The sequence below is a fragment of the Crotalus tigris genome, unplaced genomic scaffold, assembly GCF_016545835.1.
Source record: "Crotalus tigris isolate CLP2741 ecotype Arizona unplaced genomic scaffold, ASM1654583v1 scf7180000024369.3102671, whole genome shotgun sequence".
Taxonomy (NCBI): domain Eukaryota; kingdom Metazoa; phylum Chordata; class Lepidosauria; order Squamata; family Viperidae; genus Crotalus; species Crotalus tigris.
Window position 1 is genome coordinate 201,990 of NW_024100539.1, and position 288,358 is coordinate 490,347.

Sequence of the window (288,358 nt, forward strand, 5' to 3'; positions counted from 1 at the left end):
AGAACAATTAATTGGTGAAACAACCTGCCTCTAGAAGTTGTGAATGCTCCAACACTGGAAGTTTTTAAGAAGAGACAGGACAGCCTTTTGTCTGAAATAGTAAAAGGTTTCCTGCCTGAGCAGGGAGTTGGACTAGAAGACCTCCAAGGTCCTTTCCAACTGTATTACTATTATTATTATTATTATTATTATTATTATTATTATTATTGTTATTATTATTATTATTATCAGGTTGAAGAAAACTATCTCAAATATGACTATCTGGAATGGACATTGTTTTTTTTTTAATTCCAGGTGAAATACCATGAAGACTTTGAAAAGACCAAAGGTAGCTTCACACCTGTAGTCACGGATCCCATAACAGAACGTGTAAAGAAGAATATGCAGGACTTCAGTGACATTAACTATAGGGGGATTCAGAGACGAGTCGTAGAAATGGAGCAAAAACGAATAGATCAGGATCAAGAAATGAATAACTTAACAGGTATATTTTATATCGTGTGGGTCTTCTGTAAACCAAACAGACAAAACTATAAGACATTGAGTCAAGATATGTGGCAGAAAATTAGTTTTAACGAATACTTTTTTTAAAAAAAATGTGATTTATCTTGTGCCTACTTGTACTAAAATTTACATTATGTCAAATCTGTTTGTAAAATTCATTGTTCATAGCGTGCAGATATTATTCTGCACATTGGCGACTTTATATTGAACTTGCTTATTGAGTTATTGGTATATTCCAGATTCAATTGTTTGGAAAGTATCTTAGACCATCTAACCATAATTGTTTGTCTGTTATGTTTACAAAGAATAGCAAAGCCTCATTGCTTTGTTGTTTCTCAATCAAGCTGCATTTCAAGCAACTAGTAAAGTGTTTTCTAAATGTGGCTTATAAAAACTACAAGCATTAATTTACTTGCATTTTGACTGTTTGGTTGCAAAATAAAACTGCAATAACATAAAACAACATCCAACTCTAATCATATGTTTCTGCAGGCCTTCGTGTATGGAGAACCAATCCTGGATCGGTCTTTGACTATGACCCAGCGGAAGATAACATTCAGTCGAGAAGCTTACATTTGCTGGCAGGTAGGTTGTGCTTTCTGTGAAATTGTGAGTATTGTACTGATAGCACTTCATGGTTTTCTCTCAAAATGCAGCTTTATATGGTTAGGAATTTAAAATAACCTTACTTTCCTGCTAAGTATGCTGATTTGAAACCACAATGTTCCCCCTGACTATTATTTCTTCACCTCTGGCTCCCAGTTCAAGCCCAGCGACGTAGCCGAGAGCATTCACGTTCTGCCAGTGCTCTTAGTCTCAGTGGCGGGGATGAAAAATCTGAGCATTCAGAGGCTGCTGATCAGCATTTGTCATATTACAGCAATGGAGGCTTTCTCCCCACAACTACAACAGGTAAAAAAAAAAAAACCCTCCCATCAACTGTATATGAAGGAGCCACTAACCACTGGAGGTGGCCGATGGGGTAAAAAATTAAGACATCTCTTAATTCTGATTTCAGTATAGTTACCTTATAGGGGAAATTGGAGGCACAAATTGTATAAGTATTTATGAAAAAATTATAAATAAAAACTAATATAAACTAAACTAGAACAAAAAAAGAAAAGATAAGAAAAAGCTAAAAGTGAGGAAAGAAAAGAAGATATAAAGAAAGAAGAAAAGAGTTATAAAGAAAGATATAAAGAAGTGGCTTCCATCTTTTAGACAGTCAATGATCTAATAAATTTTTCTTAATTTTAATTTCCCATTAATATTTTAAATTTAATGTTTAATCTTTATCATTTCCAAATTTTAAATGACCCCAATTTTTATCACGGTTCCCCCACAGTCTAAAGTTCCAGATATACCTCTTATCTATACATGATTCTCACTATCTGCATCAATCAATTAATAATACAAAGTAATATTCTTATTTTTCTAGTAATTCTCAAGTATCTTAGAATCTCAAATTTAACAGCCAAGATTTCTTTTACTTCCACACTTAATATTTTCTCTTTTTTTCCTCTTTATGTCTCCTATCTCATATTTGAGACTAATATTTTTTTAACCTATTAGCATTTATACCACAAACCAATATACAAATTTAATTATTAGTATTTTACTTCTAAGTTTTACTTAACCAAAATTTTTCTTTGTCTCGACTCATAACAACATCTTGAATTCAAATCTTAATTGTTTTTAAATATTCAATCTTTTAGCCAATCAGTGACCTAATGAGCTTTCTCCCATTTTAATTTTCCCTTAATATTTAAATTTAACGTTTAATAGTTATTTTTCCAGATTTTTAATTAACCACAATTCCTTTATCACAATTCCTCACACAATCTAATGTTTAAGATACACACCTTATATATAGATTCTTACCATCTACCTTAACAAATTAATAAAACAATATAATGTTCTTATTTTAATTTTATACTTAACTTTACATAATCAAAATTTTCTTTATCTCAAGTTGTTACAATGTCTTATATTCAGAATACATATTTTATCTATTTTGGTATATTCTATTTTAAATCTCATGTGTAAATCAAAACCCCAGTCTTTTTCAGTCTTATTCTAGCTTTCTTTCTTTGCCAAATCATCTTTCATGTCTTTGCTTTTAAATCATCAAGCAGATCTCCTTGTGTTGTTGTGGCTTTTGTTTGGTGTTGAAAAGACAATCCAATTGCCTTTTTTAAAAGAGGGCTAGCTGATCTATGAGGTCGTCTCCTTGTTTTTCCATCTTTGGGACATGGTTGTCCCAAAGTGTTTATCTTCTCTTTCATCTGTTTTTCTTTTTCATCTTCAGGTTCTTTCTGATTTATAAGAAAAGTCCTTTCCTTTTTCTCTATTATCAATTTCTTTTCTGTATCTTCCATTATCTGTATTTGTTGAGTAGTTGAATCTTCTATCATAGTGTTTGATATGTTCCACTTTCTCTGTAGCATTCTGTAGATGATTCTTTAGTTGAAGTCATAATTTGAGTTTGCATATCCAGGCTGCTTTCTTGTTTTTTCCTGCTGCTTTTTTTTCATCACCAGTTGTAAGAAGAGTTTGGACAATCGCTTTTAACATACAAAGAGTTTGTTCCTGTTCTTCCTCTGTAGGAAAAGTCCATTCCTGTTCTTCTTCCATTATAGTATATTAAAGTAAAAGCTTACAGTCAGAAAGTCCACTAAGTGAAGAGCAGACCTGAGTTTCTTGCAGCTGGATTTTCAAGGTTGCTTATATCTTATCTATTTTCTAAGCTGTCAATAAGTCTCTCTTAGACAGTAACAGGTTACAATCTCAAGTTTAGCCACCCCAGAGTTGTTTTGATCTTTTCATTTTTTCCCCTTCTATTTTAAAAGAAAAAACCCAGATCTTCAGTAAAAATAAAGAATAAAAATCAGAGAAAAATAAAGAATAGAAAACAACAAATCTTGTAATCCACAAATTTTAGGAAGTAGACAGTATTTTTTCAATATTTTAAGCTCCCCTGGATAGTCAATTGCCGCTGTTTCTGGAGGGGGGGCTAAAATCTCCCTTCCCTCACCACAGGGGGAAAGTATTTTAGCAGCTTATGCAGGTAAATAAGTAATTAGGATGTAAGAGAGGTAGATCTCACCCAGATTCTTCCATGCTGCTTTAGGTGCCAGATGGCAGGTGTGACTTCGGCTGTCTGCAGCCTTGTGATGGACCATATCTCTATGGTCAGTCTTTCATCTGCTGGTTTGGAGGGATTTGCTGGCTCTAGTGGGAGAGTTGCCACTCTCCTGCGATCCAGCAAGGGCCCCTCCTTGCTGGTTGCCTCTACGGGGTGACTTTCGACCCTTTTCAGGGTCCCCCAGCGATGCAAAATTGGACGGGGAAGATGAGACTCGTCTTCTGAGCGTCCATGGCGGTCACGCAGCAAACCAGAAGTGCCCCAATCTTTTTTACAATAGTTATGTTTTAACTTCTCTGTTAAAGTTATCTCATGACTCTCTTCTTTTTATAACCTAGCCTGTCTCAGCATCAATAAAATAAATCATAAATTCTTTTTTTTTCTTTTGACTTTGATTTGCTTACTTGCCTCATGAGCCTTCATTTAGAACATAATCAACTTCCTTGCAGTTTGATAAAAAGGCCAGAAAAGTATTGTTAATAGCAAATCTCAGATTTATTTTATTTGTTAAATAAATGATGGAAAAGATGGAACTGGAAGGAAAACTATGATTTTGCCACCGTTGACAAATTACCATCAAGAGGAATTTCATACATAACTTGTAAGTCATTGCTCAAAGCAATTCACCGCCAATAAAGCAGAGTGGGAAGACTAGGAATAATGCAACATGTTGGCTGCCATCGTATCAACATTAGCTACTATAAGAGACGCACATTATTTTTGATACCTACGTAAGGGTTGGTTATAGCATGATGACATCTTCTTGACAATGGAACATATAACTGCCAAAATTTATTTAATGTACAATATCAGAGTGATTCTTTTCTTTTTTTGTAAAAGTTTTAGTGGTTTTTTACAATAACAACCTTAGTGCCTGCTGTACAGCGTGTTGTCTTGGTTCATAAATTTTTTAGAAAAAATATACAGTTAATAATAATTAATAAACAATCAATAGTAATTAATTTCCATAATTAGTATATTAATTGAAAATATATTTCCTTGATCTTCTCTTCACCCAATAGTATTCTCCTTTTATAACATTAAACAAATATAATTTCTAATATTTGACATTTTCCGTATTTAAATGATTAAATAAAAACATTTTCTTCTATATTTATACCAACAATAATAGCATTCATATATAGCATTTTATCAGCTTATGTTATTTTCATAAAAGTCACCTTATTGATTCACCATGTACTGTATATGCCGGCGTATTAGGCGATCCGGCGTATAAGACGACCCCCGAGTTCGACGCCGGGTTGCAAGACGATCGACGCCGAGTCGCATATAAGACGACTTTCTAGGCATTCGACTCGGCGTCGATCATCTTATATGCCGGAAATAACGTCATTTCCGGCGTATAAGATGACTTTCTAGGCATGCGACTCGGTGTCGATCATCTTATATGCCGGAAATAACGTCATTTCCGGCGTATAAGATGATCGACACCAAGTCGCATGCCTAGAAAGTCATCTTATACGCCGGAAATAAACGTAGTTTATAACGTCATTTCCGGCGTATAAGATGACTTTCTAGGCATGCGACTCGGTGTCGATCATCTTATACGCCGGAAATGACGTCATTTCCGGCGTATAAGATGATCGACACCGAGTCGCATGCCTAGAACGTCATCTTATACGCCGGAAATAATAAATAAATAAATAAACGTTATGACTCGGCGTATAAGACGACCCCCGAGTTCGGAGGCTGTTTCATCGCTCTCAAAAGTCGTCTTATACGCCGGAATATACGGTATCTTATTTTCATAAATCTTGTTTAAGCTCAATTTCTCCATAATATTCAAACAACTCTTGTCAATCATATTCTCCCAGTATTTAACATCTAAATATCCAAATTTTCCATTTAAATATATCATCCCAGTATTTTCATATTTCATATATTCTAGAGATACTATACTAATCTCATAACATCTATCCATAACATCTTTCTAGTCAGATTATATTAAACTTCTATTTGTAGAAATTAGTTAAATCACTATATATCCTTTTTTTTCAGAATTCTTATTAAGTCTAATTTCTCCTCAATATTTCAATCTTTCCTTAATCCTAAATCTTTTCAAACTTAATTTGTCTTTAAAACTTAAACCTTCCCTTCAGTTACAACATCCTAATATTTTTACATTTTGTATCTTATCAAAAAATACTAAAAATCCCACTTATTATAAAGTGCTTTTTTGGCCAAAGTTATTTATTTATTTAGCCATATTCAAACAGGTGTTTACTCATATAATATTCCATGTGGTAGGGCGAATCCAATCTCTTCAGCCCTATTCAGAGTGATTCTTTTCAATCAATAAATGTAGCAAAACCCTTGTATCTCTGTGGGCAGATATTGTTTTACCATTTCTTTTACAAAGAGATGTTCTAATGATGCATACATCAGTGCTACAGTAATGTCTAGTCCCAATCACTAACAAAATTTGAAAACATACCCAGTGTTCAAGCACCATTTAACTGTATTTTGAAAACATACCAGGGTTTTTTTGTTTTGGTGTTTGCTTCTTCTGATATATTTCAACTTCCTTTCCTTCCTTAGTGGGTTATAAACATGCCAAAACTGTAGAGCTCCCACAACAAAGATCATCTTCTGTTGGAACGCAACAGACTACAGTATCTTCCATCCCCTCTCATCCGTCTACTGCAGGGGTAAGCAAAATGATCCAACAAAAGTATCTATAAAAATGAAGTTTTCTGCAGGCAGAGGGTATTTGTAAATCAAGCCTATGTACAGGTGAGTCCACAACAAGCCATGACCTCATCAAAATGGTGGAACCTGGTTCATGACATCAAGCTTTGCTCCTTACATGCTTACATAAAAGGTCATGATGGCAAATTGTAAATGGGGAGGAAACTTGGTTTATGTCACATTTTATCATTACCTCATCATTGCCTGCCTGCCTCCCATTTCTTGGGAGAAAAAAGAACCCTTGTGTGTCTGAACGAATAATCATCTTTGGGATGAATATATATCCACTTGTGGGACTGAACGGTATCATTGATGTGTTTGGGAGGGAGGTCTTTCTATTGAAAGTTGCACAGTTGCAGAAGTGTTGAACTGATTGTTCGCTGCACTCTACATTTCTGCTAGTAACATTTGGTTATTCTTTTTCTCTCTAATATGACACAATAGAAGACTTACCGTGCTGTGTATGACTACACAGCAGCAGATGCTGATGAAGTCTCTTTCAAAGATGGTGATGCAATTGTCAACGTCCAAGCCGTAGATGAAGGATGGATGTATGGAACTGTGCAAAGAACAGGCAAAACAGGCATGCTTCCAGCCAACTACGTAGAAGCAGTTTAAATGGAGGAGACCATATTGACATGGACAATAGGAAGGCCCTTTATGCCACATCAGTTCAGTACAGTTCATAACAGTTGCCAAAGAGCCTTATTATTTTCTTTCTCTTGATACATGTGAAGAATTATCTGGCATCTAAAACTTTCAGGAAACATTATCCATCCTCGTTTGACTAGGTATTTAAATGAGAGTTTTGGATACCTGAAATTCTGTATGCCATCACTCTGGCTGAATTTGCACGATTCAGTCTATTTTCATGAAACATTGAATTGTATTGGTTTACGTGGTTTTTCTTCTCAAGAGATGCAGTGATCTCACATGATAGTCTAAACACAGCTGAATGTATCCATGTCTGTTTCTAGTATACAACACCTTAAACTAGTCAAAGTGGAAAGCCTCTCTTCTGCTCTACTTAGAGAATGTTGGTGCATGCATTTTAATCTGCGTGTTCTTGGGTCACAGTGCTGTAATTCCCTCTCAAATGAATGACTAATAAATGTCATGTTTCTGCAAATGTATTATGTGCTTTATTTCTTCGTGTTATGTACTTATTTGCTTCTCAGAGTCCTTGCTGGTGTCACTTCAAGAGCACAATAAAATTTTATCACAGTAGTGATAAAACATCCATGGCAATAATATTAATACTAAAAAAAGTTCAGAATGAAAATTTATTCTAAAACTAATCATCATCATCATCATCATCATCGCTGTAGTAGAAGATGCCAGAATCAAAGAAAAAGAACTGGAAAAATTACAAAATATTGCAACCTGCGATCAAAACTGCGCAATTATGGATGAAACGTGTAACAGTGGTACCCATTGTCATCGTCTGGCACTGGGAACTATGTCCAAAAACTTTGCAAAATACATCAAGAAACTGCAGCTTCCTGCAATAACTCCAGCAATGTTACAAAAAACTACTCGGAATATCTTATATTTTAAGGAGATACCTGGTTGACACCTAGGATGCTGGTAGCAACCTGTGTCAACCATCAGTACCAGCCAGTTTGAATGTTCAGTTGAAAGGTTCATGTTTAATGAATAAAAGATAATAATAATAATTCTGGGGGCAGGTTGTTCCACTGGTTAATTGTTCTAACTGTCAGGAAGTTTCTTCTTAGTTCTAGGTTGCTTCTTTCCTTGATTAGTTTCCATCGACTGCTTCTTGTCCTGCCTTCAGGCGCTTTGGAGAATAGCTTGACTCCCTCTTCTTTGTGGCAGCCCCTGACATATTGGAACACTGCTATCATGTCCTCCCCTCATCCTTCTCTTTGTTAAACTACATATACCCAATTCCAGCAACCGTTCCTTATATGTTTTAGCCTCCAGACCTCTAATCATCTTTGTTCCTCTTCTCTGTACTCTTTCTAGAGTCTCAACATCTTTTTTACATCGTGGTGACCAAAAATGGAGGCAGTATTCCAAGTGTGGTCTTACCAAGGCCTTGTAAAGTAGTATTAATACTTCACATGATCTTGATTCTATCCCTCTGTTAATGCAGTCTAACACTGTGTTTGGCTTTTTTCGCAGCTGCAGCACACTGCTGGCTCATGCTGGCTGATGCTAACATGCTGTCCATGAACCTGAGAGTGTCCACCCATCAATCTCCAGAAGCTCACCAAAGCAGCTTTAAATTGTAGCCAAAAGTTGTGAGTAAGAGGTGCAGGGCCTGCCATACCAGTATAGTCTACTTCTGACCGCTAATGTCTGGAGGCCACTCCAGTTTGCACCTATTGTGGCTTTCAAGAGGATGTTAAAGGCAGATCCATGTATCATGTGATACTTTGCTCTTGTGAGATCTTCCACTGCAGGTACAGCCACGGCTAGTGCATCACCTGAAGCTGAGTAAAGGCCTTACTGGCCATGCTTTCTACCTGCCCATCTAGCAGTAGCTGTGAGACTAGGAAGACCCACGTGTGATGGATTAGCACATTAGCAGTGCTTCCCCCTGAGAAGATAATGTTGGAGAGAGATACTCAGCAGGTAAAGTGCATCTCTGTCTTGCTTGGGTTAAAACTGTTTCACTCCACTCAGACCCCAACAGCCTCCAGATACCAGGACAAGACTTTGTTTAGCTCAGGAGGACAAATTGCAGTTGGGTATCGCCAGGACAATAATCACACTGCACTTTGAACCAGTGGGTACAACTCTTCTAACAGATTCATATCAGGAGACTGGTAGTATGTTTCCCCATTTACACAATTTTATTAAAAGCTGTAAGTTTTAGAATCTGCATCTCACTTCCTCAGATGCAAAACTAATCCTGGGAGGTTGAACTCTGATGTAGGCTTCCAAGATTGTTTTGGAAAAACATTATTTAATTGCATAATTGAACAAGAGATTGCTGAACCCACATATATCAAAGGTCTCAACCAACATAGAAACTGAGTATATGTTGGAATCTGGCAGAATTTTCATACTTTTCACACTGACATTTTAAACAATGGGGGCTTTCTCCCTTAATCTACTTTGGTGGAAATTCTTGTGTTGATTCTTTGGAATCAAAGTCCAACTCACTATAGTAAGATTTTCCTGCTTTCCTCCAGCATCCTGAGAACAACAATAATTTTAGCTTTCTCCCTTGGCCTCATTCCTCCAAAGTGACCCAGCAGTCTCCCAAAATCTCTCTGGTGGACCACCTCTTCTTCTTCTTTTTTTAAATGCATATTTTATTAGTTTTCTAATTTTACAATCATAAGTACTTAATAAACAACGTGCTGTCTGGGTCCACTAATAATTCAGTGGTACATATTAACTTTCCCAGTCTACTTCCAATACTACACCATCCAGTGCTTCCTTGGTCCTCTATTCCTCCAGTGGGGTTCACATTTTCCCATACTGGACAAATACAGTTCTTATTGTTGTTAATACATACACAATTAAATATAGACATCTTCATCATATTTTTCTGGTATTATACATAATATTGATCGTGTCCGTTTATAGTATCTTTTCTAGCCAAAACATATCTCTATTGTATTTGCACTTAAAATCCATTTGTTCAGTCAATATCCTTTTTCCCCTTTTTAACATTTTAATTTTCCATCAATGTTCAAGATATTTCTATCGCTTATAATTTTCTCATAATAGATTATATTTGGGTAACCAAGAGATTCGCTTTTTCAAACCCTTTTAAAATTTTCATATTTCCCATCTCATAACAAAATATAATACCGTATTCTAATTGAAAATCCTATCTTTCTAATTATAATAATACTTCTATTTCTAACAGTTATCTCTTAAGCATATTCAAACCTCTGTTTAATAGTATAATATCCAATCTAGTAAGTCAAAACTTCTATTTTCTTGAGTCTTACTCTAGCTTTCTTCCTTTGCCAAGTAACTATCCAAGTCAGTACATTAGAATCATCAAGTAATGTTTTCTCTGTTTTTATATGTATTGTTTGGAATGGGGAAGAGAATTTGATTAAAGTATTTTTGGAAGGGCTTTTGGTTTTGGCTTCGGGCAAGGCAAATGCAGGAAGATGGGGCTCCAACATTTGTGTTTGATTTCGCCCTGCTGAGAGAAGGGTCAAAAGTCGCCACACAGAGGCGGCAAGCAAGGAGGGGACCTTCATTGATGGGGGGGTGGAAGCCCTCCAAACCAGTGGGGGAAAGACTGGCTGCATTCGTGTAGCCAGTCAGAAGCTGCTGCCAACGGAAGACACCATGCACTATCAAGCAATCTTACAGGAATGTGGATGAAATTGGGTGAGATCTAAGCCTCTCTTCATGACTTTAAGATTTCTTCCTGAAATTTTGCCCAAAGTTTTGGATTTAAAAACTGAAAAACGGCATTGATGACATCTAGTGGTGAATTGATTTGGACAAAACTCAGCAGCACTTTTTCGTGTGGCTGCTAATAAAAACAGGATCGGCAACATGACCACCAATGCCCGATAATGGATATTGCACAAGAAGAAGAAGTGGTGAATTATGGTACTACAATTTATTTATGCCTAAAGGAAACCTGGCTCGAAGCCCAGAGCTAGATAAGACTTTGGCTTGCCTTGATGTTTTTATTTTTGAGAACTGCAGCTGAGAAAAAGGAACAGACTTGGGGGCTGCTTATCTATGTGGCGAGATGATAATATTATTCTAAAATTGGCCTGTCTGAACTATGAACCCAAATACTGACTTTCAGAGCTGTATTGTGGAACTATGTTCCTGTAGAAGAAACATACACTACTGGCTGATATGATGAAACACTTTGGATTATAAATCTGGACTTTTACAATCTTTAATGGTTCTTTTTATCCCTGGACAGAAAGGATATCTTTCTCATTGGACAGAAAAATTTGAAATCTGCTTAGGGGAGGTTTAAGAATGAGTAGTTGGTTGGATAAATTTATAAAGACTACTTAAAAAATACAATGGATGCTTCATACTTAGCTCTAAATAGTAAAACCCATCCTTAATATCTGTCCCTAGAAGTTTCAGTTTGCCATTTTTACCAAGAAAATACTTATGAACCACAGAATGAAATTCTCTCCAAGTTGAAATTAATAGAAAAAACAATGGCTTTAGCTTGTAATGAGATTCAAAATAATACAAAGGAGATAAAAGAACAATCTTCTAATTTAAATCTACAAATTCAGAAAATAACTACAGAGAAGACACCAGCAACCCAGAAATAGAAGGAAAACCAAAGAATGCTGACACAAATTTTGAGGATCTAAAGGAAGAAAACAGTGATCAGACTCAAATAAATGAAGACTTAGAAGACACAACGATAACATTAGAAAAGGAAAAGACATTTTACAAACCAAGGTTTCAGAATATACTGGAGGATAAGGAAGGAGAGCTGACGGAATGGAAGATAAAGCCGTTAGCAGAATTGTGGGGAATTGGAGAAGGAGGGAGGCTGTTTAATGAATATCAACAGGCTAGTTCTCCCAAAAATGCTTTAACTAAATTGTTTCTGAAATAATAGACACAAAAATAGAGGAAGAACCATTTGATGATCCAAATGCACTAACTTGGAAAGTTAGTTGGCGAAGAAAGAAAGCTAGAGTAAGACTGAAGGAAATAGAAGCTTTGACCTATTAGAGGGGATGTTATATTATCAATTAGAATGATGTTTGAATATGGTTAAGAATAGATTGCTAAAAATAGAAGTGTTATTATAACTAGATAGATAGGATTTGTAATCAGAGTATCGTATCTTGGTATGAAAAGAGAAAATAGAATATGTTAAGAACTTTGAATAAGGGAAGCTAATGGTTACCCAAATATAACTTGTTCTGAAATTATAAATGATTGGAATATTTTGAACATGGATGGGGAATTATAATTGAAAAACGCGAAAATGGGATATAGACTGAATAAATGGATATTGAGTGCAAATACAATTATGATATGCTTTGGTTAGTAAAGATATTCTAAACTGATATTATTAACACTATTAGAAAAATGTAACAAATGTTGATAGGCAATTGTATATTTACTTATAACAATACAAATTGTATTTGCCTAGTATGGAAAAATGTCTATCACCAGAAGAGAGGTTTGTCAATATTCAGCATTTCTTCCTAAATGCTTTATCATCTGTTCGATCAGCTTTTCTTCCTTATCCTCAAATGTGTTCTGAGATCTTGGCAAGTAAAATATCTTTTCCATTTCCAATGTTATCGCTGCATTCTCTGATTTTTCATTTGTCTGTCTATTAATTTCTTCTTTTAAGTCCTTCATCTTTAGAACCATTTCTTCTGATTTTCCTTCTATTTTCTGGGTTATTGGTTATTTCTCTGTAGTTATTATCTGGATTTGTAAGTTTAAGTTAGAAAATTGTTTTTTTTATCTCATTTGCATTATTTTTAGTCTCATCATGAAATAAAACAATTGTCTCTTGGATTGTTTTCAACATAGACAGAATTTCTTTCTGAGATTCATTAACATTTTCTTTTTGATATATCACGCTGGGAGCTTTGGAGACAGATGTAAAGATAATTTTTTGCTATTTAAAGCTCGGTATGGAAGACTCATTTTGTTTTTATATGTAGTCTTTGTAGTCCAATACCTTCTCCAACACAGACAAGCAGCCAAAGAGTTTGTTTGTTTTTTTCCCTTTTCCCAGCTGCAGTCTGCAAAAAGGAAAGTTTCCAGGAACAACAAAGAATCTTATATAAGTCCGGGCTTCAAGTCAAGTAGTGCCATGATTCGCCACTTTCAGCCTTCCAAGTGCAGGCCTGTTTTACAAAGTTTCAAATATTTTTTTCTAAGAAAAAGTCTCAAAGGTACTTTTAGTTCCCAAATTTCAAAGCTGTTTATCTGTATATTAATTCCAAATTGGTCTTGTAGTTTTCTCTTTTTTTCCCCAAAGCAATTAATTCTCTGCTTTTCTTTTCCTGAGGAATCGGATCAAAAACTTCCCTTCCCTCTCTCATCAAGGGGGATTCTTTCCTTTGGGCATTCTTTTTTCCAGGAAAATAGTGTTGAGGTCATAAAAAGAGGATAAAGTCTCACCCAGTTCCATCTACGTTGCTCAAAAATGTTGGTTAGTGCTTGTCTTCGGTTGTCTGCAGTTTCTTACAGGCTACACGAATGTAACCAGTCTTTCCCGTGCTGGTTTGGAAGGCTTCCTCAGATCAAATGGGGTGTGCCACCTCTCTGTGATATATGATGTCCCCTCCTTCTTCATTGCCTCCCCAGGGTGACTTTTGACCCTTTTTATGGTCCCCAAAGGAACAAAATCGAACATGGAAGACAGAGCCCCATCTTCCTGGCCTGTTTTACCGCGACGTCAAACTGGAAGGGTAAGATTACAAGAGAACAGGAAAATTTAAAACTTAAATAAACAGGAGTGCTGAATTGACACAATCTTTGACATTCTATCCAACCTATCTTGCAATGTCAAACAAGTGGGGAGCAGTAACAAGTAAAGGCTAAAAACTCCAGGATCCGCATCAAAATCCAAGAAGACTAGATGATTGTTCTGAGTCATTTCCAACAGCTTTGGGAATAGATGAAAGACAACACTGTTTATTTGTTGGAACCTGGCAGAATTTTCATACTTTTCACATGGACATTTTAAACAATCAGGGCTTTCTCCCTTAATCTACTTCAGTGGAAATTCTTGTGTTGGTTCTTTGGAATAGATGAAGGACAACACTGTTTAACAATGTTTGCAGAACTGGCTTATAAATTCTTATATGGCTTGTGCCTGCCTAAATACTGAAAGCATAATCCTACCTTAATGATAGTCTTTTATTCTCTTAAGTTCTGTCCTACCCTATTATTCATTACCAATTTATGCTGAAAAACTAAAATTGTAATTAATTCATCATATAATCACAGAAGGCACAATGGCTAGATTAATGTGGTTGTGAAGTTGCTTTCTATTAACCTTTACAAAGGCCCAAACCTATTGATTCACCCTTTTCTCTTTTCCCTGCAGTTATTAATACACAGTTTAAATACCGTTTTAAAAATCCTTTCTCTTTCAGAAAACTAATTTTAATCTTAACAGAACACAGTTCTTCCCCAAAATAACAACAACCATTTTATTCAATCAATTATATATTTTATTTATATATATTTATTTCCTAAAACATAAATTTATCCCACTGTGGTGTCAACATTAAAAAGCACAAATATGCTCTATACAAAGTTCCTCCCATTCAAGCATGTTAGATGCTGCCTTTCATACAGATATAATTTAGAGCGTTTGCATTTAGTACAGCTATACATAATATACAAAATTATTCTTATGTCCAGTTTATATAGGACTCATGAATGGGGCAAATAGATCCTTTGTGGTATATAAAAATTCAAAGAGGATGTGATCAGATCCTGAGAATTTCTTATTGGAATTATGCACTGACACGCTTTTTTCTTCTGCATACTATATTTATGAAAAAAATAGACTATGTCCTATTAAAAACTTAGGGATATTTTAGTATGCTAATGAAGCACCATACTTCTTAATATGGTAATGAAGCTATAAAACTAGTACCTTCCAAACTACTATCAGTTGGAAGATTGATTTTGAAGATTTTGGTAAATGAATTAACACTTTAAACATTAGTCAGAACAACAAAACCAAGGCTTCAAATACTGATGATGCCCCAAAGCCTTTTCATTTAAAACACTTAACATTTAAAATATACAGTATACTGCTCCTTATTTGAGCATGTTTGACAGTCATTACTGCACATCTTAACACATTTTGGAAGTTGTGCATAGCAGCAATTAAAAAAGAAAACCTTAAAATGCAAATCCACAGAATTTGGATCTTTAATATTTATACTCCAATGCTGTATTTGCTTCAAGTTACGGAAATCCCTTTTACTTAAAATATGTAATGAAACTAACTATTAATCTCAAATTTAAAACTTGTGAAACTAAATATTAATCTCAAATTTAAAATGTGGATTTTAAAAACAAAACTGCCCTGCAATCAAAACTATTCTTCAAACAACTTTGGTGGTTTCATAAAACTACAACAACTCGTAACGGGATTTCAGACTATTGATCATGTAGTTTGATACTCTTTGAAGCTTCTGTTGCATTTCAACGAGTTGATTCCCTGAATAGTTCCGAAGACTTTCAGGAGAGGTTTGGTTAAAAAGTAGATTAACAAGGGTCCAAAGGTCTATTGCTGATGACTCTTCCGTACTGGAGACCTCCGTTTCACATACGTCTAAGATGAAAAGAAAACCAGTTTAGGTGAGACCAAATTAAAGCCCATTCAGACAGAGATAGTCTGTAACTCTTGCTCGTGTAGGTAACTGTATAATTATAGACAGTCCACCCACTAACTGGAGAGATTTAGCCAGCAGGATAAAGAGATGAAAACTTAGTCTGAAATACTAGTATTTGGGAGAGATTAGCCTCCTTTTATGATTTACCTCTTAAAAGCTGGTTAGTGCTCTTGGAATGTATACACATACACACACACACACACACACACGTATGCATGCATACACACACGATTAGCAATCAGGCCCTGTGGGCCAATCACAATGTTTTATTAACATTATTTTCAGATAAAATGTTATTATAGTTGGGAATAGTCAAAGATCATGGGTCAAGTGAGTAAGTGTTTAGAAGAAAATATTTGCTACTTTTCTGATGTTTTGGGCCTGATTGCAGCATAGAAATACCATCAATAAATATATACTTTAGCATATACAAGAATCATATGACCATATACATTAATTATCCAGAAGAAACAGGGTAATCGAATAATAACAAGGATACTGCCCTAAGGTACGTGGGCATTCAGTTTTATCTGGAATTCAAATCGCATAGAAGCATGCTTTCTTATACTTTATATTAAACTTAAGAAAATGGATAGCATAGGTTTGAATGATATTTACCTGCTATAACTGCATTTTCATTTGCAGAGAACAATGTCTCATCCATGACATTGATTGATCTCTCTGCAGAATTTTGCTCCATTCCACGAGATTTTACCTGCACATATTAAAGGGGGGGGGGAGAATAATATTGTTCAATCTGTACATGAAAAAGATAAAACTGTAAAATCATGCAAGTATTTGCTGCACAAATGCAGAAAACCGAAAGCTGAAAGTTCTGCTCAGAATATCCAATGCTTAAAAGCTGTATTTTGAAAATGCCTTCTAGCATACCATATGTTTTCCTAAACATGGCCTCCACAAATATCCTTAGTTCCTGAAATCAAAATGATAGTGTACTGGTGTGTAGTGGTTAAAGTGCAATATTACAGGCCAACTCTGCCCACAGCTTGGGGTTCAATCCTGATGGGGCTGAAGGTTGACTCAGCCTTTCATCCTTCCAAGATTGGTAAAATGAGGACCTAGATCAGTGATGGCGAACATTTTAGAGACAAAGTGCCAAAACTGCAACTGAAAACCCACTTATGTATTGTTGGCTGCTGATTGGGCGTGGCCCATTATGTGGGTGTGGCCCATTGTGTGGGTGTGACCCATATGGTGGGCATGGCTGCAGTGGTAACAGCAGACTGGGTGGGATTAAAAAGTTCAATCAATCAATTCCAACTTTGCGAGATCTTTTTTTTCCCGCGAGAAGTTAAAATTGATTGATTGATTGAATCTTTGTTTTTGCACATGGCGGGAGAGGCCTAAAGCGAAAAGGTTGCATAAAACCCAGCTAAAGGCCTAGAACTGCGCGTGCCCACAGAGAGGGGTCTGCGTGCCACATATGGCACACGTTTCATAGGTTCGCCACCATAGACCTAGATTGTTGGAGGCAATATGCAAATTATGCTTCTATGTTGTAAACCGCCCAGAGAGTGCTGTAAAGCAGCGATTTTCAATCATTTCACAGATTGTACCACTTTTAGGACATGACAATATTTGAGTACCACCAGTATTTAGCATGGTGTCAAAAAAAGGGGGGGAGATTTTGGATTTTATTGGTTAGATTCATTTGTTGTTATAGAAATGGCTGGTTTATAATATTATGGAAAAGTAAAAAGTTGAGGTTCAATATTAATGCTCCTTCTACTGCAACAGGGGAAGTCAGAAGTCAATGCCATTTCTTTTCTTTTTCTCTTCTCCCCCCTCACTTTTCTTTCCCTTTTTCCTCCCCACTGTGTCCTACTATCATGTTTTCCTGAAAATAAGACTGGGTCTTTTTTTTTCCCTCCCAAAAAGGCACCAGATCTTATTTTCAGGGTAGGCCTTACCTCACCTCCGGCTTGGACTGCCTCACCCAGCTGGTCCATTACATCTGGGGCTGAAGTTCTGCAGCTGCATTTGGGCCTGCATTCTGCAGTTAGGCCTTTAAAGAAGGCCTAAGCAGCCATGTATAGAGCTATGGATTCAGTCCGTTGCTTGGTGCACGGCTGCACAGGCCTTCCAGAAAGCCCTGTGACTGAGAAATGCAGGCCTGGCTGCAGAAAAGGCCTCAGAAAAAGAAGTGGGCCATCAAGGAGAGGCCTACCTGCAAGGTTGGTGGGTATGGGATAGATGGGGCAGCTCCACACTCCCACCTGCGTCCTAGCTTGATTTTTAGATGTGTGCCTTGCAGCAAAACTAGGGCTTATTTTTGGGGTAGGGCTTAAATTATACCCACCCCCAAAAATCAAGCTAGTGTTTAGTTTCAGCGTAGGCCTTACTCTCAGGGGGAAATGGTATTTGCTTTTGTATTTTATTATATAATTTAATAAAATTGTAAAAAAAGGGGAAAATATCATTTTTAATTTCTTTGTGGCAGTTCCTTTGCTGAATCACTTTCCCTTTACACTGACAAATGTATGATCAATTTCTCAATATTTATTAATATGCATCACTGCCTTGATGGTCAGGTTTCTGGTCAGCCCTACTTCCTCTCTCCCTCACCTCTCTCTTTCTCCTCACTCTTCACTCGCAAAAGCCCCCCCACACACACACATCCCACAAATGCATTTCCTCACACACACTTCCCCAAAGAGCCTTTCCTCTTTGTCACTCTTACCACTTCTCTGACAAAAGCCTTTTCTTTTCTGATTCTTTCTCCAACCTCCTTTTTCTCTCTCCCTTTCCCGCCAAAACTGCCTCCTTTTATAGCCTCTCCTGTCTCCGCCCCCCTCCTCCTTTCTCTTCCAGTTGTGCTGGAAATGCCGTTCCTGGGGCCTTTCTCTTGCCCCAGCAGCCCTGAAGCTCCTGAGGACTCTCTCAGGGCAAGTCCTGTGCTGGGCCACTTTAGCTCCTTCCCTTCCCCCACTATGCTTGTCTAGGCTAGGCAGGGTCAGGTACCACTTGCCAGGTGCCAATGTATATGTCCCACCAGTTGAAAAGCCCTGCTGTAAAGGACTTTGGGCTTATAAGCCTAAATGCTACCACTATTAACAGAATCAAGTCAAAAGGTGTGCACTGAGTGGATTCAAGTATCAACTGAAGAATTGAACTTAGAAAAAATACTAGTTTGTCTTCATCCTGGTTCCCTTGTATGTATGGATACTACTTGGATTTTCATCTGAATGCCTGTAAGAGCTCTCTATATAGACTTGAAGGTGACTGTGAAAAGGGAGAAAGGGAAATTAAACAGTATTAGGGGATAAAGAACATGGGCTTTAAATTACTTGATCTTGGGCCACAATCAGGTGGGTGAAAGTCCTTTTTAGTTGCATAATAATGAACTGCTGAGGGGTATGGACATTTATGTACATATTAAGGTAGCATGTTTTCTCCCAATCACCTTATATATGAAACATTTGCAAAAAATAGGCGACACTTTAAATTACTATCCCAAAACAACTAATTGAAAAGTACAAGGTCATAATATTTCTGCTGAAACTATGTGTCAAAAAGGGCATCTTATCTCCTATTGAAATTTCAAACAAAATCCTCTGGGTTAAAATAATTTTGTATCAATCAGAATGAATTTAAAATGAGAAAATATTCATATTGTACAGAGGAATCTGCTTATGGCATTCATATGGTACAATTTGAACTTTTTGCTTATATATACAAAAATGGGATGCATTTTTGTATACATTTTCTATTTATCCAAAATATATATTCTTCAGCTGTATTTTCAATGTGACAATACATCTTTATAGAAAAATGAGTGAGTTCAATACAATGAGATTCAATATAATGAAAAAAAAATGTAACTTTATATTCCCATGAACATTTTCACACATATAATTCAACAATTGCCGCAGAATCTATCTGGAATGCAGTGTATCCTTAAAATGTTGATTCCTGTCATCTGCTGCTTGCTAGTGATTAACTTCAAATGGACACATTATTCTACCTGTTAGGAGCACTGCCTAAACATAGAAACACTCAAGCTGATATCTGGCACATAAACTTTTTTCCAGACAATCTGATTCAATGTCCTCCTCCTGTTTACCAAGTGTTTGGAGTAATCTGAGGCAGAATTATGTCAATAGATGCTTTACAGCCCACCAGGGCAGGATATACACTTTCTGTAGATGCTGTTGTTGGCTCTGTGACCATTTCTGTCATCTTAAGCAATAGAGAAAATCATGAATGTGGGTAAGTTTAAGAACTGAGCATGGGAGAAATTGAGATGAGATACAGAAAAGGAATGCAAATCTTACTAAACACTTCTTTGAGTTCTTATATTTATGGCTATGGGTTCCAGGGGACAGAGATTCTTTGGTTGGAGTGGTTTTGAGCTGGATAGGAAAAGAGGAAAAAGTTTTGCTCAAAATCATAGGAATCATCTATAACCCTGTGCTTTTTTTTGAAAGCAAAACAATTAAACTGGAGTCCTTTATTTAAGAAAAAGGCCAATTCAATGGGAGCATACTTCCAGAGGCAGTTAATACTTCCTTCAACAAACTAGTTCAGTTAGGAAAAAAGAACACTCACAATGAAAATTCCTTACTGTTGAAATGACTTAAGGCATCCACAGAATGGGTTAATTCTCCTATCAACTAGGACAGACAAGGAATATGTCACTAGGTTTTGATTGCAATAGCTTCACAGGTTTCTTTTATCAGGCATCTGGTTCCTTCCATGATCAAATTGTAGAAAGAGCAGCTACACATGAAAATTAATCAAGGATAACACTATAACGAAGCAACCATAACATTTAGTTCAAAAAGCAAGGGATGGATGCCTAAGTCACATCAACAGGAAAGAATCTTCATTCCAATGTTCCTTTTCCTCTTGGTCTAGGGAGACATCCATGTAATAGCGATTGGAGAATCAACTCATGCTATGTCTTTTCACACCAGATTGGATTGGCAAAGGAGACTCTTTGGTTCTGTTCACACATATTTGATAAATTACTATTTAAATAAATTTGAAATATCATACAAATGCAAAAGCTACAATGACAAGGCTTGGAAGTTCCTATTGCCTACATGTTGGTTTTAAAATACTGATGCTTCAAAACTTCCAAAGGAAATCTATAGACATTTAGTTATACGTCAATGCTTCCATAAAAACAAACAATTAGATTAGTATTATCTCCAAAGAAAGATAGAAATATATCACAGGAACCTTAAACATGCTAATGTGCATTTTTGGTAAAAGCAAATTTATCTAAGTTCCCACAAAGTGGACATGCTCTCCAAGAAAAGTCATTTACCTACATTGGCAAATGAATTAATGTAACCCTGAACATTACAGTGATAGTTTTAAATTGCAATACTAAATATATTTCATTGACCAGACAGAACCTATTGGCAATGAAATAGGGAATTGTATTGCTAATAGTACTGGGCAACCTAAGTGATAGGAAGCACGTAATTAAGAAAGGAATAATAAACTTCTTCCTTTTTTATATTTCAATGAAATTCAGGTTAAACATTTGAGACCATGGATTTGCATTATACTTTGGACAGAAAGATACTGCATGCTATATTTTTATTAAATCACTGAGATTCTTTCACTTATTACAACACTGTGTAAAATGTATATAAATATATAAATGTATATAAATATAAAGGATATAAATGTTCAAGTGACTATATGCAATTACATTAATATAATGTAATCTGTAAACCAACCAAGATATGAAGAGAACATTTCAGTGCTGATCAAAAGATCTCCCTTCATCCAACAGTCTTAAAGTTTTATCGTTTCAGGCATGCCACATAGACTTTAATAGCTTAAGAGACTGGCAAATCATGGATTTAATATGGCAAAGAAGCTAAAAATATATTTAGGGTTTCAAGGAGCTTATGTAATATGCAAATAATCACATGTAGAATGGCACAAATCATGTAAAATACCTTGTTTGCAGGTGATGATGAATCTTCTTCGTGTTCCCTTTTTATGACTCTTTTTAAAATACTTGTAGGAGGAGAAGCTGATGGGGACCATACACAGCATGCCTGTGTCCCAGTAGGACTTCCACTGACCTTAGCAAAAGAAAGAAAATCAAGCTCTTTACATTTTGGTGGAGAATCCAAGGTATTGCTTTTTTCCTGCAACAAGACTAAGGTTGGAAGCTCACTTGGTGCATTTGCTGCATTATCTTCTGTGCCTTCTTCCTCACTCGTCTCATTTTCCTGCAGCTCTGCTACCTCAATTGCAGATGTTACCCTAGTTCAGGGGTTGGCAACCTTGGCTCTTTTATGACTTGTGGACTTCAACTCCCAGAATTCCTGAGTCAGCCTGGCTGGTTCAGGAATTCTGGGTATTGAAGTCCACAAGTCTGTCCTATAGTATTCTGAATAACTCTTTCACAAGGTTGCGTTCCCATAATTTGGATAATTTTGAACTCTGTATCTGTTTTACTTTCCAACTGACCATTCTGGTTACTACTGCCTTCCATTACTGCCTCTGCTTCTACATTTGGTTCTAAACCCTGATCCTGAGCACTGACTTCTTCTGAATGAGAGTCCACTAGACTTCCGCTTCCAGATCAGGCAGCTTCAGCCATACGAAGAGCTGTCGCTCTTTGTTGGCTGTTTTTCTCTCTACCAGTAGACCCTTATGCAGGACTTAAATCGCCCTGGAGGGGCAACCACCATTGAGGAGGGTTTTGCTCGGCTGTGGTGGAGCGGCGGCTCCCCCTACAATCCGAGCTAACTCCGTAGGGCTGATGGAGAAGAAGATCGGTCAGTAAAATGGCCAATTACTTCGCTGTGCCAGCTGAAGTCAGAAAATCATCTAAGCATAAAGAACCACCGTAGTGAATCTGGGTGAGACCTTTCCTCCCTCTCTCCATCCTGAATTATCTTTTCTTCTACTTTGTTTTCTTTCTTTTTCTTTCTTTTTTTGCCTGTAAGAGCCCTCTTGGAATTATTTCCATGGCTTGGAAAAGCAGCTTCTACTTGTTTGGGAAGAAAGGCGTTGAACAAAAGAATAAAACAAAATTTTATACACATATTTATACATGTTTTGGAGTAACGAAGTTTTTTTCTTAAGAGCTGTATTATCAGTTTATGCTGTTGTTTTTTTTTTCTTGCTGAGCGCTATTACTATCTTATATTGAAAGAGTATTTCTTCCTCCACTTTTTCCTTAAAAAATAGAAAGGGAAAAAAATGACTCTTGAAAAAGATTTTTTAGCTTACTGAGGACATCTACTGGCCAAAAGCTAATGTTGTAATTTTTGACCATTTGGAGATGAGATGTTTGGCTTTCAAACTGTTTTTTTTTTTTGAGAGAGAGAGAGAGAGGGGGGGGGGGGTAACCTGATCCAGCTGAATAACTTTTAAAATGGAGCTGCATTCACACTTAAATTGTAAACTTATTCTGGAAAAGATTTATGAGGCTAAAGAAGAAATATGTGCTACAATGAAAGAGTTTACTACAGAATTAAGAGCCAGAATCTCTCCTTTAAACTTCAAAATTGACTCTCAAACTACTTCTGATTATTCTATAAAACAGACTACACAAGAAGAGGACTTAACTGAGAATAAAGAGAAATTGACTTTGCCTGATAAGCAATTCACCTATGGTTTTGAGGATCAGGAAAAGCAAAGAGATTTGAAATGTCAAAGCAACGAAATTTTATGGTTAAGCGAAAAAGAGGGCCAATGCAAAGGCCAAGATGGTTTACATGGATTCAAATGATACTGCAAGCAATAAAGAGAGACTTATCAGTTGGAAGGGAAGCTCTGTTATGGAAACCTATCTGGCAGAAGAAGAAGCCCAGAATAAGACTGAAAAGAAGTGAAATTTAAAATTTTATGTTAGGAATTAAAGGCAATTTAGAATTATGGACTGATTTAAGGACTAAGAGTATGAGCGAGATGTAAGAGAAATGGGCGATTAATGGAAGATATATATTAAATTGACTAAGAATGTACTTTTTGAATTGATTATCGATATGAAAATTATTATTTTTAATAAGATGATTTGTTTGTTTGAAGTCCAATGGATTGAAATGATTTAAGGTTTGATATTATCTTTTCAGCTTAAAAAGTAAGATAAAATGGGGTGATTAATGGAATATATATATTAAATTGATTAAGAATGTGGTTTTTAATTCTTTTTTTAGAATGATAGGTTTATTTGTAAGAAAATTATTATGTAATGTTGAATAAATCTAATAAGATGATCTGTTTGTTTGATAACATGGATGTGATTAGTTAGGAAAATTAACTGGATGAAATTTGAATTCTGTCAAATGGATTGAAATGATTTAAGGTTGGACTTTATTCTGTCAGTTTAAAGAGATTGATTGATGGATGGATTAAATACGTATAGGGTAGATTAATATTTTATTTTAAATAAGGGATATTAGTGGAAGAAGAAATAAATAAGATCTATGATAAAATTAAGGAATTAGAATATATTTGGAAAGGATACCAGAACTGATAATGTTTGTACTTAAAGTTATTTTGATTATTGTAGTGTAAATTTATAAAGCTTTAAAAACAGGTTTAGGTTGAGTAAATTTAAACTAGAGTTGGATTATTTTAAATAAAATACTTTACTTAAGGGAAAAAGAGAGGGAATATTTGATGTATTAATTGAATTATGTATATATGTTTTGTCTGCGGATGTTTGACCACCCAAACACCACGGTGTGTCTTGAGTACTTTGTTTTAAAAATCAAAAAACCAATAAAACTTGTCTTTAAAAAAAGAGTCCACTGAACCTGGTTCTGAAGACTGATCCTGAGCACTAAACTCTTCTGAATGAGAATCCACTGAACTGGATTCTGAAATTTTCCACTTGGGGAGTCAGTTTTTCATCACAGCATTCGCAGCTCCTGGATTTCCTTGCCCGCTTGCTTCTTTTGTGCTGGCATTTAGACATATCTAGAAATGTCTTGGGTGAAGTAAAGGCACTGACAGCAGTAGCAGAAGCATCGTCTTCTGAAACGCCACTTGGGTTGTTAGGTACCACAGAACGTGTGTCAAGAGTACTAGGTTCCTGCCTGTTTTCCAAAATAGGCTCCAAAGTGGATTCTATCCTGTTAGCAGGCTTTCTTCTCCCTGTATCTGAAGAGGCTCTAGGACAATGATGGCAAAGCTTTTAGAGACCGAGTGCCCAAACTGCAACCCAAAACCCACTTATGCATCGCAAAGTGCCAGGGCTGCATCAGCATTCAGGTGGGATGGGGGGGGCATGGGCCACTGGGTGGGCGTGGCTGCCATGGTCACAGCAGACTGGGCAAGTGTGGCCGGGGCCAGACCCTCACCATCTCTGGGGCATCCCTGGGGGGGCAACACCGCTTGCTCGCTCACTTCCTGCCATGTCACTTCCAAACACCACGTGTGTGCAATTTTGGCAAACTCTGCTGGGGCAACGGCGTGTGTGCCCACAGAGAGGGTTCTGAGTGCTGCCTCTGGCACCCGTGCCATAGGTTCGCCACCACTGCTCTAGGATGTGAAGTGCCTGTATTTTCCTTAAGATCCACACAGGGGCTTAATGGGAGAGTACTTTTTTCTTCATTTGTACCGATTTCCTTTGTATTAGTAGACATTGAAGGCATTTCTGTCTCTCTGCCAGGCGGTATTTTCTGTTTTCCTACTGACCGGGTTTGGATTTCTACTGCAGCTTGGGAACAAAACTCTTGGCTCTCTGGCTCTTCCTTAGCTTCGTTCCCAGAGGAATCATATTTTCTCAATTTCCCAAACCATTTCCTCTTCGCTCCTTCCTCTCTTATTTCACTGCTATCAGTTTCAGACTTTTCCAAATTGGTAAGTAATCCTTGTGAAGCTGCTCTTCTTGTATGATAATGTGGAAATACTTCAAGTTTCTCCACGGGTGCATCATGGCCTGATTCTTCAAAGTCAGAGGAAAGACTGCGTTCAGATTTCTCAAGATTCATGTTCAACTTTTCCTGGCTGTTCTCTCTAGCGTCTATGTTTCCTGTAGCGCTGTTTACATCCACACTTCCTGATGCATCAGAGGCTTTTTCAAGTGTTTTAGCCTTTTCTTTTTGCCCAGGAGTCTCCCTATTTTGTGTGATCTTCCTTGGCAGAATTTTTTCATTATCTTTTTGCTTCTCCTTCTTTTGTTGATTGTCCTTTTTGTCTTGACTATCTACAGCTCCATCAGTTTCTCCTTTTTGTCTTAAAGAACGTCTTAATGTTTTCGGGTTAAGTGAAATATCAGGATTTTGGTTAACTTTGGACACAGCCTCTTCGTGAACATCAATCTCTGGAGAAATATTCTCTCTGTGCTCTCCATTCCTTATCTCAATCATGTCGTTAGACTTCAATTTTGGCTCAGTACTGTTTTCTACTTTACTTCTTTTTGCTTTGACACACATCTCTAGAGCATTTAAGATTTCTGAGTGTGACCTCTTTGTGCCAGAGACGGTTTTTCTTGCTCTGAGTTTTAAGCCACTTTTATTCTCCAGGTCTGGCTTTCCTTTTGGAGAGACTTGTGAGATGTAAAACCCCCAAATTTTGATACTCACAATACAAAGACAAGTCTGGTTACAAAGGTTACAAAGGTTTATTGGAGAATAACATAAACAGAATAAAAGAGAAAAGAGAAAGAATAGAAGAGAGGAGCGTTTGCAAACGCGGCCCCTGGATCCTTCCCTATGGATTGGATTCCAGGAGCACACTGGCCTGGTTTCAAGTTTTGCATTTTATAGCCCTACAATGCATGTCACATCTAAACAGCTCTTTCATCTTTATGGATGTACTCTGAAGTTGTACTTTGTTAATCTGACCTCTTCCGTCCATCTGCTGTTATCTTGTTTATTTGGAATTCTCACTTTGGGTTAAAATCCCCTTCTCTGATAGTAGGATTTCTACTCAAAGTGTAAGTTCCTGTGTCCGGAGGAATATTAGGCAGTAAACATTGAACAAACCTTCTCACACATTTGGCAGTGTATTGCTACATTTGTGTTACAGTGTTACATCTGTACTAAAGAGACAGTTTCATATATTGGCATTACATTTCTACAGTTATTTTTCTACAATTTTATAAAAGAATAACTTTTATTTCCTTTAGACATCTGAAACAACCGTGCTTTCCTTCTGGATAAAGGGGCTCGTTAATGTTACAGAAATATTACTGAAAACTGAAGGACCAAAAGATCCATTGTCGAAGTCATCAATTTTTTCAGCCTGCCTTCTGTTCACCACTACCTATAGTGTGGCTGAAATTATATCACTAGAAGGTGAGGAGTTGCTGCTGCCATTAGGGGTTTTTTCATTCAAAGTAGAATCTAATATTGGAGATTGTATTGGAATACTGAAATCCAACTCCTCATTTTTCTGATCCAGCCTCTCTTTCTTAAGGGTATTAGTTTGCTTGGTAACATACAACATACAAGTCATACATAACTTGTAAGTCATTGCTCAAAGCAATTCAGCGCCGATAAAGCAGAGTGGGAAGACTAAGAATAATGCAATATGTTGGCTGTCATCGTATCAACATTAGCTACTATAAGGATACACATTATTTTTATACATACATAAGGGTTGGTTATAGCATGATCACACCTTCTTGGGAATGCAACATATAACTGCCATAATTTATTTAATGTACAATTTCAGAGTGATTCTTTTCAATCAATAAATATAGCAAAAGCCTTGTATCTTTGTGGGCAGATATTGTTTTACCATTTTTTTTTACAAAGAGATGTTCTAACAATGCATGCATCAGTGCTACAGTAATGTTTAATCCCAACCACTAACAAAATTTGAAAACATACCCAGTGTTCAAGCACCATTTAACTGTATTTTGAAAACATACCATGTTTTTTTGTTTTTGTGTTTGCTTCTTCTGATATATTTCAACTTTGTTTCCTTCCTTAGTGGATTACAAACATGCCAAAACTGTAGAGCTCCCACAACACAGATCATCTTCTGCTGCGATGCAACAGACTACAATATCTTCCATCCCCTCTCATCCGTCTACTGCAGGGGTAAGCAAAACGATCCAACCAAAGTATCTATAAAAATGAAGATTTGCAGACAGAGGGTATTTGTGAATTGAGCCTATGTACAGGTGAGTCCACAACAAGCCATGACCTCATCAAAATGGTGGAACCTGGTTCATGACATCAAGCTTTGCTCCTTAGATGCTTACATATAAGGTCATGATGACAAATTGTAAATGGGGAAGAAACTTGGATTATGTCACATTTTATCATTACCTCATCATTGCCTGCCTGCCTGGGTGGAAGAGTTGCCATTTCTTGGGAGAAAAAAGAATCCTCGTGTGTCTGCATGAATAATCATCTTTGGGATGAATATATATTCACTTGTGGAACTGAACAATATCATTGATGTATTTGGGAGGGAGGTCTTTCTACTGAAAGTTGCACAGTTGCAGAAGTGTTGAATTGATTATTCGCTGAATTCTACGTTTATGCTAGTAACATTTGGTTATTCTTTTTCTCTCTAATATGATACAATAGAAGACTTACCGTGCTGTGTATGACTACACAGCAGCAGATGCTGATGAAGTCTCTTTCAAAGATGGTGATGCAATTGTCAATGTCCAAGCTGTAGATGAAGGATGGATGGATGGAACTGTGCAAAGAAGATGCAAAACAGGCATGCAACTTGCAATTGGTATTCCCAGTACAATAATGACACTGCACTTTGAACCAGTGGTACAACCCTTCTAACAGTTTCATATCATGAAACATGAAATGTTTCCCCATTTACATAATTTCATTAAAAGCTATAAGCTTTAGAAGCTGCATTTCACTTCCTGAGATGCAAAACTAAAGTGATGCTGGATTAAAACTGGGTTCGGGGCAGGGTGATGAAGAGAGGTTGATTGCACAGGGGCAGGTAACACAGGAGACTGTTAGACCTTCAATGTGTTAAAATCCCATATCTTTAACCTTTTAACATATGTTGAGTTCGGCAATTTCTTGGTTAATCAATGGTCATTTTGAAACCTACAATGGGGAATCCTGGGAGGTTGGACTCTGATGTAGACTTCCAAGATTGTTTTGGGAAAACATTATTTAATTGCATAATTGAACAAGAGATTGCTGAACCCACATATATCAAAGGTCTCAACCAACATAGAAACTGAGTATATGTTGGAATCTGGCAGAATTTTCATCCTTTTCACACTGACATTTTAAACAATGGGGGCTTTCTCCCTTAATCTACTTCGGTGGAAATTTTTGTGTTGATTCTTTGGAATCAAAGTTCAACTCACTATAGTAAGATTTTCCTGCTTTCCTCCAGCATCCTGAGAACAACAATAATTTTAGCTTTCTCCCTTGGCCTCATTCCTCCAAAGTGACCCAGCAATCTCCCAAAATCTCTCTGGTGGACCACCTCTTCTTCTTCTTTTTTTAAATGCATATTTTATTAGTTTTCTAATTTTACAATCATAAGTACTTAATAAACAACGTGCTGTCTGGGTCCACTAATAATTCAGTGGTACATATTAACTTTCTCAGTCTACTTCCAATACTACACCATCCAGTGCTTCCTTGGTCCTCTATTCCTCCAGTGGGGCTTACATTTTCCCATACTGGGCAAATACAGTTCTTATTGTTGTTAATACATATACAATTAAATATAGACATCTTCATCACATTTTTCTGGTATTATACATAAGATTGATAGTGTCCATTTATAATATCTTTTTTAGCCAAAACATATCTCTACTGTATTTGCACTTAAAATCCATTTGTTCAGTCAATATCCTGTTTTTCCCTTTTTTTAACATTTTAATTTTCCATGAATGTTCAAAATATTTCTATCGGTTATAATTTTCTCATAATAGGTTATATTTGGGTAACCAAGAGGTTCGCTTTTTCAGACCCTTTTAGAATTTTCATACTTCCCATCTCATAACAAAATATAATATTCTAGTTACAAATCCTATCTTTCTAATTATAATAATACTTCTATTTCTAACATTTATCTCTTTTCTTAAACATATTCAAACCTCTGTTTAATAATATAATATCCAATCTAGTAAGTCAACATTTCTATTTTCTTGAGTCTTACTCTAGCTTTCTTCCTTTGCCAAATAATTATCCAAGTCAGTACATTAGAATCATCAAGTAATGTTTTCTCTGTTTTTATATGTATTGCTTGGAATGGGGAAGAGAATTTGATTAAAGTATTTTTGGAAGGGCTTTTGGTTTTGGCTTCGGGCAAGGCAGATGCAGTAAGATGGGGCTCCGACCTTTGTGTTTGATTTTGCCCTACTGGGGGACTCTGAGAAGGGTCAAAAGTCAGCACACAGAGGCAGCAAGCAAGGAGGGGACACTCATTGATGGGGGGTGCGGAAGCCCTCCAAACCGGTGGGGGAAAGACTGGCTGTATTCGTGTAGCCAGTCAGAAGCTGCTGTCAGTGGAAGACACCATGCACTATCATGCAATCTTACAGCAATGTGGATGAAATTGGGTGAGATCTAAGCCTCTCTTTATGACTTTAAGACTTCTTCCTGAAATTTTGCCCAAAGTTTTGGATTTAAAAACTGAAAAATGGCATTGATGACATCTAGTGGTGAATTGGTTTGGACAAAACCCAGCAGCATTTTTTCGTGCAGCTGCTGATAAAAACAGGATCGCCAACATGACCACCAATGTCCGATAATGGATATGTCACAAGAAGAAAAAGTGGTGAATTATGGGACTACAATTTATTTATGGCTAAAGGAAACCTGGCTCGAAGCCCAGAGCTAGATAACACTTTCGCTTGCCTTGAAGTTTTTATTTTTGAGAACTGCAGCTGAGAAAAAGGACAGTCTTGGGGGCTACTTATCTATGTGGCAGAGATGATAATATTATTCTAAAATTGGCCTGTCTGAACTATGAACCCAAATACTGACTTTCAGAGCTGTATTGTGGAACTATTTTCCTGTAGAAGAAACATACACTACTGCCTGATATGATGAAATACTTTGGATTATAAATCTTGATTATAAATCTTGTTACAATCTTTAATGGATATCTTTCTCATTGGACAGAAAAATTTGAAATCTGCTTAGGGAGGTTTAAGAATGGGTAATTGGTTGGATAAATTTATAAAGACTACTTACAAAAATACAATGGATGCTTCATACTTAGCTCTAAATAGTAAAAAAACCATCCTTAACATCTGTCTCTAGAAGTTTCAGTTTGCCATATTACCAAGAAAATACTGATAAACCACAGAATGAAATTCTCTCCATGTTGAAATTAATAGAAGAAACAATCGCTTTAGCTCGTAATGAGATTCAAAATAATACAAAGGAGATAAAAGGACAATCTTCTAATTTAAATCTACAAACTCAGAAAATAACTACAGAGAAGACACCAGCAACCCAGAAATAGAAGGAAAACCAAAGAATGCTGACACAAATTTTGAGGATCTAAAGGAAGAAAACAGTGATCAGACTCAAATAAATGAAGACTTAGAAGACACACTGATAACATTAGAAATGGAAAAGACATTTTACAAACCAAGGTTTCAGAATATACTGGAGGTTAAGGAAGGAGAGCTGATGGAATGGAAGATAAAGCCATTAACAGAATTGTGGGGAATTGAAGAAGGAGGGAGGCTGTTTAATGAATATCAACGGGCTAGTTCTCCCAAAAATGCTTTAACTAAATTGTTTCTCAAATAATAGACACAAAAATAGAAGAAGAACCATTTGATGATCCAAATGCACTAACTTGGAAAGTTAGTTGGTAAAGGAAGAAAGCTAGAGTAAGACTGAAGGAAATAGAAGCTTTGACCTATTAGAGGGGATGTTATATTATCAATTAGAATGGTGTTTGAATATGGTTAAGAATAGATTGCTAGAAATAGAAGTATTATTATAACTAGATAGATAGGATTTGTAATCAGAGTATCGTATCTTGGTATGATATGCTTTGGTTAGTAAAGATATTCGAAACTGATATTATTAACACTATTAGAAAAATGTAACAAATGTTGCTAGGTAATTGTATATTTACTTATAACAATAAGAATTTTATTTGCCCAGTATGGAAAAATGTCTATCACTAGAAGAAGAGAGGTTTGTCAATATTCAGCGGTTCTCCTAACAGCTTTATCATCCATTCGATCAGCTTTTCTTCCTTATCCTCAAATGTGTTCTGAGATCTTGGCAAGTAAAATATCTTTTCCATTTCCAATGTTATCGCTGCATTCTCTGATTTTTCATTTGTCCATGTCTGTCTATTAATTACTTTAAGTCCTTCATCTTTAGAACCATTTCTTCTGATTTCCCTTCTATTTTCTGGATTATTGTTTCCTTCTCTGTAGTTATTGTCTGGATTTGTAAGCTTAGGTTAGAAAATTGTTCTTTTATCTCATTTGCATTATTTTTAGTCTCATCATGAAATAAAACAATTGTCTCTTGGATTGATTTCAACATAGACAGAATTTCTTTCTGAGATTCATTAACATTTTCTTATTGATATATCATGCTGGGAGCTTTGGGGATAGGTGTAAAGATGATTTTTTTTGCCATTTAAAGCTCAGTATGGAAGACTCATTTTGTTTTTATATGTAGTCTTTGTAGTCCAATAGCTTTTCCAACACAGATAAGCAGCTGAAGAGTTCGTTTGTTTTTTTCCCTTTTCCCAGCTGCAGTCTGCAAAAGTGAAAATTTCCAGGAACAACAAAGAGTCTTATCTAAGTCCGGGCTTCAAGCCAAGTTTCTTTTAAGCATAATAAATTGTAGTGCCATGATTCACCACTAGATGTCATTGGCACCTTCTTTCAGATTTCCAAGACCAGACCTGTTTTACAAACTTTCAAATATTTTTTTTTAAGAAAAAGTCTCAGAGGTACTTTTAGTCCCCAAATTTCAAAGCTATATATCTGTATTAATTCTAAATTGGTCTTGCAGTTTTCTCTGTTTTTCCCCAAAGCAATTAATTTGCCGCTTTTCTTTTCCTGAGGGATCGGGTTAAAAACGTCCCTTCCCTCTCTCATCGATTCTTTCCTTTGGGCATTTTTTTTTCCAGGAAAATAGTGTTAAGGTCATAAAAAGAGTATAAAGTCTCACCCAGTTTCATCTATGTTGCTCAAAAATGCTGGTTATTGCTTATCTTCAGTTGTCTGCAGCTTCTTACTGGTCACACAAATGTAGCCAGTCTTTCCCACGCTGGTTTGGAGGGCTTCCTCGGATCAAATGGGGTGTGCCACCCCTCCTTGATCAATGAGTGTCCCCCCCTCCTTCATCGCTTCCCGGGGCAACTTTTGACCCTTTTTAGGGTCCCCAGATGAGTGAAATCGAACGTGAAAGATAGAGCCCCTTCCTCCTGGTCCATTTCACCGTGACGTCAAACAGGAAGGGTAAGATTACAAGATAACAGGGAAAATTAAAACTTAAATAAACAGGAGTGCTGAATTAATCTTTGACATTCTACTCAACCTATCCTGCAAAAGAACTAGATGATTGTTCTGAATCATTTTCAACAGCTTTGGGAATAGATGAAGGACAACACTGTTTAATAATGTTTGCAGAACTGGCTTATAAATTCGTATATCGCCTGTGCCTGCCTAAATAATGAAAGCATAATCCTACCTCAATGATAGTCTTTTGTTCTCTTTAGGTTCTCTCCTACCCTATTATTTATTACCAATTTACGCTGAAAAACTAAAATTGGAATTAAATTAAATTAAATTAAATTGACACACAGAAGGTGCAATGGCTAGATTAATTTGGTTGTGAAGTCGCTTTCTATTAACCTTTACAAAGGCCCAAACCTATTGATTCATCCTTGTTACTTTTCTCTGCCATGGACAAATCAGCACTTTTGACACGTCAGTTATTAATACACTTAAATGCTTTTTTAAAAATCCTTTCTCTTTCAGAAAACTAATTTTAATCTTAACATACAGATATAATTTAGAGCAGGGGTCGGCAACCTTAAACACTCAAAGAGCCTTTTGGAACTGTTTCCCACAGGAAAAAAAACTATAAAAAAACAATAGTGGGTTGCATTTATGAAATCAACGAACTGCTACGAAGAAAACAAATGTTTATTTCTGCATGCAACAAAAACATTTTGAACTCAAAAAAAGATGCTGGGTCGAAGGTTACTTTCAAATAAAATACTCATAATAAAATTATCTCCATACCTCATCTCTTAATTAAAAAAAACCCATCAAAATATTTCATTAAACATTCTTTACTAAAAGTCTAGTAAAGACAACCACATATATTCATATTCTCTCTCTCTCCCTCCCTCCCCCCTCCCTCTGCCTCCCTCTCTCTCCCCTTTCCCTTCCTCTCTCTCTCTCTCTCTCTCTCTCTCTCTCTCTCTCTCTCTCTCCCTCTCCCTCCCTCCCTCCCTCTCTCTCTCCTCTCTGCCTTGAGAAGAAACTGATTCAAAGGCTGAGAAATTTCATTCAGCCAATTTTGGGGGTCTGGGAAAAAGGCCCCCTTGAAACCCCCTTTTTGGCAATAGACTCAGTTTCACCTGCAGCCAAATCGCTTCCATCTTCATAGCTGGGAAGGTTCCTGATTTGGGGGAGGGAATCCAAAAACACCCACAAACATTAAAACTAAAATTTGAGTCATAAGAAACACATCCTGCGGCAAGTTGTCCAGCATTGAGTTGGTTGTGGCAAGTTGGGTCCCTCTGCCCACCCCCATTCCTGGCAGAAGTTGCCATCAGGTAGTGGGACCCCTCCCCACCTCCTTCCTCAGGAATGGCTGGTTCCTGAGACTGGGAAGAAGGCTGGCTAGCTGCAGGCAGAGGATGGTTGGGGTGGATTCTCTCACCGAACCCCCCCAAAGCCCCCCTTGATATCCCCCAAAATCTCTTCTGTCCCCCCTGCTCTGAAAGGGGGATTTGGGCTTTGTCAGTCTTCAGTTGGGGGGAGAAAATCTTCCTTCAGGGGATTCTTGCAGTGATGGGGAGCAAATGGCTGCCCCTCATTGGGGTCCTTTGCCCTTTCTTTAAAAATGTCTCTTTGTGTTGATGCTGCCTAAAATTGTTGGGTCTTGCAGCCAACTCACACTTTGCCCTTTTCCCCCTTGAATCTTCTGCTGGATTTTGCTTATTTGTGTATAGTGTGGGTCACAAAGGCAAAAAAGGGAAAGTGAAAAGGAGAAATTTTCTTTCTCCAAATAAAACTTTTTGAAAAGTGATTGAAACACAGGAGAAAATTAGGAGAAAGAAGCTTTTCCTTTCCTTTTCTTTTTTCTTTAATTTTCTTTCTCTCTCTCATATATTTATAACAGTGTTTTTATTATTATTATTATTTGAATAATAATAATAATAATAATAATAATAATAATAATAATAATAATAAATTAAATAATAATTATTTGAATCAACACAATATTATGGAAGGCATAGTATTCTTTCTTCCAGAATTCTGCAAAGTTTGTCCTCGCAGCCTTCAGCTTGTACCTTCATCAATTGTGGCGTTTTTATTGATGTGACCCCCAGGGAAGGGAGGTGGATGGGCAGTGGTCATTCCAGAACCCCCCTTTCCACTCAGGGTCTTTGTTCCCCCCCGAGTTTCCGTGTCTGGGGCTCCTGGGGTCAGCCGGGAGTGAGGCTGCTGTGCCAGCCTCTGCCCACCGTCCGGTTGGTATCAAGAGTGAAAGAAACTCCTGGGACTTTGTTTCTCCCAGAGCGGAACTGGACTGAGATTAAACCAACAGAGGCACAGAAACAGAAGAGCCAGTTCTGGAGTTTTCGCACGAAAACAGCCTGGGTAAAATCCCCTTTTTTCCCTCGAACCTCCATCTGCACATCATCTACCAATCAATTGCCTTTGTTTTGTTTTGTGAAGGATCGGAGGGCTTCAGAGTTTCCCTGCATTTGGCCTGGGGGTGTCTGTTGTGTCCCTGGCTGGGTAGGCTCACACACCTCCCTCCCTCCCCTCCCAAAACTCTCTTCCTCTCTTCCTCTTCCTTTGATCCCTCCACCCCCCAAAATCCACCCACATATGAGTTTGGGGGTTGGGATGAGAATCCAACCAGGTCTCTCTCTCTTCTGCTCACCTCACACTCTTCTTTGACAGGATGACATACCGCAGACATTCTGATTGGGCTGGCTTTAAATTGGCACTCCTCTCCTGCCCTTGCTGTGTCTCCCTCTTCCTTTCCAGCAGCCAGGACTCTGGCGCACCTTCCCGACCAGCGGGGCCAACAGTAGTGCTGGATGGGGACCACAGGGGCTGTGCTCCCTCGGGGTCGCAGCTTGCGGGAGGGCTGGCCTGCTCAGCAGAGGCTCCAGCAGGCCGGGGCTGCCCTGTGCGGCTCCCTGGCCAGTGCGCCTTGGACGAGGCCAGCCCGAGAAAGGGACTTCCTGGCCATGCTTATTTCAGGGGCGGGGCGCCCAGGCACCAGCTGGCCAGGTGAACAGAAGATCGGAGAAAGAGAGAGAGAGAGAGAGAGAGAGAGAGAGAGAGAAGGGAAGGGAAGGGAAGGGAAGGGAAGCGCAAGTGCCTCTCTCTATCTCTGTCTCTCTCTCTCTGCAAATGGTGGAGGAGGAATGCCCTGCAATCAAAACTATTATTCAAACAACTTAAATCAGAATAACTGTTTGAACAGTGGTTTCATAAAACTATAACAATTCATAACGGGATTTCATACTATTGATCATGTAGTTTGATACACTTTGAAGCTTCTGTTGCATTTCAATGACTTGATTCCCTGAATAGTTCCGAAGAATATTGCAGAAGTCTTTCGGGAGAGGTGTGTTCAAGCAGACGGTTAATAAGGCTCCAAATCTCTCCCGTACAGGAGACCTCCGTTTCACATACATCTAAGATGAAAAGAAAACCGGTTTGCAAAGACATTCTAGGTGAGATCAAACTAAAACCCATTCAGACAGAGATAGTCTGTAACTCTTGCTCGTGTAGGTTACTGTATAACTATAGACAGTCCACCCACTAACTGGAGAGATTTAGCCAGCAGGATAAAGAGATGAAAACTTAGTCTGAAATACTAGTATTTGGGAGAGATTAGCCTCCTTTTATGATTTACCTCCTAAAAGCTGGTTAGTGCTGTTGGAATGTACACACACATACACACAAACACACTTATGCATGCACACGCACACGATTAGCAATCAAGCCCCAAGGGCCCATGACAATGTTTTATTAATATTTTCAGATAAAATGTTATTGTACTTGGGAATAGTCAAAGATCATAAGTCAAGTGAATAAGTGTTTAGAAGAAAACGGCAACCAATTTGGTATAGCTTGTCTATGTGTTTGCTACTTTTCTGATGACTTGGGCCTTTATTTTTGTTGCATGCCACTCAAAAGTGTTTCAGAATGCAGCAGCATAGAAATGCCAACAATAAATGTATTATGTATTTAGCTGATTCATAAGGTCTGTTATAAAAAATGGTTAACTGTTGCTTTTATTTGAATTATAGACTCTCTGTATAACTTTAAGCCTTTTAGGCGGGAATGAATCCTTTAAACTGATTGGCTGCCGCCTAGTGGCAGTCCGTATAAATATGAGTCAAGCAGCTGCTAGAGTTTGCTTCTGTGAGAACTAATAAAGAGCTGTTGTTGCAATTCCTTGTCTTCAATGTCTTGCTGTTCCCACAACACAACAAAATAGCATATACAAGAATCATATGATCATATACATTAATTATCCAGAAGAAACAGAGTAATTGAATAATAACGAGGATACTGCAATAAGGTACGTGGGCATTCAGTTTCATCTGGGATTCAAATTGCATAGAAACATGCTTTCTTACACTTTATATTAAACTCAAGAAAACGGGTAGCATAGGTTTAAATGATATTTGCCTGCTACAACTGCATTTTCTTTTGCAGAGAACAATGTATCATCCATGACATTGATTTGTCTGTATCATCCAAGCCAGTATTTTGCTCCATTCCACGAGATTTTACATGCACATATTAAAGGGTGAGGTGTGGGGGGGGGGGAGAATATTACTGTTCAAGCTGTAGATGAAAAAGATAAAACTGTAAGTGTGGTTCTTTGCCACTGTAAAATCATACAAGTATTTTCTGCACAAATGCAGAAAACAGAAAGCCGAAGGTTCTGCTCAGAATAGTCCAATGCTTAAAAGCTGTGTTTGGGACCTGCCTTCTGGCACACCATACATTTTCCTAAGCACGGCCTCCACAAATGTCCTTAGTTCCTGAAATCAGGAATCCTGGTGTGTCGTGGTTAGAGTGCAATATTACAGGCCAACTCTGTCCACAGCCTGGAGTTCAGTCCTGATGGGCTGAAGATTGACTCAGCCTTTCATCCTTCCAAGGTTGGTAAAATGAGGACCTAGATTGTTGGGGGCCATATGCAAATTATGCTTCAACATTGTAAACCGCCCAGAAAGTGCTTTAAAGCAAGGCTTTTCAACCTTTTCACAGAATGTACCACTTTTAGGACATGACGATATTTGAGTACCACCAGTGCTTAGCAAGGTGTCAAAAAAAAGGGGAGAGGATTTTGGATTTTACTGGTTAGATTCATTTGTTGTTTGTAATATTATGGAAAAGTACAAAGTTGAGGTTCAGTGTTAATGCTTCCTTCTACTGCAACAGAGGAAGCCAAAAGTCAATGCCATTTCTTTTCTTTTTCCCTTCTCCCCCTCACTTTTCTTTCCCTTTTTCCTCCCCACTGTGTCCTACTACCCTGTTTCCCTGAAAATAAGACTGGGTCTTTTTTTTGGGCTCCAAAAGATGCACCAGGACTTATTTTTAGGGTAGGCCTTACCCCACCTCCAGCTCGGACTGCCTCACCTAGCTGGTCCATTACATCTGGGGCTGAAGTTCTGCAGCTGCATTTGGGCCTGCATTCTGCAGTTAGGCCTTTAAAGAAGGCCTAAGCAGCCATGTATCGAGCTATGGATTCAGTCCGTTGCTTAGTGCATGGCTGCACAGGCCTTCAAGAAAGCCCTGTGACTGAGAAATGCAGGCCTGGCTGCAGAAAAGGCCTCAGAAAAAGAAGTGGGCCATCAAGGAGAGGCCTACCTGCAAGGTACGTGGGTGTGAGGGGGATAGGGCAGCTCCACACCCCCACCTCCGTCCTAGCTTGATTTTTAGGTGTGTGCCTTGCCCCAAAACTAGGGTTTATTTTGGGGATAGGGCTTAAATTAGACCCACCCCCCAAAATCAAGCCAGTGTTTAGTTTCAGGGTAGGCCTTACTTTCAGGGAAAAATGGTATTTCCTTTTTTATTTTTATTTTATTTTATTCTATTTTATTTAATTTCTTTGGTGGCAATTCCTTTGCAGAATCACTTTTCCTTTACACTGACAAATATATGATGAATTTCTCAATATTTATTAATATACACGACTGCCTTGATGGTCAGATGGCTGGTTGGCCCTACTTCCTCTCTCCCTCACCTCTCTCTTTCTCCTCACCCTTCACTCACAACCCCCCCTCTCTCACACACACACCCCAAACACATTTCCTCACACACACCTCCGCAAAAGCCTTTCCTCTCTTCCTCACACACACACACACACACACACACACACACACACACACACACACACACACACTTCCCCCAAAGCCTTTCCTCTTTGTCTCTCTCACCGCTTCTCTGACAAAAGCCTTTTCTTTTCTGACTCTTTCTCCAACATCTCCCTCTCCCGCCAAAACTGCCTCCTTTTATAGCCTCTCCTGCCTCGGCCCACCTCCTCCTTTCTCTTCCGGATCTTGTGCCAGAGACGGTTTTTCTTGCTCTGAGTTTTAAGCCACTTTCATTCTTCAGGTCTGGCTTTCCTTTTGGAGAGATATCTGAAAGAACAGTGCTTTCCTTCTGGATAAATTGGCTCGTTAATGTTACAGAAATATTACTGAAAACTGAAGGACCAAAAGATCCATTGTCGAAGTCATCAATTTTTTCAGCCTGCCTTCTGTTCACCACTACCTGTAGTGTGGCTGAAATTATATCACTAGAACGTGAGGAGTTGCTGCTGCCATTAGGGGTTTTTTCATTCAAAGTAGAATCTAATATTGGAGATTGTATTGGAATACCGAAATCCAACTCCTCATTTTTCTGATCCAGCCTCTCTTTCTTAAGGGTATTAGTTTGCTTGGTAACATACAACATACAAGTCATACATAACTTGTAAGTCATTGCTCAAAGCAATTCAGCGCCGATAAAGCAGAGTGGGAAGACTAGGAATAATGCAACATGTTGGCTGCCATCATATCAACATTACTACTATAAGAGACACACATTATTTTTGATACCTACATAAAGGTTGGTTATAGCATGATCACACCTTCTTGGGAATGCAACATACAACTAGCATAATTTATTTAATGTACAATATCAATTTTTGAATATTCTTTTCTTGTCTAAATAAGTTTTCATTCACCCTCCAGGATCTTCTCTCCTCTTTTTCCTGAATCAGCTCCATCCAAACTGGGCTATGATCTGTCAACGACCTAGGAAAGATCTTTATGTTCTTTACTCTATTATATAAGTCCGTTGTGATCAAAAAAAAGTCAATTCTTGAGAAAGATTGGTGTCTATCTGAAAAGAAAGTAAAATCTCTCTCCTCTTGATTACATTCTCGCCAATAATCCCTTAGTTCCCAGTCCTCCTTCATGTCAAAAAAAGCTTTAGGCAGTTTTGCCTGTTTAATAAGAGGAGAGAGGCCTTTCTTGTCCCTTTGTATATCCATAACGCCATTCCAATCGCCCATTAATACCACGGATCTATAGTCCAGCAAAGTTATTTTTTGATGTAACAGTCTATAAAATTGTTCCTGTTGCTGATTTGGTGCATAAAGTCCCACTATAAGTATTTTCTTACCATACAGACCAAGTTCAATCATCACATATCTTCCTTGGGGATCTGATTCTACCAAAGAAGCTGCTAGATTTTGCTTCACTTAGATAACCACTCCCCCCTTTTTCCCAGGAGCAGAGGATACAAAATGAGATCCCAGACGGGCATTGAGTAAGTATTTCTGATCTTTAAGTAAGATATGAGTTTCCTGTAAGCAAATAACATCATTATTATGTTGCTTCAAATAGTAAAAAATTTTCTTTCTTTTCTGTGGGGAATTCAATCCGTTAACATTCCAGGTCAGGAACTTTGCCATCTTTCTTGGCCTTGAGCCTGGAGAAGACTCCCTGAAGGTCTGCCATTCCTGCCTGGATTGCAGAACTCTTAGGTCTTGCTCCTCCCATCGGCAATGAATCACTTTCGGAAGAAGATTCTTTAACTTCTCTTTTATGTTGCTCCTTCTCCTTACGTCTATAAGCTGCACGGGTCATTCTCTGATCTTTAACCTCCATTTGACGTTGCCGTTCAACTTGAGGCATCCCTGCAGAAACCAAACCTGATGCTTCAGATTGCTCCAACTCTTTGCCACTCAGAGGTTTCTGAGCAGGTGGAACTGAGCCTGCACCCAGGACCGTGTTGTAAAACTCCTTGGCTTTTTCAACTGTATTCAACCTATAACGCATCTCCGCATGACTCAGAACAATACCTGTTGGGATCTCCCATCTAAATGGCATCAATCTAAGACGACGTTCTAGGAATGCGGCCCGGCTATAAAGACAGGGGTCGTCTTATACGCCGGGTCGCCTTGTACGCCGGCATTTACGGTACATAACACGAAGAAATAAAGCACATAATACATTTGTGGAAAAATGACTTTTATTACTCACTCACTTGAAAGGGAATTACAGCACTGCGACCCAAGAACACTCAGATTAAAATGCATGCATCAGCGTTCTCTAAGTAGAGCAGAAGAGAGGCTTTGCACTTTGACTAGTTTAAGGTGTTGTATACAGGCAGAGGGTATTTGTCAATTGAGCCTGTGAGTCCACAACAAGCCATGACCTCATCAAAATGGTAGAACCTGGTTCATGACATCAAGCTTTGCTCCTTACATGCTTACATATAAGGTCATGATGACAAATTGTAAATGGGGAAGAAACTTGGATTATGTCACATTTTATCATTACCTCATCATTGCCTGTCTGCCTGGGTGGAAGAGTTGCCATTTCTTGGGATAAAAAAAGAACCCTCATGGGTCTGAACGTATAGGCATCTTTGGGATGAATATATATTCACTTGTGGGACTGAACAGTATCATTGTTAGACGCAAAAATAGTCACAAATTGAAATCCACTCTGAGTTACAAATAGAAAAGAAGTTTATTAGACTTCACAACAAAGTCTAAAAAAATAACGGTTTGCAAAGCGTGGAGGATTCAGAAGGCAATGCAATATAGTCAAGCACTGAACCACACCCCAAATTCCAAAATCACATATTATTATACAAATACCCTCTGCCTGCAGAAAACTTCATTTTTATAGATACTTTGGTTGGATTGTTTTCCTTATCCCTGCAGTAGACGGATGAGAGGGGATGGAAGATCCTGTAGTCTGTTGTGTAGCAACAGAAGATGATCTTTGTTGCGGGAGCTCTACAGTTTTGCATGTTTGTAATCCACTAAAGAAGGAAACAAAGTTGAAATATATCAGAAGAAGCAAACAGAAAAACAAAAAAACCCCGGTATGTTTTCAAAGTACAGTTAAATGGTGCTTGAACACTGGCTATGTTTTCAAATTTTGTTAGTGGTTGGGACTAGACATTACTGTAGCACTGATGTATGTATTGTTAGAACATTTCTTTGTTAATAAAAATAGTAAAACAATATCTGCCCACAGAGATGGTACTAACATTTTTCTTCCTTTTGGCATACAAGGGTTTTGCTACATTTATTGATTGAAAAGTATCACTCTGATATTGTACATTAAATAAATTATGGCAGTTATATGTTGCATTCCCAAGAAGGTGTGATCATGCTATAACCAACCTTTATGTAGGTATCAAAAATAATGTGTGTCTCTTATAGTAGTAATGTTGATATGATGGCAGCCAACATGTTGCATTATTCCTAGTCTTCCCACTCTGCTTTATCGGCGCTGAATTGCTTTGAGCAATGACTTACAAGTTATGTATGACTTGTATGTTGTATGTTACCAAGCAAACTAATACCCTTAAGAAAGAGAGGCTGGATCAGAAAAATGAGGAGTTGGATTTCGGTATTCCAATACAATCTCCAATATTAGATTCTACTTTGAATGAAAAAACCCCTAATGGCAGCAGCAACTCCTCACGTTCTAGTGATATAATTTCAGCCACACTACAGGTAGTGGTGAACAGAAGGCAGGCTGAAAAAATTGATGACTTCGACAATGGATCTTTTGGTCCTTCAGTTTTCAGTAATATTTCTGTAACATTAACGAGCCAATTTATCCAGAAGGAAAGCACTGTTCTTTCAGATATCTCTCCAAAAGGAAAGCCAGACCTGAAGAATGAAAGTGGCTTAAAACTCAGAGCAAGAAAAACCGTCTCTGGCACAAGATCCGGAAGAGAAAGGAGGAGGTGGGCCGAGGCAGGAGAGGCTATAAAAGGAGGCAGTTTTGGCGGGAGAGGGAGATGTTGGAGAAAGAGTCAGAAAAGAAAAGGCTTTTGTCAGAGAAGCGGTAAGAGAGACAAAGAGGAAAGGCTTTGGGGGAAGTGTGTGTGTGTGTGTGTGTGTGTGTGTGTGTGTGTGTGTGTGTGTGAGGAAGAGAGGAAAGGCTTTTGCGGAGGTGTGTGTGAGGAAATGTGTTTGGGGTGTGTGTGTGAGAGAGGGGGGGTTGTGAGTGAAGGGTGAGGAGAAAGAGAGAGGTGAGGGAGAGAGGAAGTAGGGCCAACCAGCCATCTGACCATCAAGGCAGTCGTGTATATTAATAAATATTGAGAAATTCATCATATATTTGTCAGTGTAAAGGAAAAGTGATTCTGCAAAGGAATTGCCACCAAAGAAATTAAATAAAATAGAATAAAATAAAATAAAAATAAAAAAGGAAATACCATTTTTCCCTGAAAGTAAGGCCTACCCTGAAACTAAACACTGGCTTGATTTTGGGGGGTGGGTCTAATTTAAGCCCTATCCCCAAAATAAACCCTAGTTTTGGGGCAAGGCACACACCTAAAAATCAAGCTAGGACGGAGGTGGGGGTGTGGAGCTGCCCTATCCCCCTCACACCCACGTACCTTTTCTGCAGCCATGCCTGCATTTCTCAGTCACAGGGCTTTCTTGAAGGCCTGTGCAGCCATGCACTAAGCAACGGACTGAATCCATAGCTCGATACATGGCTGCTTATGCCTTCTTTAAAGGCCTAACTGCAGAATGCAGGCCCAAATGCAGCTGCAGAACTTCAGCTCCAGATGTAATGGACCAGCTAGGTGAGGCAGCCCGAGCTGGAGGTGGGGTAAGGCCTACCCTAAAAATAAGTCCTGGTGCATCTTTTGGAGCCCAAAAAAAAGACCCAGTCTTATTTTCAGGGAAACAGGGTAGTAGGACACAGTGGGGAGGAAAAAAGGAAAGAAAAGTGAGGGGGAGAAGGGAAAAAGAAAAGAAATGGCATTGACTTCTGGCTTCCTCTGTTGCAGTAGAAGGAAGCATTAACACTGAACCTCAACTTTGTACTTTTCCATAATATTACAAACAACAAATGAATCTAACCAGTAAAATCCAAAATCCTCTCCCCTTTTTTTTGACACCTTGCTAAGCACTAAGATGAACTTAGGTGAAAAGATATTACAAGCTCTCACGGTAATTTATCAAAAACAAACGGCACAACTTATTGTTAATGGAGGTTTGTCAGAGGTATTTACAATAGAAAAAGGTACTAGGCAGGGATGTCCACTATCACCGTTGTTGTTTGTTTTAACATTGGAAATATTGTTGATCAAAATTCGAGATTCGCAGGAAATTAAAGGAGTAGAAGTTAATAAAAAAGAATACAAGTTAAGAGCCTTTGCAGATGACTTGGTGGTTACTTTGTCGCAACCTATTAGTTCTGTAGTAAAGTTATTGCAGTTAATTCATCAGTATGGTTTGGTTTCGGGTTTTAGGATTAATGTTAACAAGACTAAAATCTTACCTAAAAATATGACTATTCAGGAGAAGCAGACTTTGGTTAACTTGACGGGTTTTGAAATTGTTAATAAGGTAAAATATTTGGGGGTGATGCTATCTGTCTCTAATGCAAAATTATTTAAAAACAATTATGACAGGTTGTGGGTTAGTGTACAGAAAGACTTGAAGAATTGGGAGAAGTTGCAACTATCTCTCATGGGAAGAATTGCAGTGATAAAAATGAATATTCTACCCAAGTTTCTTTTCCTGTTCCAAATGTTACCGATTTTGAAGAATGAGATTAATTTAAGTGAATGGCAGAAGGGTGTTAATAAATTTATTTGGGCAGGGAAAAAGCCAAGGGTCAAGTTTAAAATTATGCAAGATTTCCGTGAGAGAGGTGGACTCAAGGTACCGAATTTGAAATTATATTATGATGCTGTGGTTTTAACAATAATTAGTGACTGGGTAAACTTGACAAATCTTGAGATACTTCATTTAGAGGGATGGGACTTACTTTATGGGTGGCATGCCTATTTAATATTTAACAAAAAAGTGGACTGGGTTTTTAAATCTCACATTATAAGAATTTCTTTATTTAGGGTTTGGAAAAAGTATTACGAAAATGATTTTAAAGTACCATTATGGGCTATACCTTGGCATGCGATAGAGGGAATAAAAAGAGGTGTCAAAATGGACATGGTGTCTTATAGGCAATTACTCAGATGGGATGAACAAAATTGGCAATTAAAACTACGGGAGGATTTAGCACAAGAAAATATTATTTATTCTTGGTTCCAATATAGGCAACTAGCAGATAGATGGAAGGTGGATTGTAAGGTGGGCTTTCTTAGAGAAGATGAAAATCTTATTAAGCAAGTGAAGGATCAAAGACAAGCCCACATTAAGAGAATTTATGGGGTGCTAGTCGAACTGGATTCGGAAATGGAATTAATTAAAGATTGTATGATTAAATGGGCCCAAAACTTTGGCGAACCAGTCCCATTGGACATATGGGAAATCATATGGGTAAGAAATGTCAAATTTACGCAGGCACAGAATTTAAGGGAAAATTTTTACAAAATGTTTTATAGATGGCACCTTGGCCCACAAAAAATGTCTTTCATGTACCCTGACCTACAACCTAAATGTTGGAGATGTGACTGTTTGGATGCCACTTATTATCATATTTGGTGGTCGTGTAAAGAGATAAAAGCATTTTGGATTAAGATATGGTGGAATATCCAGAGAATTTTTAAAAGGAGGGTAAAATTTACTCCGCAGTTATTTTTGTTGGGTATAACTATTGATTGTGATACAAAGGAGGCTATATTGATGTTAAATTTGATCACAGCCGCAAGGCTGTTAGTAGGACAATATTGGAAGAAGGAATCCTTGCCTACACTGCAGGAATGGTTTTCCAAAGTGTCTTATCTGGCGGAAATGGCAAAGATTTCGGCTTTTTTAAAGGATCAAACGCAAGAGAACTTTCTTGCTGTTTGGGATAAATGGATAGAATTTATACAATTTAAATTGGATATTAAAAAATATCATGTTGCCTTTTTATAATTTTTATATATATATATATATATATATATATATATATATATATATATATATATATATATATATATATATATATATATCCTAGTTTTAAACTTTCATTTTCTTTTTACATATATATTTTCTAATTCCTTTTTAATTAAGCCTATATTCTGCTCTGGGAAGCTCGGGGGGGGGAAGGGGGGGTGTTCTGGGGGGGGTGCGGAAGGGGATGTTATGTTTAGTTTTTTGTGTATTTTGTATTTTTTGTTTTTGAATTGTTGTATTTTTTTTCTGTTTTTCTGTTTTTTTGTCTTTTTTGTAAAAATTTATAAAAATGTTCAATAAAAAAAAAGAGTACAATAAAATTATCTACAGTAGTGATAAAACATCCATGGCAATAATATTAATACTAAAAAAAGTCAGAAAGAAAATTTATTCTAAAACTATTTGATGCTAACATGCAGTCCGTGAACTTGAGAGTGTCTACCCATCAATCTCCAGAAGCTCGCCAAAGCGGCCTCATCTTTAACATCTTCTGAAAATCCATTATCATAGGGAGCAAATCTAATACCCGAGAGGGTATCCCATAGCACATGAGCCATTACGGAAACATCAGGACTGCCTCCTAGCCTCAGCTTCCCTTATTTCACAAAAGAAGGGAAACCCACATGTACACATCAAGCAGGAAATTTCTGACTGGATATTGTCCAATAAATACCTTCGTCCAAATCATATATGGCTTCCTAGGGCTTTAAATTGCAGTCAGAAGCTGTGAGTAAGAGGTCCAGGGCCTGCCATGCCAGTATAGTCTACTTCTGACAGCTAATGTCTGGAGGCCACTCCAGTTTGCACCTATTGTGGCTTTCAAGAGGATGTTAAAGGCAGATCCATGTACCATGTGATACTTTGCTCTTGTGAGATCTTCCACTGCAGGTACAGCCACGGCTAGTGCATCACCTGAAGCTGGGTAAAGGCTTTACTGGCCATGCCTTCCACCTGCCCATCTAGCAGTAGCTGTGAGACTAGGAAGACCCACATGTGATGGATTAGCACATTAGCAGTGCTTCCCCCTGAGAAGATAATGTTGGAGAGAGATACTCAGCAGGTAACGTGCATCTCTGTCTTGCTTGGGTTAAAACTGTTTCACTCCACTCAGACCCCAACAGCCTCCAGATACCAGGACAAGACTTTGTTTAGCTCAGGAGGACAAATTGCAGTTGGGTATCGCCAGGACAATAATCACACTGCACTTTGAACCAGTGGGTACAACTCTTCTAACAGTTTCATATCAGGAGACTGGTAGTATGTTTCCCCATTTACAGAATTTTATTAAAAGCTGTAAGTTTTAGAATCTGCATCTCACTTCATCAGATGAAAAACTAAACTGATCCTGGATTAAAACTGGGTTGGGAGGAGGTTGATGAAGAGAGGTTGATTGCACAGGTGCAGGTAACACAGGAGACTATTAGACCTTCAATGTGTTAAAACTCCATATTTGTAACCTTTTAACACATGTTGAGTTCGGCAATCTCTTGGTTAATCAATGGTCATTTTGAAACTTACAATGGGGAATCCTGGGAGGTTGAACTCTGATATTTAATTGCACAATTGAACAAGAGATTGCTGAGCCCACATATGTTAAGATTTCAGGCTGTCCCAAAGGTCTCAACAAACATAGAAACTGTCAGTGTGTATTTATGAACTGGAATAGCCATAGAAACAACCCAGCCAATGAGAACTGTTTTTGATTAAGACTAAGGTGATCAACTTTTTTACAATGAAAAGGAGAACACAAATAAATTGAAGAAAAAATACCGTAAAAACTGGCTTGGCCCATGGAAGGTCAACCGCCTGCCGTACCCCCACCTGTAGCTGCCCCGCCAGCACTGCTGCCCTGACATGTAGAGCGGGCCCCGTGGCTCCCAAAGGACCAGCCGCGCCAGCTCCGGCCCTGGGAGGCAGCCTGCCGTCGACACACCCCACCTGCAGCCGCCCCACCAGCACCACCGCCCACCCTGCACAGCCCCGTGTAGAGAGGGCCCTGCGGCTCCCACAGCACGGTATCTTCGGAACTAACTAGGAGATGGTGTAGTTGGGTAGCAGGCAGGGGTGCTAACTTCCTGCCAATTCACCTTCGCTGCAGACAACTTGCATGTGCAAAATTTGCCGGTTGGGTGTTTTGGCACGCTCAGCAGCAATTCCTATTGGCTTTCAAAAGCCTATAGGTGGAGTAGCACAGCTCATGCAAAAGTTGAAAAAAAACCCATCAAAAAAAGGTGCCGGAACGCCGTTCTGAGCGTTCTATGAGGAAAAAAAAGAGCCCTGCAGATTAGTCTTCAAATATCGAAAAGGAGGACATGAAGGAGGACACTTTTTGAGGGAGGACAGAACTTACAAAAGGAGGACTGTCCTCCCTAAAGGAGGACAGTTGGTCACCATATTAAGACACAATATTGGCTATGTGACGTATGTGATCCAGCCTAGGTCTGGGTGTGTCTTAGTCTTCTCTGTGTTGTTTCTTCTGATCTCCAAGTTGAGTTGTTGATGTTCCCCAGAGCTGAATGAAACTGTATGTATCATGTTTATATATGTTTTATAGATAAAGTTTTTCTAAACCATGCCTCCTGCTCATTTTGAATGTGCGCTTATTTGGGGGGCTTATTTTTGCACTGGAAAACTGTAAAACTCTAATAGAAACGGAGTATATGTTGGAATCTGGCAGAATTTTCATACTTTTCACATTGACCTTTTAAACAATGGGGGCTTTCTCCCTTAATCTACTTCGGTGGAAATTCTTGTGTTGGTTCTTTGGAGTAGATGAAGGACAACGCCGTTTAATAATGTTTGCAGAACTGGCTTATAAATTCTGTGCCTGCCTAAATACTGAAAGTATAATCCTATCTTAATGATAGTCTTTTATTTTCTTTAGGTTCTCTCCTCCCCTATTATTCATTACCAATTTATGCTGAAAAACTAAAACTGGAATTAAATCACCATATAATCACAGAAGGTACAATGGCTAGATTAATTTGGTTGTGAAGTCCCTTTCTATTAACCTTTACAAAGGTCCAAACCTATTGATTCACCCTTGTCCCTTTTCCCAGCAATGGACAAATCAGCACTTTTGACACGTCAGTTATTAATACGCAGTTTAAATGCCTTTTTAAAAATCCTTTCTCTTTCAGAAAACTAATTTTAATCTCAACAGAACACAGTTCTTCCCCAAAATAACGACAACCATTTTATTCAATCAATTGTATATTTTATTTATATATATTTATTTCCTGGGCCGTCCCCGGGCCGCTCCCTGAGCAGCCAAGCCGGCCACTTTCTGCACCGCCGGCCGGTCAGGTCTGTCCACTGGCGACGCAGGAGCCTCCCGTGCTAACGGAGGCTTCAGTGGGCCGCTGCCTGGGGGATCCCAGGGCTTCCCTGCACAGCTCCCCAGCCATGTGAGCCTCGGACTGAGCCAGCCTGGGAAAGGGATGTCCTGGCTGCCCTTCTCCCAGGGGGTGGGGCAGAGAGAGGGGGGGGAAGTGCAAGTGCCTCTCTGTCTCTGTCTCTGTCTCTGTCTCTGTCTCTGTCTGTCTATCTGTCTGTCTGTCTGTCTGTCTGTCTGTCTGTCTCTCTCTCTCTCTCTCTCTCTCTCTCTCCCTCTCTCTCTCTCTGCAAATGGAGGAGCGGGCTCCAGATCCGCAGGGGATGGCTCAAAGAGCCGCATGCAGCTCCGAAGCTGCGGGTTGCTGACCTGTGCTCTATACAAAGTTCCTCCCATTCAAGCATGTTAGATGCTGCCTTTCATACAGATATAATTTAGAGCGTTTGCATTTAGTACAGCTATACACAATATACAAAATTATTCTCATGTCCAGTTTATATAGGACTCATGAATGGGGCAAATAAATCCTTTGTGGTATATAAAAATTCAAAGAGCATGTGATCAGATCCTGAGAATTTCTTATTGGAATTATGCACTGACACACTTTTTTCTTCTGCATACTATATTTATGAAAAAATAGACTATGTCCTATGAAAAACTTTGAGATATTTTAGTATGCTAATGAAGCACCATACTTCTTAATATGGTAATGAAGCTATAAAACTAGTACCTTCCAAATTACTATCAGTTGGAAGATTGATTTTGAAGATTTTGGTAAATGAATTAACACTTCAAACATTAGTCAGAACAACAAAATCAGGGCTTCAAACACTGATGATGTCCCAAAACCCTTTCATTTAAAACACTTAACATTTAAAAAATACACTACTCCATATTTGTGCATGTTTCACAATCATTACTGCACATCTTAACACATTTTGGAAGTTGTGCATAGCAGCAATTAAAAAAGAAAAACTTAAAATGCAAGTCCATAGAATTTAGAACTTTAATATTTAATATTTAAACACCAATACTGTATTGCTTCAAGTTATAGGAAACTATTAATCTTAAATTTAAAAGTATTTTTCAAAAATTTAAATAACTGTTTAAAAATTGCTGTTACATGACTATAATAATTCATAACGAGATTTAATGCTATTCATCATGCAGTCTGATATGCTGGAAATCTTCTGCTGCATTTCCAGCACTTCATTTCCTGAATAGTGTAAAAGTCTTTGGGGAGAGGTGTGTTCAAGCAGACGGTTAAGAAGGCTCCAAATCTCTCCCGTACAGGAGACCTCCGTTTCACATCCATCTAAGATGAAAAGAAAACCGGTTTGCAAAGACATTCTAGGTGAGATCAAATTAAAGCCCATTCAGACAGAGATAGTCTGCAACTCTTGCTCGTGTAGGTAACCGTATAACTATAGACAGTCCACCCACTAACTGGAGAGATTTAGCCAGCAGGATAAAGAGATGAAAACTAGGTCTGAAATATTAGTATTTCGGAGAGATTAGCCTCTTTTTATGATTTACCTCCTAAAAGCTGGTTAGTGCTCTTGGAATGTACACACACACACAATTATGCATGCGCGTGCACACACACACACACACACACACACGATTAGCAATTAATTTTATTTTCAGATAAAATGTTATTGTACTTGGGAATAGTCAAAGGTCATGGATCAAGTGAACAGGTTTAGAAGAAAATGGCAACCAATTTGGTATAACTTTGTGCATTTGCTACTTTTCTGATATTTTGGGCCTTTATTTTTGTTGTTTCAGAATGCAGCAGCATAGAAATACCATCAATAAATGCATACTTCAGCATATACAAGAATCATATGACCATATACATTAATTATCCAGAAGAAACAGAGCAATCAAGGATACTGCCAAAAGATACGTGGGCATTCAGTTTCACCTGGGATTCAAATCGCATAGAAGCATGCTTTCTTACACTTTATATTAAACTCAAGAAAACAGGTAGCATAGGTTTAAATGATATTTACCTGCCATAACTGCATTTTCATTTGCAGATATTAATGTCTCATCCATTTGCTCCATTCCACGAGCTTTTACCTGCACATATTAAAGGGAGGGGGAGAGAGAATGCAGAAAACCGAAAGCCGAAGGTTCTGCTCAGAATAGTCCAATGCTTAAAAGCTGTGTTTGGAACCTGCCTTCTGGCATACCCAGTGCTTTTTTTCTAAAAAAAAGAAGAAAAAAAAAAGGGTGCCGGAACTCACACATGTCATACAACCCGCTTTGCCTACCCTACAAGGTTCCAACCAAAAAAGGTGCCGGAACTCCGTTCTGGGCGTTCTATGAGAAAAAAAGCCCTGGGTATACCATACGTTTTCCTAAACACGGCCTCCAACAGTATCCTTAGTTTCTGAAATCAAAGTGATAGTGTACTGGTGTGTCGTGGTTAAAGTGCAATATTACAAACCAACTCTGTCCACAGCCTGGAGTTCAGTCCTGATGGGACTGAAGGTTGACTCAGCCTTTCATCCTTCCAAGGTTGGTAAAATGAGGACCTAGATTGTTGGGGGCCATATGCAAATTATGCTTCCACATTGTAAACCGCCCAGAGAGTGCTTTAAAGCAGGGCTTTTCAACCTTTTCACAGAATGTACCACTTTTAGGACATGACAATATTTGAGTACCACCAGTGCTTAGCATGGTGTCAAAAAAAGGGGAGGATTTTGGATTTTACTGGTTAGATTCATTTGTTGTTATAGAAATGGGTCCCTTTACACTGACAAATATATGATGAATTTCTCAATATTCATTAATATGCACCACTGCCTTGATGGTCAAGTGGCTGGTCAGCCCTATTCCCTCTCTCCCTCTCCTCTCTTTCTCTTCACCCTTTGCTTGCAAAAGCCCTCATCTCTCTCACACACACTTCCCCCCAAAATCATTTCCTCACACACACCTCCCCAGAAGCCTTTCCTCTCTGCCTGTCACACACACACTTCCCCAAAAGCCTTTCCTCTCTCTCTCTCTCTTCTCTGACAAAAGCCTTTTCTCTTCTGACTCTTTCTCCAGAGTCTTTTTCTCTCCCTCTCCCACCAAAATTGCCTCCTTTTATAGCCTCTCCTCTCTCGGCCCCCCTCCTCCTTTCTCTTCCAGTTGTGCTGGAAATGCCGTTCCTGGGGCCTTTCTCTCGCCCCAGCAGCCCTGAAGCTCCTGAGGACTCTCTCAGGGCAAGTCCTGTGCTGGGCCACTTTAGCTCCTTCCCTTCCCCCACTATGCTTGTCTAGGCTAGGCAGGGTCAGGTACCACCTGCCAGGTGCCAATGTACACGTCCCACCGGTTGAAAAGCCCTGCTGTAAAGGACTTTGGGCTTATAGGCCTAAATGCTACCACTATTAACAGAATCAAGTCAAAAGGTGTGCACTGAGTGGATTCAGGTATCACTTGAAGAGCTGAACTTAGAAAAAATACCAGTTTGTCTTCATCCCGATTTCCTTGTATGTATGGATACTACTTGGATTTTCATCTGAATGCCTGTAAGAGCCCTCTAGAACTCTTACAAGTGAATAAGCCCGAGAGACAATCCAAAATACCCCAGGCAAAAGAATATGATTAAAATAAAATGGCTCAAAAATAAAAAAAATCTTGAGGGTGACTGTGGAAAGGGAGAAAGGGAAATTAAACAGTATTAGGGGATAAAGAACATGGGCGTTAAATTACTTCAAACACTTCTTTGAGCTCTTATATTTATGGCTACGGGTTCCAGGCGACAGAGATCCTTTGGTTGGAGTGGTTATGAGCTGGATAAAAAAAGAGGAAAAAATTTGCTCAAAATCATAGGAATCATCTATAACTCTGTGATTTATTTTTTTGTAAGCAAAATGATAAACCTGGGGTCCTTTATTTAAGAAAAAGGCCAATTCAACGGGACCGAACTTCCAGAGGCAGTTAATACTTCTTCAACAAACTAGCTGAGTTAGGAAAAAAGAACACTGTTGAAATGACTTAAGGCTCTACAGAATGGGTAATCCATGTAATAGCGATAGAAGAATCAATTCATGCTATGTCTTTTCACACCAACGGTGTGCAATTATAATTTAATTTTAGAATCAACATACCCTACATGAAAAAAGTCCTTTCTGTACATACATAGGTATGTTTGCTTCGCAACTACATGTTTTCTTGTGTTATATTGTACAGTGTTTGGGAGATCCCAAAGGCTTGCATAAAGTAGCTGGCCAAACTGGATCTGCAGTAGAAAAACCCTGGTGTATAAGTGGTGGTGGTGGAAACTTTTGTTAACGCAGAAGATACTCAGAATCCAAGATAAGGCTTTTCTACAGATGAATTCATTACGAAGTCCCTGCATCGCTGGTGTTATTTTCTAAGAAAAAACTAAGAATAAACTGGGTACTACCTTGGCTTGGTGACTAGGTGAAGATTTAACATTTCGCAAAGATTGAGAGTCATTATTGTAAGGATGAATTCTAAGTACAGGACTTCGTCGGTCAATGTCATCTGCCAATTCTTCTTTGTAGATTGGATTGGCAAAGGAGACTCTTTGGTTCTGTTCACACATATTTAACAAATAACTATTTAAATAAATTTGAAATATCATACAAATGCAAAAGCTACAATGTCGAGGCTTGGAAGTTCTATTACCTACATGTTGGTTTTAAAATACTGATGCTTCAAAACTTCCAAAGGAAATCTGTAGACATTTTGTTTATACGTCAATGCTTCCATAAAAACAAACAATTAGATTAGTATTATCTCTAAAGAAAGATAGAAATCTATCACAGGAACCTTAAACGTGCTAGTGTGCATCTTGGTAAAAGCAAATTTATCTAAGTTCCCACAAAGTGGACATGGTCTCCCAGGAAAGTCATCTCCCTACAATGGCAAATGAATTAATGTAACCCTGAACATTATTACAGTGATAGTTTTAAACTGCAATACTAAACCTATTTCATTGACCAGGCAGAACCTATTGGCAACCTATAGGGAAATGTATTGCTAACAGTACTGGGCAACCTAAGTGATAGGAAGCACATAATTAAGAGAGGAATAATGAACTTCTTCCTTTTTTTATATTTCACTGAAATTCAGGTTAAACATTTGAGACCATGGATTTGCATTATATTTTGGACAGAAAGATACTCAGTGCTACCTTTTGTTAACTCACTGAGATTCTTTCACTTATTACAACACTTTGTAAGTAGTTTTAACAAGGACATACGCATTTAAGCTTCACTGAGTGGTAATCAGATAGAACTGACTGCCCTGTTTAGTACCATTCAGTTATGATGGTGCTGAAATAGTAGATTTACAACCAGACCTGGCATTTATTAACAGTTGCAGCATCTTGTGATCACCCTTTCTAGACTTCCGACAAGCAAAAGTCAATAGAGAAACTGGCAGTAAAACTGCAAACCGCAGTCATGTGATCTCTCACTTTATGACCAAAGGTGATTCACTTAACAACTGTGGAAGTGAGGCAGTAAACCCATCATGACTTATGGTGTCTCACTTAATGACTGCATTGCTTAGCAACAGAGTTGCTGATCCCAATTGTGGTCATTACGTGGTGACTACCTATAGCAAGCAAGGGCTGTATCCATTAAAGGACTAAATTATTTGGGGCTGTGTCCAATGCATTGCATCGTTTGAGTGCCATTAGCACTTCATTTAGGCTCTGTATGAATTACTTCAAATGCCCAACCATCAGGCAGAAGAAATAATTTGAAAAATAAAAAAATGTGTTAAGTAGGATATAAATGTTCAAGTGGCTATATACAATTACATTAATATAATGTAACCTATAAACCAACCAAGATATGAAGAGAATATTTCAGTGCTGATCAAAAGATCTCCCTTCATCCCACAGTCTTAAAGCTTTATTGCTTCAGGCATGCCACATAGATTTTAGTAGCTTAAGAGGGTAGCAAATCGTGGATTTAATATGGCAAAGAAGCTAAAAATATATTTAGGGTTTCAAGGAGCTTGTGTAATATGCAAATAATCACATGTAGAATGGCAGAAATTGCTTAAAAGTACCTTGTTTGGAGGTGGTGATGAATCGTGTTCCGTTTTTATTACTCTTTTTAGAATGCTAGTCGAAGGAGAAGCTGTTGGGGACCACAGAAAGCGAGTCTGTGTCCCAGGACTTCCACTGACCTTGGCTAAAGAGAGAATATCAATCTCTTTCAATTTTGGTGGAGAATCCAAGACTAAGGTTGGAAGTTCACTTGGTGCATATGCTGCATTATCTTCTGCGCCCTCTTCTTCATTCGTCTCATTTTCCTGCAGCTCTGCTACCTCGATTGCAGATGTTACCCTAGTTTCTCCTACAGTATTCTGAACGGCTCTTTCACGAGGCTGCGTTCCCACAATTTGGGTAATTTTGAACTCTATATCTGTTTTGCTTTCCAACTGACCATTCTGGTCATTATTGCTTTCCATTATAACGTCTCCTTCTACATCTGGTTCTAAACCCTGATCCTGAGCATTGACGTCTTCTAAATGAAAATCCATTGAAACTGGTTCTAAAGCCTGATTCTGAGGACTGATGGCTTCTGAATGAGAATCCACTGAACCTGGTTCTGAAGAGCGATCCTGAGCATTGAGCTCTTCTGAAAAAGAATCCACTGAACCTGGTTCTGAAGACCAATCCTGAGCACTGAGGTCTTCTGAATAAGACTCCACTGAACCTGGTTCTGAAGACCAATCCTGAGCACTGAGGTCTTCTGAATAAGACTCCACTGAACCTGGTTCTGAAGACAGATCCTGAGCTCTGAGCTCTTCTGAGTAAGACTCCACTGAACCTGGTTCTGAAGAATGATCCTGAGCACTGAGCTCTTCTGAATGAGGATCCACTGAACTGGATTCTGAAATTGTTTCAGAGGAAGGAAGATCTATAATTTCTGCAATTGGCTGGTCACATTCACTTTGGACCCGTGCTAATTTCTCCAGTTCAGCATTGGGCGCATTGTCTCTTGGTCCGCCACTGACAGATTCAGCAACAGTGCTGGCCTCTTTCACATCAGCACCGTCCTCAACGAAAGGCAGCGGAGTGCTTGTGGCACAAGGCTCTGCGCTCAGCCTCTCTGCCAAAGGAATCTCTTCAGCCTTAGGAATCAAGGTCAGCGCCATGGTTACTTTGCTAAGGACCTTCCTTTGTTCTTTTAACTTTGGTTCTGGAGCGCTTGCCTTTTTCGGCTGAGGGGACAACTTTTCCACTTGGGGAGACAGTTTTTCATCACAGCATTTGCAGCTCCTGGATTTCCTTGCCCGCTTGCTTCTTTTGTGCTGGCATTCAGACATATCTAAAAACGTCTTGGGTGAAGTAAAGGCACTGACAGCGGTAGCAGAAGCATCGTCTTCTGAAACGCCACTTGGGTTGTTAGGTACCACAGAACGTGTGTCAAGAGGACTAGGTTCCTGCCTGTTTTCCAAAATAGGCTCCGAAGTGGATTCTCTCCTGTTAGCAGGCTTTCTTCTCCCTGTATCTGAAGAGGCTCTAGGATGTGAAGCGCCTGCATTTTCCTTAAGGTCCACACAGGGACTTAATGGGAGAGTACCTTTTTCTTCCTTTGCATTAGTCGACATTGAAGGCATTTCTGTCTCTCTGCCAGGAGGTATTTTCTGTTTTCCTACTGACTGGGTTTGGATTTCTATTGCAGCTTGGGAACAAAACTCTTGGCTCTCTGGCTCTTCCTTAGCTTCGTTCCCAGAGGAATCATATTTTCTCAATTTCCCAAACCATTTCCTCTTCGCTCCTTCCTCTCTTGTTTCACTGCTATCAGATTCAGACTTTTCCAAATTGGTAAGTAATCCTTCTGAAGCTGCTCTTCTTGTATGATAATGTGGACATAATTTTAGTTTCTCCACAGGCGCATCTTGGCCTGATTCTTCAAAGTCAGAGGCAGGACTACGTTCAGATTTCCCAAGACTCGTGTTCAATTCCTCCTGGCTGTTCTCTCTAGCGTCTATGTTTCCTGTAGCACTGTTTACATCCACACGTCCTGACGCATCAGAGGCTTTTTCAAGTGTTGCAGCCTTTTCTTTTTGCCCAGGAGTCTCCCTATTTTGTGCCATCTTCCTTGGCAGAATTTTTTCATCGTCTTTGAAAAGCTGATGACTTCTTGCCTGTTTTTTCTGCAATTAAACAGTTTGCAACATTAAATATTATGAGTTTCCTGCTTGCATTGTTAATATACCACCCTCCTTACAAAATGATTGCATCAAGCATTCTGCAAGATTTCTAGTCACCCATCCATGTATCTGTTTAACAAGATTACGATACTTTAATTACTTGGGAAGACATTGGTTTCAGTAATTTTTTTTCTATCCCTCTCTAAATGTGCTCAGTATTGCTTTAATGAAAATGATAAGAACACAATGGTATTAAATTGTTCTATTTAAAGATAAGCAGCTCTATTAAGAATGAAATTAATTTTTTCTCCAATTGAACATCCAAAACCACAGGATTACCACAATGTATGCACGCCTAAATAATTCTACATGTATCTTATTATGTTATAAGCTCACTCAAATATAATGCTATAATGTTTCTTCCACAATATTTCAGAAAGCCTGCTTTATTGCTTAAGTTTTGTAAAAAGAAAAGAAGAAAAAAATAACAGATTTATTTCTGGTAATATCCTTTCATACAAATCCTTTACCAAGAAAGCTCTAAAAATGCCATTACCCCAAACACAAATAACATTAAATGTAGAAATATACCTGGGCTGTTAATTTGTCCTCTTTCTCTTCATGTTCTTCCTTTATGTCAACTACGATTGGTTTTTCCCTACAACAAAGATCAGTGGTTAAGATGCACTAAAAATGCAAAACCCTTTTTAGAATTCTCTTCTGGTACTTATTACTTACAAAGAATCCTCCTGGTTCTGGGTGTCCCGGGAAAACAGAACAGCATCTTGAGATGTATCCAAATTATTATACATGACAGGAATATCATCCCTGAAAAAAAATGTACAGAAAGGAACACACACTAAACCAAACTTCTATTTCTGAAGAATACATTGGAGGAAATTGAATTCTTTCTTCATCAAAGCACCAGAGAGCAGGACAAGAAACAAGGGTTGGACACTGATCAAAGACAGAAGCAACCTGGAATTAAGGAGAAACTTCCTGGCAGTGAGGACAATTAACCAGTGGAACAGCTTGCCTCCAGAAATCTAGACAGTCACTTGTCTGAGATGGTATGGGTTCTCCTGCTTGAGCAGGGGACTGGACTAGAAGACCTCCAAGGTCCCTTCCAGTTCTATTCTATTCTGTTCTATTCTATTCTCCATCCTATTTAAAAATAATTCTAGCTGAGAATTCTAGAAAATTTCTAGATTGAAAACATCTAGAGGGCACCAAGTGGAGAAGGGTGTTTTATGGTGAACTCTTTTTTACACAAAAGTCTGGTTTAGAAAGCCCCTTGCTAGTTATGGAGTGGATATGCAGAGAAAAAGTATGGGAAACTATATTCTTTAGTTTCTTCGAGGCCATGAAAGCCTGTTCATTGCAAAACCTCCTTCTAATCTTTCCTGGCCACAAAAAGAGTAAATTTTAAAGTCAGAAGCTGGCTGGCAAAATAGAACAGGTGTTATGACTCCTAAACATTAAAAAAAAAAGAGAGAGAGAGAGAGAGAGAGAGAGAGAGAGAGAGAGAGAGAGAGAGAGAGAGAGAAAGAGAGAGAGAGAGAGAGAGAGAAACTGTTAATATGATGAATATAATGTTACAAACCTTTTAGTTCTCAGAACTTCTTTTTGGTGCTCTGTTAAGACTCTTTCTTTTGCTTCTAGAGGAATGAATACGAAGTCCATAGTATTTTCTTCTTCCAAAGGAATGTTTTTGGGATTTGATTTTGACCCTGAGAATTCTAGCTTTATCTTGTACAAGGAAAAAATATCAAAAAGAGAAAAATAGCTTATAAATAGCATGGAGTCTGTATCTCGGGCATAACACAAGAAAGAAATGATGCCCATCCTATTTATAGATGAATAGGAGACCTTTCTGTTCATGGCTGGGAAGGAGAACACGTTTGTAAATTGTAAATTTAACCACCATTTTAAACAAAAGGCCCCATAGCTAGACTATCATGATGTGCCTGTGTCTCCGCATTGATACTTCCTGTAACTACTAGAGATACAACTGCCAAAACTGTAATTTGATCAGTAAACTTCTATGACTTACTTTTTTAGGTGCAATGTGAACATTAATAATTTCTTCCTCTGGTTCATTGATTTGGGCGAGGAATGAGTCCCTTTTTCCATTAGGATTTACAGTCATCCCACTGATGTTTGCATCCCACTGGGAATTCTCTGTCTGTTTTAAGATATTTAACCATAACTTAATACAAATAAATTAAAATACCAATAATACAGCTGAAGTAAAGTTATATAAGTTGGTATTTACTCAAAGAAAACTGCTAATAAAATTCCAAAGTGGAATTAAAAAAAAATCAGAACTTACATAATCAGAATATGCAGTACTACTTCCCTCCATTATCTCACAGCTCTCAAAAACAGGCAGTAAGAGTATGAATTTTTGTTTTGCTTTATTTAAAACAGACCTGCAAGGAAACATAAGACAGCAGTGAAAATTTGGAAATTGTGGTGATATTTAAAAATGTGTTTTCGTCAAAATACTGACAGTTGAAGTTTAAAAAGCACTTTTTTCTTTAGTATTTATTCCACATCTTCAATTTCTGCTACCTAATATTCATATTAAAATAAAAAAACAGATACTAATACAAATAGAAAACCTGTTTTGCCTGAATGATAAAGTAATATAATAATGTATATATTGCTCATTATACATTTGTAATTTGGGAGATTTATCCAAGTAAACATGTTATTAAGAATAGGTTTACTACATTGAGTAAATCTATGTTGAGATACAGTATTACTGTAATTCCAGGCCAGATGATATTTCAATAAAATATGCTCAGAATTCACACAGAGGTTATTTTCACATATACTTTTCTCAAATAATTACTTCCTCATTCATGTCTATCTTAATTTAAAAAATTGAAGAGAAAAAGATTAAGCATTTATAGTTGTAATTTCATACAGAATTCCATTATCAAGTTTACGGTTACAGGAAGTTCTGAACACAAAACTACCAGGACAGAATGGCCTGAGCTCCAGATCTTTTTAAAAATTCCTAACCCTCCTAAGGCTGATTCTAGTTCTTAAGCAAAAATAAAAGTGAAACATTAATTCACAGCAAAAACCAACTCTCATAAAGTATAATGTCACAATACTGCATTGTTTAGCGATATCGACCCCAGCAGTCCTTGTTGCCAACATGAAGCGAGGATTGCAGGTTATTAAGCGAAGGGCTTATGTAACTGCAGCTTGTGACTTCCTGCAGACTCCCCAAAAAACAGTTGTCATAGAAGCCAGCAGGAAGTCACACGTTCCAAGCAAGCCAGCGGGCAGATGAGCACTGTGGAGTCCACCTAGCTAAAGGAGTGGCTGCCGAAGCAGCTTTGTGGTTAAGCAGAGGCACAGGGGTGGCTGCTGTGGCATGGTGCATGTATGGTCAGGAGCACGTGCGGCAAACGGCATGCAGGTAGTTGCTGTGGTGAGACTATGGCCAGCACTGGCTGCTGCAGCCTGGTGTTTGCGTGACAAGGCGCTATTGAATATGAATGGGGGAATGCTGCAGATGTGCACAGCATGGAGAACTACATCCCCGGGACCTCGTACCCCATAGCGGGAAAATATTGGGACCAGGAGTGACTGACAGGAGTGATTTGTGACCCTTGCTGCTGACTTTGTTTGTACAAAGCTGGCAGGGAAGATTGCAAATGGCAAGGATGGGATGGTGGGATGCAGCAACTGTCTGAAATGCAAGGTGGCTGCCAAGTGATTACGTAACTGTCGGGGGTCCTGAGATAAGTTATGGAAATTGTTTGTACTTGGCTTGTTGAAGAGGAAAATCATTTTTTATATATCCTTTTTCTTATTCTTTCTTTTCTTTCTCTCCCCCTTTTCTCTGCACATTTTTTCACTTTGTATATCTTATATTTTTCTTGGATCCATATTATTTTTTTAATTTTTGCATATTTAAATTTTAATAAAATTATTGACAAAAAACCAAGATGTGATCCATCCTTCCTATCAGTTTTGGCTCCGGGGTGCTCAATTGAATGAAGCAACTGGTAGAAATAATAATGAATTTCTTCTTTCTTGTACTGCATCTTTGCAGGTGACTACAGGGGGATGCATCAAAGCACAGGAGAAACTTACTGTGTCATAAATAGAAGGAATGTCTAGATCCAAATTATGCCATGTTATGTGATGGCATGTCTGTTTCCAGGTTGCAAAATGTTATAATAAGCACAAGAATAAAAGATGTCTTACTTTAATTCTTCAGGGTATGTCAGGGTTACCGCTTTTCCAAATGTTGCGTTCCAAAACTGAGCAGCATGGCTGCTTATCTGTTTATTGTTATTTAAAAACATTATGGTCAATAATGGACAAAGCTCTTCCAGGAGCTCACTGTTAAAGGATCCAGTATAGTTTGACTGCACACAAGTAAGGCTGTCTGCCAGTAACTTTTCACACTGAAAGCAAAAATGGTACAAGAAACATTAATTTAAAAATATATACGATGTATTAATCTCATTTGTATTTACATAACAAATATACTGCCCTTTCTAATTTATATCCCACTCTGATTAAATTTATAACAATTAAAACCCAAAACAAGTTATTTTCCAAAAGCAATTAGGCCATCGGCAACTTGGTTGAACGGTGATGGCTAGATGGACACACCTGTGCAGTGTGATTATTTTACTTATTTATTTACAAACCATAAATGCAAAAAGCCTAGGTGGTTCATTGCATCGCCAGTAGAAATAACAATAAAAACACATCACCCGTACATGAAGCAGCACATTTCCCATCATGTCACTATAGTGGACCCCCAACGATTGGCTCCTCCCCATCTTAGCCTGATGCCTTCGTAAAAATAAGGAGATAGCTTGTCATTGCATAAACCTCTATAGGATTCTTAATTCTTGAGTTCTCAGTCTTACTCAACTAGCAGGAGAATAACCATCAACTGAACCTCCCCAAGGCAAAGATTTGCATGCATGAAGGAGGATATTACCCTTATCCCTACCTGTACAGAATATCTCCTCCAGATTTGGAGAGCCACGCAAGGAGGGGCAGATCTGGCCTTATCAACCACATTTGGCATTGATATAGAAAGCCACTGGTAACCAGGGTAGCCCTTGAAGGACTTGTAACCATTTTGCCTGTAAAAATCTACTTAAAGCATTTTCTGCTGCATTCTGAACCAATTGCAATTTCTGAAGGCCATTCAAATGACAAAACTCGACCACACTATCGATTAATTAAGATAAAAAGATGACAATCTGATATTGTTGTCAGAATTGATCCCCTATTCTGTGCAAGTGTATGCTAGCTAGAAATGCCACTGCAGTTTGCAGTATTCTCCCAGCCAAATCTGCATTTCTGTTCCAGAATGTGTCTGAATTGGGAATAACCCTCATAAAGAAATAAGTGAGCATTATTTATTTATTTAAAGGATTTATAAACTGACTCACTTCAGGGGCTTTAGGTGATGTACCAAGTCAAATATAGCACAAAGCACAATGAAGTGAAACAAGCATATGTTTCTGTTATATGTATTAATACTATATTTGTTCTAAAATTAGCTCCAGAACAGCAGGATATTGAATATTGTTAGTATTTAAAAGACAGACAAATAGCTTTTTTCCAGATATAAAGTACCTTGCTATCGAGTCCATAACTCATTCTAGATGGATTAGCAGACCTTGTAGAAAAAAATTATTTTCATGTTAAGTATTTATTCATCGATAAAGTAACAACTGCAGTTTGATTACAATCTTAAGCTGAAATACAATTAATAGCTAAGATATACAGGAGATACTGGTTTAGTTAATAGGATACCCTAAATATATTGAGTACATTAAGAAATGATCTAAGTGCTGAGCACCAGTAACTATTCAGCTATGATATATACTTTATATCCTGCCTTTTTATCCCAAATGTTCGTCCAGGTAACACCAAAAATGAAAATAAAAACAGAATTACAACACTAAGCTACTCAAGTCCATTAAAAAAAACAACAGCAGCAAAGAGCATCCCAGGAAAGTAAAGCTTTTTCCATTTATTTTTTTTTTAGAAAGCAAAAAGAAAATTCTTTGTTTGCTGCCAGAAGATAACAGAGACAAACCCATCTACCAATGGGGGAATAGTCACTGAGAATGCCTTCCTGTACCAAATGTATAGGGACTCACCTGAAGAAGTTAAAAATTAAGGTTTGTGTATAAAACTTCATAATACTTTGACAGTCACATAAAAACAGTTGTTAGACAGTTTATCTTTGTTATGAAGGTTACATATTGTCTGTAACTTCCCAATCAAGAATCTGGACTGACATCTTCAACTGGCTGAGCTTTCTAAACAATTTTTAAAGGCAGCCCAGCACTTTCAAATGAGATGCAGCTGAGGCAAATATAATGATGTCCATCTTAACACATATCAAGGAATGGGCCAATATAATTAAAAAAAACCCTCAGAGAAGTGTTAAGATTAAATTGTAGTCTTGTACATACTTCCAGTCTGTAGCTCAATTAAGAAAACCTTAACTGCAAAATCCTGCAATTTTTTAAACAGATTTGTTAATGAGCATATGAATAATAAAAAAGGGCTGCAATCAAAACCCCCAAATCCCATTTTTGTTTTAAGACAAAGCATTTCTGTAATAATTGTCTTTACTTTCTTAGCAGAAAAATGAGTTTTCCTTGGTGAAGCTTGCATATTGTGCTTGTAATAAATGTTTTGATTACAAAGCTAGTTGGTTCAAGTAATTTAAAAACTGATATAAAAACTGGATTTAAAATGTGATGTTTTAACTACAGAGCTTTAAATTAGGATGCCACCAATAAAGTATATCTAGAAAGTCAAGAGCAGTAGTAGTCAAGGGGTTTCCCATGATTACGATTACATGCTCTCAAATCATTGTCACCTGTTAGGAACCACAGAGATGCTTTTTCTCTGGAATCATCTTTCACTAACCTGGTCCTTCAGAGGTCTTCCAAGGGTGCATGTACCACCCCTGTACCTTCTCCATACATCTTTAATCTGCTTTTGACCTCTTTTAATTTGCAGTTTTTATGAAAGGCCATTCAAAGCCACATGGATAACCTTCCACAATTACTCCAAATTACTTCTATGAGGCAATTTCATCACAATAACATCGGTGTGCAACTGCTGCGTCGGCAAAACCCAGCCCCATAATGTACAAATGCTTACGTTATTTTTTCATATAATGCCGCTAAGGGTTTTGCAATAAATCCAAAGACAGCTCTGACGACAGAAGGCAAAGAGATGTGGCCAATGATATTTTGAAGAACGCCGACAATCTCAAAACCCACAGGAGCTAATTCTTCAAAACCAGACTGCTCAGATGCAAGCCTCTGAAGAGAGTTTGTCAATATTATCAGAAGTTTAATTAAAGAAGACAGCTTGCCAAGGGGATCTTTCTTCTTTTTGGCCCAGTCCATTGGTGTCTGTGGAGCTGAAGAACAATTTAACATTAATTTTGTTTGAAACATACAAACTTAGTAGCATTTTAAAATGAAAAGCTATTCAGATTCCATCATACCTCATACCTATTAGTTGTAATATCATTTGTGGAAGGCAAAAGATCATGCTTCTCTGTTACCATGTTCTAAAGCCAAGCTTGTTTTTATTAAAAGCACAAGTTCATGAGCAATGGGGCACTGGAGGGAGTAAAACAAAGGATACCGTATTTATGACAGCTGCATCTGATTCTGGGGCCATGTGATTGCCACTTGTGACCTTTCCAGCCAGCGTCTGACAAGCAAAGTTAACAGAAGAATTTGGCTTTTGGCAAAAAGGGCCCAAAATTGGTTTGTGGCCATGTGATGGCTCAATAACTGCATGGCTGAGCGACAGATGTCCTGGTTGTAACTGTAGTTGTAAGGTTGTGGAAGAGGTGAAAAAAAATATAAAAGGAAGAAAAAAAGAGCTAGTCTATTCAATATTGCAACATTTCATACTAGCAAATCTTACATCTATTTGCTGGCTGATATTTCTTATCATAAGGTGCAAAATTGATGCATTCAACCATGACTGCTGTAATGCAAGAGAGCGCATCCAACATAGATTGATTCTGAAATAGAAATAAAAGACATTTGTCAAGACAGCATTAAAAAGAGACAAAGAAATACATGTATACTAAGATAAGGGATCTCCACTTACAAGATGTGCTTCATCATCTAATCCAGATATTATTTTGGCACACAGGTCATCACAACATACATTATCTTCTGCTGTTGGTACTAGTAATGTACAGCGGGCAAATGCTTTATACAGTTCTGACCAAGAACGCAATAGTATTTTCGCTGAAGACTGTAGCAAAACAAATTACATTTTAACAAATCTTAGATTCTAAACGGCAAGTACTACTATAGATATTCAAAGTTTCCTACCTGTGGAAATTCAGATGAAAATATACAGTTTACTGGTAGCAACAGTGCACTGTAAATTGCACTGAAATTATGCTCCAAAGCATCACCTTGATTTACATCATTAGTCTAAGGGGGGAAAAAAGTAGTTCAAATTGAAAAATCTTCACAATTTTTAACATTCAAAGCATTTAAATTATTGTACCTAGGCTGACACAATCTGAACTTTATACATTTAAGACAAACTGAAACCTTAACGTTCTTGTTTATTTTTTAAATCTAGTTCTGAAAATTATTTTTATTTCTGTAGTAACATTTTGGTATCTGTAACTGATACTTAAATAGATAAACTAGTTCACTATACCTGTTTAATCCATTCAATTAATGGGTTAACTATAATAGTCCACATTTGCCACAGATAATTCTTATTTTCCAAGTAAATGGCACTCTGACTCATAATTGTGAGTACAGACTCAGTAAAAGACAGAGGAGACGTAGGGCCAGACACAGCACATTCCACAAGAGATTCGTAGTTCAAAAAGAATCTAGTTAAGAAAAAGTAATTAGAATCAAAATTAAAGAGATGCAACTAAATATCCAGTTGGACATAGTCAAATTAATGGTGGTAGTTTTAACTTTTAGAGATGGGAAGGGTAGTGAAGTTATACTTTTAAGTAGGATAACACTACCATTTGTTAATGCATTATTGTTACTCCACGAGGGTTATTTTAAATAAAGTAGCATTTTCAAATAAATTCCGGTACTAGGATACAGAATTTTAAAAACTATTCTTTATTATCAAATAGAATTTTTTTTAAAAAAAACTGTTCTGGAGTACCTACCTTTGACTCTGCACTCCATATTCCAGAAGATCTTCGAAGAATAAGAGCTGAAGTAAGAATAGTGCTGGAGTTCCCTATCAAGAAAGGAAAACCTGGGCAGTAAGTCTACTATTCACTGGAGTATTTCAGAAATGGAAGGTCTATTCTGCCTTACCAATCCTACCCATCGTCATCAGCTTCAGGACTCAATTTCTGTTTTACAAATGTCAACCAACATACTTTTATTAAATAATTCAAACTCTAGATATTACCTTGACATTATAAAGGTTTACTACGTGCCCAAGTATTCTTCCTAGCATCTTGACTGGCAAAATTATGTAAATTCAACTGCCGAAACTTTAGATCTTCCTGCTTTTAATTAATATGTGAATTCTGTCTAAATATATACTGCCTTTAAAAAAAATATTCACCTTCTTTCAGGATTTATGAAAGTTTGCACATACTCTCCACTGAACATTATTTGAGCTTCATGTGGATCCTACTAATATTTAAAGAGAATCTAGGTGACAAAATAACACCGAAGCCTGGTGACTGTTTTGTAAGTAATCCAATGTGAAATATGTCAGTATGAGAATATAATTACTTCCTTCGAATCATGAACTGTTTGAACTAATTTTAGTTACGATAACTGCACCTAAGTTTATCCTGTAATCAATGATCAGTCTCTCATGTTACTCTGCAGGAAATTTAACCCACTTTTCTATGGTAGATTCCTTTAACTCAATAACATCTGAAAATTCCCTAATATGAATTACTCTTTCCAGGTCTTGCCCTACTATTACAATAGGATTTGGGTAGGACTTTTTCTGCATTTAATAGCAAGCAAACTATTCCTAAAAATAAGTATGTTTGGATAATTAATATAGAAGAGAGAATCTGTGTGAATGTTGCAATTAATAGCCAAATATTTGGATCAAATTACCGGAATTCTTTTCTTTCAAAAACAAAAATATTCAACCACAGCAATGCAACTTAGGGAGCAATAGTAGACTGCCTTTATGTGCATTCCTAACCTAGTTAGTTCTTTCTTTCTCTGTGCAAAAAATGAATTCCGAGCGCTGTGCAACATATTTCACCTTCCTGACCCTTTGAGAGAGAATACCATTTTTATGGCACTTTGGAGTATGTTTCTCATTTGTGCAACTTCAAATTTTTAACTGAGAATTAGTACATAGTATATTTGATATGCTGCTGCTCTGGTGGAATAAGGTTATAATATACAGAAGGATGGGGTCAACTCTTGGGATTAGATACTCCTTTCCTAATGGATATACAATTGAAGACATTTTTGTTTACACGGATTATTTGTTGAATCTAAATGATGAGTGCATTTCTATAAAGGAAAAAAAACAATTAAAACAGTTCCTGGTTTTTGAACAGTACGAAAGCTCAACTGGCTTGCTCTCATACTGACGTGTTAATCTTTATCTGTTGTTGTTGTTAATTGCGAAGTCGTGTCCGACCCGTCGCGACCCCATGGACAATGTTCCTCCAGGTCTTCCTGTCCTCTACCATCTTCTGGAGTCCATTTAAATTCACACCTACTGCTTCAGTGACTCCATCCAGCCATCTCATTCTCTGTCGTCCCCTTCTTCTATTGCCCTCAATCTTTCCCAGCATTAGGCTCTTCTCCAGTGAATCCTTCCTTCTCATTAGGTGGCCAAAGTACTTGAGTTTCAACTTCAGGATCTGGCCTTCTAAAGAGCAGTCGGGGTTGATCTCTTCTAGGACTGACCGGTTTGAACGCCTTGCAGTCCAAGGGACTCGCAGGAGTCTTCTCCAGCACCATAGTTCAAAGGCCTCAATTCTTTTGCGCTCAGCCTTTCTTATGGTCCAACTTTCACAGCCATACATTGCAACTGGGAAAACCATGGCCTGGACTATACGCACTTTTGTTGGCAGGGTGATGTCTCTGCTTTTTAGAATGCTGTCTAGATTTGCCATAGCTTTCCTCCCCAGGAGCAAGCGTCTTTTAATTTCTTGGCTGCAGTCCCCATCTGAGGTGATCTTGGAGCCCAGAAAAATAAAATCTGTCACTACCTCCATTTCTTCCCCATCTATTTGCCAGGAATTGAGAGGGCCGGATGCCATGATTTTGGTTTTCTTAATGTTGAGTTTCAAGCCAACTTTTGCACTCTCCTTCTTCACCCGCATCAAGAGGCTCTTTAGTTCCTCTTCACTTTCTGCCATTAGAGTGGTATCATCTGCATATCTTAGGTTGTTGATATTTCTCCCGGCAATCTTAATTCCAACTTTTGATTCATCTAGCCCTGCCTTTCTCATGATGTGCTCTGCATATAAGTTAAATAGGCAGGGCGACAGTATACAGCCTTGCCGGACTCCTTTTCCAATTTTGAACCAATCAGTGGTTCCGTGTTCGGTTCTCACTGTTGCTTCTTGACCCGCATATAGGTTTCTCAAGAGACAAATGAGATGGTCTGGTACTCCCATCTCTTTAAGAACTTGCCACAATTTGTTGTGATCCACACAATCAAAGGCTTTTGCATAGTCAATGAAGCAGAAGTAGATGTTTTTCTGGAACTCCCTAGCTTTCTCCATGATCCAGCGTATGTTGGCAATTTGATCTCTAGTTCCTCTGCCTCTTCGAAATCCTGCCTGTACTTCTGGTAGTTCTCGATCCACATACTGCTGGAGTCTAGCTTGTAGGATTTTAAGCATAACTTTACTAGCATGTGAAATGAGTGCAATGGTGCGATAGTTTGAACATTCTTTGGCATTGCCTTTCTTTGGAATTGGAATGTAAACTGACCTTTTCCAATCCTGTGGCCACTGTTGAGTTTTCCAAATTTGCTGGCAAATTGAGTGTAGCACTTTTACTGCATCGTCTTTTAAGATTTTGAATAGCTCAGCTGGAATACTGTCACCTCCACTAGCTTTGTTGTTGCTCAGATTTTCTAAGGCCCATTTCACTTCACATTCTAGGATGTCTGGTTCGAGGTCAGTGACCATCTCATTGTGGTTATCTGGGATGTTAAGCTCATTCTTGTATAGTTCTTCTGTGTAGTTTTGCCATCTCTTCTTAATCTCTTCTGCCTCTGTTAGGTCTCTGCCATTTTGGTCCTTTATCATGCCCATCTTTGCATGAAACGTTCCCTTCATATCTCCAATTTTCTTGAAGAGATCTCTGGTCCTCCCTATTCTGTTGTTTTCTTCTATTTCTTTGCACTGTTCATTTAAGAAGGTATTCTTATCTCTTCTAGCTATTCTCTGGAATTCTATATTCAATTGGGTGTATCTTTCTCTTTCTCCTTTGCCTTTCGCTTCCCTTCTTTCCTCAGCTATTTGCAAAGCTTCCTCAGACAGCCATTTTGCTTTCTTGCATTTCTTTTTCTTTGGGATGGTTTTAGTTGCTACCTCTTGTACAATGTTGCGAGCTTCCATCCATAGTTCTTCAGGCACTCTGTCTATCAGATCCAGTTCCAGATCCAGATCTTTATCTGACTGACATGTTAATCCTTATCTGGGAATGTCTCAATTTCCACTCAATGTTTTAAACTTAAGCAGATGGATGTGACATTCTGACTCATCAGCTTTTGATTTCTGCTTTAGGAGAAGGTCACCTTAACCAATGTGTAGAAATTCCATATCCATTCTTGTAATAGTTTAGGAATTTAGGATCTAGTGGGATTAAGAGAACCACTTATAAATATCTATGACTGAAATCTTACCAGTTATATCTCTTTTAGGAAATAAGGCTCATGTGGCATACCATCTTTGTGTAACTAATCGGAGCAGTATCACACACCATATGCATTATACTTACATTCAGAAGATCCAGGTCAGCAATCAGATAGGCTGGTGATCCCAATACTTTTGGAGGCAGTTCTTTAATAGCCACTTCTAACAAAGACTAAAACAGAACGCAAAGTATTTTATTTAACAAGTAACAAGGAAAAATAATTAATTGGTATTTATATCAAATCAACGCTAAAATTAGAAAATACTATTCTCCTTTGATAATACATTAATGTTAATTCAAAAACTATTTTATAATGAAAAAAGTCAAGATTACCCAAAGCAGCATTCTCCTGCACAGCAAATAAACACTATTTATAGCTTATATCATCATACAAATATGACTTATCCAAAGTATTCTGTTGTGTATTTGTACATATAATAGCAAAATCTGCCCTTGAGCTTTAATAAATAAATAAAATGCTAGAATCACTCTTGTAAGTAGGAGAATATTTGTAGCTCAGGGTTGAAATGGGGGGGGGTCCTCGGTGTTCTCATAAGCATCAATGATTTTACCTAGTTTGGCTAATGAAACATCTTGACGAAAGCAACCAAACTCACAGCATCAAGGACCCCTCAAGTACATAAACTTCTGAACAGCAAAATATTGCGTGAGCTCTAATAAATAAATAAAATACCAGAACCACTCTTATAAATATATAAACCCCTAAAAAGGATATCCAATTTAGGGTTCATTTTATATAAGAATGCTGAATACCATCAATTTAAAATTCACACATGTAAAAACTCTATCAATACTTACCAATGAGTTTAATACTGGCAATTGTTTTGACATAATAATGTTTTTTAAAGTCTGCAGCAACATGGTTAATACTTCTGAATTCGACTGCTCTCTTTTGTTGCCTAGAAATAAGTTATGCATGCGGTGGTCAATCAGATCTTATAACACTAGACCCAGTAACAGCTTCATACATTAATTGCATTTTTACCCAGATCCCATTTCGGGCAAATCACTTCTAAATAATAAAGTTTAACTTCAAGCTGTGTTCAAACATGGTATGTAGATGGTACACCAATTTATTTAGATAGCCATAAGCGTAAATGAATAAATTCAATATCTTCTCACTTTCATACGGTCTCTGTACAATTAAAGCACATAAACAATTATTACCTGGTTCAATTGCAGCTTTCACAAAACCAACTAATTCTTTCCATATAGCAGTGAGCATACAATCTGCAAGGCATGATGTTTAACAAAAGGAAAATCAAGGTGAAAAATCAGTAGGTAGATTTATATTAAGAAACATTGGAACAGGTGCCTGAACGATGCTGACTACTGTACTATAAGAAGCTTTTTTAAAAGAAAAAAAATGCCCACTGAAGAATTTTCTGTGAGTAGAAGAAAAAAGCCACACACAACTGGGTAAGCTGTTTACATCCAAATCACCAGGGCAGCCATTTCCTCCCTTTTAAAAGTCAGCAAAAAGGTTTCTGGGGCTTATCTTGTCTGGAGGGAGACAAGGAACTAATTCAGTTTACTTTTCAGGAATGGTAAGGAGCAAAGAAGGAAAAATGGAATAAGTCTGCAAGGAACGGTCCAACCAAAGACTCAAAATACAATCCCAATAGAGTACAGTCAGTAAAATGCTCAGCTCCATCTATCTGAGCAACTAAAATGAGCTGTGATTATCAATTTTTTCCTCATCTTTTTTTCTTATGACTTGCCTCTTTCCCACTTTAAGCCTGACGGCGAGAGCTGTCTAACTGATTTATTTTTGATTCATTTAGTTATATTTATATAGTATTCCTTTACTTAATGCCTTTTGACTTTGGAGTTGTAGTTATCTGCTTTCAATAAATACTTTAACCTGCACAAAAAAAAACTTACCAGAAATTTCTTTTCCGACTGCAATGAAGCCATCCTGAGCTGCATTTATGAAAACACTGGCATGTTTGCAGAAGAAGGGAAGACTGGTAATTACTGGATACTGAAGAGGTTCTATATAAGAAGGCAGTAAAGAACTATTATCACTGACAAAAGGTATGAGAATCAGCAGTTTTTAAAAATAAAACTAAGGTTGCAGTATTTTACTTGTTAAAAAAATTGTTTTATCAACCAAAGAGTTACCTAAACTAAGTACAATATTATTTTCCTCGGCAAAAGTCAATATTTCCTGTCCCTTAAAGAAGTGAAGTAGCATTTCAATTCCTAGAATCTGAATAGATGGAATGACAACAGCTCCTCCGATGCTAGCATTCTGAGTCATCCTTGGACTGGCAACATTTCCAAAAGGGAAAACCCCTGAAATAAAAAAGTTGCATTTTTCGTCTCTCACTTCTAGCAGAGAAAATTGTTCATATGGGGGGGGGGAGACACCCCACCCCATTAGGAGAATCTTGAAAAGATGGTTGATGGAAATGAGGTTGAAGATCTGATTATGTCTCATGCTTCTAACAATAGGATTGTACTTCAAAGCTTTATGCTTCTAGCCAGCGTATTTTATTTAGAAAGTTTCCCCAAATGTGTAAGACGCTATCTTCCATTACGGACCTATTGTATGCTTAAACTGCAGCTACACAATTTTAAACTGCAGTGCTTGTTATTAATATTATCTTAACAAACATCAAACTTTCAAAATATCCTACTTTGCAAGGCAAATGCCTTAGGACAGATTAGGAGTGTGGAACAAATGGAGAATTATTATTTTTTTTTAAACCCAGAACAAACCAACACATTTTGTGGGTTGTGCTGAACCATTTCAGGTCAGTGGTAGAACTGAGATTGCTCTCCTCCTCCTCCTCCTCAATGGCATATCCCACCAGTGTGCTCATCACCTCCCAACCTTCCCCTCAGCTGCCAATGTGCTTGCACTGCTTGCTTCATACCTGATATTTGTGAAGAACCTGGTATAGCTAAACTCTGATTAGAAATGAACCGTGATGAATTTCCTTGTAGCTGAGAGGCATCCAGGCATAAGGTGTTCTGAATTAATGGTACACCAACCTAAAAAAGAAATACTGAAGCGTAAGCCCAAAAATAAAATAAATGGGCAGACCAGATCTCAATAATTTATTCTAGCAATAAACAAGAGATGGTGTCTACTGCATAAAGACATTATTTACTGAATGAGACAATGCATACATGAGGACAACTAATATGTAGAAATGTCAATAGATCTGTGGTCGATGAAATATACCTTCAGGCACATAGCTATTCTGTTGTGCTGTTTCTGGATCACATTTTTTAAAACTACAGCACTGATTTAAACACAATTTCCAAAATTATAACCAATTCAGTTCTACTTAATTCAACACAGCAAAAATCTCTAGAGCTTTTAATACTTCATTATTACTTAGTAATTACTAATTTAATTCATTTCATTATAATAAATCAATAAATAATATAAATCAATACATTATAAATTCAAATATCCTAAACTGAACAAGGTTCACTGACTACCGTGATGATCATGAAATATTAGGATATGTAAATAGTTTAAACTGTTAAATCTTTTGTGAGAAAATAGAAATCAAATAGAAATCTAGGTCAAAGAGCCTTTCCGATTTTAACTAATGCTCAATATTAGTTTAACAACAAATATTAAGTTACCTGTTCAAAGTGGACTGGAAGCTGAGATCCAAGCCTAATTAATAAATACCACCAAACTTCAAGCTTGGTCACTGCCAGAGTTTCAGTTCTTACATGAATAGAGCTCAGTGGTTGCATTAGCAATCTCAGCCTTTTTGCACTGCATAATATGTCTTGAAGAATAGAAACAGAAATTATTATTATATCCAATAGAATGAGAAGCAGAGTTTAATTCTTTTTGCCTCACTGGGTTGCCATTAATTGAAAATGGATTTGTCTAACAAACATAGCATTCCCTTTTTAAAAAATATTTTTATTGAAGATTTCAACAATTCTAAAAAGTAGCCCAAACTTAATATCAGAAAAAAATATATAAAATAAAAATATAAATACAAAATGCAAGAAAAATAAAGAAAAAAGAAAATCAGCAGAAAAACAAGAAGTACAAATAAGCCACTCCTTTCATATGAGTGTTTCAGGAATATAATAATTATTGCACTTGTATAATGATTATGTATTTGAATTCTATACTCCCTACCCATCTCCCTAAAAGCTGCCATGAGCTTTCTCATGGGGAAGGCAAATAATCCAAAAAAGTATTGTAGACACCTGTCTCTGAGGAACAGAGAAAAGAAAGATTACTTCTGATTTCTCACAACAAAAGAATGGCCACTGCAGACAAGGGACTTGCTTAACAACAGCTGCACAAAGCCCCATAGTCATTTGCTTAATGATCAGCACAACTTACAATCACAATTCCAGGCTAATTAGTTTTAACTTGAGGACTTCCTATATACCTTTTCCTAGATTGGGTTGGGGAATGTCTTTCAGTCTCTCTTGGCCTCGTCATCTCACTGCTTGACTACTGCAAAACAGTCTATATGGGATGCCTCTGAAGACTACCTGGAAGTTGCAGCTGGCCCAGGATGCAACAGTGCTGGCAATGATGGGCACGGTTCAATATGCCCATTTAATATCTCTGCTTTGTGAACTGCACTGTTTGCCAGCTTGCCTCCAGGTGCGACTCAGGGTGCTGATTACTATCATAAACCCCAACATGGCATAGGGCCTGGTTACCTGAGGAACTGATTGTCTCCCACAGTATTTGTCCAGCCGATCAGGGTTGGTTGGTTGTTTTGATTAAACAATGCCATTTACTGTGATCCAGGATGCATGCCTTTTCTGTGGCAGCTCTTGCCTCCTGGAATAAGGGTCTTCCTGAGAGTCAAATGACCTTCACGCTACTGGTATTCCGATGGGCCTTTGGCAAGTATGACTGAGGACAATTTCCCTCTTTTTCTTCCTTCCCATCCAGGTGTCTCTGGGGATTCTCAACCGTTCAGGTCAGGGTTGTCTCAAAGGTGCTTTTCAAAAGGCAACTGGACTTTCTTGTTTTTTTCATTGAAAACGTTTCTCTTCTCATCCAAGAAGCTTCTTCAGTTCCGGACCTGTTCTCAGCACTGAAGAAGCTTTTTGGATCAAAAGCAAAAAAAATTCAAAGGAAAAAAACCCAAGAAAGTCCAACTGCCTTTTGAAAAGCATCCTTGGGGTTTCCTATCCAGGTTTCCTATCTCTGACACCTTTATTCCTTTTGATTTGTGTTCTTTGTTTTTAAATGTTTTTAACAATTTGAAAATTGCCCAGAGTTGCTGGGAATCAGGCAGAATTTAAATTTGAGTAAATGCTTTAGAGTGGATGAACAGCACATTCTCATAAGAGATAGCTGGCATCTGGTAACAATTAATAACTATGTAAATCTTATATTAACCATAGTCAGTATGTGACAAGATGGCAACTAATTTAATTTAAAGTATCGACATCACTAATAACTTCCTATTTTTGTGTGTCAGTTTAATCACTGATTTTCCTCCTGCAGGTGAGAAACAAGAGTATATTCCTTGCTGATACATTACTGCTCAACGTGTTAATGTACCTGGATTTAAAGCAAAGTTATCAATCAGACTTTTCCATGCAATGAAAGCTATTTTCTTCACCACCGGGGAGCCACTACGAAATCCAAGTTCTTCTAAATAGAGCAAGGAATTGATAAAGCTTCCATTATGGTGCAGTGTCTAAAGGGGAAAATGCAGCATCATTGTATACTGTAATGCACTTCCAGTATCATAGGTTAAAATGATTTTTTTTCTCCAACTTACTTTTCCAAGCAACTTTATAAACAGGGGCCACAGTTTCAGAATATATGTTTCATGTTTTGAAAAAAACAGCTTTTGGAGTTCTGGAATTACTTTCTGCAGGATTATAATAGAGAACATTTATTAAAATGTTGTATTAAGTTAGATAAAAATGCACCTTAATGAGATTCTTGGGGTTTGTTCAGAGATGGCCAGCTAACGTCCTACAACAGCATTCTGAACTATTTCACATGAATAGGAATTGTTTGTCAAATATCTAGAAGGAATTTGCAGTTATGCCTCACTCCGAAAAATGCCAAAGCCATTTTAAAATTCCATGGGATGCAAGAAGGAATGATTAAATTACTTGTGGCAAATCCACTGCATAATTACCACACGAGGCACAATTCAGCAATTTATTCTCTGGGATTAGAAACTGGGTTGCTAAGAATAAAAATCAATGTGTTTTGAATAGGTTTAAATTGACTCCAGCAACAAGGCTACCATTAATAGTATTGCGTGTTTATAGATCAAAATGATGGAAGAGTATTACAAACAAATCGCTCTCCAACAGATTGTCACCCAAGGATTCACTATCCTTAAGGCTTAACAATGAAAAATATGTAATCAAACAGTGGATCTGGGACAGAGCCATTAATAATCTAAGAGGATTTTAAACTTTTATCAACTTTTCATAAAATCCCAGAGACCCTCTTCTGACGCCTGTTTTTTCTCTTATTCCATGTTATCAATGGACATTTTTTAGAGCTTGCCTTAATGCCACACCCTCAGTATCTTTTTTTAAAGATGCTGTAATATCCCAGGTCCCAAGAGGATTTCTCCTATGAGAATGAGGTAAGACAGAGAAAACTGAACATGTTTTTTTATACTGTGAATTTAATCCAGACTTTTATAAAATGCTGATATGGTCTTTATTTTAAAGAAAATCCAGATGGGTTTTACATTAAATATCATTCAGCTGACAGAGACTCCATAATTACATACTGTACACAATTGTAAAATTTTATTGTGAAACTATAAAAATTATTTGCATTCTTGTAACCCTTACAGAATTGATCTGTATCAATCGTACGAAATTTGACTTAAGTTTTTAAACCCTGGGTTTAAAAACTATCTTTTATCTATTGTTTTATATCAATTGTCCTTTAGTTTGCATGTTTTAAGACTACAAAAGATATACAGTCTTTTATTTGATTCAGAATAAATGTATTAGTAACATCTAATCTAAAGGATTATACTGAAAACCACCTGAACATACAATTTCATATGGAAAAATGTAAACATTAAGATATTATATTAGAAGTTACAAATAGCAGTCAATTATCATTTTAATACTCTTTCAAAATAATACATTTCAGCTCAGGCTTCATTTGTATTTATCTTCCTATATTTAAAGTACGATTCTGGTATTTATTATATAATATTTGTACACATTTCAATGATTTCTATTTTAGATTTTTAATTTATGCCAAAAATATACATGACTGAAAATCTAGTAAAATAGCTGTATGGGGACTGAATGAAGGTCATGCAAGAAATATGTCTGGCTCTATGGTGCTCTGCAAACACATTTAAGATATATTTGACTTACAGTGGTCATGATTTGTTCAGTGATTGTTATCACCTCTTGGTGCTGCTGAAGAAGTGGTAGACCCATTTCCAAAGCACTAGCAGCTCTTAATTGTATTTTACGAGCTGAGTGAACCACCAAAGGAATTATTATCTTAGCCCACTTCACAGCCTGTTGCTCCATGTTGGATGGAGCCTGTTCTATCAGCCTAGATTTTAGAAACACAAATATGAATAAGTTTTGCAAACACAAATATGAATACGTTTTTCAAAGTTTTTGCAAGTTTGTCAAAAGAACTGAGTATGCAGGTTATGTAAATCTCGTACTCTCACATGGCAGTGGTTTGCAGTCTATTCTGAATAACATTACAGTGCTTCCAAGGCTAATTGAAGATGTCTACAGACCAGAGACAAGATAACTTAATCTACTGTCAATTATCCAACTGGCGTCAATGCAATAATGAGGCTATTTCAGCTGATTTGGACCACAAATAAACTAAAATCACTTTAGATTAAGTAAAAGCTAGAATATGATCCAGAATTCTTTGCTCATTTCAATAGACTGTTGACAGTTGAAGTAATATGGAAAACTTTTCCCAAACTAACTCTTACAAGCAGCCATTGCCTATCTACTACATTATGGAACTACCATTTATGTTACATTGCTACCATTGGTGTGCTCCAATTATAATATGAAATACAATATCAATAAAGATCCAATATAAAGTTAGTAGCTTAATTGGAAAGTAGAACAAATTTCCCCAAAACTATATACAATTTCTCTGACAGATAATGTGATAAATTCAAAACATAAATATTACTGAGCATGCAGTACAATCATAACAGTGCTATAGCTTACAATGTAAACAAGTCAACATTTAAACAGAAGTCTTTCTCCTCTTCTAATTTTTAACCAATTTATAACTGACACATACCGGATGATAACATTTAGCGCTTCATATTCAACCACCATGGAATGTAAATCTCCTTCTAGTACTGTTTCTAGCATAGCAATAATACTGGGTACCTGAAAAGATATAATGAGTTAAGTACAGCAAGACTTTTTATCAACTTTTATTTATAGGTGATGAAAACAAATCTTACTCACCAACTTTGCAACAGTATCAGGAGGAAAGGACTGCTTTGAGATCACCCAAAGTGCTCTTGTGCAAGTGTGTTTGTCTCCTGAATTTAAAGCAACATTGTTTAATGTAGAAAGTAATTTGTGTATTTCTATTTCTGTTAAAAAAAAATAGAAAAACCAGAAATTATTGTTAGAAGTATTATCACTATGTAATAATTGATAGTAACAATTTTCCTGGTCTGTATGAAATTCAGACTAATTTCCCTGCTAAGACAATTCTCCAATGGCTGCAGACATGCGGTGTCTAATTTTCCCTAAAGACCATAACACTAACTGCCCTGGGATTAGAGATATAGGAATTATTTTTGACAAAAGTCAAGACACAAAGCATACTACAGCTTTTCATTCATGTTTCACAGAAATGGTTATGTAGAAACATTCGCTCTATGTTCTAGCAACTCATATGTACTTACATCAAATAATCCTAAATACCCCTAAATAAAAGTATGTGGATACAAAGCAATTCACTTCCACATATGCATCCATGTGCATAAAGGGATGGCTCAACAGAAACTGCTGTTCTGGATAAGGGTTTCTTTAATAATGATGTATACCCAGTATGCCAACAGGTAGCAAAAAATATGCCAAAGAACTGCTCATGTGAGTATTCGATGTCAGGGAAGTCCACAGGTTATTTTTATTCGTCTTTTGTATTTTAAAACTCTGATTAAAAATTATTATTTAAAAAAAATCGTTCTTGGATCTCTGCAGGTTTTATTTTGGCTGAAACATGGACCAATCAAAAGATTCTGCCGTTTATTTATGCTGAAATTTAGCCAATGGGAAACAGATTAGTAACATATTCCAATTCATGGACATTTCTATCTGTGATTATGTAATTCTGTTAGTATATCATTAGTGTCTGTATGTCCATTATTTACAGATATACACATAGACTATGGATACCAGTCATTGGAAGAAACTGGCTAGTCAAACTGATTAGATATATTTTATCAATGTTTATAATACAAAAGGGTATTTACCACATAACAAGCAAGACATGTTTGGATTAAATACACAATATCCCAAAGCTTGTAAAGCTGCACTGCTCAACTCCGCATTTTCAGAAGGAATATATGTCTAAACAAGAAAGAAAACAAATCTAAACTCACACAACAGAAGACTGATCACTTATATTACTTCAATTTGTCAAGATCTGAAACTGCTATCATTCTCTAATCCAGAGCTGAAGAAGCGTTTTAAATGAGAAGAGAAACGTCTTCAAAGAAAAACAAGAAAGTCCAGTTGCCTCATGAAAAAGCATCTTTGGGACAACCATGACCTGGATGACAGAATCTCCACAGAAATCTCTAATCCAACCTTACCAATCTGGTAAATCTCTAGATCAGGGGTGTCAAACTGCTGGCCCAAAGGCCGGTGGCATCATACGGAGGTCATGCCCCCTCCTCAGCTCTGGCAATGCAAAAAAGTGGCGATACGTCACATGACACGGTGAGTTTGACACCCATGCGCTAGATGCTCTTCAAGCACCATTTATAGTCCCTTTACTGAAACAAATGAAAGTGGACTTCCAGCTAATTTGGAGGGTGACCAAATTGGAGACGGTCGCTATATTTACTTAAGATTAGATTATTTAATATAATATTTCACCCTCAAATACAACAGCTAGTTAATTTGCAGGTTATTTCTCTAATCCACACACCAAAGCTGATATATATCAGTAATTTAGTGATCTTGATATGAAAAATGAATAAATTTATTTCTCTTGTTTAACAGGCCAATTTGATAGTAGATTAAATTTCTTTATCTTCAACAAAAAAAATCAATAGCGATTTTTGACATGATTCAAATTGTTAAAAACTTACAAAAGTATGCACCTCTTCAAATTAAAAATTTCAACTGCTAATCTTGCCCAATTCTGGTGACAGGAAGCAACTTAAACTTGTTTAGCCTAAAGTATTTAGATAACTAAGCAGGGCAATAAAGACTAAGCACAGAAGTGAAATACATACCATAAATATTTTGTAAAGTTGTGGGAAACAGTTTTCAATCTCAATTGCTAATTTCCTTCCTTCATCTTCATCCTCTTCATCTTCAGTCAGACGACTTAATATTGAAAAACAAACAGGCTTTCAGTTAAAAAGTGCTCAAATGTAGACAAATACATAGCTATTTAAAGGCTAACCAATACAACCCATGACTCGGTATGAATTTGATGACAGACATTTATCAGTTATCAGGCTTTGCTTATAAGAACCTCAAGCACTTCAAGCTTTCTCTTAATACCCAAATAAAATATTTGGGAATAAATGTAAAAGGAATGCTGATAATAATGTTAAAAGTTTGTCTGGCACGACAAATGCTCTAAGCTGAGAATCTTATTTCTAACAAATGTTGGATTATGATATTGTAAAGATTATGGATCTGAAAAATAATGTATTAAAGACCAAGTTATCTGATAAAATGGCAAATGATTTCAAGTTATATAGTATATTAATGGGGAAAACTAAAGCAAATAAATGGATTTTTGTACCTTCATATGTTTTTGTACCTTCATATAATGTTTATGGGAAAATAAGTAGAAAAATATCAAGATCAGAAAATACAAAAGAGTGAGTAGTAAGTGGCCTACTGATAAAATAAAAATGTATTGACATAAGTAAAAACAACTCTGTAGAAAAGTGTGCTTCTGTGACTTTGTTACATGGAACAAATAGCCATGTCAGGAGAAGTTGAACCCAGTGGGAATGCAGTATTTAAGTGCATGTGTTCAATAAGGAAAGGGCACCCCAAAGATGCTTTTCAAAAGGCAACCGGACTTTCTTGATTTTTTTTCTCTTGAAAACATTTCGCTTCTCATCCAAGAAGCTTCTTCAGTTCTCTTGGGTGAAAAGTAAAACGCTTTCAAAGGGGGGGGGGAGAAATCCCAAGAAAGTCCAATTGCCTTCTGAAAAGTAACTTTGAGACAATCATGACTTGGATGATTGAGAATCTCCATAGACAAGGAGTGGGTGCTACATTAATATAGATTGAATACAGAAGTGAATGAATACTGTGAAAGAAGTAAAATGCAATGGCTTCATCATGCAAAAGGAGCGAATAAAGATTGAAAATTGCCATTAAACAGTGTTGGTAAGATCTCAAAAAAGAGACAAGAATTTTAAAGAACAAAAGGCAATGTATGAAATATATAGGAAAGGGGTGGGAGCAAAAATGGTTTGTCTGAATATAAAGTTATGACATGGTGCAACAATATGTTGGTGTAAACCATATTTCCCTTTTTATGTTATGCTTTCAATGTATTTGGCTTAATATTTTTAACTCCTTTTCTGTACTCTGCATAACATTACTTATGCCAAAAGAAACAGAGGGAATGAAAAAAACTGATTTTACGTTGCAGATCATGAATTGCTCAAGCTAAACAGAATAAAAAAGCTAACCACTTTCCACAATATGATCTTGAGCATATATCTATCACTTTCAAGGAGAACATCAGGAATCACACTGAAGTCCTGAATGTCACTAATAGAGAACCGAGGAATTGTAACTAAATGAAATGTAGTTTAAAAAACTGAGGATGAGAGTAGAAAGAGACTGCCAAAAACAAAGAAAGCAAACTGGAAGTCAGAACAAACAGTGAAAATTACTAAAAGAGAAGCCAAAGCCAAGAAAGACAAAAGTCTCAGAAAGGAGTTTAACAAGTAACTTTCAGAGAGCTGTTAGAAGAGATAAGCAGCAATATTGCAAGATCTGCAAATGGCAGTAGATTTATTCATTTTAGTTTTTAATACGGTAAATATTGATAAATAAAACCCATACAGGGAAACCTTGGTACTCAACTGATTTGAAACTCATTGAATTTGGTACTCAATGCATTTTGATGCGAAAAGAGTATGCAAACTATCATTCTTACTGGACTACTGTAATGTGGTCTCTTTAAGAATTATGAGGCAGCTTCAATTGATTTAGAATGCAGCAGTGCAGGCAGTTATGCGTGCTCCCAAGAGAATATATATTACATCGCCATACCAAGAGCTGCATTAACTGCCAGTTTTCTTCTGGGTCCAATTCAAAGTGCTGGTTTTAACTTTTAAAGTCCTTTATGGCATGGGACCAGGTGATCTGGATCCTATGGATCATCTCTCCCGATCACATCAGCCCATCTCATTAGATCTGGCAGAGAAGGCATACTGTGGGCATCGTCTACCAGGGACCTGTTTTTGGTAGATCCCGGAGGGCAAGCCTTATCTGCTATGGCGCCCGCCCTATGAAATATCCTCCCCCTAATTCAGATTAGGTCAATCATTCTGGAAATCCCTCAAGACCTGGTTGTGCCAGCAAATCTGGGGATTCCAGGGAACTGGAAACATTCTTAGGTTGATTTTTTTAATCTCTCCACGTGGTTTGTATGTTTTACATTTCTTAGGTTTTTTCAAACAATTTTAATAATGACTATTTTTATTATTATTTTATATTCATTCTTTCTACTGATTGTTGTATGCTGTTCAGAGTCACTTCTTGCAAGATGGACAGTCATATAAATCTGATTAATAAAATCATACAATATCCTTACTTTCACATGTTAACAAAATGAAGATTATGAAGATTACAGCCCTACCGGGAAAAGAAGATGACAAGCCAGCTTTAGAAAAAGTTAAGGAACATAAGGCATTACTGATGATATACCCTGGATAACTGAGAAAGCCAAAGAAAACCGAAAGGAAGTCTCTGTGTGCTTCATTAATTACAGAAAGGCCTTTGATTAGGTTGTTCACGTGAGACTGGCTCCAGATTGCCAAAGGAGTGTGGCAAGCCTGTATATTCTTATTTTATTCAACTTATATGTTGAATATATATTAAAAGAAAGTGGTTGAAAAACGATGAGCATGGTTTTAAAACTGGAGAAATAAATATCAATTATACAGTATATGCACTGCTGATGATACTACTGATAGCCCAAAATGCAAAGAATCTCTAAGCTCTAGTAATAATAGTCAGAGCAAAAAAAAAAAAATGAAACTAAAATTAGACACAAAACTAATGACAATAGGTACAACCAGTCTTAGAATTGGCAATGAAGACAAAAACAGACTTGTATAATGACAGCCTGTTTCACATTTAGTTACGATGGTGATGAAAAAGTAACTTTGTGACTAATGCTGAAGGAAAAGCACAATTGTGGTTTTACTTAGTGACCAAAATAAATGTATCACAGAATAAACCTAGATTTTTCACTACATTGTGATCAAATTATCATATTCTGGACATATTGTGTGAGGAACTAGTTTCCTGGAGAAGTCTGCAGTGCTGGGAAAATGGAAGGAAAAAGAAGAGGATGACCAGCATCAAAATGGATGGACTCAATTACACTGATGAGGGGTACACCATTGGAAGATCCTGAAGTACTAGATCGGGAACAGATCATCCTGGTGAAAATCTGTGGAATTTACTCGACGGCACATAATCAATGGTACCATTTAAAAAAAAATTATATTGGGATACGGCACTAATGCCTTTTTCCCATGCCATTATCAGAACGTGTTTGCCTTCAATTGTGCAGCAAACCAATATCCCTTAAGAAAGCGCCCCCTTCACCAAAAGCTTCCCCAGTCGAATTGCTGCGATTCAAAAGAGGAAAAACTAGTTCGAGTTAGAACCATCGTTAGCATGTCAGAAGATGTCCTGCAACCATGTCAAAAAAAAAAAAAAAAAAAAAAAAGCTACCCTTAAAAACTCTTCTCTTTTCTACAGCATTTTACAAAAAGCACGGAATCCTTGTTGGCACGTTTAAAAATCGAAGAAGTTAAAAAAAAAAAAAAAAAGGGAAGAGAAAGCGCGTGAATTGTGGAACTTTTTCGGCCCCAGGGGGATAAAGTTGTCAGCTATGCCCCCCTATTCATTAAAGGACGAAAGACAACAAAACAGAACAAAACCCCAATTTCCGAGGAGCACGTTGGGCAAAGAAAAGAAATCCGAGGTGGCGATTTGCTCAGGAAGCCGCGTAGAGTCAGGATGCTGCGCTGCGTTGGATTCGGCAAAGAGGTGCCTGGCTTACGCGCACCGCTTGGTCTCTGTTTCGCCTTCCCGGACTGGCCGGAGGGGCGCCAAGAAGAGCGCCACCCCCTAAACAAAGTTGCCGTTGTTTCTTTCAACAAAAACATCCCGTCCACGGCTGGCCAGAGGGACGCCGCCGGCACGCCTCGCATCCAGTCGCGGACAGCACAAGGAGTCGTGGTCGGGACTCACTTCGTCAGGGTCAGCAAGGCGTCAGTCAGCGCCCCCAGCGAAGCGGCCGGGTCCTCCAGGGTCTCCAGCAGGGCCCGCAGGCTCGTCCCATCGCAGGGTCCCATCGCTGACTAACCGCTCGAGGGGAGAAAACGGCTGTTAACTAGCCGCCCCCCGTTCTCGAACGCGCTTCCCTCGCTCGCGGTACTTTTCTCGCGGGCGAAGAGGGCGAAGGGCGGGATGGCAGTTTGCCGATGGCAGAAGGAAGCTGGGCCGCTTATGCACCATGCAAAATGGTTGCTGTCTCCTCTCCGTTAAGAATTAAGGGAAGGAGGTGGTCGCGCCGGAAGGCATTTTGCGCGATGCAAAGATACCTGATTTGAACCAGCGGTTGGACTGAGGTGCTCTGCTCATTTATTTTGTTGTAGACGAACTGATATTGCAGCCAACTCTCCTTTAGGACTAACCCCCACTCAATAAAGCCAGTAGAGCTTTCTCCATAATAAGCCCCCAGACTGAGGTTTGAAGGCTTGGAATACGTGAATAGGTAGAACCAGACCATCACGTTGGTCTAAGCCAAAACTTGAGATAATGCCTCCCAGTAACAGCAGGGTTAAGCAAATCATGCTTTAGTGTAGTTTGCATAAAACAGAACTTTTAGATGAGGCTAGCTAAATTAATAGAATATGAAATCTACACATCAGTTTTACATCCAAGTGAGCTAAGCACACAAACTTGCCACCAGTCACTTCACTCATCGGGTGACCAAAATGTAGAAGTTTCAATTTTAACAAAACGGGATTGTGGGAAGCATTTAGTAGATTCGATTGAAAAAAGTTCAAATATATTTTGCAGCTAGAACTGTACTGTACTTCACTCCAGGTCCAATTTGAGTTGTGGGAGAGGAATTAAAATCATGGAATTGATTCTGTTGAAAAGTTCAAATTGGTAAAAAGTATGCACAAGCACAAAAAATGATTTGGCAATTTTGATTTGAAGGTTCAATTAAGAGTGATTGGATACAGCCTTGTAAACTTGAATGCAGCTCTTTACACGCCTCTTAATTCAATGCATACGTTTGTGTTGTTCACAGTGATCACAGTTTGAAATAAACTGTATTGTTTATATTGCAAAGAAGTGTGAATATAATGCAAAGGAATGGAGTAAGCATCTTACGTGCAGCCCCCAATCTACTGAGATTGGTGTCCTAAGAGAGTCATTGGGAATTGGGTGGCATACAAGTTTAATTATTATCCTGGCTAGTTGCACAGTCAGCCAGATGTTTAGAGGGGATTTGGCACTTGTGTCTACTTGTTGAGTCCTATTCTGATTAATTCTTGAGCCTGGATTTACACAGCATCACCAAACCCAAATTGCTTAATTTTAGGCTTGTTATGCTGCTAGAATCCATCTAGTCTGGTTGATTTGTGATCTTGTCTTTCAGGATTTGTGAACCCAAAATATTGGACTAACCAGCAGGCTTGTGTGAAGGATTCTTCTTTGTCTTCTTCACGATACAGTGGCTATATAGTTTTTGTGGTGGGGAGAAGGCACTAGGACCTGCCTCATTAAGGCATTTCCTGTTGCCTCTTGCATGCCCTCCAGCAGTTTCAGCAGTTAAAGACGCTTTTAATGCATTTACATATTTATCTCTCTAGAAAAGCTCATAGCTCACTAGAAAAGATTTCTCTTAAGGCTATCAGCATTGGGGTTCACAAAATCAAAAACCCAAAACCCATGAATGGCAGGAAAGGAATGCGAGTGTTTGGTTTTTGGCTATCAAATCACCTTATGGATATTTGTAGTGTGTATGGATATTTGTAGTGTGGATAGTCCTAGCTTCTGTGTATGCACAGGAATCTTGTCAAGGCTACTAAACTGCCAACAAGTAAAGTGAAGCATAGTACTGTAATCCACCAGTTTTCTTTTATAAAAGAAGAGAGTACTTGTTGCTTCAATCAGCAGCTGCATGAAACTTCATCAGAGTAAAGGGCTATTCTGAAGCTTTGGGCAACCCTAATAATTGGTCAGATTAGGGTAATGCTGATGTGAGAACGTAATTACCTTTCCATTTATTTCCCTCTGTGTCCCATCTATATAAATGCTTGTGGTACTTTAGATGCTTCTCTTTGAAACCGCTAGATGGCAGAATTTAATTAGCATCATCAGAAAATCTGTGGATTAAATTCTTATGTGCACTAGTCCGAGTGTAAAATCTGCTGTTATGCAAGAACATATGAAACCTCAATTTAATACACACACACACACACACACACACACACACACACACGATATAGTAGTTTATGACTTTAGTTCAGACTCCCATTTAGCGGGTTTTCTATCGGATCATCCCCTTGATATGTCCGGTAAAATGAAGTTGTAGACTTGGAAACAAACCTTAGAAAATATTTAAATATAAAGTGAAAAACAAATCATTCTTGTAAATTTGAAGGCAGGGCCAGTAGGCTGTCCAACGCTCAGTTGCTGAGTAAAATGTGATTTATCTAATATTTGAATATTGCATTATGCAAACTCAACTAATCAATAAAGAGATTTATCTAGCGTTGTATTGCTTTTTTCATATTTGTTGACATAAGACCATAGGCTGAATTAAGGAAAACTTCTTGGGCCAGTCTAGGGGTAGGCAACCTTGGCTCTTTTATGACTCATGGACTTCAACTCCCAGAATTTCTGAGCCAGCATGGCTCAGTTTGGAAACCTCTCCCTTTCCCCTCAGCGTGGCTTGTTCAGGAATTCTGGGAGTTGAAGTCCACGAGTCATAAAAGAGCCAAGGTTGCCTACCCCTGGGCTAGTCATAGCCCTGGGAAGGAGGGTGTGGCAAAGCACTTCTGACATCTTGCCAAGAAAACTGCAGGGACCTGTCCAGGCAGTCATCAGGAGTCAATGCTGACTTGAAGTCACCCTTCACCCCCAATAATAATAAGCAAGCAAACAGATGTTGTGAGGTCTGCTTCCTCCTCCTCCTCCTCCAATAAATTAAAGGACCCCCAAAGGTATTCCGTTCGAGATGTCTTAAATGGGGGGGGCTACCAAATTGGTGCTGAAAACATCCAGATAACCATTAGAGGGCAACAGGAAGATATAGGAATGTTTGCTGCCATCTAGTGATCATTGTGGGTTTTGAAGAAGAGTATTGACACTATTGAATTTTAAAGTTGGAGAAGGCTTCTGAGAATTATACCATTATTATTACCATTATACCAAGTTAACAAAGAAGAAAAAGGAAAAAAATACAACTTAAAGAAGAAGAAAAATCAAAACCACTGTTCACTAGAACTTGAATAGAAAGTCGAGAATTATCCTGGCATGGTATTAAAAATGCTTATGAAAGCTTTCCAAAGCCAGTGTTCATTTACTGAAATGTTCCATTGCTAGATATGCATAATTAAATAGGCCTTTTTTTCTACCCAGACACCACAGTGCCCTGCAGATCTTTGGCAATAATTTGGCATCCTACTCTGATTCACTCAGACTCTTCCTTTGCTGTTTTTACTTTTTGCAGAAAGGGAGAGAAAAAAATGACCTTCTAGACAAGCTATTGGTGATGTGATTGTTAAAGCAAATGGCAAATCTGCCCCACTGGAATGCCTGGGAGTGGAGGGGGAACTGTGGTCAGATACCTTAGCATCTCAGCTACAGGAAGAGAAAATTTCAGGATCCCTTTGGCAGGTTAATTTTCAGGCTCTGACAAAATGTAAAAATGCCTCTCTAGAGCTCCAGTAAAATTGCTGTAAAGCTGTTGTTGCTCTTTTGGATGCTAAGAATAGTTACATATCTTAATTAACCAATTCCACAGCATCATAAGGGATGAGGGACATGGCACCAAGTACAGATTGTGTGGCTTGTTTGTGAAAAGAGCCCTGGTGTAGGTTTGTAATCTGGCATTGACCAACATATAAATTAGCAGTTTAGATTTTAAGATCACTTATGTTTTTTTTTAAAGATTCAGGATGGCTTTCAGAACAAAGAATAAATAACTTTTAACCTGCAGAATCATTGCATTACATTAATTCTATTCCATCAAATTTACTTTTTCTTCTGGATCTGCCTAATTTTTCCAGAATGCTAAGAAATATTTACACTTGTAATCATACCTTATCAAGCATTAATGTTCTGTCTCTGTACTGTAGTGTATTCCTTAAATACTTTCCTTTCTTTTTCCACATAGAAAATATACAAACATTCTCTGGAAGGAGCTAAGAAGAAAGGCTATGATCTCAGAAATGATGCAATCCCTATTAAAGCTGCTAAAGCTTCTCGGGAAATCGCCAGTGATGTAAGTTTACAGTCGATATTGTTGGTTTTTTCCCGCTGAAGAAAATTTACAGAAGGCCCCTGTGGATAAAAAGGCACCTTTGGAACCAATTTTACCATTTCTAACAATCTGTTCAATCTGTACCTATATCCATTTTCATTTTATTACTGTATGATAAAGTTACAATTCAGTATTGACCCTCCTGAGCTTACATTTCACTTTCTGTTTTCTCTGCAGTACAAATATAAGTTAGGTTGTGAACAGGACAAGGGTAAGCTCGTTGGCTTCCACAGCCTCCAAGATGACCCAAGCTTGTCCATTTCATGCAAGTGGCCAAGATGCAGTCAGATCGCGAGTACAAGAAAGCCTATGAAGGCAGCAAAACGAGATACAACACGCCTGCCGATACTGTCAGCATTATGGCTGCCAAAGAAGCACAAGCCAACATCACCAATACCAATTACAAAAGGCTCATCCATAAATATATCTTTCTGCCGGATGCCCTGAATGTAGAATTGGCCAGAAATATGAATCGGGTTCAAAGTGATGTAAGATCTTGGAATCTTTTTTTTTTTTTACTATTTAGTTGAAAGATGCTTTTTATATGTTTGTTTATCTTTGAGGGGGATGGGCAGTTCAAAAATGTGAAAAATTAATAAAAATGAAATGCTTTAATAAACTATTTTATAATAAATGGGTTTAATATACATATAAATAGATTATTTGCAATGTTCGGCTGAAATTGTCCTTGGATATAAATTTGTTGGGTGAATAAAGATCAGAATTATAATTTTCCTCTTTATCCATAAAATCAACAGGATTTTTAACAATTTATGTTGATTTTTTAACTGAGAAAAAAAAATCCTTTGCAAGAAGTATTGCCACATAGTTAAAAGGGAAATCCCAATTTTTACAGATGTCAGTAAAAACATTTTGACTAAATGAATAACTTACAGTATATAATACACTATCAATATATTTTAGTATAAAAATTTGTAATTATAGAGAAACTATCATCAATACTTTATAGCATTTTGGTTTCAACTGCACCCTCTTGTGTTTCATTTGTAGAATACTGTTCCAATATCAAATGAAAAACAAGAGGAGATAAAGGACATTCTTGTTAAGTTCTGCAAGACATTTTGCTAGATGAAGATTTCCATTTGAAATATCCTTAGCAAACTAGAACAGTGTACCACACATTGATCCATAGTTTGTGACCACATAATCCACATTATGTGACCACATAAAAAAGAGGAAAAACTTTTTCCAAATTTTCCCATTTGATTGATTGATTATATGCCATCACATAGATTAGCAACCACATAGATTTTCTCCACGACTATCTACTCCTAACTGGTTCTTCCAGGTTTTCCAATGTTGCAGTCATCTATCCATCTATCTTATTGCTAGTCATCCTCTTCCTTCCTTTCCTTACACCTTTTCCAGCATTACAGCTTTCTCCAGACAGTCTTTGAATAATGTGTTCAAATTAGTTGATAGTTAATTAATAATTGATAGTTATCCAAAACCATTTTTAGTCTTTCCCATTACACCATGTCAAAACAATCCAGTGAGACAACTGCTGCAGATATTAGGGTTTGGGGTTTTTTTTTTAAATCAGTTAGTAATCTAATAACAGACTTTATCAACTGTGTATAAAATGATATTGTGCAAAATGGATTATTTGAATTCCATCCGTATTCTATGTGCCAGGGTCCATGGCAGTAGTTTTACATTAAAATAGAACAAGTAAATTAGTCAGCAGAATTGCAAAGTCAGCAGGATAGTCACCAGCCTTCAAAATCATAGTTATATAAATCACAGAGAAGGGGGGGGAAGTATTTTAAAAAGCATTATTGTATAGATCTGCAATGTTTATCTGTGTCAGAGGATCACAATTAAAATAAGGCATACTATATGACATAAAATTTAAAATATAAAATGCAAGAATAAAATATGCACAAGTTAAACAGATCTTGCCCAGAAACTAGCAACATTAATTGTGATTCTGTTGCTCTGCCATGAGGTCATCAAGTGTGCACTGATCAGGATAATCTGGAATGATATTGGGACAAAGAAATCAATACATATTTTATGCCACTCAGTGGAATAATTATCTGGACTAAATGTGTTTCTTGGTTTCACAGATATAATAACTATAATTTCTTAGAAAGATGAAGTTGCAGTAATTAGATGTACTTTTAGGAAGATCTATACTAGGTACAAATAGATTATATTCTTCCTACATTGCATTATACAACTGAGAATAAAAAATAAAATCTGCTAATTTGTAGAGTCAGAATTATTACTTGATTATTCTTAAGAAATCATGTGAGACACACTGCTGTTCAATACTTTAGAAAGGAAATACTTATTTTTAATTAAATAATAAATCAAGCAATTTTTACAATTTTGCAGTGCTTACTAATTAAATAATAAAGCAAACAAAAAAACAAACAAAAGGATTATCTCTTACTCAAAGTGACCTGAAGCTGTAATTCATCATGTCATCATTTACTCACAGGATGCTTCTTTTTGATATATCCATGGGTGTGTGTGTTATATTATTATAGTTAAAAGCTGTTGAACTATAGATTTGTTTCATTCTCTGTCTACAGCATGAATATAAGCAAGATTATAATGAATAGTATAAAGGTCTTGGTTGGAGCCCTGCTGGGTCTTTGGATATTGAGAAGTCCAAGAAAGTCCAAGAAATTGCAAGTGACACCAAGTATCGCCAGCACCCAAGTGCTTTTCCTTTTAAGAAGCTGACTGATTCAATGGATATGGAACTTGCAAAGCACAATGCTGATGTTATGAATAAGGTAACTATTGCCATTCTGCGTGCAAATAATGACATATGCTGCACCCCACTTGAACCCTCTGGCTTGCATTACTTAAGCAAAAGAGTTTCAGCAGATTGCAGATATATGTTATGAGTGGTACAGATTTTGTAAAAACCACTGAACAATTCCTAGCAGATTTTTATTTTATAGAGCATAATTATTTGTTAGCAGATTTCTCTGCAAACTGACATCTTTAGTACTACTGTTAGCTATATACAATATTCTTTAATTAATGTTACCATAGTCACTTGTTCCTTAAGGAGGCTCTCTGTTCCCTAAAAGTAAGGTGACCAACTTTTTTACAATGAAAAGGAGGACAAAATAAATTCAAGAAAAAAATATCGTAAATAAAAGACACATTATATTCATTGCAACAATAATACAGAATGCACTATAATACGATAAACGCATAATAAAAATCATTTGTAACAATAACATTTTATATTGTAATTATGCTTACATGCCTATTAATTATTATTTAAATGAGTACTTTTCCATTGAATGAATATTTTTTGTCAATGTATCATCTTCTAACAATATATATGAAATATCGGAACAAGAAATATTCTTCACATTGAATTTTACGGCAAGTGCTGCAGTTAGAGTATCAACATTCAATCTCAATTTCTCACTTTTCCAAAAATCATTAGCAATTGAAAAAACCCTTTCAACTGCTGCATTAGTTCCAGGGCAGCACAATGTAAATTGAACAAGAATAAATAAACTTTCACATGGAATATGTTCGTTTTTGAAATGGCTGAATATTTCCACCCATCTTTTATCAATTTCAACGTGTTTATTTTCCCATTGTATTAATTTTTCAGAATTTAAAAATACATTCAGTCTTCTAATTTCTTCAAAGGGACAATTGTCGTCTATTTTAATGTCTGACATTTCTTTAGATAAAAACTTAACACAAGATTCAATATCTGTCCAATATACTTGCGATGAAGTAAAAAAAACACCATTGAAAACTGTTATTTCCTGTGAGTTTTCTTTCAGACCACTCTTCAATATACTGAAAACATGTCTGGTAAAAATTCTGCACTTCTTTGATAAGCCTTTCCGTTATGCCCAGATTTGATTCCTCTAAGTCTGACAATTTTCTTTTTATAACTAAAGGAAGAAATTTTTCTTCAAATCGAGTTTTATATTGAAGGATAAAGTCATTCAAAATAAGACTAACTTCTGTAGCTGAAATGTGTTCACCTTCAATCTTTGGAATTGTTTTGTGAAAAATAGATGCTTGATTATGTACAAAATACATTAATATCTCAGATATTTCATTATTGAAAAACGATTCCAGGATTTTAGAACATTTGTCTAAACTTTAAAAATATGAAGGCTCAAATAATTGTAGATTGTTTTAAAGTAGCCACATGAACGGTAAAACGACTAAAATACAAATAAATTGTAGTTATTATTACTTCTACATCAATCGGTGTGGCACATGATGCCTTGTTGATTGCATTTGACAAAATATGTGCATTACAACCTATTCCTAGTATTTTCTTTTGGAGTAAATCTTGTAATTTTACATATACATTATTCACCCCTTTGCGTCTTTGACCACCAAAATTTGTGTTTGTATTATCAGCTGTTAGTGCAACAACTTTGGATTTCAAATTGTTTTCATCTATTATTCTGTATAGATGGTTTGACAAAATTTCAGCAGTTTTGCCCTCAATAGATTTTAAATTTAAAATTTTTACTTGAATGCTCTTGTAACATTGAAATATCTTACTAGTATTGCATACAATTTAGTTTCATTATGATTGGATGCATCAGATAAAACTGTTACAAATGCTGCGGTTTCCAAGTCTTCTATAAGTATTTTGTCACAGTAATTTTTAAATACTGATTTAATAATAGCCTTATTATTAAATTATTATCATCCCAAGATTTCCCAAGATTCATGTTCAATTTTTTTTGGCTGTTCTCTCTAGCGTCTATGTTTTCTTTAGCGCTGTTTACATCCAAACGTCCTGATGCATCAGAGGGTTTTTCAAGTGTTTCAGCGTTTTCTTTTTGCCCAGGAGTCTCCCTATTTTTGCCATCTTCCTTGGCAGAATTTTTTCATCGTCTTTTTGCTTCTCCTTCTTTTGTGGATTGTCCTTTTTGCCTTGACTATCTACAGTTCCATCAGTTTCTCCTTTTTGTCTTAAAGAACGTCTTAATGTTTTCGGGTTAAGTGAAATATCAGGACTTTGGGTAACTTTGGACATAGCCTCTTCGTGAATATCAATCTCTGGAGAAATATTCTCTCTGTGCTCTCCATTCTTTATCTCAATCATGTCGTTAGACTTCAATTTTGGCTCAGTACTGTTTTCTACTTTACTTCTTTTTGCTTTGACACACATCTCTAGAGCATTTAAGATTTCTGAGTGTGACCTCTTTGTGCCAGAGACGGTTTTTCTTGCTCTGAGTTTTAAGAAACTTTTATTCTCCAGGTCTGCTTTCCTTTTGGAGAGACATCTGAAACAACCGTGCTTTCCTTCTAGATAAAGGGGTTCATTAATGTTAAAGAAATATTACTTAAAACCGAAGGACCAAAAGATCCATTGTCGAAGTCATCAATTTTTTCCAAAGTTACAAAAGCCTGCCTTCTGTTCACCACTACCTGTGGTGTGGCTGAAATTATATCACTAGAAGGTGAGGAGTTGCTGCTGTCCTTAGGGGGTTTTCATTCAAAGTAGAATCTAATATTGGAGATTGTATTGGAATACCGAAATCCAACTCCTCATTTTTCTGATCCAGCCTCTCTTTCTTAAGGGTATTAGTTTGCTTGGTAACATACAACATACAAGTCATACATAACTTGTAAGTCATTGCTCAAAGCAATTCAGCGCCGATAAAGCAGAGTGGGAAGACTAGGAATAATGCAATATGTTGGCTGTCATCGTATCAACATTAGCTACTAAAGAGACACACATTATTTTTTATTCCTACATAAGGCTTAGTTATAGCATGATTACACCTTCTTGGGAATGCAACATATAACTGCCATAATTTATTTAATGTACAATTTCAGAGTGATTCTTTTCAATCAGAAAATGAAACAAAACCCTGTGGGCAGATATTGTTTTACCATTTTTTTTACAAAGAGATGTTCTAACAATGCATGCATCAGTGCTACAGTAATGTTTAATCCCAACCACTAACACAATTTGAAAACATACCCAGTGTTCAAGCACCATTTAACTGTATTTTGAAAACATACCATCTTTTTTTTGTTTTTCTGTTTCCTTCTTCTGATACATTTCAACTTTGTTTCCTTCCTTAGTGGATTACAAACATGCCAAAACTGTAGAGCTCCCACAACAAAGATCATCTTCTGTTGCGACTCAACAGACTACAGTATCTTCCATCCCCTCTCATCCATCTACTGCAGGAGTAAGCAAAACAATCCAACCAAAGTATCTATAAAAATGAAGATTTCTGCAGGCAGAGGGTATTTGTCAATCGAGCCTGTGAGTCCATAACAAGCCATGACCTCATCAAAATGGTGGAACCTGGTTCATGACATCAAGCTTTGCTCCTTACATGCTTACATATAAGGTCATGATGGCAAATTGTAAATGGGGAAGAAACTTGGATTATGTCAAATTTTATCATTACCTCATCATTGCCTGCCTGCCTGGGTGGAAGAGTTGCCATTTCTTGGGAGAAAAAAGAACCCTCGTGTGTCTGAACGAATAATCATCTTTGGGATGAATATATATTCACTTGTGGAACTGAACAGTATCTTTAATGTATTTGGGAGGGAGGTCTTTCTATTGAAAGTTGCACAGCTGCAGCAGTGTTGAATTGATTGTTCGCTGCATTCTATGTTTATGCTAGTAACATTTGGTTATTCCTTCTCTCTCTAATATGATACAATAGAAGACTTACCGTGCTGTGTATGACTACACAGCAGCAGATGCTGATGAAGACTCTTTCAAAGATGGTGATGCAATTGTCAATGTCCAAGCTGTAGATGAAGGATGAATGTATGGAACTGTGCAAAGAAGAGGCAAAACAGGCATGCAACTTGCAATTGGGTATCGCCAGTACAATAATGACACTGCACTTTGAACCAGTGGTACAACTCTTCTAACAGTTTCATATCAGGAGACTGGTAGTATGTTTCCCCATTTACACAATTTTATTAAAAGCTATAAGCTTTAGGAGCTGCATCTCACTTCCTGAGATGCAAAACTAAACTGATCCTGGATTAAAACTGGGTTGGGGGCAGGATGATGAAGAGAGGTTGATTGCACAGGGTCAGGTAACACAGGAGACTGTTAGACCTTCAATGTTTTAAAACTTCATATTTTTAACCTTTTAACATATGTTGAGTTGGGCAATCTCTTGGTTAATCAATGGTCATTTTGAAACCTACAGTGGGGAATCCTGGGAGGTTGAACTCTGATTGTAGGCTTCCAAGATTGTTTTGGAAAAACATTATTTAATTGCATAATTGAACAAGAGATTGCTGAACCCACATATATCAAAGGTCTCAACCAACATAGAAACTGAGTATATGTTGGAATCTGGCAGAATTTTCATACTTTTCACACTGACATTTTAAACAATGGGGGCTTTCTCCTTTAATCTACTTCGGTGGAAATTCTTGTGTTGATTCTTTGGAATCAAAGTCCAACTCACTACAGTGAGATTTTCCTGCTTTCCTCCAGCATCCTGAGAACAACAAAAATTTTAGCTTTCTCCCTTGGCCTCATTCCTCCAAAGTGACCCAGCAGTCTCCCAAAGTCTCTCTGGTGGACCACCTCTTCTTCTTCTTTTTTTAAATGCATATTTTATTAGTTTTCTAATTTTACAATCATAAGTACTTAATAAACAACGTGCTGTCTGGGTCCACTAATAATTCAGTGGTACATATTAACTTTCTCAGTCTACTTCCAATACTACACCATCCAGTGCTTCCTTGGTCCTCTATTCCTCCAGTGGGGTTTACATTTTCCCATACTGGACAAATACAGTTCTTATTGTTGTTAATACATATACAATTAAATATAGACATCTTCATCACATTTTTCTGGTATTATACATAATATTGATAGTGTCCGTTTATAGTATCTTTTCTAGCCAAAACATATCTCTATTGTATTTGCACTTAAAATCCACTTGTTCAGTCAATATCCTGTTTTTCCCTTTTTTTAACATTTTAATTTTCCATGAATGTTCAAAATATTTCTATCGGTTATAATTTTCTCATAATAGGTTATATTTGGGTAACCAAGAGGTTCGCTTTTTCAGACCCTTTTAGAATTTTCATACTTCCCATCTCATAACAAAATATAATATTCTAGTTACAAATCCTATCTTTCTAATTATAATAATACTTCTATTTCTAACATTTATCTCTTTTCTTAAACATATTCAAACCTCTGTTTAATAATATAATATCCAATCTAGTAAGTCAAAATTTCTATTTTCTTGAGTCTTACTCTAGCTTTCTTCCTTTGCCAAATAACTATCCAAGTCAGTACATTTGAATCATCAAGTAATGTTTTCTCTGTTTTTATATGTATTGCTTGGAATGGGGAAGAGAATTTGATTAAAGTATTTTTGGAAGGGCTTTTGGTTTTGGCTTCAGGCAAGGCAGATGCAGTAAGATGGGCTCCGACTTTTGTGTTTGATTTCGCCCTGCTGGGGGACTCTGAGAAGGGTCAAAAGTCAGCACACAGAGGCAGCAAGCAAGGAGGGGACACTCATTGATGGGGGGTGCGGAAGCCCTCCAAACCGGTGGGGGAAAGATGGCTGCATTCCTGTAGCCAGTCAGAAGCTGCTGTCAATGGAAGACACCATGCACTATCAAGCAATCTTACAGCAATGTGGATGAAATTGGGTGAGATCTAAGCCTCTCTTCATGACTTTAAGACTTCTTCCTGAAATTTTGCCCAAAGTTTTGGATTTAAAAACTGAAAAATGGCATTGATGACATCTAGTGGTGAATTGGTTTGGACAAAACTCAGCAGCATTTTTTCGTGCAGCTGCTGATAAAAACAGGATTGCCAACATGACCGCCAATGTCCGATAATGGATATGTCACAAGAAGAAAAAGTGGTGAATTATGGTACTACAATTTATTTATGCCTAAAGGAAACCTGGCTCGAAGCCCAGAGCTAGATAAGACTTTGGCTGGCCTTGAAGTTTTTATTTTCGAGAACTGCAGCTGAGAAAAAGGAACAGACTTGGGGGCTACTTATCTATGTGGCAGAGATGATAATGTTATTCTAAAATTGGCCTGTCTGAACTATGAACCCAAATACTGTGTCACATGTTCCGACTAATGAAGCATTTCAAAGAAGTGCTGCAAATACTGTATATTCTTGCTTTGACATACTGACTTTCAGAGCTGTATGGTGGAACTATTTTCCCGTAGAAGAAACATACACTACTGCCTGATATGATGAAACACTTTGGATTATAAATCTTGATTATAAATCTTGTTACAATCTTTAATGGATATCTTTCTCATTGGACAGAAAAATTTGAAATCTGCTTAGGGAGGTTTAAGAATGGGTAGTTGGTTGGATAAATTTATAAAGACTACTTACAAAAATACAATGGATGTTTCATTCTTAGCTCTAAATAGTAAAAAAAAACATCCTTAACATCCGTCTCTAGAAGTTTCAGTTTGCCACATTACCAAGAAAATACTGATAAACCACAGAATGAAATTCTCTCCATATTGAAATTAATAGAAGAAACAATCGCTTAACTCGTAATGAGATTCAAAATAATACAAAGGAGATAAAAGAACAATCTTCTAATTTAAATCTACAAACTCAGAAAATAACTACAGAGAAGACACCAGCAACCCAGAAATAGAAGGAAAACCAAAGAATGCTGACACAAATTTTGAGGATCTAAAGGAAGAAAACAGTGATCAGACTCAAATAAATGAAGACTTAGAAGACACAACGATAACATTAGAAAAGGAAAAGACATTTTACAAACCAAGGTTTCAGAATATACTGGAGGATAAGGAAGGAGAGCTGACGGAATGGAAGATAAAGCCGTTAGCAGAATTGTGGGGAATTGGAGGAGGCTGTTTAATGAAATCAACGGGCTAGTTCTCCCAAAAATGCTTTAACTAAATTGTTTCTCAAATAATAGACACAAAAATAGAGGAAGAACCATTTGATGATTCAAATGCACTAACTTGGAAAGTTAGTTGGCAAAGAAAGAAAACTAGAGTAAGACTGAAGGAAATAGAATTTTTGACCTATTAGAGGGGATGTTATATTATCAATTAGAATGATGTTTGAATATGGTTAAGAATAGATTGCTAAAAATAAAAGTATTATTATAACTAGATAGGATTTGTAATCAGAGTATCGTATCTTGGTATGAAAAGAGAAATTAGAATGTTAAGAACTTTGAATAAGGGAAGCTATTGGTTACCCAAATATAACTTGTTCTGAAATTATAAATGATTGGAATATTTTGAACATGGATGGGGAATTATAATTGAAAAACGCGAAAATGGGATATAGACTGAATAAATGGATATTGAGTGCAAATGCAATTATGATATGCTTTGGTTAGTAAAGATATTCTAAACTGATATTATTAACACTATTAGAAAAATGTAACAAATGTTGATAGGCAATTGTATATTTACTTATAACAATACAAATTGTATTTGCCTAGTATGGAAAAATGTCTATCACCAGAAGAGAGGTTTGTCAATATTCAGCATTTCTTCCTAAATGCTTTATCATCTGTTCGATCAGCTTTTCTTCCTTATCCTCAAATGTGGTCTGAGATCTTGGCAAGTAAAATATCTTTTCCATTTCCAATGTTATCGCTGCATTCTCTGATTTTTCATTTGTCTGTCTATTAATTTCTTCTTTTAAGTCCTTCATCTTTAGAACCATTTCTTCTGATTTTCCTTCTATTTTCTGGGTTATTGGTTACTTCTCTGTAGTTATTATCTCGATTTGTAAGTTTAAGTTAGAAAATTGTTTTTTTTATCTCATTTGCATTATTTTTAGTCTCATCATGAAATAAAACAATTGTCTCTTGGATTGTTTTCAACATAGACAGAATTTCTTTCTGAGATTCATTAACATTTTCTTTTTGATATATCACGCTGGGAGCTTTGGAGACAGATGTAAAGATAATTTTTTGCTATTTAAAGCTCAGTATGGAAGACTCATTTTGTTTTTATATGTAGTCTTTGTAGTCCAATACCTTCTCCAACACAGACAAGCAGCCGAAGAGTTTGTTTGTTTTTTTCCCTTTTCCCAGCTGCAGTCTGCAAAAAGGAAAGTTTCCAGGAACAACAAAGAATCTTATATAAGTCCGGGCTTCAAGTCAAGTAGTGCCATGATTCGCCACTTTCAGCCTTCCAAGTGCAGGCCAGTTTTACAAAGTTTCAAATATTTTTTTCTAAGAAAAAGTCTCAAAGGTACTTTTAGTCCCCAAATTTCAAAGCTGTATATCTGTATATTAATTCCAAATTGGTCTTGTAGTTTTCTCTTTTTTTCCCCAAAGCAATTAATTCTCTGCTTTTCTTTTCCTGAGGAATCGGATCAAAAACTTCCCTTCCCTCTCTCATCAAGGGGGATTCTTTCTTTTGGGCATTCTTTTTTCCAGGAAAATAGTGTTAAGGTCATAAAAAGAGGATAAAGTCTCACCCAATTCCATCTACGTTGCTCAAAAATGTTGGTTAGTGCTTGTCTTCGGTTGTCTGCAGTTTCTTACTGGCTACATGAATGTAAACAGTCCTTCCTGTGCTGGTTTGGAGGGCTTCCTCGGATCAAATGGGGTGTGCCACCTCTCTGTGATATATGATGTCCCCTCCTTCTTCATTGCCTCCCCAGGGTGACTTTTGACCCTTTTTATGGTCCCCAAAGGAACAAAATCGAACATGGAAGACAGAGCCCCGTCTTCCTGGCCTGTTTTACCGCGACGTCAAACTGGAAGGGTAAGATTACAAGAGAACAGGAAAATTTAAAACTTAAATAAACAGGAGTGCTGAATTGACACAATCTTTGACATTCTATCCAACCTATCTTGCAATGTCAAACAAGTGGGGAGCAGTAACAAGTAAAGGGTAAAAACTCCAGGATCCGCATCAAAATCCAAGAAGACTAGATGATTGTTCTGAGTCATTTCCAACAGCTTTGGGAATAGATGAAGGACAACACTGTTTATTTGTTGGAACCTGGCAGAATTTTCATACTTTTCACATTGACATTTTAAACAATCAGGGCTTTCTCCCTTAATCTACTTCAGTGGAAATTCTTGTGTTGGTTCTTTGGAATAGATGAAGGACAACACTGTTTAATAATGTTTGCAGAACTGGCTTATAAATTCTTATATGGCTTGTGCCTGCCTAAATACTGAAAGCATAATCCTACCTTAATGATAGTCTTTTATTCTCTTAAGTTCTGTCCTACCCTATTATTCATTACCAATTTATGCTGAAAAACTAAAATTGTAATTAATTCATCATATAATCACAGAAGGCGCAATGGCTAGATTAATGTGGTTGTGAAGTTGCTTTCTATTAACCTTTACAAAGGCCCAAACCTATTGATTCACCCTTGTCTCTTTTCCCTGCAGTTATTATTACACAGTTTAAATACCGTTTTAAAAATCCTTTCTCTTCAGAAAACTAATTTTAATCTTAACAGAACACAGTTCTTCCCCAAAATAACGACAACCATTTTATTCAATCAATTATATATTTTATTTATATATATTTATTTCCTAAAACATAAATTTATCCCACTGTGGTGTCAACATTAAAAAGCACAAATATCCTCTATACAAAGTTCCTCCCATTCAAACATGTTAGATGCTGCCTTTCATACAGATATAATTTAGTACAGCTATACATAATATACAAAATTATTCTTATGTCCAGTTTATATAGGACTCATGAATGGGGCAAATAGATCCTTTGTGGTATATAAAAATTCAAAGAGGATGTGATCAGATCCTGAGAATTTCTTATTGGAATTATGCACTGACACACTTTTTTCTTCTGCATACTATATTTATGAAAAAATAGACTATGTCCTATTAAAAACTTTGGGATATTTTAGTATGCTAATGAAACACCATGCTTCTTAATATGGTAATGAAGCTATAAAACTAGTACCTTCCAAACTACTATCAGTTGAAAGATTGATTTTGAAGATTTTGGTAAATGAATTAACACTTCAAACATTAGTCAGAACAACAAAACCAAGGCTTCAATACTGATGATGCCCCAAAGCCTTTTCATTTAAAACACTTAACATTTAAAATATACAGTATACTGCTCCTTATTTGAGCATGTTTGACAGTCATTACTGCACATCTTAACACATTTTGGAAGTTGTGCATAGCAGCAATTAAAAAAGAAAACCTTAAAATGCAAATCCACAGAATTTGGATCTTTAATATTTATACTCCAATGCTGTATTTGTTTCAAGTTACGGAAATCCCTTTTACTTAAAATATGTAATGAAACTAACTATTAATCTCAAATTTAAAACTTGTGAAACTAAATATTAATCTCAAATTTAAAATGTGGATTTTAAAAACAAAACTGCCCTGCAATCAAAACTATTCTTCAAACAACTTTGGTGGTTTCATAAAACTACAACAACTCGTAACGGGATTTCAGACTATTGATCATGTAGTTTGATACTCTTTGAAGCTTCTGTTGCATTTCAACGAGTTGATTCCCTGAATAGTTCCGAAGACTTTCAGGAGAGGTTTGGTTAAAAAGTAGATTAACAAGGGTCCAAAGGTCTATTGCTGATGACTCTTCCGTACTGGAGACCTCCGTTTTACATACGTCTAAGATAAAAAGAAAACCAGTTTAGGTGAGACCAAACTAAAGCCCATTCAGACAGAGATAGTCTGTAACTCTTGCTCGTGTAGGTAACTGTATAACTATAGACAGTCCACCCACTAACTGGAGAGATTTAGCCAGCAGGATAAAGAGATGAAAACTTAGTCTGAAATACTAGTATTTGGGAGAGATTAGCCTCCTTTTATGATTTACCTCTTAGAAGCTGGTTAGTGCTCTTGGAATGTATACACACACACACACACACACACACACGTATGCATGCATACACACACGATTAGCAATCAGGCCCTGTGGGCCAATCACAATGTTTTATTAACATTATTTTCAGATAAAATGTTATTATAGTTGGGAATAGTCAAAGATCATGGGTCAAGTGAGTAAGTGTTTAGAAGAAAATATTTGCTACTTTTCTGATGTTTTGGGCCTGATTGCAGCATAGAAATACCATCAATACATATATACTTTAGCATATACAAGAATCATATGACCATATACATTAATTAGTCAGAAGAAACAGGGTAATTGAATAATAACAAGGATACTGCCATAAGGTACGTGGGCATTCAGTTTTATCTGGAATTCAAATCGCATAGAAGCATGCTTTCTTATACTTTATATTAAACTTAAGAAAATGGATAGCATAGGTTTAAATGATATTTACCTGCTATAACTGCATTTTCATTTGCAGAGAACAATGTCTCATCCATGACATTGATTGATCTTTCTGCAGTATTTTGCTCCATTCCACGAGATTTTACCTGCACATATTAAAGGGGGGGGGAGAATAATATTGTTCAATCTGTACATGAAAAAGATAAAACGGTAAAATCATGCAAGTATTTGCTGCACAAATGCAGAAAACCGAAAGCTGAAAGTTCTGCTCAGAATATCCAATGCTTAAAAGCTGTATTTTGAAAATGCCTTCTAGCATACCATATGTTTTCCTAAACATGGCCTCCACAAATATCCTTAGTTCCTGAAATCAAAATGATAGTGTACTGGTGTGTAGTGGTTAAAGTGCAATATTACAGGCCAACTCTGCCCACAGCTTGGAGTTCAATCCTGATGGGGCTGAAGGTTGACTCAGCCTTTCATCCTTCCAAGATTGGTAAAATGAGGACCTAGATCAGTGATGGCGAACATTTTAGAGACCAAGTGCCAAAACTGCAACTGAAAACCCACTTATGTATTATTGGGTGCTGATTGGGCGTGGCCCATTGTGTGGGTGTGGCCCATTGTGTGGGTGTGACCCATATGGTGGGCATGGCTGCAGTGGTAACAGCAGACTGGGTGGGATTAAAAAGTTCAATCAATCAATTCCAACTTTGCGAGATCTTTTTTTTTCCCGCGAGAAGTTAAAATTGATTGATTGATTGAATCTTTGTTTTTGCACATGGCGGGAGAGGCCTAAAGTGAAAAGGTTGCATAAAACCCAGCTAAAGGCCTAGAACTGCGCGTGCCCACAGAGAGGGGTCTGCGTGCCACATATGGCACACGTTTCATAGGTTCGCCACCATAGACCTAGATTGTTAGATTGCTAGAAATAGAAGTATTATTATAACTAGATAGATAGGATTTGTAATCAGAGTATCGTATCTTGGTATGAAAAGAGAAAATAGAATATGTTAAGAACTTTGAATAAGGGAAGCTATTGGTTACCCAAATATAACTTGTTCTGAAATTATAAATGATTGGAATATTTTGAACATGGATGGGGAATTAAAATTGAAAAATGCGAAAATGGGATATAGACTGAATAAATGGATATTGAGTGCAAATGCAATTATGATATGCTTTGGTTAGTAAAGATATTCTAAACTGATATTATTAACACTATTAGAAAAATGTAACAAATGTTGATAGGTAATTGTATATTTACTTATAACAATAAGAATTTTATTTGCCCAGTATGGAAAAATGTCTATCACTAGAAGAAGAGAGGTTTGTCAATATTCAGCGGTTCTCCTAACAGCTTTATCATCCATTCGATCAGCTTTTCTTCCTTACCCTCAAATGTGTTCTGAGATCTTGGCAAGTAAAATATCTTTTCCATTTCCAATGTTATCGCTGCATTCTCTGATTTTTCATTTGTCCATGTCTGTCTATTAATTACTTTAAGTCCTTCATCTTTAGAACCATTTCTTCTGATTTTCCTTCTATTTTCTGGGTTATTGGTTCCTTCTCTGTAGTTATTGTCTGGATTTGTAAGTTTAGGTTAGAAAATTGTTCTTTTATCTCATTTGCATTATTTTTAGTCTCATCATGAAATAAAACAATTGTCTCTTGGATTGATTTCAACATAGAATTTCTTTCTGAGATTCATTAACATTTTCTTGTTGATATATCACGCTGGCAGCTTTGGGGATAGGTGTAAAGATGATTTTTTGCCATTTAAAGCTCAGTATGGAAGACTCATTTTGTTTTTATATGTAGTCTTTGTAGTCCAATAGCTTTTCCAACACAGATAAGCAGCTGAAGAGTTTGTTTGTTTTTTCCCTTTTCCCAGCTGCAGTCTGCAAAAGTGAAAATTTCCAGGAACAACAAAGAGTCTTATCTAAGTCCGGGCTTCAAGCCAAGTTTCTTTTAAGCATAATAAGTTGTAGTGCTATGATTCGCCACTAGATGTCATTGGCACCTTCTTTCAGATTTCCAAGACCAGACCTGTTTTACAAACTTTCAAATTTTTTTTTTAAGAAAAAGTCTCAGAGGTACTTTTAGTCCCCAAATTTCAAAGCTATATATCTGTATTAATTCTAAATTGGTCTTGCAGTTTTCTCTGTTTTCCCCCAAAGCAATTAATTTGCCGCTTTTCTTTTCCTGAGGGATCGGGTGAAAAACTTCCCTTCCCTCTCTCATCGATTCTTTCCTTTGGGCATTCTTTTTTCCAGGAAAATAGTGTTAAGGTCATAAAAAGAGTACAAAGTCTCACCCAGTTCCATCTATGTTGCTCAAAAATGCTGGTTATTGCTTATCTTCAGTTGTCTGCAGCTTCTTACTGGTCACACGAATGTAGCCAGTCTTTCCCACGCTGGTTTGGAGGGCTTCCTCGGATCAAATGGGGTGTGCCACCCCTCCTTGATTGATGAGTGTCCCCTCCTTCTTCATTGCCTCCCGGGGTGACTTTTGACCCTTTTTAGGGTCCCCAGATGAGCGAAATCGAACGTGAAAGATAGAGCCCCTTCCTCCTGGTCCGTTTCACCGTGACGTCAAACAGGAAGGGTAAGATTACAAGATAACAGGGAAAATTAAAACTTAAATAAACAGGAGTGCTGAATTAATCTTTGACAATCTATCCAACCTATCCTGCAAAAGGACTAGATGATTGTTCTGAATCATTTTTAACAGCTTTGGGAATAGATGAAGGACAACACTGTTTAATAATGTTTGCAGAACTGGCTTATAAATTCGTATATGGCCTGTGCCTGCCTAAATACTGAAAGCATAATCCTACCTTAATGATAGTCTTTTGTTCTCTTTAGGTTCTCTCCTACCCTATTATTCATTACCAATTTACACTGAAAAACTAAAATTGGAATTAAATTAAATTAAATTGATACACAGAAGGTGCAATGGCTAGATTAATTTGGTTGTGAAGTCACTTTCTATTAACCTTTACAAAGGCCCAAACCTATTGATTCATCCTTATCTCTTTTCCCTGCCATGGACAAATCAGCACTTTTGACACGTCAGTTATTAATACACATAAATGCCTTTTTAAAAATCCTTTCTCTTTCAGAAAACTAATTTTAATCTTAACATACAGATATAATTTAGAGCAGGGGTCGGCAACCTTAAACACTCAAAGAGCCTTTTGGAACCATTTCCCACAGGGAAAAAAACTATAAAAAAACAATAATGTGTTGCATTTATGAAATCAATGAACTGCTACGAAGAAAACAAATTTTTATTTCTGCATGCAATAAAAACATTTTGAACTCAAAAAAGATGCTGGGTCAAAGGTTACTTTCAAATAAAACACTCATAATAAAATTATCTCCATACCTCATCTCTTAATTAAAAAAAACCATCAAAATATTTCATTAAACATTCTTTACTAAAAGTCTAGTAAAGACAACCACATATATTCATATTCTCTCTCTCTCCCTCCCTCCCTCTCCCTCCCTCTCTCTCCCCTTTCCCTTCCTCCCCCCTTCTCTCTCCCTGTCCCTCCCTCCCTCTCTCTCTCTCTCTCCTCTCTGCCTTGAGAAGAAACTGATTCAAAGGCTGAGAAATTTCATTCAGCCAATTTTGGGGGTCTGGGAAAAAGGCCCCCTTGAAACCCCTTTTTGGCAATAGACTCAGTTTCACCTGCACTCAAATTGCTTCCTTCTTCATAGCTGGGAAGGTTCCTGATTTGGGGGAGAGAATCTAAAAACACCCACAAACATTAAAACTAAAATTCGAGTCATAAGAAACACATCCTGTGGCAAGTTGTCCAGCATTGAGTTGGTTGTGGCAAGTTGGGTCCCTCTGCCCCCCCATTCCTGGCAGAAACTGCCATCAGGTAGTGGGACCCCCTCCCCACCTCCTTCTTCAGGAATGGCTGGTTCCTGAGGCTGGGAAGAAGGCTGGCTAGCTGCAGGCAGAGGATGGTCGGGGGGGATTCTCCCACCGAACCCCCCCCCCCAAAGGCCCCCTTGATATCCCCCAAAATCTCTTCTGTCCACCCTGCTCTGAAAGAGGGATTTGGGCTTTGTCAGTCTTCAGTCGGGGGGAGAAAATCTTCCTTCAGGGGATTCTTGCAGTGAAACCAACAGAGGCACAGAAACAGAAGAGCCGGTTCTGGAGTTTTCACACGAAAACAGCCTGGGTGAAATCCCCTTTTTTCCCTCAAACCTCCATCTGCACATCGTCTACAAATCAATTGCCTTTGTTTTGCTTTGGGAAAGATCGGAGGGCTTCAGAGTTTCCCTGCATTTGGCTTGGGGGTGTCTGTTGTGTCCCTGGCTGGGTGGGCTCACACGCCTCCCTCCCTCCCCTCCCAAAACTCTCTTCCTCTTCCTTTGATCCCTCCACCCCCAAAAAATCCACCCACATATGAGTTTGGGGGTTGGGATGAGAATCCAGCCCGGTCTCTCTCCCTTCTGCTCACCTCACACTCTTCTTCGACAGGATGACATACCGCAGACATTCTGATTGGGCTGGCTTTAAATTGGCGCTCCTCTCCTGCCCTTGCTGCGTGTCCCTCTTCCTTTCCAGCAGCCGGGACTCTGGCGCACCTTCCCGACCAGCGGGGCCAACAGTAGTGCTGGATGGGGACCAGGGGCTGTGCTCCCTCGGGGTAACAGCTTGCGGGAGAGCTATCCTGCTCAGCAGAGGCTCCAGCAGGCCGGGGCTGCCCCGTGCGGCTCCCTGGCCAGTGCGCCTCAGACGAGGCCAGCCCGAGAAAGGGAATTCCTGGCCATGCTTATTTCAGGGGCGGGGCGCCCAGGCATTGGCTGGCCAGGTGAACAGAATATCGGAGAGAGGGAGAGGGAGAGAGAGAGAGAGAGAGAGAAGGGAAGGGAAGTGAAGCGCAAGTGCCTCACTCTGTCTCTTTCTCTCTCTCTCTCTGCAAATGGTGGAGGAGGACTGCTCTGCAATCAAAACTATTATTCAAACAACTTAAATCAGAATAACTGTTTGAACAGTGGTTTCATAAAACTATAACAATTCATAATGGGAGTTCACACTATTGATCATGTAGTTTGATACGCTTTGAAGCTTCTGTTGCATTTCAATGACTTGATTCCCTGAATAGTTCCGAAGACCTTTCGGGAGAGGTTTGGTCAAAAAGTAGATTAATGAGGGTCCAAATGTCTGTGGTGGTTGACTCTTCCGTGCAGGAGATCTCCGTTTCACATACATCTAAGATGAAAAGAAAACTGGTTTGCAAAGACATTCTAGGTGAGATCAAACTAAAGCCCATTCAGACAGAGATAGTCTGTAACTCTTGCTCGTGTAGATTACTGTATAACTATAGACAGTCCACCCACTAACTGGAGAGATTTAGCCAGCAGGATAAAGAGATGAAAACTTAGTCTGAAATACTAGTATTTGGGAGAGATTAGCCTCCTTTTATGATTTACCTCCTAAAAACTGGTTAGTGCTGTTGGAATGTATACACACACACACACACACATACATACACACAGAAACACACTTTTTCATGCACACGCACACGATTAGCAATCAAGCCTCAAGGGCCCATGACAATGTTTTATTAATATTTTCAGATAAAATGTTATTGTACTTGGGAATAGTCAAAGATCATGAGTCAAGTGAATAAGTGTTTAGAAGAAAATGGCAACCAATTTGGTATAGCTTGTCTATGTGTTTGCTACTTTTCTGATGACTTGGGCCTTTATTTTTGTTGCATGCCACTCAAAAGTGTTTCAGAATGCAGTAGCATAGAAATGCCAACAATAAATGTATTATGTATTTAGCTGATTCATAAGGTCTGTTATAAAAAATGGTTAACTGTTGCTTTTAATTGAATTATAGACTCTCTGTATAACTTTAAGCCTTTTAGGCGGGAATGAATCCTTTAAACTGATTGGCCGCCACTTAGTGGCAGTCCGTACAATATGAGTCAAGCAGCTGCTAGAGTTTGCTTCTGTGAGAACTAATAAAGAGCTGTTGTTGCAATTCCTTGTCTTCAATGTCTTGCTGTTCCCACAACACAACAAAATAGCATATACAAGAATCATATGATCATATACATTAATTATCCAGAAGAAACAGAGTAATTGAATAATAACGAGGATACTGCAATAAGGTACGTGGGCATTCAGTTTCATCTGGGATTCAAATTGCATAGAAACATGCTTTCTTACACTTTATATTAAACTCAAGAAAACGGGTAGCATAGGTTTAAATGATATTTGCCTGCTACAACTGCATTTTCTTTTGCAGAGAACAATGTATCATCCATGACATTGATTGATCTGTCTGTATCATCCAAGCCAGTATTTTGCTCCATTCCAAGAGATTTTACATGCACATATTAAAGGGTGAGGGGGGGGAGAATATTACTGTTCAAGCTGTAGATGAAAAAGATAAAACTGTAAGTGTGGTTCTTTGCCACTGTAAAATCATACAAGTATTTTCTGCACAAATGCAGAAAACAGAAAGCCGAAGGTTCTGCTCAGAATAGTCCAATGCTTAAAAGCTGTGTTTCGGACCTGCCTTCTGGCACACCATACATTTTCCTAAGCACGGCCTCCACAAATGTCCTTAGTTCCTGAAATCAGGAATCCTGGTGTGTCGTGGTTAGAGTGCAATATTACAGGCCAACTCTGTCCACAGCCTGGAGTTTAGTCCTGATGGGGCTGAAGGTTGACTCAGCCTTTCATCCTTCCAAGATTAGTAAAATGAGGACCTAGATTGTTGGGGGCCATATGCAAATTATGCTTCAACATTGTAAACCGCCCAGAGAGTGCTTTAAAGCAAGGCTTTTCAAACTTTTCACAGAATGTACCACTTTTAGGACATGACAATATTTGAGTACCACCAGTGCTTAGCAAGATGTCAAAAAAAAGGGGAGAGGATTTTGGATTTTACTGGTTAGATTCATTTGTTGTTGTAGAAATGGCTAGTTTGTAATATTATGGAAAAGTACGAAGTTGAGGTTCAGTGTTAATGCTTCCTTCTACTGCAACAGTGGAAGCCAGAAGTCAATGCCATTTCTTTTCTTTTTCCATTCTCCCCCTTACTTTTCTTTCCCTTTTTCCTCCCCACTATGTCCTACTACCATGTTTCCCTGAAAATAAGACTCGGTCTTTTTTTTTGGCTCCAAAAGATGCACCAGGACTTATTTTCAGGGTAGGCCTTACCCCACCTCCAGCTCGGACTGCCTCACCTAGCTGGTCCATTACATCTGGGGCTGAAGTGCTGCAGCTGCATTTGGGCCTGCATTCTGCAGTTAGGCCTTTAAAGAAGGCCTAAGCAGCCATGTATCGAGCTATGGATTCAGTCCGTTGCTTAGTGCATGGCTGCACAGGCCTTCCAGAAAGCCCTGTGACTGAGAAATGCAGGCCTGGCTGCAGAAAAGGCTTCAGAAAAAGAAGTGGGCCATCAAGGAGAGGCCTACCTGCAAGGTACGTGGGTGTGAGGGGGATGGGGCAGCTCCACACCCCAACCCCCGTCCTAGCTTGATTTTTAGGTGTGTGCCTTGCCCCAAAACTAGGGCTTATTTTGGGGATAGGGCTTAAATTAGACCCACCCCCCAAAATCAAGCCAGTGTTTAGTTTCAGGGTAGGCCTTACTTTCAGGGAAAAATGGTATTTGCTTTTTTATTTTTATTTTATTTTATTCTATTTTATTTAATTTCTTTGGTGGCAATTCCTTTGCAGAATCACTTTTCCTTTACACTGACAAATATATGATGACTTTCTCAATATTTATTAATATACACGACTGCCTTGATGGTCAGATGGCTGGTTGGCCCTACTTCCTCTCTCCCTCACCTCTCTCTTTCTCCTCACCCTTCACTCACAAACCCCCCTCTCTCTCACACATATCCCCCAAACACATTTCCTCACACACACCTCCGCAAAAGCCTTTCCTCCCTTCCTCACACACACACACACACACACACACACACACACACACTTCCCCCAAAGCCTTTCCTCTTTGTCTCTCTCACCGCTTCTCTGACAAAAGCCTTTTCTTTTCTGATTCTTTCTCCAACATCTCCCTCTCCCGCCAAAACTGCCTCCTTTTATAGCCTCTCCTGCCTCGGCCTACCTCCTTTCTCTTCCGGATCTTGTGCCAGAGACGGTTTTTCTTGCTCTGAGTTTTAAGCCACTTTCATTCTTCAGGTCTGGCTTTCCTTTCGGAGAGACATCTGAAAGAACAGTGCTTTCCTTCTGGATAAAGGGACTCGTTAATGTTACAGAAATATTACTGAAAACTGAAGGACCAAAAGATCCATTGTCGAAGTCATCAGTTTTTTCCAAAGTTACAAAAGCCTGCCTTCTGTTCACCACTACCTGTAGTGTGGCTGAAATTATATCACTAGAAGGTGAGGAGTTGCTGCTGCCATTAGGGGTTTTTTCATTCAAAGTAGAATCTAATATTGGAGATTGTATTGGAATACCGAAATCCAACTCCTCATTTTTCTGATCCAGCCTCTCTTTCTTAAGGGTATTAGTTTGCTTGGTAACATACAACATACAAGTCATACATAACTTGTAAGTCATTGCTCAAAGCAATTCAGTGCCGATAAAGCAGAGTGGGAAGACTAGGAATAATGCAACATGTTGGCTGCCATCATATCAACATTAGCTACTATAAAAGACACACATTATTTTTGATACCTACATAAAGGTTGGTTATAGCATGATCACACCTTCTTGGGAATGCAACATATAACTGCCATAATTTATTTAATGTACAATTTCAGAGTGATTCTTTTCAATCAATAAATGTAGCAAAACCCTTGTATGCCAAAAGGAAAAAAAATGTTAGTACTATCTCTGTGGGCAGATATTGTTTTACTATTTTTTTTAACAAAGAAATGTTCTAACAATACATACATCAGTGCTACAGTAATGTCTAGTCCCAACCACTAACAAAGATCATCTTCTGTTGCGACGCAACAGACTACAGGATCTTCCATCCCCTCTCATCCGTCTACTGCAGGGATAAGGAAAATGATACAACCAAAGTATCTATAAAAATGAAGATTTCTGCAGGCAGAGGGTATTTGTCAATCGAGCCTGTGAGTCCACAACAAGCCATGACCTCATCAAAATGGTAGAACCTGGTTCATGACATCAAGCTTTGCTCCTTACATGCTTACATATAAGGTCATGATGACAAATTGTAAATGGGGAAGAAACTTAGATTATGTCACATTTTATCATTACCTCATCATTGCCTGCCTGCCTGGGTGGAAGAGTTGCCATTTCTTGGGAGAAAAAAGAACCCTCGTGGGTCTGAACGAATAGGCATCTTTGGGATGAATATATATTCACTTGTGGGACTGAACAGTATCATTGTTAGACGCAAAAATAGTCACAAATTGAAATCCACTCTGAGTTACAAATAGAAAAGAAGTTTATTAGACTTCACAACAAAGTCTAAAAAAATAACGGTTTGCAAAGCGTGGTGGATTCAGAAGGCAATGCAATGTAGTCAAGCACTGAACCACACCCCAAATTCCAAAATCACATATTATTATACATCCTATCGCGACGCCCCATTCCCTCCCCCATGGCCCGATTGGCTTAGGCTTTGGAGGTTACAATCTATCAGGAACGCCTAAACAGAATACATTATCTCCGCCCCTGTTTGCTTACATTATACTAATAAGATCCCTCCCCTACTATTCTGTTTACTCAGACCATATATGTACATGCTTATCAATTCTAGAGGAGAGATGTCTCCCATCTTCTACACTGTTAGATCAAGTAGGGGTACCAGGCACCAGAAGGTACTTAAAAACAATTCCTAGATGGAGACTCACACTGGGCCACATGGTAACTCCTGTTCTCCCCCCTGCCTCCACCTGAGGCTTGTATTTTTCCCATATACTTGAAGCATCTACTCAGGCAATTGATTATAAAATGATAATTATAAACTATAAAATATGATTATATGATAATAGTAAAAGCATATATATATTTATTTTTAAACTTTCTCCACATCATTGATGTATTTAGGAGGGAGGTCTTTCTATTGAAAGTTGCACAGTTGCAGAAGTGTTGAATTGATTGTTTGCTGCACTCCAGCTTTATGCTAGTAACATTTGGTTATTCTTTTACTCTCTAATATGACACAATAGAAGACTTACCATGCTGTGTATTACTACACAGCAGCAGATGCTGATGAAGTCTCTTTCAAAGATGGTGATGCAATTGTCAACATCCAAGCCGTAGATGAAGGATGGATGGATGGAACTGTGCAAAGAACAGGCAAAACAAGCATGCTTCCAGCCAACTACGTAGAAGCGGTTTAAATGGAGGAGACCACATGGACAATAGGAAGGCCCTTTATGCCACATCAGTTCAGTACAGCTCATAACAGTTGCCAAAGATCCTTATTATTTTATTTCTCTTGATACATGTGAAGAATTGTCTGGCATCTAGAACTTTCAGGAAACATTATCCATCCTAGTTTGACTAGGTATCTAAACGAGAGTTTTGGATACCTGAAATTCAGTATGCCATCCCTCCGGCTGAATTTGTATGATTCAGTCTATTTTCATGAAACAATGAATTGTATTGGTTTATGTGGTTTTTCTTCTCAAGAGATGCAGTGATCTCACATGATAGTCTAAACCCAGCTGAATGTATCCATGTCTGTTTCTATATATAACATCTTAAACAAGTCAAAGTGCAAAGCCTTTCTTCTGCTCTACTTAGAGAACGCTGATGCATGCATTTTAATCTGAGTGTTCTTGGGTTGCAGTGCTGTAATTCCCTCTCAAGTGAGTGACTAATAAATGTCATCTTTCCACAAATGTATTATGTGCTTTATTTCTTCGTGTTATGTACTTATTTGCTTCTCGGAGTCCTTGCTGGTGTCACTTCAAGAGTACAATAAAATTATCTCCAGTAGTGATAAAACATCCATGGCAATAATATTAATACTAAAAAAAGTTCAGAAAGAAAATTTATTCTAAAACTATTTGATGCTAACATGCAGTCTGTGAACTTGAGAGTGTCTACCCATCAATCTCCAGAAGCTCGCCAAAGCGGCCTCATCTTTAACATCTTCTGAAAATCCATTATCATAGGGAGCAAATCTAATACCCGAGAGGGTATCCCATAGCACATGAGCCATTACGGAAACATCAGGACTGCCTCCTAGCCTCAGCTTCCCTTATTTCACAAAAGAAGGGAAACCCACATGTACATATCAAGCAGGAAATTTCTGACTGGAGATTGTCCAATAAATCATATATGGCTTCGTCCAAATCATATATGGCTTCCTAGGGCTTGAAATTGCAACCAAAAGCTGTGAGTAACAGGTGCAGGGCCTGCCATGCCAGTATAGTCTACTTCTGACAGCCAACGTCTGGAGGCCACTACAGTTTGCACCTATTGTGGCTTTCAAGAGGATGTTAAAGGCAGGTCCATGTACCATGTGATACTTCGCTCTTGTGAGATCTTCCACTGCAGGTACAGCCACGGCTAATGCATCACCTGAAGCTGAGTAAAGGCCTTACTGGCCATGCCTTCCACCTGCCCCTCTAGCAGTAGCTGTGAGACTAGGAAGACCCACATGTGATGGATTAGCACATTAGCAGTGCTTCCCCCTGAGAAGATAATGCTGGAGAGAGATACTCAGCAGGTAAAGTGCATCTCTATCTTGCTTGGGTTAAAGCTGTTTCACTCCAACAGCCACTCAGACCCCAACAGCCTCCAGATACCAGGACAAGACTTTGTTTAGCTCAGGAGGACAAATTGCAGTTGGGTATCGCCAGGACAATAATCACACTGCACTTTGAACCAGTGGGTACAACTCTTCTAACAGTTTCATATCAGGAGACTGGTAATATGTTTCCCCATTTACACAATTTTATTAAAAGCTGTAAGTTTTAGAATCTGCATCTCACTTCATCAGATACAAAACTAAGCTGATCCTGGATTAAAACTGGGTTGGGGACAGGATGATGTAGAGAGGTTGATTACACAGATGTAACACAGGAGACTATTAGACCTTCAATGTGTTAAAACTCCATATTTTTAACCTTTTAACATATGTTGAGTTTGGCAATCTCTTGGTTAATCAATGGTCATTTTGAAACCTACAATGGGGAATCCTGGGAGGTTGAACTCTTGATATTTAATTGCACAATTGAACAAGAGATTGCTGAGCCCACATATGTTAAGATTTCAGGCTATCCCAAAGGTCTCAACAAACATAGAAACTGTCAGTGTGTATTTATGAATTGGAATAGCCATAGCAACAATCCAGCCAATGAGAACTGTTTTTGATTAGGACACAATATTGGCTATGTGACGTATGTGATCCAGCCTAGGTCTGGGTGTGTTTTAGTCTTCTCTGTGTTGTTTCTTCTTCTTTTTTTAATTTTTAATTTTTTATTTTTCCAACTCTCCCCATATATATACCGTGATATTTATCAGATGTTAACATACATTTTTTTACATTCATATATAAGATACTTTTAATAAAATGAAATAAATACATACACATGGCTTTTGATGTTACTCACCCATTTCCCCTTTCACTGTATCCACACTCCTTCTTTTCTACCTTCTTTCTCCCTTTCTTCTCTTCCCTACTTCCCTCTTTTTCCTCTCCTCTTCTCTTTCCTTCACCACTCTACTCCCCTTTCTCCTCACTTCTCCTCTTCTCCTCCAACCTTCCTACTTCCTTCTCCCCTCCTTTACTCTTTTCTCTCTCCTCTCCTTTCTTCCCTCTCATCCCTCTTCAGATACAATTCAGGGGTAATGTCCGAGCAACTCCTCTCTCCAAATTTCCCTATCTGTATTATATACAATAAGATTAATTTCCTCTTACATTAATAGTTCTATTTATCTAACCTTCTCAGTATATACTTCTATAAATACTTATACAACCTCCAGTTATTCAATACTGTGTCGCCTGGGTCTCCCTCCTTATCTGCTCCTTCTTCTTCCATCTAAATTGATGTTAACTGTCTTTTAACCGTATTCTCTTTTCAGCCAATCATAAAAAGTTCCCCAGATTTCATAGTAGTCTGACTCTGTCTTATTTTTAATTGTCATTGTTAGTCTGTTCACTTCTGTACATTCCAGTATTTTCCCAATCACCTCTTCCTCTGGGGGGGGCTTTCAGTGCTTTCCAATTTTGTGCAAACACAATCCTGGCTGCCGCAATTATATGAATAATTAAGTATGTTTTCTCTTTATTGTATTTCCCTGGTAGGATACCCAACAGGAATATTTCTGGTCTTAGTTCTATATGTTGTTGTATCATCTTTTCTATCCATGTTCTAATTATATTCCAATAAGTTTTAGCTTCTACACACATCCACCACATATGGTAGAAGGAACCTGGTATCTGATGACATTTCCAACATTTCATAGACCTGTCCTTAAACATTTTAGCTAATTTTTCTGGAGACATGTGCCATCTGTAAAACATTTTGTACATATTTTCTTTATACATAGTCGCCATTGTCAATTTACAGTTTCTTTCCCATAGTTGCTGCCATCTATCTAATTCAATTGTGTATCCAAAATTCCTTGCCCATTTTATCATTGTCTCTTTCACTTGTTCCTTCTCTAACTCCATATGTAGTAGATAACTGTACATTTTTAATCCATTTTTCTTCTGTTCCTGTGAGTATTTCATCTAACTCTGTTGTCCCCAAATTAACACCATCTATTTTAACATCTTTTTCATATCTAGATTGTATTTGCGTTCTCATGTACCAATCCATCTTTATTCCTTGTTCTTCTAATTGTTGTTTGGTTTTCAACTCCCCCATATCTGTTAGTAAGTCTTTATATCTTATAATGTTTCCTATGTTAAACATATTGGGGTGTACTAGCGCCTCCATAGTTGAGAGCCAATTTGGAATCTTCAAATAATGCTTTCTCTTTACTTTCTCCCTGACCACAAATAAAGAATTCCTTATATGATGTCTCTGAAAATAGCTATGTATTCTGTTTTTTCCATACCATATGAAAGCATGCCATCCCAACTGTAAATCATGTCCCTCTAATGTCAATAATCTTGTATTCCTCAGTAAGATCCATTCTCTCATCCATGATAATGCTGCAGCCTGATAGTATAATTCCCAATTAGGTAGACCAAACCCACCTCTCAATCTTGTATCTTGTAACATTTTTAGATTAATCCTTGCCTTTTTTCCCTGCCAAATATATTTCAAGATTATTTTATTAAGCCCCTCAAAATATTTCTTATCTAATTTTATAGGTATTGTTGAAAACAAAAACAATAATCGTGGTAATATATTCATTTTGATTATCGAAATCCTTCCCATTAATGATAGTTGTACATTTTTCCATTTATCCAAATCTACTTCAATTTGTCTTTTCAATTTATGATAATTATCCTCTTTAATTGTTGTGCATCTTGCTGTCAGGTGGATCCCTAAATATTTTACCTTCTTTACAATCTGTATATCTAATTTCCCCACCAGTTTTTTTTTGTTTTTCAGTAATATTTTTCACTAACATTTTGGTTTTATCTTTATTAATTTTCAACCCAGCTACCTCACCATATTTTTCTATTTGTTCTATTAATACAGATCCTGTCTCTAATGGTTCCTCCAAAATAAATACTAAATCACCTGCAAATGCTTGTAGCTTATATTCTTCCCTCTTAATTTTCATCCCTTTTTTGTCATTATTCTGTCTTATACGTCTATTTAATACTTCTAATGTCAGAACAAACAACAGTGGAGATAGGGGACAGCCCTGTCTTGTTCCCTTCATAACGTTGATCTTCTCAGTCATATCTCCATTTATCATTACTTTGGCTGATTGCTTATTATAAATTGTTCTGATTACATTTATAAATTTCTCCCCACAATCCGTAGTCTGTAATTGGCTTATCATGAATTGCCAGTTCACATTGTCGAATGCCTTCTGTGCGTCCAGGAACACCAATGCCATATGTTTCTCGGGGTGTGTTTCATAATATTCTAGTGTGTTCAATATAATTCGCATATTGTCTCTAATCTGTCTTTTGGGTAAGAAGCCATTTTGATCCGATTGTATAAATTCATTTAAAAACTTTTTAAGTCTTTCCGCCATTATTGATGCAAATATTTTGTAGTCCACATTCAGTAGGGAAATCGGCCTGTAGTTCTTTATTTTCTGTGTTTCCGTTTCTTTCTTTGGTATGAGAGTAATAAGAGCTTCGGACCATGAAACTGGTATCTTAGCTTCAGAAAGAAGTTCATTATAAAGTTCCATTACATTACCTAGTACTTCCTGGAATGTCTTATATAGCTCTGCTGGTAATCCATCCGGTCCTGGTGTTTTACCATTTTTTTGTCTGTTGATTGCTTCTATTAATTCCATCATTGTTATTTCCCCTTCTAATAGCTTTTTAAATTTCTCCGGCATTTTAGGTATCTCTGTTTCTATCAAAAAATGTTTTATCATGTCATCTGAAAATCTTTGTTGCTTGAATAAGTTCTCATAATATTCCCAGATTATTTTTTTCTTTTCTTCATTTCGATGTTGTAAAAGCCCCTCAGCATCTTCCAATTGTTTAATCCATCTCTTCTCTTTCTCCTTTTTAATTTTATATGTCAATCATCTCCCTGGTTTGTTTGCATACTCAAAAAAGGTTTGCTTAGCTCTTTTATTTTCATTGCCACTTCATTTTCTAGTAAGTTCATTTTTTGTTTGTTCAGTTCCATTAAATTTTTAATCTTTTTGTTTCGTGTATCTTTCTGTAATTCTTTCTCAAGTGTCTTATATTCTTCCTCCAATTTCCCCTTATTTTGTCTTTTCTGTTTGTTCTTTTTCCCCAAATAAGTCATAGCAAGTCCTCTCATGTATGCTTTTGCCGTATCCCAAACATTTTGAAGTGAAGTATCTTCTTCTTTGTTTTCCTTAAAGAAAAATACTTTTTTCATATATTGCTGAAAATCCTTTTCATTCAATATAGTTTGGTTTAATGTCCATCTTGTTCTCTTTTTTTGTCCTTTCCATGTAATTGTAACTGGGTTGTGATCTGCCCATGTGCTTGTTTCAATGGCTATATTTTGTATATTTGTAAATAAATCTATTGACATCCATGTCATATCAATTCTCGACCAGGACAGGTGTGTTAGAATAGAACATATATTGCTTCTTTTCCTGATATTTCTCTCTCCAAGCATCAAGTATATTTAATTCATCCACCATATTATAGAAGGATTTAGGAAGTGTTCTTCTTAGAGTCTTATTTTTTTATTGTATTATAATCCAACTGTGTTTCTTCTGATCTCCAAGTTGAGTTGTTGTTCCCCAGAGCTGAATGAAACTGTATATATCATGTTTATATATGTTTTATAGATAAAGTTTTTCTAAACCATGCCTCCTGCTCATTTTGAATGTGTGCTTATTTTGGGGGCTTATTTTTGTGCTGGAAAACTGTAAAACTCTAATAGAAACTGAGTATATGTTGGAATCTGGCAGAATTTTCATACTTTTCACATTGACATTTTAAACAATGGGGGCTTTCTCCCTTAATCTACTTCGGTGGCAATTCTTGTGTTGATTCTTTGGAATAGATGAAGGACAACACCGTTGAATAATGTTTGCAGAACTGGCTTATAAATTCTTATATGGCCTATGCCTGCCTAAATACTGAAAGCATAATCCTACCTTAATAATAGTCTTTTATTCTCTTTAGGTTCTCTCCTATCCTATTACCAATGTATGCTGAAAAACTAAAACTGGAATTAAATCAACCATATAATCACAGAAGGTACAATGACTAGATTAATTTGGTTGTGAAGTCCCTTTCTATTAACCTTTACAAAGGCCCAAATCTATTGATTCACCCTTGTCCCTTTTCCCGGCAATGGACAAATCAGCACTTTTGACACGTCAGTTATTAATACGCAGTTTAAATGCCTTTTTAAAAATCCTTTCTTTCAGAAAACTAATTTTAACCTGAACAGAACACAGTTCTTCTCCAAAATAACAACCATTTTATTCAATCAATTATATATTTTATTTATATATATTTATTTCCTAAAACATAAATTTATCCCACTGTGGTGTCAACATTAAAAAGCACAAATATGCTCTATACAAAGTTTCTCCCATTCAAGCACGTTAGAGCTTGCCTTTCATACAGATATAATTTAGAGCGTTTGCATTTAGTACAGCTATACATAATATACAAAATTATTCTTATGTCCAGTTTATATAGGATTCATGAATGGGGCAAATAAATCCTTTGTGGTATATAAAAATTCAAAAAGCATGTGGTCAGATCCTGAGAATTATTTATTGGAATTATGCACTGACACTTTTTTCTTCTGCATACTACATTTATGAAAAAATAGACTATGTCCTATGAAAAACTTTGAGATATTTTAGTATGCTAATGAAGCACCATACTTCTTAATATGGTAATGAGCTATAAAACTAGTACCTTCCAAACTACTATCAGTTGGAAGATTGATTTTGAAGATTTTGGTAAATGAATTAACACTTCAAACATTAGTCAGAACAACAAAACCAGGGCTTCAAACACTGATAATGTCCCCAAACCCTTTCATTTAAAACACTTAACATTTAAAAAATATACCGCTCCATATTTGTGCATGTTTCCCAGTCATTACTGCACATCTTTACACATTTTGGAAGTTGTGCATAGCAGCAATTAAAAATTAAAAACTTAAAATGCAAGTCCATAGAATTTAGAATGTAATATTTAATATTTAAACGCCAATGCTGTATTTGCTTCAAGTTATAGGAAACTATTAATCTTAAATTTAAAACTTGTGAAACTAAATATTAATCTCAAATTTAAAATATGGATTTTAAAAATAAAACTGCCCAATCAAAAGTATTTTTCAAAAACTTAAATAACTGTTTAAAAATTGGTGTTATATGACTATAATAATTCATAACGAGATTTAACGCTATTAATCATGCAGTCTGATATGCTGGAAATCTTCTGTTGCATTTCAATCACTTCATTTCCTGAATAGTGCAGAAGTCTTTCGGGAGAGGTTTGGTCAAGCAGAAGATTAATGAGGGTCCAAATGTCTACTGTGGTTGACTCTTCCGTGCTGGAGACCTCCGTTTCACATCCATCTAAGATGAAAAGAAAACCGGTTTGCAAAGACATTCTAGGTGAGACCAAACTAAAGCCCATTCAGACAGAGATAGTCTGTAACTCTTGCTCGTGTAGGTAACTGTATAACTATAGACAGTCCACCCACTAACTGGAGAGATTTAGCCAGCAGGATAAAGAGATGAAAACTTAGTCTGAAATACTAGTATTTGGGAGAGATTAGCCTCTTTTTATGATTTACCTCCTAAAAGCTGGCTAGTGCTCTTGGAATGTACATACATACACACACACACAAATTATGCATGCGCGTCCACACACACACACACACACACACACACACACAATTAGCAAAGGCCCCGCGGGCCAATCACAATGTTTTATTAATATTATTTACAGATAAAATGTTATTGTACTTGGGAATAGTCAAAGGTCATGGATCAAGTGAACAGGTTTAGAAGAAAACAGCAACCAATTTGGTATAACTTTGTGCATTTGCTACTTTTCTGATATTTTGGGCCTTTATTTTTGTTGTTTCAGAATGCAGCAGCATAGAAATACCATCAATAAATGCATACTTCAGCATATACAACAATCATATGACCATATACATTAATTATCCAGAAGAAACAGAGCAATCAAGGATACTGCCAAAAGATACGTGGGCATTCAGTTTCACCTGGGATTCAAATCGCATAGACGCATGCTTTCTTAGACTTTATATTAAACTCAAGAAAACAGGTAGCATAGGTTTAAATGATATTTACCTGCCATAACTGCATTTTCATTTGCAGATATTAATGTCTCATCCATTTGCTCCATTCCACGAGCTTTTACCTGCACATATTAAAGGGGGGGGGGGAGAGAGAGAATAATACAGTTCAATCTGTAGATGAAAAAGATAAAACTGTAAGTGTGGTTCTTTGCCACTGTAAAATCATACAAGTATTTTCTGCACAAATGCAGAAAACAGAAAGCCGAAGGTTCTGCTCAGAATAGTCCAATGCTTAAAAGCTGTGTTTGGAACCTGCCTTCTGGCATACCCAGTGCTTTTTTTCTAAAAAAAAAGAAAAAATAAAGGGTGCCGTAACTCACACATGTCATACAACCCGCTTTGCCTACCCTACAAGGTTCCAACCAAAAAAGGTGCCGGAACTCCATTCTGGGCGTTCTATGAGAAAAAAAGCCCTGGGCATACCATACGTTTTCCTAAGCACGGCCTCCAACAGTATCCTTAGTTTCTGAAATCAAAGTGATAGTGTACTGGTGTGTCGTGGTTAAAGTGCAATATTACAAGCCAACTCTGTCCACAGCCTGGAGTTCAGTCCTGATGCGACTGAAGATTGACTCAGCCTTTCATCCTTCCCAGGTTGGTAAAATGAGGACCTAGATTGTTGGGGGCCATATGCAAATTATGCTTCAACATTGTAAACCGCCCAGAGAGTGCTTTAAAGCAGGGCTTTTCAACCTTTTCACAGAATGTACCACTTTTAGGACATGACAATATTTGAGTACCACCAGTGCTTAGCAAGGTGTCAAAAAAGAGGGGGGAATTTTGGATTTTACTGGTTAGATTCATTTGTTGTTGTAGAAATGGCTAGTTTGTAATATTATGGAAAAGTACAAAGTTGAGGTTCAATGTTAATGCTTCCTTCTACTGCAGCGGTTCTCAACCTATGGGTCGCCAAACAACGCGATCCGCCATTTTCCCCCCTCGGGGCGCCGCCGCGCATGTGCGCCGCGTCCGTGTGACGGGGATCGCCGTCACACAAATGTTGAGAAACGCTGTTCTACTGCAACAGAGGAAGTCAGAAGTCAATGTCTTTTCTTTTTCCCTTCTCCCCCACACATTTTTCCCTTTTTCCTTCCCACTTTGCCCTTCTATTTGCTTTTGTGTTTTATTCTATAATCTAATAAAATGTTACCAAGTGTAAAAAAAAAAGGAAAAAAGTATCGTTTTTAATTTCTTTGGTGGCGGTTTCTTTGCAGAATCACTTTCCCTTAACACTGACAAATGTATGATCAATTTCTCAATATTTATTAATATGCCTTGATGGTCAAGTGGCTGGTCAGCCCTATTTCCTCTGGTCAGCCCTATTTCACCCTTTGCTTGCAAAAGCCTTCATCTCTCTCACACATACTTCCCCCCAAAATCATTTCCTCACACGCACCTCCCCAGAAGCCTTTCCTCTCTGCCTGTCACACACACACTTCCCCAAAAGCCTTTCCTGTCTCTCTCTTCTCTGACAAAAGCCTTTTCTCTTCTGATTCTTTCTCCAGAGTCTTTTTCTCTCCCTCTCCCACCAAAACTTCCTCCTTTTATAGCCTCTCCTGTCTCGGCCCCCCTCCTCCTTTCTCTTCCATTTGTGCTGGAAATGCCGTTCCTGGGGCCTTTCTCTAGCCCCAGCAGCCCTGCAGCTCCTGAGGACTCTCTCAGGGCAAGTCCTGTGCTGGGCCACTTTAGCTCCTTCCCCCTCTATGCTTGTCTAGGCTAGGCAGGGTCAGGTACCACCTGCCAGGTGCCAATGTACATGTCCCACCGATTGAAAAGCCCTGCTGTAAAGGACTTTAGGCTTATAAGCCTAAATACTACCACTAGTAACAGAATCAAGTCAAAAGGTGTGCCCTGAGGGACTTCCGGTGGATCAGCGTCGGTGATGGCGGCTACTTTGTAGCCGTCCTCCTAGGAAAGCGTTAGAACCGCAGAGAACAGCAGGCACCAGCTGTTCTGCGGCTCAAAACCTCCCTCCCGGGCAAAGGGGGGGAGGGGAGTATCACCCGAATAGAGGTAGAGCCTCTGAGACCCTCCAGGAAGCTTTCTTTGGGTGTTGAAAAGAGTGCTCCCTCGGAGTTCGGGTTGCCTCCGCCTCCCAGCTGTCTTTGTCCCTCGGGACAAAGCAAGACGCCGCTCCCACCTCCGCGCTTAAAGAGACCGGGTGAGTTATTTTTAAAAGCGGACAGAGCTGGATAAAGGATTTTTTATTGGAGTTTATTTGGACTTTACTTTGAAAGGTTGATTTTTATTTCCCTTCCTTTTCCCCCCCCCCTTTTTTTTCCTTTTGTGAGAGTGAAAGTAAAATGGTGATCGGAAAGGTTTTTTTTTTTTTTAAAAAAAAAAGTGAATGAAACGGAATGTAATGGATTAGACTGTTCTTTTTTTTTTTTAAATTTTTCCTTAAAGTGGATTTGTGGTTTGGGAAGATTCTTTTTTGTTAAACTTTCTTTTGTTATCTTTTTCTTTTTTTTTAAGGGATTTTTTCTTTTGTATTTTTTCTTTTTTTTTTAAGAAGGAGGAAAGAAGAAACGAAACTTTTTTTTTTTGAAAATGGCTTCAAAGCGGCAAGCAACATCTACAGTACCTAAGGTGGCTTCTTCTCCGGCGATGTTACCAGTACAACAACCTAAAGCTACACCACCACCCTCTCCCCCTTTGCCAGCAGTAACGGTAAAAGATATGCAAGACATAATGGGAAATGCTGTATCTCAAATTAGAGGGGAAGTGAAAGAGCTTTTAGTGGAGAATAATATTATTTTGAGGCAAGATATAGTTATGGCTTTAACAGGACTTGCTTCTGTGGTTGAGAAGCTGGATTCTAGAGGGGAAGAAGTGGCAGACAAGGTGGAGATCTTGGAAGATAAATTTGAAGGCATGGAAAAAAAGATGGAAATTTCACAAGATGATATTGTAATGTCTCAATATAGAGAGATGGAGTATGCTTTAAGAATCAGGGGGTTGAGGGAAGACATGCAACAAGACTTGAGAAAGATTGTAGTAAATGACTTTGCTGCCATTCTGGATAGAGAGAAGGAGGAAATATTTAGATAAATTGAAAAAATATTTAGAGTTAATTCTTGGGTTGCAAAGCAAAGAAATCTGCCAAGAGATGTGGTAATCTATTTTGGGAAGAGATCTCTGCGTAATGAAATCATACAAGCTTTTTATAATAAGAGGTTTCAGATTGCTGCTCAAGATGTCATCATTTTAAAGGAGATTCCATCTAAAATTTTAAGAAGAAGAAAAGAGTTTGCTTTCTTAGCCAATGAACTTAAAAAAAGATTGATGCCATTTAGATGGGAGATTCCGACGGGCATCGTGGTGAATCATGCGGGGATGCGCTATAGACTTAACACTGTTTCTAAAGCATTTTGGAGAAAACATATTACAAGCTCTTCGTGTTATTTATCAAAAGCAAACAGCACAACTTATAGTTAATGGGGGTTTGTCAGAGGTGTTTTCAATTCAGAAGGGGACTAGACAGGGTTGCCCATTGTCACCATTGCTGTTTGTTTTAACTTTGGAAATTTTGTTGATTAAAATTCGAGACTCACAGCAGATAAAAGGAATAGAAGTTAATAAAAAAGAATATAAATTAAGGGCTTTTGCAGATGACTTGGTTGTTACTTTATCTCAACCAACTGATTCTGTAATAGAGTTATTACAATTGATATATCAGTATGGACAGGTTTCGGGTTTCAAAATTAATAATAATAAAACTAAGATATTGCCTAAAAACATGACCAATTTGGATAAGGAGACTTTGGTTAGGTTGACAGATTTTGAGGTTGTTAATAAGGTAAAATATCTGGGGGTTATTTTATCTGCCTCTAATGTAAAATTGTATAAAAATAATTATGAAAGGCTGTGGGTCAAAATACAAAGAGATTTGGAAAATTGGGAGAAGCTGCAATTATCCCTATTGGGGAGAATTGCAGCGATTAAAATGAATGTTCTGCCAAAGTTTCTTTTTTTATTTCAAATGATACTCATTTTAAAGAATGAGGTTAATTTAAATGAATGGCAGAAAGGTATCAACAAATTTATTTGGGCAGGGAAAAAACCAAGAGTAAAACTTAAAATTATACAAGATATTCGTGAGAGAGGTGGACTCAAGGTACCGAATTTGAAATTGTATTATGATGCTGCTGTTTTAACATTAATTAGTGATTGGATTAATTTAACAAATGTAGAAATACTCCTCTTGGAGGGCTGGGATTTACTTTTTGGATGGCATGCCTATTTAATTTTTAATAAAAAGGTTGATAGGATTTTTAAATCTCATATTATAAGGACTTCTTTACTTCGGGTTTGGAAGAAATATTATAGAAGTGATTTTAAAATTCCATTATGGGCTATACCATGGCACACGATAGAAGGGATAAGGAGAGGAGTAAAGATGGATAGTGTTTCTTATGCACAACTACTTAGATGGGATGGTAAAAACTGGCAATTAAAATCTTTGGAAGATTTAACACAAGAAAATATTACTTACTCAAGGTTTCAGTATAGACAAATAGTGGAGAGGTGGAAGATAGATCGTAACGTAGGATTGCTTAGAGAAGAGGAGAATTTGTTAAAACAAATAAAAGATCAAAGACAAACTCATATTAAGAGAATTTATGGGGTGTTAGTAGAATTGGATTCAGAAGCAGAATTAGTTAAAGAATGTATGGTTAAATGGGCACAAAATTTTGATGAACCGGTTCTATTAGATACTTGGGAGATTATTTGGGTGACGAATGTTAAATTTACACAAGCCCAAAATTTAAGGGAAAATTTTTATAAAATGTTTTATAGATGGCACCTTGATCCACAAAAATTTGTCTCGTATGTATCCTGATTTGCAGCCTAAATGTTGGAGATGTGGATGTCTGGATGCTACTTATTATCATATCTGGTGGTCATGTAAAAATATAAAAGCTTTTTGGATTAAGATATGGTGGAATATCTAAAGAATTTTTAGAAGAAGGATAAAATTTACCCCACAATTGTTCTTGTTAGGTATTGTTTCTGATTGTGATAGTAAAGAGACTATATTGATGTTAAACTTAATCGCAGCCGCCAGGTTGTTAGTAGGGCAATGTTGGAAGAAGGAATCTTTGCCTACTTTGCAAGAGTGGTTTCTTAAAGTTTCTTATTTGGCGGAAATGGCAAAGATTTCGGCTTTCTTGAAAGATCAATCGCAGGAGAAGTACCTCCTGGTATGGAAAAAATGGATAGATTTTATACAATATAAGCTGGATATAAAAAATATTATTTAGTTTTTGAATAATTTATATTTAAAATTTAAGATATTTCATAGACATTTTTTTTTAATTTTTTAATTTTTCTTTTCTTATTGGATTTTTTTTCTGTTTCTTCCTTTCTTTCTTCTTGTATTTTTTTTATATATATTATTGTTAACTATTTTACAATTTGTTTAATGAATGTATTTAGATTTGTTTATGGTTTATATGTATCTTAAGATTTTTCTTAAAATTTTTTAATTAAGCCTGTATTCAGCTCTGGGAAGGTTGTGGGAGGGTAGGGGAGGGTTGGGAGGGTTTGGGGAAGGGAATTTTTTTCTTTTTGTAAAATTTAAAAATTTTCAATAAAAAAAAAGGTGTGCACTGAGTGGATTCAGGTATCACTTGAAGAGCTGAACTTAGAAAAAATACTAGTTTGTCTTCATCCCGATTTCCTTGTATGTATGGATGCTACTTGGATTTTCATCTGAATGCCTGTAAGAGCCCTCTAGAACTCTTACAAGTGAATAAGCCCGAGAGACAATCCAAAATACCTCAGGTAAAAGAATATGATTAAAATAAAATGGCTCAAAAATAAAAAAAAATCTTGAGGGTGACTGTGGAAAGGGAGAAAGGGAAATTAAACAGTATTAGGGGATAAAGAACATGGGCGTTAAATTACTTGATCTTATGCCACAACCAGGTGAATGAAAGTCCCTTTTAGCTGCATAATAATGAACTGCTGAGGGGTATGGCAATCATTCCAAACTTAAGTCTTTCAGTTGCGATTCAATACAATTTGGGGATGGGGAAATGTCAGAAAAAGCAGAAACAAAGATGTCCTCCTTACTTCTTTCCCACCATCCACATACTGCAAGTTCCAGATTATTTAAATAATTTGTTTATTTCTCCCACTGCTCTTTTTGTGGAGAACCAACTTTTATTTAAGGCGACACTTCCACTTTTGCTTATTTTAATTGAAAAGGGCAAATAAGCTTACCTGTTGGTCATGATAGCCTTTAAGAACCTTTCTAACATTTAAAACTCTCGGAGAGCGAATAGGAAGAGTTTTGATCTGAGCTCTGGTGAGAGAACTCAAGTCGCCCACTGTCCTGATATTCTTTGCTCGAATCAGATGTCCTAATCCTCTTGTCCTAAAGAGAAGGGAAAGAAGGAGTTTTAATGTGCCGTGGAAAATATAACCTTACCATCTAAAAGGTGTGTATTAACTTCAATACAGGCTCTAACCCAGTGCAGATTATAAGTTTATGTACCTATTAAGGTAGCATGTTTTCCCCCAATCACCTTATATATGAAACATTTGCAAAAATAGGCGACACTTTAAATTACTATCCCAAAAGAAGTAATTGAAGCGTACAAGGTCGTAATATTTCTGTTCAAACTATGTGTCAAAAAAGGGCATTTTATCTCCTATTCAAATTTCAAAGAAAATCCTCTGGGTTAAAATAATTTTGTATCGATCAGAATAAATTTAAGATGAGGAAATATTCACATTGTACGGAGGAATCTGCTTATGGCACTCATGTGGCACAATTTGACCTTTTTGCTGATACATACAAAACTGGAATGCACTTTTTGTATATATTTTCTGTCGGTCCAAAATATATATTCTTCAGCTGTATTTTCAACGTAACAATACATCTTTATAGAAAAATGAGTGAGTTCAATACAATGAGATTCAATATACTGAAAAAAAAAGTGTAACTATATTCCCATGAACATTTTCACACATATAACAATTGCCCCAGAATGTATCAGGAATGCAGTGTATCCTTAAAATGTTGATTCCTGTCATCTGCTGCTTGCTAGTGATTAACTTCAAATGAACACATTATTCTACCTGTTAGGAGCACGGCCTAAACATAGAAACACTCAAGCCGATATCTGGCACATAAACTTTTTTCCGGACAACCTCATTCAATGTCCTGCTTACCAAGAGTTTGGAGTAATTTGAGGCAGAAGTATGTCGACCGATGCTTTACAGCCCACCAGGGCAGGATATACACTTTCTTTAGGTGCCGTTGTTGGCTCCGTGACCATTTCTGTCATCTTAAGCAATAGAGAAAATCATGAATGTGGGTAAGTTTAAGAACTGAGCATGGGAGAAATTGAGATGATATAGAAAAAGGATGCAAATCTTACTAAACACTTCTTTGAGCTCTTATATTTATGGCTACGGGTTCCAGGCGACAGAGATCCTTTGGTTGGAGTGGTTATGAGCTGGATAGAAAAAGAGGAAAAAATTTGCTCAAAATCATAGGAATCATCTATAACTCTGTGGTTTATTTTTTTGCAAACAAAACGATAAACCTGGGGTCCTTTATTTAAGAAAAAGGCCAATTCAACGGGACTGTACTTCCAGAGGCAGTTAATACTTCTTCAACAAACTAGCTCAGTTAGGAAAAAAGAACACTCACAATGAAAATTCCTTACTGTTGAAATGACTTAAGGCTCTACAGAATGGGTAATCCATGTAATAGCGATAGAAGAATCAATTCATGCTATGTCTTTTCACACCAACGGTGTGCAATTATAATTTAATTTTAGAATCAACATACCCTACATGAAAAAAGTCCTTTCTGTACATACATAGGTATGTTTGCTTCGCAACTACACATTTTCTTGTGTTATATTGTACAGTGTTTGGGAGATCCCAAAGGCTTGCATAAAGTAGCTGGCCAAACTGGATCTGCAGTAGAAAAACCCTGGTGTATAAGTGGTGGTGGTGGAAACTTTTGTTAACGCAGAAGATACTCAGAATCCAAGATAAGGCTTTTTTACAGATGAATTCATTACGAAGTCCCTGCATCACTGGTGTTATTTTCTAAGAAAAAACTAAGAATAAACTGGGTACTACCTTGGCTTGGTGACTAGGTGAAGATTTAACATTTCGCAAAGATTGAGAGTCATTATTGTAAGGATGAATTCTAAGTACAGGACTTCGTCGGTCAATGTCATCTGCCAATTCTTCTTTGTAGATTGGATTGGCAAAGGAGACTCTTCGGTTCTGTTCACACATATTTGACAAATTACTATTTAAATAAGTTTGAAATATCATACAAATGCAAAAGCTACAATGTCAAGGCTTGGAAGTTCCTATTGCCTACATGTTGGTTTTAAAATACTGATGCTTCAAAACTTCCAAAGGAAATCTGTAGACATTTTGTTTATACGTCAATGCTTCCATAAAAACAAACAATTAGATTAGTATTATCTCTAAAGAAAGATAGAAATCTATCAGAGGAACCTTAAACGTCCTAGTGTGCATCTTTGGTAAAAGCAAATTTATCTAAGTTCCCACAAAGTGGACATGGTCTCCCAGGAAAGTCATCTCCCTACAATGGCAAATGAATTAATGTAACCCTGAACATTATTACAATGATAGTTTTAAACTGCAATACTAAATCTATTTCATTGACCAGGCAGAACCTATTGGCAACCTATAGGGAAATGTATTGCTAACAGTACTGGGCAACCTAAGTGATAGGAAGCACATAATTAAGAGAGGAATAATGAACTTCTTCCTTTTTTTATATTTCACTGAAATTCAGGTTAAACATTTGAGACCATGGATTTGCATTATATTTTGGACAGAAAGATACTCAGTGCTACCTTTTGTTAACTCACTGAGATTCTTTCACTTATTACAACACTTTGTAAGTAGTTTTAACAAGGACATACGCATTTAAGCTTCACTGAGTGGTAATCAGATAGAACTGACTGCCCTGTTTAGTACCATTCAGTTATGATGGTGCTGAAATAGTAGATTTACAACCAGACCTGGCATTTATTAACAGTTGCATCTTGTGATCACCCTTTCTAGACTTCCGACAAGCAAAAGTCAATAGAGAAACTGGCAGTAAAACTGCAAGCCGCTGTCATGTGATCTCTCACTTTATGACCAAAGGTGATTCACTTAACTGTGGAAGTGAGGCAGTAAACCCATCATGACTTATGGTGTCTCACTTAACGACTGCATTGCTTAGCAACAGAGTTGCTGATTCCAATTGTGGTCATTACGTGGTGACTACCTATAGCAAACAAGGGCTGTATCCATTAAAGGACTAAATTATTTGGGGCTGTGTCCAATGCATTGCATCGTTTGAGTGCCATTAGCACTTCATTTAGGCTCTGTATGAATTACTTCAAATGCTCAACCATCAGGCAGAAGAAATAATTTGAAAAATAAAAAATGTGTTAAGTAGGATATAAATGTTCAAGTGGCTATATACAATTACATTAATATAATGTAACCTATAAACCAACCAAGATATGAAGAGAATATTTCAGTGCTGATCAAAAGATCTCCCTTCATCCCACAGTCTTAAAGCTTTATTGCTTCAGGCATGCCACATAGACTTTAGTAGCTTAAGAGGGTAGCAAATCGTGGATTTAATATGGCAAAGAAGCTAAAAATATATTTAGGGTTTCAAGGAGCTTGTGTAATATGCAAATAATCACATGTAGAATGGCAGAAATTGCTTAAAAGTACCTTGTTTGGAGGTGGTGATGAATCGTGTTCCGTTTTTATTACTCTTTTTAGAATGCTAGTCGAAGGAGAAGCTGTTGGGGACCACAAAAAGCGAGTCTGTGTCCCAGGACTTCCACTGACCTTGGCTAAAGAGAGAATATCAATCTCTTTCAATTTTGGTGGAGAATCCAAGACTAAGGTTGGAAGTTCACTTGGTGCGTATGCTGCATTATCTTCTGCGCCTTCTTCTTCATTCGTCTCATTTTCCTGCAGCTCTGCTACCTCGATTGCAGATGTTACCCTAGTTTCTCCTACAGTATTCTGAGCGGCTCTTTCACGAGGCTGCGTTCCCACAATTTGGATAATTTTGAACTCTATATCTGTTTTGCTTTCCAACTGACCATTCTGGTCATTATTGCTTTCCATTATAACGTCTCCTTCTACATCTGGTTCTAAACCCTGATCCTGAGCATTGACGTCTTCTAAATGAAAATCCATTGAAACTGGTTCTAAAGCCTGATTCTGAGGACTGATGGCTTCTGAATGAGAATCCACTGAACCTGGTTCTGAGGACCGATCCTGAGCACTGAGGTCTTCTGAATAAGAATCCACTGAACCTGGTTCTGAAGACCGATCCTGAGCACTGAGGTCTTCTGAATGAGAATCCACTGAACCTGGTTCTGGAGACTGATCCTGAGCATTGAGCTCTTCTGGAAAAGAATCCACTGAACCTGGTTCTGAAGACTGATCCTGAGCATTGAGCTCTTCTGAATAAGAATCCACTGAACCTGGTTCTGAAGACCGATCCTGAGCACTGACGTCTTCTGAATAAGAATCCACTGAACCTGGTTCTGAAGAATGATCCTGAGCACTGAGCTCTTCTGAATGAGAATCCACTGAACTGGATTCTGAAATTGTTTCAGAGGAAGGAAGATGTATAATTTCTGCAATTGGCTGGTCACATTCACTTTGGACCCGTGCTAATTTCTCCAGTTCAGCATTGGGCGCATTGTCTCTTGGTCGGCCACTGACAGATTCAGCAACAGTGCTGGCCTCTTTCACATCAGCACCGTCCTCAACGAAAGGCAGCGGAGTGCTTGTGGCACAAGGCTCTGCGCTCAGCCTCTCTGCCAAAGGAATCTCTTCAGCATTAGGAATCAAGGTCAGCGCCATGGTTACTTTGCTAAGGACCTTCCTTGGTTCTTTTAACTTTGGTTCTGGAGTGCTTGCCTTTTTCGGCTTTTCCACTTGGGGAGACAGTTTTTCATCACAGCATTCGCAGCTCCTGGATTTCCTTGCCCGCTTGCTTCTTTTGTGCTGGCATTCAGAAATATCTAAAAATGTCTTGGGTGAAGTAAAGGCACTGACAGCGGTAGCAGAAGCATCGCCTTCTGAAACGCCACTTGGGTTGTTAGGTACCACAGAACGTGTGTCAAGAGTACTAGGTTCCTGCCTGTTTTCCAAAATAGGCTCCGAAGTGGATTCTCTCCTGTTAGCAGGCTTTCTTCTCCCTGTATCTGAAGAGGCTCTAGGATGTGAAGCGCCTGCATTTTCCTTAAGGTCCACACAGGGACTTAATGGGAGAGTACCTTTTTCTTCCTTTGTACCGATTTCCTTTGCATTAGTAGACATTGAAGGCATTTCTGTCTCTCTGCCAGGAGGTATTTTCTGTTTTCCTACTGACTGGGTTTGGATTTCTACTGCAGCTTGGGAACAAAACTCTTGGCTCTCTGGCTCTTCCTTTACTTGATTCCCAGAGGAATCATATTTTCTCAATTTCCCAAACCATTTCCTCTTCGCTCCTTCCTCTCTTGTTTCACTGCTATCAGATTCACACTTTTCCAAATTGGTAAGTAATCCTTGTGAAGCTGCTCTTCTTGTATGATAACGTGGACATAATTTTAGTTTCTCCACAGGCGCATCTTGGCCTGATTCTTCAAAGTCAGAGGCAGGACTACGTTCAGATTTCCCAAGACTCGTGTGCAACTCCTCCTGGCTGTTCTCTCTAGCGTCTATGTTTCCTGTAGCGCTGTTTACACCCACACTTCCTGACGCATCAGAGGCTTTTTCAAGTGTTTTAGCCTTTTCTTTTTGCCCAGGAGTCTCCCTATTTTGTGCCATCTTCCTTGGCAGAATTTTTTCATTGTCTTTTTGCTTCTCCACACTTACTGGTGCATCAGAGGCTTTTTCAAGTTTTTCAGCTTTTTCGTTTTGTGCCATCTTCTTTGGCAGAGTTTTTTCATCATCTTTTTGCTTCTCCTTTTGTTGATTGTCCTTTTTGTCTTGAGTATCTACAGCTCCATCTGTTTCTGCTTTTCGTCTTAAAGAACGTCTTAATGTTTTCTGGTTAAGTGAAATATTGAGACTTTGGTTAACTTCGGACACTGCCTCTTCATGAACATCGATCTCTGGAGAAATATTCTCTCTGTGCTCTAAATTTGGCCCTGCACTTTCTTTTTGAATCATGTCCTGGAGGGGTTTACTCTTCATTATTGTGCCGTCAGCCACCCTGACGCCAGGGACCTGAGCCTGATTATCTAGCAAATATTCTACTGCTTGCCTGTCCACAGATAATTCATGCTTTTCCTCGCAATGCGTGTCACAAATCTGAATTTTTTCCTCTTGACCCGACTGCATTTGCTCTGAAGATTTGTCTTCGGAAGTTTTATTTTGTCCAAGGCTTGGCTTCTTTATCTCAATTGTGTTGATAGACTCCAATTCTGGCTCAGTGGTGTTTTCCTCTTTACTTCTTTTTGCTTTGACACACATCTCTAGAGCATTTAAGATTTCTGAGCGTGATCTCTTTGTGCCAGAGACGGTTTTTCTCGCTCTGAGTTTTAAGCCACTTTTATTCTCCAGGTCTGGCTTTCCTTTCGGAGAGACATCTGAAAGAACAGTGCTTTCCTTCTGGATAAATGGACTTGTTAATGTTATAGAAATGTTATTAAAAACTGAAGGACCAAAAGGCCCGTTGTCAAAGTCATCAAACTTTTCCAGAGTTACAAAAGCCTGCCTTCTATTCACCGCTACCTGTGGTGTGGCTGAAATTATATCACTAGAAGTTGAGGAGTTGCTGCTGCCATTAGGGGGGTTTTCATTCAAAATAGAATCTGATGTTGGAGATTGTAGTGGAATACCGACATCCAACTCCTCATTTTTCTGATCCAGCTTCTCTTTCTTAAGGGTATTAGCTTGCTTGGTAACAGTAGAAGTACTATTGTCCTGAGATACATTTGATTTGTAATGTCCAGTTACCGCATGTGGAATAAAAAGCTGATGACTTCTTGCCTGTTTTTTCTGCAATTAAACAGTTTGCAACATTAAATATTATGAGTTTCCTGCTTGCATTGTTAATATACCACCCTCCTTACAAAATGATTGCATCAAGCATTCTAGTCACCCATCCATGTATCTGTTTAACAAGATTATGATACTTTAATTACTTGGGAAGACATTGGTTTCAGTAATTTTTTTTCTATCCCGTCTCTAAATGTGCTCAGTATTGCTTTAATGAAAATGATAAGAACACAATGGTATTAAATTGTTCTATTTAAAGATAAGCAGCTCTATTAAGAATGAAATTAATTTTTCTCCAATTGAACATCCAAAACCACAGGATTACCACAATGTATGCACGCCTAAATAATTCTACACGTATCTTACTATGTTATAAGCTCACTCAAATATAATGCTATAATGTTTCTTCCACAATATTTCAGAAAGCCTGCTTTATTGCTTAAGTTTTGTAAAAAGAAAAGAAGAAAAAATAACAGATTTATTTCTGGTAATATCCTTTCATACAAATCCTTTATCAAGAAAGCTCTAAAAATGCCATTACCCCAAACACAAATAACATTAAATGTAGAAATATACCTGGGCTGTTAATTTGTCCTCTTTCTCTTCATGTTCTTCCTTTGTGTCAACTACGATTGGTTTTTCCCTACAACAAAGATCAGTGGTTAAGATGCACTAAAAATACAAAACCCTTTTAGAATTATCTTCTGGTACTTATTACTTACAAAGAATCCTCCTGGTTCTGGATGTCCTGGGAAAACAGAACAGCATCTTGAGATGTATCCAAATTATTATACATGACAGGAATATCATCCCTGAAAAAAATGTACAGAAAGGAACACACACTAAACCAAACTTTTATTTCTGAAGAGTATGTTGGAGGAAATTGAATTCTTTCTTCATCAAAGCACCAGAGAGCAGGACAAGAAACAAGGGTTGGACACTGATCAAAGAGAGAAGCAACCTGGAATTAAGGAGAAACTTCCTGGCAGTGAGGACAATTAACCGTGGAACAGCTTGCCTCCAGAAATCTAGACAGTCACTTGTCTGAGATGGTATGGGTTCTCCTGCTTGAGCAGGGGACTGGACTAGAAGACCTCCAAGGTCCCTTCCAGTTCTATTCTATTCTATTCTGTTGTTCTGTTCTGTTCTATTCTATTCTATTCTCCATCCTTTTTAAAAATAATTCCAGCTGAGAATTCTAGAAAATTTCTAGATTCAAAACATCTAGAGGACACCATGTGGAAAAGGGTGTTTTATGGTGAACTCTTTTTTACACAAAAGTCTGGTTTAGAAAGCCCCTTGCTAGTTATGGAGTGGATATGCCGAGAAAACGTATGGGAAATTATACTCTTTAGTTCCTTCGAGGCCGTGAAAGCCTGTTCATTGCAAAACCTCCTAGTATTTCCTGGCCACAAAAAGAGTAAATTTTAAAGCCAGAAGCTGGCTGGCAAAATAGAACGGGTGTTACAACTCCTAAACATTAAAAGAGAGAGGGAGGGAGGGGGAGGGAGAGGGAGGGAGAGGGAAAGGGAGGGAGAGGGAGAGAGAGAGAGAAAGAGAGAAAATACAAGCAGAAACTGTTAATATGATGAATATAATGTTACAAACCTTTTAGTTCTCAGAACTTCTTTTTGGTGCTCTGTTAAGACTCTTTCTTTTGCTTCTAGAGGAATGAACACGAAGTCCATAGTATTTTCTTCTTCCAAAGGAATGTTTTTTGGTTTTGATTTTGACCCTGAGAATTCTAGCTTTATCTTGTACGAGGAAAAAATATCAAAAAGAGAAAAATAGTTTATAAATAGCATGGAGTCTGTATCTCGGGCATAACACAAGAAAAAAATGATGCCCATCCTATTTATAGATGAATAGGAGAACTTTCTGTTCATGGCTGGGAAGGAGAACACGTTTGTAAATTGCAAATTTAACCACCATTTTAAATGAAAGGCCCCATAGCTAGACTATCATGATGTGCCTGTGTCTCCGCATTGATACTTCCTGTAACTACTAGAGATACAACTGCCAAAACTGTAATTTGATCAGTAAACTTCTATGACTTACTTTTTTAGGTGCAATGTGAACATTAATATTTTCTTTCTCTGGCTCATTGATTTGGGAGAGGAATGAGTCCCTTTTTCCATTAGGATTTACAGTCATCCCACTGATGTTTGCATCCCACTGGGAATTCTCTGTCTGTTTTAAGATATTTAAGTGTAACTTAATAAAAATAAATTAAAATACCAATAACGCAGCTGAAGTAAAGTTATATAAGTTGCTATTTACTCAAAGAAAACTGTAATAAAATTCCAAAGTGGAATTAAAAAAAAAATCAGAACTTACATAATCAGAATATGCAGTACTACTTCCCTCCATTATCTCACAGCTCTCAAAAACAGGCAGTAAGAGTATGAATTTTTGTTTTGCTTTATATAAAACAGACCTGCAAGGAAACATAAGACAGCAGTGAAAATTTGGAAATTGTGGCGATATTTAAAAAATGTGTTTTTGTCAAAATGCTGATAGTTGAAGTTTAAAAAGCAGAATTATACTTTTTTCTTTAGTATTTATTCCACATCTTCAATTTCTGCTACCTAATATTCATATTAAAATAAAAAAACAGATACTAATACAAATAGAAAACCTGCCTGTTTTGCCTGAATGATAAAGTAATATAATAATGTATATATTGCTCATTATACATTTGTAATTTGGGAGATTTATCCAAGTAAACATGTTATTAAGAATAGGTTTACTACATTGAGTAAATCTATGTTGAGATACAGTATTACTGTAATTCCAGGCCAGATGATATTTCAATAAAATATGCTCAGAATTCACACAGAGGTTATTTTCACATATACTTTTCTCAAATAATTACTTCCTCATTCATGTCTATCTTAATTTAAAAAATTGAAGAGAAAAAGATTAAGCATTTATAGTTGTGATTTCATACAGAATTCCATTATCAAGTTTACGGTTACAGGAAGTTCTGAACACAAAACTACCAGGACAGAATGGCCTGAGCTCCAGATCTTTTTAAAAATTCCTAACCCTCCTAAGGCTGATTCTAGTTCTTAAGAAAAAATAAAAGTGAAACATTAATTCACAGCAAAAACCAACTCTCATAAAGTATAATGTCACAATACTGCATTGTTTAGCGATATCGACCCCAGCAGTCCTTGTTGCCAACATGAAGCGAGGATTGCAGGTTATTAAGCGAAGGGCTTATGTAACTGCAGCTTGTGACTTCCTGCAGACTCCCCAAAAAACAGTTGTCATAGAAGCCAGCAGGAAGTCACACGTTCCAAGCAAGCCAGCGGGCAGATGAGCACTGTGGAGTCCACCTAGCTAAAGGAGTGGCTGCCGAAGCAGCTTTGTGGTTAAGCAGAGGCACAGGGGTGGCTGCTGTGGCATGGTGCATGTATGGTCAGGAGCACGTGCGGCAAACGGCATGCAGGTAGTTGCTGTGGTGAGACTATGGCCAGCACTGGCTGCTGCAGCCTGGTGTTTGCGTGACAAGGCGCTATTGAATATGAATGGGGGAATGCTGCAGATGTGCACAGCATGGAGAACTACATCCCCGGGACCTCGTACCCCATAGCGGGAAAATATTGGGACCAGGAGTGACTGACAGGAGTGATTTGTGACCCTTGCTGCTGACTTTGCTTGTACAAAGCTGGCAGGGAAGATTGCAAATGGCAAGGATGGGATGGTGGGATGCAGCAACTGTCTGAAATGCAAGGTGGCTGCCAAGTGATTACGTAACTGTCGGGGGTCCTGAGATAAGTTATGGAAATTGTTTGTACTTGGCTTGTTGAAGAGGAAAATCATTTTTTATATATCCTTTTTCTTATTCTTTCTTTTCTTTCTCTCCCCCTTTTCTCTGCACATTTTTTCACTTTGTATATCTTATTTTTTCTTGGATCCATATTACTTTTTTAATTTTTGCATATTTAAACTTTAATAAAATTATTGACAAAAAACCAAGATGTGATCCATCCTTCCTATCAGTTTTGGCTCCGGGGTGCTCAATTGAATGAAGCAACTGGTAGAAATAATAATGAATTTCTTCTTTCTTGTACTGCATCTTTGCAGGTGACTACAGGGGGATGCATCAAAGCACAGGAGAAACTTACTGTGTCATAAATAGAAGGAATGTCTAGATCCAAATTATGCCATGTTATGTGATGGCATGTCTGTTTCCAGGTTGCAAAATGTTATAATAAGCACAAGAATAAAAGATGTCTTACTTTAATTCTTCAGGGTATGTCAGGGTTACCGCTTTTCCAAATGTTGCGTTCCAAAACTGAGCAGCATGGCTGCTTATCTGTTTATTCTTATTTAAAAACATTATGGTCAATAATGGACAAAGCTCTTCCAGGAGCTCACTGTTAAAGGATCCAGTATAGTTTGACTGCACACAAGTAAGGCTGTCTGCCAGTAACTTTTCACACTGAAAGCAAAAATGGTACAAGAAACATTAATTTAAAAATATATACGATGTATTAATCTCATTTGTATTTACATAACAAATATACTGCCTTTTCTAATTTATATCCCACTCTGATTAAATTTATAACAATTAAAACCCAAAACAAGTTACTTTCCAAAAGCAATTAGGCCATCGGCAACTTGGTTGAACGGTGATGGCTAGATGGACACACCTGTGCAGTGTGATTATTTTACTTATTCATTTACAAACCATAAATGCAAAAAGCCTAGGTGGTTCATTGCATCGCCAGTAGAAATAACAATAAAAACACATCACCCGTACATGAAGCAGCACATTTCCCATCATGTCACTATAGTGGACCCCCAACGATTGGCTCCTCCCCATCCTAGCCTGATGCCTTCGTAAAAATAAGGAGATAGCTTGTCATTGCATAAACCTCTATAGGATTCTTAATTCTTGAGTTCTCAGTCTTACTCAACTAGCAGGAGAATAACCATCAACTGAACCTCCCCAAGGCAGAGATTTGCATGCATGAAGGAGGATATTACCCTTATCCCTACCTGTACAGAATATCTCCTCCAGATTTGGAGAGCCACGCAAGGAGGGGCAGATCTGGCCTTATCAACCACATTTGGCATTGATATAGAAAGCCACTGGTAACCAGGGCAGCCCTTGAAGGACTTGTAACCATCTTGCCTGTAAAAATCTACTTAAAGCATTTTCTGCTGCATTCTGAACCAATTGCAATTTCTGAAGGCCATTCAAATGACAAAACTCGACCACACTATTGATTAATTAAGATAAAAAGATGACAATCTGATATACCGTATATGCTGGCGTATTAGGCGACCCGGCGTATAAGACGACCCCCGAGTTCGACGCCGGGTCGCAAGACGATCGACGCCAAGTCGCATATAAGACGACTTTCTAGGCATGCGACTCGGCGTTGATCATCTTATACGCCGGAAATGACGTTATTTCCGGCGTATAAGATGACTTTCTAGGCATGCGACTCGGTGTCGATCATCTTATACGCCGGAAATGACGTCATTTCCGGCGTATAAGATGATCGACACCGAGTCGCATGCCTAGAACGTCATCTTATACGCCGGAAATAATAAATAAATAAATAAACTTTATGACTCGGCGTATAAGACGACCCCTGAGTTCGGAGGCTGTTTCATCGCTCTCAAAAGTCGTCTTATACGCCGGAATATACGGTAGTTGTCAGAATTGATCCCCTATTCTGTGCAAGTGTATGCTAGCTAGAAATGCCACTGCAGTTTGCAGTATTCTCCCAGCCAAATCTGCATTTCTGTTCCAGAATGTGTCTGAATTGGGAATAACCCTCATAAAGAAATAAGTGAGCATTATTTATTTATTTAAAGGATTTATAAACTGACTCACTTCAGGGGCTTTAGGTGATGTACCAAGTCAAATATAGCACAAAGCACAATGAAGTGAAACAAGCATATGTTTCTGTTATATGTATTAATACTATATTTGTTCTAAAATTAGCTCCAGAACAGCAGGATATTGAATATTGTTAGTATTTAAAAGACAGACAAATAGCTTTTTTCCAGATATAAAGTACCTTGCTATCGAGTCCATAACTCATTCTAGATGGATTAGCAGACCTTGTAGAAAAAAATTATTTTCATGTTAAGTATTTATTCAAGTATTTATTCACCAGGTAACACCAAAAATGAAAATAAAAACAGAATTACAACACTAAGCTACTCAAGTCCATTAAAAAAAACAACAGCAGCAAAGAGCATCCCAGGAAAGTAAAGCTTTTTCCATTTATTTTTTTTTTAGAAAGCAAAAAGAAAATTCTTTGTTTGCTGCCAGAAGATAACAGAGACAAACCCATCTACCAATGGGGGAATAGTCACTGAGAATGCCTTCCTGTACCAAATGTATAGGGACTCACCTGAAGAAGTTAAAAATTAAGGTTTGTGTATAAAACTTCATAATACTTTGACAGTCACATAAAAACAGTTGTTAGACAGTTTATCTTTGTTATGAAGGTTACATATTGTCTGTAACTTCCCAATCAAGAATCTGGACTGACATCTTCAACTGGCTGAGCTTTCTAAACAATTTTTAAAGGCAGCCCAGCACTTTCAAATGAGATGCAGCTGAGGCAAATATAATGATGTCCATCTTAACACATATCAAGGAATGGGCCAATATAATTAAAAAGAACCCTCAGAGAAGAGTTAAGATTAAATTGTAGTCTTGTACATACTTTAGCTGCAAAATCCTGCGATTTTTTAAACAGATCTGTTAATGAGCATATGAATAATAAAAAAGGGCTGCAATCAAAACCCCCAAATCCCATTTCTGTTTTAAGACAAAGCATTTCTGTAATAATTGTCTTTACTTTCTTTTTTTTATTGTAAATGTTTATTAAGTTTTTTAAAATTTTACAGAAACAAAACAACCCATCCCCAAACCTCCCCAACCCTCCCATTCCCTCCCCCGAGCTTCCCAGAGCTGAACATAGGCTTAATTAAGATTTCTTCAAATAATCTAAAAGAAAGTATAAACCATGATTAAATCTAAATACTAAAAACATTAATTAAACAAATTATAAGATAATTAACAATAATATATATATATAAGAAAATATGACTATCAAAAGAATAATACTTAAAAGAAAAAAGAATAAAAAAAGAAAAAAAGAAAATAAAATCTAAAAAATATTTTAAATTTTAAATATAAGTTATTGAAAAGCTAAATAATATTTTTTAATGTCCAACTTATATTGTATAAAATCTATCCATTTTTTCCATACCGCAAAATACTTGTCTTTACTTTCTTAGCAGAAAAATGAGTTTTCCTTGGTGAAGCTTGCATATTGTGCTTGTAATAAATGTTTTGATTACAAAGCTAGTTGGTTCAAGTAATTTAAAAACTGATATAAAAACTGGATTTAAAATGTGATGTTTTAATTACAGAGCTTTAAATTAGGATGCCACCAATAAAGTATATCTAGAAAGTCAAGAGCAGTAGTAGTCAAGGGGTTTCCCATGATTACGATTACATGCTCTCAAATCATTGTCACCTGTTAGGAACCATAGAGATGCTTTTTCTCTGGAATCATCTTTCACTAACCTGGTCCTTCAGAGGTCTTCCAAGGGTGCATGTACCACCCCTGTACCTTCTCCATCCATCTTTAATCTGCTTTTGACCTCTTTTAATTTGCAGTTTTTATGAAAGGCCATTCAAAGCCACGTGGATAACCTTCCACAATTACTTCAAATTAGTTCTATGAGGCAATTTCATCACAATAACATCGGTGTGCTATTGTGATGAAATTGCCTCATAGAAGTAATAACATAACATCGGTGTGCACTTCCGGTGGATCAGCGCGGGCGATGGCAGCTACCTTGTAGCCGTCCTCTTGGGTAAGTGTATTCAATCGCTATGAACAGCGGACATCAGCTGTTCAGCAGTTCAAAATCCCCCTCCCGGGCAAAGGGGGGGGGAAGAGGGTTGTCTGAATAGTGGTAGAGCCTCTTATGCACCCCCAATATTTTTTGGGGTGTGTGTGTGAAAAGAGTGCTCCCACGGAGTTCAGACTGTCTCCGCTCCCAGCTGCTTTTGTCCCTAGGGACAAAACAAGCCGCTGCAACCACCTCCGCGATTAAAGAGATCTGGTGAGTTTTTCTTAGAAGCGGACAGAGTTGACTAGAGGATTTAGCTTTTGCTTTCTTTGACTTTACTTGGATTTTAAGTTTAAAGACTTATTTTTACGTTTATATTCCCTCTTTTTACTTTTTACTTTTTGCTGAAAGGGAAAGTAAAATGGCGATCGGCAGGCTTTCCGGCGTTTTTTTTTTCCTTTTCTTTTTTCCCTTTGGGAAGGTAGAATAGCGATCGGCAGGCTTTCTGGGGTTTTTCCTTCCCTTTCTCTTTTTTTTTTCTTTTTAATGATTGGAATGGATGTTTTATTTTATTTTTTTTTTGTTGAAAGGGAAAATAAAATGGCGATCGGCTTTTTTGGATTTTAGAAGCATTATTATTTTTGTTTAACTTTTTCGTTTTGTCTTTTGTATTTTTAAAAAAAATGGAATGGATTTTTTTTAACTCCCTTTGATTTTATTTGGATTTTTAGCTTAAAGATTTATTTTTATTTTTATATTCCTTCTTTTTATTTTTTTTCCCTTTTGTTGAAAGGGAAAGTAAAATGGTGATCGGCAAGCCTTTTGGTGTTTTCCTCTATCCTTTTCCCCTTTTTTTCTTTTTTTTAATGATTGGAATGGAACGTGGATTTGATTTTGATCTTGGGTCTGGATTTTAGAAGTATTATTATTTTTGTTTAACTTCTTTGTTTTGCTTTTTGTATTTTTTTTTTTAAAAAAGGAATGGATTTTTCTATTTTTCTATTTCATTATTTTTTTTCTTCCACCCTTTGTCTTTTAACTCCTTTCTTTTTACTATATGATCTCTTTTTGAAGGATTTTTTGATTTTTTGGAGTTAATCTCTTTTTTTCTTTTGTTTAATTTTTGTAACTTTTAAGAAGGAGTAAAGATTTCTCTAAGAAGGCTCTAAAGTGTTTAGTATTTTTTTGTTATAATGATCCCCTTTTGAAGGATTTTTTGAATTTTTTTTTTTTTGGATTTAACCTTTCTTTTTTTTTTTTGCTTAATTTTTGTAATTTTTAAGAAGGAGTAAAGTTTTTTTTAAGATGGCTCCAAAGCGTCCAGGGATTCCTACAGTTCCTAAAGTGGCTTCTTCTTCGGTGTTATCATCAGTGCAACAATCTAAATCAATAGCTTCACCCTCTTCCTTGGTCCAGCCAATAATTGTGAAGGATTTGCAAGATATGATGGGAAATGTTATATCTCAAATTAGGGCAGAAATGAAAGAGATTTTAGAGGAAAATAATAAGATTTTGAGGCAGGAGATAGTTTTGGCTTTAAAAGGAGTTGCCTCTGTTCTTGAAAAGCTGAACGCCCGTGTGGAAAAAGTGGAATTGATGGAGGGAAAATTTGAAAGTATGGAAAAAGAAATGGAAAATGAGATTCTTATGCTTCAATATGGACAAATGGAATATGCCCTAAGAATCAGAGGCTTGGGAGAGTCTTTGCAAGGAGATCTGAGAGAGATGGTTGCAAAGGACTTTGCTGTGATTTTGAATAAAGAAAAAGAGGAAATACTTGGTGAAATTGAAAAATTATTTAGAGTTAATTCTGTGGTGGCAGTGCAAAAGAATTTGCCAAGAGATGTGGTAATTTACTTTGGGAAAAGATCCCTGCGCAACGAAATTATACAAGCTTTTTATAAGAAGAGATTTCAAATTGCTTCACAAGATGTTATAATCCTAAAGGAGATCCCATCTAAAATTTTAAGAAGAAGAAAGGAGTTTGCCTTTTTAGCAGATGAACTTAAAAAGAGATGAATCTCGTTCAGATGGGATGTTCCGATTGGAATGGTGGTGAACTACCTGGGGATATGTTATAGACTTAATACTGTTTTTCAAGCAAAAGACTTTTATACTTCGGTCCTGGGGGTATGTTCATCGCCATCTATTAAGTTTAAAGCTTTGGAAGAAAAGAAGGTAGAATTGCAGTCTGAAGAGCCTATACTTATGAAAATTGGGAAACCTCAGTTTGAGGGGTCTCAACAAGTTGAGATGGAGGAGCAGAGGATAACCTGTGCAACATATAATTGTAAAGAAAAGGATCAATTGCAGTCTGAACTGCTTACATTTATGAAAATTGGGAAACTTCAGTTTGAGGGGCCTCAACAAGCAGAGATGGAGGAGCAGAAGACAACCTGTGTAACATACAATTGTAAAGAAAAGGATCAACAGAAGAAGGTCAAGGAAGTTTCACAAGTATTGGTTCCTGAATCTGCGGGAGAAGCAGGATTTACAAACTTTTTGGAGCAACCTTTAAGGGCAGAATTGCAGTGTGAAGAGCCTATATTAATTAAAAAGGGGAAATTTCAGTCTGAGGGGCCTCAACAAGTCGAGATGAAAGAGCAGAGGACAACTCGTGCAACATATAAACGCAAAGAGAAAGACCAACAGAAGAAGGAGGTTAAGGAAGCTTCACAGTTATTGGTTCTTGAGCTCGTGGGAGAACCAGGACTCACAAATATTTGGAGCTATCTTCAAGGGCAGATTTTAAAGCATTTTTTTCGAGATTTATGGACAAGAGAGACTGATAAGGGTTGTGTTTATAGTGGATGGAACTGGCTATTGGAGAGAAGATTATGGAGATCGAATGAATTTTAGATAATAAGTTTAAGTACTTAGAAGACTATTGAATTATGGGAGAAGTAAGATTTATAAACTTTTTGGAATTACCTTTAAGAGACTTATGGATAAGAGAAGGAATGTGTTTATTGTGGAGGAATTTGTTATTGGTATAATGTGGTGGATGGAATTTGTTATTGGTAAAGATTTAAATGTGTATAAGGGAATTCTAATGTTTTAAGTAATGTTCAAATTTGTGTTTTGGAGGGAGTTTATAAAGAATGATGGATAATAATATAAGTATGATATGAAAATGTTTAGAGTATATTATAATGTGTTCAATGATTGGGGTTTTTTTATTATTATTATGATTATTATTATTTTTAAGAGAAGATAACTTGTTTAATTAAATGTACCTAGATTTGTTTAGGATTTATATGTCTTTTAAGTTTTTTTTTGTTTTGTTTTGTTTTTTTGTTAGGAGAGAAGATTATGGAGATTGAAGGAAAATTTTAGATAAGAAGTTTAAGTTCAAGTATTTAGTTTAAAGTATTTAAAGAGTATTTAGTTTTAATGGTATTTTTTGTTTGAGGATAAAGAAAGAGGGAGAAATTAGATTTTATATTGTAGGTATAGATATTCAAAGAAACTAATGTTTAAATTTGTGTTTTGGAGGGAGCTTATGATATTAGAAAATGTTTAGAGTATATTATAATGTGTTTAATGATTGTAATTTTTATTTTTTTAGATTAATTTAATGTATTTAGATTTGTTTAGGATTTATATGTGTTTTAAGATTTTCTTTTCTTTTTTTGAAAAATTTTAAGTAAGCCTGTATTCAGCTCTAGGAAGGTTGGGGGAGGGTTTGGGAGGTTTGGGGAGGTGGGGGAGGGTATGGGAGGGTGGGGGGGTTTGGGGAGGGGATTTGTTTTATAAAACTTAAAAAATTTTCAATAAAAAAATATACAAAAATGAAAAAAAAGAAAAAAAAATAACATCGGTGTGCAACTGCTGCGTCGGCAAAACCCAGCCCCATAATGTACAAATGCTTACGTTATTTTTTCATATAATGCCGCTAAGGGTTTTGCAATAAATCCAAAGACAGCTCTGATGACAGAAGGCAAAGAGATGTGGCCAATGATATTTTGAAGAACGCCGACAATCTCAAAACCCACAGGAGCTAATTCTTCAAAACCAGACTGCTCAGATGCAAGCCTCTGAAGAGAGTTTGTCAATATTATCAGAAGTTTAATTAAAGAGGACAGCTTGCCAAGGGGATCTTTCTTCTTTTTGGCCCAGTCCATTGGTGTCTGTGGAGCTGAAGAACAATTTAACATTAATTTTGTTTGAAACATACAAACTTAGTAGCATTTTAAAATGAAAAGCTATTCAGATTCCATCATACCTCATACCTATTAGTTGTAATATCATTTGTGGAAGGCAAAAGATCATGCTTCTCTGTTACCATGTTCTAAAGCCAAGCTTGTTTTTATTAAAAGCACAAGTTCATGAGCAATGGGGCACTGGAGGGAGTAAAACAAAGGATACCGTATTTATGACAGCTGCATCTGATTCTGAGGCCATGTGATTGCCACTTGTGACCTTTCCAGCCAGCTTCTGACAAGCAAAGTTAACAGAAGAATTTGGCTTTTGGCAAAAAGGGCACAAAATTGGTTCGTGGCCATGTGATGGCTCAATAACTGCATGGCTGAGCGACAGATGTCCTGGTTGCAACTGTGGTTGTAAGGTTGTGGAAGAGGTGAAAAAAAATATAAAAGGAAGAAAAAAAGAGCTAGACTATTCAATATTGCAACATTTCATACTAGCAAATCTTACATCTATTTGCTGGCTGATATTTCTTATCATAAGGTGCAAAATTGATGCATTCAACCATGACTGCTGTAATGCAAGAGAGCGCATCCAACATAGATTGATTCTGAAATAGAAATAAAAGACATTTGTCAAGACAGCATTAAAAAGAGACAAAGAAATACATGTATACTAAGATAAGGGATCTCCACTTACAAGATGTGCTTCATCGTCTAATCCAGATATTATTTTGGCACACAGGTCATCACAACATACATTATCTTCTGCTGTTGGTACTAGTAATGCACAGCGGGCAAATGCTTTATACAGTTCTGACCAAGAACGCAATAGTATTTTTGCTGTAGACTGTAGCAAAACAAATTACATTTTAACAAATCTCAGATTCTAAACGGCAAGTACTACTATAGATATTCAAAGTTTCCTACCTGTGGAAATTCAGATGAAAATATACAGTTTACTGGTAGCAACAGTGCACTGTAAATTGCATTGAAATTATGCTCCAAAGCATCACCTTGATTTACATCATTAGTCTAAGGGGGAAAAAAGTAGTTCAAATTGAAAATCTTCAAATTTTTTAACACTCAAAGCATTTAAAACATTGTACCTAGGCTGACACAATCTGAACTTTATATATTTAAGACACATGGAAACCTTAATGTTCTTTTTGTTTTTTAAATCTAGTTCTGAAAATGATTTTTATTTCTGTAGTAACATTTTGGTATCTGTAACTGATACTTAAATAGATAAACTAGTTCACTATACCTGTTTAATCCATTCAATTAATGGGTTAACTATAATACTCCACATTCGCCACAGATAATTCTTATTTTCCAAGTACATGGCACTCTGACTCATAATTGTGAGTACAGACTCAGTAAAAGACAGAGGAGACGTAGGGCCAGACAAAGCACATTCCACAAGAGATTCGTAGTTCAAAAAGAATCTAGTTAAGAAAAAGTAATTAGAATCAAAATTAAAGAGATGCAACTAAATATCCAGTTGGACATAGTCAAATTAATGGTGGTAGTTTTAACTTTTAGAGATGGGAAGGGTAGTGAAGTTATACTTTTAAGTAGGATAACACTACCATTTGTTAATGCATTATTGTTAGTCCACGAGGGTTATTTTAAATAAAGTAGCATTTTCAAATAAATTCCGGTACTAGGATACAGAATTTTAAAAACTATTCTTTATTATCAAATAGAATTTTTTTTTAAAAAAAACTGTTCTGGAGTACCTACCTTTGACTCTGCACTCCATATTCCAGAAGATCTTCGAAGAATAAGAGCTGAAGTAAGAATAGTGCTGGAGTTCCCTATCAAGAAAGGAAAACCTGGGCAGTAAGTCTACTATTCATTGGAGTATTTCAGAAATGGAAGGTCTATTCTGCCTTACCAACCCTACCCATCGTCATCAGTTTCAGGACTCAATTTCTGTTTTACAAATGTCAACCAACATACTTTTATTAAATAATTCAACCCCCAGATATTACCTTGACATTATAAAGGTTTACTGTGCGTCCAGGTATTTTTCCTAGCATCTTGACTGGCAAAATTATGTAAATTCAACTGCCGAAACTTTAGATCTTCCTGCTTTTAATTAATATGTGAATTGTGTCTAAATATATACTGCCTTTAAAAAAATATTCACCTTCTTTCAGGATTTATGAAAGTTTGCACATACTCTCCACTGAACATTATTTGAGCTTCATGCGGATCCTACTAATATTTAAAGAGAATCTAGGTGACAAAATAACACCGAAGCCTGGTGACTGTTTTGTAGAATCCAATGTGAAATATGTCAGTATGAGAATATAATTACTTCCTTCGAATTATGAACTGTTTGAATTAATTTTAGTTACGATAACTGCACCTAAGTTTATCCTGTAATCAATGATCAGTCTCTCATGTTACTCTGCAGAAACTTTAGCCCACTTTTCTATGGTAGATTCCTTTAACTCAATAACATCTGAAAATTCCCTAATATGAATTGCTCTTTCCAGGTCTTGCCCTACTATTACAATAGGATTTGGGTAGGACTTTTTCCGCATTTAATAGCAAGCAAACTATCCTTAAAAATAAGTATGTTTGGATAATTAATATAGAAGAGAGAATCTGTGTGAATGTTGCAATTAATACACAAATATTTGGATCAAATTACCGGAATTCTTTTCCTTCAAAAACAAAAATACTCAACCACAACAATGCAATTTAGGGAGCAGTAGTAGACTGCCTTTATGTGCATTCCTAACCTAGTTAGTTCTTTCTTTCTCTATGCAAAAAATGAATTCCGAGCGCTGTGCAACGTATTTCACCTTCCTGATCCTATGAGAGAGAATACCATTTTTATGGCATTTTGGAGTATGTTTCTCATTTGTGCAACTTCAGATTTTTAACTGAGAATTAGTATATTTGATATACTGCTGCTCTGTGGAATAATATTATAGTATACAAAAGGATGGGGTCAACTCTTGGGATTAAATACTTTCTTAATGGATATACAATTGAAGACATTTTTGTTTACATGGATTATTTGTTGAATCTAAATGATGAGTGCATTTCTATAAAGGAAAAAAAACAATTAAAACAGTTCCTGGTTTTTGAACAGTACGAAAGCTCAACTGGTTTGCTCTCATACTGACGTGTTAATCTTTATCTCACTAACGTGTTAATCTTTATCTGGGAATATCTCAATTTCCATTCAATGTTTTAGACTTAAGCAGATGGATGTGACATTCTGACTCATCAGCTTTTGTTTTCCTGCTTTAGGAGAGGGTCACCTTAACCAATGTGTAGAAATTCCATATCCATTATTGTAATAGTTTAGGAATTTAGGATCTAGTACAGGGCTTTTCAACCAGTGGTACGGGTACCACCTGTGGTACATTGGCACCTGGCAGGTGGTACACGACCATCCTAGAAAAGTGGTAGTGGGGGAAGGGAATGAGCTGAACTGGTGGCAGCACCGCACAAGCCTGAGCGAGAGATGGCTGGAGCTGCAGGGCTGAGCGGAAGCGCCAGGATCAGCACCAGGCTCCAGCTGGAAAGCAGCACTGATCCTGGTGCTTCTGCTGAGCCCTGAAGAAGCACCAATCAGCTGGAATGTTGCAGCATCACACGGTCTTGTGATTTACATTCAGATACTTGGAAACTGATTCATATTTATGACAGTTACAGTGTCCTAGGATCATATCAAGTGACCAAAACCTGGGGGGGGGGGAAACCAAACACCCTCCCACCGCACCCCTGCTGGCAATCCTCAACAGAAATGCTCACAACAATGAAAACCTCGGATAGCAGGAAGAGCGTGGCTGGGCGGGCAGGCAGGTGTCTTGCTCGGCTGTGGCTTGGTGGGCACTTTTTTCAGTGCCATTGTAACTTCGAACAGTCACTAAGTGAATTGTTGTAAGTCAAGGACTACCTGTACTTTATCACTTTTTTCACTTTTTTTTTTTTTGGTCATCAAGTTTTGCCATGCAACTGGTGGTACTCGGATGTTGCCATATCCTAAAAGTGGTACAATGGGTGAAAAGGTTGAAAAGCCCTGATCTAGTAGGATTAAGAGAACCACTTATAAATACGTATGACTGAAATCTTACCAGTTAGATCTCTTTTAGGATATGTGGCATACCATGTTTTGTGTAACTAATCTGAGCAGTATCACATTACTGTATACTTACATTCAGAAGATCCATGTCAGCAATCAGATAGGCTGGTGATCCCAATACTTTTGGAGGCAGTTCTTTAATAGCCACTTCTAACAAAGACTAAAACAGAACGCAAAGTATTTTATTTAACAAGTAACAAGGTAAAATAATTAATTAATATTTATATCAAATCTCTAATCTAAAATTAGAAAATACTATTCTCCTTTGATAATACATTGTTTATTTGAAAACTATAATATAATGAAAAAAGTCAAGATTACCCAAAGCAGCATTCTGCTGCACAAGAAATAAACACTATTTATAGCTTATATCATCATACAAATATGACTTATCCAAAGTATTCTGTTGTGTATGTGTACATACAATAGAAAAATCTGCCCTTGAGCTTTAATAAATAAATAAAATGCTGGAATCACTCTTGTAAGTAGGAGAATATTTGTAGCTCAGGGTTGAAATGGGGGGGGGGTCCTCGGTGTTCTCATAAGCATCAATGATTTTACCTAGTTTGGCTAATGAAACATCTTGACGAAAGCAACCAAACTCACAGCATCAAGAACCCCTCAAGTATATAAACTTCTGAATAGCAAAATATTGCCTTGAGCTCTAATAAATAAATAAAATACCAGAACCACTCTTATAAATATATAAACCCCTAAAAAGGATATCCAATTTAGGATTCATTTTATATAAGAATGCTGAATACCATCTATTTAAAATTCACACATGTAAAAACTCTATCAATACTTACCAATGAGTTTAATACTGGCAATTGTTTTGACATAATAATGTTTTTTAAAGTCTGCAGCAACATGGTTAATACTTCTGAATTCGACCGCTCTCTTTTGTTGCCTAGAAATAAGTTATGCATGCGGTGGTCAATCAGATCTTATAACACTAGACCCAGTAACCAGCTTCATACATTAATTGCATTTTTACCGAGATCCCATGTTGGGCAAATCACTTCTAAATAATAAAGTTTAACTGCAAGCTGGTTCAAACATGGTATGTACATGGTACACCAATTTATTTAGATAGCCATAAGCGTAAATGAATAAATTCAGTATCTTCTCACTTTCATACGGTCTCTGTACAGTTAAAGCACATAAACAATTATTACCTGATTCAATTGCAGCTTTCACAAAACCAACTAGTTCTTTCCATATAGCAGTGAGCATACAATCTGCAAGGCATGATGTTTAACAAAAGGAAAATCAAGGTGAAAAATCAGTAGGTAGATTTATATTAACAAACATTGGAACAGGTGCCTGAAAGATGCTGACTACTGTACTATAAGAAGCTTTTTTAAAAGAAAAAAAATGCCCACTGAAGAATTTTCTGTGAGTAGAAGAAAAAAGCCACACACAACTGGGTAAGCTGTTTACATCCAAATCACCAGGGCAGCCATTTCCTCCCTTTTAAAAGTCAGCAAAAAGGTTTCTGGGGCTTATCTTGCCTGGAGGGAGACAAGGAACTAATTCAGTTTACTTTTCAGGAATGGTAAGGAGCAAAGAAGGAAAAATGGAATAAGTCTGCAAGGAACGGTCCAACCAAAGACTCAAAATACAATCCCAATAGAGTACAGTCAGTAAAATGCTCAGCTCCATCTATCTGAGCAACTAAAATGAGCTGTGATTATCAATTTTTTCCTCATCTTTTTTTCTTATGACTTGCCTCTTTTCCACTTTAAGCCTGACGGCGAGAGCTGTCTAACTGATTTATTTTTGATTCATTTAGTTATATTTATATAGTATTCCTTTACTTAATGCCTTTTGACTTTGGAGTTGTAGTTACCTGCTTTCAATAAATACTTTAACCTGCACAAAAAAAAAAAACTTACCAGAAATTTCTTGTCCGACTGCAATGAAGCCATCCTGAGCTGCATTTATGAAAACACTGGCATGTTTGCAGAAGAAGGAAAGACTGGTAATTACTGGGTACTGGAGAGGTTCTATATAAGAAGGCAGTAAAGAACTATTATCACTGACAAAAGGTATGAGAATCAGCAGTTTTTAAAAATAAAACTAAGGTTGCAGTATTTTACTTGTTAAAAAAATTGTTTTATCAACCAAAGAGTTACCTAAACTAAGTACAATATTATTTTCCTCGGCAAAAGTCAATATTTCCTGTCCCTTAAAGAAGTGAAGTAGCATTTCAATTCCTAGAATCTGAATAGATGGAATGACAACAGCTCCTCCGATGCTAGCATTCTGAGTCATCCTTGGACTGGCAACATTTCCAAAAGGGAAAACCCCTGAAATAAAAAAGTTGCATTTTTCGTCTCTCACTTCTAGCAGAGAAAATTGTTCATATGGGGGGGAGACACCCCACCCCATTAGGAGAGTCTTGAAAAGATGGTTGATGGAAATGAGGTTGAAGATCTGATTATGTCTCATGCTTCTAACAATAGGATTGTACTTCAAAGCATTTTATTTAGAAAGTTTCCCCAAATGTGTAAGACACTATCTTCCATTACGGACCTATTGTATGCTTAAACTGCAGCTACACAATTTTAAACTGCAGTGCTTGTTATTAATACTATCTTAACAAAAATCAAACTTTCAAAATAGTCTACTTTGCAAGGCAAATGCCTTAGGACAAATTAGGAGTGAGGAACAAATGGAGAATTTTTTTTTTTTAAACCCAGAACAAACCAACACATTTTGTGGGTTGTGCTGAACCATTTCAGGTCAGTGTTAGAACTGAGATTGCTCTCCTCCTCCTCCTCAATGGCATATCCCACCAGTGTGGTCATCACCTCCCAACCTTCCCCTCAGCTGCCAATGTGCTTGTACTGCTTGCTTCATACCTGATTTTTGTGAACAACCTGGTATAGCTAAACTCTGATTAGAAATGAACCGTGATGAATTTCCTTGTAGCTGAGAGGCATCCAGGCATAAGGTGTTCTGAATTAATGGTACACCAACCTAAAAAAGAAATACTGAAGCGTAAGCCCAAAAATAAAATAAATGGGCAGACCAGATCTCAATAATTTATTCTAGCAATAAACAAGAGACGGTGTCTACTGCATAAAGACATTATTTACTGAATGAGACAATGCATACAAGAGGACAACTAATATGTAGAAATGTCAATAGATCTGTGGTCGATGAAATATACCTTCAGGCACATAGCTATCTGATGTGCTGTTTCCGGATCACATTTTTTAAAACTACAGCACTGATTTAAACACAATTTCCAAAATTATAACCAATTCAGTTCTACTTAATTCAACACAGCAAAAATCTCTAGAGCTTTTGATACTTCATTATTACTTAGTAATTACTAATTTATTTCATTATAATAAATCAATAAATAATATAAATCAATACATTATAAATTCAAATATTCTAACCTGAACAAAGTTCACTGACTACCGTGATGATCATGAAATATTAGAATATGTAAATACCGTATTTTCCGGAGTATAAGACGACTTTCTAAACCCTGAAAATCTTCTCAAAACTCGGGGTCGTCTTATACGCCGGGTAGCTGTTCTCTGAATTTAAAACCAATCTGCCCCCTAGTGGCCAGCCCTATTTTTTTTTTTTTTTTTACAAAAATAAGCACTAACAGTGTGTTTCTCAATCTTGACAATTTTAAGGCATGTGGACTTCAACTCCCAGAATTCCACAGCCAGCAGGACAAAGCATTCAAAAATCCCATTTAAATTTTTAAATTTTTCTTTACAAATGTAAACCCAGCAAACACACTGTTCACCAACTATTAAGTGATTTATGTTTTAAAAAATCAATAAAATATATGGGGAAAAAAATACCAGCTGAATCCAGGAAGCATTAGGGAAGCAGTGGTGGGCAACACTCGCTTTCTAGCAGCAAAGGAATGGAGCTCCTATTGTGCTCATCTATAAACAGAAATTCAATATTGTACCATATTTTCCGGCGTATAAGACGACTTTCTAAACCCTGAAAATCTTTTCAAAAGTTGGGGGTCGTCTTATATGCCCAGTCGTCTTATACGCCGGAATATATGGTACTTTAAACTATTAAATCTTTTGTGAGAAAATAGAAATCAAATAGAAATCTAGGTCAAAGAGCCTTTCCGATTTTAATTAATGCTCAATATTAGTTTAACAACAAATATTAAGTTACCTGTTCAAAGTGGACTGGAAGCTGAGATCCAAGCCTAATTAATAAATACCACCAAACTTCAAGCTTGGTCACTGCCAAAGTTTCAGTTCTTACATGAATAGAGCTCAGTGGTTGCATTAGCAATCTCAGCCTTTTTGCACTGCATAATATATCTTGAAAAATAGAAATAGAAATTATTATTATATCCAATAGAATGAGAAGCAGAGTTTAATTCTTTTTGCCTCACTGGGTTGCCATTAATTGAAAATGGATTTGTCTAACAAATATAGCATCCCCTTTTTAAAAAATATTTTTTATTGAAGATTTCAACAATTCTGAAAGGTAACCCAAACTAATATCAGAAAGAAAATATAAAATATAAATACAAAATGCAAGAAAAATAAAGAAAAAAGAAAACCAGCAGAAAAGCAAGAAGTACAAATAAGCCACTCCTTTCATATGAGTGTTTCAGGAATATAATAATTCTTACGCTTGTATAATGATTATGTATTTGAATTCTATACTCCCTACCCATCTCCCTAAATGCTGCCATGAGCTTTCTCATGGGGAAGGCAAATAATCCAAAAAAGTATTGTAGACACCTGTCTCTGAGGAACAGAGAAAAGAAAGATTACTTCTGATTTCTCACAACAAAAGAATGGCCACTGCAGACAAGGGACTTGCTTAACAACAGCTGCACAAAGCCACATAGTCATTTGCTTAATGATCAGCACAACTTACAATCACAATTCCAGGCTAATTAGTTTTAACTTGAGGACTTCCTATATACCTTTTCCTAGATTGGGTTGGGAAATGTCTTTCAGTCTCTCTTGGCCTCGTCATCTCACTGCTTGACTACTGCAACACAGTCTATATGGGATGCCTCTGAAGACTACCTGGAAGTTGCAGCTGGCCCAGGATGCAACAGTGCTGGCAATGATGGGCACGGTTCAATATGCCCATTTAATATCTCTGCTTTGTGAACTGCACTGTTTGCCAGCTTGCCTCCAGGTGCGACTCAGGGTGCTGATTACTATCATAAACCCCAACCCCAATAGGGCCTGGTTACCTGAGGAACTGATTGTCTCCCACAGTATTTGCCCAGCCGATCAGGGTTGGTTGGTTGTTTTGATTAAACAATGCCATCTACTGTGATCCAGGATGCATGCCTTTTCTGTGGCAGCTCTTGCCTCCTGGAATAAGGGTCTTCCTGAGAGTCAAATGACCTTTACGCTACTGGTATTCCGATGGGCCTTTGGCAAGCATGACTGAGGACCATTTTCCTCTTTTTCTTCCTTCCCATCCAGGTGTCTCTGGGGATTCTCAACCATTCAGGTCAGGGTTGTCCCAAAGGTGCTTTTCAAAAGACAACTGGACTTTCTTGTTTTTTTCATTGAAAACGTTTCTCTTCTCATCCAAGAAGCTTTTTCAGTTCCGGACCTGTTCTCAGAACTGAAAAAGCTTTTTGGATGAAAAGCAAAAAAAATTCAAAGGAAAAAAAACCAAGAAAGTCCCACTGCCTTTTGAAAAGCATCCTTGGGGCTTCCTATCCAGGTTTCCTATCTCTGACACCTTTATTCCTTTTGTGTTCTTTGTTTTTAAATGTTTTTAACAATTTGAAAATTGCCCAGAGTTGCCGGGAATTAGGCAGAATTTAAATTTGAGTAAATGCTTTAGAGTGGATGAACAGCACATTCTCATAAGAGATAGCTGGCATCTGGTAACAATTAATAACTATGTAAATCTTATATTAACCATAGTCAGTATGTGACAAGATGGCAACTAATTTAATTTAAAGTATCGACATCACTAATAACTTCCTATGTTTTGTGTGTCAGTTTAATCACTGATTTTCCTCCTGCAGGTGAGAAACAAGAGTATATTCCTTGCTGATACATTACTGCTCAACGTGTTAAGGTACCTGGATTTAAAGCAAAGTTATCAATCAGACTTTTCCACGCAATGAAAGCTATTTTCTTCACCACCGGGGAGCCACTACGAAATCCAAGTTCTTCTAAATGGAGCAGGGAATTGATAAAGCTTCCACTGTGGTGCAGTGTCTAAAGGGGAAAATGCAGCATCATTGTATACTGTAATTGCACTTCCAGTATCATAGGTTAAAATGATTTTTTTTCTCCAACTTACTTTTCCAAGCAACTTTATAAACAGGGGCCACAGTTTCAGAATATATGTTTCATGTTTTGAAAAAAACAGCTTTTGGAGTTCTGGAATTACTTTCTGTAGGATTATAATAGAGAACATTTATTAAAATGTTGTATTAAGTTAGATAAAAATGCACCTTAATGAGATTCTTGGGGTTTGTTCAGAGATGGCCAGCTAAGGTCCTACAACAGCACTCTGAATTATTTTACATGAATAGGAATTGTTTGTCAAATATCTAGAAGGAATTTGCAGTTATGCCTCACTCCGAAAAATGCCAAAGCCATTTTTAAATTCCATGGGATGCAAGAAGGAATGATTAAATTACTTGTGGCAAATCTACTGCATAATTACCACACGAGGCACAATTCAGCAATTTATTCTCTGGGATTAGAAACTGGGTTGCTAAGAATAAAAATCAAATGTGTTTTGAATAGGTTTAAATTGACTCCAGCAACAAGGCTACCATTAATAGTATTGCGTGTTTATAGATCAAAATGATGGAAGAGTATTACAAACAAATCGCTCTCCAACAGATTGTCACCCAAGGATTCACTATCCTTAAGGCTTAACAATGAAAAATATGTAATCAAACAGTGGATCTGGGACAGAGCCACTAAATAATCTAAGGATTTTAAACTTTTATCAACTTTTCATAAAATCCCAGAGACCCTCTTCTGACGCCTGTTTTTTCTCTTATTCCATGTTATCATTTTTAAGAGCTTGCCTTAATGCCATACCCTCAGTACTTTTTTTTAAAAGATGCTGTAATATCCCAGGTCCCAAGAGGATTTCTACTATGAGAATGAGGTAAGATAGAGAAAACTGAACATGCTTTTTTATACTGTGAATTTAATCCAGACTTTTATAAAATGCTGATATGGTCTTTATTTTAAAAAAAATCCAAGTTAATCAGATGGATTTTACATTAAATATCATTCGGCTGACAGAGACTCCATAATTACATATTGTACACAATTGTAAAATTTTATTGTGCCGCTATAAAAATTATTTGCATTCTTGTAACCCTTACAGAATTGATCCGTATCAATCGTATGAAATTTGACTTAAGTTTTTAAACACTGGGTTGACATACTCTTTTATTACTATCTTTTCTCTATTGTTTTATATCAATTGTCCTTTAGTTTGCATGTTTGAAGACTACAAAAGGTATACATTCATTTATTCAATTCAGAATAAATGTATTAGTAACATCTAATCTAAAGGATTATACTGAAAAACACCTGAACGTACAATTTCCTGTGGAAAAATATAAATATTAAGATATTATATTAAAAATTACAAATAGCAGTCAATTATCATTTTAATACTCTTTCAAAATAATACATTTCACTTCAGGCTTCATTTGTATTTATCTTCCTATATTTAAAGTACGACTCTGGTATTTATTATATAATATTTGTACCAATTTCAATGATTTCTATTTTAGATTTTTAATTTATTCCAAAAATATACATCACTAAAAATCTAGTAAAATAGCTGTATGGGGACCGAATGAAGGTCATGCAAGAAATATGTTAGGCTCTATGGTGCTCTGCAAACACATTTAAGATATATTTGACTTACAGTGGTCATGATTTGTTCAGTGACTGTTATCACCTCTTGGTGCTGCTGAAGAAGTGGTAGACCCATTTCCAAAGCACTAGCAGCTCTTAATTGTACTTTATGAGCTGAGTGAACCACCAAAGGAATTATTATCTTAGCCCACTTCACAGCCTGTTGCTCCATGTCGGATGGAGCCTGTTCTATCAGCCTAAATTTTAGAAACACAAATATGAATAAGTTTTGCAAATACAAATATGAATACATTTTTCCAAGTTTTTGCAAGTTTGTCAAAAGAACTGAGTATGCAGGTTATGAAAATCTCTTAACTCTCACATGGCAGTGGTTTGCAGTCTATTCTGAATAACATTACATTCAAAGACCAATTGAAGATGTCTACAGACCAAAGACAAGATAACTTAATCCACTGTCAATTATCCAACTGGCGTCAATGCAATAATGAGGCCATTTCAGCTGATTTGGACCACAAATAAACTAAAATCACTTTAGATTAAATAAAAGCTAGAATATGATCTCATTTCAATAGATCGTTGATAGTTGAAGTAATATGGAAAATTTTTCTCAAACTAACTCTTACAAGTAGCCATTGCCTATCGACTACATTATAGAACTACCATTTATGTTACATTGCTACCATTGGTGTGCTCCAATTATAATATGAAATACAATATCAATAAAGATCCAATATAAAGTTAGTAGCTTAACTGGAAAGTAGAACAAATTTCCACAAAACTATAAATACATATACAATTTCTCTGACACATAATGTGATAAATTCAAAACATAAATATTACTGAGCATGCAGTACAATCATAACAGTGCTATAGCTTACAGTGTAAACAGGTCAACATTTAAACAGAAGTCTTTCTCCTCTTCTAATTTTTAACCAATTTATAACTGACACATACCGGATGATAACATTTAGCGCTTCATATTCAACTACCATGGAATGTAAATCTCCTTCTAGTACTGTTTCTAGCATAGCAATAATACTGGGTACCTGAAAAGATATAATGAGTTAAGTACAGCAAGACTTTTAATCAACTTTTATTTATAGGTGATGAAAACAAATCTTACTCACCAACTTTGCAACAGTATCAGGAGGAAAGGACTGCTTTGAGATCACCCAAAGTGCTCTTGTGCGAGTGTGTTTGTCTCCTGAATTTAAAGCAACATTGTTTAATGTAGAAAGTAGTTCGTGTATTTCTATTTCTGTTAAAAAAAAAATAGAAAAACCAGAAATTATTGTTAGAGGTATTATCACGATGTAATAATTGATAGTAACAATTTTCCTGGTCTGTATGAAATTCAGACTAATTTCCCTGCTAAGACAATTCTCCAATGGCTGCAGACATGCGGTGTCTAATTTTCCCTAAAGACCATAACACTAACTGCCCTGGGATTAGAGATATAGGATTTATTTTTGACAAAAGTCAAGACACAAAGCATACTACGGTTTTTCATTCATGTTTCACAGAAATGGTATGCAGAAACATTTGCTCTATGTTCTAGCAACTCATATATACTTAAATCAAATAATCCTAAATAAAAGTATGTGGATACAAAACAATTCACTTCCACATATGCATCCATGTGTATAAAGGGATGGCTCAACAGAAACTGCTGTTCTGGATAGGAGTGTCTTTAATAATGATGTATACCTCTGGCAGTATGCCAACAGGTAGGAAAAAATATGCCAAAGAACTGCTCATGTGAGTATTTGATGTCAGGGAAATCCACAGGTTATTTGTATTTGTTTTTTATATTTTTAAACTGATTAAAAATTATTATTTTAAAAAAATGATTCTTAGATCTCTGCAGGTTTTATTTTGGCTGAAACATGGACCAGTCAAAAGATTCTGATGTTTATTTATGCTGAAATTTAGCTAATGGGAAGCAGATTTAAAAGTAACATATTCCAATTCATGGACATTTCTATCTGTGATTATGTAATTCTGTTAGTATATCATAAGTGTCTGTATGTCCATTATTTACAGATATACACATAGACTATGGATACCAGTCATTGGAAGAAACTGGCTAGTCAACCTGATTAGATATAGTTTATCAATGTTTATAATACAAAAAGGTATTTACCACATAACAAGGAAGAAATCTTTGGATTAAATACACAATATCCCAAAGCTTGTAAAGCTGCACTGCTCAACTCCGCATTTTCAGAAGGAATATATGTCTAAACAAGAAAGAAAACAAATCTAAACTCACACAACAGAAGACTGACCACTTATATTACTTCAATTTGTCAAGATCTGAAACTGGTATCATTCTCTAATCCAGAACTGAAGAAGCTTCTTGAATGAGAAGAGAAACGTCTTCAAAGAAAAACAAGAAAGTCCAGTTGCCTCATGAAAAAGCATCTTTGGGACAACCATGACCTGGATGACTGAGAATCTCCACAGAAATCTCTAATCCAACCTTACCAATCTGGTAAATCTCTAGATCAGGGGTGTCAAACTGCTGGCCCAAGGGCCGGTGGCATCATACGGAGGTCATGCCCCCTCCTCAGCTCTGGCAATGCAAAAAAAGTGGTGATATGTCACATGACACGGCGAGTTTGACACCCGTACTCTAGATGCTCTTCAAGCACCATCCATAGTCACTTTACTGGAACACATGAAAGTGGACTTCCAGCTAATTTGGAGGGTGACCAAATTGGAGACGGTCGCTATATTTAAAGATTAGATTATTTAATATAATATTTCATCTTACCCTCAAATACAACAGCTAGTTAATTTGCAGGTTATTTCTCTAATCCACACACCAAAGCTGATATTTATCAGTAATTTAGTGATCTTGATATGAAAATGAATAAATTTATTTCTCTTGTTTAACAGGCAAATTTGATAGTACATTAAGTTACTTTATCTTGAATAAAAAAATCAATAGCGATTTTTGACATGATTCAAATTGTTAAAAACTTACAAAAGTATGCACCTTTCAAATTAAAAGCTTCAACTGCTAATCTTGCCCAATTCTGGTGACAGGAAGCAACTTAAACTTGTTTAGCCTGAAGTATTTAGATAACTAAGCAGGGCAATAAAGACTAAGCACAGAAGTGAAATACATACCATAAATATTTTGTAAAGTTGTGGGAAACAGTTTTCAATCTCAATTGCTAATTCCCTTCCTTCGTCTTCATCCTCTTCATTTTCAGTCAGACGACTTAATATTGAAAAACAAACAGGCTTTCAGTTAAAAAGTGCTCAAATGTACACATATACGAAGCTATTTAAAGACCAACCAATACAATCTATGAGTCAGTATGAATTTGATGACAGACATTTATCAGTTATCAGGCTTTGCTTTTAAGAACCTCAAGCACTTCAAGCTTTCCGTTAATACCCAAATAAAATATTTGGGGATAAATTAAAAGGAATACTGATAGTGATGTTAAAAGATAGTCTGGCACGACAAATGCTCTAAGCTGAGAATCTTATTTCTAGCAAATATTGGATTATGATATTGTAAAGATTATGGATCTGAAAAATAATGTATTAAAGACCAAGTTATCTGATAAAGTGGCAAATGATTTCAAGTTATATAGTATATTAATGGGGAAAACTAAAGCAAATAAATGGATTTTTGTACCTTCATATGTTTTTGTACCTTCATATAATGTTTATGGGAAAATAAGTAGAAAAATATCAAGATCAGAAAATACAAAATAGTGAGTAGTAAGTGGCCTACTCATAAAATAAAAATGTATTAACAAAAGGAAAAACAGCTCTGTAGAAAAACATGCTTCTATGACTTTGTTACATGGAACAAATAGCCATGTCAGGAGAAGTTGAACCCAGTGGGAATGCAGTATTTAAGTGCATGTGTTCAATAAGGAAAGGGCACCCCAAAGATGCTTTTCAAAAAGCAACCGGACTTTCTTGATTTTTTTCTCTTGAAAACATTTCGCTTCTCACCCAAGAAGCTTCTTCAGTACTCTTGGGTGAAAAGTAAAACGCTTTCAAAGGGGGGGGGGGAGAAATCCCAAGAAAGTCCAATTGCCTTCTGAAAAGTACCTTTGAGACAATCATGACTTGGATGATTGAGAATCTCCATAGACAAGGAGTGGGTGCTACATTAATATAGATTGAATACAGAAGTGAATGAATACTGTGAAAGAAGTAAAATGCAATGGCTTCATCATGCAAAAGGAGCGAATAAAGGTTGAAAATTGCCATTAAACAGTGTTGGTAAGATCTCAAAAAAGAGACAAGAATTTTAAAGAACAAAAGGCATGACATATATAGGAAAGGGGTGGGAGCAAAAATGGTTTGTCTGAATATAAAGTTATGACATGGTGCAACAATATTTTGGTGTAAACCATATTTCCCTTTTTATGTTATGCTTTCAATGTATTTGGCTTAATATATTTAACTCCTTTTCTGTACTCTGCTTAACATTCCTTATGCCAAAAGAAACAGAGGGAATGAAAAAAACCTGACTTTATGTTGCAGATCATGAACTGCTCAAGCTAAACAGAATAAAAAAGCTAACCGCTTTCCACAATATGATCTTGAGCATATATCCATCACTTTCAAGGAGAACATCAGGAATCACACTGAAGTCCTGGATGTCACTAATAGAGAACTGAGGAATTGTAACTAAATGAAATGTACTTTAAAAAACTGAGGATGAGAGTAGAAAGAGACTGCCAAAAACAAAGAAAGCAAACTGGAAGTCAGAACAAACAGTGAAAATTACTAAAAGAGAAGCCAAAGCCAAGAAAGACAAAAGTCTCAGAAAGGAGTTTAACAAGTAACTTTCAGAGAGCTGTTAGAAGAGATAAGCAGCAGTATTGCAAGATCTGCAAATGGCAGTAGATTTATTCATTTTAATTTTTAATATGGTAAATATTGATAAATAAAACCCATACAGGGAAACCTTGGTACTCAACTGATTTGAAACATTGAATTTGGTACTCAATGCATTTTGATGCGAAAAGAGTATGCAAACTATCACTCTTACTGGACTACTGTAAGGTGGTCTCTTTAAGAATTATCAGGCAGCTTCAATTGACTTAGAATGCAGTAGTGCAGGCAGTTATGCATGCTCCTAATAGAACATATATTACATCTCCATACTAAGAGCTGCATTAACTGCCAGTTCTGGGTCCAATTCAAAGTGCTGGTTTTAACTTTTAAAGTCCTTTATGGCATGGGACCAGGTGATCTGGATCCCATGGATCATCTCTCCCAATCACATCAGCCCATCTCATTAGATCTGGCAGAGAAGGCATACTGTGGGCACCATCTACCAGGGGACCCATTTTTGGTAGATCCCCAAAGACAGGTCTTATCTGCTATGGAATATCCTCCCTAATTCAGATTAGGTCAATCATTCTGGAAATCCCTTAAGACCTGGCTGTGCCAGCAAATCTGGGGATTCCAGGGAACTGGAAATATTCTTAGGTTGATTTTTTTAATCTCCCCATGTGGTTTGTATGTTTTACATTTTTTAGGTTTTTTTCAAAATTTTTTAATAATGACTATTTTTATTATTTTATATTCATTCTTTCTACTGATTGTTGTATGCTGCCCAGAGTCACTTCTTGCAAGATGGACAGTCATATAAATCTGATTAATAAAATCATACAATATCCTTACTTTCACATGTTAACAAAATGAAGATTATGAAGATTACAGCCCTACCGGGAAAAGATGACAAGCCAGCTTTAGAAAAAGTTAAGGAACATAAGGCATTACTGATGATACACCCTGGATAACTGAGAAAGCCAAAGAAAACCGAAAGGAAGTCTCTGTGTGCTTCATTAATTACAGAAAGGCCTTTGATTAGGTTGTTCACGTGAGACTGGCTCCAGATTGCCAAAGGAGTGTGGCAAACCTGTATATTATTTTATTCAACGTATATGTTGAATATATATTAAAAAATAGTGGGTTGAAAAAAGATGAGCATTGTTTTAAAACTGAAGAAATAAGTATCAATTATATATGCACTGCTGATGATACTACTGATAGCCCAAATTGCAAAGAATCTCTAAACTCTAGTAATAGTCAGAGTAAAAAAAATGAAACTAAAATTAGACACAAAACTAATGACAATAGGTACAACCAGTCTTAGAATTGAAAATGAAGACACAAACAGACTTGTATAGTGACAGCCTGTTTCACATTCAGATATGATGATGAAAAAGTAACTTTGTGACCAATGCTGAAGGAAAAGCACAATTGTGGTTTTACTTAGTGACCACTTTGCTTTACAGAATAACTGAGTTGGAAGGGACCTTGGAAGTCTTCTAGTCCAACTCCCTGCTCCAGCAGAAAACCCTATACCATTTTAGATAAATGGTTATCCAATCTCTTCTTAAAAACTTCCAGTGCTGGAGCACCCATAACTTCTGGAGGCAACTTGTTCCACTGATTAATTGTTCTGTCAGGAAATTTTTCCTTAGTTCTAAGTTGGTTTTCTCCTTGATTAGTTTCCAGCCATTACTTCTTGTCCTGCTTTTAGGTGCTTTGGAGGATTTACGCTCAAGTTGCTAGCCCCAATTGTGGTTAATAAATGAGGACTATCTATACTAAAGTGATGGATAGCTTGTCTTTTAAGATCAATTAGAAACAGTACAGAACCCAGCAGTCAAGAAACACTTCTCAATTCAGCTCTTAGTAGAGTAGCTATGATGACCTTGGAAAAGATATTCAGACGTATCTTCAAAGATCAGAACTGGGCAGGCAAATCTTCCCTGTGACACTATGGAAGCGAAAGTTGGATTTTGAAGAATCAAGAGAGGAACTGACACTTTTGAGTGGGACAAGGCTCCTGAGAGGATCTTGGATAGCAAGGGAAAAAACCCTCCAAAATAAATGTATCACAGAATAAACCTAGATTTTTCACTACATTGTGATCAAATTATCATATTCTGGACACATTGTGTGAAGAACTAGTTTCCTAGAGAAGTCTGCAGTGCTGGGAAAGTGGAAGGAAAAAGAAGAGGATGACCAGCATCAAAATGGATGGACTCAATTACAATGATGGGTACACCATTGGAAGACCCTGAAGTACTAGATCGGGAACAGATCACCCTGGTGAAAATCTGTGGAATTTACTCGATGGCACATAATCAATGGTACCATTTAAAAAAAAAATTATATTGGGATACGGCACTAATGCCTTTTTCCCATGCCATTATCAGAACATATTTGCCTTCAATTGTGCAGCAAACCAATATCCCTTAAGAAAGCGCCCCCTTCACCAAAAGCTTCCCCAGTCGAATTGCTGCGATTCAGAAGAGGAAAAACTAGTTATAGTTAGAACCATCGTGTAAGCATGTCAGAAAATGTCCTGCAACCATGTCAAAAAAAAAAAAAAAGCTACCCTTAAAAACTCTCTTTTCTACAGCATTTTACAAAAAGCACCGAATTCCTGTTGGCACGTTTAAAAATCGAAGTAAAAAAAAAAAATGAAGAGAAAGCGCGTGAATTGTGGAACTTTTTCGGCCCTGAGGGGATAAAGTTGTCAGCTATGCCCCCCTATTCATTAAAGGACGAAAGACAACAAAACAGAACAAAACCCCAATTTCCGAGGAGCACGTTGGGCAAAGAAAAGAAATCCGAGCTGGCGATTTGCTCAGGAAGCCGCGTAGAGTCAGGATGCTGCGCTGCGTTGGATTCGGCAAAGAGGTGCCTGGCTTACGCGCACCGCTTGGTCTCTGTTTCGCCTTCCCGGACTGGCCGGAGGGGCGCCAAGAAGAGCGCCACCCCCTAAACAAAGTTGCCGTTGTTTCTTTAAACAAAAATATCCCGTCCACGGCTGGCCAGAGGGACGCCGCCGGCACGCCTCGCATCCAGTCGCGGACAGCACAAGGAGTCGTGGTCGGGACTCACTTCGTCAGGGTCAGCAAGGCGTCAGTCAGCGCCCCCAGCGAAGCGGCCGGGTCCTCCAGGGTCTCCAGCAGGGCCCGCAGGCTCGTCCCATCGCAGGGTCCCATCGCTGACTAACCGCTCGAGGGGAGAAAACGGCTGTTAACTAGCCGCCACCCGCTCTCGAACGCGGTTCCCGCGCTCGCGTTCCTTTTCTCGCGGGCGAAGATGGCGAAGCGCGGGAGCCGGAGCCTTGGGGGCAGCTCTCGCCCAATCAACGCGCGCAAAGATCGGGAGGAGGCGGGGCGCGGAGTTGAGGCAGAGCGCCGAGAAGTCGAGCGCCGCGAATGTTTCGGCTCTTGCGGTTTCTCCTTGCCCCTCCCTCGCGAGGGAGAGCGCGGAATCATCGATCGACACGCTTCTTCTTCCCCCCCCCTCCCCGCCCTCCCTACTGGAATCGAAGATGTTGTGGATGGCTGTTTGCCGATGGAAGCTGGGTTATTTATCCACCAGGCCCAATGATTGCTGTCTCCTTTCCGTTAAGAATTAAGGGAAGGGAAGGGAAGTCGAGCTGGGGAGCATTTTGCACGATGCAAAGATACCTGATTTGAATCAGCGATTCGACTGAGATGCTCTGCTCATTTGTTTTGTTGTAGACGAACTGATATTGCAGCCAACTCTCATTTATGACTAACCCCATTCAATAAAGTCATAGAACTTTCTCCATAATAAGCCCCCAGACTAAGGTTTGAAGGTTTGGAATACGTGAATAGGTAGAACCAGACCATCACGTTGGTCTAAGGCTCTAAGCCAAAACTTGAGATAATGCCTCCTAATAACAACAGGGTTAAGCAAATCGTGCTTTAGTGTAGTTTGCATAAAACAGAACTTTTAGATGACGCTAGCTAAATTAATAGAATATGAAATCTACACATCAATTTTACATCCAAATGAGCTAAGCACGCAAACTTGCCACCAGTCACTTCAGTCATTGGGTGACCAAACTGTAGAAGTTTCAATTTTAACAAAACGGGATTGTGGGAAGCATTTAGTAGATTGGATTGAAAAAAGTTCAGACATATTTTGCAGCTAGAACTGTACTGTACTTCACTCCAGGTTGAATCTGAGTTGTGGGAGACGAATTAAAATCATGGAGTTGATTCTGTTGAAAAGTTCAAATTGGTAAAAAGTATGCACAAGCACAAAAAATGATTTGGCAATTTTGATTTGAAGGTTCAATTAAGAGTGATTGGATACAGCCTTGTAAACCTGAATGCAGCTCTTTACACGCCTCTTAATTCAATGCATATGTTTGTATTGTTCATAGTGATCAGAGTTTGAAATAAAATGTATTGTTTATATTGCAAAGGTGGAAAATAAATGTAGCTTAGGGTTGAATGGTTGGGATCTTGGTGTTCTCTGTCCTTGCTCACACTAGGTAACATTATCAGAGCATGGGGGAGCAAAATTTGCTGCCTGTTACTAAGAGGTGGTTTGTCTTTCAGTTTTGATTGGGGTATTATTCCTCTTTATCTAGTATTGGTTCCTGCTTATCTGGCTGTTGAATCCTGTAAGAGCTGTGTAATTAAAAAGGCTATAGTTAGCCTTTGACTCTGAGAAATTTATAGATGAAGCTTTTCTCAATTTGCCTTTTAATGGCTATTTGTCAGAATGCCAAGTTTCTAGAAATTATTTTGCATTTTTGTATCTGACTTATCTATAGCTTCTATTTTTAAAAATGTCTCTGCATGTGCTCTTTTGCTTGTTTTTATTATTAATGAACTCTGGCTTAGCTCAAAACTAAAAAAAATACTTAAGACAGAAAAAGAAAAAAAAGTGAAGCTGGAAAAACTAGTCGGACAAGTAGGGGCTATATAAGTATTTTGCTTTCTTAGCTTAAGGGTCGTAGCTTCTAGAAAAACTAAGAACTGTGAATATAATGCAAAGGAATGGAGTAAGCATCTTATGTGCAGCCCCCAATCTACTGAGATTGGTGTCCTAAGAGAGTCATTGGGAATTGGGTGGCATACAAGTTTAATTATTATCCTGGCTAGTTGCACAGTCAGCCAGATTTTTAGACAGGATTTGGCACTTGTGTCTACTTGTTGAGTCCTATTCTGATTAATTCTTGAGCCTGGATTTAAACAGCATCACCAAACCCAAATTGCTTAATTTTAGGCTTGGTATGCTGCTAGAATCCATCTAGTCTGGTTGATTTGTGATCCTATCTTTCAGGATCTGTCAACTCAAAATATTGGGCAGACTTGTGTGAAGGATTCTTCTTTGTCGTCATGATACGGCGGCTATATAGTTTTTGTGGTGGGGAGAAGGCACTAGGACCTGCCTCATTAAGGCATTTCTTGTTGCCTCTAGCATGCCCTCCAGCAGTTTCAGCAGTTAAAGAAGCTTTTAATGCATTTACATATTTATCTCTCTAGAAAAGCTCATAGCTCACTAGAAAAGATTTCTCTTAAGGCTATCAGCATTGCGGTTCAAAAAAAACAAAAACCCAAAACCCACGAATGGCAGGAAAGGAGGGTGAGTTTTTGGCTATCAAATCACCTTATGGATATTTGTAGTGTGTATGGATATTTGTAGTATGGATAGTCCTAGCTTCTGTGTATGCATAGGAATCTTGTCAAGGCTACTAAACTGCCAACAAGTTAAGCATAGTACTGTAATCCACCAGTTTTCTTTTATAAAAGAAGAGAGTACTTGTTGTTTCAATCAGCAGCTGCATGAAACTTCATCAGAGTGAAGAGCTATTCTGACGGTTTGGGCAACCCTAATAATTGGTCAAATTATGGTAATACTGATGTGAGAACGTAATTATCCTTCCATCCTATTTCCCTCTGTGTCCTATCTATATAAATGCTTGTGGTACTTTAGATGCTTCTCTTTGAAACCGCTAGATGGCAGAATTTAATTAGCATCATCAGAAAATCTGTGGATTAAATTCTTATGTGCACTAGTCCGAGTGTAAAATCTGTTGTTATGCAAGAACATATGAAACTTCAATTTAATATACACACACACACACACACACACACACACACACACACCTGATATAGTAGCTTATAACTTTAGTTCAGACTCCCATTTAGTAGGTTTTCTATTGGATCATCCCCTTGATATGTTTGGTAAAATGAAGTCGTTCAAACAAGACAGTTATATTTACATTAATTTTAAGATAGATTATGGAAATTTGCCACAATGACATCCTAGGGATCTTGTAAGACTTGGAAACAAACCTTAGAAAATATTTAAATACAAAGTAAAAAACAAATCATTCTTGTAAATTTGAAGGCAGGGCCAGTAGGCTGTCCAATGCTCAGTTGCTGAGTAAAATGTGATTTATCTAATATTTGAATATTGCATTATGCAAACTCAACTAATCAATAAAGAGATTTATCTAGCGTTGTATTGCTTTTTTCATATTTGTTGACATAAGACCATAGGCTGAATTAAGGAAAACTTCTTGGGCCAGTCTAGGGGTAGGCAACCTTGGCTCTTTTATGACTCATGGACTTCAACTCCCAGAATTTCTGAGCCAGCATGGCTCAGTTTGGAAACCTCTCCCTTTCCCCTCAGCGTGGCTTGTTCAGGAATTCTGGGAGTTGAAGTCCACGAGTCATAAAAGAGCCAAGGTTGCCTACCCCTGGGCTAGTCATAGCCCTGGGAAGGAGGCTGTGGCAAAGCACTTCTGACATCTTGCCAAGAAAACTGCAGGGACCTGTCCAGGCAGTCATCAGGAGTCAATGCTGATTTAATATGTTTGCATAATCCTGTATTTTGCTCTGGGAAGTCGGGGGGGGGGAGGGGGGTGGAGGGTGGATGAGTTGAAGTTTAAGTAGTTCAGATAAAGTAGAAATAGTTTTATTGTATATAATATTAATGTTTTAATTTTGAGAGAGGAACTGCTCGGGCATTTCCCCTGGACCGCATCAAGAGGGAGAAGAAGAAGGTGAGAAGTAAGTAGGAAGGTGGAGGTGAAGGAGGAGAGGGGGTGAGTGAAGAAAAAGAGGGAAAGAAGTAAGGTGGTTTGAGGTGGGATGCGGTTTGGGGGGAAATGGGCGGGCAAGACCGAATGTGGTGTGTATCAATTTGTTTTGTTTTTTATCTGAAGTATTTGTAAGATTGTTATGTATTGTAAAATTGAAAATAAAAATTTTTACAAGAAAAAAAAATTCAATGCTGATTTGAAGTCACCCTTCACCCCCAATAATAATAAGCAAGCAAACAGATGTTGTGAGGTCTGCCTCCTCCTCCTCCTCCTCCTTCCTCCTCCAATAAATTAAAGAACCCCCAAAGGTATTCCGAGATGTCTTAAATATTTATGACCTAAGCTTCTTAATAATACATCAAATGCAGGGTAGTTTTTAGAGAAAATTAGTGTGTGAATACTTCTTCACAACCTTTTGGCTCAAGGAAATCCCTGCTGTATAACAACTAAGAGAGTTACCACACAGGAGTTCTTTAAAAATATAATTTTATTAAAAGATTTGAAAAAGATAAAAACTAGTACAAACTAATATAAAGTAAGAAAGAAAAAAAAGAAAAAAAATCAAAGAGAAAGCCAAAAAGTGCAAGAAAGGAAAAAAAGTAAAATAGAAAAGAGAGAAAAAAGAATACAAGAAGTGACTTCTGATCTTCTTTACAGTCATTATAAATACAGTTATAAATTTACCCCTTTCTCTAAAATTAGAACCTGTCTTGTTTCTATCATCCTATCTAATCATCAAAACCATAAGTTTGTTTTTCTGTTTTCTACAAAAAATCTATTAGAGGTTTCCAGTTATACTTTTGCATTTCTGTTGGATGCTTTTTGTTAAAAAGTTTTAAGAAAAGGAGATTAAAAACTAATGCAAACTAATGTAGAGTAAAAACAAGAAAAAGAGAATGCTAAGAAGGGCAAGAATGGAAAAAAAGCACAAGACAAATAGAAACGAGAAAAAAAAGTTGATTTCCTCTTTCCCCCAAATAAGCTCTTTTGCAAGCATTGGGTTAATACAATTCTTATTATTTTGATAAATAACAATTAAATGTATATTTTTCCAATATTCCTAAAAATAATAATATTAGTATATTATTATTTTTAGCAATTAATTAATTAATTAATTAATTATATGGAATATGGATTATAGAAATTAAGTGTTAATGTTTCTTTTACAAATATAACCCAGACAACACACTGTTCGTCAATTATTGAGTGGGGAAAAAAAGAAATTATCAATAATATATATAAAAAAAAACCAAGAAAAAAAAAGATACTACACAGGAGCTCTGAAGCAGGAAGGAACATACTACCCCAGTCAAGTATCACTCTCTCAGCTCCTTGACTCAAAATTTTAAAAGGCAGATTCTGCAGTAATGGAAAACAAGGGAAGGCTCAGTCCAGTAGAAGCCATCTGGTTTAATGGCTAAGAAGAGGACAATACATTGGGAGGAGAGGCCAGCAGCTTTGGGAGTGGGATCTTCCGGGAGAAAGCTAGCAACTTCCTCAAGGGAGGAAGGGAAGGTGTAGCATATTCCGTTTAAAGACTTTCATCTTTTTCCATTGCAAAATTCCTTTACACAATGCCGAATTTTCCAGGAAAATACTTCGTAGTAGCTTTGGGGTTTATGATCTTTTTAGTTGAGTTGATAGCAGTGTATTCAATCTGGAAGCCTCCTGCTGTTACTGAAGCATCTGACAAAAATTTCAGTGTCATGACATTTCCTGGATTAAGAAAAAAAACGACCATGTATGCACAAGGGAGAATATTACTATTCCTTCTTGGTTTATACAAACAACAGAAACAGAAAGCTCCACGATAGTGGTTCTCAACCTTTTCTTCACCATGAACCCCCTTTAAGTACCTTTTGTGACCACGGACCGTGGCCATGGATCCTCAAGACTTAAGCTTTAAATCATAACATTTCTGCAAGCCTTTGTGGACCTCTGTGATGACACTGTGGCCCTCCCAGGGGTCTGTGGGCCACAGGTTGAGAACCACTGCTCTATGACATTCTTGCATTTAAACGAAAGGCGTAGGTTTTTTTCTTCAGGAAAAAGATTTTCTTACAGATCTGTAATTAGTACTTGGATAGGAGACCACCAGAAAATCACAGAGGTTGCATACTAGATCAAAAAGGTGAAGAAAAACCCCAAAGAATGTTTATCTGACAGTGATCATTGTGGGTTTTGAAGAAGTAGGAAGAGTATTGACACTATTGAATTTTGAAGTTGGAGAAGGTTTCTGAGAATACCATGGACAGCCAAGGAAACAAACAAATGGATCAATGAACAGATCAACCCAGTGACACAACTGACCAGCCTCCAATTACTTTGAATGCATTATGGGAATACCTATCTCTGGAAAAGGTTCTAATGCTGGGAAAGGTAGAAAGATAAGAAGAGGATGACCAGCAGCAAGTTGGATGGATTCAGTTACAGTAACAATAAATGTGGTGATGGAAGACCTGAAAGACTAGGTCAGGGATAGGTCATCATGGAGAAAACCTACAATGACTTGATGGGCCATAATCAAGTGATCATTCAGCTTACTGCAACACAGATTTCGTGGCTTCTAGCTCTTTGAATCTGAGACAGAAATGTTATATTGTAATTTCCTCTGTGGTATTACCTGTGCTAATGACACTCTCTGGTAGTTCATCTCCACAGTATCTGAAAAACATTACAACATAAGTTAGTCAAATAACAGTGACATGTTTACTACTTTTTTTCCCCCAAATCAAATGACGGATGAGTTTGGGGTGTTTGGGTGCTGGCTTTGGATTTTGGAAGAGGTGGCTTTTTGTAAAGCAATGCTTGGCAGCTGTTTTGTGAATGGTCAGGCCCACCCAATAGCCATTTTGTGGGAAGGAATACAACGTATTTTCAAATGTGGCTGCCAGTTCCACAGAGTTAGCTCCTCTCACACAGGGAGGCCTTGATCCTTTAATGTTCAAGAAGTGGATTCATAAGGTATTTTCTCTTATTATTTTTTTACTCTTGAATATTTCACCACGCCCTCCTGAGATAAATTTTCCATTACTAGAAGTTTCAACATTATTTTTTAAAAGTGGAAGAACTTTGGTCAGGGGACGAGAGGGTGGTTACCTCAAATTTTAGGCTTTTTTATTAGCATTTTAAAAGATGATATTACTTTTAACATAGCAGTCTAGGCCTCTTAACATTAAGAAAGTTAAAATGTTTTTTTTTTCTCTTCAGCTAAGGGCATTTCTTTGGTATGTGAGTACCGGTACTTGTTTTTTTCAGCAACTACACCAGGGGTGTCAAACTGCCGGCCCACGGGCCAGATGCGTCATGCCAAAACTGCACCCACCCATTGTGAGCAATGGAAAAAAAGTCGGGATATGTTGTGACACATCATGTGATGTTACGAGTTTGGCACCCCTGAACTACACAATAGAGTGCTGTATTTTAAAAGTCCTTGAATGCATAAGCAAATTTTAAGCAAGATACAGTCCAGCTGGGAAAGAGTAATGTAACCCATACATTTGCCACTTGCTGTATGTGGTCTAAAATCAATGTTTTCTGTTGTTCAAGTCTCACGTATAATCAGTGTCTTTATTGTTTGATCACTTGATTTCTGATGTATCACAGACAGTATACAAAGGTTTGTATCTGTACCCTATTTAAAGACTTGACACACACACCCTTAATAAATGTGTTTTGCTTCGTCTGAATTACTTGATTTGTGTTTTTGGCTGGGCAAAGAAACCCCTTTTCAAAGGTAAAAATCTCTCTCTCAGATTCAGGGATCAAGTTCTTATCAGCTCCAAGCCAAAGTCGGGATGTGTGCTATTAATTCCCTGAAGGTTGGATGTGCATGAGTTCTTTATATATATAAAAAATAAGGGTAGGATATAAGTAAAATAAAAATAAGTTTAATCTAAATGCTAAAGCTGCGCAAAGCATTTGAAAGAGATTATGTATGCTATGCATTACTAGAACTAAGCATCTCTCATTGATGCTTTAAAGTAGCTGTGTCCTTTTCAAGGGCTGCATAGCATTCAAAAGCTCTCTCTGGCCCATGTGCATCAGAGATAATACTTCCTGTGTGAGATCATTAGCAATGCATAGGCAGGCAGGGATCATTGGGAATTATGTCTTGAGTAGCCACACAAACATTAGACAAGACTTGGTTGCTGCTTGAGCAGTTCGAAGAAAAGTATTTTGTTTGCATTAACACACTTTACAAAATAGTTTTTAAAATGCCTTGCACATCTGCTACTAAATCTTGCAATGAAGGATAGGAAAAATAGCTGGGTGGGGTTAATTTGTAAGAGTAAGAAAGTATGTTCTGAAGCATCTGTTCTCTAATTCCCGCCATCCATCTTATATTTAGGTGTATATATTTAGCTCCTTAAGCAAAAGGAATGTCTGCAGGATGTAGTAAAAAAAAAAAATAGCACGGAGGCCAGGACAGTACAGTTGAAGCTCCCTCTTGTTTTTTATGAGACAGTTTAGTCTAGCGATTAAAGTACCAGGCTAGAAATCAGAAAACTGAATTTTAGTCCCACTTTAGGCATGAAAACTACCCTGGTGACTTTGGCCAATTATGCCCAGCCCAGCCCATCTCACAGAGTGGCTGTTGTGGGAAAAAATTGGAGGAAAGAGCATTAGGTATGTTCTCCACCTTGAGTTATTTATAAAAATAATAAATATGGGATATAAATAAATGTGTGTCGGATATAAACAAGAGGAATTTTGATTGTACCACTGGGATCCACCATCTTGACTTTTTTGATAATATGCTACAGGCATCCCTGGAGAACTGTCTTAGTATGGAAAGGAAATGTTTTACTCCCACTGAATAATGTACTTTTTGAAACACGTAACCATTTGTATATTACATGTCTGTACACATTTGTAACCAGATATATGTGAGAAAATGAGAGAAAAACAAAACCTAGGTCCAGAATTTTTCAAATCCAACTTCTGGAGAAGCTAGAAACACAATCAGCAGGCTCAGTTACAGTACTTCTTGCCTGAAAAACACTCTTTGTGGGCAAAAATCTAAGGGCTCTCTCAGTAAAGTAGCTCCAAGCGCTACAAGGTATGTTTATCATAACGTGTCAAAATATAAAAAAATCACATTGGACTGAATCAGAAGCAGGTCCAACGGAATACATTCTGCTCCCCACAGGATAAATCAGCAGCATGAAAAAATCCATAAGATGCCTGCATTCTCAAGAGAGCATTTAAAGCAGTGGTGGCGAACCTTTTAGATACCGAGTGCCCAAACTGCAATCCAAATCCCACTTATTTATCGCCGGATGCCAGGTGGGACATGGCCCACTGGGTGGGCGTGGCTGTGGTGGTCATGGCAAACTGGGTGGGTGTGGCCAAAGTGGGCATGGTCACCTCGATGTTGCTTGTGGGGAGGGACGCCTGTGGGGGCCAGGCAAGGTTGGGGGAGATCCAGGGGGTCTATGGCAGGTAGGGCGGTGGGCAGGAGGCTTGTCCTGCGGGGTGAGGCGAGGTGAGGCAGGGAGGGGGTGCCATTGCCACGGGGCAAGGTGAGGCAGGGGCCAGGGCAGCTGCTGCTGGACACCATCGGCCCCCACACACAGAGGCCAGCAAGCGTATGGGGGCCAAAGGTGTCTGTCAGCAGCCACAGCCTGCTGGCTCCTTGACCCATATACTCTGGACAGCTGGCTGACAGCTGAGGCGGTGATGCAGTGGGTCATGCCCAGGAAGAGGAGAGCATGCGAGGCCAGAAGGAACGGAACCGGGGGGGAGGGAAACCAGCCGTGCTGGGATGCATCCGGCCACGTGGGACCTCAGGCAGCTGGTTGAAGAGGGACGGTTGCCATCTCCAGGGCATAGCATGTATGCCCACAAAGAGGGCTCTGAGTGCCGCCTCTGGCACATGTGCCATAGGTTCGCCACCACTGATTTAAAGAAAGGAAAGTCATAAAGCAGTAATATTTTATTGTCAGATTATTGTTTTAATTTTGTACGCCGCCCTGAGTCCCTTGGGATTGGGCGGCATATAAATTTTAGAAATAAAAATAAATAAATAAATAAATAGATTCAGTGTCTAAAGAGTTATCCCATCCCACCATGCCTGGCCAATCAAATAAGAGTCTAAAATCAATATCCATGAGCCTCCAATTGGCATTTCCTCCTGAGGATGCCCCCAGGAGAAGGAACTCATTTCCCTTATTTTCCCTTTCTGTTGGGGTGGGACATGAAATATTGGGGGGGAAAGGCTTTCCACTAACGCTTGCTGAGATGAGGGAAGTGAACACAATTCCACAGGAGAAGATTAGTTAAGGCAAATATCTTTGGGTGTTTCAAACTTCCTCTGCTACAGTATAATACTCTGTCACTGTCATTCTGCATGGAGCTGGAAAATATTTTTTTAAAAAACCCGAGAGATTCCTATTGGAATCAGAAACACTTCTCAGTGAGAGATAAAAGTAAAGGAATGAGTGGGGAAAATAGTTTGGGAAGAAGATAGAATCAGGACTGAGAGGAGATTGATTGGGATTGCAACTTCCTCTAAGCAAGTGTCATGAGTTTGGAAGATGGTGAGGACTGGGCTCCCCTGCGTAAGGGACAAAGGAGGAGTGGGTTGGAAAAAGAAGGAAAAAGTGTGTGGCTATTAGCATTCCTTTGGCACTTATTAGCTGGGCTTGTACTTATATATGCTTATTAGCTTGGCTTCTGTGTGTGTAAACATGATACATAATCCTTTGAGATTGGGTGGAATTAAAAAAAAAACCTTGGCCTTTTCTCTGATCCCTTCACCCAACCATTTGCAATTTGTACATCTTATATTATGAAAAATCTTGACATTTTACCTGCCCACAAAACCATTTACATCATCATAGCTGTCGTATATTTCCAAGTAATCAGCCATGCAGGCGGTATCATCCTCAAGGTCAAAGTCAAGAAACTGGATTTTGATCCGTTGGCCGTACTTCACTCTTATGTGCCAATAACAGATTTGGTCATCTTCATATTCCTTTGGGTATCCAGGGGTTTTAAAAACATGTTTTGAAGCTGTGAAGATTCCACCACAATCTTTTCCTGAGAGAGGAATAACAAAATCACATGTCACACTCCTCCCAGATGTCAAATTGTGCCTTTGCAGCCTTATAGCACATGGGTTTTGGGGGGCCAGTCTTCTACGGCTCATCTCTAACAATCCTGAAAGTGAATTTAAATCATATGCGTTTTGTAAATCTGCATATTAAACTGAGTGGATACATCGTTAGCCATCTTTCACCCAAATGGTCTTTTCCATGTAGCTTACTATTCCCTAACAGTAGAACAAGCTCTTAACACACTGCAGGTTGGCTACCTGCAGGTAACAGTAAATTCAGAAGCCAACAAAAATTATGAACACCTTCAGAAGAAATGAAAACATACTCATATTCTCTACCCAGGTCATTTCTCTATCATTCATATGGCTCTCTAGTCTAACTTCTACTCCTTCACTCTAATTCAGTGTTTCTCAACCTTGACCATTTTAAGGCATGTGGACTTCAACTCCCAGAATTCCACAGCCAGCAATGCTGGCTGTGGAATTCTGGGAGTTGAAGTCCACATGCCTTAAAATTGTCAAGGTTGAGAAACACTGCTCTAATTTATTCCCAGATCGTTTCCAAGCACTTAAAGGAAGCCCTCGACTTACAACAGTTCATTTAGTGACCGTTCAAAAATTACAACGGCCCTGAGAAAAGTGACTTATGACCATTTTTCACATTTTCACATGTTGCAGCGTCCCCATGATCATGTGATCAAAATTCAGATGCTTGGCAACTGGTTCCTATTGATGACACTGGTAGTATCCCAGGGTCATGTGATCACCTTTTGAAATCCTTCTGACAAGCAAAGTCAATGGGGAGGCCAGATTCACTTAACAACCATGTTATTAACTTAATAACTGCGGTGATTCACTTAACAACTATGCCAGGAAGGGTCATAAAACAGGGCAAAATTCACTTAACAAATGTCTCGCTTAGCAAGATAAATTTTGGGCTTAATTGTGATCTATAAGTCAAAGCCTACCTGTATTCAGGGAATTCCACTGCCTTCCTCAAATGAATAACTGAACAACAGAAATATAAAAACCTGTGCGCTTGATGTGCTTTTAGCAATTCCGCACCAATACACCTTCCAGATATTTACTAAGCAGAAGCAGACCAATTCAATGCCTTTCTGCTGAATCTTAAGAAGGCATATTTATGTAATTTATTTAAAGCATTTCTATAACAGCGCATCTTGTGTCAACTCTGGGCAACTTGCAACCAAGTTGCGATCCCAGATGATTAAGAACCATCTTTTGATTCTCCAGGTCATCCAGGAAACCGATGGGAATAAAAAACAGCTAGCGTATAGCAACTATTTTTACTAGAAAACAGACTAATATTCTGGCACTGAGTACACCACACATCAGTTCTTTTTGATTGGAATATGAGACAATGCAAAGTGATTTGATGATGAACCTCTCAAGACACGGTTCCACCTGCAGTCTCGTTTTTAAGTTTCAACATCATTCACTAGTAATGGAAACCTACTTTTTTTTTTCTAGAATGGAAAGAACATAACTCACCAGCCAATGCAAACAACTGGGTTTAATTAAGCTTTTCATCACCCAAACAATACATTTGGGGGAAAAAAATCAGACTTGCCTCTCAGAGGATATGGCCAAATAGGAAGGGAAGAGAGGTGGACTACATGCAATTTTATGAACAAGAGGCCTCTCCCATTTTCCTGACATCTGTAAGCATTTATTCAGTGCTTACACGGAGAAATCGCCATAACTTTTCATGTATGATGTATGGTTCTTTGCAGCACTTCTCAAAGGAGGCACAGTATTGTTGTGCACATTGTTCAGAAACATAAAATGTTGCATTTAGGAGAAAGAAAGAAAGAAAGAAAGAAAGAAAGAAAGAAAGAAAGAAAGAAAGAAAGAAAGAAAGAAAGAAAGAAAGAGAGAGAGTGGAAGGAAGGAAGGAAGAAGGGAAAGAAAGAAAAAGGAAGGAAGGAAGGAAAAGAAAGAAAGAAAGACAAAGAAAGGAGGAAAGGAAAGAGAGAGAGAGAAAGAGAGAGAGAGAAGGGAGGAAAGAACAGAAATCAGTGTAGTTTCTAATATTAGACTATTACAGTATATAACATAGTATGGAAAATTCTATTTCCATTAAAAAAGATTCAAAACACAATTGTTTATTAAAAGAAGTGAATGTGTACATTAATTAAACAGGGCTATACTATACTTCCGTGTTGGAAGACTGAAGTGTTTCCGTGATAAAGGAATCAACTAGTGACATCACCGTTGCCCAGGGGAGGCCCAGTTGGCTCCTTTTGTGTCCCCATTAAATTGTCCACCGAAGTAGTACCCATCTATCTATCTGTGGTCACCTGCTTTTGAACTGCTGAGTTGACAGGAGCTGGAGCGAGTGATGGGAGCTCACCTTGTTATAGGGCAGCAATGGGTCTCAAATGCAAGCCTGCGGATCATCAGACCAGCGTCCTAGCCACACAAGCCACTGCGCTCCCTAATTAAACAGGGCTCTGGCATTTCACATTTGCTTCTAAGCTTTGGAGTATACATAAGAGTTATTTTCTGAAATAACTTTCAAAATTGAAGCCAAAGTATTGCAGATCTCTACAGACAAGTAATAATGAAAGCCCCCCCCCCAAATTGAAGATCCTTGCTACTAGAATAGAAGCATATTCTCTATATTATCCAGTTTAAAAGGTAAAGGTTTGTTTGTCAGTCGTGTCCAACTCTAAGGCATGGTACTCATCTCTGTTTCTTGGCCAAGGGAGTCAGCGTTGTCCAAAGACCATTTCCGTGGTCATGTCAGTAGCGTGGCTATATGCCAAAGGTGCACGGAATGCTGTCACCTTCCCATCAAAGTGGAGCCTATTAATCCACTCACATTTGCGTGTTTTTGAACTACTAGGTGGGCAGGAACTGGGGCAAGGAACAGGAGCTCATCCCATTGCCCAGAGCCTGGGTCTCGAACCTGGGTTGTCAGTTCTCCAGCTGACAAGTTCAGTGTCTTTAACCGCTGAGACTAAAATCCCACTTTCAACGATTCCATAATGGGTTTAGAAACAACATGAGTTGTTTCTTTCGTTTTGTCTTTAATGTACAGACTCAACAGTTATTTGTGGCGTAATGTTAAGCGTGAAGTGGGCTATTAAGTCTTGTTTACCAACCATGGATAAACCAAAGCACGGCTTGGTGTGATGGGTGAATTAACCCCTTTTGAACTTAATAGTTTTAAGAATATTTCACGGAATGATAAAGTTTGTCCCCTGAGCATGTCCTGCTTTTGAATTACATCTCCACAAGTATCCTAGAGTAACCTCTAACTTCTGGCAACTCAAGTCAAGGCCAAATGTCACATCCAATTAACAATGACAAGCAGAGAAGCCCTCAGGCCCACTTGGTAGGCTAGCCAGATGGAATGGGTAGGACTTTTCCGAACAGCAACCACTGGGGCACAGCAATAGCTTAAGAACTGGTTCTGCTGCCAGCAGAAAGTGGACTTGGCAGAAACAATGTTGTATGCTGTGACATCCTGGGGACTAGCCCTGTCTTCACTTGCAGCTGTTTTTCTTATAGTTTCTTCTCCAGAAAGACTCTGGCAAGCAAAGGAATGTTCGCAAAGATTTAAACTTATATTTGTAAGAGTTGTAAATGAAATCTGCCCTGAACCTAACGACAGAAACAAAAGGAGTTGGTTGAAGATGCAGATTCTACTGGAATAAGGAATCTAATTTGTTTATGAGCGTTAAATCCTGCTTTCTGCATGTTTTAGTGGAGTGGCTTTTGGCAATTCACTTTGTGTTGGAATACAAGCACAGTATAATTAGGCACAGTATGGGGCTTCTGCTCAGAAAGATGTTGATTGCCTAGTTGTTGTCTTTTCCATCTCTCCTGTAGTATGTTGAATCTCTTAGCATGTGATACATTGTGACAGTACATATTTCCCTCTTACTTTGGAAGTACATTCAGTCTTCTAGGGCATTTCATCAGAAGTCTTAACTAGGCCATTCAGTGCTACCTACTTGTTCAGCAAGAGGTTCTGTTAGCTGGCACGGGACACGTCCTATTCTCATGCTCCATATTTCATAGGAAACAAGCTGTCACACAAAATGATGTTTTTCAAACAGGCAGGATGTCTCTTAGAAATGCTGTAGTGCAGGGATGGCAAACCTTTTGGGTTGGTGTGTCAAAATTTCGGAAAATGCCTAACTTGGATCTGCTGCTATGTCGCTCTCCCACCATAAACAAAAGAAAATAATTCTTTACATCAGGGGTCTTCAAACTTGGCCACTTTAAGACTTGTGGATTTCAACTCCCAGAATTCCTTAGCCAGCCAGGGCTGGCTGAGGAATTCGGGGAGTTGAGGTCCACAAGTCTTAAAGTAGCCAAGTTTGAAGACCCCTGCTTTACATATTGATTTATTTTATTTTTTTTAAAAAAAGAAATACATTTCAATCATGTGTGATCCCCAGAATCTGCCCTACACTGCTTACCTTCAGGCAGAGTTCTCTTTTTGTTGACAGGACCCTGCGGTCTACTTGAGGCAGCTCTGGGCCACAGGAGCCCTTTGTTCTTGGAGGGGCTTTGGAGAATGCTCTCCTGCAGCCCCTGAAAACTGTATGAAAGCACACCCCATTCAGTGTGATTTTTGGAGGTTCTAGAGATTGCGCAAGAGATGGGTCCAGAAGCTATATGACACTGTTGGCAAATCTATGGCACGGGTGCCAGAGGCGGCACTCAGAGCCCTCTCTGTGGGCACATGCACCGTCGCCCTAGTCCTCAGACTTCAGCTGGGTTTTATAAAACCTTTTCGCTTTAGGCCTCCACTGCCATGTGCAAAAAAAAAAAAAAGTTCAATCAGTCAATTTCAACTTCTCGCGGAAAAAAAGATCTTGCAAAGTTGGAATTGATTGATTGAACTTTTTAGTCCCACCCAGTTTGCTGTTACCACCTCAGCCACGCCTACCCAATGGGCCACACCCACCCGGCACCCAATAATGCATAAGTGGGTTTTGGGTTGTAGTTTGGGCACTCAGTCTCTAAAAGGTTCGCCATCACTGCTATACAATAATGTAGCCTATTCTCAGACTGCCTCTGAAAATTGTATGAGAATAAGGCTTGCTTTTGAGAATAGTTGTGGGTGTTGGTGACTACTAGCCCAAAATGTCATGGTGTACCCCTTTTTTACATGGTTCACCAACACCACTCTAGTAGATCCTGCATTGAGCAGGGGGATGGTTCCTTAAAAGCCCTTCCAAATCTAGGATTTAATTATATGTTAGTTACTGTACTTTCTGGCATATAAGATGACTTTCAAAAGCGTTGAAATGGCACCAAAGTCGGGGGTCGCCTTATACGCCGGAAATAACAGTAGTTTCCAGCGTATAAGACGACTTTCTAGGCATGCGACTCGACGCCGAAGTCGGGGGTCGTCTTATACGCCAGGTCGCCTTATACGCCGGAATATATGATACTCTTCTAATATGAAGATTTTTGCATTACTGCCCACCTTGTGAGTAGACTCTGCTAATAAAATTATTATTACTGGCTATACCTTCTACATTTCTCTTCTTGTAATGTGATCATTTAAAATTGCCAAGATAATTTTATACTTTTTTCTTCCACCATGAAAAGTTATACAGTTCTAAATTAAGATATATTCATGCATCTGATGAAATGGGTTTTAGCCTACAAAAGTTTTTGCTAACATTTAGCATACCGTTATTCTCTAAGATGCCATAGCAGTTAAATGCAGGTACTTTTGCAAAGGTATAACCTTAAGTTTAAGTAGCTGTAAGAAATATATTTAATGTTCACGTACCATTAGGATTATAGCAATAGGCATCCCACTTCTCACTTTTGTTGAGCCGAAATCCATAATCTACAATCCCTGTCTTCCCAAAGCCGCAGTTGCTTCCTGGTTTGACAATAGGATAGCCAACTCTTCCCTTAGATAACCAGCCAGCAGCACACATATGGAAGCCTGAGGGATGAAAAGCAAATGTCACACAAGTCAAGTGTTGGCTAAGAGGGGATGCTGAACTTCAGATTCACAGCTTCTTGTACTCATTACCACCGTACAATAGAGTCCCAGTTATTTAAAACTGAATTAGGGTTTGCTAGCAAAACAGTTTCTACCCCAGACACATAGAAATGTATATGCCTGGTTCATATTATTTCAATTGTGGCATCTTTGCTTTTTACCAGAAAAAGAACCATTTCACTTTATACAATTAAAACTTATGGGAGGCATAGGCTAAGTAAATTGTAGTCCTGAGCATCTTTATTGAAAAATGCCTGATTAATATAAAACATTACACTACTGTAGTCTTGGTGAGTTAATTTCTATTCTACCCAGAATGCAAATCTATTTAGCACAACACCATCCACTCTAGAATACACACATTTCAGATCATGTACGATATAAGATTCCTTATAAAGGTGAAGGTTTCCCCTTTTCAGTCGCATCCGACTCTAGGGGGCGCTGCTCATCTCTAGTTCCTAGCTGAGGGAGCTAACGTAGTCCGAAGACAACCAAGAATATTTTATAATAGTTTAAACACATCTATAAGTCATTCGTTATGTACTTTAATTCTGAAAAAATATAAACCTTTGTTTATACTTTTCTCCTCTGCTGAAATATCTTTGACTTACCCTATTCTGAATTTTCTGTTCAACAAATGAGGCTGTGCATATTTTACTTGATAATATAGTTAGCTCAAGCCACATATTGTTAGTGTTGGTCACTGGTTTACATCATGTATATGAATGCACTTTACTTGGGTGTAAGTTCCACAGAACTAACTGTGTTGTACTGCTTGTATGGATATTTAAACTGTATCTGTCCAACATATGATCAACTCAAGACCAAATGGATGTGTATCCTAATACACAGAGTTCTTAGAATATTGTCTTTTGTGCTGCTTATAATTTACTTTTCAAAACAGTTTCAGCAACATGGGCAGGTCTTTTAACATACAAAATCAAAAGCCCATGATGGACAGACATCACAAAGTTTGCTAACCACTAGATGGCCAGAAGGGGTTGGAGTTTTTGGTGCTTCCATCTAGTGATTGACCAAATTTATGCAGCCCAGATATGTAATGACTAACAAATACATTCAAGTCTTATTATCCCTTGTAGTGCTTGTTCTAATGGATTACACTCACTAGTGACATCCACTACACCATTATACCTATTTTTCTTGCAGCCTCCAATTGTTTGAATGTTGCTAAGTGTCCTCCTTCATATTTACACACTGATTTTGCCTCATCATAAGTCAGCTGGTATTTTCCAGACCGTCCTTCTCTGTGATACACTCCGGCTGCTCGTTCTGTTAATTCAAAGAAAAAGTTGCAATGGAGGTTAAAACAGAAAAGTTTTGGCATAATGACTACCATATTGGAAAAATAAAGCATGGAGATTTCTCCTCTTGGATTTTTTAAAACCTCGTTGAGTTCCTTTCAGAAGAACTAAATGAACGAGGGAGAAGTAACCTCATTAAAACCAGAGAAAAATTCTATATCTGTTCCAGGCCTGGAATTGGTTAGCACTGGGACCTCCAATGTAATTCCTGGCAACACCAATTTGTTCCTTGGTATCCCTCAAGTTTTCTGATTTTTTTTTTTGCATTAAAAACATTTTTTTTAATTTTAAAAAAGAAATGAAAAGCTGTCTGAGATGCTGAAAAGCATAGGCATAGCCTCCAGAGCATCTGTACTGCCAAGAACACTTTTCGGCCCAAATCAAACTTCATTATAAAAGTAGCATTTAAAGAAATGGCTGGCTCTACTCCACTATTTTGTTGGATGTGTGGCTGCCTGCCTAGAAAAAGAGCAAAAGTGGGGAGAAGTTGTACTGTACCTGGTACCTGTACCTGGTACTGTAAATAAGTGTTTGGAAAAGTTTAAGTCCTAATCACTATGTACCTTTTTTCATTTGTAATGCCTGAGAGATCTGTTTTAAGAGTGTACTTTCAACAACTCCTAAATTTTCAAAATTTCAATGCCCATTGTAGGGAGTCAGCACCCCCCCCCCAAAGAATGAAATATTTTGGGGGAATATTAAAAAGGCAGAATAAAATATTTTCCCTAAAGGAGAAATGGAGAAGAAAAAAAAATCTTAACAAAGGCCCCAGTCTCTCTGCCCCAGGCAGAAACTGAGCAGGCCAGCTTTTAGAAATGCAGATTTGATAATCCATTCAGGAAGACTGGGGGCAGGAAGGCTGGATCTGAGGGGATTAGAAAAACAAAGACTCCAAGGACAGGACATAACCTAGGACATAATAGGATTAACCCACCACCATTAGAATACCAAAAGGGCACACTCAAGCTCAGGTCAAAGTACTCAGGCTAGAATAGGCACCTCAAATAAAAGCCCAAGAAGGTATAAAAACCCATCCACTCTCAACTCCAGTTTGTCAGCTGTCCCAGAACCACATGCTGCTCTTGGTTCTCTTCATCAATAAACTGGAACCTTCTTTCCTAAGCAGCTTTCATTTTTATTTCCATTTATTTCCATTTTATTTACTCCTAGCTTGGAACTGGACCTGATGGCTTTTCTTTCAACACCATCAACCTGATGACCCATCAAACCCAAAAGTTCTGGGACCCCTGTATTAACAGCTGTATTAGCATTTCCTACAATCAAGAAGATCTTAAATTCCATCCTCTACCCCTTTGTATCCTTTTGCCTCTGACACTACAGCGATGGAGATAAGGATTATAGAGGTACCACAATAGTTGCGAGCCGAGGTGAAAGCTGCCTGTTCCTGTACTGTAACACCTACAATATTCTCTTCAGGAATCATACGATGGGTGTCCAAGTGTATTTAGAGTAAGATAGCAGGAAAAAAAAATCTGTTTGTCCATATGCTAAAGATGGTGTTTTTGCTGGCCTTTGGCTATCAGAAAGTGATCTGATTTAATTTGAAGAATAGTATTAGAGTGTTAGTAAGCCTTAAGTGAAAAACTGGCTGTGTTTCAAGAACACATTTTCCCAAATCAAGATTGGAAGATGGGGCTTTTGTTTGTTTGTTTGTTCTAACATAGGCAAGGAGAACTCCCAGCATCCCCACGTGGCCATATTAGGAACATTCAAGTGGTGCAGAAATGATGTAATAAAAATAAAAGTTGTTATTGCAAAATTATAATTATGTAACATGAATTTTTATATGAGGTTTTTGCGGGTTTTTGTATGTAGGTCTTTGGTTATTCGGGTTTTCTCCTGCGTAAAATTGGAAGTGTCTTTGCGACGTTTCGACAAAGTCCCATTCATCATCTTCAGGCTGGTGTTTTCGGCTTCATGCTTCTAGGAGCATGAGGCCAAAAACACCAGCCTGAAGATGACAAATGAGACTTTGTCGAAACGTCACCAAGACACTTCCAATTTGACGCGGGAGAAAACCCGAAACCTCAGAAAACAAATATATATATATATATATATATATATATATATATATATATAAACACATAAACTCATATGCCACCCGACTCCCAGTGGCACCAGGCAGTAACCACATAAAGCACAATTAAGAATGCATGGAGTGTTTTTGCTGCCTCAAGTTGAGTGAAGAACTCAGACTCCTTTTTTGCCGCCCTCACAGCCATCTCAAGAAGGCATCACAGAATTACAATAGCATGGATTTTCCAAAACCAGCAAAACAGTGTTGTGCTGTTTTGAATTTGGAATAACACAAAAATCATTGGATAAACTTTAAAATAGAACAATAAAGCAAATAAAGGAAAAAATTATTTCTTAAAAATATAGGGAAAGGAAAGGCCACTACATGCATATGTAGTTCATTTTGTATCATTATTTGGTCCACTTAGCCTTGAGAGAGAATCAGCAAAAGCCATTATTCCAAAAACTAAGTTGACCAAACTGCTCTGTACGTATAATCGATGCTGCTTTCCTCTCTTCCTTTTCTGCCTTGAAGTAAATTACAATTGTCCTTAGCTTTTGCCTGTCCTTTGCCTAAAATCCATTGAAAGATATGAAGCGTTCCTGAACAAGTGGGGAGTGAATAGGCCACACTATAAACTTCCCCACAGGTCTGAATTCTGTGAATTATTACGGAAACTTGCCTGTTCACAAATGGCTATAGATAGCCAAAGATGACCAATTAACAGAAAGTAAACGTGTGAGGTAGCTTCCTTCCATCTTTTCTAGATGAGATGTGCAAAATTTTACCCTGTGCAAAGAAGGAATTGTCTCCAGAATGACTCTAGAAATCATAGAATCATCCCCCCCCCCAAAAAAAGGCAAGATTTGGCATGGTCCAAAAGGAAATGCAGCGTTCTACAATACTTTGAAACATTCTGTTCCTAAAATTTGATTAATTTTGCACATTATTTTTGCTTTTTCTCTATCTTTTTCACTATCCTGCCATTCCAGGAGATTTACTATCAATTCCAATTATGGTTATTCTTTAATGCAGATAGGCACATTTACAGTCAACTGGCCTGAAACCACTGAACACTTTTCTTTGCTGAGTTTTTATAATCTAGGAGCATTGTTGAAAATAAAAATAATGCTGCAGACCAATACTTTGCTTTATAACTGCCAAATTTCATTTACATTTTATTTACAATTAATGGTTTTTTAATGTTAAAAAAAGATAAAATGAAGCAGAGAGCCTGACAGGACTGAATGATTTTTAAAAGTGAAACCAAAGGCATTGCAAGTAAAATAGGCATTGATGGGGTGCGAACTATAAATATTTAGTATATGCTTCTATATTTTCCATAATGTTGAGATTACGGTATCACCTCTTTGAATGACAGACCTATTCTATGAATGCTGTTCTGGAAAATTAAATGTACAACGGTAGAATACTAGGAATTTTGGACTTTGGAAGAATGAAACTCATTATTTTTATGGAACTAATAAAATTGAATTGTATAGTTATTACAGAAATGTATATCAATAAATTAAATGTAACTAAAATGTAATGAATTAATGTCAGCTTAAATCAGCATTCTTAATTTTAACAGCATTAAGATAACTTATGAATAGCCTACAAATAAATACAGTCTACACAACAGTGCAGGATTGGCGAATCTTCTGTAAGGAGATGGATAATAAGGGTTTTAGTTTTTTGTTAAATGCAAGCAAAATTTGTTTTATCGTATTTTCACACCCTTCCAGCTTGGCTAATAGATTGCCAATGAATGCACTGCCTCATATGGTAATGCATTTAGATTTAGAGATTGAATCTCCCCTCTCTGTCCCACTCAAACAGCTGAGCCAGGGTTCTCTGTTTATTCCAAGATTATTCCATAACAGAAGCAATTTACTGGACTGATGTAATTTGGCTACTCACAGCATCAATCATGAATAACTTTCCCAGGTTTGTTTGGAAAAACCCATCAATGACATATTGTTGGATCAGTCCAAGAAATGATGTAACAGTTAGCATGACTTCGCTGAACTTGGATGGGTGGGTGGCTTCAAGGGGTAAATAGAGCTCCCTGGGCCCCCAGGCAAATCTTATAGATTCCTTCCCACCCACCCCTCCCACCTCACCTCACTACCTGCACCTTCAGGATGAGTAAACTCAGGCACTGAGTTTTATGAGGCTGCAAAAATCAAGGGAGAACAGGAGAAAAGGAAGAGCAGAGTCACATAGCCTATTCTTGATTGAGGGGAGACCACAATGAGTGGTGTCTGAGGTGGGGGAGCAAGAGGATTTAGGGCAGTGGTTCTCAACCTTTTTAATGCTGTGACCCCAACTGGTCATAAGTCGAGGACTACCCAACCGGTCGTAAGTCAAGGACTTTCCCTGCCCGGGAGCGCCGCACATGTGTGGTGCCACCCCCTGCGCCAGCCGAGGCGTAGCTGGCAAGCGGCAGAGATGGCGCAGGCCGACCACCGGCTGGGCAACCAGCTGACCCAGCCCAAGGGAAGTAAGGCACCCGCCGGGCCCCACGTGCACCAGCAACCCTCCCTGCGCCCGCCAGCCTCCCACCTCCCACCCCTGGCCCTCTTTTACTTACATTTTTAATAGTTGCTCAGCAGGGAGGGGTGGAAACTTCCAGACAGCTTGCCTTCACTGCAGACAACTTGCAGCACCGTTTGCAGAATGGGACTTTTGGCGGGCTCAACAGGGCAGAGACAGCCTGGACAATTCCTATTGGCTTTTGAAAGCCAATAGAATTAGATTCTATTCAAAAGAGTCTATTCTATTGGCTTTCAAAAGCCAATAGAATAAAAGGGAGTAGCACAGCTAAGGAAAAGGGGAAAAAATGGCAGACTGCATTGTTTGGCGACCCCCATGAAATGGTCGTTTGACCCCAAATGGGGTCCCGACCCACAGGTTGAGAACCACTGATTTAGAGTGATATAAACAGCATAGTGCATTGAAATACACACCCTACCTTTTTCCTACATGCATCAGGATGCTGCTGATCAGTTCTGCCTGTTTGTTATGGATGACAATTGTTTGTTTATTCTGGGTGATTTGCAGTATACCATAACCAAATGGAAAACAGAACAGACAAGACCAAGTAAACAAACAGCAACCTAGATTATACCTATCCTTCAAATCCTCTTAAATAAAACTGTTTTTACAGCCTTGTGGAAGGATGATCTTGATGAGACCCATGTTCCTCTGGTGGAAAGATAGTTCAAAGCACTATGTTTACCATAGAAAAGCTTTGCCTCTGGGCCCAAGACTTTTAGATTTTTGAAGCCCAACTATGACATTTCTATTCTTTTTCTCCTTGTTCTTTCATAAACAGGCAAGAGAAGGACATCTGGAAGAGGAAGACAGTACCCAACAATAATTCCAGGGAAATAATAATAATAATAATAATAATAATAGTAGTAAAGTTGGAAGGGACCTTGGAGGTCATCTAGTCCAACCCCCTGCTTGAGCAGGAAAATTGCCAGGCCTTTGATGCCTTTGCCTCTAACACTGCTGCTGCAGCTAAAGCAGTGGCTGACTTGGGAGTAGCAGCAGTAGCAGCAACAGCAATGGGGACTCCTCACTTGCTTCTCAATCCTTCTTGGAGCTGTTCCATTAGATTTCCTGCTGAGGCCTCACACCTGGACTATCATGGCGGAACACTAGGTATAGCAGGAAAGAAATACAGAAATAGACTATTTCTTTTGTTTTGCAATCTAGTGATCATCTGAATTTCTGAAAGCCAGGTAAGACTTGTTAGACTTACCTTGCATGATCAGATTATGTGGAAAGTGTGAGGCAAGAAATGGCCAGAATAGAAGCTTGGTAGAGCTCCCTGCTTTATATTAAGCCTCTGAACAGCATTAAGAAACATGCAAGGATCTGGGCATGTTCCAAAAAATAGCTTAAAAATGGGAAAGTGAGCAAGTTTTAAAGCAATATTAGCCCAGAGGCATCTGAAAGGCCCTACAGTTCTGTTATGAAAGATAAAGGAGAGACAGTTCTTATTTACAAGGCATAATCTTCTATGGCGTCGTCCTACTTAAAAGCATTCTACCATAGGTCCTGGTCTCAGCAGAGGGCTGACCAGTAATTGTACTGATGACTATTTATGCATCATGCTAGGCCATTTTTCATTTTAATCATGCCTTGTTGAATAAACCTCTGTGGCCAGATTTACATTTGCCAAGCCAAAATGAAACAAGTAGACGTTATGGCTTAATGCAAAATGAACACAGTCTCTGGGTTATCTTCCCATCCGTTTGCTTCCTTTGTTTTCTTTTAGTGCTGTTACATATGCAGTCATATCAGGATTAATGCTTGTATAACATTAGTCTTTACTTCCTCCATAATATACTTTTTATTTGGGATTTGGGAGAGCTATAACATTAACATAATTAATATTTCCACCCTTAACAAAATAAGTGTTTATAGTTACAAAGCTAGAGATAATTTTGGGCGCTGTACTAGAGAAAAAGAAGCACAACAAACCAAATTAAGCTCTGTGGTAGCACCTAGAGATGTGAAAGCATACCCTCTCACAGAATGCAGTGCGGAGGGCATGAGAGCTTGCTGTTGAATGAGTAAACCATTACTTTTACTTATTGCATAAAAAATAAATTAATTGTTGTTGGCCAATCTTCTGATGGCCTTATTAGGCCCTGTTCTCTTAATATGGTTGTATGCCGCCCAATGTGCGGCTATACAAACACGATAAATAAATTAATTAAAATGATTTTAGATTTTATTCTTTACTAACAACAATCCACTTTATACTTTTATAATTGTGTAGATATGGTAAAGCCTGCTACAGAGTGCTTTGTATCTGGGAGAGGGAGAATTGAAAGTTCCGGTACCCCAAGGACAATAAAAAAAAATCCCAGCTGGATATCATTAGAGTACTCAAAGCAATTTGAAGAAATCCTTCTCCCCGGGAGGCTTCGGGTGGGCGGGGGAAAGATGTTTTCTAATGGGATGTGAAAATCCAAAGACCATTTGCACATATTTATGCTTCTATACTGTGAAAAGGCAATGAGCGGGATTAATACTTGGATTATGAGGTTCTCCTTCATGGTTGAACATCAGATTTTTATTTATTTTTTGGCTTAGAGATGTCACAGCTATATTCACCTTTGCAATCCATGCCTGTCAACCCTCCCTCTTGTAGCTTAAATCAGGAAGGCATTGAAGTTCCTATTCAAACTGCATAACGCTTTTAAGAAAGGAAAAAGATGCAGGGGCTGAGTCTGGAATTGTTTGGGGTTTGGGGTTATTATGGTAACTCAGCCACTGTCTTAGCATGTTGCCTTTACAGGTAGACCTTGACCTATCACCACAACTGAGCCCAGAATTTCTGTTGCTAAGTGAGACAGTTGTTAAGTGAGTTTTACAACCATTTTACAACCTTTCTTGCCACAGTTGTAGCTGTTAAGTTAGTAACACGGTTGTTAAGTGAATCTGGCTTCCCCCTATTGATTTTGCTTGTCGGAAGGTCACAAAAGGGGATCACATGATCCCAGGACACGGCAACCATCATAAACGTGAGTTAGTTGCCAATGCTTGGAGAGAGAGGAATGGTCCGAGATATCTTCTTGTGGCCTGACCATTACCAAACTACCTGATTTTGACCTGCCTTACTCTAGCTCAGGGGTAGGCAACCTTGGCTCTTTTATGACTCATGGACTTCAATTCCCAGAATTCCTGAGCCACCATGGCTCAGCATGGAAACCTCTCCCTTTCCCCTCAGCATGGTTGGCTCAGGAATTCTGGGAATTGAAGTCCACAAATCATAAAAGAGCCAAGGTTGCCTACCCCTGCTCTAGCTGATTGAAATTGATCAGTATTAGGTGTGATACTGAAAGAAGTGCCTCTGCCCTTGATCAGTGGGGGTTAAAAGTTTCCCCTCGTTGTAATTGTGATGCTGATATGCAAACTATTAAACATATTGTGTAAGGTTACCCACAACATGAGTTCCCTGGTTCCCTAGATTAGTTCTATATAAAGCAATGCCAGAGGAAATCACCTGGATAGTTGATTTGGACATCCAGTTATAAGGCCGCTGCCATACCTCCTTAGAAATTGTAAATAATTACATGGATTATGTTTATGTTTACCTCTTTTCTGTCATGTTCTCACCATACACTGAATAAACAATAAGTTGTCAAGTGTCTGAATTTTAATCATGTGACCATAGGGATGCTGCAATGGTCATAAGTATGAACAACAGTCATATGAAACTTTCAGGGCTTTTGTAACTTCAGTCAGTCACTAAACAAACTGTTGTAAATTGAGATGTACCGGATCCCTCTTAAGTTACCAGAAGCACCCTCCTTTTCTCTTTTCCTTCCCTCCTTATCTTTATCAGCCTATCAATCTAAATAATAATAATAATAATAATGTTGGAAGGGACCCTGGAGGTCATCTAGTCCAACCCCCCTATACCATTTCAGACAAATGTCTGTCCAGTCTCTTCTTAAAAACTTCCAGTATTGGAGCATTCACTGCTTCTGGAGGCAGGTTGTTCGACTGGTTAATTGTTCTGACTGTCAGGAAATTTCTTCTCAGTTCTAGGTTGCTTCTCTCCTTGATTAATTTCCATCTGTTGCTTCTTGTCCTGCCTTCCGGCGCTTTGGAGAATAGCTTGACTCCCTTTTCTTTGTGGCAGCCCCTGAGATATTGGAACACTGCTATCATGTCCCACCTCATCCTTCTCTTCATTAAACTAGACATACCTAATTCCAGCAACCGGAACTGGGTAGTTCTTGCTAGCTAAGAGATGTAAGCATGGTTTGTCTTTTTCCAAATACTGATGCAGATTGCTGAGAAAAGCTTGGGCTGGGTACAGCTTGCAGGCTGCAGGTCTAACACCCCTGGTTTAGATGATATACTGTAGTTTGCTGCTTTAAAAGCACATGCTCCGGAGGGGGCAAAATGCATGTTCATTAATCAGGATTTTTTTGGGGGGGTTATGTGTCACGTGAACATAATCAGGGTTAGGAAAATAAAAAAATGATTATTTTTTGGCTTGAGGTGGAAGGGGCAATTTCCTCAAGCCTCAAAGGAAGGAAGATGTGAATGTATTAAATCCTGATATAACCTAATAATGCCTTCCTTCCAATTACTCAAATCTGCATTTAAATTGTTTTAATTAAAAGTGGTAATTCTGGTCTTTGCCCTCACATATGAGAAAATTACTGAAGGATTCCATTTCCTTTCATTACAGACCCCCAAAGAGTGCAGTGTTTAATTTGGAAATGCTCAACCCCAGGTCAATGCTTATCTTAAATTATTTTTTCTTTCCTTCCTGCTGACACTCTATCTCTCCCTGTCCCCTTCCCCCTTGTCTCTGTATGTGTTCAATGAATCCCGGAAGAATGAAAAACCATGTTTACATTTGGCTAAAACTTTTAAGGAAGAAAAAAAGATGTAGAATTGAGGTTTTCTACTCCCTTTTTTTTCTTTTTGAATAATTGTGACTTTAATTGCCCTCTACAGAAATAGAAGTGATATTGTTTGGGCCATGTCAGATTTAAAATATCCTATTCCAGAGCTGCTATAGAGGTCTGCAAGGCTGTAAGTGCAATGAAAGTTCTCTCACTTTTGGAAGTTACCGTTTATTTAGGCATTTACGATAAGGGTTTTTTTTTTTTCAATTTAAAAAGAAAGTTTCCACAGCAAGTAACTACAGTAGTAAAAATAAAATTAGAAGAAGAGGAAAGGAAAAAAACAAAAACAAGGAGGAGCACATGGCCAGAGCATTCTGTCAAGACACAAAGATTATGAAGTTCTGGATAAGTTCTAGGCATGACCCATATCTAGCCAAGAACTATTTTCAATAGCAAGTATAAATGTGGCACATACTTTTTTTGTATTTATAATGCTCTTCATTGAACAGCTAGGTATCTGCTAAATAGAATTTAAAAATTATTCTTTGTATGTAGGGAGGAAAAAGTGATGTCTATGATGCTTCATCTTCATAGAAGATCACTAAATCTTTCACAAAATGAATTAATATCTCAAAAGATGTGTACAAGTAGTCCTCAACTTACAACACTTCTTTTAGTGACTGTTTAAAGTTACAATGGCACTGAAAAATGTGACTTGTGACCATTTTTCACAGTTACAACCTTTGCAGCATCCCCATGGTCATGTGACCAAAATTCAGATGCTTGGCAACTGATTCATATTTATGACCGTTGCTGTGTCCCAGGGTCTCGTGATCCCCTTTTGCGACCTTCTGACAAGCAAAGTTAATGGGAAACCAGGTTACTAACTTATCAACTACAGTGATTCACTTAACAACTGTGGCAAGAAAGGTCATAAAATGGGGCAAACCCCACTTAACAAATGTCTCACTTAACAACAGAAATTTTGGGCTCAATTCTGGTCGTAAATCGAGGCCTACCTGTACTTACATGTGTCTCACTGAACTATTATCATGTTTTTCTCTTTATCCTTTTAAAAAGCAGCTAAGCACCCAGTTAAACTGATCCTTCAACCCACTCTTTCCTCTGTGGCATAGGAGGTTCTCATAGTTCCTCTAAAAAAAAACACACAAAAAACCCCTCTCCTACAAATATCTTTTTCTGCTTGCCTCTGCAACATTGGGCATTGATATTCTGTGTTGAACAAAGCACTTAATGATGCTGAACATAGCCCACTATCATTGGAATAACTTTTGAAATAATGCTTCCATTCTGAACCAGCAAGGGAGTGGTTTAAAGGCAAAATTAAGTTATCTTGTGGAAATTCAGTGTACCTACCATGCCTCTTGTTTTGGCCCAGGATATTCCGCCCAAAACAAATAGCTTTGCTGAATTTTAGCCATTTGCTTCAGAAGGGCTCTGGGCCAGCAACGTAGCCTGGAAGAGTTGCAGATTTTCCCTATTCATTAAACTATAAGCTGTGGTTTATTAATCACAGTGGCTGACTTCACAGAAGACACTAAACTGAAACTGAGCCAAACTCATTCTGAAATAACCAGGCCCCTGGATAAAATTATTTGGGACACATATAAATCTGCTTTATAGAGATAGACAGTTCATCCATCAAACCCAGTACTATTCTGATTAGCAAGAGTTACCTAAGATACGCTTCTTGAGGGTATTTCCTCAGACTAATATCTGTTCCAATGTTACTTCCCCCCCCAGCAGAAAACAACAACATCAAAGTTCCAGTATTTCTTCATCTTATATTGAGAATGAGGAATTGGAAAGAGTCAGCAATTTTATCTGGGTTTTGAATTAGAGGGGGCCACTCCAGTGAATGGGCAATTATATTCCAGTAAGGTGAATAAATAAAAAGGTTTCCTACGCTCTGTTTGCTTACACTGCCAGAATTTAAAAAAAAAAAATGGAAACAACAATGTCTGAACCAGAGATTTTAATGAAAGGTTTCACTTTACAATACGCTAAGGCTCCCTCCCCCCAGTTTGTTATCACATATCCTCTGCGGATCACAGAATCAATCTCTGAATCCATCACCTCTAGTTTACAAATCACTGTGTTTACAACACCAAGCCAAGCCCAAGCCAAACAAACCATCTTTAGGCTTACCTGCTGTCCATGAAGGATCTCAAAAACCTAAACAAGGTGAGTGGCTTAGTTAATACTTAGATAAGACACTTCCAGAAAAATCCCAAGGCTGTATATTAGATTGCAAATAGTATATATCCTGGAGGCAGGCAATAGCCAACCATTTTTAAGCTACTACTAAGTCACCAAGTGTTGAGCTTGACAGGAGGGAGACTTGACATGACTGTCCTTATGTTGTGGGAAATGTTTTTCTGGTTAAGGAGTATGTTTTTCTATTTTGTGGGAGCAAGGGCTGCCTGGAGAGGAACAGAGCTGTAAGCTGAAAGAGGATGGAATACCTCTTGGGATGGATATAAAATACAATGAGTGGAACACTACGACCAAAGAGGTAGGAAAGAGAAGAGATGGAGCAGAAGAAATAGTACTGCCTTCCCCATCTGGGGCCATTCACATGGGGTGGACTGCAGTGTCCATCAGCTACAACTATTTAAGCCATGCTAGTTGGACATGATTGGAAGCTGTTGCCAGGTTAAGAAATCTAAATTAATCAATGAAGAAAATGCAGTATAGGGAAGGACATGTAACTATTTGGAAACTGTATTTTTAGGCAGCATCTTCAGGAATTATTTATGTTCAAAGGAAAGGCTGATATGTATCTTGCACAGCTGTTTCTCTTTAGGTCTCTTCTCTCTCCATACACATCTCTAAAGGTCTAGCTTTCAGTATAGCTCAAGCTTTTAGATAGCATCGCTCTCACAGCTCATGTTTCAGGGGCATTCCTTTTCTCTGCAAAAACTTATTTTAAAATGGAAAACAAAGAATATTAACTCCGTGGTGCTATTATTCAGTACAGATTTGTATCTTTAATGCAAGTTACATGAGAACGCAGAGGCTGATATAAGAAATGGTAGCTGTTTCTGAAGTTAAATGTTCATTAATAGAAGCACAAACAAAATTTAAAAAAATCAGTCAACTTACCTAACCAAATAGAATTGTGTAGAATTCCATCCTTGAATCCCCAGCTAGAACCTCTATCCCATAACAATGCAAAAAGAAAAGTTAAGGCAATCATCTTTTCAGTTAAATATTCTGTGCCTTCTGTTCAAGCAGCCTGGAAAACCACGGCTCACAGCTGCTTAGTTTGCTAGAGGAACATCTGGCTTGCAGAACTTAAATAGCGTTTTCATCTGTGAGGTCAGAACGCCTTCTCCAATTAAAGTGGTCACAGGATTGCTCACAATTAAAACTGATCCCTGGTTTTTGTGTGGCTGACTCATTTTCTGCTTCTCTTAAAGAAAAGTCTAAAGTCTGTCGTTGTAAATGTGCAGTTGTACAATTGCCAAAGAAAATGTCTAATTTTGATCTCTTTTCAAATATTCAGATAATTTTTAAGACTTTTCTGTATGGTCAAGCTGCCCCATACAATTTGCTTTTGGCCAGGTGAATTGATTTCAAGATAATTTCTTTGGAGTTTCTAGCTATTCCAGCTCAGCAGTTATTACTGAGAAATGTTTGGAAAAGCTAGGATTCAGAAAATTCTAATTGAAAATAAAACTAACAGCAGTATACACAGAAAAACAATAATAAATTAATAATCTTCTGTACTACTTTCTGCTTGAATGAGGGCATGTAACGTAGAAGTCATGTAAATGGGATGAAACAATATTTTTTAATTATTATAAATGTTTTTAAATGATTTGTTATATCAAACTAATTAATAAAATAAAAGTTAAAGGCAAAAATATTTAAATACATTCCCTCAACATGAATAAACCTGATAAAAAATAATAGGCAAAATAGGCTTGGAAAATTATGTGATGAGCAGAGCAAGTCCTAAAAAAGAACACTCTTTATCAAAGACTTCCTCCTTGTCCTTTTGTAAAAGACCTACTTCTAATGTCGACCCACACCACATAAAGGTATGTTGCTGCAAATCAGTTAGGCATTAATTTTTCCTTCCAATGTTAAATGATAATTTTTAGCCAGCTAAGTTTAGCCTGAAAAGTTCAGTGTTCAATGTCTTGATAGATTTGAAATATCATGGATATTTCAAATACATTTCTAACGTGCAGCAGTTGATCCAAAGTCATCTGAACAAACCTCTTTATGTCAGTCTCAAATGTGACAATGTTAGAAGATCAAGACAGAGGTGTGAATGTTCTACTTTCCTAAATTGCACGACCAAAGCAACAGCAAACAATCCTTTCAAACACTTTCTGAATGTTTATGCAGTCCAAACTTAAAGTGTTATGTCCCGAGCCTTCCAAACGGCTCGGGGCGTTTGCAGGCGGTCCCGGGCAGGTGCAAAGCTGCCCGGGACCAGACAGGCTGTCGCCAGCGCCGTGCGCATACGCGGGTGCTGGCGCGGGAAAAGTATCGCATTGACCTGGGAAATGTCTATATAAGAAGCTGGGAGGTTTTGGGAGCTGCTGAAGCCATCTACTTGTGAGCTGAACACAGAATAAAGAAAACTGAGAACTACAACTGCTTCTCGTGTCTGCTTTCCGCCAAGGACTCAACATAAAGCTTGCGTTTTTCTCCAGGAAATATGTTTTGAGACCAAATCTGATTCTGTTGAAAAATATATTAATAATTGATTCAGCTGTTAATGCATCATATATTGACAGTTTGGCAGTAATAATTGAGTATAATTAGGAACCGGATATAGTTTAATGCACTGTAGATAGGAGATTCTGGGACTTAAGAGTTGCAGTGCACTTCTTGGGAGCCAATTTAGTTCACTAAGAATGAAGTGCAGCTTTTCATACTGTTTGTTTAGTGTACCTCCAGACTAATGAATTTTGCCTTCTAGTTCCTAATTTTAATTTTGTATAATGGTTATATTTAATATTATGTCATAGACATTTCCTTGCTGGGAAAAACAATAGAAATGGCACTTTCAGCTGTGTAAGAAGTTGCCCACTTCAATTCCTCGTGATGTTGGGTGCACAAAGGTGTGCTGGGTGTACAGAGAATTGGGTTAAGTTGCATTCATTTGGTAATAGTGATGCTTTTCTTCCAGCCTCCATGTATATATAGCTTAGTATTCCCTATAGAGAATTATTTAAATAGAAAAGTTTGAAAAATAGCATTGTCTTTGAGACAAAGGGGTAACATTCATTTCCTTGCTCCTAGCTCATGTCTGATTCACGATATGACAGCTGTCTGCCTGTGTCATCCCTTGTGGCTTCAGCAGCTGTTTTTGTGGTAGGTGGAACTAAAGAACACTTTGGAACGGAAAAATATCTCATAACTTTTCAATGGTCCCAAGGAGGAGTCAAGTTCTTTTGTTACTGCCCAAGGGACTTTAGAAGATCATTTTCAAATACCTCAAGAAGAAGGTGTCAAGTCAGTTCAGCCTTAAGCTCCATTTAATAACAACAAAACAAGCAGGACGTTCAAGTAAAAGGAATAAGATCCTGTCTCTCTGCTGCTTGTTTGTTGTGTAGGAAGCTAGGAAAAGGTTAGTAGAAGCAAGTGGTCTTACTGTTCTCAAGAAGGGTGGATGTGTTAACATTCTGCAGAAAAATAAGAAAAGTCTCATGGCAGAATGGAAAAACTATCACATAAAATAGAATGGACAATTTATTTATTTATTTATTTATGAGACTTATATACCGCTTTAAGTGCAAGCACTCTCTAAGCGGTGTACACCAGTAAGCAATGTATATATATATTTATATTGCCCCCAACAATCTGGGTCCTCATTTTACCTACCCCAGAAGGATGGAAGGCTGAGTCAACCTTGAGCCGGTGACATTTGAACCACTGACCTGCTGAACACAGTCAGCTAAAGTGGCCTGCAGTACTGCACTCTAACTGCTGCGCCACTTCGGCTCTTTTTTAATTTTAATAAAAGCTTACTTTCCCAAGTCCCAAAGTATTTAAAGGAGTCTATGTATTCTGTGCAGGCTCAAATTATCCTACTTTGGACATGTTATGCATGTTACGTTTCCCACCTCTCCGGGAAAGGTGGAAGGAAAGTGAAGAAGAGGATGACCAACAGCAAGGTGGATGGACTCAGTTCTAGTGGCAATGACTGCACCATTTCAAGACCTTAAAAAAACCAGGTTAGGGACAGGTCATCAGGGAAGAAATCTACTGTACTTATATGGTAGAGTCAAAATTCATTTGATGACACATAATCGATCAACTAAACTCCCTTTCCTGCTTGACAGGTTTTTTTTTTTTTAAAAAAAAAACAAGATTCTTTAAATTTGTTTTAAAAAATTAAACATAATCTCTGTTTCCAATATCCTACCATATCAATTCAGGAAAATTCTTAAAGTATAAAAGGGTGGGTAGCAGCAGCCCCCCCCTGCTTGGATTAAAGCATGCCCACCTGATCAGGTTGGGGGGGGGACAAAAACAACCCAGGATGATAAACAAAATGTGCCCAGAAGTAGAAGGGGAGGTGACAGGGTCACCACTATAATCGTTTTGTGATCAAGTACCCCGGTAGCCATTGTATGATAGTGTCCAGATGCCAATATGCCATTCAAGCTGCAAAAGTTGATTACTGGCTTTTGCTATTTATTTATTTATTTATTTATATGATTTGTATAACCACCCTCCTTAAAACACAACTGTGGTGGCTCCCCACAGCAACAAAACCTCTGAAGTATAAAGCCATAAAACCACAAAATTGTAAAAAAAAAAACTGTGAAGGTTCTCCACAACAATGAAAAAACCTAAACCTCAAGCAATAAACTGTAAAACACAATCAAACCATGGCTTTCTAGTCATACCTTTGGGATGCCCCAACAACCAATTTCAAGCACCCTCATTTGGCTCCACGGTCAGGGAAAAAAGCCAAGTCTTAATTGCCTACTGGAAAATTAATAAAGTGGGGGTTTGCTGGATTGGTGGAGGGTGGGTGTTCCATAAGGTGAGGGCTGCCATGAAAAGGCACCCTTCTGATGTTCCACTAGATGGCAACATTTCAGGGAAGGGATCTCTGGAGCTTGCCTATCCCAGTGATGGCGAACCTTTTAGAGACCAAGTGCCCAAACAGCAACCCAAAACCCATTTATTGGAGAAGATGGATAGAATATGTTAAGAAGAAATATGGAACTACAAAATTTCATTTATTTTATGAGTAATGGATTTGTTTATAAAATTATGATGTTTAAGTTTGAAGAGAGTTAAGGGTTAGTATGATTTTGGTTATTGTATAATTAGTAAACTTAAGTAGATTATGTTTAATATGTTTGTATAACCCTGTACTTGGCTCTGGGAAACTGGGGGGAAGGGGGTGGGGGGAGGGGGTGGGGGGAGGATGGATTGGAGGTTAAATAGGTCAGATAAGTAGAAATAGTTGTTTTCTTTTTGTATATAATATTGATGTTTTAACTTGGAGAAAGGAATTGCTCGGGCATTTCCCCTGGACCGTATCCGGCAGCGAGAGAGTGAGAAGATAGGAGGAAGGGGAGAAGTAAGTAGGAAGGTTGAGGAGAAGGAGGAGAGGGGGAGAATGAGGAAGAAGAGGGAAAGAGGGAAGTGAGAGAAGAGGTTAGAGGGTGGATGCGGTTTGGGAGGAAATGGGTGAGCAATACCGAAAGTTGTCTGTATAAATTTACTTTATTCTTTATCTGAAGTATTCTTTATGAATGTAATGAAAAATTTAAAATAAAAAATCTTTTACAAAAAAAAACATTTATTTATCGCCAGGTGCCAGGTGGGCGTGGCTGTGGTGGTCATGGCAGACTGGGTGAGTGTAGCCAAGGTGGGCATGATCACCTCAATGTTGCTCATGTGGAGGGACTCATGTGGGGGCCGGCAGGGTTGAGGGAGATCCAGGGGGATCTCTGGCAGGTGGGGCGGTGGGCAGGAGGCTCGTCCTGTGGGGTGAGGCGAGGCAGGGTGGGGGTGCCATTGTTGTAGGGTAAGTCGAGTTGGGCTGGGGCGACTGCTACCTGACACCATTGGCCCCCGCACACAGAGGCCAACGAGTGCATGGGTGCTGGGATGCATCTGGCCACATGGGACCTCGGTGAGTTAGCAGGCAGCTGGTTGAAGAGAGACGGTTGCCATCTCCAGGGCATGGTGCACGTGCCCACAGAGAGGGCTCTGAGTGCCGCCTCTGGCACGTGTGCCATAGGTTTGCCACCACTGGCCTATCCTATCCGATCTGGTAGGATGGGCAGAGATGAGGAGAAATGATCTTTCCTTTTTTTTTTTTTTTTTTTTTGCCTCCTGGCAGGGCAGAGAGGTTGCTTAAACAAGTTATCTCTTCTAAGCTGCTTTTCTCTCCAGTGCAGTGCATTCCTAAAAAGTGCTAACAGCAAGTTAACAAGTTGAGTTCTGTAAGCTTAATTACTTGATTAGATCCCTCCCACTCACTCGGGATACTGCCTGAAACTGATCAGAACTTAAATCAATTTCACACTGAAGACTTTTGTTATCAAACCCATAAAATGTTATCATAAAGGCTGTGAATTGGTCAGAAAATGAATTTTAAAAAATGGTTGCTAAATGAGGTAGCCGCTAAATGAAGACTGCTTGTACTTCACTGCTTGGTCAAAATGTAAATAACATGCAGTGAAAAGACACAGGCAGGTGAATTGTTCCAATATTGATCTGAACAAAATATTTGTATAGTACTCATTTGGAACTGAAGATAATTGTGATTAATGATAGTGACCAGTAGTGATAGTGATCTGCATCAGTGATGGTGGTAATCATGATGATTATTTTCTCTTTCTGTTATGCAGCTTATCTACAAGCCATAATCTAATCCAGAATGCAGGTCAAAATCAGTGATGAGAAATGTACAGGGAGCTAGATCTTAGATGACAGCTCCGTAACCTATGACCAATTTTCTAGGCCTAATGGTGGTCAAAATCCAGCAGTGTCTGGAGGCTCATGATTACCCAACAGCATTTTCTTTGCAGAATCCAGAATTCTTTGCGGAATCTTTGTATGTGAATTTAATGGAACCTCTCCTCTGCTGACATGAGCTTCTCTATATATGTTGGATGAACCAAAGTGTTCTGTCTATCTCACAATTATTTACATCTAAGTTCTGTTCCAATTTTGCCCTTTTTTTCCTGGAAGACCAACCAGGGTAAACCCGTCTATTCCTCCACGGGCCCATGCATCTTAGGACATAGAAACCGCGGTGTGGTTTTACTTAGAAAAATATAAGAAATGGGAAAGCTACATTCACATATCTCTGAGGTAATGGATGCCCACAGAATAATTAGGAAATAGGCAATAGTGTTTTTCTCCTTCTCCTCAACACTAAAATATTATAATGGGAATACATGCTTTGAAGCAAGTGGGCTTCAAATGAATATCTGCATCATGAGCCAAATCTAAGAGGCACTATACTTTCCAGATCACAGCCTATAATTTCTCATTCATATAATGCTGAAACGGCCCATTTCTTCATTCTTGAAATCCATTTTGTGTTCCAGACAACACTAGGACAAAATTCATTCTGCTATGGACAGGCTCTACTGTGTAACAAAATGTTCTGAAACACGACTAGTCTCTTCCCCCCCACTTTGATATGAAACTGAAAGTCAGCATGGTAGAGTGATAAAGTTTTGGACTAGGACAGGGATAGGCAACCTTGGCTCTTTTATGACTTGTGGACTTCAACTCCCAGAATTCCTGAGCCAGCATAGCTAGCTCAGGAATTCTGGGAGTTGAAGTCCACAAGTCATAAAAGAGCCAAGGTTGCCTATCCCTGGACTAGGAGAACAGAGAACCAGGTTTGAGGCTACCCTTAGTTGTGGAAGGTCACTAAGTGAACTGGGTTCTCTTTCAGCATATTCCTCTGGGTGGCAATTGCAGAGGAAAATGGAAAAAATGCCATAAATCCAGTTAAAATTTCCCGAAGAAAGATGTGATATGTCCTCTAACAAAATCAAACATACTCAGAGAATCAATGGAGGGCTATTTAGGAAGGATTTTGGGTTGCAAGGCACATATTATCATGTTTGGTGGACTTGTGATAAAATAAAGAATTATTGGAAAAAGATACATACTTGGCTAGAAAAGATGTTGAGAGAACATGTAGACTTTAAACCTGAACTTTTTTTATTAGGTATAATACCAGAAAAGACTTATAGACAAAGCTTTTATTTGATTTTACATGTTACAACAGCGGCAAGAATGATATTTGTACAATATTGGAAAAATGAAGGAATACCATCAGATGAGGAAATAATAAAAAAAATACTGGAATGCGCAGAGATGGACAGATTGGCTATGAGACTGAAAGAAAAAGAAGAAACAGAATATTATCAAATTTGGAACTTATTTTATCAAGGGCTAGAGCAAAAATAAAGGATTAGGAATTAAATATGTATTAGCGAATGTAAACTTAGACAGCCCGTTGGTTGAAAAATTATTACTATACGTATGGGGAAAAATATTAATAAAAACTTCTACAAAAAAAATAAATTAAATAAAAAGTTGGGCAACTTCCCCCCCAAAGAAATCATTAAAGAAAAAAAGGCATATCCATTTCCCAAACACTCTTCCAACACTCCAAACCACTCCAATGACATTGGACAGCAAATTGGATGAATATCACTGATGACATTTCAGCTATGTTTTGAAGGATCACATTGGATCCATTGTATGTTAGTACATTGGTGAGAGTGTGTAGTTCGGTTTTTAGGTGTTGTTCGTCAGCTAAGCGTATCTCCAGAACAAAACGCTTAGCTGACGAACAACACCTAAAACCGAACTACACACACTCACCAATGTACTAACATCCAATGGATTCCAAAGAAATAAGATTACAAACCTAATCCAAAAAGAAACCCCCACTAAAATCCAAGACAGAGAACAAGAAAACGGCAAAGCCCTCCTCCCATACATAAAAGGCACCACAAACAGAATCAGCAAGATCCTCCATAAACACAACATCAAAACAGCATTCTGCACAAACAGAAAAAATATCCACCATCCTAGAAACCCCAAAGACGAAATTGAATTAGAAAATCAAGGAGTATACGAAATCCCATGCACCGCTTGTCCCAACACATACATCGGACAAACCAACAGAAGAATAAGTGCACGCATTGAAGAACATAAGAACTCAGTCAAAAAAGAGGAACCAACATCTTCCCTGGTCCAACACCTTAAAGCCACAGGACATGAAATTGACTTTAAAAATACCAGAACTATCGCCCAAACTGAATATTTTAATAACAGAATAATCAGAGAAGCCATCAAGATAGAAAAACGCCCACATAGCATGAACAAACGAGATGATACCTCCCGCCTACCAGCCATTTGGAAACCCGCCCTTATTGACAAACGACTCCCTAACACAAAGAATGACACCAGACCCACACTCACTAAAACCACACAGGATGTCACCACCACACATCCATGCAAAAAGCAAACCCAAAGCCACACCGATGATGAGGTATGACCACAAACCAGAAGCCAGACCACAGCTGCATCATTAGCCACTTTAAACCCCTCCAATTCATACATGAAGCAAACTGACACCCACCATGAAGATGAGGCATGACCACGAATGCGAAGCCAAAAAATAGCAAGGCAGCCCACCATCTTAAACCCCCTGCAACTCAGACTAACCTGAGCACAACAAAGCCCCCACCCAAACAGAACACTCCCCCAACCAATCAGAGCACAGCCAACCCCCCATCCAATCAGAGCACAGCCACCCCCCCATCCAATCAGAGCACAGCCAAACCCCTAACCAATCAGAACACACCTCCACCCAATCAGAACACAGCCAAGCTCCCACCCAATCAGTTCATACCCCCACTGGCAGTTAAAAGGAAGAAACAGCTAAGACCACACATTGCTCCTCGAAGCACAAAGCTGAAAACACCAGCCTGAAGATGACGAATGGGACTTAGTCGAAACGTTGCCAAGACACTTCCAATTTTACGCATGAGATAACCCAAATAACCAAAGACCTACATACAAACACCCACGAAAACCTCGGAAAACATACATACATACATACATACATACATACATACATACATACATACATATATATAAAAGAAACTATTGAAAAATATATTTCAATCTTTTCATAATTTCTCAAACTCCAAGAAAAAAGGGTTATTCAGTTGTGAATAACTGAATATTCAGTTGAATATTCAGTTATTCAGATGAATTTGTAAAATGAATTTCAAAATGAAGTTCCTCTGAATATTTGAAAAGTTCTCACCCTACCGGTATTTGAAAAGGTCTTGAAGATGTGACTCTTTACCAGGCCTCTGGCGAGGATGACTGAAGCCCCTTTTCCTCATTTTCTTCGTTTGCATACAGGTTTGTTCTCTCTGCTAGCTTTTTTTTTATGGTGTTCTGATTTTTTTAAAATGTTTCTCTGTGATGTTCTTTGGTTTTTTTTTAATGATTTAACCATTATTAAACCACTCAGAGTTGCGGGGAGGCAGGCTGGATATAATTTTTTTAAATGATTTTATTCTTGTTTTTAACTGTTTTTATGTAGCTTTTACATTTTTATGTCTATTTGCATACCACCCAGATTCACTCCTTGAGGGAGATGAGGGAATCTCCAAATATTCTTTTGCTCTCCCTCTCCCTCTCCCTCTCCCCCCCCCCCTCTCTCTCTCTCTCTCACACACACACACACATACACACACACATCTATCTATCTATCTATCTATCTATCTATCTATCTATCTATCATCTATCTATCATCTATCTATCTATCTACACACACAGAGAGAGAGAAGCACACACATACACATAGATACAAATATAATAACATTGATCCTGTTGCTATTTTACAACTTGCACACAGTATTTAACACCATCTCCCTCTTTCACGGAGCCCTTCTGATTCACAGAGTGGGATCTTGTACCCTGGAGAATAAGTACTCTGCATTATGGTCTTTGTACCACACAATCCTCAGCACCTGAATGGCTTGTAACCTGCAGTATGAATGGAGTCACTCTATGGAGCCCCATCCACTCCAGTCCTGCTTCCCCCCGCCAAAAAAAAAAAAAAAAAAAATGCTGGAAGGAACTACTGGAAGACCCAGGCTGAATATTTCCAATTTTGCCTTTGTTTTCTTGCTCCTAAAATGAACAGCATTCCAGAGAAAAGTCATTGAGGAATATATAAAAGCAAACGAAAAAAGAAAAGGAATAGGAAAATCCTCTGGTCATAGTGAGATGTTTGATTTTGTATACTGATCAAAGATACTATCTAATATTTTATTATAGTTGTTTGAAGGAGAAAAAGAGATTGGAGCTGGAGTCCTCATTTAGAATTTGAGCAAATATTTTATTTTGCCCAGCAGCATTTGAGCCCCATAAGGCCACAATTCTATGTATTTTTTGTTTTTTATTTCTCACATACAACACTGGCACTTGATTTCTGAAAATATGAAATCCCATGCACCGCTTGTCCCAACACATACATCACATATCTTTGCAGGTTCTCTGATATTTGTATTTCATAATCCCAGATATTCCCACAAAGCTTCTTTTTATGAGAAGTAGTTTTGTTTTCCTTGGAAGAGCTGCAGTTGTTGGGAAGTCTAACCGAAATAACAACTTGTTCATTAACTTCAGTCAGAGTGGGTTCACAGTCAGAAAAGACAAAGAAAGTTCTTTATTCATTAAAATAAAATATACTCCAGCCAGTCAGCTGCAAAGAATCATGTGTCCCCTGGCACTACTTTAGCCTATTCTTAGTTTTAATGAAATCCTGTTTTTCTATTTCATTGAAGAGCACAGACTTCATAATGACCTCTATGATAGAATGTGATACCTCCATCATCTAACAAATGTGGAAGATCAACCAGCTAGACCCTCCTCAAGAATACATTTAAAGGAGGTTTCCAAATCTATTATCCTTTAAGTATCAGACTCTATTTCCCAGAATTCAAACTCAACTTCTCTAAGATAAAGACTCAAACCAAACTGCAACATCTCTCCCACCCATCCACCCACACAATCTCCTGGGGTTTTCTTTAACAATTAATACTCAATGTTTCATTCTCAGAGGTGATGGATCCTTCGAAACATAGCTGAAATGTTGTTCATCAGCTAAGCGTATCTCCAGAACAAAACGCTTAGCTGATGAACAACACCTAAAAACCGAACTACACACTCTCACCAATGTACTAACATCCAATGGATTCCAAAGAAATAAGATTACAAACCTAATCCAAAAAGAAACCCCCACTAAAATCCAAGACAAAGAACAAGAAAACGGCAAAGCCCTCCTCCCATACATAAAAGGCACCACAGACAGAATCAGCAAGATCCTCCATAAACACAACATCAAAACAGCATTCTGCACAAACAGAAAAATATCCACCATCCTTAGAAACCCCAAAGATAAAATTGAGTTAGAAAATCAAGGAGTATATGAAATCCCATGCACCGCTTGTCCCACCACATACATCAGACAAACCAACAGAAGAATAAGTGCACGCATTGAAGAACATAAGAACTCAATCAAAAAAGAGGAACCAACATCTTCCCTGGTCCAACACCTTAAAGCCACAGGACATGAAATTGACTTTAAAAATACCAGAACCATTGCCAAAAGTGAACATTTTAATAACAGAATAATCAGAGAAGCCATCGAGATAGAAAAACGCCCACACAGCATGAACAAACGAGATGATACCTCCCGCCTACCAGCCATTTGGAAACCCGCCCTTATTGACAAACGATTCCCTAACACAAAGAATGACACCAGACCCACACTCACTAAAACCACACAGGATATCATCACCACACATCCATGCAAAAAGCAAACCCAAAGCCACACCGATGAGGTACGACCACAAACCAGAAGCCAGACCACAGCTGCATCATTAGCCACTTTAAACCCCTCCAATCCATACATGAAGCAAACTGACACCCACCATGAAGATGAGGCATGACCACGAAGGCATGACCATGAATGCGAAGCCAAAAAATAGCAAGGCAGCCCACCATCTTAAACCCCCTGCAACTCAGACTAACCTGAGCACAACAAAGCCCTCACCCAAACAGAACACTTCCCCAACCAATCAGAGCACAGCCAACCCCCCCCATCCAATCAGAGCACAGCCAACCCATCCAATCAGAGCACAGCCAAACCCCTAACCAATCAGAACACACCTCCACCCAATCAGAACACAGCCAAGCTCCCACCCAATCAGTTCATACCCCCACTGGCAGTTAAAAGGAAGAAACAGTTAAGACCACACATTGCTCCTCGAAGCAGGAAGCTGAAAACACCAGCCTGAAGATGACGAATGGGACTTCGTCGAAACTTTGCCAAGACACTTCCAATTTTACGCGGGAGAAAACCTGAATAACCAAAGACCTACATATGTATGTATATATATATATATATGTAGCTTTCTCTTTTTTAAAAAGAGAAAGCTTCCAAACACAGTTCTTAAGACTGAAAATAACAGCGATATATCACACTCATAAAGTCAATCTGTTTCACAGGAGTATTAGAGAATGGTAGGTTAGTTTGTGCAGCATTGACACCTTTGAACATGTTATTTTGATTAATAGGATGCTGTGAGATCTGGGCTGTTAAAACCAGACCATCTATGTCATTTTGCTTTAATTTAGTGAAAATTTAGAGTTTTGCAGCTCAGATGCCATAGCTTTAACTTATAGGCCGGGAGATTACAGTGGCAGTTGGCAAGTAGATAGGGAAAGAGCTGAAGGCACAGAGAATTAGGTATGTTTGTCACCTTTATAACTAAATATATATGTAAAAATATAATAATCTTGTGGAAAAGGAAACTCCAATAAGATTGTGAGAGTATTTGATTGAAAACCCCAACAATTATCTTTCAACCGTAAATTGGAAGCATAAGCTAGTTGTCATAAGTATAAGCCAATATGTAGAATAATTCATTTATGATAAGGTTAAAGACAAGCCTTCCATGCCCTTTAACAAAGCCTGTTGCATCAAGATAAAAACCCTAATAATAATTACACCCTGTGAGAATGAACACAAAATAAGCAGAAAAGAAGAAAGAAAGAAAGAAAGAAAGGAAGGAAGGAAGGAAGGAAGGAAGGAAGGAAGGAAGGAAGGAAGGAAGGAAGAAGTTAGCCTTGGGATATTCTCATTTAAACAATAGGATTTGGCAGCCAAAAGAGCCACACTTTTGTTGATGGAAGCTAACAGGAAAATAGGTACAAATCCAAGAGACCTTGCAGGGGATCTGATTAAAAAATGAGAGTAATAAATCTTAAGCACTCTGTGTGGTAGAAGCTTTGAATAACGCTACATGATTTAATAATTCTCCAGCTTCCATCTTGTGGGAGCAGATGTGACTGTCATATGTTGTATCCTGAAAAAACTTTGATTAGCAATGCAGAAGGGAGGGAATTAAATCTGCCTCTAGGAGGGGAGAAAAAATAAAGTGTTCAAATTTTGCAGTTTAGTTTATTCATTTATTTAGTCATTTATTAAGGACCCCAATGGATAGAGTAGGTCTTATAAACCACTGATGAAGGATACTGGAAATTAGTATCCTTGATGTGCAGGTTAAATAGTATCCCTTTATGGATTTTGGGATTTAACCCAGCTAATTTCTACTTTTTAAAAATATTCTGTTCTTGGCATAGCTTAATATATATGTTCTGCTTGATTCCACCTAGAGATTGTTTTCCCCTCCTGAAGATACTGTTTAGTTTATAGCTTTTAGTATTAACTTATTATGTCAGTTTGTTTCCTGGTCTACTGTACAGTCTCAGAGAAAACTGACATCTATGCATATTGATTTCTATCTTTACTCCCAAACTGTCTCATCCAGGCCTGTGGATTGATTTCTTTTTTTCACAAGAGGACTGCTAAGGGGCTAATCTTTGATTGATTTAAAGGCCTGCAGGGCAGCTGGAAAGAACAGCCCACACGTATTAAATAGAATTATAAATCATGCCTTCAGTGCTATTAGCAGCAGATTAATCTGCATTGGTTCTTTGTAGAGATCTAGAAAGAGAACTGTAAAATATTTGAATTGCTATGCTTGTTCTTCAAACAGCTCACCAATGAAGCATTTGTACAACTAGTTTTCAGTCAGAAAAGAGTATTTTCCTGGATTTAACAAAAAGGAAAAGTGTTATCAGAAATCTGTAAGTGAACATAAAACATAACATCATTATTAGAGAAAGAAGGATGATATTGCCTACATTTAGCTCCTGGAATGATTCTGGGGCAGTAATAAAGGATAATTGAGCAAGAGGCATAAAGTTAGATTGATTTACATCTCAAAATGATTCAATTTTTAATCTTATTCAAAAATAAATTGAATAAGATTCAATATGAGTAATACAGTGCTCTGTCATCCTACTTTATTTTCTATATATTCATATACACAGACGCTGAATTGCAGCAGACACAAAAATAAAAAGCAAAGGTAGCCAGACTTCATATTTGGAGAATATATTTATTACACCATCTCAGTCATAAGACAGGATGCAAGACTTGAATTTTCCAGAACCATTCAGTAGGTAAATGGTCCTGGAGAATCTAAACATTTTAATATTGTTTGATAACCCTGAGTTATAACAATATGAATCCAAATGCTATTATATAAAAATCCAAATAGTATTATATGAAAATAGCATTTCTTTTTATATTTGTAATACACAAATACCTTTATTGTGATACATGTACTTATGCATTTCTTTGCATACTACTACAAACTTCAACTAAAAGGATGGGTCTCTCATTTTACCTCTTCATTTCTCCCGTCTTTCTCCAGTTCCCTCTTTTCTTCCCTCATCTCCATTCTAATTGTTCTTGTTCCTTCCTGCCTTTCCTGGTGCAGCTATCCATTTATGTGAAAGAGGTTATGTCTCTGAAGGATTAGGATATGCACTTGGAATATTAGGTAGGCAGCTAGGTAGATAAGTAGACAGACAGTCTTAGAATGTGACTTCTGACAAGTATACATATATGTACACATGTATCTATAATTTATATGTTGTCTGTTTTATTTTTTGGGAAGACCATCTTAAATTCAAAGTACACTTCATTTTCAGACATCTCCTGGGTTACTCTCTTTTTGAGTGTTTAGGCAAAATAATTCAAAGTCAGTTCTGTTAAAACAATATGCTGTGTTTCAACATAACATCGGCACATACTAATTGTCTGATGTGATAATGCCAAAAAGTCATTTTACTAATAAATAACAGATGTGAAAACCTTCCCCATATCAATCCATTTTTTATATTCCTCATTCATTTTAGTTGGTCACAGAGTCATATATATATATATATATATATATATATATATATATATATATATATGACTCATGACATAGGAAAGAGAAAGAGAGTAGCCAAATTGACAGCAGAGTCATGGGAAGGCTCCTAACCAACCCCATCTCGCTCTGGTAGTCCAAGAAATCTGTCCATAAACTCATGAATCAGTTGCATTAAGTCAGGAAGACAGGAGCCGCCTCCTTAGACCCATCAAACTTGTCTGGAACAGCCACAGGGCGCTTGTGTATGGGTGGGTTACTAACATTATGTCCTCTCTGAGTCAACTGTAGGTTTCCTATCATCTGAGTCAAGCGGTTGTTGTAACAACTGATTCTGCTATACTAACTCTTCCATTATTTATTTGTTTACAAACTTGGTGATAAGGATGGCCAGAAAACTTTTCTGTGTCAGCTCAGCAGGCTGCTGGAATGTAAATGAGCAAGCTGTAATTCTACATCGACCAGAGATAAGTGATCTCAGGCTTTTTCCCAATTAAGAAAATAAGCAACCATTGAAAAAGTCATTCCACAGTACCTGGAGGCTAGACTGTATTCTAATCAAATAGGCCAGACCCGTATCAAGAGCAGTAAACAAACAATTAAGTGATGAATCTAGAGGAGGGGCAAGAGACAAGGTGAGGCAAAATCCATAATCCAAGACACGACAAAGCAACCTAATTTCACTAGAATAACATCAAAAAAGTCCCAAAATATATCTAAAAATAAAAGCACATCAAATCAGTAGGTAACAGAGTCATGCACCTGCAAACCCCAGTTTCAAACATAAAAAAACCCACTGTCTTCCTGTGTAAGACAGAACAGACAGGGCTTTACTGCTTTCCTAAAACTAAGGAGAGATGAAGACGACTAAATCTCTACACGGAGAGAATTGCAAAGAGGACAAGCAGCTGAGAACACATGTTTTCTAAAGGGATGGCAGCCCTTTTGGGCTCAAGGTGTCAAAATTTGAGAAAATACCTAACTTGATTCTGCTGGTATGACCAAAAAAGAAACAATTCTTTATACATTCATTTATTTATTTTTGTTTTTTTAAAAATACAATTTATATTCTTAATCATTTGTGGTATCACATATTATATAAAGAAATGTCAAATAATTACAAAATAGAATTATGAGTACAACAAACTCATTTTCAGAGGCCGTGCAAGAGCACACCCCATTCTTGAGTAGCCTCAGAAAATCACATGAGAATTGGGCATGGTTTTGAGAATAATATTCAGGTGTTGGTCAATGCTAGTGAATTATCCAAAATGTGGTGTGTGTCACCTTAAACACACGTCATAGGTTTGCCATCACAGCCCCATTAGGTTTGTTTGTTTGTTCGTTTGTTTGTTCGTTCATTCATTCATTCATTCATTCAGCATATAGGTATCATGGTTCCGACAGATGAAACTCTTCAAAGAATTTTGAGGCATTGTATATCTTAAACAATATTTATTCAAGAAACATAGGGTTGGCACGTACCACCAATTCTTATCATCACTTATTTCAAAAACCTTGATTCTCACACTGGTTACAGTATTTTTATGTCTAACTAAACCCCCATGCACATTCCTCCTCCTCCCCCAGTATCATGTAATTCTAACTCTAATTCTAAGAGTAAAACATAAGAAGGAAAATGGTTGCATCTCCATATGTTGTCAAAGGAAAAACATCCAATGTTAGCAGCGTTGACAATAGGATCTACAGAGGTCATGAAAATCACTGATATACAAATTTAGTTTAAATAAAGTGTCAGGAAATATACATATATACAGTATGTGGACAATACAATATGGGGGATAAAATATTAAAATAGAACCATACTAAAATTACCATAGAATTGCAATGGGATAGATATTATAATTTGATATTTAAGGAAGCTAATGATTTAACTGTTTCTGATGTAGTGCGATGATCCCAGTTGGTTTGAAATTTCCTGAGGAGATATTATCAAACTATATAAGTTATTGTTAGTTTCAATGCACCAGCCATGTTGAGGGCTCTTGGCCATTTCTCTCTTAAAGAACTTCGTCTCAATTCTGGCCTGTCTTGTTCTGATTCTAGTCAAGTGGCTCCATATTTTTCAGGGCAACTGTATTCTTGGAAATGGTTTTGTTGGATCTGCATGATCTGTTTGGTTGTGGTTATTAAACGTTGCCCGTCTTAATCACCATTCTTCATCTAGATTGTAAGTCCCAAATTGGTTTCCTAGATTTAAGCCTGATGAGAGATAGAGAGTCCAATATTTTATGTTTTGGAAGATTTCTAGGAATTGATGGCATGTTTGTCTTATTTCACTCTCTGACTGTCTGTTGTCACCTGAGATTAGTAGGGGCAATGTTAGAAAGAACATGGAGCCATGAGAGTGGTGTGGATTTAAGGGTTTCCAGATATTATTCTCATTGTATCATTAAGGTGAACATTAATCTTGTTGATATGAAAGATCTTCCCCATTCAGGTGTGCAGTGTTCAGCAACGGAGTATACCAATGATTGTGCCACTATATGCAATTGTCCCATTAGATGGCAATCCTGTAAAGATGGGGTGTAAAGGGAGTTTGCACTCTTTGCTCTGATTGGATTGGGAAATTAAAACAAGAGGTCAGATGACAGCTCCAAAGCCATAGAGAGCTGGCAACTAATACATCTCCCAAAGCAACGTATCAGAATATATGAGAGCAGGGCCTGCTGGTTGAAGAATGGTCGCAACTGGACATAACTATGCAAAAGCCATTCTAGCTGCAGCTGCTCAGCAGAAGCTGAGTCCAGGAGAATCACCTCAGAGCAGGGGAATGCAAACCTATTTGGTGTCAAAGATGGACTTTCCCTTGAATCATTGAGTCTACAATTTCCAAAGCAGTTGTGCCTTGAAGATATCCAGATTCTGATACCTCCAGGCACCAGGTCAGGTTTTCCAATGCATCGTGTTTTTGGCTTGGAGTTGAGATGCTTGTGTGCTTAACTATTTATTGACTGATTTGGTTTCTATAACTGCCCATCTCAACAAGAGATTATGAAATCTGGTTATCATCAGTATATTAATGACACCAAATCCCCAGCTGAAAGATGACTTTCTACAGGGATTTCATATAGAAGTTAAAAAGATGTGAAGGAGATCCTTGAAGCACTCCATAGAGTAGAGTTTGGTAGGTAGAGCTCTTTTATTTGAAACACAAACCAGTGGCGACTCACATTTGCCATAGATTATCTACAAGTATGATTAATGCAGTTTCCATGCTGTACACTGGTATGAAACCTGACCACCAGTGGTTCAAATAATCCACTTCCTCTAGGAATCTTTGTAGATGCACTTTCCTAAAAAAAAATAATGGAAAGTTGGATATGGGCCTAAAATTATCTAAAGCAGAACAGTTGAAGTTCTTGAGCAGGATGTGCACAATAATTTCTTTTAGTGAGGTTCAATTATTGACATTGATACGTTTTTGACCGTATTGCTCATTTCAACATATTCAGTCACATGCAAATTACACTAATTCTGGGGGCAAGTTTATATTATTGTTTAACTCCTTAGATTTTATTACATTTTACATTATTCTGTGAGCCAATTTTGCCAGAAATTGAACTGTTCGTTAAATTATCATTTTTTTTATCAGAATGGACAATTCTGCATGTCTAGGTTGATCATAAATGTCTTACTTTGATGATCATTCTGGCTTTCAAAGAGTAAACCAAAGGGGAAAATATTTGAATGATTCATGTTTCTAGTTCAGCAAAATTCTACTCATGACTTATTCATTCAACTGTCTAGCTTCTTCAGCTGAGTCAAAAACTGTTGCTTCCCATGCTTTAGCAACTGAGTGTCACCAGTGATTCAAATGAAGACAAACAATGATACGTGGAGGGAATTTTGCAGAAGGTATGGCAGACATTGGGTGAGAATTAGTTGCATCATGCAGAAATAGCTCTACTGCATATGATTTGCTTACAAGACTCAATTTATGCAGTGGTGGGATTCAAATAGGTGAACAACTGGTTCTCTGTGTGGATGCCATTTCCGGAAGTCCATTCTGGGCCTGGGCAACAAAAAAATTAGCTACCGATTCTGCCAAAGTGGTGCGAACCGGCTGAATCTCACCACTGAATTTATGTCAAGACCTATGTCAGATAAGATTTAATTTTTTAATTCCACAAACTAAAATTATAGTAATCCTGATGCCAAGAGTTTAATGTCAACAAACAACCTAACTGTAATGGGTGAGAAGTTAGATTTGATAGGCTGTGCCCATGAGAAATTCTCGTGCCCCTAATTTTTTCTTATGTTACATGTAATGCCCTTATTGAACTATTTATGCCCTTCTATAGGTACTTTTTCACAGGACATAAGAAAGAGGGGGGGCACCCCAGAGCACTCTAGTTCTGTCCTGCTGTCAAGGAAACTAGATGTACACAAATCTCCAAGAGCTAAGTTGTGTCAGGGAGTAAAAGCATGTCAGTAGAAAGGTTAAGCCAATTTAACTTTGTATGTAAGACAGAAAGCAATATCACTTATCAAAGGAAAACAAGCCTAAAGCTTTGAAACCTCATGATTTACAGACCTGAAAACAACTCTGAATGAGAAGCAGGTAACAAGAGAGAGCAAAACCCCAGTATAATTCACTGAGAATTCAGTAGACTTAATGAGGACACAGTGCTTTTACAGGGGAAAACTGATTGTCAGCCCTTCGGGGTAGACAAGGCTAGGAAACCAATGTCATGTAAGTCAATACCATTTTGTTATAGTAACAGAATCTTAAAAGACTGAAAATACTCCTCCTGCCCCACTTTACCTTTTTGAAAACTAGGGAGGGTCTTGTCTGGGATGTTTACACATTACATTCTTGCCCTGGGCTCAGGCTCCTTTTATCTATCTGTTGCCATGGTAGCAGCTCTTCCTCTTGTCCCTCAAGGCCATTTCCTCTGTCCTCTACATCAGGCATGTCAAACTTGCGATGTCACGTGACGTCATGCAACATATCATGACTTTTTCCCCATTGCCGGCAATGGGATGGGTGCAGTTTCGGCATGACGCATCCGGCCCGTGGGCTGGCAGTTTGACATGCCTGCTCTACATGGAGAGACCAGCTCTTTTTCTTGTCCCTCAAGGCCATTTCCTCTGTCCTCTACATGGAGAGGCCATCTTTTCTTCCTGTCCCTCAAGGCCATTTCCTTTTCCCTCTACATGGAGAGACCAGAAATGAAAGAAGAGGGAACAAGCTGTCCAGCTAGAATTCCATGCATGTTCACTAATAAAAGCTTTTAAAACTACTCTTTGATGTCTTAAATATCTCCAACAGTCATTCCATTTCTGCTCAAGTTGCAACAAGAGCTGAAGCATGTGGCATTTGGAATATTTATTTATTTTACTTAAATATTTATTTATTCAAGAATATTTTATTTATTTTATACAATGGCCCATTTTAAAATAACTGTAGGAAACTTACGATTAAGTATAAAACAGTATAAACAGTATAAAAAGCGACACAATAAAAACAGAAAACCTGGTGCTGCAGCCACACTTGTCTAATGCGCTCACATTCTCATCTCATCCCACCCTGACCTCGCCCTACCCAATGCCTGGGGGAAAAGCCAAGTTTTAAGTGCTCTTAAATATCAACAGTTTATATTGTAGTATTTCTGTAGACAACAAGTACATGTAGAAATCACAAGGCACCTAATATTTCTTCCTATCCTTGGCAATAATGATGGTAATCATTATTTTACTAATTTGCTCATGGTCATGTAGTCTTTAAATTAGATAACTTTGCCTCTATATTTCAGAATATGATAAGTACACCCTGCCATATCACGAAGCCCAGCTTCTACAGAGCATTGTATTAGAGAGCATTCAAAATACAGTATTACAATCCAATTGTTCTGTATCTTTTCACTTAGTCTATATGTTGAGTGGGCCCTAGACTTCCATCCCAAAGAGGGAGGATAATTAGATAATTAAGCAGGGGAGGTCAATTAACATTTAAGACCTATATATTATACATGCTAGTCAGAAATCCCCATAGGATGCAACTTCAGTGCAGATTTGACTGGGAGGGTGCTACATTTGCTGTCTATAAAGGGGTTTGCCCATTATCATTATTATAATAATTATAATAATTAATTATTATAATAATTATCATTATTATCATTATAAAGGGGTTTGCCCATTATCATCTTTCTCTTGTCCCTCATCAACTCTGACAGAATGGATGTAAGATCCTTCTTTGTCTTACTGTATTCTTGAATATTTTAATTTGCTATTGTGTGTCAATATCTTTTGATTGCTGTCATGGTTTATCTTAAATTCTTCAGTATTCCTGTAAATATATTATCTCCTGTTATGTGATTACTTCTGGTTTCTGGCGAAAACACCTCCACTCTTTGCGGAAAATGGGTTTATTTGATAATTGTGATGTTTGCTGTATGACCATAGCCTTTGACTAACAACCATTATAAAAATGGCTGTAATTTTGAATCTGATCACAATACCTTGGCTTATGACCGCAATGAATTATGACCATAATTCTGGGCTCAATTACGGTTGCAAATTTAGGACTACCCATATACATTTCTATTATGTAATATTCTTAGACTACACATTACGAGTTCTCTAGAAAGCCTTTTTAAATATTTGGGAGGATGATTTGAAATTTGAACTTCACAAATCTCACAGAAACTCTCTGAGGCATAAAATTCCTTTCAAACAGTTTTCAATCAGGAATTGATCACGAAAGCAATGCACAGGTGACATTGCATTCTACTATATTTGCATTTTCTACTATGGGGTATTGGGTTAGCTATATTCCAGTTGTCATATAATACCACTTTTGGTGGCAGAGCCCAAATAATACCTTTAACTGAAAGTTTCTAAAGGATTTGAGAAAAAATTGTTAAACAATCTTTCAGAATCAATGCATTTTTCCTAATTCATATAGATTGGTACAATCTAAGGAATTGCTTCAGTTCCTCTGTTAGCATCCAAAAATATTATAAATAATAAGTGTTTATTGCAAAATAATAGAAATCCAGTATGTTTTATGTTGGAACAGTGGTATGTATTTAAAATTCATGACAGTTCAATACAATGCTTTGAAAAATCCAATAATTAAGGATATTACTGTAAAATGTGTTCTTAATAGATTACTTTCATCTATACAAACATCATTTGGAAAAGAAATATTGAATATGTGTATTTAAAAAATATTTGCATATGAATATGTTATTTCTCTTTAAGATCACACCCACACCCACAAATTGTGTGATGCTTTGGAACAGAAGGCAAAAATGTGTTTTTGACAGATCATCTGTCTTCAGCAAAATAGGAACATATTTTCCTGGAATTGCATGGCTGTCCTTGACAGATGCAATACCGCCTTAGAAAAAGGCTTATTTGGTTAAAAGAATTGTAGGGAGGTGCCCCATGTTTCTCCAGCATGTTCCTATGAATAAAGGGTTTTTTTTTTTGGTTTTGTATCAAAAGCATATTTACGTACTCTAAGCGTAATTTAGTTTTTGGCTGGTTTCATTATAATTATTAACTTCTTTTCTTATGATTTTGTATTTTTAGGGGATTTTTGTTTTGTAAAAATAAAAATGTAACAAAATCAAAAGGTGACCTTTTTTTGTTAAGTTTCATAAGTTATCTTAGCTCAGTCTCTGGTGTGTAATTATTTTTCAGTTAGTTTTTTTCTCCAGTCCATATGTATATAGAAATATAACAAATAGCACCGTATCATCCACATTTTATCCTGTGTCATAGTCCTCTAGTTGGAGTTCTTTCCATAACTATCCATTCATAAATTCTTGAAAGAAGAAGAATGTCTTTGTTCCTAAATTCTGTCACATGTTAATAATGGCAATCTATCTGTCTAATGTATTTAATATTTTGTTTAAACTGTACACACTGGTATAGTTAAGGGACAATATATACCAGCATTATTAATATCACTGGGGAAAATGTTTTATGGAACATGGATCATTGCCTGATCCTATTGAAAAGTAAATCCAAATTATGCAAAAGACTATATCTTTTTTAATCTGTAGTTTTATTGCAATTTTGATATACTGCAAAAGAAACAGCAGTATAAAATGTTAGCAACTAGCTAATTTTGACTCACACACTGTGCTAAGTCATAAAATAGGATTTACAAGCCACAATAGCCAAATGCTAGAACAAAACCCAATAAAATGTGCTATGCTTAGTGTGACTTATAAATGTGCTTCAGGCAGTGGGGGAATTCAAATATGTGAACAACTGGTGCTCTGTGTGGATGCTGTTTCCGGAGGTCCATTCTGGGCCTGGGCAACAAAAAATTAGCTACTGATTCTGCCAAAGTGGTGCGAACCAGCTGAATCCCACCACTGGCTTCAAGTAAAGAATTAGAGGATAGAAAACATTTTCTTGTTCTACTGTGATTTAGAACAGGAGTTGTCAACTTTTTCTGATATTTATAATAATTTATTACATTTAATATATATCAGCATAGATTAACTCCCAAGATTAATATCAGATCAACAATCAAGTAAACAATACCTCAATCAAGAAACTGCTGAAGAAGCAAACAGCCTAACCAAAGAATATCTAAGAACACCCCCCCCCCCAACACTGACAGGGCAAGCCACTAGACAGGGGTTCTGAACCTTGGCAACTTTAAGACTTGTAGACTTCAATTCCTAGAATTCCTCAGCCAGCTTTGGTGGCTGAGGAATTCTGGGAGTTGAAGTCCACAAGTCTTAAAGTTGCCAAGGTTGAGAACCCCTGCACTAGAATATAAATTGACAGCAAACTGCATTCCTTACTAGCACTGGTGATGTTACCTAGTTTGGATCATGAAACGTCGGCAAGAAAACAAGCAAGCTCAGAGAGCACCAAGGACCCCACATTTAATATGTACTTGCTGTCTAGATTGTTTAAAACATTACAAATGAAATAATAAAACAAAAAAATAGATAGTAAAAGACAGCAAAAGTGACAAAACCAGTAGGAAGAAAAAACAACTCTTATAACTGAAAGAGGGTTTCAATTACCCTACCCAAAGGACTAAGCGAAGAACCTAATCTTCCGGGCCCTTTAAAACAACAGTAGAGGACTATATGAATCTGGGGGGGGGGAGCCTAATTCCAGAGGGCAGGAGTGCACAATTCTGGAATCCTGTCAGAAGACATCATTTAATCAAAGTAACCCAGAGTTCACCAACTCTGCCAGCTTGAACTGGATAGGCAGATACTATAGGAAAGTGGTCTTGAAAGGGAGCCCTAGGGTTCCCTTCTGAACTTCAATTGCCTCTTTGCCCCCCCCCCCATAGTTGCCATTAGCTGGAAAAAGGTACCTTACCATATGCACTGCTTATTAATGTGAACTATATCAAACTATTTGTAGTAGCTAACAAAAAGGATTGTTTTTGCAGACAAGAAATTAGCATAGAGAATAAGATGTGTGGTTATAACAAACTTCATAATGGCTAGCAGTTAAGGTTGCCTGACCCTCTAGAAATATGGTATAGTTCCCTCGGGGGTATGATATGGTTCACACTGAGCACTAATTTAGAAGGCCACATGACTGCTATGTCTTGCCTGTAAACACCTCTAATAAATACATAATGAATGAACAAACAAACATAGTGATCTTCTATTACTACAGATGAGCCACTTATCTTCTGTATTGAATAAGTATAGGCCTTTGAATTATGGTGCTGGAGAAGACTCCTGTACCATAGACCCTTAGACTGCAAGGCGTTCAAACCGGTCAGTCCTAGAAGAGATCAACTCTGACTGCTCTTTAGAAGGCCAGATCCTGAAGTTGAAACTCAAATACTTTGGCCACCTAATGAGAAGGAAGGACTCACTGGAGAAGGGCCTAATGCTGGGAAAGATTGAGGGCGATAGAAGAATGGGACGACAGAGAATGAGGTGGCTGGATGGAGTCACTGAAGCAGTAGGTGTGAGCTTAAATGGACTCCAGAAAATGGTAGAGGACAGAAAGGCCTGGAGGAACGTTGTCCATGGGGTCGCGATGGGTTGGACATGACTTCGCAATTAACAACAACAACAATTGAATATATAAAGAACTGTTAGGGGAAAAATTGAGGTGGAAAAAATGAAAATTTGATTTTGGGCTTTATCAATTAGATAGATTTGATGTTACTGAAATGGCTAGTTTATAATATTTTGTAAAAGTAAAAAGTTGAGGTTTGAAGTTGATACTCTATTCCACCAAAGGAAGTCAGAAGTCAATGCCTTTTTTTTTTCTTTTTTCTCTCCCTTACTTCACTTCTCTACTCCTCTTTCCCTTCTCCATTTTTTCCACTATTTGCTTTTGTATTTTCATTGGTTTGTATATTATAAACTAATAAAATGTTAGAAGTTAAAGAACGGTTAGGGTGTAATGACAATGACATTCCTGCTGGAAAATAAATGCTGAGAAACAAGATGAATAAAAAAGGCACAAGCACATTGTCACTATTGGCTGTTGACAATCTGGATAGAGAAACAAACATGTGCCACTTTCCAAATTCATAGATAAAATCACCTTCAGTGCAGCTATGTCATGCTGAAGAATGCCTGAATCATTTGACATGATCTCTTGCCTCTTCTTTTTTTAGGGGAAAAGAAATGCATTCATGGATAGTCACATAGAGCACTAAGATACACCCAAGATACACAAAGGAGGCAGCTGTGAATCCCTCAAATATGTGAGCCCATAGCATTTAGTACAACAGTTTATATGGTACTGTGGCTAGGTTCATCCATACTAAACTTAAAATTATGGTATTCTGGCAGGCTTAGCACATCATACGAACTGAATCACTGTGTGGTTTGTAAATAGCAGTTTGTATCTTTGCATATTCTGAGACTCCAACAGCAATTTTTAATAAATCACTGTTAAAGAAGTCACTGTACAACTTAGTACAGTGTATAAGCAAGGCAGTTGTTCTGTATTGTCTACTCATTATTACTCTCTTAGGCCCTATTACTGCATCCCTGATTTTCAAACCGTGGTTAGGGGTGGATCAACAATTTTTAACCTGGTTAAGCTTATGCAGCCCAAAGTAGAAGCAATCAAAACTTTTTTGCTCTTTTTCTCCTTAATCTCAAAAGCTGCTGTCTTGCAGTTTGATTTGATGTACCATCTAGATGACTTTTAGCAACTTCCTAGGTATTTTTCTGCAGGATAAGCAAAGTTTGACATACAGATTAAAATCTAATTATTACAAGTGTTTTATTTCTTGCCAAACTCTAACACCAATAACTACTTATGGAGTGGGGGGGGAGATATCACAAAAAAGATGTGATTTGCGAATCAGGGCTCCATATACCTGTACTATACTACCTTACACTTTTTAAGAGAAGACTTGGGGAAACCAGTTCTGACATGCCCTGGGAATCAAATCTATTTTTGAGGCAGCTTTCCTGACTCTGCTTGGCTTCATCTTGCTGGCAGTTTTGGAAGCCGACCTCCATCCCACTCAGCTGCCATCAAATTGGGAAGCTTATTCAGTACTGTCCACTAGGAAAAAGGTTAGAATTAGAAAACTCTCTGGCTTTTCTCTGCTTGCCTGCTGACTAATGGCAGCGTGTTATTAAAAATGCTGACCTGATTCCTTTCTCTCACTAGCCATCGTTTTCCTTAATCAGTAAGGTTTGACTAAACCTGAATTGGATTCATAACAATATCAATAGCACACAGACTTATATACCTCTTCACAGTGCTTTACAGCCCCTCTCTAAGCGGTTTACAGTGTCAGCCTATTGCCCCCCAACAATCTGGGTCAGATTCATACAGCACTCTAAGCCACAGACTGATTGTGGAGATTCTCAGTCATCCAAATCATAGCTGTCTCAAAGGTGCTTCCCCCCACCCTTCAAAAGGCAACGGGGTTACTTGTTTCCCTGAGGAAGAAGAAGGAAACGTTTCGCTTCTCATTCAAGAAGCTTCATCAGTTACACAGACTATACGTAGAGCTAACTAATCCTATTTCAGCTTCGGGTGGTTCGAAAGGCGATCGCAGTCTTGAGAACGAGGCTGGGCGGCGCCGCCGCGTGTAAACACTTCCAACGTGAGAAGCATCGCGCCTCTCAAGACGCTCTTTTGTCATGGGCAGAGGGCAGATGGCTTTCCCTCTTTGGCCTCAAGGGGAGAGGCCGTACTTTCCAGCTGCCGGCAATAGCCGCTCGTTCCCGCCTGCCTTCCTTCCTTCCTTCCACGTGATCTGCTATCAAACAAGGATCCGACTTTCGTTTCTTGCTCTTGGAAAGTGGGGCTTTTTTTTTTTTTAGGGAGAGTTTCTCCCGGTATCTTGCAGTCCCTTTGGCTTGGCCTGTCGTCGGAAAGACCCTCGTAAGTCAGTCCCGCTGGAAAGCGGGCAGAGTGGAGTGGGGGAAGCGCCTGGCTAGCGACGGTGTGCAATTCCCTCCTGCAAGTAGAGTCTGCTGGCAGAGTTTGAAAGCGAAAGTAAAGCTTCTCCGTGGAGGACGGCGGTGAGCCATTTTTTTTTTTTTTTACTACAGAAGCAAACGATGCGGTCAAAAGCCTTCATTTGAGATCGTCCTATGGACTTTTATTCGATCTGGTTGGCACGCACGTAACTTAACTAGTCTAAATTATTTAAATAACGCAACTTAACAGGGGCGCAAGAGTAAATCCACGCTTCGTGTTGGTGTAACTGTTATTAAATGCCTCCGGTGTTTAAATTTTGTTCCAGCACTCAGTACAACTTCGCTGATTTCGAAAACGAAGCAACCTCGGCCCGGTTAATAGTATTAGGGCAGGGGTCTTCAAGCTTGACCCTTTTATGACTTGTGGACTTCAACTCCCAGAATTCCTCAGCCAGCGTGCCGCCTCAGCGTGCCTGGCTGAGGAATTCTGGGAGTTGAAGTCCACAAGTCAGAAAAGGGGCAAGTTTGAAAAGACCTCTGTATTAGGGATTCATCTGACATTTCTGATTTTTTATTTTTATTTTTTAACCGGAGCTTGGAAATCAGAAAACAGCCCTGAAAGAAAAATTTAGCAGAGATTTCCGTACTGGATAAAAAGTTGGAGTCGAGTTTTACCCCTGGAAACTTATATGATGTGGAGTTTGCAAGTAGAGAGATATCCGTTGATTTAAACTCTGGGGACTTCTTTTCTCTGCCCATTTAACTATTTAAACTACCCAGCACAAATGTTGCTGTCTCCCTCATTGCCAATCCTTATTTGGTCAGTTATTCCAATCCTCTGCCTTCCTTCCCAAGTAATCAGTCACAGAGCCTACCAAATATTACCTATCAGAGTAGCCTACCAAATTCTACCAGAGTTGGCATCGGGGAAAAGATTACAGGTAAAACTAGGGAGACTTAAGCCTGCTTTGTTCACAGACTGGGAATGAGGTGAAGGGAATAGCAGGCAAACACAGTAGTAAAAGTGTTTGTGCCATGGCTGGGCACAAGTGAGGAAAATCCACATCACCTGACTGGATTTTTGGGGCAACACATACAACAACAACAACAACAACAACAACAATAATAATAATAATAATAATAAATACTCAGCCAGAACAATTGGATCAATGGTGCTGCTTAATAGTCAGTATTTTCCAGTGATTTTTAGATGTGATGGGATGACAACTTCCTGTTGTTATGTTGGCTAGAAATAGCAGTAGGGTAGGTTGTCCATCAATTAGAGAGAGCTTGTTTACAAGCTTTGTATGCTGTGTGAACTTAGCCAGCCATTCAACAAATGAAATAAAACAAGCTTTGTGTAATGGCAATCTTTGCCTTTTCTTTGTTCTTAAAGTAATTGATATGAGGAAGAATGAAAATGTGTGTGTATTGCTCAAGAGTTATATCTGACTGGACTCCCAGGAGATGACGGGATTTTGCCGTGGTATTCACCCTCTGGAAAATCATTCTGCCTCCCCCCCAGGTGTATCCATCCACCAGCCTTCTGGAAAACTAAACATGTTTTTTTTCCAGCAACCATAGGGATCCCATGGGAACTGGGAGCCTGCAAGATGTTATAGAGATAGTCCTCCACTTATAACTACAGTTGAGCCCAAATTTTCTATTGCTAAACAAGATAGTTAAGTAAGTTTTCATACGGTTTATGACCTTTCTTGCCACAGTTGTTAAGTGAATCAGTGCAGTTGTTAAGTGACATTTGCTTCCCCGTTGACTTTGCTGGTCAGAAGATTGCAAAAGGTGATCATGTGACCCCGAGACAACGGCAACTGTTATAAATATGAACCAATTGTCAAGTATCTGAATTTTGATCATGTGGTGCTGCAACAGTCTCAAGTTTGAAAAAAATGTATATTTTTTTAGTGCTGTTGTAATTTCAAATAGTCACTAAATGAATGGTTGTAAGTAAAGGGCTACCTATATTGTGTTTAGAATGTTGGCCCATTCTGCAGTCTTAGTTTCTATTTAAGTTTAATTATTTTTAATAGCTGTTGGTATTTATTTTAACTGTTTTGTTGTATGCCACCCAGAGTCACATTTATGAGATGGGCAGCTATATAAATTTGCTTACTAATACGATACATAGTACAATACAGAGGAAGAGAACAAAACATTAAAACAGGTGTTTAACCGATTGGTAAAATGAGGACCCACATTGTTGGGGGGCAATATGTTTACATTGTAAATTGCTCAGAGTGCGGCTGTAAAGCACTATGGAGCCTAAGTGCTGCTAACTGCTTTTGTTTAACAGTTCACTATCATCCTGTTACTGAAATAATCCTGGTTACTTCTAGTCTTGTTCTCTCATATTTATTTTAAAATACTCATTTGCTTAGGTGAAATATTCTAATAAAATATTGATTAATGAAACTTTGAAAGTGGTTGGCTAAAATTTGAAAATTATTCCAACAATTCATAATTTATTTCAATTTCATATCTGAGAAAAAAAATGAAAGTCTTGGAAATGTAAAAAAAAACAGCTTTAGGTGCAAAATGGAAAGAAACTTCCTTTCATTTTGGTTTTGTAGACTATGTCAGAAGGCGAAATTTCAAAAACATCTACAAGTGAGACTGAACTACTGGAAGAACTAGAAAAATGGAAGGTAATTTTTATAAACTCTTTTGATGTTTAGCAATGATAATTGAGCCATCTATGCATACTATGTTGACTAGAAGAGGCAGTGCTTTTTTTTGTTGTTGTTCCAAGCCCTGCTAGTCCTATTCAATTGGAAATCCTGAAATTGCAATAATAGATTCTTATTTGCCCAGGAAAAGCTTGAAAAAATTGAAAAGCGAAAGACTGAAATCCTTCTTTCAAAACTTGCCCTTGATGAGAAAAGAAAAATGAAGCAAAAGGCTCTGGCAGATCTAAAAGATCAGAGTAATAAGCAAGTAACTGAAAGAATGAGGATAGAGAAGAAACAGCAGGTAAATAATAGATGTATCCATGTTCCATCATTTTGAGAATAGAACTCAAAGTTGATGCTGGGAAGTGTGAATGTTTAAAAAGCGATATTGAGTCCAACTTGCCAAGCTTTTGACTGGAATGTGTGATAGCATGTACAGGTAGTCCTTGACTTACAGCCACAACAGAACCCCAAATTTATGTTGCTAAGGAAGGCAGTTAAGTGAGTTTTCCTCCATTTTATGACATTTCTTGTCACAGTTAAATGAATCACTGCAGTTAAGTTAGTAATACAGTTTTTAAGTGAATCTGGTTTCCCCATTGACTTTACTTGTCAAAAGGCTGCAAAAGGTGATCACATATTCTCCGGGACATTGTAACCGTTGTAAATATGAGTCAGTTGCCAAATGCCTGAATTTTGATCATGTGACCATGGGGATGCTGCAATGATCGTATGTGTGAAAAATGATCATAAATCCCTTTTTTCAGTGCCATTGTAACTTCAAACCAGGACTACCTGTACATGTTTTCGTTGTTGCCATCTTTTTGCTCCTCTATCTTGTTATATTATTGTTTTTTTGTATATGTTTTTTTTACTTTATGAAGTGCTTAGAATCTCTGGAAGTTGTGTGGTGTATAAATTTGACAAACACCCTGCAAACTTGGTTTCTTATACCTGGTCACTGTCTCACTGAGGAAATATTTTTAATCCTTGTAGAAAATTTGTGTCTTGCAGTTCATGACAAAGTAGAAGCCATCAGTTCAGGTTTTAAAACCATGCTCATATTTTGCAGGTTTATATTTCTTAAAAGTTGAGACTGAAACAACAGCTCTGAATATTAACTGATACCACAGTTTGGAATCTTCAAACTCGGAAAGAGACAGTATCCAAAACTTTCAATTTAAATGAGAAACTCGAGTTACCAATGAATATTTGTATCTCAGGGTTAAAATGAGGGGACTTTGGTGTTCTTTGAGCTTGAGTTTTATAAACAAAATACAAATGCTTTTGTTCAGACCTTCAGTTTGTCAGTCTAATATATGTCTATTAAGAAATATGTTAAGAATGCAATATACAATCTTGATTAACTGACAATGTGTTCCATGGTCAAAAAACAGATCGACATATGCATGTTCCTATGGGTGTAGGTTCAGCTGATGGGCACATCCACATGAGTATTCATTGGGTGGTACTCTTCATTGTATAAAAATAGCAAGGTTACAGGACTGCTTAAATCATTTCCTTTCAATTGGAGTAGTGCAATGGCTTAATTACATAGCATTTTATTGATCATTCAGATTCATTAAAATACTGGAGGTGGTTACAAGTTTACCTATTAAAAACTTCCAGCAAGGTTATTTTGTCATGAATGAAGGGGAATATATATGTCCCAGGATAATGTTGCAGGATCCAATCTGGATCGGACACCAGGCCTGGAGCCCATCTTCGGAGAAATTCTCTCTAGTGTTTTTGCCTTCTCTAGAAAAATAAAAAAAATGCAAAATATTTTTTCAAAATATCCATAAACCAATTCTTAGGTGTTTATGTCTTTTTTGTCATATTTCACAGGAGCAACTTTCCTTAATATGTGAGCAAAATAGTAAGCTGAGAAAGGAAATTGAGGTCCTTAAGGTGAATCTGGCAGCAAAGAAAATGAAATGTGGAGAACTTATCCGGAGTTATTCGGTAAACTCTTGCAGTAATGCATTGGTGTGCATGTGGGAGATTCAGCAGGGTTGATTTGGTGTTCCAAAATACTTACTTCATAAATGGCAGGATATGATTCTTTATCCTTTATTTAAGAAACAATACCCTTGCTCTCCCAGGAAATTTGTGGTTTACAAACAATTAGAACAGTGGTTCTCAACCTTTTTAATGCCGTGACCCCCAACCGTTCGTAAGTCGAGGACTACTCAACCGGTCGTAAGTCGGGGACTACTCAACTGGTGCAGCACCGTTTGCAGAATGGGACTTTTGGCGGGCTCAGCAGGGCAGAGACAGCCTGGACAATTCCTATTGGCTTTTGAAAGCCAATAGAATTAGACTCTATTCAAGAGAGTCTATTCTATTGGCTTTCAAAAGCCAATAGAATAAAAGGGAGTAGCACAGCTAAGGAAAAGGGGGAAAAAATGGCAGACTGCATTGTTTGGCAACCCTCGTGAAGTGGTTGTTCAACCCCAAATGGGATCCCGACCCACAGGTTGAGAACCACTGAATTAGAATCTTTAGCAATTTTATCCCATTACACAATTCTTGTTCCATAAATCCACGATCTAATAAACTCTATAGAAATCTCACTGAATTCTAGAGTTCTTTTTTCCCAAATAAATAGATAGAGATTTGCTGCTTCATTACAATAATTGCTTTCACTTTCTTACTAATATACTAGTGCAACTATTCAGCCTCAGATGAATCCAGGATTCAAGTTTTTAAACCTTGAAGCATGTTTGGATACCTTAAGAGACAACATGTAGCTTCTAGTTTCTCTTTTGAAATTATTCAGCAAATTGGCAAGTAACTGATTTCCTGCTGACTTTTGATAGAAAATTGTTGTGTTAATCTTCCCCAAATCCCTCAAAGAGTAAACAATGCAATGAAAATTCTTGTCAATTATATTTTCGGACAAATGGGAGATGGTGGGAAAAGTATCTGACAAAAGCTTCCTTATGGTCTTATGGGTCACTGAAACTAGTAGATAAAGAATATGTTTACTTAACATTCTTTTGTCTTAAAAGTTGCCCTCTCCTGTATTGTTACTCAAATTTCAGCTTCAGCAATGCCTACTTAAAAAAAAAATGAAGTTTGTGCACCTGGAGGATGCCAAGGATGAAGATGACTACACTAACTTCTCCTGCCGTTTTCACTTAGCTACAAAAATCCCATTCACAGTCAACCAAGGAGAAGCTCTCATTCAATTTGAAGAAGAATCTGGTATGGGGTATATATTATAGCAATAGCAATAGCAATAGCACTCCGACTAACATAACATAAAAAGAGCCGAGGTGGCGCAGCAGTTAGAGTGCAGTACTGCAGGCCATTTTAGCTGACTGTGTTCAGAAGGTCAGCGGTTCAAATCTCACCGGCTCAAGGTTGACTCAGCCTTCCATCCTTCCGGGGTAGGTAAAATGAGGACCCAGATTGTTGGGGGCAATGTAAATATATATATACATTGCTTACTGGTGTACACCGCTTAGAGAGTGCTTGCACTTAAAGCGGTATATAAGTCTCATAAATAAATAAATAAATAGCTGCATAGTGATTTTACAGCTCTCTCTAAGTGGTTTACAGAGTCAGCCTATTGCCTCCAACAATCTGGGTCCTTGTTTTACCGACCTCAGAAGGATGGAAGGCTGAGTTAACCTGGCAAACTCCTGGCAGTGGGAATGCAGTGTTAGCCTGCAATACTCTGTTCTAAAGACCGTGCCACCACAGCTCTTCAGATAATACTTAAATGATATAGTTCCTCGTTTTTTAAATAAGGGAGGTCATGTTAAGTAAACTCTTCATTTTCAGACAAGAAAATTTTAGGATCAGTTCAAATATCTGCCACTTATGAATTTATCTTAATACGTTTTGATGTTTGAAATTCTAACCTTATCATCCCCACTGTAAAAACAATACAGAAGGTAATTTTTAATTTGATGTTCTTTAAGGTCCTGATCTCTTACCAGCCTTCTTGTAGACGAACCAGCTGTGATTGAGTTCACATATCTGATGAGCTAGGGCTTGCCTAAAAGTGAATTATGTATGAATGATTGGGTTCACACGTCATGCCAAGCTTTGAACAAGAGGAAGACACTTTTTTTTCTGTCAAGAAACTGCTCTTCCATTTTTTAAATTAATTAATTTGTTGCCAATCTTACTGTCACACGACTAGGTACCTTACAATCGGATATGGCTATCGTATATAAATTTAAAAGTGGAAAACAAGCAATAAATATATTTACTGTTTGGGGGAAAATGGCAAAATCTATACTCATACGGCAAGATCCTTTTTTAAAAAAAAAATAAAATTAAAATCTTTGTTTTTTAGATTATGTTAAGTCTAGTTAACACTTACCATTTTGGCCCAAGTCAGATGATAACCCAAATAGAGAGTCAATGAAAAGGGAACTTAAAGCTGGCTATTGGCCAGTTTACCATAACTTACAACACTTCAGAACACTAAACCAAATTAGATCCCATTATTGCATAGCACAATATGTGAACTAGCCAGTGCTGTGGTGACAGATGTCAGTGCCAATAAAAATAACCTTGCGCCAAATGCTGAATCATGAATATTCTGAGTTACTGGATCTATCAGTACTCAATGCAAGAATGGAAAAAAACAACCTTTTTGAGAATACTTCCTTCAGGGATCTGTTATCCTGTTTTCCTTGGCAAGAAACTTCGACCATTAGAGTGTCATAATTGTAGGGGTGATATTATGTTTGAGTTGGGAAACAGTGCAAAACTAGCAGCAAAACTTGTCAACAAAATCCCATGTTAAAAAAAAAAAATCATTGTTGAAACCATGGCTTTGCTCACAGTTGTTGATTAATATGACTATATGTCTAATGTGAAGTGGAACTATTTAGTCAATGTTCAGTATGGAAACCTGTTAATGTGTTGTTCTTCAGTTGCTCAGCAGCTGATTAGAAAACATAACCATATCATCAACCTGGAAAATAAGGAGATTGCTTTGAAAGCCTACCCTGTTCCTTTGGAGACAGGAACAACATTTAAGGTAATGGCATCATCATGAAAGAAAAATATATCCAAATAATGTGAACTATTCTATACTGGTAACTGGACCTCCATTCAGGCAGCCTAAGTTCAATTGGCTTTGCTTAGCTCTACATAGATACAAAGACTCTCATGGTTGGGATATAGTACATGTAGGCTGAAGGAGTTCTCCCTTCTTTTTCCTAATCACATAGAAAGAAGGCAAGCTTTTTTTTAGAATTTTCATTTTTTTTCATAGATATGTACCTTTTCAGATGTTCATATCTAATTCAACCAAAAATACATACAGACATAACTGCCTCCTGATACTATGTTCTGTTGGATTGAAAGCTTATTGGCAAAGATAGTCTATAGGCCTAATTTAAAGACCATTTTATAAACATTCTCTGGTCTTTATTATAAAGAAGGAGTATACAGGTTTATTGACTAAATTTCATTGGGCTATCAAGGATTTATCTTCTTCGCAACAATATAGAAATGGATTCCCACTGCCTTATTTCAGCATATTTTTTGACTTCCCACTCTAACCTACAGTTTTGATGGCATTAACCATGTCTGCTTCTGCTAGTATTTTCAAAGTCAGCGTGGCAAAGTTTGATTTTAACACATATTGTAGATGGAAATTCCATGGTTTAATGATGGTTTGTTGAATAAATCACTGTATATTTCCCCCTGGAGGGGGAAAATTGTGCTAATTTCGCTAACTGTTCACTGGGCATGCATATCACATTGAGCTATAGTTGCATTATGCTTTGCTGAATAACTTCAATTTTAGCTTAGTATGTTGTACAAATCTTCACACTATCTCAATCGAACTGTTACATTTCTTTCTTAAAATCTTGAGGAATAATTTAACTCTTGACTATTGTAGTAAACGTGTATGCTTTGTATAGTTCAGCCTTTCCCAGCTTGGTATTCTCTTGTGCGTAAGTCCCAAATTTCCAGCCATTGTGAGCAAAGAACTCTGGGAGAGCACTTTGGAAGGAACATTAGCATAGATAATGAGAAAATGTTCTTCCCCACCAGAAATTGTGCTCTGATCATAACATGTTTTGAATAGTTGCACCTATGTATTTTTATGTGCATACTTTTGACACTGGCTTGCATTGTTTTTCCAGATTCATGTTAAGATCCTTCAAAGGGAGATTTGTGTTTCTAACATCCCAAATGTAAAAATTGCTGAGGAGTGGATGAAAGACAAATTGGAGCTCCTTTTCTGCAAAGCGAAACTGGGTGAAATTCAAAATATATTTTATGATCCACTCTCACAAAAGGCCATCGTTACCTTTTCTCAGCCTTTAGGTAATTTCTGAATTACTCTGCCTGTTTATTTTTAGGATGTGGTCTGTAGTCCACCTTGTTTATAGATCAACATTCCTCTCTTGACTTTAAGCACATAGTTTTAGAACGGAGGCCACGATTCCCTTTGACTGGACCACGTGAGGTCAATTGGAAATTAGAAGTTAGATATAAATAAGTATGCCATGCATGCAATTCAACTGCATTGTTTTTATTTTGAAGATGACTGCTATTTTTTTTTCCAATTTTTGTATGTGCATGCATGCATGCCTACACACCTTCACAGTCCCAGTTTCTCGTGTGGCCCTTTGGGAAAATTAATTGCCCAGCCCTTTCTTAGCAGAAACTAGCTACTTAAACCTTGTCCCAAGTCCAAGATAGTTTGGGGCTAAAAAGCACATGGATCACTATATAACAGTGATGGCGAACCTTTTAGAGACCGAGTGCCCGAACCGCAACCCAAAACCCACTTATTTATTGCAAAGTGCCAGGCTGCATCAGCATTGTGGTTTCCTCAGGGAGGGCGGGGTGTATGGCCCACTGGGTGGATGTGGCCAGGGTGGTCACAGCAGACTGGGTGTGGCCAGGTAGGCATGGCCACCTCAATGTTCTAACACAGGCATGTCAAACTCGCGACGTCACGTGACGTCGCACAGCGTATCAGAGCTTTTTTGCCATTGCCGGCAATGGGGTGGGTGCAGTTCCGGTATGATGAAACTGGCCCACGGGCTGGCAGTTTGACACCCTTGCTCTAACACCTCTATCGAGCTTGCAAGCCGGCCATTTTGTCTGCTTTGTGCTGGGCAGGGCTGCTGCTTCGGGTGGCAGCCTAATGGACCAGCACGAGCTGCTAGTGGTGGTGCGCGTGTCCACAGAGAGGGCTCTGAGTGCCGCCTCTGGCCCACGTGCCATAGGTTCGCCACCACTGCTACCTAAGATGACTTTTAAGGCTGACTGGGAAGAATGCATTCCCTGAAGATCACCCTATTTTTAAATTCTACACAGTATTCTCCATCATTCTGTCTCAAATATTTCACTTGCACCCAGCCAGGCCATTGTTATGGAAGTTCCAGTCTTATCAGCAAGTATTGCTCATTCTGTAAGCAGGTCTTTGTATGCAAAAAGATTTTACTCTCTACATTTGAATGTTCATCCCTCAGCTATAGGCATTCTCTTCCCTTGGTACTTTTCAGTAGCTGCACCATGCCATTTTCTTCACTTAGAATGCCAAGTAGCCTTCCATAACTTGATTCTTTCCAGATGTTTTAGAAAGCACGCCACCACCAACTGTTGCCGTCTGGCTAATGAACGTAGAAAATTATAATCTGTTTTATCTGAAGGTAGGTACCAGGTTGGAGAATGCCAATTTAGGGAGAAAGTGTTTTAACTCTTGAAAGCAAGTGCTACACAAATTTTTTCTGTTAATGTTACATTTCAATTTGTTTACTTTGGATTAAATTCCACTGGACTTACTTACAGGTAGACCTATCTAGAATTGCACTACAGTATTATTATGCTGGAAACAAAGGCTTGTGATGAATATTTTATTCCTATAGTTGCCTTATAGTCTCATCCACCGGTGGCTTACTTTGAAATAAACAACTTTATGTCCCACAGTTAATGGAAAATTAGTTCTTCCTAAATAAATATCTACACTATTTAAAGTATATATGGAACTCTTAATATTTAGGGTTTAATTTATTTAAATTTTAACCTGCCCTTTTCAGATGTGGACCTCTTCATATAACTCATTTTTTATTTTTATTTTTATTCTAGCTCTTAATAAAATAATAAGGTATGAACAATCCTGTATCAGTGTGTTTGGAAAGATCCATCTTCTCACTGTTTCACCTGTCATAAAAAGCGTTGTGGAAAAAGTACAGGTAAATAATGGGGAAATAATCAATTATGGCAAATAATTCAGCAGCTGAATGAACCTGTTGTGCTGAGCTGTGGATTATTGAATAAACCACAGTAAAGCAGAGTTATATATCACATTGTATATGAGCCAGCAGTGTGCTGCAGCTGCCAAAAAAGCCAACACAGTGCTAGGCTGCATTAACAGAGGGATAGAATCAAGATCACGTGAAGTATTAATACCACTTTACAATGCCTTGGTAAGGCCACACTTGGAATATTGCATCCAGTTCTGGTCACCACGATGTAAAAAACATGCTGAGACTCTAGAAAGAGTACAGAGAAGAGCAACAAAGATGATTAGAGGACTGGAAGCTAAAACATATAAGGAACGGTTGCTGGAATTGGGTATGTCTAGTTTAATGAAGAGAAGGACGAGGGGGGACATGATAGCAGTGTTCCAATATCTCAGGGGCTGCCACAAAGAAGAGGGAGTCAAGCTATTCTCCAAAGTGCCTGAAGGCAAGACTAGAAGCAACGGATGGAAATTAATCGAGAGAAGTAACCTAGAACTAAGGAGAAACTTCCTGACAGTTAGAACAATGGGACAATCTGCCTCCAGAAGCAGTGAATGCTCCAACACTGGAAGTTTTTAAGAAGAGACTGGACAGCCATTTGTCTGAAATGGTGTAGGTTTTCCTGCCTGAGCAGGGGGTTGGACTTGATGCTCTCCAAGGTCCCTTCCAACATTATTATTATCATCATCATCATCATCATTGATTTTAAACTTGATTTAGAGTGGCCCACAGCCACGTAGGTGTTGCGGCATAATTACACTGTGAAGGTATTGATGGGTAGGTGTAGGTTGCAAATGATTGCAGACAGGCTGATGAGCATACCTCCCAAATCCCAGTTGTGCACTGTAGAGGTGCACATCCTGTGTGCTGATTGTGTGATTCAACTTCCTGTTCTGTGCTTTGCTGTTTGAGAGCTCCCTAGCCAGAACGTTAATATTCGCAGAAATATAAATGCAACATATATGCAACGATCCCCATACGATAGAGAGGTACATGCTCTGATGGGCAGTGATGGAGAAATCTAATCCAGACTTTCCAAACTAGTGGCTGGGTTTGATATAGCATGATACATTAAAATTAAAACTACAGTTGATATGAGTCATTGAGTTCAAAGGGACTTCCTTTGGAATATGGTTTACAGTCTTTTTAATAGCTAATAAATTATTCCCCTACTTTCCAGATAATGTATACATTGTATTTCCAGCAGCTGGAAAATGTGTTCTACGGGTAAACAATAGAACTGAGTTCTTCATATTATGTATGTAGAATGAAGTTAAATCTGCTTACATCAATAATATCAACCATATACTGTATATGGGCAGCAAAAATCTGGTAAATTGCTAGATGGGTTTTAAGTAACGTAAAACCTCTTTGCTGCCATCTACTGATCATCTCAAGTTTTACACTATAGATATGGCTGGGCCAATACTGTCAAGCACTTATGGTGGTTTGATAATGGTTAGGTCTTTGTTTTCTTCCATTTAGTGAAGGTTGGTCTGTGTTGCATATTGAATTAAGTTAAATATTAATATCTGACTATACTATTGTACTTTCTGCCATATGCTGTTCTTTAACCAGGCTTTGTAGGTTACTACTTCCTAAACCAAAAAAGGCCATCATTTTGGGATTCTAGAAATGGAAGTTGTACCCAGGGTTTGCTGTAGATTACAAGATCAGGTTTTCATACGTGAGCAACGTAATAGTGTGAAGTTCAGACAGTATGGTAAACTGTAACATGGTCAGTGGGTATCCACCCAATGGGAAATAACAATGTGACTTTTTGGCTTTGTGTATTGCTTTCAAAATGTGATGTTGGGAAAAGAATCTTGAGAGTCCCTTGGACTGCAAGGAGATCAAATTCCTAAAGGAAATCAACCCTGACTGTTCTTTGGAAGGACAGATACCGAAACTCAAATGAGAAGAGCAGACTCCCCAAGACCATGATATTGGGAGAAATTGAAGGCAAAAGGAGAAGGGGACGGCAGAGGATGAGATGGTTAGATGGAATCATTGATGCAAAGAACATGAATTTGGGCAGTCTCTGGGAGACAGTAGAGGATGCGGGGAGGGACTGGTGTGCCACGGTCCATGGGTTTGCAAACAGTTGGACATGACTTAGCGAATGAACAACAAAAGCTTTGTTTATTTGCAAACATAGCTTGAGTGTTTGCAGCAGCTTTATTTGGGTCAGAATAAAGTTGTAACAAGAAGAAACATGCTGATGATCACATTAGACTCAAAAGGGGAAATGTGCTGTGACCTGGATGGAGATTCCTTGCCAATCTTGTTTTCATTAGGGTCACAGCAGAGGAGCAAATGTTTCATTTCTCAGCTTTTCCCTGCTGTGCTCCTGTAATACATGGGTATTTTAGAAAGGGCATGTGGGGTGCAGCTGCCATGCCCAGCCTCACATTTTGTTGGTTCATGAACAGTGTATTTATGTTGTAATCGGTAAAAAAAAAATAACGAAGGGGTGTAGTTATCTCTTACTGGTGGTGGTTTCAATATTAGCTTTCTCTAAGGAGGACTATGGAAGTAACATATGGTATGCTTTTTTTTGTGTGTGTGTGCCAGATGTTTTCAGGAACTTCCAGGAAAACTGTACTGTTAACAGGAATCGACGCAGAACAGAAAGATGAGGAGAATGTGGGAGACATGATTGAAATTCATTTCCAGAAACCTAGCAATGGAGGTGGTGAAGTGGATCGAGTGACCTATATTCCCAAAGGAACAAAAACTGTCTATTTTGAGCTAGATGAAGCAGATTTTATAGGAGATTCTTGAAGATGTAGCTGGCTCAGATTCCAATTATGCCAAGAGTAATTGAATAGTGAAACCGCTGTTGTTTAGGAATGAGGCTGCCTGTAACGTAGGGGCAGAACCACCTTCAAAGTCCCGTTTAAAGCTATGATGTATTAAAAGTCCTCTTGTTTCAGTTTTTTTTAAATGTTAAAATCAGTGAGACTTAAGTTGTGATCTCATCACAACTCACATCAGTGCTTATAGCACAAATAGTCAATAACAACGGCATTTAGCACAATTGTATGATGGCAATTTCTGTGGCCTAGGAATAAAGGTGACTTTATGCTGTACGAATTACAGATCTGTCATGTGTCTTTTGCATTATTGAAAACATAAATGAGACTTTATCTTGAATCACCTGTGTTCTAGTCCAGGATTTTTCAACCCTTACCACTTTTAAGACATGACAATATTTGAGTACCACCAGTGCTTAGCAAGGTGTCAAAAACTTGATGACTAAAAAAAGGGGGGGTTGGGTTTTATTGATTAGATTCATTTGTTGTTATAGAAATGGCTTATTTATAATATTATGGAAAAGTAAAAAGTTGAGATTCAATGTTAATGCTTCCTTCTACTGCAACTGAGGAAGTTTGTTCTTTTTCCCTTCTCCCCCTCACCTTTTCCCCCTTTTTCCTCCCCACTGTGTCCTACTATTTGCTTTTGTATTTTTGTATTTTATTCTATAATCTAATAAAATATTACAAACTGTAGAAAAAAAGAAAAAAAAAGTACCAGTTTTAATTTCTTCGGTGGCTATTCCTTTGCTGAATCACTTTCCTTTTGCACTGACAAATGTGTGATGAATTTATCCATGTTTATTAATATGCACCATTACCAGCTAATTCAGGGTCTTCAAACCTGGCACTTTTAAGACTTGTGGACTTCAGCTCCCAGAATTCCTCAGCCCTCATGGCTGGTTGAGGAATTCTGGGAGTTGAAGTCCACAGGTCTTAAAGTTGCTAAGTTTGTGGACTCCTGGGCTAGCTGTTTGGCCCTTCTGAGCTCTTCCACAGTGTAGTAAGAATGCACCCCCCCAATCCCTTCCCTGTACCCTTAAAGACACGAATCAAGTGCAAAGCAAGAAAATAAACACAAACTCCGTTTTTTCCCTCTTTAAGCTGCCTTAGGCATGTCATGTGTCCTGATGTTGCAATCCTAGACTGAATGGCTCCGGCAATTGCAAAAAGCTTTAGCTTTAAATTAAGCCAGTTTACCTTCAAAGAAAACTTTCTAAAAGCCACAGACAGACTCAGTTAAAGGGGGTAAAATTAATTACGTTTGTTTAAAAGGGATTAAAACTTTCCTGTTGTCTTTTTTCCCCTTCCCCCACCCAAACCACATTCTTTTATAGCCTCTCCTCTCCCCCCCCCTTTTTCTTCAGTTCACCTCCAGCTCCTAGCTGCTTCGGAAGTGCCAATCAACTGGAGTCCTCCCGGCTCCTGGGGCTTCTGCTGAGCCCAGACAATCCTGTAGCTGCAGCTGCCTCTCCCTCAGGTTTGACTGGCTTAGGCTCATTCCCCTCCCCTGCTACACTTGGCTAGCAATCACGTACCACCTGCCATGTGGCAAAGTACCACAAGTGGTAGTGTACCACTGGTTGAAAAGCCCTGTTCTAGTCCTACAAATGTCCAATAATCACAAGTGAGATCATTGAGTCTGTTTTACAAAGCACCTGCTGTATGTTTCCTGGGAAATCTCAGTCCTATTTTTTAAACCTGTTCTACAAAACCAATTGGGAAATATGAAGCGCTGACACTGATTTTTTTTTTAAATATGAGAACTGCAATCTAGAAGCGCATGCCTCTTTTCCCCACCTCTTGCACCTTATTTCATGGAAAGCAATACCACTACCACTGGTTTTTTTTTTTTAACCAGTGAAAGATTTTATACTTAGTAGGTAGATTTGTAAATGTAATCCACTCTTGAGATACTTTTATCACTTTTGGTGGACATGTAAGAAGACGAAGACTTAATGGGATTGAATGTGTACTTTAATTCAGAGAATTCTTAAAGGTACAATTTTTTCTTCTAGGTTTGTCAGATAAGACGTTAGAGGAAAAAAATAGGACTTTTCTTCTATATGTACTTTTTGCATTGGAACTTTTACAGATGGGGTGAAGGTTCGTTCTCCAAACCTTCATCCGCATCCTACAGTCGCGCTACAGATATTTGCCACTATTGCTAACTTTTACAGATTGCCACAATGGGAGACTAGATGGTGAAGTTAATAGAACTGACTGAGATGGTAAAAGTAACTACACTGTGTGCACAATTATTAGGCAAGTTGTATTTTGGAGGATTAATTTTCTTACTGAACAACTACAATGCTCTCGGTCAATCCAAAATGTTAATAAACCTCAAACCTGACTATTTAAGAAAGTAGAAGTGAGGTTTTGGTTTCAGTGACTAATATAGCCACCCTTCTTTTCAAAAACAGTCATAAGCCTTCCGTTCATGGAGTCTGTCAGTTTCTTTTTCTTTTTATAAGTTTTTTATTAAGTACAATAAAAAGAATTAAAAACATTGAACATGGTAAATCGTCTTTGACTGACAGCTCAGTCCATATTGTACATTAATCAAAATCAGCAGGGGATCAAATAATTTCCCCCCCTCACTGCATTTCTTGGCCCAGTCTTGCTGTTTCAATTTATGTGTCGGATTTCAGCCTTCCTTACCTTGGCCATATCTCTGAGCACTGAGCACCTTGTACTTCTGGGCACTCCAGGTAGGTTGCAGTTCTGGAATATGACAGCACTGGGGGATAAAGGGTTCCTGGTAGCTTCACGTTTGAGTCTTCTCAAATCTTTGGCAGTTAATGTTCGTCTTTTTTTCTCAACACGTTACTTGCGGCCCTGTTGACTATTTGCAACAAAACATTTGATTCTGTGATCACACCCCAATATCTTAGCAATTCGAAGAGTACTGCATCCCTCTGAAAGACTTTTCACAATGTTTGACTTTTCAGAATTAGTTAAATCTCTTTTTTGGCCCATTTTGCCTGAGGAAAAGAAGCTGCCTAATAATTATAATATAGGGCAGGGATGGCAAACTCACAATGTCACATGACATGTTGCGACGTATCGTGATTTTTCCCCCATTGCCAGAGCTGGAGTGGGCGCAGTTTTGGCATGACATATGTGGCCCATGGGCCGGTAGTTTGACACCTCTGATATAGGGTGTTAATCTCCTTAGGTCATACCCTCCTTCATTACACAAATACACATCACCTGATATGCTTATATCCACTAAGCATTCAAGTTTATACAGCTTGTGGGTGGAAAATGTGCATGAAAATGATGATATGGTCAAAATACTCTCTTGCCTAATAATTGTGCACAAGTGTATTAAAGGAAAATTTAATATTGTTTTTACATGGAAACCACTTTTGGACTTTTTGCTACAAACCAAAAGAAATTGAAAAAATTGTGGCATATTATATGCAATTATACACAAATTAGGATTTGATTATTAGAGATATTCATGATTATAGGAATACTGGGTTTTATTGAAATTTAAACCCAAAAATTCATGTAACTACTGAAGAAAGAAGCTATTTTTTTCTTACTTTTTTATTCCTTTGCACTGTCTCTTCTCTTTTTCCTTCTTAATATTTTTTGGTTTGGTTGGTTTTTACATTTTATCTTTTATAGAAATTTAATATAGTAAAAAAACCCACAATGGCTTATAATATAACCTTGATGGTTTCTATTAGAAACCCAGAATTGTATAACCTCTGTTTTGTTTACTTGAATCTCAATAAATTTCACAAGTCAAACTATTTGGAACTATTTTTTTTAAACAAACATTGTCCAGAATAGGCTACAGATACATTTTATAATCAAATTAAAATTATTATTACTTTATCAAAAGATGCTTTTCATGAGGCAAGTCCAAAAGTCAAAATCGGAGCATAAAGTATATTCTAATACTTGCATTATTCTAATGTGTGATCTAATATGTCACAGGTTTGAGTATCATTTCTAAGCCATGATTAAGTGAACTATGCTTCTTAGTTAACTTAAAACCATTGTTTACAAGTCATATGGCTGAGTTCACCATGTGCTCCAGTAAAATAAAACCCATAAAGTATGACTGGGGCAGTATAGAATTCCAGTCTTAGACTAATATGTGAGAAAGTCTGAAAAGATCTGGGCTATAGTTGACAACTCAAAAGAGGCTTTAGCTCCTGGATAAAGATTATATATATATAGTCTGATGGGAGGGAAAGATGGATCTGTCTTCTTTATCACAAGAACTGGATAGCCTTGCTTGTCCTTTAACCTTATTGTAATTTATAGGATCTAATATATTTGATTCCAGTTATAAGAGTGATAGTTGAAAAAGTTAAAACCTGTAGCATAATGCTGTTTTTAGTAATTTCTATTTCGGATTTGAATAAATCTAAGCTGTTTAGGAAGCCATTTAAACTTAAATAATTTCTGTATGCGATTAGTCCCTTTGGCTACGTCTTTCTGTTTCCCTTTCCCGCCAATGAAACATTTGCATTATTGGTAATAATACTTCATTCCTCAATACAAATGGTTTAACAATCAGATAAACAGCAGCAGGAACAGACCGACTAAGAATAAAAACAGGGCAAGGTAGCATTAACAGCTGAAAAAGCCGACATCAAAGAGTGCTGAAATGATGCTACCGACCAGTTAATATCTTATTTTTAGTTGAAAAATAATCCTGTTGCTTTTTCCACAGCTGGGCTACTGCCACGGGAGAACAGTTACTTGCAACTGGCCATCTTTGTAATGCAATTCTTGCTCCGATCGGTATGAACTACACTTCCCAGGATGCACTCTTGTTACTCCGCCTTGGTGGTTTTCTAGCGAAACCTTGGAACAAACGAAAGCAAAGGTTGGCTTCGTCTTTCCCAGGCGAAGCCTTTCGGGGCTGTCTGTTATGCAAGCGGCTGTGTAGGTGTGCTTTTAGTGCTAATCACAAGGCATGGGTCGATTTATACGCTTGCTGTAGTTTCTCCACTGAGCTGTTTGGGGAAAGGAAACCGTAATACAATTTATAGCAACGACTTCATTGTGGACCCTCGTCACTTTTCTGTAGGCAGAGGAAAGCAGAGGGTCGTAGTAGGATTGAGCACCCCAAAATCCTGTCTGATGAAAGGCGGTTCTTTCTCTTCGGGGCACCTAGGAAGATACAGTCGCCAACGCTAGTCTCGATCGCGAGTCATTTTAGCTTTATTATTCTCATGCAACTCAAACTTTGTTTAGTGTGGTGGAAAAAACAACTGGAGACCATCTATAAAGGGGGTGGCAGATAAATAATATAAATATAGATAATATAAATAAAGTATAAATATAGATAAATGTATATCTATATACATTGTAGGGACTTCTGCTTGGGCAGGGGGTTGGACTAGATGACCTACATTACTACAAGGTCCATTCCAGCTATGTTATTCTATTTTAAATGTGTGTATTTAAATGTCTGCATGTTTCCAGTTTCCAACCTGGATTTAAAGTATAACCTTGATTGCTTGCAAGAATGAAAGTTTTGGTTTTGGGGGAGTGTACTTTTGAGTCAGTGTTGACTCCTGGAGACCCAAGAACCAATCAGAATAGAGTTGGAAGGGACCTTGGAGATCTTCTAGTCCAACCCCCTGCTCAAGCAGGAGACCCTGTACCATTACAGACAAGTGGCTGTCCAATTTCTTCTTAAAAACCTCCAGCGATGAAGCACCCACAATGTCTGAAGGCAAAGCTGTTCCACTGGTTAATTGTTCTCATGGTTAGGAAGTTTCTTCTTAATTCCAGGTTGCTTCTCTCCTTGATTAGTTTCCATCCATTGTTTCTTGTCCTGCCTTCTGGTGCTTTGGAAAATAAATTGACCCCCCCCCTTCTTTGTGGCAGCATGGACAGAACCCTGCAATTTTTGTCACAAGATTTGAACTGTAGCTACCTCATTCCTAGAATCTGTGCTTGTCTTGATGAACCCTTATTTCTCTCTGCATTTTTCATTTATGATTTTTTTGTATGTTTTCTTTGTATTAGTAATAAAAATTACTATAAAAAACCACACTTGGAAAAAATTTGAGCATTGCATTTTTTAGGGGGGGGGGGAATCAGGTTGGGAATTAACCATATAACCTGACTACATAGGTTGAATAAGTAAGGCCAGAAATATTTTCCCTACTTAAACTTCAGTATATAATGTTATTGTTACATTAGTTATTTTAATCACCTTTTTAAAGTTAAATATATGCAGATGACAGGAATGTTCTATCACACTTAGCACAGATAATATTTAATGTTGAGACTCTAGAAAGTGTACAGAGAAGAGCAACAGAGATGATTAGGGGACTGGAGGCTAAAGCATATAAGGAAAGGCTGCTGGAATTGGGTATGTCTAGTTTAATGAAGAGAAGGATGAGGGGGGACATGATAGCAATGTTCCAATATCTCAGGGGTTGCCACAAGGAAGAGGGAATCAAACTATTCTCCAAAGCACAAAAAGGCAGGACAAGAAGCAATGGATGGAAACTAACCAAAGCGAGAAGCAAAGAGCCGAGGTGGCGCAGCAGTTAGAGTGCAGTACTGCAGGCCACTTTAGCTGACTGTGTTCAGCAGGTCAGTGGTTCAAATCTCACCGGCTTAAGGTTGACTCAGCCTTCTATCCTTCCGGGGTAGGTAAAATGAGGACCCAGATTGTTGGGGGCAATGTAAATATATATATATATACATTGCTTACTGGTGTACACCGCTTAGAGAGTGCTTGCACTTAAAGCGGTATATAAGTCTCATAAATAAATAAATAAAATAAAACAAATAAACCTAGAACTAAGGATAAATTTCCTGACAGTTAGGACAATTAATCTGTGGAACAACCTGCCTCCAGAAGCGGTGAATGCTCCAACACTGGAAGTTTTTAAGAAGAGACTGGACAGTCATTTGTCTGGAAGAGTATAGGGTTTCCTGCCTGAGCAGGGGGTTGGACTAGATGACCTCCAAGATCCCTTCCAACTTTATTGTTGTTTTCTATAAAAAACGGAATTACTAGGAACAGGAGGTAGAATGATATACTGAACCTATTTATGGGTGCAAATTCTTATGGAAAAGAACGAACACTCTTCTACAGTTTGTCTTGCATTTTGTTTTTTAACTCTGCAAAGAGCTGCAGCATATAGCACTTAAACCTTGCAGGGAAACTAAATTAGTGTTGAAGGATGCAATGGAAAGAGCAGGAAGGGACAGGCTACAGATAAGTATTTTTTTATGACAGAGGCAATACTACATGAAAAGTTAAAAATATAAAATGGGCATTCATTGACCTGCATTGATTTTTTCATTTGAGAGATCTCTGGTTTATTTTATATTAGTTCAAGAAAGCCTTATCCCAGTTCCTTTTACCCCCTTCTTTTTGAAGAAAAATAAATGCAATACAGTATTTGGTCCTCTGGTACTGTTGAAAAACAGAAAAATACTCCAAACGTTATTTTGCAAATATAGTTACTTCTATAGTATTTCTAAGGGATTGGAAAGAAAATTAAAAGAAAATAAAAATTAAAAAAATACATTAAAGTAAAAATTAAATACCGCTCCTAAATCAACAACAGCTATTATGCCACACTGGCAGCCAGCCAAAAGTGTCATCCCCTTTAAATAGTATCAGCAAGATAGGATTTACCAACTCTACTGTATATCATTTAAATAAAAAATAATAAAATAAACCTGCTAGATTAACAATAGCCACTAAGATAACTACAGCCACTACAGTAAATAAAATGCTTGCCTTGCAGAAGTAATACAGCAGTAGATACAGCTATTTGTCATTAACTTGACTACTTTCTGTTTCCAAATACTCTAAAGGAAGGAAAATCTTGGAATAAAAAACCTTTGAAAACAATAAATCAACATGCAATATTGCTAAATATAATTAAAAGTTAGGCAGAGGATGGACCGTGCATACCAACATACAAATGTCTACTGTACTTGTTAAGCAAAAACTGAGGGAACATTAAAGGCAAGCATGAGTCACTGCTTTATAGAGGGAAAAAAAATGGTTTCTTGTTAGGCACACACGAGTTTTGCTCTGCTGGTCCTGCACACAACAGCAATGAGGAAAAACATCCATCCATTGTGAAGTCCCTGGATTGTCATTCAAACTCCTGGGCCTTGAAAATTGATCATCAGAAGCGCAGGTGGCTTCTGAGGTACCAAAAGGTTGGTCACATAACTGTGGAGGCCTTGTGAGGGTCCAAAAGGGTCCCTGCTTCCTATGTGGGCGAATCTTGCTCACATGACCAGGGGACCACAGTGGAGGGTTGTAATTTTGGGAGGCAGTTGGAAGCCTACTTTTGGGATGCTCTCGCTAATTTAAATGGACATTAAATGTCCCGTTGAAAGTTGAGGACTCACTGTATATTGGTGAATCAAAAATGCAATTTGGAAGAGTCAGATTCAGTACAACATAACATTAAATACAAGGCCTATTCTGTGATTGATTGCTTCAGGCACTTTTAAACATCAGAAGCTGTCAAGAATTAGCATTGACTTTAAATTAAAAGTTTGCAAACTCCCTTTGAACTCGTTCCCCCAGTCAAAGGAGAGAGAATTTTAAACATTTTGATTCTTGTCTTTTTGTGTTTAATTGCTTTCCTACTGAAGGGCCTGTAGGCACCATGGTTCTGCTTTGCTTTCTGAAACAAAACTCCAGTGAATAGATGTTAAGGACATCTTGTTAAGATATGAGGCAAAATTAACTTTGCAAAATGTCAGCTTTTTGCTTTCTATGGGTGCCCCTCTCCTGATGTACCCATCATGCATCTTTTAACACAAACACCACCACACAGCTCCTGATGTTGAATGAGGGCATTCATTTCTCATGTAGTTTCCCATTTTCCTCATTGCAGGTATTTTACCTCTTACCGTTCTGAAGTGAAACTGGTGATGTTGTAAGATTAACATGGTGTGGAATCTCTTCACTTAATTGGCGCCCCTATACTATAAGCTCATTGGGGCTTCCATATTATTGGTTCTTTACCAAAACAGCTTTATGTTTTGTTAACCATGAACAATGTTCTTGAATTCCCATTTCTACTGAGAATGAACCAATAGAGCACACACACGCACACACACACACACACACACACACACACACACACACACAAAAGGCAGCAAATTATTGAGTTCTGCATACTCAAGATAGTGTAAGGCAGGCAGGTGAAGTATGAGGAAAAAAGAAGAAAATTCAAATACGAGAGCTGAAATTCAGAATCGATCTGAAAGTAAGGATTGCTCCCCTTTATGGAGTTTTCATGTAAAGCCGAAAAAAATTGAACTTATGATTTATGGCCTTGATGATTAGACAGGATAGATTCTAGAAAGAATCTATTGTTGTAAGCGTGGAATAAGAGGTAAATTTATAATTGTACTTACAACTGCTGTAAAGGAGATCAGAAGCTACTTCTTTATATTTTTCTTTCTTTCTTTTCTATTTCCTTTCATTTTTCACTTGCATTTTTAGCTTTTTCTTTTCTTTTTTACTTTATATCGGTTTGCATTACAACTACAATTTTGAGCCCAAAATTTCTGAGGCTAAGCAAGACAGTTGTTAAGTGAATTTGCTGCATGTTACAAGTTTTGCCACAATGATTAAGTGAATCACTGCAGTTGTTCAGTTAGTGACATGGTTGTTAAGTGAATCTGGCTTTCCCATTAACTTTGCTTATCAGAAGGTCGCAAAAGGCAATCGGATGACCCCAGAACACTGCAACTGTCATAAATAGGAACCAATTTCCAAGCATCTGAATTTAGATCCATGGTGATGCTGCAACGGTTGTAAGTGTGAAAAATGGTCACAAATCATTTTTTCATTGGCATTATAACTTCAAACAATCACTAAATGAACTGTTGTAAGTTGAGGACTACCTATAGTTTTTATGTTCCATTTTAAAAATCTTTAATAATATATATAAAAATGAAAATAGACATTGGATGCATTAGTTAGAGTGAATGGCAAGAGTTAGGAACAAAAAATAATGGCTGACACTTGCGTTCCTTATATTTTGAAGGTATATAAAGGTTATAGAGACTCCAATCAACCTCCTAGAAACACTTATTTCTTTGTCAGCAGAAATAGAAAAACTTGATGTTCCAGTGAGGTCATAAAAATACCATAAAGTCTTCCACTGGAAGCAACAAGAAGAAATGTGTGGTTTTCTGAATAAGGGTTGCACAAAAAGATACTTCTGGGAAAAACAATTATGTGCACAAAGGTTGGTGGAACAAGAGTGAAAATCTTGAATTCCAAAACCTTGTGAAATTTATGTGAAACCAGGAATTGGCATCAATTAATATGTAGCAAATTCCCCTAAATTCATACAGTACAGCATTGTTTCAAATTAGGATGAATCCCCTTCCAATGTCTTTTTTAAAAAACAAAACAAAATCCATTCGTGTTGCAGAAACAAACCATTTCCTCCTATCAAGTCCATACTTTCTATAGTAAAAGATCAATAAGTTATTTTTGTACAAATGACACAGCGTGGCAACACAGATGTTACCACCCAGGTGGCATTATTACAAGCAGTAGTGTACCACCTGAGGGGGAAAGGCAAGGGAAATGTATTTAATATGAACATGTCAGTAATAAGCTTTTAATTTAATTAGTGAATCTAAGCCATCCTGCTGTGAAGTAATATAATCTCTCAGGAAAAGCAGCTTTGAGAGACATGGTGGAATCATGTATGGCATGTTGGATTAGGAGAGGAGACACTCAGCCTTAAATTCTCAACTCTGAAGACCATTTGGTCTGGTCACTATTTCTCAGCCAAACCTACTTTTTTCTTGTTGGAGGCATGGAAAGTATATACCAAAAAGACAAAATATAAATCAGAACAAACAATGAAGCAGTATATAAAGATATATTATATACACTACATCATCATCATCATCATCATCATCATCATCATCATCATCATCATCATCATCATCATTTTAGCCATTGTCTATCCACTGTAGGATGAAGGTCTCTTCCGCATGTTTCCAACCAATATGGTCCTGTACTTTCTTTGCCAATTGGGCCCTTAATACTTGCTGATGTCTTCAATCCATCTTGTTTTAGGTCTCTTTCATGGACACTTTTTATCAAGTGGGATCCATTCTATGACTGTCTTGGTCCACCTGCCATCACTTCTTGCTATGTGATCAGCCCATTTCCATTTCAATTCTTTTACTCTCTTGATGATATTGTTCACTTTCGTTGGTTCTCTAATCCACGTGTAGGTCTTTCTATCTTGTCTTGTAATGCCGAGCATGTATCTTTCCATGGCTCTTTGTGCCACTCATAGCTTTTGTATCAATTGTGAGGTTAGTGTCCATGTTTCACTGCATATGTTAGAGTAGGTAGCACACACTGATTGAATATTTTTCAAGTATAAAAGGAGATTTTTCTTGAAAATTATGCTTAGCTTGCTGAATGCCTGCCAACCATATTTAATACACCGTTCAATATCCTTTATTGTATCACCTTCCATTGAGATCTGTTGCCAAGGTATATATAGTGGTCGACTACGTCTAGATATAATTTTTTTTCTTTCTTTAGTGAATTTATTAAACATAACCTGGCTCTGTTTCAGGTTTATTTTTAAGCCAAATGCTTCTGCTTCATGCAGCTCTTGTATGAGTCATTGTAGTTCTTCTGGGTCTTGTGAGAAGAGAACATCATCATCTACAAATCTTAAATAATTTAAATAGTCACCATTGATTTTATTCCATCTTTTGCCCTGTCTAGTTTGCGAAATATTTTTTCAAGGCAGGCTGACAAAAGGATAGGTGATATTGTAAGGCCTTGTCATACATCTCATTCTATGTTGATTTCCACTTTAAGATCATTAAGGCAAATTGTCGCCATTGTTTGTTCATATATTGATTGTCGTAAGTTTAGGTAAGCAGTGTCTATGCCTTGGTTGAGCAACACATTAACTATTGCTTGCTGGAATACTGAGTCAAGCTCCTTTTCATAGTCAATAAAAGCCCTGTCATGGTTCCGACAGACAGAAACAAATAAAGCAGAACTCCGAGGCTTGCAATTCCTCAAAGAACATGTTTATTGATACAAAGTATCAGCACGTCAAAAGTAAAACCAAGACTGAAGAGATACATAACAATTCCCCAATACAGAGTTAAGAAATCCCACCCCTAAGGCTATGCAGGCAACTACGTTTCCCCATTCAGCTTGTTGGCGGGCTTTTCATGAAATGCCCAGTCTGCAGTCTTGGAAGCAGCCGATGACCTTGGTTCCCGTGAGAGAAAGTCAGAGGGAGAAAGTCTATTTTTGTCTAGCGCAACACCTGGCAGCCCCCTTCCCTCCATGCTATGTGTCAACTAGAAATGAGAAGGAAAAAGTGGCTGTAGCCAGGCTCATTCTAAAGTTGACAAGCCATGCGCAGAGGGATGGTGTACTCATTATACCTTTCAATGACTTGCTGAACAACCTGGATGTGATCCATTGTGCTGTAATGGTTCTAAACCCTGCTTGCTCGTTTGGCTATGCATCAATCACATCTGCCAACCCGCATTGGACCAGCATGGCAGGTTATGATTGATTCCTTCCATATATGCACATATGCACCTGTAATTTGGCAAGAATATACCAAAAAAAAAAGGCCTTGGGATGCCTTCTTATGCTTGGAAATCTCTCTTTGTGGGATTCATTCATCAGACATAAACGCAAACAAACAATGAAGCAATATATAAAGATATATACACACGTATGCACCTGTAATTTAGCAAGAATATATCAAAATAAAATATAAATCAGAACAATGAAGCAATATATAAAGATATATATACACATATACACCTGTAATGCTTCATACTCCTTCATGGATTACTGCCTTGTCGTAGCGAAGGGGCTTGCATAACTCAATGAAGCTATGAGCTATGCTGTGCAGGGCCACCCAAGACGGACAGGTCATAGCAGAGAGTTCTAACAAAATGTGATCTACTGGAGAAGGAAATGGCAACCCACTCCAGTATCTTTGCCATGAAAACCCCATGGACAGTAACAAAAGGCAAAAAGAAGGTAGGCCTGGAGGAACGTTGTCCATGGGGTCGTGGTGGGTCAGACATGACTTTGCAACTAACAACAACAACAACCCTTCATCACTTTTTTTGTATTCTTTCCTGAAAATTTCCAAACCAGGTATGTTAATAGTAATAATTAACTTGAACTAGTGATAGCTTATCCATTGATATCATACAAATTGTTCATTATCGTAGTGAAGTGGAACCAGCTTTTTCAGCAAGGCTATAAAGTGATTCCCCCAAAGAATGTTTGAAACCTTTGTGCAGAGGGCATAAAGAGGACTTCTCTTGTTCTTTGAAAAGATGGGGTGTGTTTATTCCACAGGCTACTGAACAGTCTGCCAAAGCCCGAAAGAATAGTTGTGACCTGTGGTGCTCCAGATGGCCTTCAAAGTGAGGACACAATGGCTGGCATCCTGATGATTAGTTTTCAGAAGATGGAGAATAATGGAGGAGATGTGGGGGATATAGACTACCCTACATCAACAAAAGAATATATATACCTTAAGGGTAAACAAGGTAATAGGGAATAGCTTGCTTGATCATTAAACATAAAGCGGAATTCATGTTTTTCAACTCCTGCATTCTAAACGCCTTGGGATGCTTTCTTATGCCTTGAAATCTCCCTCTGTGGGGTTTGTAGTCACTCGTCAGATGTAAATGCAAACAGGCTGAAGAGAGAGTGACTATAAGGGAGTATCTGTGTGGGGTTTAAAAGTATTTGCACAAGACTAAAAAGTATCAGCTGCCTGACAGATGAAAAATTTGCAGCCAAAACTTGGGGGAGTCAAATTGCCGCCAATTAATCTTGTCAAGAGACATGCTGTTCTCTCTCCCTTGAACAATCTTGTGCAATCCATACAGTATCAGAATCCAAAGTTCAATTGTGGGATGAATTCAAAAGGGAAATTATGGAAAAAAGAAGTGACAATATCCCAGCCATCAAAGCATCAATATATCTTGTGTGTGTGTGTGTGGTGAGTTGATGGTAGGCTGGGGAAAGGGGTGGATTAACAAAAGGAAATCTGAATTTCTTCTCAGGCAGAAAGAATGGTCTCAGAAAAGGCAAACTCACCTTCAACAACAAGAGGCTATCTAAGGCCTTTTCCCTCAGAGTATGGCCAGGCTGTATGGAGAAAGTGCAAATTATAAACACTTAGTGTTCAATGAGATTATCTATCTGCTCTGACTCAGATTGTCCATTATATAATAAATCTGACTAAGTAAATCTTGTGTCAGGAAGTGATTATCTTTGCTTTGCCTTGCATTCCTATCACAATCAGCATGTGTCAAACAGTTTTCCTTTGATTTCAACCAGTCATAAAAAGATGGGAATGGTGTGTCATCTAATCCAGCTGTGTTTGGAACTTCGGCAGCCACCTTCCTTGTCAAAAAGAAAAAATCAAAGAGCATCATTCCAGAAATACTTATAGAATCTGTAATGGGTTTAATCAAAATCAGCCCCGGTGGTTAAGCAAGCAAGCTCTATTGCTGTAAAGGCAGAACTGTTGCAGAATTTGCTGAGGATCTGTACACAATGTACAGATGTACATCAGTTGTTGATTGAAGTATTGTGTTTTAATTTCCATGAGATTAAATTATACACAATCAAGGCCACACTTAAGAGTGTTCATGTCATTTGCAGCTCACAAGAGATTTTTTTTAAAATTGAGCAAATCCACTGATTTAGCTGTGATTTGCACAGGATAAAATATTCAAGTGAATGTCATCAGATAGGGGTCTTCAAACTTGGCCCTTTTATGACTTGTGGATTTCAACTCCCAGAATTCCTCAGCCGGCATACCTGGCTGAGGAATTCTGGGAGTTGAAGTCCACAAGTCATAAAAGGACCAAGTTTGAAGACCCCTGCCATAAGAAATGGTTCTGATGCAGGAAAAATGCATAACATTAAGCAAATGTATTTGGATTTAAAAAGAAATTCCTGTTAAAAGCTTTGCCTTATAATAAGAATCTCTTTTTTTAACAATCTATTTTTAGTTTTGGTCACATTGTTATCCTGGGACAAAAAGAGAACATTATCGTTTCAATAGGTGAGCCTTTGGGAAGGCAGAGTGATTGAGAATGACATCAGTCAAATCAGTCTAATTGGTAAAACCCAAAATCATAATATCAGGACACAATTGTGACTATGTACTTACCAGGAGGTAGAACCCAGTTCAAGGTGCATCTTTATTTTCTGGTTACTAGAGTACCGATTATTCATACGGTATTTATTGACCCTGATTTTCTTAGATAAGGTTTATGACATGTTTTTAGAAGAAAGTTACAACCAACAGAGAAACACAAAGATTGACCACTGGGATGTTGAAAATTTCATAAAGAGGAAAAACCACAGGAGGGAGCCAAACACCATACAGCTGGTATTTCTAGCTCCTTGTTCAGAACAAACAATCAATTTGCTCTCTCCAATCAGTATTTTCTAGCATGTTTTGGAACAGAGATCTAGGGTATGCAATGGAGTCTCTACCACCTAATCACAAAGATTTCTGCAAAGATATATACAAAGCCAAGGTGAATATCTCAACCGTCCTAAGGTTTTGATTTTCCTTAAGCTGCTATGATTCTAATATTCCCGGAATCACTGTTGTTTTCTGTTGATTATCTGATTTTTGCATTTCAGCTATGATAGGTAATGAATATGAATTTTCCTTATATTTATAATAGGGAACCATTACAAATAGTAATTTTTTTCTGCTTATGGGTAGCTCTCAATTTTAACTCGGTCCTACTAATTCTACTATGTTGGGCTTCTTAGGAAACATACTTAGGATTGTTCTGTTTGTAAGCACTAAACTCGGTGATATATTTAAGAAACTACATTTAAAAAAGTCCCCACATCCTTGTATCAAATAAGATTGGAAAATCTGTAAGTCTTCTGACTTGTTTCCTGGTTACATTGAATGTAGATGACATCTAAAACTGTTCAGATGATCAAAAGGTGAATAAACTGCAGTTCAGTGTTAATGATACAGATAGGAATCTTATAAGCTTAGCTTAGAGAAAAATCCATATGTGCAGTTCTCTATTATCCACAGGTGAATATTTTTATATTATAACAGCACTCTCCTTGCAGGTAACTGAATCCAGTGACAATGATGATCTCAAGTTGCAATCCTCTACACACTGATCTGTGAGAAATCCTCACTGAATTCAGTGGGATTTTACCTTAGAGTAGACATTTAAGAAATGCACCCTAAATATTTGAACAGGAACAAGTTTATAATGGCAAGCATCACTAACTTTGGCTTTTAGAAAACAGAAAGCAGGAAAGGTTTTGCAGAGATGAGAGTCTGCTTCTGATTCCTAATGAGGCCATATGGTTTCCTAATGTCTCTTGGTATTTCTTATTACCAAGTACGAACTAGAAGTCTTGCAAGGATCTGGTGGTGGCTTAGAATGATGAAGTGACAGGGGGCATCAACATGACAATTGGTGTCTACATCTTTGGCCATTTCCCTCATTGTCCCAAAGGTGCTTTTTATCAAAAGGCAACTGGACTTGTTTTCTTCTCTGAGAATGTTTCAGTTCTCATCCAAAAAGCTTCTTCAGTTCTTCAGATGAGTTGTTAGATGAGAAGTGAAACATTTTCAAAGAAAAAAACCAGGAAAGTCTAGTTGCCTTTTGGAAAAAAAAAGCACCTTTGGGACAACCATGACCTGGATCAGTGATGGTGAACCTTTTAGAGACCGAGTGCCCCAAAATCGCCCCCCACCCCTGTCCTTGCTCCGCTGTACCCACTGGGCCACCCATCACCTCCACGACCGACCACAGATCACCCAGGTAGCCCAGCAGCACCATTGCGGCCACGCCCTGCGCCTGTGCCCCACATCATCTGTGCGCAACAGGGTGCAAGGGCAGAGCCTTGTCCCTGCTACCCGGCTACCATGTCCTTGGCTGTGCTGCTTCATGTGAGCCATGCCCGGGGGCAACTCTCCTCTGGGGTGCTGCTGGTGAGGAGGGGGCTGTGGGAGGAGGTGGGGCTGAACGATGGTGCATGTGCCCTCTGAGTGCCGCCTCTGGCACGCATGTCATAGGTTTGCTACTGCTGACCTGGATGATTGAGAATCTGCATAGACATTTCACTTATTGCTCTTCTACCTAAGTAATGAAATAATATTGGGCCAATAACACTGATTATTAGGCTTATACATGCACATGATTTTATGGTGAATGGTGCTTCCATCTAAACTCTCAGCTCAGGGGCATGTGATCCGTCAGTGGTTGGTTAAAAATGTCCTGAATCAAATGTGTATGGAAATTCTCAGTCATCCAGGTCAAGGTTGTGAAGCTTCCAGAACTGTAGAAGCTTCTTGGATGAGAAGCAAAATATCTTTATGAAAAAACAAAAAAAAGTCCAGTTGTCTCTTTAAAAAGCACCTTTGGGACAGTCTGAATCAAATGCATCTCTTTCATCAGATTTTCTAAAGAGCTGGGGCTGGCATCCCTTTTTTTTTAAAGTTCAAAATGCAATAGTTTTTGGTTGTCTTTTCTTTTTAGGTAACTTAGCAATATAATCCAAGCAGTGATTTTTAACTGGTAGCAAACAGCTCAATATGGTTAAGACTTTGTTTGGTCTTATCTGGCTCTTTCCTAGCCAACCACGATATGAAAGTGTCTGTGTGATGCTAGTAAAGATTCACACCGATTGGCTGAAAAGGGATGAGAAAAGTATCTTGCCCTTTTAAAAGTACTTTTCTATGATGATAATGCAATTTTGGCTAATAGAAGGAGTAAAGCCTTCACACTGAATCAAATTAACTTTTACAAATAGCTGAACGGTCTGCTGTTCTCCTTGTTTAGAGGGTGTGAACTCCTACAACTACTCTAAACTTAGGCATGTTCCAGGCAGACACAACTGGTGACTGGTTGCTGATAAATTTGTCAGAAAGAATGGATTTCACACAGAATGATGTTACATCCTCCATTCAGGCAGATTTGTATAGAAAGGAGACATTCCAATTCTCCCTGGAAGGGACTTCATTTTTTTTTTTTTTTTTTTACATGGGAAGCTCGATAAGGGGTGGGGGGTGGAGGTGGAGGAGGCCTGGAAGCAGTTGTTAGTATTGTCAGTGCTACAAATAAAATAATGTGCTGTTCATCCAGTTAAATAAGAATTGCTGAACAAGGGAGTATCTTGGGCCAGTTTCGAAATAGGTAGAATCGGTAAATATTAGACACAAGTCCTTATTGTTCAGTTGCTTGGCTGAAGGTTCTCCTTTTATGCATAGATATATCCTAATGTTTCAGAGAATTGCAAGGACCTCTTCATGCAAGGATGTGTGGAAAGCCAAGAAAATTTCTGATCATATCTTCTTTTGGGATGGAGAGCCTCCTTGGTGGATGGGGTATGTAGCAGGGTCTACCTAGATTTATGTACTAAGGAGGACCGTTATCAGACAGCACTTTCTGAATGCATGTATGCATGTATGCAGACAGAGACTTATGTAAGTCTTAATCAAAAGCTATTTAAAACCCCATGAATAGGTTTGGGTCCAAAGGATCTAGAGGGAAAACTTCCTGGGAACCCTGTTTAGGCTCCCTGATGGGAGAAAGACAGATGTACTGAAAGAAATTAATAGTGTATCATTAATAATGATTTACCATTTGCTTTTTTTCTCAGTGACTTTGCTATTTCCTGGATGAAGTAAGTAGGAGATATAGGAGGCAAAAGATGGGTCTGCTCTCAAGTCATACTACTGGGGTATCTAGCTTGATACGATCCAGATAGGCTTGTCTCACAAAGAAAAAAAAATAAACATTTGAAAACCATGATTCATGGTTTAGTTCATGCATACATCTGCCTAGTTAACTAACCAGAATTAATTGTGGGATAAGTGAAGTGCCCCTTGATTACAGCCTCTGCAGTGATGGAATAGCTAAAGGTACAGGGGTTTTTTTCTCATAAAACACCCAGAACGGAGTTCTGGCACCTTTTTTGAATGGAACATTGTAGAGTAGGCAAGGCGGGTTGTATGACATGTGTGAGTTCCGGCACCTTTTTTTTTTTTTTTTTTTACAAAAAAAAAACCACTGTAAAGGTGTATAGATCTCTTTAGGACAGCTGTCCCCAACTTAGAGGCTCTCTAGACTTCAACTTCCAGAATTTTCCAGTCAATATAATTGTTGATGAGAATTATTGAGCTGAAATTCACACAACTGGAATATGCTCTAGGCCCTGGCAGCAGAGTTTGGATCCTTAGTGTTCTGTTAATGTACTGAAAGGGAACATTTTTCCCCTTACGATTTTTAAAGTTCTCGAGGACATACCTTTTACTTCTGACTAGAGAACTAGCATTTAATCAAGGTGATATAGTTTCAGATAAAGACCCATCTTTGTATAAATCAGTTATCAAATTTTTCTAGGGATGACATCATTACAGGAGAATATCTACATGCTTTTCTGGCAATCAATGACTAGTTAGATGCCAGAAGATTCTTTTACGATTCAAGAGAATAAAACCAATCATAGAGCAAACAGTCCAAAGATTCATTGAAGTAACATAAATTACAAAATAATATATACGTAAACATTCTTTCTACATGTAGAAACCCCACCCCCCGAAAGTCTGCAGACAGACCCCTTCTTGTGCCAACTGGAATATAGCATCTTCCTGGTTAGGTCTATGTTGAAATTTCCATCCCACTTTTAGCTTAAATATATTTTCATAGGTGAGGGAGGGCAATCTGACTTAACATCAGGAAATGCTTGCTCAGAATATTCCAGGGGAAAAGGCTCTTCTTGATAACTATCAACTCATCTTCCCTTTTGGAGAGTTATACATATCTGTTCATTACTGTGGCAAAGTTGAGCTAAATAACAGAAGTCTAAGACAGCTGGGGGGGGGTGTATATGAAAGTTAATACAAGATAAGATTATTAGAGAGTAATCCAAAGAAATACAGGGTGCAAAGGGAAGTAAACACTATAATATTGGGTGATACAGGCTAATATAGAATTTATATAAAGTCACCTTATTGGTGAAAGGGACAGCATATAAATGTAGTAAAGATCACATAGTTGGCTTTATATCTAAGGTGATACTAGAACTCACAGCCTCCCAGTTTCTAGCCTGATGCCTTAACCACTACAGGTAGTTCGTGACTTATATCCACAACTGAGCCCAACATTTCTGTTGTTAAGCAAGTGAGTTGTTAAGTGAGTTTTCCCCTATTTTATTACCTTTTTTGGGCACATTTGCTAAGCAATCATTGCAGTTGTTAAGGAAATCATGTCCTTAAGGGAATATGGTTTTCCTCCATTGACTTTGTTTGTCAGAAGCCACCTGGGAAGATTACACATGGTTGTCACATGACGCCCGGACAGTACATCCATCATAAATACAAGTCTGTTGCTAAACACTTGAATTTTGATCACATGACCACGGGGATGCTGCAAGAGTCCTAAGTGTAAAAGCTGGTTATAAATTGATTTTTTCCGTAACTTTGAATAGTCACCTAACAAATGTTTGTAAGTACAACAAACCAGGTCTCCCCCTTTTAAACTACCCATGTCTTAAATTAGGCATCCAAGGATCCCCAAACCTTACTTATTGCCTTTTCTCTTTTCTGTAGTTTTTGAACACATATGCATAGGTCTTAAAGAGGGCAGGAAAAGGAGCCTCTTTTTTTGTGTTTGCAATTCTATAACCTGAAAATGGCTGGAATCAAATTACTTTTCTTCACTATTGACTCTGTTAAGCAATCATCTTTTGAATTTTGAGAAAAAATATGCTTTCAGGCTTTGTATGCATTCTTTGTGCATTTAATTCCTTTTTTAGGGTTGCAGCACATAAAATTGGGATCAGCCTGCAGTAGGCATGAGGAAAGTCCAGGCAATGAAAGTGATTATTGAAACATTTGGCCTATGGGTAATATATTACACTGTATAAGCTGTATAAGAATAAAATTTATTGTGGTTAGTTTATTTTTCTTGTATTAGGAATTGAAGGTAACCTGGGAATCCTCCCCCTCCTCCACTTTTGCTAGCAGTAAATATAATGGAGATTTCAGATGTCTCCTTTGGCAGCTGAGTTCAAGGTAGATTTAGCAAGTGCTAAATTTAAATTACAGTCTTGGCAACAATTATAATTTTCCTTATTTACAAAAAGTTCATTAGGCTGGACCCAGAGAGTTCTTATTTAATGAGCCACAAAACTTCCCAGTGCTTGCTATAAACTATGAGTGGGGAGGGGATTCAGCTCTAAAGGTAGCTGGGGCCTTGCTGATTGGAGCTATTGCATTTAAACTTTCCAGTGCTTGCTATAAACTGTGAGTGGGGAGGGGATTCAGCTCTAAAGGTAGCTGGGGCCTTGCTGATTGGAGCTATTGCATTTAAACTTCCCAGTGCTTGCTATAAACTGTGAATGGGGAGGGGATTCAGGTAGCTGGGGCCTTGCTGATTGGAGCTGTTGCATTTAAACTTCCCAGTGCTTGCTATAAACTGTGAGTGGGGAGGGGATTCAGCTCTAAAAGCAGCAGCCCGTGCGCCTAACGGTGCACAAATTATGTAATCAAAAACCAAACAGCAGCAGTACATTCAGGGCAAGTGCGTCTGTGATTCCTTGTATCTAAGAATGTCAGGCATAGTTCAGTGCAACACTTGCAGCTGTCTTTCACACTACCCTTTTCAATCATGGAAACTGTCCTATCTGTAAACAAATCACTAGTCTACAAGGAGAGATTACTTATCTAGGGTCTGTGATCTCTGCTCCTCAGGCAGAAATTAGGTGTCCAGTTTGGCCCCTCTATTCCACTGAGCCTCCAAGCTATCACCCCCTCTACCACAAAGATCTTGCAGGAGAAGGGCGGTGTGGAGAATCGTGGGATCTGGCAGGGTGAGAGCTGTGAACCATAAACACAAAGCTTTTGCTGTGTCCCTGCACAACAGATACAGTGCCCTTGCTGACCTTAACAGGGACATTAAGGAGACAGGTAAAGGTATTTGTGATGACAACTCAAATAAGCAGGGGATCTTGGTCCAAGATGAAGAACTTGTTTTTGACAGGGAGAAGTGCGAATGAGGTATTACACATCAGTCACGCAAGAACAGAAAGGCACCCAAAAAGAGAAGCCACCTTCTGGTTGGTGATTCAATTATAAGAGTGTAAATTTAGGAAAGGACATAGGTTTTGAATGAGGTCAGGTGTCTTCTAGGTGCTACTGCCGGTAGGGACAAGAAGCGTATTTGTAAAATAATCAAGAATGTCAGCAAGGACTGTGATGTGGAGGCTATTGTACATCTTGGCACTAATGATCTGTCCCAAAAAGATGTACTCACTGTGCAGAATAACTTCCAGAGCCTGGGGCAGGAACTTAGCAGAATAGGCTGTAGGCTTATTTTTTCAGAGGTCTTACCAGTGTATAAGGACCAAAATGGAAAAGGCCAGCGTATAGCACAATTCAAATGTGGCTAAAGGAGTGGAGTAAAGGGGAAGGCTTTGGATATATTAGTCATGATGTCAGCAGCTGGTCCAATGAAGAAATGTACAAAAGAGATGGTTTGCATCCATCAAAGAAAGAAACTGAGTTACTTGGCTATAAATTCACAGATTTTCTGGAGGAATATTTAAACTAAACAGCGGGGACAGTGAGCTAACTGATACGGAACATCCCTGTCCCCGGCAATCTAAAAATTATAGGGCTATCAGTGCATGTAACATAGATGTGTGTGTGGACAAGAATATCAACCTTGCTGCCAAGCAAAATCAAGCTCTTAATAGCAAGTGCCAATACAAAGTGCACTAACCAAATAGGTGGTAAGACATTAGGGGAACTCAGGCTCCATGCAGGTTATGTAGGAAGTAAACACAGGGTCAGTCATAAAGGACTCAAATGTCTATACACAAATGCACAGAGTATGAACAGCAAACAGGGTGAATTAGAAATTCAGGTTAATGAGGGCAGATATGATATTGTTGCCATAATGGAAACATGGTGGGACGAAACCCAGAAATGGAACACACAGCTAGAGGGATTTAAGTTATTTAAAAGAAACAGACCAAATAAAAGAGGAGGTGGAGTTCTCTCTATATAAGAAATAACTACATCTCCACAGAAATAGAGCACAACAATGATGAAAACTGTCCTGAATGCATTTGGGTCAATATAAATTGAGGGGGGGGGGCACATTGCCATAGGTGTATACAATAGGCCACCCAACCAAACACAGGAAATAGATGAACTTTTTGCTAATCAGCTAACTAAGATATGTAGGAAGCACATCACAATAGTAATGGGGGACTTTAACTACCCTGACATCAACTGGGAGACAAACTCTGCATCAAGTGGAAGATCAAACAGATTCCTGACAAACCTAGCAGACAACTTTGTCTCCCAAAAAGTAGAGAAGGGAACTTAGGGGATTAGCCATTTTGGACCTAATTCTCACTAACAGAGATGAAATGATAGAAGGTGTTGAAGCCATAGGAACCTTGGGGGGAAGTGATCATGCAATATTGGAATTCAACATTATGGAAGCACAAGCAATAGAACACAGTCAAACTAGAGTCTTGGACTTCAAGAGAGCTAATTTCAATAAACTTAGAGAGGGTTTGGGAAGGATTCCATGGGAGAGAATCCTCCAGGGGAAAACAACTCAAGAGGCTTGGGAAATTTTGAAAAATGAGATAATAAAGGCCCAGTCTAGCACAATACCAACAAAGAGGAAAAATAAAGCTCTCAAAAGAAACCAGCATGGCTGCATAAAGAACTCTCTGACAAATTGAAAGATAAAAAGGACAAGTATAGAAAGTAGAAAGAGGGACACATAACTAAGGCAGAATATCAGCAAATAGCCTGAGCCTGCAAAGACGAAGTGAGGAAAGCTAAGGCTCAAAATGAACTAAGGCTTGCAACCAAAGTCAAAAATAATAAAAAAAACTTCTTTCAACATGTAAAAAACAAGAAAAAAATGAAGGAAATGATTGGTCCATTAGTGGGTGAAAGTGGCAAGAAGGTGACAAGCAACAGGGAGAAAGCAGAACTATTTAACTCGTTTTTCACGTCTGTCTTTACACAAAGGGAAAAAACAGACCAACCTATCAAAAATAGTGCCATAAAAAACAAAATAGAAATATAAGTTAAGATAGGCAAGAAAATGGTAAGTGAACACCTATTCTGACCCAGACAGAACAAATTCCTTTAGTCCAATCCAAGGCAGATAGGCAACTCAATAGAAATGATTTTAAAACAGGTAAACATGTTTATTCAGAGAATATACTTGCTTTTACGTTGTAGCTTCTGGATAACACATCTCTCTGTTCATTTCCATAGGTAAATTGATAATGAATTTTCCCCTTTTCTTCTGCATAAGCATCACATGTTAGCATAGGACCTCCAAGCTGTGTGTGGCTGGGAGGCATGAGGCTGGATGAACAAAGGCATTCCAAACTGGGCACATAGCCAGTATATCCTGAGAGGAACTCAGAAACTCCTCCCGCAGACCCATTAACATGAGATGATTGACTAACTAAACTGCATTTCCCATAATCCATCTCTTAAGGAAACAACACTAAACTCAATAAATGCCAGATATTTTAACATACTGATACATGCTCTCTAGTTAGGGTTACATAGAGCTATATGATCCAGAACAACACCTGTCCAACTTAGACGAGTTCAAATCACCAGGACCAGATGGATTACACCCCGAGGTTCTTTTGGAACTGACAGATGTGATCTCAGAACTACTGAACTATATTTTTCAGAGATCTTGGAGCACGGGGGGAACTACTGGAGGAATGGAAAAGAGCTGATGTAGTTCCCATTTTCAAAAAAGGGGAAAAAAAGAACCCAGGAAATTACAGACCTATCAGCCTGACCTCAATACCTGGGAAGATTCTGGAAAAGATAATCAAACAACAAATCAGTGAACACCTACAGGCGAACAAAGTCATTGCTAAAAGCAAACACGGGTTTGGAAAAAATAGATCATGCCAGACAAATCTTATTGTATTCTTTGATCAAGTGACAAAATTAGTGGACCAGAGGAATGCTGTGGATATAATTTACTTAGACTTCAGTAAGGCATTTGACAAAGTAGACCACAACCTACTACTTGAGAAGATAGAAAAATGTGGGTTAGACAGCATCACCACCAGATGGATCCGTAGCTGGCTGACCGGCCGTACTCAGCGTGTGGTCCTCAATGGAACCGCATCTACATGGAGGGAAATGTGTAGTGGGGTGCCCCAGGGCTCTGTTCTGGGCCCAATGCTCTCCAACATCTTCATCAACGATCTCGATGAGGGGATAGATGGGGAACTCATCAAATTTGCAGACGACACCAAGCTGGCAGGAATAGCCAATACTCCAGAAGACAGGCTTAAGATACAGAAGGATCTGGACAGGCTTGAACACTGGGCACTATCTAACAAAATGAAATTCAATGGTGAAAAAAGTAAGGTTCTACATTTAGGCAAGAAAAACCAAATGTACAGGTACAATATACCATAGGTGGTGCCTTGCTCAATAGTAGTAACTGTGAGAGGGATCTTGGAGTCCTAGTGGACAATCATTTAAATATGAGCCAGCAGTATGCTGCAGCTGCCAAAAAAGCCAACACAGTGCTAGGCTGCATTAACAGAGGGATAGAATCAAGATCACGTGAGGTGTTAATACCACTTTATAATGCCTTGGTAAGGCCACACTTGGAATACTGCATCCAGTTTTGGTCACCACGATGTAAAAAAGATGTTGAGACTCTAGAAAGAGTACAGAGAAGAGCAACAAAGATGATTAGGGGACTGGAGGCTAAAACATATAAGGAACGGTTGCTGGAATTGGGTATGTCTAGTTTAACAAAGAGAAGGACGATGGGGGACATGATAGCTCATGGGGGATATGATAGACATCTCAAGGGCTGCCACAAAGAAGAGGGAGTCAAGCTATTTTCCAAAGTGCCTGAAGGCAGGACAAGAAGCAACAGATGGAAACTAATCAAGGAGAGAAACAACCTAGAACTAAGGAGAAACTTTCTGACAGTTAGAACAATTAACCAGTGGAACAACCTGCCTCCAGAAGTGGTGAATGCGCCAACACTGGAAGTTTTTAAGAAGAGACTGGACAGCCATTTGTCCGAAATGGTATAGGGTTTCCTGCCTGAGCAGGGGATTGGACTAGATGACTTCCAAGGTCCCTTCCAACTTTATTATTATTATTATTATGGATCATCGCACAGTCAGCCAGATGTTCAGACTGGATTTGGCATTTTGTCTACCTATCGAGTCCTTACCCAGGACCTGGGATAGGCAGATGTGGATGTTTGATGGTATTACAGGTATCGTCGCAGGATGGAAGCAGTTCCTAATAAGGCCGCCTTTTGCAATTGACTAATAGCGAATTTGTCAATGCCAATGGTGTTCAAGTGGTGCTCCAGTTGTTTTGGGATTGCACCCAAGGAGCCTATGACTATTGGTACTACCCTTGCTTGCTTTTGCCACAGTCTTTCTATTTCTATTTGTAGGTCTTTGTATTTTGTTATCTTCTCCAGTTCTTTCTCTTCTATTCTGCTATCTCCAGGCACTGCCACGTCCACTATCCAGACTTTTTTGTCTTTCTTATCGACAATTGTTAAGTCTGGGGTGTTATGTTGCAGGTGCTTGTCTGTTTGAATTCTGAAGTCCCAGAGCAGTTTAATTTTATCATTTTCTATGACTTTCTCTATTTTATGATCCCACCAGTTTTTGCTTACAGGCAAATGATATTTTTTGCAGATCTTCCAATGCACCATTGTTGCTACTTTGTCATGCCGCTGCTTGTAATCAGTCTGTGCAATCTTCTTGCAACAGCTTACCAAGTGGTCCACTGTTTCTTCAGCTTCTTTGCATAGGCGGCACTTACTGTCTGTTGCTGTCTTCTCAATTTTGACTTTGTATGCATTTGTCCTTAAGGCTTGGTCTTGTGCAGCCAGAATTAGTCCCTCGGTCTCTTTCTTCAATTTTCCTGCTCTTAGCCATTGCCAGGTTTTATTATTATCTGCTTTCCCAGCTATTTTTTTCATGTATTGGCCATGTAGTGCTTTGTCTTCCCATGCCTCTATTCTGTTCTTCATTTGGTCTTTCTTGTAGGCCAGTTTGGTCTCTCCAGTAGTTAGTAAGCCTTCCTGATATACTAATTTCAGTGCATCTTCATCATTGTTCTTCAGATATTCTTCCAAAGCCATTTTTTCTTCTTCAACCATCTGATGTACTTGTAGCATTCCACGCCCACCTATTTGCCTTGGTAGATAAAGTCTATCAATGTCACTGCGTGGATGAAGGGCATGATTCATTGTCATTATTTTTCTGGTCTGCCTATCCATTGCTTTTAGTTCTGCTTGAGTCCAGTCCACTATTCCAGCTGTGTACCTAATGACTGGGATTGCCCAGGTGTTGATTGCCTTTATGGTATTTCCTCCATTGAGTTTGGATTTTAAGATCTTCTTCACTCTCTTGATGTATTCACCTCTAATCTTTTTCTTGACTTCAGTGTGCTTGATGTTGTCAGCTTGAAGGATACCCAAGTATTTGTAGTACTCTTCCTCATCCAGACTCTTAATGTTATTTTCGTGGGGCATCTTGATTCCTTCAGTTTTCACTATTTTTCCTTGTTTGATAGTAAGTGTGGCACATTTGTCCAAGCCAAACTCCATTACAATATCTTGGCTATATATACGGACAGTGTTGAGCAGCGATTCTATTTCAGATGATGTTTTTCATACAGCTTCAGATCATCCATGTAAAGGAGGTGGGATAGTCTGGCAGATGTTTTTGATGTTTGATAGCCATGTCCTGAGTTATTCAGTATTGTTGACAGAGGAAACAGTGCAATAACAAATAGTAATGGTGATAATGAATCTCCTTGAAATATTCCTCTCTTGATATTAACCTCTCCCAGCCTCTCACCATTGATCTGCAACTGTGTCTTCCATTGTGCCATCGATCTTTGCACAAATTTTCTGATGTTTCTACTGACTCCTGTTATTTCTAGGCACTTTATTATCCAATCATGTGGCAGAGAGTCAAATGCCTTTTTGTAGTCAATCCATGCCACATTCAGGTTGGTCTTCCTTCTCTTGCAGTTTTCCAAGATCATTTTGTCTATTAGGAGTTGATCTTTTGTTCCTCTGCTATTGGGGCGGTTTCCTTTCTGCTCAGGTGGAAAGAGATTGTTTTCAACTAGATGCTGTTGTACTGCATCAGCTACCACACCAGTTAGTAATTTGAAAGTTGTTGGTAAGCAGGTAATTGGCCTGTAGTTACCTGGTGTTGCCCCTTTTGCTGGATTTTTCATTATTAGGTAGGTTTTCCCAGTTGTTAGCCACTTTTCAATTTCTCCTCCTTGTAGTATATTGTTGAACTGTTTGGCAATGAGTGGGTGTATAACAGTTAGATGTTTCAACCAAAACCCATGCAGTTCATCTTCACCTGGTGCTGACCAATTTTTGATTTTCTTTGCTCTTTTTTCTACCATTTTTGTTGTTATTACTAGTTCTTTCATTTCAACTTCTGTTTTATTTGCATCCACCTCTTTTAACCAAGCCGCATCCTTGTTGTATTTCTTTGGGTTATCCCATATCTGCTTCCAGAACTGCACTGTTTCTTCCTTGTCAGGTACTGACTGATTCCTTGCAGTTTCTCCATTGATGGATTGGTAGAAACGTTTCTGATTGGATTGAAATTGGAGGTTCTGCCTATAGTTTGCAATTCGAGCTTCATATCTACTGATTTTCCTGGCTATAGCTGTTATTTGTTGCTTTATTATTTCCAGTGCTTCCTTGATCTTCCTTGTTTCTAAGTGGTATTTCTTGATTAGGTATTCTTTGGTCTTCTTGTTCTTCAGCTTCTTTTCTTTCATCTGTTCTAGCTTGCTTGCATGTGATCTTAACTTGCTGATCTTATTTTCTAGTCTAACCTTCCATTTTTCTGGTGCACTGTTTGTTTGTTTTTCTTCTTTGTTGATTTTGCATCCCAGGTATTCTGTTATAACTGCAGCTGTGCTGTACATTAGTTGGTTTGTTTCTTGCAGTGAATTGGTGCTTATACTTGATATTGCAGTATTTGCATCTTTTAATGCTTGTGCTAGCTGTTTCTTTGGAACAAGCTTCAATGCAGGTAGCCTTATTCTGTTGTTTTTGTGCTGTTCTAGATGCTCAGTTATTCTTTGTTTCAATTCTTTTATTTCTTTAGTTAGAGGGTTTTGTTCTTCCTGAGGAAGAGGTGCCTGGTTTCCAAATGAGAACAGTTGTATATCTCTGCTGGATTCCTTCACTGCCAACTCCCCCTGGTTTGCCTCTACCTTCTGAATTACTTCTGGTAAGGCTTTGATTTCTTTGCCCTGGGTAAACCTTTGCAGTTCGTCCAATTCTGTTTCTGTGAATACTTTATTTCGTGTTATAAATCGGCGTTGATCTGCTAGTCTCTGTTCTGTTATTTCTGATTCTGGATGTTGTTCTTTCCAGAACTGGTGCATTCGTTTTAGATATCCTCTTCTTGTTGGACTTGATCTGTAGTAACAGATCATTATTTCTTTGTTTTCCATCACTGTGTATCTGCGACGGGTAAACACCTTTTCTTCCAGTAGTTCTGCAGCTGCTGGCCCTGGTTGCTCAGCCAACAGTCCTGAGTCCTGTAACCCATTTTTCACCAGATATCCAGGAACTCCAACATCTAGTGCGGACCTTGTTAACCCGGGCGACGTCCGAGCCGGTATGGCATTCTGCAATTTACGTCTCACCATATTTTTTATGGGAGAGACACTCTTTGTCTGACTCCTCTGATGAGACCTGTCCAGTATGGTTGAACCTCTGGCATAGCTCTCACCTTCCTCAGAGTACACAAGCCCCACAACCACGTCAAGGTAGTGCCTCACTGGGGGTTATTATTATTATTATATGCATACTTGTTAATGAAGTTCATTCATATAACAGAGTTAGAAGGATGTGTGTTGTGAAATCCCCTTCCGAGTGTCAAGCCCTGTTGAATGTCAAATGCAATTAACTTTGCCATTCTGTTGAGAATTTGTCCACTCCTTCAATCACCATTTGGCCTTTGCAGAATGAGTCGGGACTGATGGGATAGGCTGGGAAAATAGAAAAATAAAATGGAATCTACCAAATTTCTATCCGTTTTACAATTCTGCAGTTGTGATTCCTGCACTTCAGGGAAATGAATTTGAAAGGACTGTGATTTGGAGTGATAGGGCCATTTGGAGAGATTTTAATCTCCTCTACAAATTAGGGAGGGCCTCTTCTGATCCTCTTGCCCCTCCCATTATCCAGCTGCAGGTTCAGGTGCCTTTTATCTGATTATTTCCTTGGCTGTATCCCTTTGATCAGTCTCCCAAGGTCATTCCAACTAGGATGTAACACCAGAAGGATAGGATGAACCCACATAATGGTTTGATTCAAATTCCAGTGGAGCAGTGGTCCTTAATGTGCGGTCAGGGGGTTCTGAAAACATTTCAAAGGGATCCACTAAAGTCAAATAAATGTTTTAAATTTTCTCAGTTTTGATTTTTTGTACAGTAAACAGTGATAGATATAAATTCCATAAACCCAAATTCTTTGGTGTTCTCTATCATAGAACAGAATTGGAAGGAATAACAGAGTTGGAAGGGACCTTGGAGGTCATCTAGTCCAACTTCTTGCTCAGGCAGGAAACCCTATACCATTTCAGACAAATGGATGTCCAATCTTAAAAACTTCCAGTGTTGGAGCATTCATAACTTCTGGAGGCAGGTTGTTCATTTTCAAGAATGTAAAGGGGTCCTGAGACCATAAAGTTTGAGAACTAATGCAGCAGAGCATGCTGAGAACCATGTAGGCTGAGCTTGAACCACATACTAGACTAAGTTCAAATGGCATTAGATAGTTTTTAGTTCAGGTGTTTTGTGAGACATTGTCTTAAGCACATTTAGGACCACCATTTCTAAGCTGTGAAAGTTTAGATGAGCCCTGGAGAGCAGCCAAAGACAGAATACTCTTTTGCTGCCCTCTAGTAGTCGCTGAAGTTTTGCAGCCAAGATAACACTGTGCAGGTAGCCCTTGGCAACCAGCATGTATTTACAACTATTTGCAACGTCCTGAAGTCATGTGATTGCCATTTGGGACATTCCAGGCTGGCTTCTGACAATCAAAGTCAATAAGGAAAGCTGGATTCATTTAACAACTATTGTATGTCATTCATATAAAACGGCATTGATTCACTTACATGGCTCCTATTGGTTGAACCAATATTCTTAGGATTTCCGTCACTTCCTTCCTCTCTCAGTTCTCTTTCTGTCCTGATTCTGAACTGACCTCTCTCTCCCTCTCTCTCTCTCTCTCTCTCTCTCTCTCTCTCTCTCTCTCTCTCTCTCTCTCTCTCTCTCTCTCTCTTGTAACTTAAGAAACCTAGGTTCTCCTATCACTACAACCTTTTTTCTTTCTTTCATGCAAGCACCAGCCAGGACAACTTTCTTACAAAAATTGTACTGTTGAATTCAATATTCCTCTGCAACTTTCCACTCTGAGTTTTTCCACTCTGTAAAGTATCTGCTCTCTTTAATTTTATTTGCTGATGTATTTTTCCATAACTAGCCCTCCTGATGCTAGTTTCCCTCCCTGTCTTTCCTGTTTGGGTTCTAAAGAGAATTTCACCTTTTATTTGGTTTATCAAAATCTGCTGTATGCCAGGTAATCCTTTCCCCAGGGTATTATCATTATCCAGATCTATTCGAGGAAACAGCTTGTAGGAAATCCTGAAACTTTGTCTTGGAATTAAGACTTCCTTCCTTCCAAGATGAAACAATAGCCAGAACTTCAGTGATTTGGAAAGCTGTGGATGGAATATATTCTTCTCAAGCCATCCAGGCTGGCATAAAAGCTGGGAATTTGCTATCTGTCAGTACTTGCTATTAACATTCTTCAGGAGAGACACGATTGAAACTCCTAAATTTCTTTTCTCTGTGTGGCCTGCATTGCTTTTCCATAATTATTGCTTTAAAGGGATATCTAGCTTGTACAGCACTAACTTTTTTTTTCCTTCGTAGCATAGGAAACCATGGCAACACTATGTTCAGACTATGTGTACACAATTTCACGTTTTACAACTATTATTTTGTCATTCTCTCCACACACTTAGATTTGTAGCTTTATTTTTTTTAAAGCAGCAGGGCGTTTTCTGGCTTGCCAAAATACGTCACTCATCATATATATATATATATAAAGACATTCTATGGACCTTGATTTGTATTAGATTTGTATTAAATTTCTCCACAACATCAGGGTAGGTTGGAAGAAAACACCTAATAGTTCGATCTGTGTTTCACAGAGCTTGTCGTTTTGTTTTACTTCTCGAATCAAGCGAAAAGAATTCAGTGTAGCATTGAACCGGAGTGGCCTCAATCTTTAAATCCTCAAAAGATTTCTCAAATGTTCACAATGTTTGATTTTTCCTGCAAAAAATGCCACCTGGACATTTGAAGGGCAAAATGCAGTGGGACAGAATTCTTGTTCAAAAAGATGGTAACGCAAGGGCTTAGAAATAAAATGGTATGTAAGAAATGGGATCATCTGGGCTGAGAGAAAGGAAGGGTGTGGATATTACAGTATGAATAAGGTATGAGCAGGTTTGGGAACTGAAGACCACCAGCTGCTATTTTTCAATTCCAAGTGGAGCCAGGTCAGTAGTGGCATGATAAGGAATTCTGGGAGTTGTAGTTCAACAACATAGAGGACCACAGATTCTCCTGCTCTTCAATTGGGGCCACCTTAATGCATTTGGTTCCATCCTTAGGGGTCCTCAATTCTGATTCATTGCCTTCAGATCTTGTTCAACTGAAAAACACTTTGGGAGAGGGATATATATATATATATATATATATATATATATATATATATGCATATTACTGTATATATTTGCAGATAAGCCCATTGGCAGATGCACCAATCCTTGAAATTTTTAATCAAAGGACCATGAAAAAAGTACCTCTCGCAGATAAGCCAATCCTTGACATTTTTATGTGTGTTTTCAATATATCCTGAAGGACTTAATTCATTTTCATATTTTGTACCAATAAATGTTTTCCAGAACAGATTCCATTTTAAACTTTCACATTGGCTTATCCGCAGGTGGCATATTTTTCATGGTATTTTGGTATGGCTTATGAGCAGTATATACAGGTATTTTAAAAAAGTATACTTGCAAATAAGCTTATCCACAGATAAGAACCCAATTTTGGGAGTGTATTTTGAAGTCTAACATTCTCAGGTTATCTGCAACTGTATTTGATAATTTGAATGCAAACAGACGATTCTTTTAAAAGTCATTTGGAATGTTAAAAAGCAAATTATGGAATTTAGTTATATTAACACAGAATTATATTATTTAACTGCCTACTTTTTAAGCTACACATTCTTAGAAATTATATTAATATCCTAGAACAGGGCTGTCAAACCACCGGCCCATGGGCTGGACTTGTCATGAGGAAACCGCGCCCACCTATTGCCGACAATGGGGAAAAAGCTCCGATACGTCGTGCATTGTCACATGACATGTCTGTCCTAGAACAATCAGATCAGGGCTGCTAAGTTTCAGATGTCAAGAAGAGATACAGAAATTTCTAAAATTTTGCTGTGATCTAGAGTTATCTGGATTTTTGAAGCTATGTTCATAAAACATCCCCATTATTTTGCTTATGCATTTGATTGTTATCCTGCCTTTATTATTTTAAAACCCAAGGAAGTGATATACCTTATACTCCTTCCTCCTCTTTTTCCCCACAACAACAACCCTGTGAGGTGTGTTGAACTGAGAGAGAGTGACTCGTCCAAGGTCATGGCTTTCACGCCTAAAGTCTCCTGGTTTCTAGCATGGTGCCTTAAGCACTTGTTCTTCACTTTAAGGCAGGGGTCTTCAAACCTGGCCCTTTTATGACTTGTAGACTTCAACTCCCAGAATCCCTCAGCCAGCGTGCCTGGCTGAGGAATTCTGGGAGTTGAAGTCTACAAGTCATAAAAGGGCCAAGTTTGAAGACACCTGCTTTAAGGTAAGTAATATGCAGAATACAGAAAAGGAGTAAGGAAGCAAAAGAAGGTCATGTTATGTGATAAGGCAAGGAAGCAAACCTATTTTTTCACAGCACCTTGATTCTTCCTTCACATGAGAGCTTTAAATCTGAATTCATTCTCTTGAGACAACCAAAACAGTTCCACCTATTTCTTTCACACTGGTCACTCACTTCGGATTCTATTCACATTTTGCTCAGCAACCATTCATTCTTAAATTCTGTGGGTGAAAAAGAGACAATTCAGCTGGTGGAGATTCCAAAGGGATTTTTAAGTGGTTTCCTTTTTTTTTTGTCTCCCACCTTGAATTCATCCCATTATTCACTGGGTGACAATAGTCTTGTAGGATAAGGCAAATCCAGGTGGAGCAGGTTATGATTTGCCTATTGTAATTTGAAATTATTCAAACGCTCATCAGGGTAACCAAGGATAAGTCTCAGTTTGACCAGTGGTTAAAGCATTAGGCTGGAAACTAGGAGACAATGAGTTCTAGTCTTGCCTTAGACACAAAGCCAGTTGGATAACCTTGGGCCAGTCCCTCTCTCTTACCCAATGAAATACCAATTCCAAAACTTGTCCCCCAAACTGCAGGGACTTGTCTAGGTGGGCACCAGAATTTAGCACTGGCTCAAAATCACAGATACACACGTATACAACAATATCATTGAAGAAAGGGAGGGAATAGTATAGTGGAATTTATTATAATCAGCAATGGTTGTTTGAGTTCAAATTTAAAAATTAGTGTCATAGTATTGTATCAGGTCCAGGCTATGTATGCCATATGCTAAAAAAAAAAAAAAAAAAAACAAAACTTGAGACTTTTCTTTTCAGATGTTTTCAAAGAAGAAAATATTTGTATGATTTGACATGATTTTGAGGCTTTCTGTAAATAAGAAACTACTGCATTATATAGGAACAGTCTGTACATGGATAAATTCAAAGCAGCTGCTTTCCTATAGCAGCCATTACATGTGAAGTGAGCAAGTTGCTAAATTATTTTACAAGCTAATCATAATAGAACAGAGATTGTCTGCAGTGAAGGAAGAAGAAAAAGCACAGATTAGTGGATATAAGGTGGAGGGAGAGCTTGCTAGCCTTTGTGAAGCCATTTGATTCTTTTTCTTTTTATAAATTACTTTGAAGACCTAGGAAATCCAGAAAATATTTTTTTACTTAAATGACTCTATATTATGTCTGTTTTTTTTTCCAAGTGCATTAGCTGAGTGATCTTCAGATAGTTCAAAAAGGTTTTGTCAGGTAACAGGCTGTATGTCAGATATAAAAGCTTAATAAGCATCTTGCACTACATTTTTGGTGCAATCAGTCTTTAAATGCCTCCAGTCACTTAACATTACTAGGGGTAATTTGAGCACTTCAGTCAAATTGTTTCCTAGAGATGGAATATTACTTTAACAGATTTTAACTCTGAATGTGATTAATTCACGTTTCTTCAGTGTTTCACCAACCTTCAGAATGGAAGCATAACTTACTGTCGGAAAACTGTCAGAAAAAGGTTGCCTTTTAAAAAGGGGTTTTCTTCCCATAAATGAGGATTTCAGTTTCACAACTGTACTGCAGTAACATTTTTGTCTGTGAAAAATTCTGAACCTTGACTAAGTATGCTAAGTAAAAACTTGCCCACACAACACAAGTAAAGAGAGGCCTCTGGGCAGTTTTCCAGTGGTGTCCATAACAGTTGGAATTACGACTCATTATAGGAGGCACAGTCATTCTGAAATTATAGAATTGTCTTGTTACTTGTGACCAAAGCATAGAACAATTTCCATTCATTTTTCTGTGCTCAGATGTAGTAAAACACTGTGCTCAAAAAATATGTTCATATTTCTAAATCAGTCGACAATGAATAGAATAGCGTAGCATAGCATAGCATAGCATAGCATAGCATAGCATAGCATAGCATAGCATAGCATAGAATAGAATAGAATAGAATAGAATATACTGTACTTTATTGGCCAAGTGTGATTGGACACACAAGGAATTTGTCTCCAGTGCATAAATTGTCAGTGATATAACCATAAGATACCAATAGGAGAAGGTAGTAGAAAAGATGAGATACCCTACTACATGGGTAAATATCTTTAGACATAGGACAATATTGTGGTAATTAAATGTTCAGCGGAGTGATGGCACGAGGGTAAAAAATTGTCCTTGTGTCTAGGTGTTTTGGGGTGCAATGCCCTTTAGCATCATTTTGAGGGGAGAAGTCCTCATTTATGTCCGGGATGTGAGGGGTCTGTAGATATTTTCTCTGCCCTCTTTCTGGCTCATGCGGTATACAGGTCCTCAATGGAAGGCAGGCTGATTGGAATTGTTTTTTCTGTAGTCCTAACTATCTGCTGAAGTCACTTATATAATAATAATTATATTATATAAGTGACTCAATAATTCCTCTGTAGAACTAAATCAATAGCTCCTGGGTCTGCTTTGATGACGATGATGATGTTATTCATTCAGTCAGTTGTGTCTGGCTCTTGACAATTATTTAGACCAGGTCTCTCCACATCTTTAGATCATGCACTACTACTTTGAGTTGTTCTATGTTCTGGCTGTTGTCAGCTTTGATGATGTCCAGCCACCATGTTCTTTGACCTCCTGGTGTTCTTTTACTGACAACTCTTCCAAACATAATTTCTTTCTCTCAGTCAACAATAATAACCAATAATACGGTATAGATGCCATGCCCAATATACTCATCACTGTTTTTGCTTCTTGCTCATTGCATTATTTCTGACAATAAAGTGTAAGATAATCTAGTTTTTCCTTCTTCAATTCATTCTGAGGGCATAAAACACTCCTAAACAATATACAAAGCTTTAGAAACTCTTTCTGTTTGATTTGTGGGTTTTGTTCTTTATTTTATGGATGCCCTCCTTTCAAGTTTATACTGATTCTTGCTAGCCTTTGTTTCATATAGCTTCATCATCCATTAGCTCTGGCTTTGTTGTTTCCACATCCAGACTGTATTCTTTACATATGTTTCTAAGAAAGAAGATGTGATTTGATAGAAAGCAGCATTGTAATATATAATATTCTTTTAAAGAATCATTTGCTGTGTTCTAATGCCCAAACTTTGCTCCAAGCAATCTGAACAATGGAATTTCCCTTTTCCCTTGAAGAGAGAAAGAGCTCAGTTATTGTGTGGCCCCCTTAAAGTCTTGTGGAATCTTAAAACAAAACAAAAATAAAAAGATACTAACTTACATGGATCACGGTCAAGATCACCAGATGCACAATAATTATTTTTCAACTCCTCTCTATAGAAATGTACAATCTCTATATCAAGGAAGAAACCATTCACATTCCCTCACATTTGACCTTTCTGGAGAATAAGGCCTTCTTTTCTCCTTACTGGGAAGCAATTTTCCCGAGATGGATAGCTTAGTTTTTCTAATTTTTTTTCCTTCTGCCTTTTCCCAGGCTTTTCTAAAGGTTTAACTAATTATTAGCTAGTCTAATCTATGTCTTTTATGTATAACTCTTGAAAGAGGAAACCCGACCATTCATCCCAGCTTTAAGTGGCGTGTTTCATTTTTTTTTGTTTCTGTACAGTATGACTTTTGATTCATTTGTTTTCACACATTATTAATTCAGAGGTTGGTGAACTATTAAATGGTTTTTGATATATAGTCAAGACTGATGGATTCATTTCTGAAAAAAAAATCTTCCTAATTTGACATCATTAATCACTCCAAATATAATAGAGTGGGATAATACGGGTGATCCTTGACTGACAACTATTTGTTTATGCTGGCTCTGTAAACCGCTTAGAGAGGGCTGTAAAGCACTGTGAAGTGGTATATAAGTCTAAGTGCTATTGCTATTCAAAGTTACAACAGTCCTGTAAAAAGTGACTTATGATCAGTTTTCACACTTATGACTGTTGTAGCATTCCCATCGTCATATAATCAAATTTTGGGCGTTTGGCAACCAGCAGTGTATTTACGATAGTTACAGCATGTTGGGATCCTGAGACTGTCATTAGGGAGCTTCTGACAAGCAAAGTCAATGGGGGAAGCCAGATATTCTTAACAACCACATGATCCCACTGAAGAACTTCAATGATTCACTTAACTTTATCTCTTGGCCACTTTTTACAGAGGCACGATTGAGAGCATCTTGACAACTGCATCACTGTTTAATTTGGTGGTAGCAATGCTTCAGACAGAAAATCCATACAGAGAAGCTGAGAAGATTATAGGAAGCCCACTCTCTGTTATCCAGGTATGTCCTTTTGAGCTCAAAGCATTCTTAGAGACCCCACACTCCCACTTTAGTCTGTTTCTGTTGCTCCTCTCTGGAAGGAGGTTTAGGAGTATTTATAGTAGATTCTGTAACAGCTTTATTCCCTATGCCATCCTTCTGGTAAACTCGCAAGATTCGTTTTTCTTGCCATGTAATGCATTTCAGGGGTAAAAAAAACCCAACAGCCTATGAAAATTACCTCCCTTCTAAAGCTACTCACAAACCCATGGCTTCACTTGCTTTCTTTTATCAGCTCAGAACTAAAAATTGTAGCTGGGTCATCAACATATTTTCTTTTCTAAACTGAGAAACAAATGAGCACAGGTGGGCAAATAAGCAGTGGAAACAGGAACAATCTCTAACTGTAGAACAACATAAGCTTTCCTTCCTTCCTTCCTTCCTTCCTTCCTTCCTTCCTTCCTTCCTTCCTTCCTTCCTTCCTTCCTTCCTTCCTTCCTTCCTTCCTTCTTTCCTTCCTTCCACAGTGGTACTGAAGCAGCCACAACCTACCCAAATTTCATTCCCATAGGAGTAATAGTCCTGGCATTGTGTAAGTTAGCCCATTTGAGGTACCTTGGTTCAATAATTGATGCCCTGTGATGGACTGGTTCATCCACTTGAAAGTTACAAACAGACACAAGAGTATTAGTAGTACATACTGATTATGGAGTGCTAAAGCATAAATACTATGCTTTAGCCTACTGCTTAAAAAATAGAAAGGCAGAACTATTTTCCATAACATAAACCATGCTCAATCAATATAAATCAATAAAAACATTTAACTATATCCCAGTATCTTAGCAATCCTTATTTTTATGAATTCCAGTTGTCTCTGCCTATTCTCATCTTGAAGCTGCTTGGTGTAAACAAATATCTACCTCTGAGACTAGAGACAGTAAAACTAGTTATGTACCATTCATGCAAACATCACATTGTCTCCTTTCCCCCCTTAAATGTTTTAAAAATGTTTAAAATGTTAAAAAATGTTTTTAAAAAATGCATGGCGGGAAAAGTTAGGGCCCCTTTTAGATATACTTGTATTAATCTAAGGCAGTGGTTCTCAACCTGTGGGTTGGGACCCCATTTGGGGTCAAACGACCATTTCATGGGCGTCGCCAAACAACGAAGTCCGCCATTTTTTCCCCCTTTTCCTTAGCTGTGCTACTCCCTTTTATTCTATTGGCTTTTGAAAGCCAATAGAATAGACTCTCTTCAATAGAGTCTAATTCTATTGGCTTTCAAAAGCCAATAGGAATTGTCCAGGCTGTCTCTGCCCTGCTGAGCTCGCCAAAAGTCCCATTCTGCAAACGGTGCTGCACCAGTTGAGTAGTCCTCGACTTACGACCGGTTGAGTAGTCCTCGACTTACGACCGGTTGGGGGTCACGGCATTAAAAACGTTGAGAACCACTGATCTAAGGCAGGGGTGTCAAACTGCCGGCCCGCGGGCCAATGCGTCACGCCAAAACCGCACCCACCCCATTGCCGGCAATGGGAAAAAAGTCATCATATGTCATGACATGTCACATGACGTCACGAGTTTGATACCCATGATCTAAGGTATGTAGATTAAGTATGTAGGTACTTAATCTATTCTTCCATTTTTTCCCCCAATTTGATGTTCAGGAAGCCAGGAGAAATATTATTATCCTGATGTTTTTAGTCCAGGCAGAAAAAGATGTGGTTCCTCTTTCCAATCCTGGGAGTTCTTGGCCCAGTTCATATATCTTTTCCTCCCTTCTGTGTTTTAGATCAGGGGTCTCCAACCTTGGCTACTTTATGACTTGTGGACTTCAACTCCCTATTGAGCATGGCTGAGGAATTCTGGGAGTTGAAGTCCACAAGTCATAAAGTTGGGGACCTCTGCTTTAGTGGTTGGAAAGCATCATCTCTCCTTCAGATCATACATGTATTTAATGGAAAGGTGGAGTTAACAAGAATGCAATTTGTTTCTGTGAGCATTTCAGACTTACCAGCAGGGCTTATTTTATATTGGAGAAAGGCAGATATTGACCATCCAGGACTTGCAAATTCTTGCTGCCTTTCCCAATACCCTTTGCTCAGAACAAGGGGCCCTATGCTGGCTGGTTACAGCTGCTGGTTACAGCTGCTGTCACTGCTTCCATTACTGCTTACTTAAAGACTTTTTCTTTGCATTGTTACTACTCAAGATAACATTATTTCTTTAAAATGTTGCTACATTATATGTAAACTTTGTCCACAAATGGTTCCTAATCATTCTTCTGGGTACAGGATAGTTTTGTATTTTTCCTTTTATCATTTGTAGTTTCATTGGTCAATGACTGAATACACGCCAAGGGCAACTTTTTGACCACCGGCAGGCAGTGAACAAATTGTCATCTTGTGGGATCCTTGGGGCTGTTTCATTACCAAACTAGGTAACATCATTAGTGCTAACTCTTGCACTGATGATATTATCTAGTTTGGTAATGAAATGTCTGCAAGAAAACCACCAAGCTCAAAGAACACCAAAGACCCCACAGTTCAACTTTGAACTACAAATATTCTGTTCTATTGACATATCATCTACTCCTTATTCCTGCAAAATGAACAACCTGAGCAAAGTTTACATAAATGTGTATTATGAGTCTCTGGGTTGAAACCTATTGTTTTTTCTTGTTGCTAAATTGTGCTTGGGCTTTCTCTTCAAATGCTGCTATTAAGGAAAAAAGGCTTCTTCTACAAAAAGACTAAGAAGCTGATGAAGTTATAACAAAACTTTATTGTTTGGCCATCTGGGAGGGCATTTCACTAATGGAATAGGCGCCCCTCGAGCAATATCCGATTTCTACATGCATATTCATTAGTCAATTAACATAGATATAATTTAGCAGTTTACATATGCACATTTGATCAGCTAGAACAGGGATAGGCAACCTTGGCTCTTTTATGACTCGTGGACTTCAACTCCCAGAATTCCTGAGCCAGCCATGCTGAGGGGAAAGGGAGAGGTTTCCATGCTGAGCCATGCTGGCTCAGGAATTCTGGGAGATGAAGTCCATGAGTCATAAAAGAGCCAAGGCTGCCTACCCTGAGCTTGAATATTTTTTATCAGAGCACGCTACTTCTACATTCTCCCAACTCAACTAGTTCCAACTAGCATTGTGATTTAGAGAATTAAATCAGGTCTCCCTGCTAGTTTCCTCACAGAAATCTAATAGATTTTTCACAGAGCATTCAGCTGTTGATTTTCTATTTAGAGTGAGAAAGAACGTCCACAATAGTAAAAAAAAGAATAAACCTTGAAGTCTGTTTGGTGGCAATAAAATAAAATAACCAAATAAAATAAAATAAAATAAAATGTTCCCAAATAGTATCTTCTTACTTTCAGAGAGCTATTTATTGATGAAGGTAAGAGAAAACTGTTACAAAGAAAATAAAACCCCACCCCCCCCAAAAAAAAACTGGTATAATGAAATGATCTGATTATACCAAACATATAATCTAAGGACTATAGTGAACAGTCTGCCTGTCAGTACTGTTGCTGTTATCACTAATTGAAAGATGCAATAATAAAAGCAATTATAGATAAGATAAGATAACTTTTATTGTCATTTTTTTACTGTGGGCACAACGGCACATATCAAAAATGAAATTTAGTTCCCCGCTCTCAAAGTGAAATACATACATGATGCACACCTAAGCATACTATGAATAACATATGCATAGAGCCACATCCCTACATATACGTAGCAAATAAATATTAAATACTATCCATCTTGAATATATAACGGAAGGAGGAAGCTTGAGAGTTCACAAGGTTAATGCTGTATGGAAGGAAACTATGGCCGAATCTGGATGTTCTGCTATGGTATACAGTTGTGTAGAGTTACACTGAATATTGTTTCAAGGTAACTGAAACCATTAGTTCAAACTGAAGGAAATAAAACGTTCTTCTTTCTGGCTATCTTCATAGCAATAGCAATAGGACTTAGACTTATATACCACTTCATGGTACTTTACAGCTCTCTCTAAGCGGTTTACAGAATCAATATATTGCCCCCCAACAATCTAGGTCCTCATTTTACCAACCTCAGAAGGATGGAAGGCTGAGTCAACCTTGAGCCGGTGGGAATTGAACTGCCAAACTGTTGGCAACCACCAGAATTAGCCTGCAGTACTGCATTCTAACCACTGCATCACCATGGCTCTTCATTCTTTCTTTGGGGGAAGGTGGGAGGCGGAAATGAGAAACAGTTTTAGAAGGTTCAAAGTTGGGAATATATTTGATAGTAAAAGCAAAAATACATTATTTACATTAAAAGATCATTCTGATCTAGGTTTAGAGCAGATTTATTCATGCTGATTGATTATAATTGGAACAATTATAACTTCCACATTTGAAATATATTTAGGAAGGGAAGCAATACTTTAAAAAAAAAGTATACCAGATATTCTGGGAAAAATAGCTTACCTCTTGTTAACACAATGTTGCATGTCATTGGATATATCTTCACTTTATGATACTGTTTTGCTTCTCAACAACTGGATCCCAGTTATTTGGAGTATTAGTGTGATTTAATGGATAACAGGTCTTGGATGACAAATCAGTACAGTGCCTTTTTAAAAAAAACACAAGGTAACCCTTATAGATAGATCCAGGGCTTTTTTTCTCATAGAACGCCCAGAACGGAGTTCCGGCACCTTTTTTGGATGGAACCTTGTAGGGTAGGCAAGGCGGGTTGTATGACGTGTATGAGTTCCTGCACCCCCCTTTTTTTTTTTTTTTTTTTAGAAAAAAAGCATTGGATAGATCAGTATGACTCTGAACTCATCACTTCTTGACAATGAGTATCTCAAGTTAGTGTGGGTATGGGTATTAATGTGGGTGTGATATACTGTATACATCTATAAAACAACAAAACTCGTAGCACGTTAAATAGCAGTGTGGATATTTTCATTAAAAGTAATATTAATTGCTGGGTCTATTAAGGGCATGCAACTGATTAATATAATTTTTTTTGTAAAATATTCAGTTATCTAAAGTTTTTGTGAGTTCACCTATTTTCTGCTAAATCTCTGAAGTTTAAAGGAAAGTTTTTAAAATTGTGAGCAAAAAAGTTGGATAGCTTTAGTCTGTTCAGGAATAAATAAATATTTGATTTATTTCAGAAGAGCTAATGTCAGTTGTAGTTTATTAGAAATCTAGTAGAAGTATGTCTTCAGATGGTATAATTTTCCTTGGAATAATTATTGCCAGATACTTTAAGAAATTGAAACACTAGGTAAAACCCCAGATTTTATAAATTGTCATATATATCTTGCAGCCTGTAGGAAGTATGTGAGTATTAATTGAATAGTCTGGTATTTGTCATATATACCATGCATTTTTGTTTATAGCATTCATAATTATCCACAAGGGATTGTATCACGAGTATATAATAATTGCTGTCCAGATTGCAACTTATTTATTTAGTCTTGAAATATAGAGAAAAAGCTATTAATACCAGCAGAGAAAATAAGTACTGATTATACAGTGAAGAAAGAAAATTTAGATATATTTTATTAAACTAAAATAACAAATTAAACTAAAAGGACAAAATAAAAAAGGAAACCAATGGGAACACACACACACACACACACACACACACACACACACACACACACACACAATAAAGTTAATGCAATCCTTAAGGTGATCAGTATATTTAAACCATACAGCAACATATTGCATCAGGTTCTCATTTAGAACAGAAAATTTTCAGAAATAGCTAGCAAACATATCCTGGATCTTTCCTTAAAATCCCAAGAGTAATTGTATTTCGAGTTGAGTTAGAGCTTTCAAATTTCTTACAATGCCAACAAAAAGATCTCATGATCATTTCCTTTTAAACATTCGTTTAGAAGTCCCTTAAATGCACGGTAACATTTTCAGATGAATTATTTTATATTTAGACCATAAGCATATGTTTGTAAATTTCCCACTGATTTTCCATACTTGGATATTCTTCACTCCATTTCCCCCTCTGAATTTTTGGATACAATCAGGAGCTGCCGATTCATTATTCCTGATTCTAAGCAGGAAGTAAGAAACTTGGCAGAAACCTGAAGTTATTTTAGGGAAGAGTAGAGGAAAGGGACATAATTCACAAGCATTAAGTTTTCGTGGGCCAAAATCCTGTCTTTTCAGTTGCATATAGTAGCTGTCGGTTCTGAGCCTTCTGGCTAAAGTCAAAGACAGTGGCACTTTATAGAAAATGCAAACAGGTTTAGAAACTTCATCCACCATTCCTGGACACCAAAGCAAATGATAGCCAAGAGCTGCAACGCAGGTATTGTAAATGAGAATCTTCTACTGCAGCGATAGCGAACATTTTAGATACCAAGTGCCCAAACTGCAACCCAAAACCCACTTATGCATCATTGGGTGCCGAGTGGGTGTGGCCCATTGGCTAGGTATGGCCCATTGAGTGGGCATGGCTGTGGTGGTAATGGCAGACTGGGTGGGACAAAAAAGTTCAATCAATCAATTCCAACTTTGCAAGATCTTTTTTTCCCGCGAGAAGTTGAAATTGACTGATTGATTGAACCTTTTTTTTTTGTACATAGCGGCAGAGGCCTAAAGCGAAAAGATTTTATAAAACCCAGTTGAAGGCCTAGGATGGCGTGCGTGCCCACAGAGAGGGCTCTGAAGGCCGCTTCTGGCACCCATGCCATAGGTTCGCCACCACTGTTCTACTGTCACTTGAAAATAAGGAAATGCTACCATTATGAGAGGTCCTTGGTGTTCTCTGAGCTTGGTTGTTTTCTTGCAGTAATGATGATGTTACCTAGTTTGGCTAATGAAATGCCTGCAGGAAAACAACCAAGTTCCGAGAGCACCAAGGATCTCTCATGTCAACTCTGATTTACAAATATTCTTCATCAATACTACACTACTCAGAAATGGGACAAGATACACACATCCTGTGGTAAAAGAGCTAAATTCGCTATGCAGAGATATTTCCGGTGGTATTTATTTAACAGGGTATTTAAACTGTGCCCTCTTGGGCTGGCAGTGCTAAAGTGGAAACATCCGTCTCTTTTTATGCCTACAATGTAAAGTATCACATTATATTGCTTTTAAAAGCAGAAATGAGGCCCTATTAGCATCATTCGTGTACTGTTAGTAGCCTTCCAAATGTTACAGAGTCATTAGTGAGATAGGAGGGAAGTTGGCCCAAGAGAAATGAACATTTGAGTAAGGTCAGAGGCTGAATGGACCAGCTCTAGCAGCTGGCCTAAGTCCTTAAAAGCCTGGAGGACAGCTGCAAAGTACCACTGGGGAATTAAATTGTTCTTTGCTCCCTGTGACCTCTCTTTGCTCTTCCTTGCCCTCTTCCCCACCTTGACAGTGTTCTTTGGGGGGGGGGAGATTAAAATACCATATGCATTTGTAAAAAGCATGACATGCTAGGAGTGAGTTCCAATGGTAAATGTGAGATGAGTTATAACTTAGTTTGTAGCAGAAACAAAGATTATCCAACATGCTGGAGAACATCTATATTTAGTTAGCTAAGAGGCTTTGTACTCTACTATGACTAGAATACTAGTTAAGCTTAGAGATGTTTGAAATACCTTTCTATCAATATTTTTCAATGCTTTCTTGATCCTTTCCCATGTCAAATGTGACTAGCCAAATGTCTCTATATTGAAAAAATGTAGTTTTATCTCAATGTGTGCATCCTACTCCTACATTGAAGACTATAAGCAGGAGAGATGAGTATTTCTTTCTCCTAGTACTGTTGCCCTGCAATTGTTATTTCAAGGTATGTTCCTCTAACCAGGAGTGACACTGAATCTTTGGAGCCAGTAGCCACTGACAAACCTGTGTATCCTTAATGCATCCAATACCTTTTTGAAGTTACGCAAATTAGCAATCATCACCACAGTCTTAGTGGACGATCACTTGACTATGAGCCAGCAGTGTACAGTAGCAGCCAAAAAAGCTAATACAATCCTGGGTTGTATAAACAGAGGCATAGAACCAAGATCACGCAAAGTATTAGTACTGGTTAAAAAAAACCTAGTGAGGCCATACCTGGAATATCGCAACCAATTTTGGTCACCATACTAAAAAAAAGATGTTGAGACCTTGGAAAAGCAACTAAGATGATCAAAGCCAGGACTAAAACATATGAAGAAGGGCTGCAGGACTTGGGTTTGGCTAGTCTAAATAAAATAAGAAATAGGGGAGACATGATTTATTTATTTATGAGACTTATATACCGCTTTAAGTGCAAGTACTCTCTAAGCGGTGTACACCAGTAAGCAATGTATATATATATTTACATTGCCCCCAACAATCTGGGTCCTCATTTTACCTACCTCGGAAGGATGGAAGGCTGAGTCAACCTTGAGCCGGTGAGATTTGAACCGCTGACCTGCTGAACACAGTCAGCTAAAGTGGCCTGCAATACTGCACTCTAACTGCTGCGCCACCTCGGCTCATACATGATAGCAGTATTCCAATATTTGAGAGGCTGCCACAAAGAAGAGGGGGTCAAATTATTCTCAAAAGCACCAAAGCGCAGGACAAGAAACAATGGTTGGAAACTGATCAAAGAAAGAAGCAACCTGGAGTTAAGGAGAAACTTCCTAACAGTGAGGACAATTAACCAGTGGAATAGCTTGCCTCCAGAAATTGTGGGCGCTCCATCACTGGAGGTTTTTAAGAAGAGACTAGACAGTCACTTGTCTGAGATGCTATAGGTCAGTGATGGCAAACCTTTTAGAGACCGAGTGCCCAAACTGCAACCCAAAACCCACTTATTTATCGCCAGGTGCCAAGTGGGCATGACCCACTGGATGGGCATGACTGTGGTCATGGGAGACTGGGTGGGTGTGGCCAAGGTGGGTGTGGTCACCTAGATGTTGCTCATGGGGAGGGATGCCTGTGGGGGCTGGACAGGGTTGGGGGAGATCCAGGGGGTCTCTGGCAGGTGGGCAGTAGGCAGGAGGCTCATCCTGAGAGGTGAGGCGAGGCAAGGCGAGGCAGGGCAGGGGTGCCATTGTCACAGGGCAAGGTGAGGCAGGGCAGGGGTGCCATTGTCACAGGGCAAGGTGAGGCAGGGGCCAGGGCATCTGCTGCCTGACATCGGCCCCCACACACAGAGGCCAGCGAGCGCATGGGAGCTGACAGTGTCCGTCAGCAGCCACAACCTGCCGGCCCATCGACCAGCGCACTCTGGGGCTCCGCAGCCCACCCCCAGCAGTTCAGAGAAGCCGCCTCTGAACTGGATGGCTGGCTGACAGCTGAAGAGGCGATGCAGTGGGTCGTGCCTGGAAAAAGGAGAGCATGTGTGGCCAGGAGGGATGGGATGGGGGGGGGGGAGGGAAACCAGCTATGCTGGGAAGCATCCGGCCACATGAGACTTTGGCGAGTTAGCAGGTGGCTGGTTGAAGAGAGACAGTTGCCATCTCCAAGGCATGGTGCGTGTGCCCACAGAGAGGGCTCTGAGTACCGCTCTAGCATGTGTGCCATAGGTTCACCACCATTGCTATAGGTTCTCCTGCTTGAGCAGGGGGCTGGGCTAGAAGACCTCCAAGGTCCCGTCCAGCTGTATTCTATTCTACATCTTGAGGTATTGAATTATACAAGAAATATATGTCCTGTTATCAAGAAATCCTTGTTTTGTGAATTTTAAATCTCCTTTTGATCAGCTCCATGGGATGGTCTTTGGCCCAAGTATTTGGAGAGAAGAAAGAAAACATTTCCTTATCCACTTTTTCCATGCCACTTGTGACTTTATAGACCACAACCATTTTATTATCCAACTATTTCCCAAATGTCTTGTAGAGAACATTTTATTTTCAATAAATTTGTTAAGTTTCATTATAAGATAAGAATATAGAAAAAACAAAAATTACAAAAATAAGAGAAAGAAAGAGTGCAAAGAGAGAGAGAAGTAATGACTTTTGACTTTTTTCAGTGCAGTAGAATGCAAAAACAATGCAACCTCAACCTTCTCTTTACATGTCACAACATTTGAAGCCATTTCTATAATTACAAAACCATTCTAATCTCAAAACCCAAAATCAAATCGCTTTATTTTTCAATTTCAAGCAAGAAGTCCAGAAGTAGTTTCTAACGGGAAACAAAACTAAATAAATTTCTTTCTTTAATTAAAACAATTTTGCCATTTCTGCTAACGCCATCACCTTAGAAGATGTTTGAGCTCCATGACCATGTTGGCTGTCCTCTTCTGCATTATTTCAACTCAATTCTATCCTTTTCCAAATGTGTCAGCCAGAACATTACAGATATAATACACG

The 288,358-nt window shown here is 37.9% G+C and overlaps 7 protein-coding genes across 50 annotated transcripts in view; 4 read left to right on the forward strand and 3 right to left on the reverse strand.

Annotated features, from left to right (window-relative positions):
* The window catches only part of NEB (nebulin), a 206,821-nt gene extending 199,334 nt beyond the window's left edge, over positions 1–7,487 (forward strand). For all 42 annotated transcript variants that reach the window (XM_039327850.1, XM_039327855.1, XM_039327865.1 and 39 more), the window contains 5 exons: positions 295–484; positions 997–1,089; positions 1,267–1,416; positions 6,209–6,318; positions 6,803–7,487. In XM_039327850.1, the coding sequence (XP_039183784.1) occupies positions 295–484; positions 997–1,089; positions 1,267–1,416; positions 6,209–6,318; positions 6,803–6,976 (717 nt within the window). In that variant the 3' untranslated portion in view covers positions 6,977–7,487. The remainder of the gene's footprint in view (positions 1–294; positions 485–996; positions 1,090–1,266; positions 1,417–6,208; positions 6,319–6,802) is intronic.
* Positions 7,488–14,478: 6,991 nt separating this feature from the next.
* LOC120301140 (telomere-associated protein RIF1-like) lies at positions 14,479–85,346 on the reverse strand. The gene is made up of 43 exons (XM_039327903.1): positions 85,203–85,346; positions 80,969–81,062; positions 79,979–80,075; positions 78,960–79,090; positions 78,787–78,878; positions 77,874–78,060; positions 76,286–76,378; positions 76,063–76,201; positions 74,151–74,302; positions 73,427–73,544; positions 72,669–72,842; positions 72,429–72,539; positions 71,712–71,774; positions 71,343–71,443; positions 70,608–70,694; positions 66,824–66,897; positions 66,346–66,526; positions 66,006–66,110; positions 65,776–65,925; positions 65,587–65,686; positions 64,804–65,068; positions 63,256–63,298; positions 61,858–62,060; positions 59,960–60,059; positions 59,681–59,812; positions 59,231–59,376; positions 58,366–58,455; positions 58,219–58,285; positions 55,531–57,630; positions 53,891–54,040; positions 51,504–51,573; positions 46,568–46,749; positions 39,318–39,718; positions 28,176–28,281; positions 25,042–26,291; positions 24,467–24,791; positions 21,526–21,908; positions 19,971–20,076; positions 19,760–19,875; positions 18,866–18,918; positions 18,377–18,615; positions 16,294–16,390; positions 14,479–15,614 (listed from the first exon to the last, which is right to left on the reverse strand). The coding sequence occupies exons 1-43, from the start codon at positions 85,304–85,306 to the stop codon at positions 15,412–15,414; spliced, it is 9,180 nt and encodes a 3,059-aa protein (XP_039183837.1). The 5' UTR covers positions 85,307–85,346; the 3' UTR covers positions 14,479–15,411.
* A 4,424-nt stretch (positions 85,347–89,770) lies between these two features.
* Positions 89,771–92,156, forward strand: LOC120301134 (nebulin-like). Its single transcript, XM_039327896.1, has 2 exons — positions 89,771–90,005; positions 92,079–92,156. The coding sequence occupies exons 1-2, from the start codon at positions 89,781–89,783 to the stop codon at positions 92,106–92,108; spliced, it is 255 nt and encodes an 84-aa protein (XP_039183830.1). The 5' UTR covers positions 89,771–89,780; the 3' UTR covers positions 92,109–92,156.
* An 18,844-nt stretch (positions 92,157–111,000) lies between these two features.
* LOC120301138 (LIM and SH3 domain protein 1-like) lies at positions 111,001–114,529 on the forward strand. 2 transcript variants are annotated; one of them, XM_039327902.1, is made up of 2 exons: positions 111,001–111,209; positions 113,900–114,529. In XM_039327902.1, the coding sequence occupies exons 1-2, from the start codon at positions 111,141–111,143 to the stop codon at positions 114,071–114,073; spliced, it is 243 nt and encodes an 80-aa protein (XP_039183836.1). In that variant the 5' UTR covers positions 111,001–111,140; the 3' UTR covers positions 114,074–114,529. The 2 variants fall into 2 exon arrangements, 1 of the variants encoding a protein (XP_039183836.1); XR_005554814.1 differs by lacking the exon at positions 111,001–111,209 and adding an exon at positions 111,762–112,135.
* A 6,199-nt stretch (positions 114,530–120,728) lies between these two features.
* On the reverse strand, positions 120,729–167,714 carry LOC120301124 (telomere-associated protein RIF1-like). Its single transcript, XM_039327833.1, has 35 exons — positions 167,482–167,714; positions 162,712–162,805; positions 161,720–161,816; positions 160,704–160,834; positions 160,531–160,622; positions 159,626–159,812; positions 158,024–158,116; positions 157,800–157,938; positions 155,900–156,051; positions 154,597–154,714; positions 153,868–154,041; positions 153,628–153,738; positions 152,908–152,970; positions 152,539–152,639; positions 151,803–151,889; positions 149,365–149,438; positions 148,886–149,066; positions 148,549–148,653; positions 148,319–148,468; positions 148,130–148,229; positions 147,347–147,611; positions 141,676–141,718; positions 139,879–140,081; positions 137,969–138,068; positions 137,690–137,821; positions 137,240–137,385; positions 136,354–136,443; positions 136,208–136,274; positions 132,356–135,631; positions 130,721–130,870; positions 130,006–130,083; positions 129,797–129,912; positions 128,843–128,996; positions 122,607–122,676; positions 120,729–121,862 (listed from the first exon to the last, which is right to left on the reverse strand). The coding sequence occupies exons 1-35, from the start codon at positions 167,583–167,585 to the stop codon at positions 121,660–121,662; spliced, it is 7,446 nt and encodes a 2,481-aa protein (XP_039183767.1). The 5' UTR covers positions 167,586–167,714; the 3' UTR covers positions 120,729–121,659.
* A 4,010-nt stretch (positions 167,715–171,724) lies between these two features.
* Positions 171,725–198,549, reverse strand: TNFAIP6 (TNF alpha induced protein 6). Its single transcript, XM_039327834.1, has 6 exons — positions 198,399–198,549; positions 185,677–185,814; positions 184,303–184,464; positions 178,276–178,504; positions 174,084–174,124; positions 171,725–173,176 (listed from the first exon to the last, which is right to left on the reverse strand). The coding sequence occupies exons 1-6, from the start codon at positions 198,490–198,492 to the stop codon at positions 173,028–173,030; spliced, it is 813 nt and encodes a 270-aa protein (XP_039183768.1). The 5' UTR covers positions 198,493–198,549; the 3' UTR covers positions 171,725–173,027.
* A 27,119-nt stretch (positions 198,550–225,668) lies between these two features.
* Positions 225,669–240,024, forward strand: NMI (N-myc and STAT interactor). 2 transcript variants are annotated; one of them, XM_039327836.1, is made up of 10 exons: positions 225,669–226,101; positions 227,575–227,685; positions 228,588–228,662; positions 228,829–228,987; positions 230,535–230,651; positions 231,734–231,896; positions 233,585–233,691; positions 234,809–234,992; positions 236,766–236,872; positions 239,498–240,024. In XM_039327836.1, the coding sequence occupies exons 3-10, from the start codon at positions 228,591–228,593 to the stop codon at positions 239,705–239,707; spliced, it is 1,119 nt and encodes a 372-aa protein (XP_039183770.1). In that variant the 5' UTR covers positions 225,669–226,101; positions 227,575–227,685; positions 228,588–228,590; the 3' UTR covers positions 239,708–240,024. The 2 variants fall into 2 exon arrangements, with proteins under 2 accessions (XP_039183770.1, XP_039183769.1); XM_039327835.1 differs by lacking the exon at positions 227,575–227,685 and having other exon boundaries at positions 225,672–226,101.
* Positions 240,025–288,358: the final 48,334 nt, after the last annotated feature.

Bases quoted from the DNA above. Each gene is read 5' to 3' on its own strand.
- LOC120301140 (XM_039327903.1), bottom strand. From the start codon at position 85,306: ATGGGACCCTGCGATGGGACGAGCCTGCGGGCCCTGCTGGAGACCCTG. The intron at 39,719-46,567 runs GTTAGCATCAAA...TATGTTACCAAG, and splicing joins CTCAAGTTCACGGACTGCAT to CAAACTAATACCCTTAAGAA. The intron at 28,282-39,317 runs GTGGGCCGAGGC...TTCTTTGCACAG, and splicing joins TCCGGAAGAGAAAGGAGGAG to TTCCATCCATCCATCCTTCA.
- LOC120301134 (XM_039327896.1), top strand. From the start codon at position 89,781: ATGCAAGTGGCCAAGATGCAGTCAGATCGCGAGTACAAGAAAGCCTAT. The intron at 90,006-92,078 runs GTAAGATCTTGG...CTCTGTCTACAG, and splicing joins TGAATCGGGTTCAAAGTGAT to CATGAATATAAGCAAGATTA.
- LOC120301138 (XM_039327902.1), top strand. From the start codon at position 111,141: ATGCAGGCCTGGCTGCAGAAAAGGCTTCAGAAAAAGAAGTGGGCCATC. The intron at 111,210-113,899 runs GTACGTGGGTGT...ATGACACAATAG, and splicing joins AGGAGAGGCCTACCTGCAAG to AAGACTTACCATGCTGTGTA.
- LOC120301124 (XM_039327833.1), bottom strand. From the start codon at position 167,585: ATGGGACCCTGCGATGGGACGAGCCTGCGGGCCCTGCTGGAGACCCTG. The intron at 138,069-139,878 runs GTAAGACATCTT...GTTTCCTTGCAG, and splicing joins ACATACCCTGAAGAATTAAA to GTCTGTTTTATATAAAGCAA. The intron at 136,275-136,353 runs GTAAGTAATAAG...TCTTTGTTGTAG, and splicing joins CAGAACCAGGAGGATTCTTT to GGAAAAACCAATCGTAGTTG.
- TNFAIP6 (XM_039327834.1), bottom strand. From the start codon at position 198,492: ATGATTGCCTTAACTTTTCTTTTTGCATTGTTATGGGATAGAGGTTCT. The intron at 185,815-198,398 runs GTAAGTTGACTG...TTGAATTAACAG, and splicing joins ACACAATTCTATTTGGTTAG to AACGAGCAGCCGGAGTGTAT. The intron at 173,177-174,083 runs GTAATACCACAG...TTCTTAATCCAG, and splicing joins AGAGAGTGTCATTAGCACAG to GAAATGTCATGACACTGAAA.
- NMI (XM_039327836.1), top strand. From the start codon at position 228,591: ATGTCAGAAGGCGAAATTTCAAAAACATCTACAAGTGAGACTGAACTA. The intron at 228,988-230,534 runs GTAAATAATAGA...CATATTTCACAG, and splicing joins GGATAGAGAAGAAACAGCAG to GAGCAACTTTCCTTAATATG. The intron at 230,652-231,733 runs GTAAACTCTTGC...CTCAAATTTCAG, and splicing joins AACTTATCCGGAGTTATTCG to CTTCAGCAATGCCTACTTAA.